General features: G+C 44.4%; 3 protein-coding genes and 2 non-coding genes across 9 annotated transcripts; 3 read left to right on the forward strand and 2 right to left on the reverse strand.

Annotated features, from left to right (window-relative positions):
• Positions 1 to 71,812: 71,812 nt before the first annotated feature.
• AMOTL1 (angiomotin like 1) lies at positions 71,813 to 198,436 on the forward strand. 4 transcript variants are annotated; one of them, XM_064492831.1, is made up of 14 exons: positions 71,813 to 71,831; positions 72,089 to 72,139; positions 124,809 to 124,958; positions 129,767 to 130,694; positions 145,371 to 145,662; positions 152,771 to 152,915; positions 154,120 to 154,209; positions 173,182 to 173,327; positions 176,627 to 176,776; positions 182,763 to 182,953; positions 187,476 to 187,601; positions 188,641 to 188,867; positions 192,401 to 192,655; positions 193,739 to 198,436. In XM_064492831.1, exons 4-14 carry the CDS (start codon positions 129,826 to 129,828, stop codon positions 193,843 to 193,845), a joined length of 2,598 nt encoding a protein of 865 aa, XP_064348901.1. In that variant the 5' UTR covers positions 71,813 to 71,831; positions 72,089 to 72,139; positions 124,809 to 124,958; positions 129,767 to 129,825; the 3' UTR covers positions 193,846 to 198,436. The 4 variants fall into 4 exon arrangements, with proteins under 4 accessions (XP_064348901.1, XP_064348899.1, XP_064348900.1 ...); XM_064492829.1 differs by lacking the exon at positions 71,813 to 71,831 and having other exon boundaries at positions 71,849 to 72,139; XM_064492830.1 differs by lacking the exons at positions 71,813 to 71,831; positions 72,089 to 72,139 and adding an exon at positions 95,229 to 95,330.
• LOC116155531 (U6 spliceosomal RNA) lies at positions 102,570 to 102,676 on the reverse strand. Its single transcript, XR_004139417.1, has one exon. It is a non-coding gene; the product is annotated as a U6 spliceosomal RNA (small nuclear RNA).
• Positions 198,437 to 250,885: 52,449 nt separating the features above from the next.
• CWC15 (CWC15 spliceosome associated protein homolog) lies at positions 250,886 to 260,560 on the reverse strand. 2 transcript variants are annotated; one of them, XM_010988892.3, is made up of 7 exons: positions 260,408 to 260,560; positions 259,073 to 259,211; positions 258,369 to 258,481; positions 257,682 to 257,770; positions 256,402 to 256,515; positions 252,997 to 253,115; positions 250,886 to 251,058 (listed from the first exon to the last, which is right to left on the reverse strand). In XM_010988892.3, exons 2-7 carry the CDS (start codon positions 259,201 to 259,203, stop codon positions 250,929 to 250,931), a joined length of 696 nt encoding a protein of 231 aa, XP_010987194.2. In that variant the 5' UTR covers positions 259,204 to 259,211; positions 260,408 to 260,560; the 3' UTR covers positions 250,886 to 250,928. The 2 variants fall into 2 exon arrangements, with proteins under 2 accessions (XP_010987194.2, XP_031316461.1); XM_031460601.2 differs by lacking the exon at positions 260,408 to 260,560 and adding an exon at positions 260,205 to 260,387.
• An 8-nt stretch (positions 260,561 to 260,568) lies between these two features.
• Positions 260,569 to 268,175, forward strand: LOC105096552 (uncharacterized). Its single transcript, XR_010383479.1, has 3 exons — positions 260,569 to 261,006; positions 262,639 to 262,732; positions 268,096 to 268,175. It is a non-coding gene; the product is annotated as an uncharacterized LOC105096552 (transcript).
• Positions 268,176 to 284,491: 16,316 nt separating this feature from the next.
• On the forward strand, positions 284,492 to 286,963 carry KDM4D (lysine demethylase 4D). The gene has a single exon (XM_064491889.1). The coding sequence runs from the start codon at positions 284,795 to 284,797 to the stop codon at positions 286,319 to 286,321; it is 1,527 nt and encodes a 508-aa protein (XP_064347959.1). The 5' UTR covers positions 284,492 to 284,794; the 3' UTR covers positions 286,322 to 286,963.
• Positions 286,964 to 288,358: the final 1,395 nt, after the last annotated feature.

Below are 288,358 nucleotides of genomic sequence, written 5' to 3' on the forward strand. Positions count from 1 at the left end.
TTAAAGTTACAATCGTATAGCAAGTCTTTGGAGGCCAGGTGCTATACCACTCCAGAGTGGTGGTGTTCTGGTGTTGAGGTGGTGTTTTCTTCCGTCCAAGTACAAGGATGCTGCAAAGTGCCACCAGCTAACAGTTGGCTTGTGTGAACCTCCATGCAGCATGTTGATAAGGCAATCGAAAGGTCTGTACCGCCCCTCACCCTTTTACCTATTAAGTAATGCCCAAGGTGGCGGCTCTTTACCACTTTAACCCACCAGGGGGCACACGAGGACTGTCATACGAGCAGAGCCCTCTGCCTGTGCAGTCCCTGTGGTGCAGCAGATTCTGGGAGAATAGCCAACCTCAGTCAGCTCCCAGAAGGCATCATGGATTAAGAAACTCTTCGTTTGCACTCTTGTTCCAACTGTTTTAGCTGTGGGATGTGATAACGTCCCCTCTCTCAGACTCAGTCACCCAATCTGCAATATGAGAGCGGGTGGGAGTAGACTGGTGGTGCTCAACCTTGGAAAGATCAGTTGCACAGACTAGAAATTCCAAAGCAGGTCACTGCATGTATGGACACTTGTCATTTAATAGAGCTGGCTTTACAGATCTGAGAGGAAAAGGACGAACTGCTCAATCAAATGGACTGGGTGGCTGGGCCTCCTACAGAAAGAAAAATTAGGTTTCCATCTTACATGAAAAACAAAAAGAAATTTCCTACAGATTAAAAACTTAACCACTAAAAACAAAAATTGTAACAACTAGAAGAAAACATAGGGAAAAATTTTTAAGATACTACAGTACGGAAGTATATTTCATATATTCTTAAGCAACATATAAAAAAGCATAAATTATACAGGAAAAGATTGATGTTGACCATGTCACAGTGTAAGTTTCTGAATGACAAATAGGGGCATTAAAAGACACACAACAGAGCAGAACGATACTTTTGCAATGTATACAACAAGAAAAAATTATTATCCCCAAAATATATTTTTTAAAAAAATCTACCAAGTAAATAAAACAACTAGGACGACAACAGCAAACACCACCCAATAGTAGAGTGAGCAAAAACATAAACAAGCAAGTCACAGTTAAGGGTCCCAAATGGTTGATAAATATATGAGATGATGCTCAAGTTCCCCAGTAACCCAGAAAATTCAAAATGAAATACTAATGAGTTTAATTTCACTTGCCTAAACTTGGAAAAAATGTGAAAGTCTGCAAATACTGATTTTTGTTGAGAACATAAGGAAATAAACTTAAACATTGTCTCTGGAGTGCAAAGTAGTAATGTCATACCGAGGGCCCATACCCTGCTGTCCAGCAATTCTATGTCTAAGCGCATACTTTAGCGAGTCTCTTGCACGCATATAAAGGAAGAGAATGGATAGAATATTCTATAGTCAAACTCTAGATACTATACAGCAGTTCAAAGAAAGGAGCAAGCTAGGTAACTTCTCTGTAGACCTACATGAATGGTTCTCAAAAGTAATGCTTTCTTTTTAGCTTTATTGAGGTGTAACTGACAAAATTGTAAGATGTTTATAGTGTACATCGTGGTGATTTGTCAAGTGTATACGTTGTGAAAGGATTCTCATCATTTAATTAATTAGCACATCCATCACCTCACATTACATATGTGTTTTCAAAAACAATGTCGAGTGAAAAAAATCAAGTTACAGGATGATGCGTATATGATACCATTCATGGAAAAAGTTTATAACACCATAAAATACCACATATTTTCCCGGTCATATAGGTGTGAGTGTCCACACATATAAAAGGGAAAAATAGAAGTGGATGGTTGCACGCTAAATTTAAGACACAGTTTCATCTATGAGGCAGGGGCAGTGGGAGGCTGTGAGGCAGTAAATAGGCAGGCTGAATAAAGGGACTCTAATTTCAATTCTATTCCTTTTTAAAAAATGAGTCAAATGTCACAAAATGGTAACAACTGTCAGTTCTGGGGATCTGTGTGTGTTTCGATCCCAGTCTGATAATGAGAAAAACATCAGATAAATCCCAATTGAAGGACATTCTACAAATTGACCAATAGTCCTCAAAACTTGTCAAGGTCATCAAAAACAAGAAAAGTTTGAGGTGGGGAAGGTATAGCTCAGGGGTAGAGTGCGTGCTTGGCATGCATGAGGTCCTGAGTTCAATCCCCGGTACCTCCATTATAAGTAAATAAATAAACTGAATTATGCCTCCCTCCCCGAACCACCCCCACCAAAACTCCCAAAACAAAAGTCTGAGATACTGTAATAGCCAAGAGGAGCCTTAAGGAAACACGATAACTAAGTGTAATACAGTGTCCTGGATTTGATCCTGGAACAACAGAACATTAGACAGTAAGTGAGGAACTCTGAATAAAGTGTGGAGCTTTGTTAACAACAGCGTGTCAGTATTAGAGCACTGGCCGAGGCAGATGCACTTGCCGGTGTACAGCAGTAACAGGGAAAGCTGGTGTGCGGTCAGTGGGGACTCCTGGTACCATCTTCTCAATTTTACTTTTAATTTAAGATTATTGTAAGTTTTCTTAAAAGCAGAATAGGTACAGTATTATTCCAATTCTGTGTGCCGGTGTGTTTAACAACAAAAATTACAAGCCAAATATTTATCAAAAATATTAGACAACAATTAGATCTGGATGGTGGGCTTATGTATGGGTGCTTTTCATTTTCTCTATCTTTCTTTTATTTTCCTCAGCCTCCCACTTTTCTAAATAGTTTTGATACCATGAAAAATGTATGTTTTTCAAACTCCTGCCATTTAGGACATGGCAGGTGTGATAGACTGATACGTGTCAGATACGAGGAGCATCACGGGGACCTGAGCATTGTTTCTGTCAGCACGTGGGAGTTTTTGGCTCCATCCTCCTAACACCTGCTTCCTACATTTGTCAGGGGCACTTTTGCAAAACTCTAAGCTCTGCATCAGGAGTTTCTGGGGAAGAAGCCTGAGACTGTCTTTTTTAACAAGCCCCTAGGAGATTTTTTGCGTTGTTGTTGGGGTAGGTTCAGCTAACTCTCTCTAACTTTAAGACTCAGCATTGGCTCCACTATCAAGATTTCTCTCTCCGTCTCAGGCACTCAGATCTCCCTTCTCTGTGTCCTCACAGCCCCGCACACAGAACTCCATCACCGCTCTCCTTGTAAGTATTGTAATTAGTTGCGCACACGTTTCTCTCTCTGACCACCCTGCGTATTTTTTGTGATCTCAGAGAGAGCATTGCAGTAGGCTCTCAATATGTGTTACTTGGATAAATGAGCCAAAGTATAGATGGGTTGCTTTTAAATGAATTAAGTGATTCTGAGAATTCCACCAGCATCTATCTTCAAGCCCCGTGAAGACGGGATCCCTGGTTGCTTTAGGATGGGTGGGTCAGCTTCTATCATCTCTGCAAAACATGACAGTGTTCATTTTATACCCTGCTATATCGCTTTAGGCTTGAGTAATGGTCAGAGACACTGCAAGTGTACATATATCTCTGAATCTCTGGGAAACAATTCAAGCCCAAACTCACATTGGGTGAGTGGTGCTTACAGTGGGGCAGGCCATCCAGTGCTTAGAGCTGAGCTATCCAACATGGCAGCTCTAGCCACATGCGGCTTTGGAAATTTTAATTTAAAGTAATGACAATGAAATGAAATTAAAAATTCATTTTGGAGGTCCCACACTTCAAGTGCTCAAAGGTCACACGTGGCAGTGGCTACCGCACTAGACAGGGCAGGTAAAGAACAGCTCAATTATCACAGCCACTTCGGCAGCAGAGTGCTGGCGCTGAGTATTCCTCTTTATCTTTAAAACCCAAATCCGATACTTCTTTAATACAAGGCTTCTCCCCATCCCTGCAAGCAAAGTTCTGTCTGGCTCACAGAGCCAGGAGGGTCCAGGGCACGGGGCTCAGGAAGGAAGGTAATGTCACTGCTGGCCTGCTAGCACTCACAGCAGGGCTCTCAACTGGGGCGATCTGGCTGCCAGGCGTCATTTTTGATTGTCATAACGTGTGTGTGTGTGTGTGTGTGTGTGTGTGTGTGTGTGTGTGTGTGATACTGGCATGGAGTGGGTAGAAGCCAGGGATGCTGCTGGACATTCTGCAGTGCCCCAGACAGCCCCTTCCTCCATCAAACATTAATCTGGCCCCAAATGTCAATAGTACTGAAGTTGAGAAACTCCAGCTTAAGGCTTCGCTGGGGAGACAGCCCCATGAGCAGACAACACCGACATCATGTGGGCAGTGAAGAGACAGCGGGGGTGTGCAGAGATGGGGGAGGAAAGCTCCCTAGCCGAGTCTGGAAGGAACGAGGGGTTAGTCACTCCTTCTACGGTCCCGTAACCCTCTGCACATGTCTCTTTGTGGCACCTACCATAACAGGGTTACACATCCTTCTCCCTGTGACTCTCTGAATTACTCAGCAGTAGGTCCTGTGTCTAATTCATCAACCTGTGCTGAGGGTTTTGTTCAGTGACAGGGCCATGCCGGAGAAACACAAGTCAGCTTGCACAGGTGAACAATGTAATCCCCCTCCTCTCTCCCCAAACGGAAGTGCCTATTGACGCGTCCCCATTTGAGTTCTCTTGCTGTCTATAGAGGCATTTTCTAAAATAAGGCACAGGAGTCTGTTGACTTAAATTTGTCACCAGAGTCTGCAGAAAGAGCCCTGTCCCCGGGCAGGTGTTCCTGACAGATGAATTGGGGGATTTAGTTCACATACCTTAGTGGCTTAAAACGCCTCACGTATCAGCCTCCCTGACAGCATCAATTCATCATGCAGTACATGGTCAAGTCAGAACAGCCAACGCTGGACTCACAGCAACGATTTCCCCTCGGGATGCAACGCATCTGGAGCTGGGGGACAAAGGGACTGCAACTCTGTGGAGAAGAGATATCAAGCCCTAATTGAATGCAATGATTCCCTTTGAATTTTATAGACTTACCTGCTACTCTTCAGGATGTGGGAAAAAATTCCTGAAGCGATGTGAGCAAATACCACCTTGCCTTTTCTTTTCCTTGAGGATGTGTGTTCCTGTTAAGCTTTTCATTCAGATTTGTATAAAACCTCATCCTGAGCTAATTATTTTTAAAGACTGAATAGTATTCTATTGTATGTATACATATTTATTCACTTGTTGATGGACATTTAGATTGTTTCTACGTCTTGGCTATTGTAAATAGGGCTGCAATGAGCACAGGAAGGCTAATAGATCTTTTGAGTCCTGGTCTCAATTATTTTGGATAAATACCCACGAGTGGGATTGCTAGATCATATGGTAGTTCTATTTTTAATTTTTTTGAGGGACCTCTGTAATGTTTCTCACAGCAGTGCACCGTTTTGCATCCCCAGGAACAGTGAGCAAGTGTGACAATTCTTCACATCCTTGACACTTGTTATCTTCTGTTTTCACCATAAGAGCCAGAGAGGTATGAAATGATACCTCATTTTGGTTTCGATTTGCATTTCCCTGATGATTGGTGACTCTGAGCATTTTTTCATGTACCTTTTGGGCATTTGCATGTCTTCTTCGGAGAAATGTGTATTCAAGTCCCTAGGCCAGTTTTAAATTGGGCTATTAGGTTTTTTTTTTTTTCTTTTTTCGCTATGGAGTTGCAGGAGTTCCTTATATATTTTGGAGATCGACCCTTGATAGACTATATATAGCTGCAAACCAGGTATGTGATTTGCAAATCCTCTCTCCCGCTCCATAGGTTGCCCTTCAATCTGTCAGTTATTTCCTTCGCTGTGCAGACACTTTAGTTTGATGTGGACCCACGTGTTATTTTTGGTTTTGTTCCCTGTGTTTTTGGTATCATATCCATGAAGGCATTGCCAATGGCATGAAGATGCTTTCTTTTAGAAGTGTTGCAGTTTACGGTCTTATGCTTAAGGCTTTAATCCATTTTGAGTTGATTTCTGTGTTCAGCGTTAGGTAAGAGCCAGAATCTGACAAGACACAGATTTGCCTCTTGTCTAGGAGGATCACAGAATAAGACTTAGTGAGGTCTTCCAGGCGCAAGTGAAGACTAGGCTGAGACTTACCAGGAGAGTCTCAGTAACTAGCCCAAGAAAGGGTTGTTGAACACAGCGTATGTGACCCTGACGCGGATTCTCTGAGTTCGCTGGCGGAGCCCCCTCCTTCAAGGGCGGTGCTGGCCAGGAGAGCTTTCTGTGCTGATGGGCAAGTTCTATTTGCTACCACTTGCCCCGGGAGATTTTTAAGCACGGGAAATGTGGCAGTTTTTAACTGAATTTAAAATTTTTATTTAATTTGGATTAATTTCAGTTTACATTTAAAAAGCTATGTGTGGCTAAGTGGTGACCCTGCTGGGTAGCGCAATCCTAGAGGGTCACAATCTACCGGGACCAACAGCGGCTTATAGTCACAGTGATTACAGGAGGCCAAAACCATAAATAATCTCTTTCTTTTTCGTTTCTTGAGGATGTAATATGTGCTGGCATCACAATACAGAGATGATTTGACCTTGGCCCCTGTCACCAAGAGGCCCACAACTTAGTGGGACTTTAACACCAACCAGACCAAATCCGCCCTTTTGAGACTGTTTCTGTAACATGCAGAACACCCAGATAGACATAAGCCTCCCTGAAACTAAGGGCTTTAGAGGCACGGGGCTGGGGATGTATTTCCTTAGTTTGGCCCCCTCTGAGCCTCAGAATCTTGCCTGCGATCAACTGTAGTGACCATCAAATGCAAGTGTACACATTTACACAAATATGACAACATGGGGAACGATCCTTTAATTTGGGGCTATAGGAAGACTTGATGGTAATGCGCCCCGGGGTAAGAACCACACCCAGCTTACCCACCACCACGCACATTTACATAAACCGACTACAAGACACACGAGGTGTTCTGACACCAACCCCTCATGACCAAGAGCTGATCAGAGCTCTTATGCAGCATGGCTGGGTTTAAACTCCTGGCCCCGTCTGGGCTAACCTGTCTGTGTCTCACTTTGTTCTTACCAGAACTTGAGCCGTACAATCTGCACTGGAACAGTCCCTTCCTCCTTTAGAGCTTTTGTTACTGAGAACTTTTTTTGCTTTCTGCACTTAAAGGATGTACATTCTGAGCCATTTCTAGGGAGGGTTTTGTAAGATGTGTTTGTCTCTGACTTGGGCCCTCTGCGCCTGTATCTGCACCCTCTTCTGTCAGTGGATGGCCCTTCTTCTAAGTGCTGTGGTTATGGGAGCGTCGTGTGAAACTCATTAACCGTTCAACACAGCCCGTTCTGCTCCCTCCACTGGTATATCACGTCCGAGATGATGTGGACTAGCACGTACCGGCCACTGTCGACATCCCTTCCACCTTCCACGGGGCAGTGGACATCTTTTGAGAAACTTCAGCCCCTTTCTCTGAGAATTAATGCCCATCCTTCCTCCTCTACCTGGTCACCATGGCAGCTATGATCATAGTATGCATCCCCATTGTGACCGGAGATGACGGCACTAAAGGTGAGCCCCTAGTCCAAGACTCCTACTCTGAGAATTCAGAACTAGAGAGGAGCAGAGGGAGAGAGAGGGAGAGAGAGGGGGGTGCTTTTTCTACCTGAGACCGCGTGGGGTAGGGACCGCAGAGTGTAAGTGGAGATCAGATAAAGCTGGTCCACAGAGAGCGACAGTGATGAAGACAATGCACCCAGAGACACAGCTCTCCCTGCAGGATTCCACAGCCCCACTCCTGTTCTTCTCCCGGCCAAGCCGCATTGTTGCCCTTGGTCCACAAGACATCCTTATTTCCTTAAAACTAATTTCCCTGAGTTAGTTGAAGTGAGTTGGGGCAAGCCGATTTCTGCTCTCTCTCTCTCTCACACACACACACGCATACACATACATCATGGAAGCTCAGCAAATGAAGGGTGTGGTTGGTAGGATTTTAAAATGGTCTCCGTTGATTCTTACCCCTGGTGTCCACGCTGCTGTGTAATCCCCTCACCTTGAGTTGTAGGAAGAAACTCTAACCTGCTTCGAACCCACAGACTATAGTAAAACACAGGAGTTTCGCAGTCCTTAGTCAGTTGATTTTAAGTTAATCAAATAAGAGAGCCTGCTGGGTGGGTCTGACCTAATCAGGTGAGCCCTTGAAAGAGGATCTAGAAGCCAGAAACATATTCTTTCCTGCTGGCCTTAAAGAAACAAACGGATGCATTCTACAGCTACAAAGAGCTGGATTCTACTGTAGGGGAACAACATTTACCACTCCATGATGTCTCGTTGGCATGTGGATTATTTCAAGCTGAAAAAAAAATCAAGACCTAAAAGATGCAGGAAGAAACTCTGACCTGCCCCCTCAGCTGCCTAAAGAATTTAGACAGAGGGCCTGTCCCCGGAACAGAGCAATCACCAGAGCTGTCTGCAAAGGGCATGGGCTACTCGTGCTGGGGAACCTCTAGGCAGGGCCCAGAGATCAGAGTCTACTCTATGCTGCATTGTCTCTGCAAGGCCCAGCAAACATTTATTTACCAAACATTTGCTTTTCTATCTTCATGTGCTTTACCCTCCTCCCCTCTGAAGTCCCAAACCACTACTGCCAGCATCCTCTTGTCTGTAGCTGAAAATGATATTCAAGGCGAGGGTTTCAGCCATTTTGCTGAGTTACTCAGTTTTTGGGGGGGCTCTCCAATGTACACAGGGTATTAAACTTTAGTTTGATATTGTCCTGTTAATTCTCATGTCAGTTTAATTCTTAGACCGCCCAGAAAAGCCTAGAAGGTAGAGGAAAATTTCATCCTCTCTGAGACATGAGCTTACAGGAGGACCCTGAGCCTCAGATGAGAGGCCAAGCCTGGCTGGTACATTGGTTACCCCACACCTGGGCTTCTGCTCAGTGGAAACTGTTTTAGCTGTTAGGTTTGCGGTGATTTGTCACACAGCAATAGAAAGCGAACACAGCAGACGAATAGATGGCTGGGTTTTTTCTTGTTCAAGTCTCCGTCTTCCCACCTTCCTCCTTTAAGCAACAACCAGCACTGTCTCTCAGACCCAATCTGTAACTGTCTAGAGGGCCCTTATGATGTCAGCTTAGCTCTATTCCTAGTTCTTGCTTTTTCATCCTTCAGCCTTTTACTTCAACAAAATCTTATGAAAATCATTGCTCGGCTCAGGCTGTCACAGAATTGGTGGCTTGTCATAAGGAGCAGCTCTGTTGCTGGCAGCAGTGAGGAGAGAGGTGTGAGGGGGGACTTCTAGGAGTGCCTCGTCCCCAGGACGGAATCCTGACACCAAACAGGAGCACGAGACTTTCCAGTGGGGCTTTCCTCATCTCCTCACAGACACTGGGTTCTCTGGGGAAATTAGGCAAAGATTCTGCTTTGGCAGGAAGCACCCCGACTCGCTGCCACACCTCTTTTTCCAGCTCGCTCCCCCACTGGCCAGAGTCCACAAGTTACGGGCACTGGTGGGTCCCTGGCCACTCAGAACTTTTCTGGAAACCACAAAGCCTAGGAGTCTTGAGAGCTGGGTGCCAGGCTGTTGAATCCCCTAGTAACCAACCCAATTGTAAAGCAGCAGTGATACATGACCCCTCCTGATGTTTCACAGCTCCTGAATCCCTTCAAGCTCCACTTATCATTTGGTTCTGTCAATAGCTCTCGAAGCAAATCAGTCGTCATCACCCCAGTTTTACAGATAAGGACATCGAGGCCCAGAGAAGGTAAATGGTCCTCTGAAGATCACACAGCTCAGTGAGTGGCAGAAGTAGGGCTGGAAGCCAAGTCCTTCCTCACGGGGCTCACTTATTTCTTCCACAAAGAGATGTGAAGGGTCTTCTGGATGCCAGGAACTGTGCTGTGCCCTGAGGGATTTAGCCAAGAACAGGGCAAGCGTGGTCCTGAGGCATCAAATGAAATACCACAGAAATTGTTAATATGTCATCGTGAGGGAGATATATGAGATTCTATGAGAGTTTATTGGAGAGCTCCCTAGCTTAGTTTGGGGAGTTGGGAAAGTTTCTTCAGAGGTAATAACATTTTTTCTTTTTCTTTTTATTGACATATAATTGATTTACAACGTTGTGTGGAGATAATAACATTTAAGCTAGGTTATCTGGGAGATTGGCATTGGGGACAGATCTCCAGACAGAGGGAATAGTCTGGCATCTTCATGGAAGAGTCAATTCTGTTACTATGGCTGCAGGGCAGAAAAAGGGATGGGTGGGGCCAGATGAGGCTGGGAGGCCCTCAGGGTACCAGACCACGATGTGCCTTAAAGTTCTGGTTAAAGATTGCGGCTATGATTCAGAAAGCAATGGGGAGCTGTGACCATGCCTAACCAGAGGAGCCACACATTCGGATTTGTATTTTAAAAATATCATTCTGCTGCATAGGAAACAGGCTGGCGGTAGACGAAGCAGGAGCGGAGATGGGGAGACAATGTGGAGCTCCCGTCGTGGTCCGTGCAAAGGGTGTGGAGAGAATGATGGCGACGGGGACGCGGACGCAGGGAAGCAGGTGGGCTCCGTGACCGGAGGCGGCGGTGGTGGCAGAGAGTTCCCCCTTCCCACGGTGTTCATTATCTCCCAGGCAAGGCTTTTGATGTTTACTTTTCTTCTTTCAGAACAAAGACAAAACACAGCAGCTGGACCACAAAGGCAGCCCAGCCAGGTTTCCACTTAGTCTCAGAAAAGCTCTCCAAACATCCCATTGTTTAGAGATCCCACAGCATCAGGAAAGGAGGCAAAATGTTTCCACTTGATGCTCACCTGTTTGATCCAACCCTTTGAAGAAGGCATTGAACTTCTCTCCAGGCAAGAAAAATAAGTAACTTGTTAGATAACACGAATGGGTAAATGCCATGTTATATCAAATGTTCAAAATACAGTATCAATGTTAACCCCTTGGTCTTAGCACAGTATCTGAAGCCCAAGACTGCTGGTTTGGGCAGTTCTGTGTTGGGGCAGGGGGGCAACTTGTACATAAAAAAGAGGCATGGGACCATCGGGAGTGACAGACTGGAAAGAAAGAAACTGGGTGGGTGGCGTTCAGTTCATGTCTATTAAAGGGTGGTGTAGTAGAAATGCATAGGCTTTGGAATCTGAGCTTCGTTCACAGTCTGCTTCTTCCGTGTCTCAGCTGTAAGGTGTTGAATATATGAGTTACCCTTTCTGCATCATAAACAGTGATAAAAACGGATAAAAACCTCTATGTTGCAAATTATTAATGAAAAGTAATACAATGTATTCCAAAAATACATTAAGTATAAAATAAACGACAAGGATCTATTGTACCACATGGGGAACACAGCCAGTATTTTACAATAACTATAAATAGAGTATAACCTTTAAAATTGTGAATCACTATATTGCCACCTGTAACTTACATAATATTGTACAGCAACTGTAATTCAATTAAAAAAAATAGTGCTTGGCCCAGAGTAAGTAGTCAATAAATGTTAGCGGCAATGTTGTCAACATGCTTGTTCTTAAAGGAAAAAAAGTTTTTGACACTTGGTGCTGAATGGAAAATTCTTCACTCTCACTAGCAATGATGGAAAAAATTGGAAACTGAGGGCTCATAAAACAAGTAGTTTGATTTTCAGAAAATCAACAAATATTTATTGAGTATCTACTATGTGCTGATCATTTTGCAAGGCGATGAAAGATGACCAAAGAGGCGTAAGAGGAACATATGGTAAGTCGATTTTTTAGGGTTTTGAGGAATCTCCATACTGTTTTCCATAATGACTGCACCAAACTGCATTCCCACCAACAGTGCAGGAGGGAGGAGCGCTTACCCTTAACAGTAAAGGGCTTTGGGGGTGCAGGGAGCTCCTGGGCTGTGAGGAGCGCTGGGTCTCCTATTTCCAGGGGAGCCTGTTCGCTCTCTTGGTTAAATGGGTTAACAGTGTCTAAGTCACAGTCTAAATTGTTGAGATTATCTGAGATAGTCAGTATGTATGAAAGTGATTTGTAAACTATAAAGCGATGTCTAAGCATTGGTCTATATGACTAAGTAGTGAAACATTTTCATAAATCAAAATGCTCCTCCCATAATCCTCCCATGATTTATCTACCTTGTCAGTTTGGATTTTTACATATCAACCTGGGTCAGATTTTTGTTGTCATTTTTGCATTTTTATTTTTTTAATCACCATGTCTGTTGTGAAAACTGAAGTCATCCGGTCAGTTCATCATTTTGCTCAGTAGTTTATTCAAAGAACCAGGTGATTCAGGTCAGCATCTGCTTAGACTGATGCTTTTTTGAAATTGCCCAATGCTTTCACCAAATTGCTCACATTCGTCAGTTTTAAGGGTTGAGTTATGCCTCCCCTCTGCCCCCTGCCCCTCCCAAGAAGATGTGTCCAAGCTCTAACACTTGGTACCTGTACGTGTGACTTTATTTGGAAATAGAGCCTTTGTAATTGGAATCAAGTTAAGATGCGGTTGTTAGGTGAGCCCTAATCCAACAGCTGATGTCCTCGTAGGAGCAGGAGAGACAGACACACAGAGGGAAAACAACATGACAACACATGGGCAGGTCTCCAGGTGATGACGAAGATGGGGGTGATGTGCCCAAAAGCCTGGGAGCACCGAGGGCTGCCAGCAACAACAGAAGCTAAGAGACAGGCCTGGAATGGATTATCTGATAGATCCTTCCCTTTGGAGAGCGTGTGGTCGGCTGATAACTTTGATATGGGACGTCCAACCTCCAGAACCGTAAGAGTGTACACTTCTGTTGTTTTAAGCCACACCGTTTGTGGTGTTTGCAGACTAACCCAGCCAGTTCTCCTCCAGGCCTGTTTGAGGTGGGCCTGGTCACTGTGATGGGCACCATGCTTATTGCTGTTGGTTTGATAAATGACTTGCCAAGTCTGCCGGACTCGTAAGAAACCAATGTAACCCTGACACGAGCGGTCTGGAGTGACGGTCCCGTCCATTTATATTCCCGAATGAGCAGGCTTACGTCTTCTGTCATCTGAAAATTGACTGTAGTGATGAACTACTCGTAGGAAAACAACACTGTTATTGTGGGATTTTTTTCTCCCACCGCTCTTTCCACTTTAATTGTGAATGGTTAAAAAAAAAGCCATTTGATGGTTTTTGATTTGTTTCATAAGGTTAAATTTTTACTAGTGAAAAATAAAAATGAAAGGGAAGGCTGTATGAGGCTTATCTCAACTGGAAAGATGTATTGTCAGAGAAAAACTCAGACAGCAACCTAGCAAGCTTCTGGTCCAGGGACCCGCAGTACTGGCTGTAATTACTTGGGGTTCCTTAAAAATACTGTCGCTTGAGTTGATTCTGAGTTGATTGATTCAAAATGAGGCTTGGGTTTTGGTACTGTTTTACATGCTCTAGGTGATTCTCGCCTGTAGCCGGGACGGAGCACCAGCGAACTGGTCTGACCTTCTCATTTCACAGAAATGTTGAGATCAAGAGAGGTTAGTGACATGCCCAGGATCAAAAAGCCAACTGCCCTGCCCCTGCATTCCCAGAGCATCCTACTCCTTCTGCATCTGGGTCATTCCTGGTCACTCATCAAGGCTGCATTTGTGCTAAGCAGGCACTCCACCACTGAGCTATATCCTGCCCCTTGGAATTTTTTAAATTAAGGAAACTAATCCACACTCATGGTTGGAAATTTGAAAAGCGTTAACAATTACATAAAGTGAAATTTCCATGAATCACCAACTGAAGGCCTGCTGTTAGTGTAATTCCTCAATTAATCAAAGATTTAAGGAGTGCCTTTCACATGCCGCTTGGTGTCAACACTGGGTTCACACTGACCCTCCACCTCTGTGTCCTTTCTTTATTTATAAAATGTGCTTTATTTGTAAAACATTTATTCTCACAACAATTCCATAAAGTATTGTTGTTTCTGCATGAGCAAACTGAAGCTTAAAGAGATTAGCTGTGTTCCTTAGCTTGTAAGCACCTGTTCTGGAAATAGCACCCAGGTCAGGCCCATGCCTTATCCTCCCCTGGAACCACTCAGTTGCCAGACTCTGAAGGTCAGATCAGTTCAAAAGAGTAGTGAGATTCTGAACTCTGCTAGTTACCCTAAAGCACACGGTTAAGAATGAGTTAGCAGGGCCGTCACGGACAGTTGCACAGGTTGTACACTGTCAACCCCAGGGGGTGTCATTCACATTACAGACCACATGAACAGCTATCCCAGACACTGTGCGGTGACATTGACTTGGGGGCTGGAGTCTGCGCTGAACCCAAGACTGTGGCCCTGAGCTGAGCCAGAACATCTGCAGATTGTGCAGTGACACTGAGGCCTAAACTGCCTCCAGGGGGTGGTCAAGCCCTGTGCCGCACTGACCCACTGGACTGAAAATGTTTTCTGAAATGCTGCCAAGAAAAGGGAACAAGAGGAGGAGGGCTGGATGGTGACCTCTGTGAGCAAGTCAAAGGCCACGTTTTCTCATCTCAGGGAAAAGCGCTTTCTCTGAGCACAAAACAGGAGGACTTGTTGAGGCTGGCTGCGGGAGGAGGAAGGCTCTGAGGGGCATGGAGATGGCGCAGGGGACCACCCCTCAGGCCAGGCAGCTTGTGTCAGATGCCTCCAAGGCTGCTTGAGAAACATCCAAGCTGGTTCCTGGGTATCTTAGGGACAAAGCTGACAGGACTGTCTTCTCAGCAGGGTGAAGTGGCCGTGTCCCCATAGAACCTCAGAGCAAGGAACAAAGGGCTCTCCCCAAAACTCAGAAAACATCAGGAGGAAGGGTTGTGAGGGTGGTGGGAGGGAAAAAACAACAAAAGAAACCTGTAGGAGAGGCAGGATGCTGGGTTTCAATACTCAGCACTGTCACCCTAACAAACCCTGCTGTTTCTGTGGCATTTGCAAAGCATTTTCATATGCTTTTCCCACTTGGTCGTCGTGACTACTCTGTGGGGTGGTTGTCGCCGCCATTTTACTAATGTGGACAATGAGGTTTCCTGGGATCTGGCCCGTACATAACAGGTGCCACAGGCAGCACCTGACCTCCATGTGCTGCCGGAGCTCCTGACGACAGTCTGAGGTCCCATTGCAGGGAAAGCTTCAAAACTCACGGTGGGAAGGTGGCCATGGGGACCGCTGGGAAGCATAGTTCAGAAGAAAAGCACAGGTTTACTCCCAGTAGGCGGGTCCATCTTTGATCTTGCAGGGGAAGGCCCCCTGATCTCCCAGATCTAGCCCCTGCCCCCTCTCCAGAGTCTTTATCTCCTATAATCATTTATCTCTGAAACTTCTGACTCCCTCCAGCTTAGCCATTTTGAACTGCTTCTCTCCTCTCTTTGTGGGGAAGATAATTCTTCCAGCTCTTCCCCTGACTAGCTTCTAATCAGCAGCTGCCTCTTCCAGGAAGCATGCCTGCGTCCTCAGAGTGGACGCTCCTGCTTTGAGTTTCCATAGCTTCCTTTGGCATACTTCTCTCAAGGCAATGATCAATTGGTTCTTAGCTGTCTTGGTAGTTCTCAGTAGTACTCTGATCTCCAACAGAGATCCCCAATGAGGTCCTTCCACTGCTACCAGCAGAGCTCTAGGCCAAGCTGTCATCTTCTCTCACCTGGTGACAGCCTCATTTCTGCCTTGGTTCCCTATAGTCCACCCTCCACGTGGCAGTCAGAAGCAGCCTTCTGGGTCTAAATGAGAGCAGATCACTCTGCTGCTTAAAACCTTCTGTTGCAGGAGCTGGCAAGTTCCAGTTGGCTAGCTGAATGGCTCTTCACATGTTTTTGTAAATACAGTTTTATTGAAACGCAGCCATGCTCATTTGTCTGCGTATCGACTATGACTGCTTTTGTACTGCAACAGCAGAGACCCTTTGATCTGCTAGGCCCCAGTTATTTACCATCTAGCCTTTTGCAGAAAGCTGTGCTGAAAAACTCCCGCTCCACTGGCTTCCCTTCTGTTTGGGTTATCTATCACTACATAACAAACTGCTCCAAAACTTAGTGCATTGGACAACAGCAATCATTAACTTTGCTCTGGAAGCTGCAACTGGGGCGTGGCTTGTAGAAACCACACCTCTCTGCTCCATGCGGGGTCAGCTGGGCCGCCTGATGGCAGTGAAGCATCCACTTTTTTTTTTTTTAATTGAAGTATAGTCAGTTTACAATGTTGTGTCAGTTTGTGGTGTACAGCGTAACAGTTCAGTCATACAGACACATACGTGTATTCCTTTTCATATTCTTTTTCATTGTAAGTTACTACAAGATATTGAATATAGTTCCCTGTGCTATACAGTAGAAACGTGTTTATCTATTTTATACACAGTAGTAGTATCTGCAGATCTTGAACTCCCAATTTGTCCCTTTCCACCCCCTTCCCCCTCCCCCATAACCATAGTTTGTTTACTATGTCTGTGAGTCTGTTTTGGTTTTGTAAACAAGTTCATTTGTGTCTCTCTCTTTTTTTTTTTTTTTTAGATTCCACATATGAGTGATTCCATACTGTATTTTTTGTTCTCTTTCTGGCTTACTTCACTTAGACGATCTCCAGGTCCATTCACGTTGCTGCCAATGGTATTATTTCATTCTTTTCTATGGCTGAGTAGTACTCCATTGTATAAATATACTACAGCTTCTTTATCCAGTCATCTGCCGATGGACATTTAGGTTGCTTCCATGTCTTGGCTATTGTACATAGTGCTGCTGTGAACATTGGTGTGTGTGTGTCTTTTCATATTAGAGTTCCCTCCGGATATGTGCCCAGGAGTGGGATTGCTCAATCTATTTTTAGTCTTTTGAGGAATCTCCATGCTGTTCTTCATAATGGCTGCGCCAAACTGCGTTCCCACCAACAGTGTAGGAGGGTTCCCTTTTCTCCACAAGAGGCCCACTGCTTGACTGGCGCACTCCCATGGCTCGTGTGTTGATCCTGCCCGTTGTCTGGGAGCTCAGGTCGAGCTCCTGTTCTAGAACCTCTGTTCCTCTCTCTGAGGGCCTCTCCAAGGAGCTGTTTGGATTTCCTCGTTAGCATGGGTCTCAAGAGTAAGTTTCTAAGAGACAAGAAATGGAACGTCCCCCTCGACTACACTGTGAGCCCCTCAAGGGCAAGGGCCGCTGAGTCTGGTATGGTCCCTGACACACCACGAGTGCTGGTTAAGTGACCATTGACTGAATCCAGTTTGAGTATCCTTAAACCAGAAATGGGAAGTCCCGAGGGAGGTATCAATTCCCAACCCCGACTCTGTCGCCCACCCCCTTACAGAGAAAGCTGCAGGAACGGGCCTGAAATAGTCTCCCTGCCCTTGGTTGGACACCGCAGCTCACAGCACACACTGTCTCCATCTCATGTCTCTCCCTTTACCCTCCCTACGTCTGTCTCTCTATCTCAAACGTCACTGAGGCTGCCCTGAGGATGTGGGTCTACCTTAGAGCCTGCCTACAGTGCGGGGCGGTCCACGGGGTGTTCCACGGCTCCAGGTACCTCTGTTGGTCCTGAGACCGTCCTGAGTTTTGGATGTACTTCCAAGGGTGGTCCCAAGATGAACTTGGGGGTACCTAGACTTCTAACTATGGCCAGAAAGGGGACCCTTAAGGATATAAGGTTCTAGTGCTTAGCAATGTGTAGCTTTGCCCAATCAAACTTTGTTGAGTGAATAAATAAATGCAGGGGCAGCCCTGGCCCCCTATCTGGTCAGAGATTCTCTGTCCCAAGGTTAAAGGGGGAGGCACAGGCCCTGCCCCTGGTATGACTCCCTGGCCAATGGCTTCTCCACTCCCATCTCCACCCCCAACCCCGCCCCTGCAGGGAAGGCCTGGCCTCTCCTGCAACTCCTCCTTCCCACCCTGAGCCACAGGCACCCCCTTGTCCTGTCCCCCTTGGGCTGGGAACAGTGAATTCTGCTGCTGGGAACCTTGGAAAGGAAGACCTAGCCCCACACAAGAATCTTCTGGAAAAAGAGAAGAAAATGGGTCAGAAGATCACTCTGGGCTCTTGCTCCAAGAGAACATTTTCTCTCTCTTTCGAAAAATCTCCTCACGAAGGCATAAAGCAGATGGAGCCTGGCAATTCCATTTTAAATAAAATCCTTCCCCTAAATTATATTTCAAATTGGAATCGCATCCTCCCCCTCCCCCTCGGCCCCTGCCCCATTGCTCTTTATTCTGTGCGAAGACGCAGTGGAGAAATGTGAATTCCACTGATTAAAAGCAGCCTGTGATGGGCCTGCCACCAGCTCGTTCTGAAGAGACACATCCAATTAAAACAGACAACATTTTCAAAGACCCCAGCCAGGCGTTTCATCTCCTCAGCACTTTCTGCGACATGTCAGTGTTACCTGCGGCAGTTCTTTCTCTCTCTCTTTTTTTTTTCTCCCCCAAGATGAAATTTAGGTCAGTAACTGCATAATCCACAAAAACAACCCTGGCTGCCGCCTCTCCCTCCTCCCACCCCTGGAGTTGTCTGTTTGGAAGTACATCACTGATCCCCAATGCAGCCCCCGGCGGACTCCAGTGTTTGGGAGAGAACCCGGCCCTGGGGATGCTGGCTGGCCGGTGGGCTCCGCTGTACGTAGGACCCGGGATGAGAAAAGGGCCTCAAAGTTGGTTGTGTGATTTAATGGTGAAGTCAAGTCATGCTCCCAGCCCAGGGGGCCGGCCGAGCTGTCTCACTGTGACATTAAAGTCTCTGCCTTACCCTGCAAATCCTGTGGCCTCAAGAGAGTCACTGTCCTCTCTGGACCCAGGTTTTCATACATAAAGGGAGGCGCACTGGCCGATCTCTACACCATCGCTTGTTGCTCTTGTGCCAACGCTTCTTTGCTTCAACAGATCCTTTTGGGGGCAGGTGTCCTCTCAGGGGGTACAGATCCCTCTTACTAATCAGCCAAGGGTGAGTCTCTGGATGCCTTGGTGACAATGTCCAGACCCCAGGGTGCTGGAGAGATGGGTGTCTGGAAAGAGGAGCTGCCCTCAGCCAAAGGAGGCAAGGCAGTTGGCTTCCTTCCCCTACTTGAGCCAGGATGAGCCCTGGGCCTGTCGTAGAGACAATGCCATTTTCTCAAATAGGAAAGTCAGCTCCGTACTGGGATGCAGGCTGGCTGGACCCGGTCCCAGGGGAAGAGGACCTAGAAAATGTTTCCCCACGCCACTCCTGTCTCTGGCCGGCTTGTCCTGCACAAGAAGACTTCTGGCATTTGTCTGGTGAGCTTGGGAAAACCTTTTCACTCAGTGTTTTTCCATGGAAGAAAGCAGGGGAGACTGAAGTCGGAACAGCCACCTGGTTTGGTCTGACAGACCATCCGGCCCAGTCCTGCCTCCCTGAGGGCACACGGGGACACAACGGGGTGAGCTGTGGTCATTCATCCTCTGTGCGGACGCACTCAGCCACAGGGACGTGTCTCTAGAAGAGACTTCAGGCGCTGTCAAGTCTAATCTCTCCAACCTGCAGATGGGGACCCAGGCCCAGATGGGGAGGTGACCTGCCGTGTTCACACAGAGAGTCACTGGCAGAGTAGGGGGACCAGGGCTTCCTGACTGCCAGGCTCAGATGAGCTCTGTTACCTTATGGCCTCCATGCTATCCTGGTTCCCTTCCTCCCTGCTTGAGAGTTAATTCAACTCAATTCAAGGAATATTGTTAATGGAGTAACTGCCTCATTCCAGGCACTGTGTTGGGCACTAGGGGGTGAGAAGTGAATGGATGAGTCTCAGACTCTGATCACAAGAAGTTCACTGAATACTACGAGAGAAATGTCTGTAGAGAAACAAGTACAGGTCAGCATGATAAACCCTTGCCTGAGCCGGGAGCACCTGCCACTTCCCCAGTACTTGCACTGGCTACCCTGAGTTATAAGTCATGTCCACTCGCTCCTGAGATCTTGGACTACAAGGACTTGGCTTATTAATTTTGTATCCTCAATGCCCAAGACTGTCTAATACATGGTGCGTGCTTCATAAATATATTTTTTAAAATAAATGAGTACGCGTTTCACTTAAGCATAGTAATCTGGCAGGTTACTTAACATTCCTGTGCCTCAGTTTCCTCACGTAATGCATGAGGAAGGTATTTCATTTTCCGACTCTGGTGGACTAGCTTGTATCAGAATAACCCTCTTGCTAAGAAAAATGATAAAAGCAGAACTATATATATTTAAGATACAATAAATATATCCATTTAAGAGCACATTGCATGTATACATATATCCTTACATAAATATATATTTTAAAGATTATATAAGAAATATTATTTTTAAAAGGTATTGGCAGGAACAGGGAAGTTAGGACTCAAATGGTCAAAATCCAAAGAGAAGGCAAAAGAGAAGGTAGTCCAGCACTTGGAACCAGTTTTCCCCTAATCATTATTCCCTGGTTTCTAGCAGCAGCCAAGAGGCCAGGAGCAGTAAATGGCAGCTAAGGAGCTGAGAGGTTGAGCAGGGCTTCAGCAGTCATCCAGGTTTGGGAAGTTAAAAATTGGAATTAGCTGTCCCCAGGGTGGAGAGACCCTAATAAACATATTGAAAGCTAACACCCAAGGAACAAAGATGAACTGGAAACCCCAGTCATCACAGATTGAGGCACAGCTTAGAGTCAGCTTAATCTCAGCATCTCTTAACCGGATCTGCTTCTATCCTAACTGCCTTCAGAAGAAGTAGTAAACCCTCTCTTGGAGAAAGATAACCCCATTGAACGACCTCTACCATTTTCCATGCACAATTACTAGCATTCAGTCCCAAATCATTAGACAAACCAGGAATCAAGAACAAACTGACAAGAGAAATAGACCAATGAGAGATCCAGCTATTGGAGCCGTCAAACATAGACTTTAGTACCTAAAATGTATGTAACAATACCTACTAAATGAGTTAATACATGTTTAATGCTCAGAATAATGCCTGGTATACAGTGAGCTTAAGGTAACTGCATGTTAAATATAAAAGAAATACTTTGGAGTCATGGGGGTTCTGTGGGGGAAAATATCATTCACTCAGCAGACACTTACTGGGTCAGGGAGGTCCTGTGATCACAAACAAGGTGAGAACCCTGACTTCAAGATGGTCACAGCTGAATGAAGATAGAAGCTTCTCAGTAAGGGAAGGTCATATAAGGTTGTTCTAAATGAAAGAGGGAAAGGATGAATCATTATATATATGGATCTAAGCAAACAGAATAGAGAGGTAAATAACATGGCAGGTGTGGTGGCCAGGGGGGTGGATGGCCAGCTGGAGTCAAATGCCTCCCCACAGCCTTTGGCATTGATTGAGATTGTCTCCCAGTCCCGAGGCAGCTGTGACTGTTAATTGCATTCCCAATTTATACAGCAGAAAGCAGACGCTCGGACAGGTTAAGGGATTTTCCCTGGTTGGTCAAAGCAGAGTTGGTGTTCAGATCAGGACAGCTTCCTAACTGCCATCCAGTATTCTTTTTCTTTCTCTTTTATATTATTTCAGAATATGGGACTCCAGGCAAAGTCCCATATTCTGAAATAGAAGGGACTTCACTCCAGGTGAAGATGTATGGCATACAGCAAGGCTCTCCCTAATAATTTACTTCTTTGTCCTCCTGACATCCCAGACTCAGCTTCTAGGACTCTGGAGACCCAGACTGCTCCCTAGCTGAGGGTAGGCAGATAGGAGATGCCCTGCCTGAGCCCATTTTCCAGTCAGGAGCCCCTCCAGGACAGGACACACGGCTGTGTTCCAGGAGGCTGGGTGTTAGAGCCATTGACCCTCTGCAGCTCACTTCAGAGTTAGAATGTTCCCACAGTTGGATGGCTGTGGACACCACAGACCTGGACCCCTGGAGCTTTCCCCACTAGCTTGCTGCTTGGAGGAATGGCCAGATCATAAAAGTAGATTTATTGTTCCAGAGGGCTAGAGGGTCCCTTCTCTCCTGGCCCGGATGATTTTTCCTGTAGCTGTCTCCACTTGCTCTTGGCTTTTTCACCTGGGAAAATGAAGGCTCTGCCCAGGGAGCTGTGTTCTAAGGGAATAGACAAGATAGCTCACCATAGTACCATGGCCCACCTGGCCAGGGCAAGAACAACATGTCCACAATGGCCTCTGTGGAAAGTTAAGCCTATTTTCAGAAGATGCCTGCTGTATCTATGAGATAATCTCTCCCATGGGCCAACGTGGAGCCCTTTTAGGTAGTTAAATTGAGGTGAGAAGCCCCATGAAAAAGACGGCAAGACCCCCAGGCAGGGCTGCTTTTTAACTCTGAAACGGCTTACTTCTAGGAAAGTGAAACTTACCCCTAAGATTCTATTGGTTCCCTAAGCTCACTCTTGATTGATCCATGTCTATCACTCCTGATTGGTCCATTTCTATCACTCCTGATTGGTCCATTTGTTATACCTTATTTGCATATGATGTTGCAAAATGTTGCAAAGTCTAGACTGGTAACCTATAAAAGCCTGTGTAAACCTACAGACAGGGTCCAGAGCTTGGAATGTTAACTCCTCTGGGCCCGCTGGAGTAATAAACCTGAGCTGTAACACACTTTGCTGCAACAAAATGTCAAGCAGTCAAGCAGAGGGCTGAGCTGGAGGAAGCCCTCCCGGGGATGGCAGGTGGCGGTGGCTCCAGGGTGGGTGGATGGAAAGGAAGAATCATTCTGCCTCTATTTATGATACGACAGTAAGATGAGACAGGGGAACATGAGAGATGCCATATGAGGTCACACACATGATCCATCTAAACCAGATTCGCTTTCTGACACTTGTTTCTAGGGACGTGCTGGCCATGAAGCCATCCCACGAGTCAGGGTGCTTTCCTACGTGACCTAGAAGAGGGGAGGGCTGGGAGTGGACTCCCGGCTTTGCATCTGGTTCTCACTGCTGACCTGCTGTGAGACTTGAAAGTTAATCTCTCTGAGTTTAAACTTCTATCCTGTAAAATGGATATGTGGATACCGGCCCTGCCAACCTCATAGGGTTTTTTTTCTGAGGGGGCAAAAACCCCTTGCGTTTGTGTGAATGCCCCTGGTAAACTGTAGAGCATGCTGTGGTCTGTAGACCAGCTGCCTGCCTACAAACCATATGTTACTGATTCCATAGAGGAGCTTGTGCCAGGATGTAATCAATGGTCAGTAAACACACAAGTTTAGTTTCAGAAGACAGTTTGTTTATCCGTAGACTTCCTTGTGGAAGGAAGCAGGGCTGGGGCGAATTCCTTATCTCATCATGGATCTGCCCTTTGCATAACACCGCCGTAAACTTTATACCTATGGGTATCTCTCATCTTAAATGCCCCGTCCCAGCTACTGTGTTCTCTCCCGACTCCACCAGCTTGTTCACTTGTCGAACGCCTCCTCATTTCTCAAGATGCAGCTCAAGCATCTTCCACCCAGATCCCCACGGCAGAGCCAATCTCCTCCTCCTTGGGCCTCCACTGTATGGCAGTTATGAAGGCAGTATCTGTCCCCCGACTAGGCTGTGACATTCTTTTTTTTTTTTAAGCTCTTTAATAAAAATAACTTATTTTGTTGTGGGGAGAGGTAATTAGGTTTGTTTGTATGCTTGTTTGTTTGTTTAAATGGAGGTACTGGGGATTGAACCTAAGACCTCATGCATGCTAAGCATGCATTCTACCACTGAGCTGTACCCTCCCCCTGAAATAAGTTGGGTTTTTTTTCAACATTTTTTATTGATTTATAATCATTTTACAGTGTTGTGTCAAATTCCAGTGTAGAGCACAATTTTTCAGTTATACATGGACATATATATATATTCATTGTCACATTTTTTTCTCTGTGAGCTACCACAAGATCTTGTATATATTTCCCTGTGCTATACAGTATAATCTTATTTATCTATTCTAAAATTTTGAAATCCCAGTCTATCCCTTCCCACCCCCTGCCCCCTTGACAACCACAAGTTTATATTCTATGTCTGTGAGTCTATTTCTGTTTTGTATTTATGCTTTGTTTGTTTGTTTGTTTTTTAGATTCCACATATGAGCGATCTCATATGGTATTTTTCTTTCTCTTTCTGGCTTACTTCACTTAGAATGACATTCTCCAGGAGCATCCATGTTGCTGCAAATGGCGTTATGTTGTCGTTTTTATGGCTGAGTAGTATCCCATTGTATAAACATACCACTTCTTCTTTATCCAGTCATCTGTTGATGGACATTTAGGCTGTTTCCATGTCCTGGCTATTGTAAATAATGCTGCTATGGACACTGGGGTGCAGATGTCATCCTGAAGTAGATTTCCTTCTGGATACAAGCCCAGGAGTGGGATTCCTAGGTCATATGGTAAGTCTATTCCTAGTCTTTTGAGGAATCTCCATACTGTTTTCCACAGTGGCTGCACCAAACTGCATTCCCACCAGCAGTGAAGGAGGGTTCCCTTTTCTCCACATAGGCTGTGACATTCTTGAGGTCCTATTCATCTCTGTGTCCAGAGACTGGCACAGTGGAGCTGCCCAAAGTGCACTGGTCGAATAAAACAGAGTTAAAAAACCTGAGATGAGCTGCATCTCTGCCTATTTCTTGAGTGGATGCAACTAAATCTTTAAAGATCCTGAATGGTCCAGGTGTGGTGGTTGAGATGCAATTCTCCCTGGAGGCTGGGAAATAAATGAGGCAATGACCCTTTGAAATGGAAAGATTCTATGGAGGTTTTTTGTTCAACATGCAATTATTAGTCACCTACCATATCCCAGGCATGGTGTGAGGCATTGGGGTCCAACCATGGACTGAACACAGCGCCAGCTCCCCAGAACCTGCACTACTGAGTCTCTTTGGGTCGATATTAGCTTATGGAAGATGGAGTCTCTGATGCCTGGAACCACCACTGGACCATTGGTTCGTCCACCTGGTGATGCTGGGTGTTAATATGGAGTTGATCAAGGTCTTGCTTGCTGAAGAATCCCTCCGGGCCTCGTCTGCAGGTGAGGAAGAGGATTGCTGTTTAGACGGTGGAAGGGAGCAGTAAGGGTCATGGGAGGGTGAAAAAGAGTTGAGGCGGGGGAGGGAAGGCTCAGCTGGATTCTCTCAGTGAAGAGCTTGCTTCCCCATCATCTACCTGACTTCCCTTGTCCCATCTCTAAATGCAGCTCATGTACTTGCCAGCCCCTCCCTTCTTCAGTCTGCCTCCTTCCAGACACATTTTACGTCACCATGCCACTTACCAAGCTCCTTTGCAGTAATCTGTTTATACGTCTGCTTCTCTTCCTGGGCTGTGAGTTCCCTGAGGCACAAGCCAAGTCTCGTTCTTTTCATCTTTTGCCTAGTGTGTTTATTTCTTGAGTAAATGGATAATTATCTCCATTTACACAAATGAAGACCCAGGTTCAGAAACTGTATCCTGCCTAATGTCGCAAGCTGAGCCAGGACTCGAGCCAGGTCTTCTGACTCCAGCTCAGGGCTCCTTTCCTGAGGCCCAGCCACATCCAGCAGGATCACTCTGGGGACCGTAACTAGAAACCACTACTCTGACCAACTTGCTTGCTCTGAGAATTAGAAAGTGAGGCCTCCAAGGGGACAGCGACCTGTGTTGTGAAAGTCTGAAAATTGGCCGAGTGGGGAATCTCAGTCATGTTCTCCAGTCTCCAGGTCAGTAAGTCTGAAAGTCATTCGTGACCTCGACCTCTGCTTCGCCAGCATCTTATATTCAAAGGTATCCTAAAACCAGCGCATTCTGTCCCCTTCACATCTCTCATCTCTCGTTCTCTCTCCACTGTCACTGAATCAGTTCAGGCCCCTGGCAGCCTCTAACTATGCATTGTCCCCCAGGGACCGCTGCTGTATATCTTCCGTCTGTAGCCAGAGCCCTCCTTTGCTGAAAACTTCCCGTGGTTCCCAGGGTCCCAGGGATACACCTAAAGCCTTAACTTGCTGTCCTTTTCTTCTGGCTCCTCACTTGTCTAGCTCTCTCTCACCATCCAACCCTTACACTCAGGGAGCTTAACTCCAGCCTTTCGGACTCTTGTCATTCTGCTCTGGAGTCCCATGTTTCAGTCCTGAGTCCTGGGAACTAGATCTTTCTCAGACCAGTCCCTTTGGGTTGGTGAACTGGTTGCCCATCTACCTGGCTTTTCTTATTATTTCAGACTCACCCTGATGCCTCTGACAACCCCTGTGGGCTGGCCCAACAGCATCTCCACCCGTCCCCTCAGCCCCACCCCACTCTGTGAGCTGCTCCTGGCCTGAGCTGCCAATCTGCCTCTGATCATTCCAGCTCCCATTTGTGTGGAAGGGCTATCCGAATGAATGAATGAACGGGTGAATAAATGAATGAATGAATACGCTCCTGTACTTTCTCTCTCACTTCCTGCTCAGATACCCAGGGCCCTCGTCCTATGCCATGATTCTTAGACAAGTGTTGCCACAGTTCCTTGCATCCTGGGCCTAATCTCCCTGAACTGGCCCTTTCTCCAAAATAATCTTGCCCTTACTTTCTCTCTCCCCAAATCAAAATGTCCCTCCCCATCAGGGTGGCTGATACGGACAAAGGGTGCAGGCATGGGCCTCAGAAGGCATAGAATTTAGTCCCAGCCCTGTCCCTTAACTCCTGTGTAGCTGTCACTTACAGGTTCCTCCACCTGGAACTGCATAAGCTCAATTAGATCATAAACATAGCAGAGAGCGATTTGCATAAAAGTTTAAGGCCCAGAGAAAAGCTGAAATTGTGGGAGATGCAACTTCTGAGTAAGCTTTCCTCTAACCTGACGCCCCAAGCCTGCCTGTCTTCCTGAATTGAAGCCCACCAACCCATGGCTTCTTTTCTGCTTTTTCCAATCCCTATGCCCAAACTGGGCATGGCCCTGATCGGGCCAGTCCTAGCAACGAGGCTGTCCTAGGCTTCACCAAGGTACTCGTATGTGATCTTTGCAACATCTTTCTGAGTCAGGCAGAGCAGGTGCTAACATCCCCCATCTTACAGCTAAGGAATACAAATTAAAAATGTGGAAATACTGGGTGGGGGTGTGTGTGTGTGATAAATTAGGAGCTTAGGATTAGCAGATACAAACTACCTAATACAAAAAGATAAACAACAAGGACCTACTATACAGCACAGGGAACTATATTCGATATCTTGCAATAACTTATAATGGAAAAGAATCTGAAAAAGAACAGATATATATGTATAACTGAATCACTTTCCTATACACCTGAAAAGAACACAACATTGTAAAGCAATTATACTTCAATTAAAAAAAAACTCACCCCCTCCCAAATATGGAATTATTTCCTCACGATCACAGAGCCAAGAGGCAGAACCGGGATTCAACGCCAGGTTTCTTAAACCTAAAACCGTATTGCTGCCCTTGTAGACCAAGGTCATGGAATTGACCCGGGACCCTCGCCTCTTTTCTTTCCTTCCCTCCTGCCTTCCTTCCATGCTGGGAGAGAGACTGGCTCAGGGGCAGGGCCTTAATCCCAGGTGATGAGAGCTGTCTTTGCCAGAGACACAGCCCTCACAAAGAGTGTTGGGGCCCAGGGCCGGGAGCTGGCACGCTGTGGGTCCTGCAGACAGAAACGTGCATCTTTCAAATGGTCGTGTGAGCCTTATCCAAATATCCGTGCTCTGGGAGGGGAGCCGTCATCACCTCTACAGGATAACGTGCTTCAGTTTGCCCATCCTGCATTAGACTCCATTCAAACTCACTGTGAAAAGCTCCCAGGGGTGAGAAAGACGGCAGCTATCACTTCCAGGCCTCTCTCTCGGGGCTGTTTTGAAAAGCAGCCTGTCAGCTTGGCCTTGGGGACGGCTGATATTCCTCTTTGGGGGAGAACCTGGAGGGGCCTAGACAGGTCCCAACAGCCTTGGGTGAAGATTCTCTGCCCTTCATCGGCAGGAGAGACTGGAGTAGCCTTGTGCAGACAGATTTGGGCTGGGCCCTCCTCAAATGAGCCCTGGGCACCGAAGAGGGGGAAGTTCTCTTTCCGAGAAATCACCCACAGCAACAGCCCTTGGAAATCTACCCCATCCTGCACTGCCAGCTGGTCCCCTTGGCGAGGGTGCCCGGCCTGCATTTACACGGGCTCCACCGAGATCTCGCGGAGCAGCACTGGCCCTGAGCAGCCTTGCCCCAGTGTCACAGCTCCGTCCTCAGTGTCCTCCACTGTAAAGCAAAGGCAATGACAGTACCTACCCTGCCTGTCTCGCAGGCCTGCAGTGAAGATGACAGGAGATCATCCAAGTGAAAGCGTTTTGCAACTTCTAAGCCATGATTATGGTGATGATTATTATCAGGATCATTGTAGTGACTGCCTGGTTTGGGCCCGGAGACCCAGCGAACGAACCCAGGTGGAGTCTGAAGACAACTGGAGGAAAGAAGCCACAGAGTGATGGCGACGTGCTAATTAAAATGGGCCTGACTGCCATTTGAAAGAAGAGGAGGGGGCTGATGTCTCCTCAGAGAGGGATGTGATAGAGCATGTCCACGCGCTCTTCCTAGAGGAAGAGAGATGTGGTGGAAGGGCCCCGTAATGCGCTCCCCGCCCACCCCCACGCGGCTGAGCGACGTCCACGTTCGTGTCCCAGGACAGCACCTGCGCGCCCAGCTGACACTAATTGGTTCTCATTGTAAGTTTGGCTGCTCAGCAGAAGCGCTAAATGGCTGGGCAGGGCTCCTGTTTCTCAGCCTCCCAGGATGGGACCCACAGAGGGGAGGAGGCTGAGAAACCAGCCCAAGACCCCTGGATTTCCATTTCCAGGGCTGGGTGCACTTAACCACTAACAGGGTGTGCGTCTACACAACATCTCAGGCTCCTGGTGTAAGAGGACCTAGAAACACCAACTCATTCTATAGCTTGTGGGGCCAGCTGTATGAGCCACACCAAACTGGGTGGATTCAGGAACCAATCAAAGCAGCCTTATGTTCCCATCTAAGTAGAATTGCCTAAAAAAGTCTAATAATAAGAGTTTGGGTTCTAGGGTAAGATACACCAGGACTCCAATTCTAAGTCATCCACTTACAATTTGGGGGATCTAGAGAAGTTTTTCGTTTCTACTTTTTTTGAGAGGGGACAGGTAATTAGGTTTATTTATTTATTTATTTATTTATTTATTTATTTATTTATTTATTTAATGGAGGTACTGGGGATTGATCCCAGGACCTCGTGCATGCTAAGTATGTGCTCTACCACTGAGCTATACCCTCCCCATAGAGCAGTTTTTAAAATCTGCCAAATGGTAAAAGATAATAGTCTTGACCTCCTTGGGCTGTTGTAAGGAGTGAATGGGACACCAGAGGTATCTGACAAGTAGCCAGCATTCAGTACATTCTTGAGGTTTTGGGTTTCTTGATCTAAGATGCTTTTACTCTAGAAGGCAAATAGACAAGGCACAGACAATAATAATTTGTCATAAGAAAATTAGTCCAATTGTCCAAGCTGCGAACGGAGATGTCACTCCTCCCTTGTCCTCACTCACCAAGGCCAGTCAGCCAGGCCCAGTTCCCAAACATCTTTCACATCTGGTCCCTTTACAAGGCCTCCCACCAATTCAAGCCATGATAGTATGCCATCTAAATCACAATATTAGCCTCTATATTAATCAGTTTATTCATCAAAGACACATGTACTTGACAATGAGAGCTCATACTACGAGATAACCAGTGTTTCCAGAAGGAACAGAATGATGTGGTCCTGGGCCGCACTGCCTGAGGTATGTGTACCATTCCAAGCAGATGCAGAAACGGCTGAGTGTGGCCCGAGGCTCTGTCTACCTCCCTAACTCCCCATACAAGAGGCTCTGCCCAACCTGGTTCCTGCCCCTCTCTCTCCAGCTTTCCCTGTTGACTCTCCCCTCGTGGTACTGAGCACGTTCATCAGACAGAATTCTTTGCTGTTTGCTGGACAAGTTACGCTCTCCTTTTCTTTGCAGAAGTTATTCCATCTGCTTTTAATGCCATTCACCTTCCTCATCTGGGAAAATCCTACTGGTCCTTTGGGCTCAGCTGAGGTGTCACCTCCTTTGGGAAGCGCCTCCCTCAACACACACACACACACTTTGAGGGCAGCATTAGGTGCCCTATACCCTAGGCTCCCGGGACATCTTTTTAATTCATCCTGCCATAGCACTTGTCACACTCACGGACTGGTCTCCCACCCCCCCAACCCGCCTTGCACATCACAGTCGGAGTGGTACCTAAACCAGGAATGGGTGCTGTGGAGCTTGGGGAAGAGCAGGGAACATCTGTTCTAGAATTCATGCAAAGGGCTGCCTTCTTGGGCTGCCTTTGAGCCTCTGCTTGTTTTTGTAATCAGAGGTCAGCCGGCAACAGTCAACTACTGTGAATTTACAGCTCAAATTACTTCTTGCTAGGCAGTCCAGTTGGGAATCGAATTGATTTCAAGCCACATTTTAGGCTTTGTTAAGTCTAAGTCTGTTTCATATTTGCCCTTATTTCTTGGGCATAGCCTCGAAATGACAAATGGAAGTCTGAGATATTTCCCAGGGCCCCTCTCCTTAGCATGCGGAGATTGCTGAAGTCTGCCGAAGTTCTCAGCCTCTGCTTGATGCTTTCTGCTTGGCCAATCAGCATGACTCCATGCAACTGATGAACAAACGCTTCAAGGAGGAAAGCATCTCAGGTGGTCACAGTCACTTCTTGGCACTCCTTCTCTCTTGATCCCTCTATTCCTGGCTCCCTGGGTGGTCCTGAACTTCAGTTTGTGCCGAAAGCTCTACTTAACCACCTCTTTGCTTTCTGCTTGGCTTCTCAGTCTCTCATTCCTAAACTGATTATAAGCTGGCAAATCCCTTGAGAGGGCAGAATATCAGGCTCACCACAACGGGTTTCCTCTTCAACTCAGAGACCTTGGCCCCTCAAGTCCTGGAGTCCACGGTAACACTCTAATGTCTTCAGCCACATGTAGAGTCCAGCTTTTCTGTTGTTTGTTTATCAGTGAGAGGTTTGGTCTATTGCAAATCAGTCTGATGTAGCTGTCCCCACTGAAAGTAAAGTCAGTTGTTCCTCCTTTAAAAAAAAATTCCACTTAAAGATGGTTTGCACCTAAAGACTAAAAGTCTGAATTGGTTTTAAGCCGATAAAATTTACCTGAATTATTATATAGCAAAGGTTTATTATGAAACAAACCAAACCCTATGAACTTGGGGTTAGAGAGAGAGAACAACCATTTAAATATTGTGGGTAATTGTGCTTAATAAACCATCCTGCGTACTAAATGTGCTCCAGAAGGGATGTGAGATGGGAGGCATGGATCTTAGGCCCCCTCAGTCAGCTTCAGTGTGAGATACTTTTCCTACTGAATGGGATTCCAGATAAAAAGAGCCAGCACAACTGGCTTTCAGATTGTCTGTCTAAAAGCCAACTACCTCATCTGAAGAAATGGCAGTTTACTTCTGTACGGGATGCAACTATTGTGTTGGGCTTATTGAAAAATAGCATTTCAGTCTCCAAAATGATAGCTTTATGAGCTTTTCTATGCTATTTTGAATTCTATGCAACTTTCACCTTTCCTGCTAACTCTCAAGGTCTAGCTCTGTGTCAAATATAACTCAACCCAAGGGGCACCCATTTTTCTGCTCTAATTACCTCACAGAACCAGTGCTGAGGAAAAGAACCTTTATGAAGGAGGGTCAACATGCCCTTCTAGAAGTTTGGGAGGTGGGAGCCACCCTCAGGAACAAGGGGAGAGGGTAAAAATCCAGAGGCATTTTCTATTCTCAGGTCAACATGGAGTCAGGAGCTGAAAAAAAAAAAAAAAAGCCGTGGAGAGACACCTTAATCTTGGTCAATTCCCCACATCTTTTTTTTTTTTTTTTTTTTTTTTATATCTTCAGCATGTTCTCTTGGGTGATTAAAATGAAGAGGGCCTCTCTGGATGAACAGAGAACCTCCAGGGTAGGGAAGAGGCAGCTCTGAAGAGCACAGGCAGCATGCTGAGTGTCTAGGACCCACTGGGGGGGGGGGGGGGATGGGAGGGAGGGAAGCCTCAGCAGGATGCCTGGGCTTCATCAAGCTTTACTTTCAGATTTGTCAGTGTTTATTATAATTCTATAAAAATTTACTTAAAAAAATTTGATAAGCTATTTTAGATGGAAGCAAGACCTTTATGCATGATATAAGAAAAGAACTTTGGTATTTTTCTGAGAGGGAGATGAGAGCAAAAGAGGGAGAAGGGGCAGGCATGGGAGAAAGTGGGGTGGAGGGGCAGGAAAGGAGCTGGAGAAAAGAGTCAGCAAGAAAGAAAGGGGCTGGGACAAGGTAGGAGGAAGATCCTGTGCTACTTCATGCTAAGGATGCTGAAGGAGGCTTTAGGAATCATGTTTTGTTTCTTAATAAAATATTAGCAAACCGATTCCAGCAACACATAAAAAAGATTTGGATTCATCCTAAGGGCACAAAGATGGATGGCTTCCAAATCACTCAATGTGATACACCACATCAACAAAATAAAGGACAAAAATCACACAATCATCTCAATAGATGCAGAAAGACATTTCATAAAATTCAACATCCATTCATGATAAAAACTCTTACCAAAGTGGTTATAGAGGGAATATATCTCTTCATAACAAATGCTATTTATGACAAATCCACTGCCAACATAATATTCAACAGTGAAAAGTCAAAAACCCTCTTGCTAAAATCTGGAACAAGACAAAGATGCCCACTCTCACTACTTCTATTGAACACAGTATTGGTAGTCCTAGCCATAACAATCAGACAAGAAAAAGAAATTAAAAAGGGATCCAAATTGAAAGAGAAGAGGTAAAATTGTCACTATATGCAGATGACATGATATAGAAAACCCTAAACACTCCACACAAAATCTACTAGAGCTGATAAATGAATTCAGCAAGGGAGCAGGACACAAGATTAACAAACAGAAATCTGTTGCATTTCTTTGCACTAACAATGAAATGGTTATTCTCTTTCCTTTCTTCACAGCACTCAGCACCATCTGTCTTTGTCTTGTCCTTTTCTCTCCTCTGCCTTCCCTACCAGATTGTTAGAGGCAGATGGGCAAGAAATGCATCTGCTTGCCACAATATCCAACTGTCTGGCTCATGTAGTAGACAAATTATTGGTGAAGGATCAGTAAATATCTATTGGTAAATGTTTAATAAACATACAGAGTAACTGTGACTCAGAGTAGTTGAGTAATTTGCATAAGATCACACAGCCTTAAGTGACGGAATGGAGAAACTGGTCTGACTCACTCCAAAGGCCCTACCCTTTTCACTGTTCTTCTCTGTCTTATCTCTTAACCTGGGGGTCCTCGGCACTTCCTTTGTTGTTAGTCTATGGGCCTGAACCTATAAGAGCTGATTTCTCTCTCATTGTCTCGTGACCTAGAGGCCACAAATCTCTGATGCTGTGGTTCCCCTGGTCAGTCCTTTGATATCCATTTGCTTTGAATTGGTCGTCCTTCCTTCCAAAGCACAAGATATTCACGGGGCATCCCCAAAGCATCTCATCTTCTCCAACTTAGAAGCCTTTCATTCTACACACAAAAGGTCATTAAAAGCCTACCCTGGGCCAGGCCTCTTCTAGGAGCTGCCAAGCCATGACTGCCTCTCCCAATCAGGGCTTTCTGTCTCCGTATTGCTTCGTCCTATTTCCTTCTCAGTTTCTCTAAACCACGAATAAATCAATAACTTCTATCTTTTCTCTTCATCAACCTCTTGTCTGCAGACTCTCAGATCCAGGGCACTGTTTACACCTGCCCGGTCCTGTCCCTGGGGAGGCAGAAGACAGTTCACCCCAGCTCAGAACATGGATTAGCATATCAAAAGCTCCAGTGTACATTGTGGTTACTCCCACTCAGCACAGCCTCTGATGTTCAAGTCCAAATCGATTTTGGGGCAAATGGTATAATGTATTATATTTCCATATAAGGTGCCCGGTCTGATGCAGACATGCAAACCCTGTGACAACATCTCCCCAGCCCTTCCCTGTAAACTCCAACCCGGGTACAAAGGGGGCAGGGTGGACTTGCCTAGCCTTGCTTTTTCTCAGATGTTAGTCCAGGACAAGTCTAAAATTAGCCCCACCCCTCCTAGTGCTACAACTTAGCTGAAGCAACATGGGACCAGCTACTTTTAGAAACCATCCCTTTGGGGCTTAGAGCTGAGCCACAGAAACAGGTGATGGAAACTGGGCCTGGAACCTGCAAGGCAGGAAAGAAGAGCCGGATCAAGTTCGGGAGCTGGTATTGGAGTGCCAGATCCAGGGACCAGGGCTGCAAATCCAGACGGACGCAGTGGTCATGGTCAAATCAAGGAGACATAGCACAAAACCAAGCCAGAGCTGCCCAAAGCTCACTGCAGTGCTAAGGTAGGGTAGGGGTAGGAGGTACAGGGAGGGAAGAGGGTGCATGCTTCTTAGGTACCCTGAGAGCCAGATGCTTTTTTATGGTGTCTTGTTGAATCTCATTGGTAGGAACTATTAGTTTGCCTCTTTTATCATTAACTAGATGGACTGTCAGAGCTGTTCAGTAAGTTAACCAATACCGCTCAGCCAACGCAGGGCACAGCAGGGATTCAAACCCAGGCCTGTTGAGCATAAGGCCTGGCACATTCCTCTATGCTGCCTCTAGAAGTAGCAGGAAGGGAGATTTCAAATCTACCCATCACCCATGAGAATGGACCATGAAGTTGCCCCACCAGTATTTCTCACCCTGGGTCACACCCTAATTTCCTGGGGGCCCTTGAGAAAAATACCAATGCCTGGTTCTGTGCAATTGTTCTGGGGCGGGGTGTAAGGATAGGTATTTTAGAATCTCCTGGGAGAGTCTCTTGTGCCAGTTGGGTCTAGAACTAGGCTTTCTGCCTGGTTGCTGATCAGTTTCTGCAGCAAGCTGGAGAAATAGGGTAGTGAGAGATGTTTGTGCCCACTTCATCTGGCTTCCACTCTGGACAGGCAGGCTACTTGGTCAGCAATGGCGTTTTCCATGGATGATCCTCTGAGGGTGGTCTTCTCAAATGCTGAAGTCAGGGAAAGAACTTAAACGGCATTCCCACAAAGGGAGGGTGGAGGCCAGGAACCTGGGGAGTTAAGATTCTATAAGGTAGAAATTTTCAAAGAAAGAAGGAGTAGAATCCACATCATCTGTCAATCTAACAAAGCTCCGCCCCTTTTGCCAAACGTTTAGAAAGGGAAGAGACTCCCTCAATGTAAATGGCAGGGCTCCCTGCCAAGAAGCAAAATGTACAAGTAAACCCGCCTCTGACTGCACTCAGATACGTCTGTCTTGGCTCACTTAACTCACAACTAGATTTAGCACTAGATTATGTATCTTTGATGTCCCTTTGATTTCTAATTGTTTCATATTTAATTATTTCAAGTCTTGCCTTCTTTGAAGTCTCCTGGAAGGCAGGAACTATTTCATGTAGGAGACAGAAAATAATGTCAGATAGTCTCGGCTGGGACATCTTTGGGTCCTCTTGATTGCATATTGTCTTCATCTTGGAAATTAAAAACAATGTTAATGCCTGGGTCCCAATCCCTGAGAATGTGATTTAATTGGCTTGGGATGTGGCATAAACATCATGACTTTTCAAAGCAGCCCAGATAATTAGAATATTGCACCCAAGACTGAGAAGCAAAATTGAAGGATAATAAAAAGCTACATGGAAAAAAATTGTAACAGTGGTTATGTCTGTGAGGGGAAAAATGGGGTTATGTGATTTATTTTATTTTTGCTAATCTGTTTTCTCTATTTGTTTCCCCACATTGGTTATATAATTTTAAAAATTAAGGCTGAAACAGAAATGAAACTGGATTAAGTATTCTTAAATTGCCTCTTTTTTTCAGGGAAAGATCACTGATGATAATTTGTACCATTTGGAATGGGTCCCAATCAGACAGTATTCTCATTCACTCACCAAATACTTAGTGAGAGCCTGCTGCATTCCACATGCTAGACACTGGACACATAAAAGTGAATTTTACAAGCACTATCCCTGTGCAGGTGAAATTTACATCTAAGGGAGGAGATTAACCAACAAACAAGCAAATACAGACTTCAAGGAGATGTTCTAGTACGTACAAACAGCTGAGTATTATACTGTCTTATAAAAATCCATAACAGAAATTGCAAATATCTGCCTTATGCTTCCCCCTCTGTGTCCAAGGCAGATCTTGCTTATTGACTATGTCACCGTTTTTTGCTGAAGCTCAGTATCCATTTCAACAAAGCCAGTCAATCTGAAGTGGTGCTTGGAATAAAACATAATTAGTATCCCAGGAAAGAGCTGTGAATTATCTTGTTGAAGGTAAAGTAGGTGACTCAAAAGATAATTGAAATCTTCTGATATTGCCAAGTAGTTCCTCTCGGATCATAGTTCGTGTAGATAACTGAAATTCCAGCTGCTATAGGGCAGATAGGGTTTTGTAGTTTGACTTCCGTTACTTTAAAGGCCTGAATAAAGAAAAGTCAATACTCATCAGAAGAGCATAATAGGATTCAGAGTTTCTACAACATATCATTCATATTGACCAAGGTACACTCCAAGTTATTCAACATATGACAAAACAGGAAAACATGTCTTATTTTAAAGAGTAAAGGCAGTCAACAGAGACCGACTCTAAGATGACTTAGATGACAGATTAACAGAAAAGAATTTTAAAGGAGTTGTTGTAACTGTGCTTAAGTATGAAAGGAAAGTATGCCCATGATGAATGAAAATACAGACAATCTTAGCAGATAAATAGAAATTATTTGAAAAGGGCCAAATGAAAATATGAGAACTAAAAAATAAATATCTCAAATAAAAATTCAATAAGGGTGCTTAAAAGCACAAGGGCGATGAAAGAAGAAAAAACTAGAAGATAGATCAGCAGAAATGATTCAGACTGAGGAACAATGATTTAAGAAGTGTGTGGAGACTCACAGATCTTTGCAACAATATCAAAACATCTTATGCACATATAGTTGGAGTCCCAGATGGAGAGGAGAGAAAGAAGAGTACAGAAAAATATTTAAATAAGTCATAGGTGAAAAGTTTATAATTTTGATAAAAGACAAATATTTACAGATTCTAAAACCTCAATAAATGCAAAGAAAGATTAATATCAAAAACAAACAAAACAAAAATAAAAACATTTGAGCATATCATAGTCAAACTGCTGAAAATCAATGACACAGGAAAAAAAATCACAGAACAATGCTGAGAGAAATTGAAGATGTAAACAAATGGAGATACATCAAGTTAATGGATTGAAAGACTCAATGTGTTTAAGAGGGCAATTATCAAGTTGATCTATGGCTTCATTACAATCCTAATCATAATCCTACTATGCTTTTTAGTCAAAATTGATAAGCTGATTCTAAAACTTCTATAGAAATGTAAAGATTTTCGACTATTCAAAGAAGTCTTGAGAAAAGAAGTCAGAGTTGAGGACTTAATACTACTTGACTTCAAGACTTACCCTAAAGCTATACTAAACAAGACAGTGCAGCCCTGACACAAGGATCAACAATTTTTGCATTGTATTGTATATGATTTTCATCTGAAAAGAAAGAAAGGAATTGTAAACAAATTTGGAACTCTGGTTAATAACACAAGTATTTGGGGGAATGTATTAATGTCTACAACTTACCTGGGACTATAATAACAAAAATAATTAAATGAGTTGCTGGATGGGTAGAGGAATGGGTAGAGAATTAATATATGATAAAGCAAATACAGTAACATGTCAGTTGAAGGAACTATATGATATCTGTACGGGAGTTCACTTTAAAATTCTTTCAGTATATCTCCAAGTCTGAACCTTCTACGATAAAAATGTTGAGAACAAAAGATAATTAAAGACATTTGGCAGATTACTTAAGAGACGGAGTCCTGGCCCTGGGAAAAGACACGAGGGTCTAGCTGATGCACAGGGAAACAAGGGAGGCAAAGGGGGCTTCTGGTTCCAGAAATTGGCTTTCTTTGCTCTGTTCTAACTTTGGCAGTAAACCTAGGGGCTGAGGCAAAAAAAAAAAAAAAAATGGGACCAAGTTTCTCTTGCCTTGCAGAAGACCCACTAGCTTGTGCTCTCTGCAACTGCCTTGCTTACCAGATGGTGACTTGAAGAGTTCTCAATGTAAATATCAAATCACTGTCGTGTAAACTATGGTGAACACATATAGAAGTGCTAAGATACTGTATATCAGTTATACTTCAGTTATACAAGAGTTCTCAACAGATCTGTTTGAGAAATCTAGAAGAGAAGGGGCTGTTGGACACCATTTACTATCTGCCCTGTGCCTACCATGTGCTACTCTGTGTGCAAGGCTCTGAGGATACTATAATAAACTGAATAAAAATGGCTCCTGCCCTTTTTTGATCTTACCATTGATGAAACTCTGCACCTTTCCTATCATTACACCCTGACTAGACTTGCAAGTTCCTTCTCTAAGCCATGTTGACATTTATTAAATTTCTGAATTCAAAATGCCCTTTCTAACATTGGAACTGAATATCTCTATCTTAACAGAGATTTTTTTTTCTTGTTTTACCCTCTCTGGAGTCAAACTTGACACAAGATGATCCCCAAAACCTCAAAATAGTTCAGCAGGAAACTGGACACCTGCCTAGTGACCCAAACTGGACACCTGCCTAGTTCACCTTACAGTCTCCTGAAGTAGAGGTGTGGGGGGAAGGGCAGTCGGCTGCTAAGCTCGACCCTCTGCTCTACGTCCAACAGAGGTCACACATATTACCATTCCTTGTCCTGACACCACAGCCAGAAGTCCTGCCCAAACTTTAGCCCAAGGACGTGGCATCCAGGAGAGGTTCTCGCCTTACTGGGTAGCTTGACGTGACCTTGAATCCCATGTTACAAATCCGATTGCTCCAGCCTCACCTTTAACATACAAAAGAGAAAATTCCTGACTTAAATAAATGTCTCTTTCCCTAATATTCTTAGTGGAATGTGGGCCTGTTTTGAACTAATAGATTAATGTTACAAATGGCCCCAAATGGATTGGTACCATAGTCAATGAAAAGAAAATAAGATGGTGAAAATTAGAAAGTTGATCACATTTCCTTCCATGCAGTGACTCATTCTCTTTGCTGAACTGAATACTTTCCTCTCTGCAAAGTCCAGACCATCACCTATTTGTCACCTTTGTCTGCTTCCAAATCCACCAGCTCTGAAAACCTCTGAGCAAGGGTATCCTTTCCAGATTTTCACAGCACCTCCTCCTGACTGAAAGATCTTTGCTTTTTCTCTCTCCCCACCTCCCCCAAGAATTTCTACCTCTCAGAAGTTTAAATACCTGTTTCCCTTCCCTAGAATGTTGGATTCTTGGGAGATAATGTATGATTTGGGGAAGTAAGTGTAAGGTTTCCCTGCCCCTGGTGCTGGTGAAGGCGATCAGTGCTTCCGGACTTTCTGAAGCTCTTTGAAAACAACAGGGCAAGTCAGATTCCGGCGATCCACCTTCCGAAGGCTGAGCGTGTCCGGGCAGTGGCCGCATAATTTGGATGGAATCATCACTGGCGAGGCTGAATTGGCTCAGGCAGGGAGTACGCGTTGCTCTTCTAAACTCCACGGCACCAGAGATGAAGTCACGTTTCTTCTTTTAAAAGCAATAGATCGGCCCTGTGCGTCCCTGTCACGTCTGCTGGAACTTGGTGTTTTTTCCACTGCTGGTCACCGGGACCTCCTTGCAGGTAAGGAAGCTCTTCTTTAGTGGGTTTCCATGCAGGAAAGTTGGATGTAAGGTGAGACTTTTTAGGGCATCTCTGGGTAAAGCTGGAGTCTGGTCAAGGGACCCTGGGCTGGGTGAGGAGGATGTTTGGCTCCCCCCTGGGCTGGGTGAGCAGAACCCTGCTCAGCTCCAGCTGCAGTGGCGGTTTCTGGAAATCTAACCCGGGCTTGGTTTCGGGTGCCTGTTCTAATAGTGGTAGAGCGAGCACATCGGTGAAGGAACTACAAGTGATCTCTGTTGGCTGGGGCTGTCCTACCCACTTTGCCCTCCTGACACCTGGCTTTGTCTTCCGGCTGGAACCCTTAGAGGGTCTCATACTAAAAGCTGGCACGCAGGAAAGCTGCGGCTCACTGGCTTGAATGTTTCCCTTCTTCCTCGGAGTGTAGCAGGGACAAAGGGCCCGGGCTCCCTGCCCTGACATGCAGGGACCTTAGGTAAACTGTGGCTGTGTGCTCATGTGGGGCAGAAGCGTGCAAACACGTCTTGGAGCCTGTCTGTGCAAGTTCTAAATTTCGGGCTGTGTGTGTGTGTGTATGTGTGTGCATGCAGGCAGACCTGGGGTCCTAGGGGCCACTGAAATCTCCCTGCCACACTATCTGTGAGTTATATAGATGAGTCACTGCCACTGATTAAATCGTACAGTTCTTAATTAGCTTTGGAAGTCTTCATAAAGACATCTTGGTGCTGATGGAGGCGCCTCCAGGGTAATAAATGGCTTTTGGAGAGAAAGTTGAACAACTGGGAAGCGAAAGCATCCATTGCAGGGCCCTGTTATTACCTGACGCAGAACCCTGCCGCACACGGGCTCAGTGCTTTCATCTCTACCCCCTGAAGGGAACAAATAATCTCACTGAGATAAGAGATGTTTGCTTTGTTTCAAATGCAATTGCATGCTGGCTGCCAGCGCCTGCTTACACATTCACCTGAAACTTGGCACGTCCAGAATTCTTACTCCCCTGAAATCTGCTCCCCCATCCCCCAGCCCCGTGTCCACTCACTCCATGAAAGGCACCTGGTTGTCCATGACTGATTTCTAGATTTCACCCTTGACCCCTTCCTCATCCTCATATTCCCACATCTAATTTGGCAACAGATTCTGTTGATACTGCCTCTGTGTTTTCTCTCAAATCCATCCACTCTCTTACTTTCATGGCTACTTTCCTAGTTTAAGCCCTTATCTTCTCCAGGAATATGGAAACCGCCCATCCAGCCTTCCTCTCTCCAAGCCTCATCTTCCCAGTACAGCCAGAGTGATGACTCTACAGTGACTGACCGGCACCTGGATGATCCAATCCATCACTAGTCTGTCGATCTGTCTTAATATTCCTCATTTTCCCACCTCCTCATCCCACCAGCACAACCTTGGTCCATCCCACCAACACTCTCGGCCAGAGTTACTACAATCACCGCTTAGCTGACCTCCCTGCTACCAGCCTTACTCCCTTCCTAGTATAAGGCACTTCAAGCTTCTTGTCTTCCCAAGCTTTTAAAGGACATTTCTTACAAGAGCAGAACTTGAAACGCTTATTACTCTATCTGGGGTTTAGAAGCATTAGCATTTTTATGACTTGTGGATGCTTCAAGAGAGAGGCAGAGAGAATGGGGGAGAGGGAGGGATGTGTCCTGCAGCGGGAACCAGGCAGATCTACAGCTGAATCCTGGCTCATCACCTCCTAGTCTGGCCTCAACCAAATTGGCAGATTTTCTTGAGACTCATTTGCCTCAAATGGAAAATAATAATGCCTACTTCACTAGGTGAATGCAAGAGTTAAAGGAGAACCTTTACAAAATACAGCAATTAAGAATATTTAGTTCCTTTCCTTCTTTGCTTCAAAGGCTTAGAATCTTTATCTATCATACGTCTTGTAAGTATTTGTGTGTATGTGTACGTCTGATTACCTAGTTTTGGCAAGGGAGGGAAGAGGCTGGGCAAAGAAATACATGAGAACTCTCTCAAGGAATTTGCAATTTACTTAGGGAGGTAAAGCAAACTTTGATAGTATGAAAACATCTATAATACAAGCATTCTGCTGTTGTCGTGTGTACAGTACCAGTTGAGCACACAAGCAGGAAGGGCTTGAGTCAATAGGTCTGTGAATACCAGCAGACAGAGTGTCAACAGATCTATATCAAGCAATTGTAGATTGAGGCTCTTTGGGGACTTAAAAATCACTGGCTCTGACGTTGAAGTCAAATTTTCCAGAAGGCTTTACACTTTTAGAGTGATTTCAGGTCATACGTATTAGTGTGTAAGTGACTACTCATTCATTCACTCATTCATCAAACATTTATTGAGAGCCTTCTCTGTGCTGGGTCCTCTACTGTACAGTTTCTTCACTCTCCTTCCATGGGGCATGGATGATAATTCTCTTCCTCTTGGACTGGGGATCACCTTAGGGACCTGATGGCCAATAGAATAAGAAGGGAGTGATGTCTGGGGACATTCATGGCTAGGTTCTCAGATGCTTTGCAGCTTCCTTCCAGTTTTCTTGGCTCACTCACTCCGGGGGATGCCAACCGCCTTATAAAATCATGTGCTGGTAACCTGGCTCTCTGGGGTTGGGGGAGCCCTCTGATTTATAGTGTTCACCAGTTTTCACGATATAAATACTTCCCCCACTGTGGCTGATTTCAAGCTACCCAAGTGACAGCTCTGAATACAGGTTAGAAAGAAATTCATTCAAGTTCCTACAAGCCAGCCCCAGTGCATGACTGCTGGTTCTCCCGTGACCATCACGCTGTGAGGACACCCAAGCTAACTAGATGCTCTCCATGCAGAAAAGCCCAACCAGACCCAGATTTTCCAGCCATTCATATTTAGGCTACAGGAGAGAAGCCTTCACATGACTCCAAACTCAGCTACTCTCTGACTGCAGCTGTGTGGGTGAGGGAGACCTAGTCAGCTCAGCCTAGTCACCCCACAGCATCCTGAGATAGTGACAGTCCATATTGTCTAGGTTTAGAAGTAGTTTGTTATGCAGCAAAAATAACGGGAACAAGGTGGTATTCCTGTTTATGCAGAAGCCAGCCTAGATTAAGCCAGCAAGGGTGTGGAGGGGTCGGGGAATCTTTTCCATGCATATTCTCAGGCCTCAGACCACTAAGGAAGAAAGCGTTTTGGTTAAAAAGACCTGAAAGGACATAGAAAACAAATTGTGGTTACCAGAGGGGAGGGATAGACTAGGAGTTTGAGATTAGTAGATACACATTGCTATGTATAAAACAGATAAACAAGGACCTACTGAATAGCACAGGGAGCTATATTCAATTTCTTATAATGAGCTATAATGGAAAAGGATCTGAAAAAATATATATGTTATGTATGTATGTGTATAACTGAATCACTTTGCTGTGCACTTGAAACTAACACTGTAAATCGACTACACTTTAATAAAAAATAAGAATTTTTTTTAAAAAGGCCTGATAAAGAGACTCAATTGCCTTACTTACTAGTTTTACCCTAATAACTAAATCAGTGAAGGAAATTTCTCTCCCTCTCTCTCTCCCTCATCTCACATCTGCCCCATCACTTCCTCATCTAACTCTGCTCACACCAATCTCTGCTGGAACATCTCCCTTACCTGCTCTCTGGGCTCTGCTCCATCCTCCACATGGAATTTGCTGGGGGAAGCAGGCAGAGAAAAACCATGAAGTCAGGGAAATACCCAGAGCCCTGGAGGAGAGCAGCCCAGAGCCCTAACAAGGAGCAGGGAAGAGGAGGATTTAAAATAGGTTCTAGTGGAGACACATGGATGAGTGGTTGAAGAATGGGTTTTGAAATCAGAGGACCTGGGTTCCAGTCTGGATTCTGACATTTTCTACTTGGCTGACCTTGGGAAGTATCTAGACATCTCTCTTCTCAGTTTCTCCACCTTTAAGTCTGGATAATGATGCCTCTCACAGAGTTCTCATGAAGATGAGCCCAGATGGTAAGTGTAGAGTGCTTAGCACTGTGCCTAACACATTGTGCTGAGTAAATAGCCGTTACCCTCAGTGGTAGTGATGGGGTTGGGGTTATAGTGGTTTACAGTTGTCACAAGTTCCCAAGCCACAGGCTCCCTGCAAGCCCAAAGAATCAGTCAGTCACACGACAAGTGCCCAAGATAAGCGTTCAGTAAATACTAAATCAGACCAAATATCTATATTCTTTTAATTTTTGTATGCTGCCATTTCTTTCTTTCTCTTTTTATTGAGTACAGTTGGTTTACAATGTTGTGTTAGTTTCTGGTGTACAGCGTAGTGATTCACTTATACGTATATATTCCTTTTCATATTCATTTTCATTATAGACTATTATAAGATAATGAATATTGTTCCCTGTGCTATACAGTAGGAACTTGTTGTTGAATATCTATATTCTGAATGTTTATTCTACTGGCAAATTTTTTCTCTTATTGCCCCCTGACTATATTTCCAAAGGCTTTGAAAGGAGAACCACAAAAGCTTTCTCCTGTATCTTAAGCAACATGAACTAAAACCATATTTTCTGATTTCTGGTGAATCCTCCTCTTACCTTCTATTGTGTAGCAGGTAGTTGAATCATTCGGGGATCAAGACATTTTAACTAATATTATTTGAAAAATCCTATTTAAGGAGAAATTGAAGTTGGGTGGCCTTTGTAGGCATCCTGAGCCCAGGGTGCTCCAGAAATGTCAAGTTTACCAGTTTACAGATGCCTTCACTTTGGTGGGACAGTCAGGGTGAAGGAAAACATAACTCTTGAGAGCAAACTGTGAGTGTTAAGTTCTCCTGCTTTATTTAGACTTTGTGAATGAGTTACCAAAACTTTAATCTATGAGCTGACATGAGGCAGACTTGTCTCATTAAATGTGTGATGGGTCTAGTCACGTGGATTTTTTAAATAAAGAATAATGTGAACATTCTGACTGGTAAAGAAAAGCTGATTTGTGGACTCTAAAAAAAAGTTTTTAAAATTAATTTTTAAAAATTGAAGTATAGTCAGTTTGCAACATTGCATAAAAAAAACTTTTTAAATGAAATATTTATTGATTCACCCAGTCTCCCCAGTGTTAACATTTCGCATAACTGAAGTACAGTATCAAAACCAGGTAATTACCCTTAGTACAACCCACAGAACTTACTCAGATTTTATCAGTTATACAGTTATACATGGACTCATTTGTGCATGTGTGTAAATTATATGCAATTTTAATCATTTTAATTTCATGTAACTATGACCACGATCAAGGTACAAAACTATATATCATCACCACAAGGCTCTCTTGCAGTATCCCTTTGTATCCACCCACCTCATCCCTAACCCTTTGAAACCATTAATCTGTTGTCCATCCATGTATATAATTTTATTCCAGGAGTGTTATATAAATGGGATCTTGCAGTATTTACATGCATGAGATTGACTTTTTCCACGCAGCATGGTTTTCTTCAGATCTCTCCAAGCTGTTGCGTGCATCAATAGTATCCCACAGTATAGTGTGGCACAGCTTGCTCACTCATCCCCCTGTTTACCCACTGGAGGACATTTGGGTGGCTTCCAGTTTGGGGCTATTACAAATAAAGCTGCTATAAGCATTTCCATGCAAGTTTCTGCCTGAACATAAATTGTCATTTCTCTGGGGTAAATGCCTGAGAATGCAATATCTGGGTCTTATGCTAAGTCCATTTCTAGTTTTAGAAAGTTGCCAAACGATTTTCCAGAGCAGCCATAACCTTTTACGTCACCACTAGCAATGTATAGGTCATGGAGTTCCTCTGCATCCTTGTCAGCGTTTGATATTATCACTATTTTTTTTTATTTTAGCCATTCTGGTCGGTGGGTAGTGATATCTCATTGTGATTTTAATTTGCATTTCCTGAATGGCTAATAGTGTTGAACATTCTTTCATGTTCTTATTTGTCATCTATATATCTCTCAGTGAAATGTCAAATTAATGACTTTTGCCCATTTTCTAATTTGATCATTTTTTTTTACTGTTGAATATCATGATTTCCTTATATATTCCAAATAAACATCCTTTTTCAGATCTGTGCTTTACAAATATTTTCTCCCAGTCTGTAAATTTGTATTTCACTCTCTAAATAAGATCTTTCACAGAGAAAAAATTTTTAATATTGATGAAGTCTAATTTGTCAAAATTTCCTTTTGTAGATTATTCTTTCAGTGCAAAGTATAGAAACATTTACCCAGTCCTAGTTCTCAAATATTTTCTCCTATTATTTTCCTAAAAGCTTTTAGTTTTACATTTAACTCCGAAATCCATTTTGAGATAGTTTTTGTGTAAGTTGTCAGGTTTAGGTCGAAGCTTGTTTTTTGGCCTATGTATGTCCAGTTGCTCTAGCATCATTTGTTTAAAAGGCTCTCTCTCCTGCATTCAGTTGGTTTTGAACCTCTGTCAAAAATCAAATGGGTGTATTTGCATGATTCCATCTCTGGATTTTCCACTGTATTCCACCGATCCATGTGCCTATCCTCTGACAATATCACACCATCTAGATGACTATCTCCAAAGCTCTATTGTAAACCATACACCAGGCAGAGCGATGCCTCCCATATTAGTGTTCTTTCAAAACTGCCTTGGTTATCCTCAGGTCTTTTACTTGCTATATAAGTTTTACAAAATACTTGTCTATGTCTACAAGAGCCATGCTGGGATTTTGATAGGCATTCTGTTAAACATGTATTTAAATGTGGCGAGAAGACATTTTTACTATACGGAGCCTTCCAGTTCTCAAACATGGAAAATTTCTGTGTTATTTAGGTCTCCTTTGGCTTCTTTCATCGGTATTTTGTCATTTTCAGCATGCGGATTCTGTACAGATTTTGTTAGATTTATAACTAACTATCTCATTTTCTTTGGAACAATTGAAAATGGTATTGCATTGTTAAATTTCAGTTTTCATGTATACATCTGATGCATAGAAATGCAATGAATATTTTTCTTTTTTCCTCCAGATTTATTGAGGTATGATTGACAATAAGAATTATATATATATATATATATATATATACTATGTGCTATTTTGATATACATATACATTGTGAAACAATTACCATAATCAAGCTAATTAACATATCCATCGGCTCACGGTTACCATTTGTGTGTGTGTGTTGAGAACATTTGAGAGAGCTTACTCAAGATCTTACTCTCTTAGCAAATTTCAAGTATGTAATACAGTGTTAAACTATTGTCACCATGCTGTATATTATGTCTTCAGAATATATTTATCTCATAACTTCATGTTTGCATCCTTTGATCAATATCTTCCCAAAATACAATTAACTTTTTTGCATTAATATTGTTTTTTTCCCCCTTTGGATGCTTTTTTATAAACTTTTTTTTGGAGGTGGGGAGGTAATGAGGTTTACTCATTTATTTTTAATGGAAGTACTGGGGATTGAACCCAAGACCCTAAGCATGCTAGACACGCACTCTACCACAAAGCTATACCCTCCCCTGTGTGTGTTAATATTGAATCCTGCAATCATGCTGAACTCTCTTATTAGTCTTGGGTTTGGTTTTTGTTTTGTCGATTCTTTGGGATTTACTACATAGACCATCATATTATCTGCAGATAGAGATGGTTTTAATTTCCCCTCTTCAATCTGTATGACTTTTCTTTTTCTTGCCTTATTGTGCTGGCTAGAGCTTTCAGCACGATGTTGAGTAAGAGTAGTAAGACAGATATCCTTACCTTGTTCCCAGTCTTAGAGGAAAAGCATTCAGTCTTTCTTTCACCATTAAGAATGATGTTAACTGTAGATATTTGTAGCTGCTCTTGGCCAAGTTAAGAAAGTTTCCCTCTATTCTTTGTTGAAAATGTTTATCATTAGTAAATGTTGATTTTTTAAAAATATTTTTTCATATGATCATATATTTTTTTCATCTTTAGCCTGTTGATAGAGTGCATTACATTTAAGTAATTTTTAAAATATTGTGTAAGCTTTAAATATCTGGAATAAATCCCATTTGGTCATGTATATTATTATTTTTTATAAAGATCTGCTAGATTCAACTTACTGATAATTTTGTTGAGAATTTTTGCATCTCAGTTCATGAGAGTTATTGATCTGTAGTTTTCCCTTTTTTGTACTATCTTTGTCTGGTTTTGGTATCAAGGTAATACTGGCCTCGTGAAATGAGTCACAAAATGATTCCTTCTCTTCTATTTTTTTGGACATGATTATATAAAATTGATGTTAATTCTTTTTTAAATGCTTGGTAAAATTCTCCAGTGAAATAATTTGGACCTAGAGATTTCTTTTTCAGCTTTTTAATTATAAAATCAATTTTTAAAGTAATTGTAGAACTATTCAGATTACTTATTTCATCTTGACTGAGTTTTTGTTGTTCATGGTTTTCAAAGCATTCTTCCATTTCTTTGAAGTTGTTGAATTTAAAAGTGTAATGTTGTCCATATATTTCCTTATTATCCTTTTAATGGCTATAAGATCTGTAGCAATATCTCCTGTTTCATTTCTGATGTTGGTAATTGGTGGATTTTTTTTTCTTTTTATATTTATCAGTCTAGCTAGAGGTTTACTGATCTTATTGATTTTTTCTCATAACAATCAGCTATTTGTTTCACTGATTTTCTCAAGTGTTCCTGTTTTCAGTTTAATTTATTTCTGATATTATCTTTATTATTTCTTTCCTATCTGTTGACATTTTAAAATTTCTGTTATTATGTATTTAAACTTAATATTTTGCATTTGATTCTTTTCTGTAACTTTTATTTCTGAGATTTTACATCTTTTATTTGTTTCATGAGAATTTGTTTGAAGCATTTTTTATAACTGCTGCTTTTCCCTGTTCATTTTTTTTTTTTTTTTGAGGGGGAGGTAATTAGGTTTATTTACTTATTTACTTAGTAGAGGTACTGGGGATTGAACTCAGGATCTCATGCATGCTAGGTATGCACTCTACCACTGAGCTCTACCCTCCCCTTTAACAGTTGCTTTTAAATCCTTGTCAGATAATTCCAACATCTGATTCACCTCAGTGTTGCACTGATGGATTGTCGTTTCTTAGTCAAACCGTGTTTTCACCGGTGCTTGGTATGATGAGTGATTTCCGATTATACTTTGGACAATTTGGATAACATGCTGGGGGACTCTTGCTCCTATTCAACTACTTTATTTCAGTGGGCAGTCACCCTATTTAGACACAGAGTGCAGGTCCTGGCCAACTTTTGTGAGCTATAGTTGCAATGACAATTTGTTTTCAGGGCTCTTGCAATGCTAACATGTGCTACCTTGTTCTTCTGGTACTTTTGGGCTCCTGCTTTATTACTGCAGGTGCCTCCTGGGCGGCTTCATGGCTGTGGAGCAGGTGATGGGTCCCCAGCCAGGCCATTTCTGGGGAGAAAAGTGATGTCAGGAAGGAAGTCTAGTCATACTAGACATTAAAGCATGTCACAACATACAATAATTAAAATACTGATGCAACACTAGAGAGATCATGGAAACACTGTGTCCAGAAGCAGGTCCAACCAACATGGCAATGCAGCATTTCAATCTAGTAGTACTGGGGCAATTGACTGCCATTTGGAAAGAATCCACTTTTTAAAAAGTAGCCAACCACCCCTATACAGTTTTTCTGAGTAGTCTCTCTTTTCCCCACTGACCTGAAATGCCGATTGCTTTTATATACTGAATCAATTCCATTGATTATTTTTTAAGCTTTTTGTTCTATTCAAACAAGTAATTTATGCCAGCAATATGATTACACTGTTTTATTAGTTTAGCTTTATAATTTGTTGTATTATCTGGGAAAGTAAATACCCTTTCAAACTCTGCTGTTTTTTTTTTTTTTAATCAAAGATTTCTAACTTGTGGTTGCCAAGGGGGCTGGGGGTTGGAAGGGACAGACTGGGATTTCAAAATGTAGAATAGATAAACAAGATTATACTGCATAGCACAGGGAAATATATACAAGATCTTATGGTAGCTCACAGCGAAAAAAAATGTGACAATGAATATATACATGTTCATGTAGAACTAAAAAATTGTGCTCTACATTGGAATTTGACACAACATTGTAAAATGACTATAATTCAATAAAAATGTTAAAAAAATAAAAAAATCTGTCAACAATTAAAAAAATATTTCTAGATTAATAAGCAAAATATATTAGAAAGAAAAAACACCAGCCACAGGGAAAAAATGTATGTGTGTATGTGTTTGTATATGTATTCATGTGTGTCTCTCTTTCTATACACACATATATTTGTATATATAAATACATGTGCATATATACGTACATGTACACACATACATATATTTGCATAGGCATAGACAATTTTTGGAAGGGCACACAAGAGGGCAAAATGGTTACTTCCAGGAAATGGGACTGTTGGGGATTCCATTGATGAGTGAGGCTCACTTTTCCACTTTGGATCATTCTCTATTTTTAATGTAGTCTTTAAGAAACAAATATGCATTTTAATCATTTAAATCAATGCGTGGTTTTCTCTGCCAGAAACCCAAGGCTGTATAAGGGCGTATCCTGTATATCAGTGTCCCTCAGTAGTGACTGCACATTAGAATTACTTGAAGAGCTTTTAAGAAATACAGATGCCCAGGGACCTGCCCCAAGAGATTCTGATTTCACAGGTCTGGGCATGGGTCTGGGTGTGGGTCTGGGCATCACCGTATTTTAAATGTACCCCAGGTAGCTGTGACGTGCAGGCACGGTTGAGAACCATTGCAGTAGATGATGTGAGGCTTTAAAGGGTCCTCAGAAGGCCACTGTGATGAGCTCTTAGAGAATATAATTACTTAGGAATGCAACCCAAAGTAATCCATCCCTTCTCTGCCAGGCTACACATAGGCATGAGACTGAGTGCACACAAGTCCAGGGGGCAGTGGTGGAAAAGAGTTTGCTTGAATGTGTGTGAAAGTATCTATCTCTGTGGTGGGCCTTTTTGTTGAAAGATATAGACTCATTCAGGCTTTCCTTAATACATGAGGGATTCTTGTAAACTAATCATGACCATAAAAGATATGGGAATCTCATGGAAAATCAGAAAGAGCAAAACAGATATGCCTCTGGGGCCCAGAATGTGGTTAATACTGGAAGGTTTCAACAGAGCTCCAAGAACCAGGGTTACTTGGAGACCCTCCCACAGGAGGCTTTCAAAATTTTTTCATCTGGAGAATTGCTTTGTTAAAGTGAAATGTGCTTTGGAAGCCTGATCTGGAAAACAGATTAAAGAGGAACCTAAAGAAGCCTAAGGATTGGCAGCAAATCCAGTATTATTGTAGCTCTCTCTGCTTCTTGCCTGTGTGTCTTCTTCCGATGTGCCTCCGTGTCAGCTGACGGATTCTGCCTCTGCCTTCCTGACGGAGGAGCTGATTGGCTTCACCTGGCCACGGTGGTCTGTCCCTGGTTGGACGAAATTTTCCACACTAGCTGACAACAGAGATGGATCCGATGGTAAATGGAGTCATGTGGCCATCCCTAGTCACCTGAGCCAGAGAGGGCATGGAGAGAAGAAGTTGGGTGCCAAGAACTGCCTTGGGACTGCAGGGAGAAGGCGTGGGTAAGGCAGCTTCCCTTAGAACAGGGAAGTGGTCAGAACATCCACCATGACCAGCCTGCCGGGGCAAGCGCTAAGTTGGTCATCAGTGAGTGCTGAACTGGAGCAGGTGTTCAGCGGGGTGTGGAACTGCTTAATTCAAGCAAAGATGTGAAGGAAAAACTGTCAGCAATGACACTGTATGTCCCCAAAGATCTTTTCTTGCCCTACGAACCCAGGCTTTTAAAAGGTCTTAATGGCGGCCTAGGAGGTCAAGAGAATGGAATTCCTTTTCCCTTGGGATTAACTCAGGGCCCTATGTGGCTACTGAGCACCTGGGGTGTGGCTGGTACAAATGTGCTATAAGTGGAAAAACACACCGGATTTGGAAGCCTTAGTATGAAAAAAAGAAATCTGACATTCTCATTAGTAATTTTTTTAGTATTGAATCCATGTTGAAATACTATTTTGGATAGAGCGGATTACATAAAATATGTTATTAAAATTAATTTCCCCTGTATTCCTTTTTTTTTTTAAAAAAAATGTGGCTATTAGAAAATGTCAAATTACACGTGGGACTCACATTATCTTTCTCATGGATGGCTGGGTTAGATGGTGACTGCTATCTGCCCCAGCACAGGTCTGGCTGTCAAGATCTGTGTCTGAACGACAGCTTTTTGCTGTGGGGCCCACGTCAGTATCTTATTCTTGGTTCATGATCAGAGCCGTGGCGGCTTATCCTACGCTGGCACTCGCTCTCTCTGCCGCGTAGACTGCAACCCAATTCCTTTTCTCAAATAGAACCACTTAATCCCCTCCTGTGGTTTCCCAGCATCCCAGACCCTGGCAGTGTTGTTTATGACTCTCCCTCAGCAAGTCCTTACAGAACTTGTCTCTGCCTCTTTGCCTCTGTTATTCTTTGCTGCCTCGTTTCCTCCTTTCCCTTCCAGGATCGGCACAGAGCAAATGTTTCCCATTCGTACTCTCGTCCTCTTCTTGCAAATGTCATCTTCTGGGAAAGTGTGTTAGACGCAGCAGCCTTCTTCTGGGGACAGAGGACTTTTTTCCTAATGCCTCGTCACAGTTCATCCTGGTTCCCCAAGGAATGAAGCTGTGGATGGGGCTAAGTCACTTCTAAAAGTGTATCTACTCCAAGAGTTCATAAGGATTTCAGTAAAAACAACTGCCATTGCCATTTATTGAGTTTTATTACTGGCCAGGATCTATACTAGGTATAGTACAGGTATTTCTCATTTAACCCTGATGACAACCCCACAAAGCATAGGTTCCGATCCCCTATTACAGGTGGGAAAAATTAATTTCAATGACATTATACACCTTGCTTACAGATCTTGCTAGGAAATGGTGGACCTGGGATTTAAACCTAGATCTGTCCCCTAAGTCCTTGCTCTTACTCACTACATTGATACTCCCTCCCACATGCTATGTCACCTCCCAAGTTAGGCAACTCCAAGTTGGAATTCAGTGCTGTGTCGCGAGTGATTATCTATAAGCAAATTTATTGAATGATAACCTTGCTATGCATTTGTATAGTCTTTTGGTGACTCTCCAGCTGACACACAATTTTCACAGGACTCTGATAAAGATGGAAAAATGGACTTTTGTAAGGCGTGTTTCACACACTGGAAAAACTGGGCTCCAATAAGATGAAGTGATTCATCTGGGGTTACTAAGTTGAGGAACAATCCCAAGCCAAGTGAGAACCCAGTTTTCTTAAAATGTTTATGTTCCTTTTTCATTCCTTATCACTGTGTACTTGGCATTGTGCTGCCCAGATGGCAGAATATGGGGCTAATTCTTGCGTCATGACTACCGATTTAATGTGAGCTATGTGAAGAGCTTGCAGGCACAGACTCATCTGAGTTTCTCAGCTGTGGGTGTGTCCATCTCATTCATTCTACAAGCATTGCCTGACCCCACATCTAGCCATTGTGTGAACACTGGGCACGGAAGGGTGGATAAATATGACTTTGTCCTAAGGAGCCTTCCTTCTAATGGGGATGACAATCATCTTGCAAAGAGAGTGTTATCATCCAGTGAAAAAGTGTGGTCTTAATGGAATATAAAAAGTTCTGAGAAGCCCAAAGGGAGAAGGAAATAACTCTGCCTGGGCAAGTTTCATGGTAGAGGAAACTTCTGAGCTTGGTCTCAATGGACTGACTCTAGAGATGAAAAGCCTGGGTCCCTGAGAGTTCTGCAGAGGACCTCATCATTTTATAACTTCATTAGGTTTTCGAAAAATACATTTGTTGCCACAGCTCCTTAGAGACTAGTAGCATATACTAGCCTAAATTACTTATTGGAGAACTTGAAATAGTAACATCAATAAATTCCACAGTAACTTCAAAATACTTTGCCCAGTTGGGCTTCTCCATTTTGACTTACTCAAACTTTCCAATTCTACAAAGCTGGTAAGAATACATGCAAACAAATACAAAGCCCAGAAGAATCATGCCAACTCTTTAAATACCAGTCATTTCAGACAGAGGAAGACTCCATGCCTCTTGTATTTCATATCCTTTTGACCATGTAAAGAGGTGATCTCTTTCACAGTGGATATTTACAGTGTTCTACTCTCTCTTCTCTTCCAACCATGTTTAAAACTCTTGATTGTAAGTACCGATGAATTTTATCTTTGGAATATTAAGAGCCCAGATGTATACTCTGATGTGTTTGGTTTATTTGGAGCTGGAAGAAAATTATCCTTCTGAGTTTAGAAGCTGAAACTCATCAGAGCCAAACCTGTGGGGGAGCCTAAGAGGAGACTGTCCCCTGTTCTACTGTGGTCCACAAGGTTGTCGATAATTGGGTTTTTCTGATGGCTGATCCCAGGCTAGACCGAGTACAATGGACTGTAAGTTTCTGTCCCCTCAAAATCCATATGTTGAAGTCTTAACCCCCAATGTGCTGGTCTTAGGAAGTGGGGCCTTTGGCAAGTAATTAAGTCATAAGGATGGAGCTCTCGCGAATGGGATTAGTGCCCTTATAAGCGAGTTCTCCACCTTCCAGAGAGCTCTCTAGCTCTCCTTCTGCTGTGTGAGGAAGCAATGAAAAGTCAGCAGTCTGCAATGGAAGAAAGTCCCCCCAGAACTGGACCACGTTGGCCCCCTAGTCTCGCTTCCAGCCTCAAGAACTGTGGGAAATAAATATTGGTTGTTTATAAGGCACCCAGTCTACAGTGCTTTGTTATAGCATCCTGTATTGACTAAGATACCAAGATCCTATACAATGGAGATCTTAGCTAGAAATTCCTAGTTGAGAAAGAAGACTCCATCCTGTGACCTCTTCCTTCTTATGCTTCAGTTTCATTGTCTGGTTCGTTTCCTGGGCATGGCAAGATAGATTTGTACCCTCTATGCGTAACCAAGATGGAATGTTCCTTCCGATTCCTGGCTCACTGAAGAATAAGGTCCAGATCTGCAAAGCTTGGAAAGCATTAGAATTGGGGCAAAATCTTGATATTCCTGGCAGAGTATCTCACCTTCAAGCAGCCTTTGAAGAACAGAACAAAGAGCAAGAGGTCTTCGAATGCCTCAGCAGCACTGAGGATTGTTGGTGAATATCAATATTGTGTTGAAAACTTTAAAGTGAATTGCTTGGTAGAAGAGGTCACAAATGCAAGGGGCTGCCTGCGGAGAAAGTGAGCTCCTTCCGGCTGGGCGTTACAGCACAGGCTGGGTAGGCATTTACTGGAGAGCCACGCATAAGACAAGGGTTAGACCGGAGGTCTTAAGATCCCTTCTAACTTCCAGACTCTATCATTTGCAGATCCGTGGTTTACCTTGTGCATTGCTCTATGCTTGCACTTAGTACATTCTTCTGTCACAATATGTCCAGGTATTTGTCCCCCCCTCAAGACTGAAAAATCCTTGAAGGAAGGGCAATACTTATACTTTTCCATCCCAAGCACTTAGCACAAGTGCTAGTGTATAGGAGACACCAAGCAAATATTTATCAAATGAATGAATGAATTCATTTAATATATTTATATCTCGAGACACACTTTTATGTATATCTTGATTTATAGTATAAGTTATCAGCAAGCGGACTTGTTTGCTATGAGGGTGTTCACATTCCTTAGAACCCATGGCCACTTAAATGCCTGGATGGTAGACTATGCCATCTGATTCCCCAAACACGGCAGTCCTGGTTAATTCATCTCTTCTCTACAGATAGAGCTATGTTAAGTCAGTCAAGGCAGAATCATAGTATGGACAGAGGTTTTCTGAATTTGTGTTTCTAGATTAAGTCACCCTCAAACCAGAAATGACCCTGGAGGTACTGGTTAGAGGTCTAGGTGTGACCTGGCTGCACTGGGGAGGCAGGTGTCTCCGTGGATAATCAGAAGTGTAGTTTCATCTGGTCCTGGGGAGGGAGGCAGGTGTGTGATGGGCAGGGGCTCCAGCGGCATGCTGGCAGAGGAGTAAGGATCACACTGAAGTGGGAGCATCAGTGGGAGAATCTCAGCCAGTTAGACCAGATGAGAAGGTCAGATTAAGGCCAGGAAGCAGAGGCAGATAGGGTGCGGTTTTTTGGTGCAGAAATTTCCAAAGAAGCAGAGGATGTGGGTGAGGTCGCAAAGAGAGTACTTTCCAAAGCGACACGTCTGTGCTTGTGCCAAACATCACCATTCAGTCATTAGACAAATACCTACTGGGTGTTACCTTGCGGAGCCGCTGTACCAATGCAAGGGATACGGATAAACAGGATCTCTGCTTTCAAGTAAGTAAACTATGAACTAAACTCTACAGACATACCAACAGTTACAGTGCAGTGTGATAGATGCTGTCAGGAGGTAAGCCTAGGGGAGTCTGGGGGACACGTAGCCAAACCTAAGACGAGAGGTGAAAGATAAGCTGCAGTTTGCAAGGTGAGAGGAAGAACCACCTTGCCCCAGCTCTAGCAAGGGCTGAATATCCCAGAGACCAAGTGGGGAGCTTATTCAGGGGTTGCAAATACTTTGCTATAGTTAGGTTTTACACGCCATGTGGAGTGGCCCAGACTTTCTCGTGGGAATAATGAATCATTGGAGTGTTTTGATGGAGGAGTGACATGATCATTTTGTGCTTTAAAAATATTACAACAAAGTGTGGGGAAAGGGTTGGAGGAAAGAGAGACCAAGAACCCATGGAAGTCATTGCAGTATCTCAGTGAGAGGTGATGGTGGCTGAACTAAGACAGAGGCTATGAAAGCAGAGGGAAGGAGTTGCATTCTTGAGAGATTTGAAAGCTAGAATGGACCAAGGTTGGTGATTGATCAGATGTGAGAAGTAATCAATTAATCAAGGATGGCCGGTTTCTGGCTCAGGTGGCTGGGTAGATTTCTTGCTCTAGAGGCAGCTTTAAAAAGAGAAGAGCATTTGCCAGTTTAAGGAGAGTTCTGGTGGCTGAGGAGCTTGAGGTCCAAACTCCTTAAGTCCAAAAGTCCATTTGGCCTCACATTACACTCTCAGGGTAGGCAGGTCACCTTTGGGAGCTTAATGGTGTCTAATATCTGGCCAGAGTCCATACCCACACTGGCCGTTATCATTTATTCATTCATCCCATCAACCAGTATTTATTAAATATCAATTATGTATTCATAGCATCCCAATATTTTATAGATCCCAGTGTCCAACTCTGCTTAGTTCTTCTCTTTCTCTCTCTCCTTTTTATTGCTGTTTATTTTATTTTTTCAGCTTTATTGAGATACAACTGACAAATAATATTGTAACATATCTAAAGTCTACATCATGATGATTTGATATACATGTTCACTGTGAAATGATTCTCTCATCTAGTTAACACATTCATCATCTCAAATATTTCTTTTTTTTCTTTTTGTGAGAACATTTAAATTCTACACACATAACAAATTTCAACCAGGCAAAGCAGTGTTATCAACTATAGTCACAGTGTCACACATTAGATCCTCAAAACTTGTTCATCTTAAAGCTGAAAGTTTCTGTACTTAGACCAACCTCTCCCTGTTTCCCCCACCACTCTGCCCCTGGCAACCACTTCCCTACTCTCCATTTCTATAAGTTCTACTTTTTTTTTTTTCAGTGTTTCACATGTACATGATATCATGCAGTATTTGTCTTTCTCTGTCTGGCTTATTTCACTTAGCCTAATGCCTTCTAGATCCATCCATGTTATTGCAAATGGCAGGATTTCCTTCTTCTTCATGGCTGAATAATATTCCATGTATACACACACACACACACACACACACACACACGTATCACACCTTTATCTATTCATCTATTGACAAGACTCTTGGCTATTGTGAATAATGGGTCTATGAACATGACAAATGTATCTTTGAAAAAGTGCTTCTCAAAGACAGAATTACAACTATGAGTTTTCAACAGTCTTTCCCACTCTCGCCACCCCACCTTATCACACATTTTATTGTTTGAGCTGCCATGTGGTTGCATTTCTTATTCCTGGGGTTGCATTAATTTTTTTCTCTTTTAGTTTCTTTTTCTTGGACTTAGTCTTTGATAAAATTTTGACTTGGATAGAGGTTAAACATTTTATAGAAAACTCTGAATATGTTGTTTTATGTGGCCAGAAGCCTGGAAAATATTTTCTAGCTGCTAGAGTTTAATGAGCATCTCTGGGGTTTCCTGTGACGGATGTGTCGGTGTTAGAGTTTCAGTAACAGATGTGATGGATCAGTCTTCCTCGAAATACTTGTGTTTGATGCAATTTCATTTCTCATTTTATGCTTGGTTTTCCCAAGCTGAGGTGTGAGATTCAAGCATCAAAGAAACCAGCAGGGCTTTCGAGTTGAAGTTAATGAAACACTCAACGCGAATTTTTGAAGTTTGGATTAATAAATAAAATGTATGGATGTGAACGCCTAACTTCACTCATCCAGAAGACACCATCTTGCAAATCTGCTTCCTGGGGGCCAGTGGGTGTCTAAACCATTGGGCCAAGAGGGATGGGGCATCAACTTTGAAAACCCCTCTCCAAGGGTTCAGTAAAGTTCTAGTTTTGTCAAACAAAGCTATTAGAATCTCCAACTCACTTCTCAAGGGTACCGCAAGGATTGCTATAATGGTTTTGAATGACCAATCTGTTGTAAATTAATGTTGCTTTTTGTGATAAATACCATGAATTACAAATAGAATAAACACAAAATTGTAAAAGAAGACATCTAAATCATTAAGAGTGGGAGAGGGAAGCAAGGAAAGCCACCAAGGAAAAGCAAGGAAAACAGTGTGGAGATTTCTCAAAAGACTAGGAATAGACTTACCATATGACCCAGGAATCCCGCTCCTGGGCATATATCCAGAAGGAACCCTACTTCAAAAGAACATCTGCACCCCAATGTTCATAGCAGCACTATTTACAAGAGCCAAGACATGGAAACAGCCTAAATGTCCATCAACAGATGACTGGATAAAGAAGAGGTGGTATATTTATACAATGGAATACTACTCAGCCATAAAAACTGACAACATAATGCCATTTGCAGCAACATGGATGCTCCTGGAGAATGTCATTCTAAGTGAAGTAAGCCAGAAAGAGAAAGAAAAATACCATATGAGGTCACTCATATGTGGAATCTAAAAAAAGAAAAAACATAAATACAAAACAGAAATAGACTCACAGACATAGAATACAAACTTGTGGTTGCCAAGGGGGCTGGGAGTGGGAAGGGACAGAGTGGGATTTTAAAACATAGAGAAGATAAACAAGATTATACTGTATAGCACAGGGAAATATATACAAGATCTTGTGGTAGCTCACAGAGAAAAAAAATGTGACAGTGAATATATGTATGTTCATGTATAACTGAAAAATTGTGCTCTACACTGGAATTTGACACAACACTGTAAAATGACTATTACTCAATAAAAAAATGTTTAAAAAATGTTGCTTTTCAAGGATGTGGTATGACTGTTAATGTTATTTCATAATTGGTGAAGATATAAGATGTAGAATATTGAGTTCATTTGATTAAATGATGATGCCAGTGTGGCCATGGCCCAGGATTGGACTTCTATTCCAGACATGTTTTTAGTTTTGCACAGAGAACACGCCTCGTCCCAGTGGCTGACTACCTCTGGCCTCCCTCAGCCCTGTCTCACGTGCCCAGGCTGATGTCTCACTAATGGGCAAGTAACACAGCTTTCTCAGCCCACTAATGTGCGTGCATAGGTCATCTTTGCATGTAAGAGCATATTATTATAGATTGTAGGTCTTGGAAGACTGCGCACAACTTTGACAGCATCTAATCCTAACTCCTTCATCTGAAGTTAAGGAAACTGAGCCCCAAGAACATAAGTGAGTTTGCCCAAGGTCACCCAGTTAGTGCCAGCGTCAGGGCTAAGATCTGGATTTATGGATAAGTCTAATGTTTTCCCTATGGCATTGTGTTACATCCACTCTGGTCTAGAATTCCTCTCTAGAATTTTGGGGTGCTTGGAATGAGCACAAATCCCTAATAAGCCAGTACCCAATAAAATGCAGTACCATCTTCGGTACCTCCTGGTATTTTACTAGAGATTTTTGGTTGTTTGTTGCAACTCCTAAGAGGACCACCCTTCTCTAGACAGACAGCCGAAAAGCATCACGTCAGTCTGCCGTGTCTGCTGTCAGACGGGCGGTACAGGAACCTGCAGGGCAACTGTGAACAGCATTCTCGAGACCAAATCAAGCCAGCTGCTCTGATTCCAACAAATGATAACTGGTGCCCATCTTAATTGGGCTGACAAGATTTCCGCTGGGGTGGATGTCCCATTTGCTGTATTCACAAATTAGGTCAATCAGTCACGTTCAATTACTCAGCCTTGTCCACAGGAGGACCTGCCACACACAGAGTGTTCTCTTCATTCTCTTTGTGATGTAGGCAGAAGTTTGGCCATGAGTTGTAATCTTCCCAGATACAGTTTATAGGGAGAGATTCTCCAGGCTGGACTTCTCGGAGGCGGCCAGTAGGGTGTCCTTTGCGTGAAAGCAAGAGCTCTCATGACATGGGCGTATCAGGGTTTTCAAGAGGAAATGGAAAATTGGTCTCCACAGCCCTTCTAGGCCCTGGGATTTTCCTCTGAAAGGATGTTTATGGTTTACTTTTTTTCAGGCTGTAAAAATAATGCATGTTTATTATGGAAAATGCAGGCAATTACAAAGAAAATAAAAAGCACTCGTTTTGGCCAATATGGTGGAGTTACTTTCAACTTTTTTGTTCCATTTTCCAGTCATTTTTAAAGACATGTATATACCTCATATACCTATTTATTTTTATGAAATTGATATCCTACCCTGAAATTCTAGGATTCTACAAAGCATGCAGAACTAAACACGGGAACGTCCTTGCCCAAAGCCTGGTGCGTGATAGTTGTTTCATAAACATTTGTTAACTGAATGGAGAGGGAAGCGTGGATGGTAGACTTGAAGTCTCATTGTAAGCGCTCCCACTCAGGGCATGCCCAAATCTTAACAGCAATCTTTGCATGCTAAAGAAACAGAATGAACTAGAAACTGACTCCTTTTCTTCAAGAAAGTGTCCCCCGCCCAGGAGAGCATCAATAGTCATTTATCTCCATTTTTTTTGTGTGTGCTCATGATTTATTTCAGGAGATTCCATTTGATCTGAGAGCTGCACAGACAAGAGACTTGCTGGGAGCATGGACCTCAGTGAACAGTGGCCTCTGGAGGAAGGAGCCTGGTTGTCTCATGCTGGAATTCATCATTTTGCCAACACCAGTGGGGGTATGGCCGCTTTTGCTGTCCCTGATACGCGTGGTACACGTCAAGTCCTGCCCTCATTGTGTCAACCCAGCTAGACGCAGCATGTGGCCGGTGCTGGCTGTCTTCTCGAAAGCACCCAGGTGGAGAGGAGAGGGCGTGGACTTGGGAGTCAGACGGATCTGGATTCAGATCCTGAATTTCCTTCTTATAAGCTTATATGGCCTTAAGAAAATCTGTTTCTTCAGCTCTAACATGAGAGTAAGATGCTTACTTGTAAGGCTGTGATAAGCATCGTGAGAGATGTAAGCTGTCATTGACCGAGCCCTCACCCTAGGCAAGTGGGAAGTTAGCCACGTATCTCTGAGCACCTAACATGTGTCAGGCACTGGGTTCCTGCCTGTCTCCTCCTCTCCCTTCCCCTCCTCTCTTCTCTCCCCTCTCCTCTCCTCCCCACAGCCCTGCAAAGATTAAGGTTGAGGATAATGCAACTGGTATAAACAGACTAGGTCAGTTTGCCTTCCTCCTTTTCCTCTGTCCAATCATCTGATTAATGCAACTCAGCGTTAATTGATGGGGATGTTGTTACTGCCCTCGAGTGGAGCCCACATGTGTAGGAACCATAACACTGACATAGAGCTGTGGGGAGGAGCTCATGTTTTTAGAAAAGATATGCCTCCCATTTGTTGTTGTTTATTCCTTCACCCAATAAATATTGAACATCTCATCTGTGCCCAGTACTGGGAATACAGGAAAAAGCAAGATAGACTTGGAGATGACCAGACTCCACTCTCTACTGTGCCCCATCTCTAAAACGGGCAACTTACTCAGCAGTAAGCATTTACTGAGCTTCTGCCCTGCACCAGGGTACATCTCCCAACCAACACTGCTGTCTGCAATGGGAGGTTCCCAAAGGGAAACTTGAGACTCTGAGAAAGGAGACCTGGATGCAGTCCAGCTAAAAACCAACAGCCATTCACTCTTGTGTCCTGTCACACTGCCACCCTGGCCACTTTTTAGAGGTTCTTAAGCTACTGTCTCCTCGTAGCTCAGGGACTAAAGTTGAACTTCCTCAGCTCAACACACAGCCTTCCTTCCCTGACCTGACCTCTGCCTGCCTCTCCAGACTCATCTCTCACCACTCATCACTTAAAACAAACCCCTTTCTCATCACTGACTCAGTCTCCCTCTGGAACCTTGAATATATCATGCACTCACACACCTGGGAGCCTTTGCAAAGGCTGTCATGACTGTACGACTTCTGCGTGGCCAGCTCCTGTGCATCTTTGAAGCTCCAGCTTAAGCAATTTACACTGAGAGCTCTTCCTGTGGCTGCCATCTACCCATCCCCATCCTGGTCTGAAAGAGAGGTCCGTCCTCAGGGCTGCCAGAGAATTTGCAGATTGCTGGGTCACAGAGTTTGTTATGCTGTATTGCAACTGTCTATAGCCTAGACAGCTTGTGAGCTTCTTGGGGCAGATGTCTTGTTTCACTCACCTTTGCGTCCCTTTCCCCAGGAGCCTGGCAAATGCCTGATGTGTATTTGGTGGCCGGCTGGCTGGGTGGCTTGATGAATGGATGGATGCATGAACAGATGATGGCTAGGACCACATCCCCTGCAGATTTCTCCTTTCATGAAGAACCTTTTTAACTATGGCAACCCAACTCTTTGCACGACTGCTTCTGGCATCACTGATCACTTTGCCTTACTTTCAGCACGGATAGTATTTCATTCAGGACCCCAGGCTTGTTCACCAAAGCTAGATGGCAGAGGAGAGAGCTGAGTAGGTGTGGTTTGTCTGCTGGGGCTTTTGTAACCGAGGCGATAGAATCTTCCATCTTAGAATCTTAGAACTGAAAGAAGTCTTGGGGATCACTGTGACAAAGGGGTGGCTAGAAACTGCTTATTGAGGCCAGCTCCAAGCACTGCCACACACCTCCTGGAGTTCACCTTGTCATGTATCTGCGGTCTCTGGGGTGTGGCTGGCTAGTAGGAAGGGGAACCAGACCTGTGTCTATATCTGCCTAATGGGGAGGCACTGCTCGTGGGTAAGTGAAGAGCTTCCGGGACTGATGGAAAAGCTTAGCTCTGGTGGATACCGTGGTACCTGGCCCCCGTTGAGACTATCAGTCTGTGATGATGGAGGCATCCAAGACCGAGTATGGTAGTGTCGCCGTATGTGGATGAAGCACTGTCCCAGGGAATCAGTGTGGCTGAGATGTGAAAGTCCTTGTGAGCAGAGGTATGCGGGTGGTCCTCAGAGGCTTAGGCTGGGGTTCAGGGAAAGGGCTCGGGTCCTAAGAAGACTAGGCAGGGTGGCAAAATGGGAATGTGGCGAAATCTTGAAGAGAGAGGAAGAATCTTGTACTCAGAAAGAAAGTGGGAGCCCCACTGTGCCAGATCTAAGTCAGAATTTGATGAATTACAAAAAAAAATTTATAATCATTTATTAGGTAGATATATTACACCAGACATTATGCTAAGCCTTTGTGTGTGTGTGTGTGTGTCTGTGTGTGTTTTGCACCACTTTATTTTAACTTCTTTTAACAGTAATGCATTTACATAGTTAAAAAAATAAAAACAAAATTAAAAGGTAAGTACTGGAAAGTCTCACCACCCTAAGCTTTTTCTGTATCGATGTAGACTGTCACCGTTCATTCTCATGACAACATTATTTTCCTCTTATAAATGAAACGACTGAGCCTGAAGAGGCTGAGAAACTGCTCAAGGTCATTGGCAGAGTGGGGATTTGAACCGAGGTCTGCCCAACACCACGCCACACCAAGCTCCCGCCCCACCGTTCACCCCCCACACTCCCCACTCTGCCTTCCGCCTTCTCAGGTTAAGCCTCTCGTGGCCTAGTTACGGGTTTTGAATTTTTTGTTTGGTTGGTTTTTTGTTTGTTTGTTTTGCTGCTGATTTCATTGTCACAGTAGGAAAGAGCACGAGCCCTGAGCACCGCCGGAAAACAAACGGTGCTGTGGTCCTGTGTGGATGGCCGTCCAAGGCCCTCCCATGGCCGCCTCAGCTAATGCATTGCCAAGGCTCTGACCCACCTGCTTCAGAACATCTCTCCTCTACCCTCAACCCCACGTCCTTCCTCTCCCAACACTAGCCAAAACCAGCTGCTCCATCTCTGCGGCCCATTTTGGGCTAATGGGGTTTACGTTTCTAGCGAGGCAGCCGGGAAAGTCCTGGAAGCATCCAGGCCTTGAGGTTTTCTTCTTGGCTTCGTGGAGTCCTCCGAGAACCACATTATCTGCCAGGGAGGCTCAGTCATCCCGGTGAGTCACAGGCCTCAAGGCAGGGCCAGATCCACGCAACATCTGCCTCTGTGTTATCCTCGGAACATCTCAGGCTGCCAGGAGGGTGTGTCAGCCTCCCGGAAGCTGGGGGGGGGGGGAACCCAGGATGTCTGGGGGCGATATGGCATCTCTGCAGGAAAGTCCCTCTGCCACTCCCACTTCCTGCACTCCTACAGCACCCTCCAGGACCTGGGCCAGTGTTCTTGCGAGCTTCTTTGACAGGCCTGGAACACATTTTCCAAATGAAATCACATGCAGTGCCTGACACACAAAACGGAAGGGGCCAGAGCCCTGTTTCTGATTGGCGCCGGGTAAGCTCATCTGACATCCTTTGCTTTGCCAGCTGCCACCTCAGACGCGTGGGGATCTGGTGCAGAAGGGGAGGCCTTCACAGCCCTTCTCAGTGAATCTAGGAAACACTTCTTCTTCCTGTTATGGATGTGCTCACTCAGCTGTTTGAGAATCCTACCACTATTCACTCTTCCCAGGGGACCCAACCTGCGTAAGCTCCTCATTAGGGGGAGAGGCAGGAAGTGTGGGAAACATAACCTGGCAGCAGGGGCCAGGTGCATCTAGAAATTCAGTGATGCTGTTCTCATTATGGTTATAAAAACAGGAAGGAGTGGATTTCCCTCCTGGTGCCTCTCAAGGTCAGCGAGAGTTTTAACAGGTCAGGAAGGAAGGAATTTTTCTGAGTGTAGTCTGGGTGCCAAGAGCTGCTCTGGATATGATTTCATTTGATTCAAACACTCATTGAAATCTCTTCCAGTAGTTTTTATTATCCCCGTTGTGCAGATGAAGACACGGAGGCTTGGGAAGGCATGATAACCAAGCCAAGCTCGTAGAGTAAAGGCCAGCAGAGCTCCCATTCACACTCAGGCCTTGCTCCTCCAGGTCTCTGCTCCGTCCATTTCACTTCTCTGTCAGTTTCAAACGGCGTCTCCACCTTTCTCTGAAGCCTGATCTTTTGTGTCTATTTCTCTCACATGCAGTGCAGTAAAAAGAATACCATGAATACCATGAAATCTGTTATCCATGGTCCCCTGTTGGCATTTGTTTTAATAAATTGCACAAAGGTCTTCTCATTTCACACAGGAGATCACAGCCAGGCAGGTTTGGAGACTTACCAAAGATAAGCGGCAAAATGAGGGCTAGAACTCAGGCGTCTCCTTCCAGCACCTGCGCTATGCTGACTGCTAAGGCCATAGCTTCTTGGAAGAACCATTTTAATGTGAAAGAAGAGAGACTCTTGGGCAGTCCAGGCAGACTCGATTTGCCATGTCTAAAAGAAGCGATCCCCCCTCAGGCCTCCATCCCGGAGGCTGGGGTGGAAAATGGGAGATCGGGATGGTCTCTGTATCTCAGCAGAAACTCACATCCCTTCAGTGGATTTCTCTTTTAGTGGTTGAGTCACAGATTTCAATGGCAGCAAATGTTCTTGTCCTTAATCTTAACAGAGGGTATTTTGTCTGATTTCACTCAATAGATCCAACCGAGTGTGAGCTGGAAGTGTATGATTTTCCTCTGCAGGGACCTTTTTCTTCGTGTATTTTCGGAATGGCTCTTTATTCTGATTCATGCCCACATACACCTTCTAGTCGCTTCTTGGCTCAGCCAGAGTTTATTTCCTTTGATATGATATTGAGTGAGGAGTCTTTTAAACCTTCATCTCTATTCCATAGTTGGTAACAGGAATCCTGGGGGCAGGGAGAGGCTGGATGGATCCAATCTGTTTATACATTTCATAAAATACCTTGCTTTTGTTAATAGCATCGACTGCACTGGTATTTGAATTTTTCAGAGGCCATATGTAGCGTTTTTATAAAAAGGAATCCTTGGTTTCCTGTCAGACTTAATATCATATCATCTCTTTGCTTGTATTGTTTCTGCTCAGGATAATGATTTTTTTTTTCAGGTGAGATATAGTGAATTATTCTTCCTAAAGAGCCCATCTCTTCTGCAGGTTATCAAACACTTAAAGCAGTTATCTGAGACTTGCTTTTCCTTGAAGGGAAACAAACCAACTATGTTTTCTTTCTCCCTTTCAGCAAGGATTATAAAAAAAAAAAACAAGTGAGGTTGTGCTACAAGAAAAGAATATTAAACCCCCAGAGAAGGAGAGATGTCCTTTGGGCCAATTTGGCCCTGGAGCTAATGCTGCGACCAATTAAGCACAAAATTCTCTTTGATGAAACCGGCTGGGTGGGAGCATATTCTCCCTGCTGTCCTCTGTTGCCTCGTCCTAAGAGGATGCAGCTAAGAGACAGGATGATAGGAGAAAGTCATGCCGTGCTCAGGCAGCCCCAGCCCCACTCTTTCCTCCTGATCAGTCCTGCTCACGCTCCCCAGGGTGAGGAGGGGAGGAGGGAGTGAGCATTGCTTCTTCACTCTGTTCTGCTATTAACTAGCACAGGGCCGCCAGGAGACAGAAGGCTACCTGCGGAGAAGATGAGCCGAGGGCGACACCAGGGAGGAGAGGCAGGCAGGCAGGCGGAGGGCTCAGCCTGCTTTGTTCTGTCTTTCCTGCTTGAAACTGGTGACCTCCCAGGGGTTGGGGCCAGGAAGGCTGTGCACAGATCCTAGTGGCCTCTGGCTACCATCCTAACTTGTTCTTAGGACAACTGTGCAGCTTTTTCTTGCAAAGGGAATTGATAACATACCTTGGCTGAAAAAACTTCTCCCCATGTGGCATTTAGCCCTCCCCCATCTCTTGAGGGAAGATGCTGTCTGTATGAGATCGCATCGCCTCCTTTTCTCCACTGACCAAGGGGCTGTGCAGTCCCTGGGGAGCCCCAGAGTCAAGGCAGCCCATAGTTAGGGGCTGACGGCATTCCCAGACTCCTGTGCAGAGTGGTCTGTGTCCACGGCTGCAATGCCATAGCACTAAGCAGAATATTAGTGATGGATGTTAAGCTAGGAACACCTCTTCTAGTCACCCCAAAAAGCATTTGGAGGGTGCTTTTAGCTCTAGAAATGGATCTAAGAATTCCTTTGATCCTAGAGCTATATTCAACATTGCTATATGACCGTACTTCAATGAGAATTGAGGGTTCTGATTAAGTGAGTTTTCCAGATAACTGAAGTGTAACCCTTTAAATGCCTCAGTTTTGTTCAAGATTTTCTAATAGTTGATAAAACTTCTTTCCTATGACTTTTTATACACTATCTTGATCTACTAAATAGAAAATAATCACACCTCAGTTTATGACATGGGATGGGATCAAAATTTTATTTAGAAATATATCGTCTTTAATTTGGAAGCCATACTATGAAACCCAGCTTGTTTAAACAATTCACATACGTGTTTGAATATGCTTAAAAAATAATCTCTACCAGGGCACACAGGAGGCTGTGGGTGGTGTTTCAGTCTGGGAATGGAGACTGGGAGAGGGCGGGAAAGAGGACCGCCATTTCTCAGTTTACACCCCACAGTACTAAATGTTTTTTTCCTCACTCTGAATATATATTATTTTCTTATATAATAAAAATTAATTTAAAACATTTATAACTATATATATTATATAACATCATTAATATTAATTAATAATATATTATTAAATTTATATATATGAAGAAATACTAAAGCTAAGAGTTGGATTCCCAGGCTAGCTCCCCAAAGCCTGTTCAGCTCATAATGTGGTAGGTAATAGTAGGAGTGGATATTAGACAGCAGCCCCCTGTGTATTCTGTTTCTATGGAAAACCTGCATCCCAGAAAGAGTTCACCCTGAGCCCCAGAAACATTTCCTCCTTGCTGCTTTCTCCCCACATGTCCCACTTTCTAATAAATGTTGCCCTAGAAATAGGACCAGAGACTCCTCCCTGTGCTCAGGGGCCATGGCAGCAGGAAGCCCAGTCTCCTCCTAGCACAGTCAAGAGAGGAGACTCCAGCAGGCTCCAGCCCTCTGTGTGGGAGGGAAAGGAGCATTTCTCCCTAAGCACCCACTGTGTGCCAGGCACGGTGCTTGGTTTCTCTCATACTTTACCTGTTCTGCTTTTCCTGACAACACAGTCAGATAAGTATTATTGTTACGAAACTGAGGCTCTGGGAGATTTAGTATCATTCCTGTGATTTCTCCCCTAATAATCTGACAAAGCTGAGATTCCAACCTATAAGATTGTGCACCATCCTTTATAACTCAGTGACCCTCCTGCAGAATCATTTCTTTGTAAAAGACCTATAAAAGTTAAGCGTGGGTAGGCTCTTTGGACACTGCCTGAGGTTAGTAGGGCCCTCTGAACCAATTAGAAAGTGAGCAACATGAGGGCAGGAACCTGCTCTGATCATCTTTGTATCTGCATTGCCTAGCATCATCCTGGAAGTGTGATAAATTCCCCATAAATGTTGTTTGAGTAGCAGGAAACATTATTCTTTGCTCTGCTTCCTAAGAGGGAAAATTAGAATCATCCATTTTAGAAAAATTGTCAACAGCAAATATTGAAACAAGAAAAATATTTTCTCATTAACCTTCAGTTGACTGGGAAATTCAAAGAACTGAAGTGTTGTAAGGAAAGCTCTGGGCTTATGAGTCATCCATTCATGGGAACAAATTGAAGAGACACCCATTGTGAGTTAGGACAACTTAGCAGGTGCCAGAAACTAATCACCTGGTAGAACATTTGCAGTTCCCCATCCCTATGGGGAATGCTTGGTCCCAACTCCACGTAACCAGCTTTCAATCTGACTCTTAGAAAACAAACTAAAAGATGGGATAATAGACATTGCCCTTAATTTGAAGCATAATCTGTGGTCAGTGATTCCCTTCAGTAAAGGAGAGAAAAGAACCCACTTTTCTCAGCTGTAAAGAAGCATGCCATCTCAGAATAACCAACATTGACTTGATTTTCACAATGTGACAGTCTCTCTCCTACAGGCTCAAGGGCTTTAGTTTATTGCATTCTTGCCACAACTGTATGAGTTAGCTATGATGATCATCTCCATTTTTATAGAAAACTAAGATTGGCAGAAATTAAACTACTAGTTAATAGTGGAGCTGGTATTGGAAGCAAGGTCTGGCAGACCCCAAAGCCCTCTGTAGACTGTCTCTCTTGGAACACAAAGGCTAGCTGCCTCCTGATATGATGGGGAAGATGGAGGAGCCTGAGCCTGGAGACAATTGCTCTAAGCTCACTCACTCCTAGAATCAGTGGGGAAGCTCCTATTAGGGCCAAGACCACTGGAATTTGGCAGTGTCAAGGCCAGGCTTGTCACTGACAAAAGTTACTTTGGAAGAGTGATGACCAAGAAGCCCGTTTGCCTTTAAGAGCAATAGGAAGATGTGGAAACATGAATGTAAACAATTCTTTGGTGAATTTTGTTGTAGACTGCGGCTGAAATTGAGAGTGGTAATTGGAGAGAGAGGTGGAGTCAAGGAAGGTTTTTTTTTTTTTTTTCTAAGACAGAAACATAGTAGCATGTTGATATACTGATGGGAATGATCCAGAACAGAGGAAAACATTAATTTAGGCAAGATGGGGCAAACGGCCATGTGAGAGGGTGTAGGATCTGATTCACAATGGAGGAGTTGGTCTTAGATGGAGAACAGGTGGTTCATCCACAGTAACCAGGAGAGCAGGACAGTACGGAAACCTGACAAACGCTGAGTAGTTGCTGGGCTAATGTCCACATGAGGTTAGTGGTCACAAATTGAAAACAAGACCAGTCAGCATGATGGCCAATCATGTTTAACTGGGTGCTGGCAGAGAGAAGGTGAAGAATTAGATTTACCAGGGTTATCACTTAATATGGAGGGAGAGAGGGAGGTGTGGATTTGAAGGAACACATAAAAGAGAAATGATCATAATAAACCTAGAAACTAAAGTGGTTAAAGGAGGAAGGTAGGTCAAGAGGAGAGTAAGGAACAGAGAAAAGATCATGGGATAAGTAAATTACAGGAGTCAAGGAGATACTGGGTTAGGATAACAGAAAGAATAAGGTGGAAATGTAGGAGGTGGTGACTGCAGAGTGGAATGCTTGGCATTGAGATTATGGATGGTGTCACTATGAGAAAAGGGAGCTGGGATAGTTGGAGGTCCAGGAATGGAGCGGATGCTGAAGAGCTGAGAGACCAGAGTATGAGAAGAATCTATTAGGTAGATTTGGAAATAAGAATGATCATGGGAATGATATTGGGGAAAGTGACAATGACCCAGACACCAATATCTTCAAGGAACACAAGGGTCTGCAGGTGGCTGCAGTAAGTAGGAGTGATGGGCAAAGCGGTCTGTTATTTTCAAGGAGAGCCAGGTTTCCGTCAGAGTAAGAAATTGAAAGAAACATTTGGACAAGAGGCTGAGGATATTGGGGATTGTGATGAACCATGAATTCCCTAGGGCAAACAGAGGATTCTAGGAGGTGGGAGGAGATGGATTGATTCGTGCAAACAAACATTCACCCAAGCACATACACTTCTTGGATTTGAGAGCTCAGGTTTCAGGAGTGGGGAAAAAAAGAAGAGGATAGAGAGATGGGCGAGGCAGCTTAAGAAGGGCTACTTTGTTGGGGCAGGACAGCCTCCCCCTGGTTCGCAGGCATTCCTCCCTGAGTATTCTGCCTAAAGTGGCTTCTTTCTGTCCTCCATCATAATTTGTAAACCAAAAGCTGACAGTGGAAAATCCAGAGATGGCTGAGTGTTTACAGAATGAGAAAACCTTGGCACAGATCTGGGGGCCCTTAGGCTGCTGCAGCTGGTGAGCTGATCAGTCTGAGACTATAGAAGGGCCCCAGGATGTTGCCCCAATTAATGGTTGACTCTCTAACTCTCAGTCTCCAAGGATAAAAACAGAGAAGAGACAACCATTTTCCTTCCATGTTTCCTTCTTCCTTCCTCTTGCCTCCTCCCAGCATCCTGCTGGGCTCCCTCTCTGGAGCACAGTCCCAAAGGCCAGGGCCCTCCCAGGGGAGCAGGCAGTCAGCCCTGGGGGAAAACACACAATGCATCTGCCCAAGTTATTCAGGCCGCTGATCTAGAGAAAGAGATTCCTTCAATCTGACATGAATTTCCTTAGAATCTACAACTTGGGCTTTTAGACCTCAACTTCTGTTTCTACATACTGTATTTGAAACCGCTCAACTCTTTTTTTTTTATAATATAGAAGGAGCATCTCTCTTTTCTCCCCCGACACTCCATCACAGTGCTCAGTCATCCATAAGTTACTCAACTTCTGAGCCTCCGTTCCCCTACCTGAGAAATGGAGACTTACTACCTTCCCTGCTTGAACCAGTCTCTTAAAAGGAGGAAATAATATTTGGAGTGGAGTTAGAATTCGGGTTCAAAAAGGAGAGGTTTGAGAGCATTGGAAGCTCCTTCTCCGTTGCCTCAAGAAATAGTTAAGCTCTAAAATTCCTGCATCTCCCCATGAGAAGCACAGAAAAAACGATTTCCCAAATATCGGAGGAGGACAGGTATAATGCAAAAAAGCAAGAATCGTTTTAGAACTGGTTATGCTCCAATTTGTAAAAAAAAATGGTCAAAGAGGGTGGGGGTGGGGAAGACACCCTCCAACAGGGAGTTGGGAGGCAGCGCGCGCGCGCGCGCGCGGCTGCCGAGCGTGACGGCCGCGGTCGCCTAGCAACGAGCGGCGGGGATGCGCGCGGGGCGCTCCGCCGGGTGGGCGCGGGGAGCTCGCCGCCGCAGGTGCCGCGCGCCCTCCGGCCTCCTGGACCCGCTGGGAAACTTTGGGGCTCCTAGGCGTGGGGACGTCGCTGCTAGGCCCAGTGGGAGCCGCGATGCGCCCCTCGGGCTGAGGGCAAGAAGATGAGGTCTCAGCCAGGCGCACCCGGCGGGGGGATCCGCGGGGTCGCACACACGGGAAGTTGGTGCGCACCTGCCCGAGCCCTGAAGACTCTTGATCCCTGGGCGGAATTGCCCCCCTGCCAAGTTTCTTTGACAATTTCGTACCCCTCTGTGGATCAGGCTTCCGGAACCCCGCGTGGCCCCGGGTTCAGGGATTCTGGTCACTGGGAGAGAGAAACCCGCGCTTTTCTAAGGGACCTGCGCGGTAACTGATCCTTAATCGATTTGCCCTGAATGGTTGCGATTCCATTTTTGTTTTCTGCTTTTTTTCTTCCTTCAGACAGTGAGTTTGTGGAAGCCTCCCCTGCGCCCTACAGCCCAGAGGAGTTAGGTAAGTCTGCCCCTTTTGCCTTTTCTTCTCAGAATCCCGCCTGAGGGGCAGAGGGAAAGGGCCAGGGGACACTTCCCCGGCTACGTGTTCCCTTCGCGGTGAAAACTGGCCCTTTCCTGGCGCGTGGGCTTTGGGGGAGGCGGGGGAATTGTCAGCTGTGCTGTGTGTGTGTGTGTGTGTGTGTGTGTGTGTGTGTGTTGTGTGTGTGTGTGTGTGTGTGTGTGTGTGTGTGTGTGTGTGTGTGTGTGTGTATCCCCGTCCATCCGTCCTTCCCCAGGTCCATGGTGCCGCTCCGAGGAGCGCGGCGCAGCAAACTTCCTGATCTGGGGCCTCTGCGAGCAGCCAGGCCGGACTCATCCTCTCTGGAAAGACGCGTCGCGGGGCTGGCTCTGCCTAGCCAGTACCTGGCAGCGCTTAACCTGAATTTAATGAAGTCCAGGGCTAAAAATGGTCTGGTAATTAAATTTCAGGACCTGGGAGCTGCATTCCTCCCTGGTTTCTGTTCCTCATTCAGCCTGTAGGTGTCTGCGAATAGGGCATTTCATCCTTCTGTACCTGTCGTTGTAAGTGTAGATGAGTGGTGGGTGAACTAGGACAGTCTTGTCAGAGACAGACTTCCTCGTGTGAAGAGAAGGGAATTTGCATTGTCAGGATCGCTCTAGGTATTCCTGCCACCCAGTCTCACTTGGTGGCTTAGCGGTTGGTGGCTTTTTTACCCCCTCACTCTTTAGCTTAGTTAAGCTGCTCACAGTCTGGGCTGTCAAGTCTGTCCTGGCTGTTCTTTTATCACCAGCTTGAACATCTTGCCTGCCTTCCATGAAATGACAGCTGTTTGAAAATGTTTATCCACTGTAGTGCGTTCAGCCTTGGGCAACTTGTTTCTGGTCAGCCTTTCCTCCTGGGCTGTGTGTCTTCAGCAAGTTCCCCGGCACCTAAAGTAAAATTCCACTGCAGCATTGACTTTCATCCATTTCTAGGAGCCAGGCACCCAAAATAGGTCTGGATCTAGGATGGCGTTCTGAGGCAGGGAAGAGTACCTTGTTTTATTCAGAAGATGTGTTTCTGACAAGTTGTGAGGCAATGGCATCTCTGGAAATGGAATCATTAATTAAGTGCATGAGTAAAACTTGCTCTTAAAGGTTCACTGTGTGGGGTGGATGGGTATAGCTCAGTGGTAGAGCACCTGCTTAGCATGCACGAGGTCCTGGATTCAATCTCCAGTACCTCCATTAAAAAAAAAAAAAAAAGGAACACTGTGGTGAGTCCTTTTGGGAAAATGACATCTAAACCAGAGCTCTGTATGAAGTGATTTATTAAGAGGGCGGATTCTTGGTGATCTGATCCACATGTGTTTAATGGTGTATTAATGACACCAGCATTGGCGCTCCACAGTGTGACTGAAGCTGTTTGATCCTTAAATTATAGATACGCATAAACCATGGCAGAATGAGCATCCCTTACTCTGAGAAACCGCCTGTATAACTATCTAGCTGTTGGCATTCACAGGATGATTTATGTACCAGAAGGGCCCAGCTGATTCACCCTCTTTCATGTCAGTATCTGCCTCTGGGACTCACAGGCTGGACTGCCCCGCTGGGGCATTGATCAGTAGAGGGAGCCCTTCAGATGCGCAGCGGAAAACAAGAAAACAACCTTTTTTTTTCTCAAAAGCTCCTCTGTGGGAAAAGCCCAGTTTCTCAGTAGGAGTTGAGAATGTTTAAGGAATCATGTATTCCCTCCCTGGCTCTGGAAAGGCAGGATGATTGAGAATATAAAGCGGAAGTCTGAGAATTGGAGAGCAGGGTTCTCCCTGCTTCAACTTCTTTGGTAGATATGCTAATGAGTCTGTTTTCTCATCTTTGAAAAGTGGTGGCAAGTGACCTCTAAGGTGTCATCAGTTCCAGCCTCCTTAGACCTGAAACCAAATGTGCCGTGCTGTTCAGGTGCATGGTGTCTCCAAAGGGTGATTCTCTTCCTGACAGAGCAGCTTATTGGATGAGACTACATTGTTCCCATACTATTCAGGTTAAAGAGGGAGCTGGCATTTCTCTGTTGGGAAGAGTCATGATAGTTTTTGGTGCTTTTATTAGACACACAGCGGGGTGGGGGGAGAGGGGAGGGGAGGAGGGAAGGGGGAGGGAAAGGGGAGGGAAGGGGGAGGCCTCTTACAGCAATTGATGAGCTTCTCAAACAGTCACTCTTTCTGGAGCACAGAAGAGCACAGATTCACCCCATGGCCAGGATCTGGAGAAGAGATGGAGGGAGGTCATAAAAACTTAGTTTGAATTCTATCACTTCACTTACTTGTGACCTTGGGCAGGTGACTAAGCTACTGCTCTGAGCCTCAGTGATCTCTCAGCCTAACTGGAGACCTGGCATAACTGTTGTAAGTGATGTAAAGCCCTAGCCCCCCGTGTTGTACGTGCGGGTCTTCAGAAAGCGTTTATTGCTGTTTCTTTATTATCATTGTTCATTTGAAAGACACTTATTTCCTGTGCACAAAGGTTGGAATAGCTCTCATCAATTGTCCCAACTTCTAAACCAGAACTATTTTTACTTTAGAAATTTCTCTGCAGCTTACCTAATCACCAAACACAGATGTTCTGGAATGGTGATCAGGTCAGTTCCATTATTTAGTGATTTGTTCTTGGAGCAGCATGTGGAATGGTGTTCCATCTGGGGTCTTCAGTGACAATCCTGCTACTTTCTTGTGGCATGACAGGTAGTCTGCTTTACCTCCAAATTTTCATGGAAGCCTCCACATGAACCACAACCAGCTCTTTGGGGGATTTAGTCTCAGTGTTGCCGCAAGGTCATGTAACAGAATTAAGTAACCCAAAAGAGGTTTTTGAGAAGACAGTGGAAAAAGAAGTCTGTCTGTAGATGAATGCTCTATTGAAGGAGTCCTCTGACGCAGAGTCCAGAATATGCCCTCTCTCCTGTGATAGTACCATTTTCCAAAGAGCCAAAGCCATCCCTCTTCATCATCTTTCTATAGTCCCACCCACAGGCAGAAGTGATGGCCATCTGAGGGGGTAAGAAAGGATGCATGGAGAGCTGGGATGAACCCAGATGTGACCATGTCTGTCCCTGTCTAATAACTTTTATCAACTTCCCACTCCCTAGAGGATAGACATTGGTTGGTTACCCATAGGAGGATCCTCATGATTTGCATCGCCCACCCACTAAAACCTCCTGGTTACATTGAACTATGGGACAGTCCTCTAAATTCAGCTCTGTTCCCTTTGCCTGCCTTTCCTCCCCCATCTTCCTTCCTCCCCTGGCTGGTTCCTACCCCTCCTTCAAAACGAAGCCCACGTGTCTTGTGCTCCTAGTGGTTCTTAACCCTGCACATTAGAATCAGGGAAGCTATGAAAAGTCCTGAGACCAAGTCCTAACCCTGACCAATTACTCTGGAGTCCCTGGAGTGTGGACCCAAGCATCAGTGTTTTATTAGTGTGGCTTTTAAAAATCGTATCGCAAGTGATTTCTTGGTGACAGCCAAGCTTGTGAGCTACTGTACTTGGTTGTGGCCACCCCATTCTTCTTTGTAAATCTAGCAGCCAGCCCAGTGCCTGGCACACAGAGGTCTTCAGTAAATGCTTATTGAATGAATGAGTAGGGTCCCAGCGGGAATGCTTTATCTTTTCAGAGTTATCTTTAAGATTGGCTTCTCTGTCATATCAGTGCCTCAGGGCACCCGAATCCTTTAACCTTTGACCTATATCTCTCGCTTATTGTTCATTCCTTAGGCTTATCCTGTTTATTTTCTTTCTTAAAGATTGAAGTTTGAAAACCACTTTTTAACTGGGGAAAGGGGGAGGGAAAGGATAAATTTGGGAGTTTGGGATTTACAAATGTTAGCCAGTATATATAAAAATAGATTAAAGAAAAAAGTTTCTTCTGTATAGCACAGGGAACTGTGTTCAATATCCTGTAATCACCTTTAATGAAAAAAACATGAAAGCGAATATACATATGCATATGTGTGACTGGGACATTGTGCTGTGCACCAGAAATTGACACATTGTAACTGACTGTACTTTAATTTAAAAAATGAAAAAAACAAAACAAAACAATACTTTTTAGTATAAACATAACACCTGCTTACTTTAGAAAATTTGGACATTAGAGAGAATGAGGGGAAAGTCCACCCTCTCACCATCCAAATGCACGTGGGTCCTTGTTTCCTTCCCTTTTCCTAATTTGCTGCCCTTCGGGGTTGCCTGACCCTCTGGTACACCTCAGTGAGCTCCAGCTGCTGCCCTCTTCACTCAGACCCTGTGAGCTTTCCTGAGTCCCGAAAGGAGCCCTCCCGAGAACGGCGTTCTTGGGAGCGACCAGGGCTAACTCCCCCGGGGCCAGTGTACCATGAGAAAGTGCTATTCTTGCCTTCTTCATTCCAGCAGGAGGTCTGGGTCTTCTTAGAATAAATGATAACATTTGTGTGGTTTCTTTAAAATAATAACTTAAGTGTTTGCCAGTCTACCCCCGACCCTCCTAAAATATGAGATGAGACTGCATTGCCAGATAATGACACTTCTGTCTGTCAGAGTGCAGCAGCTGGTAAATGTAAAATTAGTCAGGATAGGCTAACCGCTGTAACAAATAACCCAAGCGTCAGTGAGCTTACCACGATGAGGGCGGTGTCTCTTGCTTGTGTGATAGTCTAGTGTGAGCGGTCGGAGGGCTCTGCTCCATGTGGTCTTGGAGGACCCCAGCCATTTTCCCTGCCCTGGCTCCACCATACCCTAGCGCATCAGGCTCTTTTACTGGCTCCTTTGCATCCATTTGGCAATAAGCATAAAAGGTGAGCAAGACAAAGATATGCTCAGTGATGGTTGTCTCAGCTGGGAGGTAATATACACACCCACCCTTGTATTCCAAAAGTGGGAGGTAGTCCCAGAGCCTCATCCAGATAGAAGGATCCTGGGAAATGTAGCCTAGAATGTGCCAGGAAGAAGAGAAGATCACTGAAGTGGTGGTCACTAGCTCTCTACCAGTCCTATGTCTCTTACTGCTCTAACCACAATGACTAAGCTACATCTGGGCCATGTAACTACTACTTGGTCTTTGTATTGTTTAGGATACTGGTTTGGCAGCTACAACAAAGGCCAAAATGACAGTGATTTAGAGAAGAAACAAGTTAAATTCTCCTTCACTTACAGCATAAGCGGCCCAGTGCTGATATGGTGGCTTTGTTGTCCTCTGATAATCCTCAATTGTAGCTTCCATGTGGTGGTCCAAAGTGGCTGCTTAGATCCCACCATCACATCCACCTTCCAATCCATAGGAGAGAGAAAAAGGAGAGTGGAGGACCTAACAGAAGGCTGTGCACATTATTTCGTTTAGATTCTTTTGGCCTGAACTTTAATCAGAGGGCCATACCTAGCTCCAAGAAAGCTGGGAAATTTGGGTGGGAGTAAGGTGGGGTCTATGACTGGAAGAATGAGTAAGATGCAGGAGGAAAGAGGTGCCAATAACTAGTAACTTTTTTTGTTTGTTTGTTTCTAATAGATTTTATTTTTAGAGCAGTTTTCTGTTCACAGCAATACTGAGCAGAAAGTATAGAGATTTCCTATACTCTCCCTGCCCCACCTATGCATAGCCACTACCCCCCATTAACGTCCTCCTCCAGAGTGGGATGTTTGTTACAATTGATGAACCTACATTGACATTTCATTATCACCCGAAGTCCATAGCTTACCTGGGGGTTCACTTTTGGCAGTATACATTCTTTGGATTTGGACCAATGTATAATGACGTGTCTCCATCATTATAGTAACATACAGAGTATTTTCATTGCTGTAAAAATCGTCTCTCCCCCACCTATTCATCTCTCCCTCCACCACAATCCTTAGCAACTACTGATAATATTTACTGTCCCCGTAGCTTTGCCTTCTAGAATGTCATGGAGTTAGAATCATTTAGTATGTAGCCTGTTCAGTTTGACTTTTTCCTCTTAGTAACATGCAGTTAAGTTTCCTCCAGATCTTTTAAACAAGTTACAGGAAGCACATCTTAGTGGTTGAGAGCATGGATTTGGAGTCATACTGTGTGGGTTTGAATTTTGCTCTACCTCTTACTTGCTTTATGACCTTGGGCAAGTTACTTAATCTCCATCACTGTTTCCTCACCTGTAAAATCGTGTGTCGGCTCTTCTCTGATGCACATCGAGACCCACTCGCCGTCTTTCACCACCCTGCTCTGTGCCCTGGGAAACTTACCTTTTGGAATGTATCCTCTGGCTTCTGGTTGGATTCGGCCAGCGAGTGGTACTGGCAGGATACTGCAGGGTGGAAACCAAGAGGTGGCAGGGTACTTAGTCCCTTCCCGTCAGGCTGTGAGATAGTAAGGCTGGATTATTCCAGACCACTCCTCCCTCTCCTGTAGCATCAGATCTTGCTGGATTCGGGAACCTCCCCTTCCGACTGAGGGGCGGTAGCAGCTCCCCATGTGGCTAGCCCCAGCGTACTCCTCCATCGTCTGTTTGCCCTTAACCCTGCCCATCACACTTTTGTCTGCAGTCCCTTTGTCAGACTCTCTGCAGTCACTTTTTTGGAGCATACCATCCTTTTCTGGTTAGGGCCCCGACTGATACAATGGGGATGATGATAGTACCGGCCTCAGACCATGGTGCTCAGGGGCAAATACATTTTAGAGTGAACACTTGAGTGTAGTAACCATCACTGAATGTTTACTGTGTTTCATGTCCCTAGGCGAGTGCTCTGATCCCTTTAGGTGTGGTCAAAACCTTCCGAAAGACTTGATTTTTAACATATAAATTAAATAAGATGGCCACTCATCTCCTCTTCTCCACCTGTGTTAAGAGGATGAAGCAAGACTCAAGATTGTGAACAAATCTGTCCCTGCATCCAAAGTTTCTTCCCTCCCCTCATCTGGGGATGAATAAGGAGAAAGGTCCCAGGCTTTTTATTCACCTACTCTGTGCCGGGCGCTTTACATGAGTGAACAGTCTATCCGGCCTCCCAGCTTGGAGTTTACATCATGTCACCCACCTTGATAGCCCAAATGCAATGATTTCCAAGGATTTCCTGATCATATTCCCAACAAATCAAGTATTTTTCTTAAGCTCCCCCCCCCATTTGAGGTCCAGAAATTCTCAGGGGTGCTTGTTCGTAGCCACAGAGTCAGTTCTGGCTTTTCTAGCCTTTTGCCAAGGGAGCTGGAATTCAGATTCACCTTATTGAGGCCAGTGGACCCCTTGATGACTGCTCCATGTCCTCTTTCTTCAGAAACCGGTGGTCACAGGATACTGCCACCGCTGCTGCTACCCCTGGTCAGATCAGAGCCCAGAAGCTTCGCATTTGCCTGCTGGGGGTCTGACTGGCTTCCCAGGGTTCTACTCTGTGCTGGCCACAGGGACAAGGATGCCACTCTCCTGTGTGTTCTTTTAGCCAGAGAATGTGCCCAGGTCCTTCTAATTACTGCACAAGCCCCAGACTCACCGAGGGTCTGGGATCAGGATGGCTGCCTGCCCAGCTCTGATCTGGTCTCCAAACAGCCAGGGCCATTCACCCAACCCCTGGGTCCACCCCCGACGTCTCCACCCCTGGAAACCTCTCAGTCCTGCCCTCCTCCTCCCGCAGCCCACAGCCCTGAGTGTAGCTTCTGAGAGGGAAGGGAGTTCGCAGCCAGTTTAACTTTTTCTCAGGGTGATTGACAGTGGAAAATTCAGTTCCCTTCACAGGAAACCTCACCCTGCGGCAGGGGTGTGGTCTGGCCTCCTGGCTCCAACAAAACAATGACAGAATGGTGCAGCATTGTTGTATTTCCCTAAATCTGGGCACACAGCCTCTTCTACCATTGATCTTGTTGAGTTTATCAGCTCATTTCGTCCTCAGAACAACGCAGTGAAGCAGAAGGAATTATTTTCACATCATGGAGGAGGAAACAGAGGCTCAGAGGGGTTAAATTAGCTGCCCGATGTCACACAGCTAGTTATAGGCAAAACTTCTATTCAAAATATAATTTCTGACTCCAGAGCCAATCAATCTCTGTTTCAGGGGGATTTGGTTGTGGGTTGAATATAATAAATTATGGGAAAGTAACCAGCACAGGGGCTGGCAGCACAGTGTATGGCTGTTGAATAAATGAATGACCAGTAGGTGCTCAAAGCCATATACATTTTTTTTTCTTTAGATCACCAAATAATGATTAATATGCCCCAAAGGGATTTTCCATAACGGGACCAGAAGCAACAACCAGAAAAAGTCTTCCTAGCTTCCTCCAGTCAGTTCCTGCTCCTCCTGACTGTGTTACAGCGCAGAGTCCCTGGGACAGGAAACCTCTATGGTTTCCTGACAGTGCCAATGCCGTTCCTAAAGGAAACTGGACCTTTGCAGCCGCGTAATTTGGGGCATGACAGTGGAAGCCTGGAGAGGGATCTGAAAGCAGAACTGAGAGCAGGTGGACTTGGGTCCGGGTGTAAAACTCATCTCCACTCCCTTAATGTTTTGTTCGCAAAGTGATACTACTCATTGCCCAGGAGGTGAGGTTTTACTGCAGGGTGTTCTAGTTGGGAGAGAGAAGGGACTAGGAGTTGGGGGAAATGGCAATCAGTTCTTGGGGCTGAATGGTTATCTACCTTGGTTAAAATTGCAAGGAAGGAGGTATGGAATAGCGGGATAAAACCACACACAGACACAGAGGAAAATGGAAAGGGCATCTGGTGGAACCAGGTGTTTTACTCGAAAAGGATAGGGCTGTTTTAAACACAAGCATGACTACCTGGAAATGACAGTATTTCATCAATTGTTAAGGACTTCTGGAGTCTAAAGAGTATTCAGTAAACAGGTTGATCTGTTCACGAATGCTATGATTATGGTGTCTGGGTCGCATTCTCGCTGGATGATCATTCTGGAATATGCCCTGTTGCTTTGGTTTCTCTCAAATCGGTTGTGCTTAGGATGGGCACATTAAAGTAGCTTGCTGTCACTCGTTTGCTGTGTGTGTGTGTGTGTTACTCCTGCCCCCTTCCTCCCTTCTCCTCCTTTCTCCCTCTCTGTCTCTCCCCCTCCCCCATCTCTGCCTCAGTCTGTCTCCTCCCCGGCCCCATCCTCCTTGCTGCCTGCTGCCTTTTCTCATCTTAAGTTGGAATATGGACAGAAAAGGCAGTGCTTGCCTTTCTAGGGCCCTCTGCCAGCAAAATGGAACAGGTCAAATTATAAAAAAGGATGAAAAAAGAATGCTCTTTGGCAAAATGGGGGAAACAGATGTTCAAGGGTGATTTTGCTGTCTTGAGCTGTCTGCTGCCGGCTGAAAGGCACTCCTGACGGGATGGCTAGATACAGACATTCATCATCACGGCACATGTGTGGTTGCTTTAATGTCAAGTATGTATATATATTTACCTCTGCCTGTTCTCCTCTCCTCGCGACCTTTGTACTCCCACATCCAGAGCTGGCGAGGTCACTGGCCACCTGGTAGCCAGATTTATTTTCAGCCTCTTCTCAGAGGGTTTTTTTTTTTTAAACTACGAGGAAGAGTGGACCTGAAGTGCTTTCAGGTCCCTGTTGAACAGTGAATATTTTCTGGAAACTTTAGGTTCTTAAGAAAATAGAGAAGGAACCTGTGGGTGCAGAACCAGGTCTGACGTGAACCCTATGGAAAGGTCGGGGTTGAAGGCAGGCTGAATATTGCAGGATTCCTCCTGGAACTTGGGACCTGCCAGAGGTCCTTGACTTCTGTCTCCCAAAGGCTTGCGACTTACTGGCAAAATAAAAGTCCATTGTGTACCCTGGTAGTTGGCCGGCCAGAGACTCAGACCATCTCCTTTAAAAAATATTTCCCTTTTGGCTCTAAAAGCTATTTCCACCACAGACGCAGGAGGGGGATTCCAGATTCTGAACATTTGCTATAGACTAAGGAGTATGGCAGGCACTTTCTGTGCCTTGTGTGGGTTAACCTTGTGTGACCACCTCCTGCCTCCACCCTCAGTGGTTCCCCCTGTCATGTAAGAGTGTAACTAGGATCAAATGAGTTGTTAGAACAGTGCCCGAAAAGTGACCAGCATTTAATAAATCTTACCTTTATTTCCCTGTTTTCCTTTTTTCCTGCCTGCCTTCACTTCCCTCATCCCTTTCTAGTATGTCTGCCTTCCCTGAGCTCCATTCTGTTTGTTTTCCCCTATTCTCTTCATCTAGTGACACAGAAAGAAGAGAAAAGGGAAAAGAGAATCAATCACAAAAGTCTAAGGCTTGAGGCACCACAAGCCTACATAGTACCTTTGAGCAAGTTGGAAAAAAGCATTTCCTCCAAGTGGATGGAGAGCAGAGACAGTGTTCCCAGTTTAGCGAGTAGCAGGCAAGCTAGGTTTCTGCCCCGTACCCCTGCCTCATTCACTCCCCGAGCCCAGCACTCTTGTGCAGTGAACAACTTATACAACTGGACATGGTAGCCCCCATTCCCCGCTCTAAGCCTTCTCATGGATTCTGCCCCGCCCCCCACTTTTTTGGGAACTCTTTCAGTGTTGTGTAAATACGAGAAAGACAGAATTTTTTTTTTGAAGAATTCTTTTAAAATAAATTTCCCCTAAATGATTTACATTATTTCCCCATGTTCTGATCTCCTGAATAAAAACTGTGTCTAAAACTTGCCATACTTCTGCCATTAGTTAACCAAAATTTATTTACTCCAGTTCAAATGACATTACAAAATGCATTATAATATTTGTGGAGTGCTTTTCATGCACTAGGTATCTTGCTGAGAACTTTGTTTGTCATCCCAAAACAGTCCTGTGAGGCAGGTACTATTGGTTTCCTCATTTGAAAGGTAGGGAGCTGGAGCGTGGACAAGTTAAATAACTGGCCAAGTCACACTTGGGAAGTGGTAGAGCCAGACTCTGAGCCCAGCTCTGCTCTCTCCTGCTAGGATTCCTAACCTCCATTCTGAATTCCAGAGCAAGTTACTAGAACCCAAACCCCTGATTCTCAGTGGCAGCTTCTTGGCAGAACCAGGATTTGCATCCAGGCCTGTTTGACTGTAAAATTATGGGCTGACTCATTTACAATACTGCCTACAACTTGCCATGCACTGCGGGCTTGGCTGGGGGACACAAGGGTGAATGAGACACAATCCTTCCCTCAAAGAATGGATCACCTAACTTGGGGACAAAGACCAATGAACAGAAACCTTGACAATATGGAGCTCTGGCTCCTCCAGGCCAGTGGGCACTTACTGACTGTGTGACCTTGTGCAGGTTATCTAACGTCTCTGGGCCTCAGCCTCCTCATCTGTGACAGGGGAATGCAGATGCCTCCCTTATAGGGTCATTGGGAGGGATTAAATGAGATAATATATGCAAAGTGCTTAGCACAGTGTTGGCCCTCCATGAGTGGTTGCAGTTCTTTTTATTATGGTGAGTGCTATGAAGGAGGTATTCAAGAGGGCAAGGGACCCCAGAGAAGAGGAACTTGACTCAGTCATGGAGGTCAAGGGGAGGCCAGGCAGGCTTCCTGGAGGAGATCCATCCTTCACAGCATGAGCTGCAAGAGGAAAGGTACAGGGCATGAACAGATCACGTCTGCCTTAGGACAGCTGGTGGCAACCACAGTCAGCTTGTCCTCTGGGGTCCCTGTAATTGAGTGCTGAGTACTGGAGTCCAGGTGAGTGAAGCAGAATCTTCTCCTTCGTACAAGCCTAGACTTACCAGGGAAACACTACAAAGCAGGACTGTAACTTCATTAACTCCTTCCTCAGATGCTGTGCACATCCTGGATGCCTCTTGGGGTCTGTTTGCCCCTTAAATTTGGCATGGTAGGGTTCAATGGAACAGAGCTGTTACACCATGTTCTTTTTGTTTTGTTTTGTTTGATGGAGGCACTGGGAATTGAGCCCAGGATCTCATGCATGCTAAGCACGCACTCTACCCCTGAGCTATACCCACCCCCGCGTTCATTTGAATTTCCCTCCTTTCCCCATTATTACCATCATTATTGTTTTTTACGACTGTTAGCTTGACATTCCACACTATTTGCCAAATGAGACACCCAGGGATCCTCTAAAGCAGGTAGAGGGATGTGACCCATGTGACCAAATATTTATCTGAATTGGCAAAATCTAAACTGGGGATCCAAAAATATAGGATGCCTAGTTAAATTTCAGATAAACAGCGAATGATTTTTCTTTTGTATACATAGTCCTTTGCAATATTTGGGGTGTAATATACTAAAAATTCTCTTCCTTATCTGATACTCAGATCCATCTGGTGTCACGTGTTTTACCTGGCAGCCCTGGGTGTAGGAGCGGCATCCGGCGATGCTCTCTCTGCACTGGATTTTAGCTTGCTCTGTTAGGAGGTGTGGTAAAACAGAGCTCAGTGCCTGTCACCAAGTCTTTTGTCCCTACCAGACTCCACTTAGGTGCTTACATCCATGAGACCTGATGGCTGATGGGTATGCTGCTTTATCACCTGAATGAGAAAGGTGGTTGGAAATGAACTCTTCCTACAGCAGAAGTTCTGAACAACTTCAGGGATCTGACGCATGTTCCATTTAGTGTATATGTACACACAGGGCAATGCCTGCTCCAGGTGGGGGCTACATGGCTTCTGGAGTCTGGATATAAGGTCTTGATTGTCTCCATTCTCTCTTGTCACAGAAGCTCAGGTCTGATCTACTCTGTTCTGGAGAGTCAGAGCATCTTAGTGTCTTCATAGGAGGGAGCACCCTGTGCCCTCCTTCCTTAATACCTGGTGCCTCAGCCCAGGCTGGACTGTCACAGAGTGGGTGTTGTATACACGGGGGAGGTGGCTCCTGCCTCCTGACAGAACCTGGTCTGTTGTTATGCAGTGGTTATTATTATAACAGTTTCTTTATAAGGAGCTGAAACTTGGCTTCCTGTTTCTTATACCCAGTTGTCTTATGTTTTGCCTTCTAGAACTTTCAAAAAAATTTTTTTTTACTGTGACCCAGCATAAGGATACATTTTACATTTAGACTCACACAGATTTTAATATAAAATGAAAACAGGTTTCATGGACTAGCAACTACCTTTTAATTAGATTGGCTGCATCTGATCTTTTCCATTTTCTTCTATTTTATTTATTTAAAATGCCGATTAACCTGTTCAGTTGATTTCCACAAATGGGTTGCCAACTACTGGTTGAAAAACAATGCTCTGGAGTATTTATAGCAAATATAAAGTCTGTTCCTTCTTTCTTTCTGAAAGCTCAGGAAATACAAGATGGCTATTGAATTGTATTTTAATCTTCTCTTCTCTTTACCAGTTCTCTTTCTTCATATGCTCTGGTTTCTCTGTCCATTCCCATCCCGCTCAACCTCTGCTGAGTGCTTTCTAAGAGCAAAGTTTCGTTCTTGCAAGTTGGCACTGAGAACTGAGCATGACCTCATACATAACTTGACCAGTACTTGGTGTAGTGCGATTATCAGACTCCTTGACCTCAGCCCCCTACCCAAGTTAATATCACTCCATTAATCAATACTCATTGGGTATGGTTATGTAATTCTTTTAAATTTACCTAAAATACTTAATCTAGCCTATTTTTTCCTGTTTTGTCTACAAGGGTATCTGGATATATTTTTCCTAATTAAGGTGGAGAGGCTCAAATCAAGATGCCCACCATTCATATTTCTTGGATCTACAATTAAAAATTCCCAGACTCAAGAAATGTCAACAGAGGGGAGGGATATTGGCCCGTGGCAGAGTTCATGCTTAGCATGCATGAGGTCCTAGGTTCAATCCCCAGTACCTCCATTAAGAAAAAAAAAAATTAAAAATAAATAAGCTAAAAAAAAAAAGAGAGAGAAATGTCAACAGAAGGAACTGACTGTCGAGCACCATCTAGTATAGCTATAATTAAAGCTCCTCTAAAATGACCATATTTTGAAGGAAAATGGAGAACAGGTTAGTAATCATAGCTAATAATGGTGGAGTATGTGCTATGTGACGGTGCTGAGAGTTTTATGTGCAACTGACTCATGAATTTCTCACAGCCATTTGAGGTGGATACTATTGTAATTACCACTTATCAAAAGAAGAATCACTGAGCTTAGTCAAGTCAAGGAATTTTGCCAGTCGTATAACTAATAAATGGCAGTGGGGTAGCTGAGCCCAGGCCCATTTCGCTTCTCAGCCTGTGTTCTAAAACACTTAACGGCACTCCACCCTTGCTGTTAATCTAAGTAACATGCTTAGAGCAGTGCTTTTGTGGCGGTTAATAGAATTTCCTCCCTCCCCTAAGGAAAAGGGAGGAACTGAGTAGCAAATTCAGGTCCCTAGCAGCCCCCAGCAGTCTGTGAAAACAGTCTGGACCCATCACTGACTGCATGGGTTTAGGCCTCAGAGCGCTTTGCAGTGGGGCCGTGGGTCTGGAGCCGGGGAGCACCTGTCCTGTCCAGGTGAGCCTGGAGGAGGAACTGTGGGTTTGGGAGGCAGAATAAGTGTTCAGTCAAGAGCAAGAGCTCTGCTCCAAAAAACAGGTTTGAATCCTGACCCTGTCACCTTTTTCGTCCCATTTTTTTTTTTTAATTGAAGTATAGTCAGTTAACAATGTTGTGTCAGTTTCTGGCGTACAGCATGTTTCAGTCATACATACACATACATACATTCATGTTCTTTTTCATTGTAGGTTACTACAAGATATTGAATATAGTTCCCTGTGCTATACAGCAGGAGCTTGTTTATCTGTTTTATATATAGTAGTTAGTATCTGCAGATCCCAGACTCCCAGTTTATTCCTTCTCACCCTCTTCCCCCTCTGGTAACTGTAAGTTTGTTCTCTATATCTGTGAGTCAGTTTTGTAAAGAAGTTCATTGTGTCTTTTTTTTTTAGATTCCTCATATGAATAATATCATATGGTATTTTTCTTTTTCTTTCTGGGTTATTCACTTGGAATGATGCTCTCCAGGTCTTTCCATGTTGCTGCAAATGGTACCATTTTATTCTTTTTTTTTGTGGTTGAGTAGTATTCCATTGTATAAATATACCACAACTTCTTTATCCAGTCATCTGTTGATGGACATTTAGGTTGTTTCCATGTCTTGGCTATTGTATGTAGTGCTGCTATGAACACTGGGGTGCATGTGTCTTTTCAAATTAGAGATCCCTCTGGTATATGCCCAGGAGTGGCATTGCTGGATCGTATAATAAGTCTATTTTTAGTTTGTTAAGGAATTTCCATACTGTTTTCCACAATGGCTGCACCAAACTGCATTCTCACCAGCAGTGTAGGAGGGCTCCCTTTTCTCCACACCGTCTCCAGCATTTATTGTTTGTGGACTTTTTAATGAATGGCCCTGTCACTCTTGAGCCATGTGATCTTAGAAGATTCCCCTAACCTGGCCCAGCCTCTTCCCCTCATGTGTAAAACATGGATAATGATGCCTGCCTTGGTAGGTGTTATGTATCCATGGAATGAGATAATGTCTGAAATCACCTGGTACAGAGCAGACACTATTCTGTACACACTCACTCAAGACAGAAGACTGGGTTTTGATCATGCTCCTCCTCCAATATCTCTTGCCTGTTCTCTCATTTAGGTTGGGATTCTGAGTGCATGGAACTGTAGGTCCCCAAATGTCCTAAACCAGTGGTTCTCAAAGTGTGATTTGTGGACCAGCAGCAGCAGCATCAAATGGGAACTTGTTAGAAATGCAGCTCTTGGGCCCCACCCTGACCTACTGAACCAGAAGCTCTGGGGTGGGGCCCAGCAGTCTGTTTTAACAAGCTCTTCTGGTGCCTTGGATACAGCTGACGTTTAAGAACCACTGCCCTTCTGGCGCTGAGAATTCTGGGTCTTCCCCTGTTTTCAACAGGACTCAGTCCAAGGCTCTAGAGAGACGGCACCTTTCGTGTAGATGTTGTGACCAACGTGGAATTCACCTTCAGGTTGTTTCCGTTGAATCCTTTTGTTATTTATCCCCAATTGGTCATTTTCTGATGTTCCTTTTCTCTCTTCCACTTAATCCGAAACTCATATTGTATATACCTTACATCCTGCAGGTTGACTAGGAAGGGACCATTCCCAGATGCTGGGTAAAGGAGACTGGTAACTTTCCTAAGGATCTCATCCCTGGGTCCTCAGGACTGGACCCCTGTGAGCTTTCCTCCCTTTGCCTTTTTTTTTTTTTTTTTTTTTTGAGAGGGATGTAGTGATTACCTTTATTTATTTATTTATTAAACTTTTTTTTTTTAATTGAGTTATAGTCATTTTACTATGTTGGGTCAAATTCCAGTGTAGAGCACAATTTTTCAGTTATACGTGAACATACATATATTCATTGTCACATTTTTTTCTCTGTGAGCTACCACAAGATCTTGTGTATATTTCCCTGTGCTATACAGTATAATCTTGTTTACCTATTCTGGATATGCCTGTCAGTATCTATAAATTTTGAAATCCAAGTCTGTCCCTTCCCACCTCCCGCCCTCTTTGCCTTCTTTAAGTTCCCCCTACTCTTTGAGCTCTTTGTTGCTTCAGGATCTCCGCCCAGGCTGTTTGCTCAACTGGAACGCTCTTCCCCATCTTTTCTTCACCTTGGAGAAGCCTTCCCTTTCCAACCCCTTTGAGTAGCCACCCTCTCCCTTGTTAGTCTCTGTTACTGCATCCTGCTCCTTTTGTTCATCACACATAGGCCAGTTTGTAACTATGGATTTATTTATATACATTTCCGTAGGCAGAGCCCTTAGCAGGGTATTCAGGTACCTAGTGGAGTGTGTGGCTTATTCAATGTAATCGATAATATTTTTTGAATGAATGAATGAACCATTGCAGCTCTCACATAGCTCTGCCATCGTTCAAACTCTATTGTGTGTTAATCCTTTCAGTTTTCCTTCCATTTAGGACTCAGTTTTTTCTAGTTATTTCTAATTATTCCCCTCCTGACTGTGGACTTTTCTGAAGACTGTTCTGCTTAGCACGACACTGGCTCTGTCACTGACACACAAGAATTCCTGATTTCTGGATGGGTCACTTGTATAAGACGTGAATTTTAACTTACCCTCCCCCAGAAGTTGATGCTGCAAAACAAATTCTTCTCCTGAATTGAACCGTTCAGAGAGGCTGGAGCCCTTGGGAATTGTGAGAGCTTCCTCACTGCTCTGTCTTTGGCCTTTAAAAGTACAAGACATGCTGGAAGATGTGCTGGTCTTTAGTGCATATTCTAGAAAGAGAAAAAAACTCCTATGTAGTCCGTGGAAGGAACATTCTTCTCACTGTTCTTTCTAGCTGTGAACAGAGATGACATGCTTTCAGAATAAAACACACCAGCATCCTTTGAAAAATGGAGACTACAAGGGACCTTAATTAAATATGAACATTCTGATCGGAGTTATCTCCAGTTATTGGGACAATCCTTGTTTTTAATAGTGATTTTATGGTGCTATGGTTTTAGAAACTCAATAGGATTCCAGTTTTAGGAAAATAAAAAACCACGGATCTATACCATCATTGGAAATAGAGTGAAACCTAATTTGTTTTTTCTTCCTAAAGAGAGAAGTAGGAAGAAATTGCCATAGCATGATATGCTGTAGGAATAAGAAAACTGAGGCTGCCTCCTGTTAGTATGTAGGATTCACCCAGCAACTCAGTGATAAATATGGTTAGAAGCTTGGGAGCCTGGAAACTGGGCAACATTAACTACTCAGCTAACTCAGTTGAGTGGTTCTCAACCGGGGGCAGTTTTGCCCATAGGAGACGTCCGGCAATGCCTGGAGACATTATTATTTGCCACAACTTGGAGTGGGGGGTGGAGGACTGCCACTGGTAGTGAGGGGTAGAAGCCAAGGATGCCACTAAGCATCTAACCATGCAGCAGGCAGTCCTCACAGCGAAGAATTATCAGCCCCAAGTGTCAACAGGGCCAAGGCTGAGAAGCCCTGAAATAACCAATCAACCAAGCAGTCTGGGCTTTCAGTATTCCCAAGGTTTCTGTAATAAGAGAGCAGGTAACAATGAGAAGGGTTCTCATCCATTAAACACCGGCGACATGCCGGGCTCTTTATATTCAGAGCTCCTGAGGGTCTCAGTCAGGCTCTGACCCCAGGTGTGTTTGGGGTCAATGTCTCTACTCTTCCTCCTTAGCTGTTTTGATGTAGGTGCATTTTCCCTGGATGTGACAGTATCCATCCTCTGCTTTTTTGTCTTTTATATAGATTAAATTATGTGTTTAATGCATATTAGGTTATACACTCCGAGGAGAAAGCCATGAGGCAGGAAGAGACCAGTGTGTCACTATGGGTGTGAAGCTGAAAACATCCAGACAAACAGGTCTCAGGTCCATAACTCACTACCTGAGCCAGACGCCTATGTAGGAAGATAGCAGAGAGCCTGGCCCTTAGTAGGTACGCAATACATATTTGTTGGGCAATTTTTTTCATAATCAACAGAGTCCTTGCGTAAGCTTCAAATGGAGCAGGGTTTCCAAATGACCTCTTCTGTTATATAACATTGAACTCCTCCTGGGAGCAGTTTCCTCACCTCTAAAGCACCCGATATTTCTGGAACGGCAGAGTGGTCTCACCTGTGCATCTTCCATTTGCCTTGCACGTCTTCCTGGTCTTTGTTTTTCACTCTCCATTCTTTGTCTGACCTGGCAAAGGCTCATCCCCTGCCCCTCCTTCCTCATAGCTGTTCCTCCTGGCATCCTCTGCTTTGGGCACTCCCAGCACTCCCTGCCTTTTGCTCCCGTCAACAGTTTGCAAGACAGGGGCAGGGCCTGTGTCAGAGTCTCCAGAGGGCCATGTGCCATGTGAAAAAGCTTATTTGATATTTGGGGACAGGCAGGAAAAAAAATACAACTATTGTCTTGTGTAAAATGGAGAACTGAAAGAGAAGCTTGGAAGAAATCGTCTTGCCTGGCAATAAAACAGGGATTTATCAAAGCTGGGGTTGGTGTGACCATTTTATGTTTGGAAGAGAAGAGGTTCAAAGAAAAAGTGTCTGGAGCACGGCAGGGTGTGCTCTCCTTTCCATGTCCCTGCCTTTGCTAGTCATGACCTCCTTCTCTCAGCACTTGGGTTTCTTGGAACCTGCCCTTTTTCCCCTGTATGAAACCTGTCACTCCTCTGGGCTCTTATAATGCTTTGTTTTCATTTTTTATGGAAGTGTAGTTAATTTACAACGTTATTTTCAGGTGTACAGCAAAGTGATTCAGTTACACATACTGTGTGTGTGTGTGTGTATTTATATATATATATATATTCAGATTCTTTTCCATTACAACTCATTACAAGAAATTGAATATAGTTCCCTGTGCTATACAGTAGGTCCTTGTTGTTTATCTGTTTTATATATAGTAGTTTGTTTCTGCTAATCCCAAACTCCAAATTTATCCCTACCCCCTTCCCCTCGGTAACCACAGTTTGTTATACAATGCTTTGTTTTTAACCTCTAATATGTCACCCATCATCCCTCACCTTGGCTCTGATACAGTACATGCTGTTGAAAGAGAAGGGGAAGATTGTCTTGACCCCAGTAAGCCAGTGAGAGACCTTAGTCCGTGGCCCTCAAAATTCAGGGCACTAGGAGTCACCTGCAGTGAATTCTACGGTGACTCCACCCTTAGAGATTCTGAGTCTCTAGAATTTGGAGGTGGGACAAGAGGAATTTAAATCTTTAAATGCTTTGGTTTATAAGTCACACTTTATTTTTATTGAAGCATCGTTGCTTTATAATATTGTGTTAAATTTCTGGTGTGCAGCGTATTGATTCAGTTATATATATATTCCTTTTCCTATTCCTATATCTTTTATTGATTGATTGATATAAATTACACTTTGGAAAGCACTTTATTGCTTGAGCTTATGTGTTTTCTAAACAACACAAGAATCTTAAGATAGGCTGACTGCATTTAGTCATTGGTTTGTCAACTTGACAGGTATTAATGGAGAACCACTAATTTTATTATGACTGTCCTAGGTGAGGTTGGGCAGTGGCTGTCCCTTTCGTGGAGGTGCCTGTTCTCTCTCCTTTTATTGTTTTCTGTTTCCTTCCTGGCAAGCTCAGGCCCATTCTCAAGGCCCATCCTAGTCAAAGCAGAAGCGAGCACAAGAAGGGTGTGTTTCCTGGATGCCAAGAAGAAGAGGGAAGGGGAAAGGGGATTTGCATTTTAGTAGAGAATTTAAATACCTTGGTATTTCAAATCACCAGAGAAGGGAAGGGTCTCTTTTACTGAATTCCAACTATGTGCCCAGCACTTGAAGTATATTATCTGATTTAATCCTTGCAATAAGCCAAGGAGATAAATGTAGTTATCCCCATTTTACGGAGGAGAAAACTGAGGCTTGTGTTATGTTACTCTTCATATCTAGAAATCGGTGGAACCAGGATTAGAACTCAAGACTTGCTCTAAAGGCCATGCTCATCTTCCTCTACCTGGATGCCTCTGTTATCTCACTCTTCTTCCAGCCTCTGTGCTTGTCTGGAACATCTTGGTACCTTCCCCACTTGGAGTTTAAGACTGTTCTCTGAGCTGTCCCTAAGAGTGCCAAAATTGTTCTGTCACCTTCTTAACTTTCCTTGGGTGAGGGAAAGACTTTAGAAAGGACGCTGACCTGTAGATTAAGTATATAGATCTAAAACCACAAATCCTGCCTGGTTCACTACTTTACTGCTAGTAAAGCTGCATTCAATTTTTATTGTAAACATATCTTGTTTCTATTTGGCCCCAACAGTAGTTGGAATCTGCAATCAAATATACTGTAAAATGTTACTGATGACCTCTGGCTGGCCAAATCCAAAGTCTTCTTCTCAGGCTTTAGTTCCTGAACAACAGTCAGATATTTGATGTAGAAAATTATTCATTTGATGTAGTGATTATTAATAATTGAGCAAATTAAGGTGCATGGAGGGAGAAAATTGGCCTACCAAATTATCACTTGGTATCAATTTGAAAAGTCTAGGCTAGGTCCACTTGACTGAATCAACAGATTCTTTAAAAATTTTTAAAAGTTTTTTTAGGGGGGAGGGAGGTAATTAGGGTTATTTATTTATATATTTTTTAAATGGCAGTTTCGGGGTTTGAACCCAGGAGTTCATGCATGCTAAGCATGCATGAACCCAGGAGTTCATGCATGCTAAGCATGCGCTCTACCACTTGAGCTATACCCTCCCCCTTGAATTAGCAGATTCTTGAACTCACAAGCTGTGTCTGTATCTTCCTCAGAAGTCTAGGAAACTGTGGTATTGGATAGATCTTCAAACTTCCTCTGTTCCCAGATCTTCTAAGTAGAAGAGGCTAGGGAAGTCCCCAGCCTCTGCATCTTTTGCCTCCTCCTTTCCTGAGTTTTCCATTGTGGGCATTAGCCAAGTAAACTGATCTTCACAGATACATCTCTTTTTCCTCTAGACTTCCGTTCTTGACTTCTCCCCCAGGCTCTTGCCCAGAGGACAGGAAACCTGTCAACATCTTTCTCAAACCAGCTCTCCCTCTCAACTCTGCTTCCTCCGTCTTTGATCCATCCATTGGACCAATTGGTTTCTAAATCTTACAACAGTAATTCATTTTTCTTATGACTCAGGCTTAAAGTCTGGGTTAATTTGATTACTTTGTTCTTTCTCCCAGGATAGCTATGAAAATGGTCAATGAAAAGAGTAAAATCTTGCTTCAGAGATTTGGTATCTTCCCTGTATTTGGTACCTTCAAAGACTTGATATCTATGTGGTATCTCTCTCTTCTTTTCTATCTCCTTTGCCCCCGCCTCCCATGTCATTGCTCCCTGCAGCTGTTTCCCTGATTGGCTCCCTATCTCCAGGGCTAACGGTGGGTTGCTTGAAATAATAGCAGGTGTGTGTTGAACACTTACATGCATTGTGCTAAGTATTTTATATTTGTTACTTTATTCAATCCCCATAACTACCCTATGAGGGTTGATGCTATTTCCCTCATCTTGCAAATGAGGAAACTGAGCTTTAGGGAAGTTAAATGACTTACCCAAATGCACACAGATAGTGTGGTTGATCTGTGACTCAATGACACATTTATTTTGTTCCAGTGGATGCTTCTAACTGTTAAATTCTGCTGCCTCCTAGGATATAGAATGGTATCTACTAGAAGTCAATTAATCAGTGTTGGTTTCCTTCCTACCTTCCCTCGTTTTTCTATCCGTTACTTCTCCCCCAGCCTATGCTAAGTTCATACAATGCTAGTGCCATCTGAACTCCACTCCCCTTCAAGACTCGCCTTTCTTCTTCATGGAGTCAGTCCTCTATACCTTTACCAAGCATCTCCAGCGCTTTCCTGCTCTCTGGTTGCATATTTTGTTATCTTAAATAAATAAATCCTTGAAGGGCTGGTTAGCTGCTGTTTCCTTTGTTTCTTTTATGTGTTATCAAGTACCAGGGGATCAGACTTTAAATGGGGCAGGGATTTGGTAAATAATTGTTAAAGTATTGCGTTTGGGCTTTATCTTGAGAGTAGAGGTTACTGAACCATCAGGGATGAATCGGAAAAATAGACTGGAATCAGAAGGACCCACAACCCATCAGGATGGAAGGGAGGGGTTAAACTGCTGGCAGACTAGTTAGCTAATTGCCACAATCCAGGCAGGAATCCCTGAAAGAATCGTGGTCTAGTGAGAAGGCAGAGAGAGGAGAGGAGAAGAGCACACGTTGAGAGGTGTGGTGTGCACTGACCCTCCCACTAGCCTCTTCAGGAGCAACTGCACTGTTACTGCCTGGCCTCTTCTCCTCGGAGTGGCAGAGCCGGCTCCTAAAAGCTCCGGAGAAATGTTACCGTGTGGGCGGGTTCGGGGTCCCCAGATCAAGGCTCCAGAGGTCTGCCGAGTGTAACTGAGTATAATGGGGTGGGTGAGTAATGTTACTCCGTACATCCTGGTTTAAGAGGTGGGACAGAATCGGCAACATTTTTCCAGAGTCACTTTCTTTGCCTCCACTCGGGCAGATTAACAGCCTAGAGGTCTGTGGCCACTGGTTGTAATAGCTAAGGCTGTAGAAGCTGTCTGGGCCTTTCTGCTTGTCAACGGAGCCCGGAGTAGTCGCTCGTCGCCCGGTCCCGGCGTGTGATAGAAGCTCTGTGGCCTGGGGAACGCAAAAGGAAAAGTCTAGCTACTTTGCACCTGGAAATTCCGCCTAAAAAGAAAAAAATCGTACACAGAACTTCATCTGGACTTTTAGGGCAGGTCGGGAAACCGATTTCTGCCAGAGTTGGCCTGGTTGGGGGGAAGGGAAAGTCGAAGGAAGGAGAACCGGTGAGTCTGACATGAATTAAACCGGGGCAGGGGACAAAACGAGGGAGGCTGTCGCCCTCCTAACTCTCGGGGAGACACGTCAGCTTGAGCCCGGGGCAGTTTCAGCCGGCGATCTCCCAGGCCCGGGGAGGGGCGGCGGACGGCTGGAGACGGGCTCTAGGGCCCAGCTGCCGGGCCGGGGTGGAGTGTAGGGTTACAGTGACGAGCCCCGTCGACCCTCCCCGGACGGCGCGCGGGGCGCGGGGAGCGCGGGCGGCGGCGGGGGCGCGCGGGACGCTCTAGGACCCAGCAGCGGCGGTCGGGTTTGGGGCTGAGGGGAAGCCCCGGCGTTTCTTCGCTTTCTGTGTGAATGGGGCTGACGGTCGCGCGCCGCTTCCCCGCGCTGCCCCACGCCATGCCCAGCGCGCTGCCGGGTGGCCGCCTTCCTCAGCCGCGGCACTGAACTAGCCATGATCGCCTCATGTGGAGGGCAAAGTTGCGCCGGGGAACTTGTGAGTCTGCGGTGAAAGGTAACCAGCCCCCGCTCTGGGTGCAGGGAGGGGCCTCCGAGGCTCCCGCGCGGAGGACCTAGCCGGCCGATGCTCGCTGCCCCCTGCTGCTCTGGGCAGGGGGCTCCTCTTCGGGGTCCCGGGGCTGCCATCCGTCCAGCTCCGGAGCGACTTGGGCGGCCTTTTCGGCACCGGGGTCCCGGGAGTGCTAGCCACCAGATCTCCCTAACCTAGATTGTTTAAAAAAAAAAAAAAAATCAGAACTCCGTCCCGCGCCAATCCGCAGGCCCCAGAGCAGGCGGGCAGCCAGCGCCGCGCCCCCCGCGGCCCCCGCGGCCCCTGGAAGACGGAGTCGTTTAGCCCTCGCCGCCCGGGGCCCCGTGCTGGCGCGCCCCCGATGCGGGGGGCTGGCCTCTCCGGAGGGGCGCTGCCATATGGCCGCGCGCGGGTCCCTGGCAGCTCAGGGAGGCGGCGGAAGGGGTAGCCGGTGGCCGCTTCCCAGCGCGCGAGACAAAGGCGCGCACGCTGGCCCGCCGGGCAGGCCGGACCCTTCCTGCCGCCCTAAGCCTCGGCCCCGGCTAGTGGGGGCCGCGGAGGGGTCGCGCCGTGGACCCCGAAGCTCGGATCGCGTTCGCTGCTTCTCCTTCTTTGTTCTCCCCAGACAAGTTTCTTTGACAGAAACTGGGGAGTTAGATCCAGCTCTCCCTTGCTGTTAGTGTTGCCTTTAAAAGAATCTGGTTTCGGGGAGGAAAAAAAATTAAACTTTCCGAGTGGAACTGGTTTTGCTTGGATGGGACATTCGTGGCAGGAGGGAGATTGGCATTTCGGCCGATGACAGCCGGGCAGAGCGGGGCCCTGCGCTGGGGCAGCGGCCGGACGTGCCCCGTGGGCAGCAGGGTGGCGGAACCGACGAGCGCCGGCGGGCACCCACCTCCAGGGCCTCCCCCTCAGCGACCTTTCCAAGTTTTCCCCCTTAGGAGCCCAGGCTGAGAATTCGGCTCCCTGCCCGCAGCTCCTGAGCCTCACCACGCCCTACTCTTTACTCTCTTGATTGGTGACTGGAAAGACTTTACAATTTTGTTAGGTTTTTGCCTTTTGGGCTTCGGCGTTGGTTTACTGTCTCCAAGTGGCACAAGCTTTGGAAAATGCCTGGCTGGTGTGTGCATCACCAGAACTGGCGTTTCAGTAGTCGGGGCCCTGATCTTGGGCCTTGGAGCCTTTGCGGAGCGGGACCCAACATTTTTTGCGCCCTCGGACCCTCACCTTCTTTGCCTGTCCTGATAACAGTGCCGACATGGTTGCCCATTTTCTTTTAAGGAGGCACGCTGTGAGAATCGAGTTTTTGTACTGCTTATCAAGTCCTTGGTGGTAATGGAGGTAGGCGATCAGGAGGGCCATTTTATGATCCTCAAAGATGCTTTGAACTACCCCCCAAAATAACGTTACTTGCCATAAGCAAGTAGAACCAGAATAGAGGGATTATTAATAGCTACTATTCCAAAAAATTTCCTTCCTTTTCGGGAAGTGAAAAGTCAGAGCATGAAATGTTGAACAGTCATTTCTCTCTCTGCTTCCAAAAACCAGCCTGTGTGTTCCTGCCAAGCTGACGAAGATTTTCCCTGGCTGCCCACCACTCCTGGACCTGGCAGCTCTCCGTGGACGTCAGGCCCAGGTTAAGGACTGGGATCTCTCTAGATTGCAAGTTCTTGAAGCATCTAGACCAGTGTGAGGTTCATTTCCCGGGAGGGTGCTCTGATGTTACAGTGCATCTATATGGATGCTCTTTATGGGAGCAATATGGGCACAATACTTAATACACTTGGAACTGTTTTGCAGAGGAGCAAAGGGTTGGAAACCACTGATTTGACCAGAATGAAAAGGAGTAAGGCATAGCATAGAAGGCTTTAGAGCTGCCTACCTCCACGCTCTCTGGTGGGGCGTGGGGGGAAGTTTAGTTTCTGGATGGATATACTTTGCTTTTGAGAGATACATTTTTCAAGATCAATAAACCCTTGTGAACTCTGCAAGTGGACAGGAGGAGAGAAGGTGTACGCACAGCTCCACCCCTCTTCCCCTTCTTTTTAAAATGCACAGAAGTCTTAGTCTTTTAGGTTCCACGCAGATGGTGGAGGGTGAAGAATACTAATGTACTGAAGGGCATGTAGGAGATCAAAGCAGTTAAAAATACTCTTTTCATAGAAGCTAATGGAGGACTTTCAGTTTAAATGAGATTTTAAAGTGCTGTCGTTAAGAAAAGCACAGGAATGCAGAAATGTGAGTAATTTTATGAGAAGGCACTCTGCTGATTAGACTTGAGAGTGTCTGCCCTTGGCCAGTCAGTCTGGAGGCTTCTGTGGATAGAGCACTTGCTTTTTTTTTTTTTTTTTTTTTTTTAAATGTTACCCTGGTGGAGAAGTGTGGACCCAGGACCTGGAGGAAAGATGGCCAAACTAATTAAAATCAAATGGCAATCTGGCTGGTGAGAGTTCTGTTGAAAAGTACAGCCCCTGAGTACCAGTCTTGTGTTTCTTCATAGTAATTTGTGAAAATACTTTGAAAATGATAAATGTACTGTATAACATATGGCTTTTTAAAGAAAAAAAATGATGAATAACTTAGGAAACAGGGAATTGCTAGGGAAAATTGTGATTTTTCTGGGCCAATAAATTAGAAAGGAAGTAACTTTGTAAGACCTGCCTGTTCGTAGTTCTATACGCAAAATTCTTCCAAAGTAGCACCCTTCGTCCACCGTCCCCCACTACGTCCCGGTAGCTCTCTGCATTTTAAATGCATATGGAAGCTTAGTTCAGGACATTCTCTAGTGTTTTAAATAATTTCGCTCCTCCTATTTTTTCATTCATTTTGGTAGGTTCTTCTGTTCCAGAATTCACTAGATAATAGAGGACTTGAAAAGCAAGGGGTAACTTGGAGGTTAAGTACGAGGACGTATATGATTATAAGGTTTGTTGGAAATAGGCTGAGGTTGTTCAGGTTTTTATTTGTTTGCTTAGCAATTTTTTTTTTTTAAAATGGATTTCGTTGGTTTGTTTTGTCTTGGAGGGAAGGCAAAATTTAAATCTTGGCCATTGTGGGTAGGTCTGTGCACTACATTTTCTGGAAGGGAGCCACGCCTGGGCTTGTGTGTTGGCACTGCTCTGAGTTCTCCTCTAACTTGCGAGGCCCTTGGCCTCCATCCTTGTGAAACCTTAGGATACATTCATTCCAGACACTTAGGAGCAGACTCCTGGACTCTCCAAGCGGCTCCGGCTCACACATTAGGCATTCTGCCCCCTGCCCCCCCGCCTTTATTAGGGGAATGGGGAAGTAGATCGAACCAGTTAGGAAATGTGTCCCTGTTAAGCCTCTGGAGAATTGGGTTTGACTTTGAATAAAAGTCACATGGTCCTACTGTGCGTGTTTAAATCTGTACTTGGGACTTCACTGGCCAGTAGCGCAGCTATACACACTTCTTTTTTGCTTGTTTTGTTTTTCAGTAGGATGCTTGTATTTCACTTTGTGTGTATAGTTTGTTTGTTTAACTTTTAATTTTGAAATGGTTAGAGCTTTGTGAGAAGTTGCAAAAATAGTAGAGAGGTCCCACGTTCCCTTCCAGTTTCCCCCATGGGTAACATCTCATGTAACCAGAGTACAGCAGCAGAACCAGGAAAGGGACGTTGATACAATCCAGACCAGTCCATCAGATTTCAACAGTTTTACATGCACACGCTTGGGTTTGTGTGTGTACACTTCTGTGCAATTTTTTCACATGTGTAGATTCCTGTAGCTACCACCACAATCAAGGTACAGAACTGTTCTATCCTCCAGGGATGTCCTTTGTGCCACCTCTTTATAGTCAACCCCCCCATCCCCCTGCCTAGTCTCTAAACCCTGGTAGCCACTCATCTGTTCGCCATCTATAATTTTGAGAATGTTACATAAATAAAATTATGCCGTAAGTCATCTTTCTTTTCTGCATAACTGAGTTTTATTTTGACTCAGTTTTTCTTTGTCTCCATAATACTTTTGACTCATATTCTCTTTTTATTTATTTTTTAAATTAAATTAAATATTAAAAAATTGAAGTATAGTTGATTTACAATGCTGTGTTAGTTTCTGATGTACAGCAGAGTGATTCAGTTACACATAAATATATTCTTTTTCATACTCATTTCCATTATGCTTTATCACAAGACATTGAATATACTTCCCTGTGCTATACTGTAGGACCTTGTTATTTATATTTTATATATAGTAGTTTGTATCTGATAATCCCAAATTCCTAATTTATCCCTCCCTGATCCCCTTTGGAAATCATAAATTTGTCTTCTATGTTTGTGAGTCTGTTTCTGCTTCATAAATAAGTTCATTTGTGTCATATTTTAGATTCTACACATAAGTGACGTCATATGGTTCTCTGACTTACTTTACTTGGTATGATAATCTCTAGGTCCATCTATGTTACTGTAAATGGCATTATTTTATTCTTTTTTATGACTGAGTAGTATTCCATTGTGTATATATAGCACAACTTCTTTATCCAATCATCTGTCGACGGACATTTAGGTTGCTCCCAAGTCTTGGCTATTGTGAATATTGCTGCTATGAACATTGGGGTGCATGTATCTTTTCAAATTGGAGTTTTCTCCAAATATATGCCCAGGTGTGGGAATGCTAGATCATATGGTAACTCTATTTCTAATTTTTAAAGGAATCTCCATACTGATTTCCATAGTGGCTGCACCAGTTTACATTCCCACTAACAGTGTAGGAGTGTTCTCTTTTTTCTGTATCTTCTCCAGCATTTGTTATTTGTCGACTTTTTAATGATGGCCATTTTTCAGTGTTTTGAAAGAGTATGAGAAGGATTGGTGTGAGCTCTTCTTTGTATGCTTAGTGGAATTCCTCAGTGAAGCGATCTGATCCTGGGCTTTTGTTTGCAGGGATTTTTTTTTGCTTTTTGTTTTTTTTTAAATTACAGATTCTATTTTACTTCTAGTGATTGGTCTGTTCAAATTATTTATTTCTTCTTGATTCAGTTTTGGTGGGCTGTATGTTTCTAAAAACTTGTCCATTTCTTCTAAGTTGTCCAGTTTGTTGGCATGTAATTGTTCAAAATATTCTCTCTCCTTTTTTTTTTTTTTTTTTTTTGTATTTCTGCAGTACTGGTTGTTATTTCTCCTCTTTCATTTCTTACTTTATTTGGGTTCTTTCTCTTTTCTTCTTGATGAGTCTGGCCAGAGGTTTGTTGATTTTGTTTACTCTTTCAAAGAACCAGCTCTTGGTTTGATTTTTTTCTATTGATTTTTTACATCTTTAGTTTGTTTATTTCCCCTCTGCTCTGTATTATTTCCTTCCTAATGCTGACTTTAGGTTTTGTTTGTTCTTTTTCTAATTCTTTTAGGTGGTAGGTTAGGTTGTTTATTTGACATTTTTCTTGTTTTTTTGAGAAAGGCCTATATTACTATGAACTTCCCACTAAGAACTGCTTTTGCTGCATCTCATAGATTTTGTGTGGTTGTGTTTTCATTGTCATTTGTCCTAAGGCATTTAAAAAAAAAAAAAAAATCCCTCCTTGATTTCATCATTGAGCCACTGGTTCTTTTAGTAGCATGCTGTTAAGTCTCCATGTAGTCTTTTTTTTCTCATTTGTCTGTGATTGATTTCTAGTTTCATGTCATTGTGATCTGAAAAGATGCTTGAAATGACTTTTATCCTCTTAAATTTGTTGAGGCTTGGTTTTTGTCTTAATATCTGGTCAATCCCAGAGAATGTTCCATGTACGCTTGGAGAGAATGTATATTCTGGTTTTTTTGGATGTAATGTCCTGAAAAGATCAATTAAGGCTAACTGTTCTATTGTATCATTTAGGATCTCTGTTGACTTATTGATTTTGTCTGGAAGATCTGTCCATGGATGTGCATGGGGTGTTAAAATCTCCTACTGTTACTGTATTCCTGTCAACTTCTCCTTTTATGCCTGTTAGTATTTGCTTTATGTATTTAGATGCTCCTATATTGGGTGCATATTGTTAGTGAGTGTAATATCCTCTTCTTGTATTGATCCTTTTTTCATTATATAGTGTCTTTCTTTATCTTTCTTTATGGCCTTCGTTTTAAAGTCTATTTTGTGTGATATCAGTATAGCTACCCTTGCTTTTTTGTCATTTCCATTTGCATGAAATCTCTTTTTCCATCCTCTTACTTTCAATCTATGTGTGTCCTTCACTCTAAAATGGGTCTTTTGTAGGCCGCATATTGTAGGTTCTGTCTTTTTGTCCAATCTGCCACTCTCTGTCTTTTGATTGGAGCATTTAGTCCATTCACATTTAAGGTAATTATTGCTATTTTTAAATCTTGTTTTCTGGTTGGTTTTTTATTTCTTCTTTGTTCCTTTCTTTTCCTTTTAGTTTTTTCTTTTGTGGTTTGTTGATTTTCTTTGTATTATGCTTGTGTTTCTCTTCTGTTTGGTTTTTGTGAATCTACGGTATGTTTTTGATTTATGGTTACTGTGTTTTTTAAGTATGTTAGCCCATTACTGTGTCTGCTTGCTATAGATTGGTATTCATATAGGCTCAAATATATTCTTAAAAAAACCCCTACATTTTCTTAGTCCCCTCCCTGACATTTTATGATTTTGATGTCTTTTACATCTTCACATTTATCCTTTGCTGTTAATTGTAGTTATCATCGCTTTCACAAAGTTTCTTTAATTTTTTTTTAACTGTGTACTGACTTATTTAAGTGATTCACTTAAAAATATGGAACACTTCACGAATTTACGTGTCATCCTTGCACGGGGGCCATGCGAATCTTCTCTGTATCATTCTAATTCAAGTCTGTGTGCTACTGGAGCGAGCACAGTATGTGATCTTTTGAAATTAGCTTTTTACCCTTGAGCCAGCATACCCAGTGTAATATCCTCAAGATCCACCCAGATTGTTGCATTATCACTAGTTTGTTCCTTTCTATTGCTGAGTAATATTCATGTTATGGATATACCACAGTTTTGTTTAAGCATTTACCCATTGAAAGACATCTGGGTTGTTTTCAGTTTTTGGCTCTTAAGAGTTAAAGTCACTATGAATGTTCATCTACAGTTTTTGGTGAGGACAAAGTTCATTTCTTTGGGACGAATGCCTAGGATTGTGATTGCTGGGTTTTGTATGGTAAGTGTACATTTAGTTTTTTAAGAAATTGCCAACTTACTTTCCAGAGTGGCTTTACCATTTTACATTCCTACCAACAACGTGTGAGAGATTGAGTTTCTCTGCATCCTCACCAACATTTGTTAATTATTCTAGTTGTCCCAATGAGTGTTCTAGTTTCATCATGTTTTTAATTTGCATTCCCTAATGGCTAATGATGTGCTCATTTGCCATCTGTATATCCTCTGTGGTGAAATGTCTGCTCCTTTTTTGCCAACTGGAATTTTTTTTTTTTTTTTTGCCATTGAGCTTTGAGAATTCTTTACATCTTCCAGAGATAAGTCCTTTGTCAGATATGTGGCTTGCATATATATATTTTTTCCAGTATGTTTTCTGTCTTTTCAAACTTTTAATGGGATCTTTTGCAGGAAAAGTTTTAATTTTGATAAAGTCCAATTTACTGATTTTTTTCCCTATGGATTGTGCTTTTAGTGGCACATCTAGGAACATTTTGCCTGTTTCCTCCTATGTTTTCTTCTAAAAGTTTCATAGTTTTACATTTTACATTCAAATTGTAGTTTACTTTTAGCCTCTTAAGAACATGTATGTCTTGCTACTGATATTGGAGACCATCTCTTAAGTGTTTATTATGTATTTAAAGCTCTGGACACACAGAGATGAATCAGGAATGGTTCCTACTCCTCAGAGCTCACCAATTAGTGAGGTCGCGTGTGCACGTTCCTCAGTGTTTATACCATAATAGAGGAGAGCGGGAGGTACTGTGGGACCACAGAGAAGAGGGGCGGCAGGGAGGTCTCGCTTTGGCCAGGTGGTAAGGGAGGGCTTCCCTGGGCGTGTCATCCAAGCTTGGTGGGAATAAAGTGGGTTCTTGCCTTTGATGCAGTTTTTGGATATCTTTATTGGCATGAATTCCTCAGTGTGCGTTACCTTGTTCTTGAGCACATGCTGAAGGACTCTGAGTACACTGAGTAGCTGGTGACTGTTTTGAACAGCACGTGGCAGAATAGCTTTTTTTTTAAAGGAAGTGTGGTACTTAAAACTGAATAATGTAAAGAGTAAGAATAAGGTTGAACAGATTTAAAATTAGAAAATGTGTCAAAGTGAGAAAGGCAGTAGTATTTTGGGTTGTTTAGGGTCAGGTAGACCTGGTTTGCTTCCTGGGCCTGCTGCCTCCTTGCTGTGTGGTCTCAGGAGTGTCACCTGGAAAGCCTCATGGATACAGTGGAGATAGTAATAGTTCTTACCTCATGGAGTTGCATGTGGGTGACATGAAATGATGCGTGTATAGCACTTAGCACAGTGTTGGGCACATTCAAAGCATTCAGTTATTATTATATATTATATATTATTTATATTATATATAGTATATATTATATACATTATATTATAGCAGAGAGACAAGTGGTTTTATGAAATTATGTGTATTCTCATAGATCTTTTTCTCTGAGTAGCTGGAATCCCAGTTCTTCCTTGTAGAAGCTTACCTTTTCACAGTTGTGAACACTGTGTTGTATACCAAATATTATTCATTGATTGAGGTTAGAAGCTGGTTTACTTTATTTACAACCTGGTACTCCCTATAGAATATACCTTTTTCCTACCTATAAGTCAAGATTTTTCTGAGTAAAAAACAATTTCCTCTCTGCCCTGATCACAGGAAGTGGCAGGGGGTATGTGCTGTCATGAGCTACTTCAGAGTTTCTGGTCCTTGGTACCCGAGGTCCAGTAAGCCGGGGCTGATGTCGCCAGGGCTGATGTCACCAGGTCTGATGTCACTGGGTCATTCATGTCCTAAACTTCACAACCGGCAGCTCCCTTTCCTTTCCCTTGATGACCAAGTTGTTTATTTCCCAGAAGAAACGGATTGGGCCTTAGATGTACAATTGCAGATCGGTGGTTCTCAAATGTGGGTGAACATCAGAACCATCAGGAGGGCTTATTTAAACACAGACTGCTCCCCTGTTCTCGAGTTTCTTTTTCAGCAGCTCTTGGATGGGGCCTGAGATTTGTATTTCTAACAAGTTTCCAGGTGATACTGTTGCTGCTGGTCCAGGGACCACACTTTGAGAAGCACTGTTTTAGAACATAGTCCCCCATAAGTTAGACCTCGACGGAGATACTTTACTTTTTGGAACGGAGGCTGTTCATGTTTTAATGATTGAGACTGAAATAGATCCAGTTTCTGGGGTTACTAATTGACATCCATAACTATATCCTCTCCTCTGATCCCTCTTCCTGCCTTCCCCCTTCCGAACCTGACTTCTTCTCTCGGTTGTCTTTTGATCTCTCACTCCTTGGAAGACATGCCAGGTTAGAGTTCATGGTTACCATATACCAGCCAGATTGCCTTGGCTGATTCACCTCAACCTCTGGAAAGTAAATGTGTCTGCTAATGCTTATATCCCAAGGTCATGGTGAGGCTTACACGAGATAATGGACGTGCAAAGGCTGTATAAGAGGTAAGGTGCAGAATTAGTTTTTTATTATTTTGAGCATGCTTGATTTCTCTTTGGAAGCGTATCCTCGGATTTGGGGGTGGACTGCCTCTCCTGATGCTGAGTTCCGCTGCTGCTGAGGGGACTTGGTAAAGATCGCACAGAAATCTGCAGGGATGTCATGGAGAAGGTTCCTGCAGTGGATAGGCTGTCGGGCTAGGCTCCCTGAGGGACACAAACTGTGATGTTTTGGAGGCCCATTGATATGTAGCTGTGATGATCAAAAAAGGGCTTGGTGCTGGTAAATAGCTTGGTCAGATGCTATGAGCTGTTTAGAGAGTCCATTCCCTTGCAGTGGAGAAATAGAATTTTATGTTTTGTTTTGTTTTATTTTTTTTTCTGGCAGGTTAGGAAGATGTGATCTGGCCTCCACCTATTTTTTTTTTTTTAAGTTCTAGATCTACACTGATTATGGTAACCAGTAGCCACATGTGGCCGTCTAAATGAATGAAAATTAAATAAACTAAACATTTAGGTCCTCAGTCACAATGGCTACAATTCCAGTGCCCAGTAGCCATTGCTGTCCTCACAGCAAGTTCCAATGGCCAGTGCTCTTCCAGAGAGATGCTCGTCCTGTTTGTCTGATGGCAACATCGTTGGGCTTCATTCATATCATGGGACTGGGACACGTTCTTGAGTGAAATGTACCACTTCTCCCTTGGAAGACTGGTGTGGACTGATGGGGAGAAAATACCATGGGGATTCTGCTCTGTCAGGTTGAACTTTACTTTGCCCTGGCAGTTTCAGAGGCTCCTTTCATTTGGAAGGTGGGTTAGCAAGGCATCTGGGTTCTGTTGGGTGTGGAGCTTACCAAGTTAGCAGGCTGTTATCCAGGTGTGTCTACTGTTTCCATAGGGATATTTGAGGTTTGGGTTCTGTGTGTGGGATTCTTCCATGAGTCCTGTCCTTGAGAGAAACAAACAGAAATGTTCAGGTGGATTTAGCCTGAGACGCCCTTCTCCTGGAGAAGATGGCAGAGCAGGCCTGGATTCCTCCACCTTGGGTCTGCTTCGCGATCGAACCAGCCTCTGTCAGTGGGAGGTGGGGGCTCGCTCATCTGGTTCATCACGCCAGTTTGGGCTTGCTCGGATGCCATTCCACACTGCGTCATCCTGGCTCTTGCCTCCTTTGAGAGTGTTCCGTAAACTGTCAAGTTCCTTTCTTTACTCACCCCACATCCAGAGTCACCAGGTCCTCGCAGTTGGGTGCTTCTTGTCTAAGTTCCCTTTCAACCTAACTAACCTCCATAACTCAGCTGGTTGGACTACTCATCACCTGCCTCCTGGACCATCGTGGTAGCCACATGACAGGTCTCCCCTCTCTGCCCTCTCACACCTCTTCTAATGAACTGTCCTTCCTTCTTTCCTTGCTTCCTTCCTCCCTTCCTGCTCCCTTCTCAGAACAGGCAGAGCAAGACAAGGATGACAGAGGTCATCTTGCAGGCTCACTTTGCTCCCTCGGGGTGAGGTGGGGCCCCGCACATTTCCCAAGGCCCTGTGCCCGGGAGGAAGGAGGCATCTCTCCTTCAGCTGCTGCTTCTCAGCCGTGAGGGCTGCTCTGGATGGTGTGACCCAGGAATTTGGCCCCCTCAAAGCAGGTGTGAGGCCGGCCTTTCCCTTTTGGCTCTGAGAACCAAGTTCCTTGTGAGTGAGCCCTTGGGGAAAGTTTGGGGAAAGGAGAGAGTGTAAAATTCTCTGGGAAGGCCCTGTTTCCTGAGGGACTGCTCCCTGGCATCACTGCAACTAGGTGGCTCCTGCTGGTGATGTGGGAAAAGCTTGAAAGGTGTAAGGGCAGACAAGGTGGACTGCCTGGGATCTTTTTTTGAGGAATGGGGCGAAAAAATAGAAACAGAGACTAGGAAATGTGTTTTTTCAGAATTATGGAAGCTAGTGGATGCCGTTCACATCCATTAGCGGACAGCATCACATCCACTGCAGAACACCCATAATGCCACTCTAGTTTCTGAAAAGAGAAATGGTCTAGTGTTCCTTTATCTAGAAGAGGAAATGAAAATATGCTCTGAAATCACAGTGAGCCTAAATGAAGACAGCAGGGAGAGTCATGTAAACAACAGCACAAATCTATTTACAGAAACTTTGGGGATAATGGGCATGTGAGGTAAGAAGCAGGTTTGGTAAAGGACAGAATTAACTTTCCTCGTGGTAGTGACTGGCCTGGTAGGTCAAAAATGAGTAGTAGAAGCATGTGAAGTGGTGAATAAATGCACTTTAGGTAACTTTTAGATTTGCTCCTGTAAAATATTCATTGAAAAATGTAGGGGTAGGGCGTAGCTCAAGTGATAGAGCGTGTGCTTAGCATGCACAAGGACCTGGGTTCAATCCCCAGTACCTCCTCCAAAAATAAATAAACCTAATTACTCCCCTCCCCAGAAAAAGCAATTGAAGAAAAAAAAGAAAAATGTGAAGAATATGTCTGAAAAGTTCTACTCCATTTGCAGAAACTAACTACTATATATAAAATAGATAAACAAGTTTCTTCTGTATAGCCCAGGGAACTATATTCAATATCTTGTAACCTACAATGAAAAAGAACATGAAAATGAATATATGTATGTATATGTGTGGCTGAAACATTATGCTGTATGCCAGAAATTGACACAACATTGTAAACTGACTATACCTCCATAAAAAAGAATGCAAATTTTTAAAAAAGGGTCTGTTCAGAGATATGGATTATATTATTAGTCCTGAGTATAGAGATAAAATTTTCCAAAATTCTGACGTTACTTACCTTCATCTCACTCCAAAATAAATTCCAGGAATATGGAGAAAATAATGGAATGAAATACAAATATTTGTATTTTAATGGCATCTATTAAGTGACCAAGATCACATGTTATGATCTGGAAGGACTAAGCTTTCCCACATTTGGTAACAAAGGGTCAGTTTTTCCTCCATTGTCAGTGAAAGGGATAGATTCACGGCAGGAGATGCAGAGAAGAGATTTGGAATTCAAACCTTGACCTCCATCCTGCCATACTACAGGTGGATTGAGTGAAAAGTTAGGGAACAAAGGTGCCAAAGAGAGGAGAAGTTTTTTTTTTTTTTTTGGTCATTCTCAGTACAAAGGACAAATCTGCCTCTCCCCCTATTCCCAGTAACCACCCTACTGTCCTTCTGGCTGAAGGTGTAGCCCGGGCAGCTGAGGGTGTTCAGCTTGGAGCGTGGTTCCTGATACCTTCTCCAGGTCCACCTAGTCTTCTGTGTTCCAGGGTGGCCAGAAAAGTGAGGAATTTTGGAGAACCTTTGGATAACACCATGTTTTCTTTTATTTTGGGTTTTGGTAGTAGGACCACAATGTTAGGCTTATTTTCAGAGGCATTGTGTATTGTAAGGTCTCCCTTATTCCAAACTCTTGGAAAATTAAGAATGTTATTTTAGCCTTGTTTGTCAGTCAGCTAAATAGTCTCACCCCAAACACTCCGAAAGCTTTTATCTCTGATTTGTTTGAAAATCTTGCTGCTGTTTTTAAAAAGCTCGCTGATTGGATCCTCTCTTGAAAGTGGAGTTTACAACAGAGTCTTATTTCATTTCCCCATTCTCATATAAAGAAGCAAAAACGTATTGAGCACTTATTATGTGCTGGAACACTGCTCATAGCCCTTGCCATGGTCTCAGTTAAGCTTTGTAACAGCCCTATGTAGCAGGTCCTGCTAACCCCATTTACTGTAAGGTTAACGAGCAGCAAGAAATGAACTCATTTGCTCCAGTTTACATAGCTAATAAATGGAAGAGCCTGGATTCTTACATGGTTTAGGAAGCAGATTTGCCAAAACAAAATGCATGGCATATGCTTTCTTTCCATTTAGCGGATGTTTTCTCCTCTAGTGTTTTTATTCTTTAAATCTTTCTAATACTCTGGTCTTTTGTGTCTTGACATCTTCCTTTTTGTCCAAGGATTGCCTGACTTCCTGCCAGGCAAGTTATTACAGTTTCTTTTCTCCTCACCTCCTGAAGGTAATCTCATGGAGCCTTTTTGCTCCAGTGAAATATCATTGTTGATTTGTATTTCCTTTTATAAGAATTCCTCAGGGGCAAGAAGATGCATTCCTTGCAGGTGTTTTCTAGAGGGGCTGCTTTCTTTCTTCAGATGCATTTTCTTTAATCAGCGGGGTCTATTCATCTGACAAATAGAGTTCAAGCCACGCTTTACATCAGAGAGCCTCGGTATGTCTTCTCTGTTTGTTTCCCCTGCTTCTGGGGGCTGTAGGCATCTTCCTTTGCTTGGGCAGGGAGGTAACTTCATTTTCAGTGATGACTGGTTTGCAGCCATTTCCGTCTTAAAGTTCTCCCTAGGTTTCACGTCTTTTGGTGGAAGAGACTATAGAACATAGAGCAGCATTTCTCTAAGTTTGGTCTGTGGAACCCTGGGGGTTTCTGAGACCTAAAAACTATCTTCATAATAATACTGACACATGTGCCTTTTCCACTGTACTGACATTTGTACTGGTGGTACAAAAGCAGTGCTGGGTAAAACTGCAGGTGCGTCCACATGAGTCAAGGCAGTGGTACCCGACTGCACTGGAAGTCAGTTCACTTCTCACCGGCACACGATGTGAAGAGCCCATTTCACTTAAGAGTGTTCTTGTTGAAGTGGTACATGATTGAATCTATTAAATCTGAAACCTCAAGTACATCTTTTTTAGTGTCTCGTGTGACAAGGTGGAAAGCACACATAATGTACTTCTGCTGTGAACTGAGGAAGAGCACTTGTATGACAAGTTAAGCACTTGAGTTCTGAGCTTAACGAGCAGCTTTTCTCATCTTTAGTTGAAAGAACAGTTGACAAAGTATGGTTATTCTGAGCTGGGTATTTGGTAGACATTGTCTCAAAATGAATAAAGGGAGACTGCCACATCAAGAAGATTCATAAACAAGATTATACTGCACAGCACAGGGAAATATACACAAGACCTTGTGGTAGCTCACAGCGAAAAAAATGTGACAGTGAATACACGTATGTTCGTGTATAACTGAAAAATTGTGCTCTACACTAGAATTTGACACAGCATTGTAAAATGACTATAACTCAATAAAAAAAGTAAAAAAAAAAAAAAAAAAAGAAAATCCATGGACAGTATTTCCTGCCATTGATAAAACTCGAACTTTCAAGTGAAAATTAGAATTTTGGAAAACTTGCATTTGCCACTGTGAGCTTGACAGCTTCCCAATACATAAACGACTTTCCTGATGATTGCAATCCATGGTCTATTGGCAAATGTGATTTTGTTGATATTACTTACTTGAAATATTTCCACGTATTCCAGATTTTGCATATAATTCAGTGAACTGAAAATGACGTGGGTCATTTTCCTGAAGACCAAATGTATGATGTTAGGAAATCCTGCACTGGTAAAGAAAGCTCCCTTCAAAGTGAAAGATGGACCAATAGATCTTAATGTAATAGAATACAGAGGACTATTCAAGATGTGGTTTTATATTTTACATTGCAACTACCTTTAAGGAATTACCACTTGTTGAGTTTTGGTGTAGTTTCAAAGAATAGTCACACATATAAGACAAGGCTATTCCAGTACTCCTCCTTTTTCCAACTACGAATTTGAATGAGGCCAGATGTTCTTTGTCCACTTCAACTAAAAATCATGTAGCAATAGACTGACAGCAGTAAGAGCTGTGAGAATCCAGCTGTCTCCTATTAAGCCACACGTTAAAGAAATTTGCAAAATTATAAAACAATACCACTCTTCTCACTGCTTTTGTTTTATTTTATTTTATTTTTTGCATTTTAGAAATGAGTTTTCCTAAAACTATTTTATGTAACTTATAATGGGTTTATTCTTTTCAAATGAGTAACATGTATTTTAATATTGCTCAGTTTTAATTTCAAGTACAGTAAATACAGACAGGTATGGCCCACTTAAACAAAAGCTTTTTGGGTCCTCAGTAATTTTTAAGAGGGTAAAAGGGACCCTAAAACCAAAAAGTTTGAGCACTTTTTCTTTTTCTTTTTTGGAGTGGCAAAGATGATAGATGAGACCAGCTGGACTTGAGTCCTGGTTTTGCCATTTACTGGTTGCGTTACTTTTGGCAAGTTATTCTCAGTGCCTTAGTTTCCTCATCTGAGAAGTGAGGATCATCCTCTTAGAGCTGTTGTGAGGATGAAATGAGTTAACGTGAATTATTCAGAACATGTCCTTCACATAGAAAATTCTGAGTTGCGTTTGGTTACTTCCACTTCCCTCTTTCCAAGGCACATAGTTGATTTGCCTCCAGAAAATTGTGTTTTGCAGCGTTTAAAAGCCTTACCCATTTGTGTGAGGTCCAAAGAAACTGTAAATCGGGCGTTCGTACAGTGAACTCCATGAATTTAGTGTGTGTGCATTTCTCTCGAGCTGGCTCTGTAGGTCTTGACAGATTCTTTTGAAGAGGCTTCCGTGATACCAGACAAGCAGGCGAACGAGAGGAAAGAGGTTAAGTGTGGCTGCTCCGCACGGTTCTAGATCCAGTGTGTCTGCTCTGCAATGCACGTGGACACTGTGTCCTGGCTCCCCGCTCCATGCTACCATCCACCTGCCTGTGTTACTGCATTTGTGCACCGCTGGGCAGTCCTCTGCTTTATGCATCTGTCTCCCTCACAAATCTCAGATTTGGTCCTCATTCCGGGTACCGTCTTGCCCCATAGAGGCCCAGTGTCATAGGTCTTTGTGGAGTGAATAAATGAGTAGATGGAGTTAGTGAGTGATTTTGCATTCTGCTGCTAATCAAATTCACAGACCCCCTGACCCTCTGTAACTTGTAGGAGTTGTGAGGAGTCCAGATCCTATCACAAATATCTAGGTGGTTTTAAATATCATTTAAATACCATGGAGTGCTTTACAATGGAGTCAAAACTGAGTTTGCATCTCAGCATTAAGGCTCTGCACTGTGTGACCCAGAGCATGGCATTCCTGGTTTTGCGTAGGTAATAAAGGAGACTGTAGGACCTAATTCTCAGAGATGTGAGAATTACCTGAGATAATATTTGCATCATGTCATGTTCAGTAATGTTACTTTTTGTGCCTTCTTCCCTATAATTAGATGGTTACTTCTCTCATATGATTTGATGGCCTGGTTGGCTATGTGATGTCTGAGTTACAGATTTAGAAGTATTTGTCATGTGATATGGTAGGCAGTTTCCCCTGTTTTCCCTCATCATGTTGAATTAGATTTTTTTTTTTTTGAGGGGTAGGTAATTAGGTCTTTCTCTCTCTTTCTTTCTCTCTTTCTTTCTTCTTTCTAGTGGAGGTATGGGGGATTGAACCCAGGACCTTGTGCATGCTAAGCACACACTCCACCACTGAGCCATACCCTCTGCCCCTACTGTATCTTTATAACAATATTTTAGATGTAACTTAAATAGCTATATTTCCTTACCAGTCATTCAGGTTAGTAATTATGAAATATAGGGCATTACCACTATAGACTTCAAATCTGAATTTATTAAAAGTTAACATATTTAGGGCGATGGGTACAGCTCAGTGGTAGAGTGCATGCTTAGCATGCATGAGGTCCTGGATTCAATCCCCAATACCTCCAAAAAAAAAAAAAAAAGTAACAAATTTACACAAAGGATTCTGCACTTTAAAGAAGTCACTGCAGGTTGGCTGGCTGGTTGGTTTTAGAAAAAGTTGTCTCCTTTAACTTTTCATCATTATTTGGATTAATCAAATCTGACATGTTTTGGCTTAAAATGTGATCTGTTTACAAAATTTCAGTTTGTCATACCTTTTCAGTGCATGAGTTGTATGAGATCTTACATGGCAGAGAGGAATTGCAAGCTTCCCAAACCCGGCTCTGCATTCAAATCAACCATGAAGTGTGGCCAAAAAAATTCATGTCTGGTCCACACTTGTGGCGATCCTCATGTTACAGGTCTGGTGTCGGGGCTTGGAGGTGACATTTCTAACATGTTCCATGGATGACTCTGACACGCTGCAGGCTTTGGGATTCATTGTTAAAGTAGAGAGACACCATCATGAAAGTACTATGTGGTCACATGGAAGAGTGGGAAGGGTGGCTTCATCTGTTGCCTTGGTATTGGTGATTGGCAGGCAGTGTGCTCTTATTTTTTCTTTTTAAACTCAATAAAATAATTTTTATTGAAATATAGCTGGTAGAGTGTGCTCTTATTCCTTGAAGCTTTTGTAAGAAATAACTCAAGCAAAATAGTTCTGGATCCTTCTGTGCCTCGTATATGCAGGCACATAGGGAAGGAAGGAAACGTTCCCAGAGCCTTTCCCCATTATCCACAAGCAAGAGCATTTCATTAAAACTCCTCTAATATTAATGCAAGGAATTTGGTGGGAAAAGAGGGTTTAGAATTAAGTGTGCATTATTGAGGGATCTGGGGAAGGGAGATGAGTAAAAGGGCTTTGCTTTCGGAGAGGCTGAGGGGCTCTGCTGCTGCCTAGCGTTGTGGCTCCGGGCATGACGTGCCCGCCATGAGCCTTTATCTCTGTCTATAAAATGGGAATAGGGTGATGATAATTAAATACAATAATTTTTGTATCATCCCTGTACTTAATAGGCCCTCAGTATATGGTAGCTCCTGCTATTATTAATTATAGTCTTATTACTAAAGGGATGTTTAATTTCTTGGGTGATATTGGTTGATTTAGATTGTGTAGTTTGGCTTAAATGACTTCATGAGCCGATACTGACTTATGAGGTGGGTGAGTGTGCTAAGAAGAAATTGCAGAGACTAACTACTATATATAAAATAGATAAACAACAGGTTTCTTCTGTAGAGCACAGGGAACTATATTCAGTACCTTGCAGTAACCTATAATGAAAAAGAATATGAAAAGGAATATATGTGCATATATGTATGACTGAACTATTATGCTGTACACCAGAAATTGACACAACATTGTAAACTGACTAGACTTCAGTTGAAAAAAAAAAAAGAAGGAGAAGAAGAAGAAATGTACTTGCTTCCCGAGAGTCCCAGCCCCTGTGAGATGCTGCTGCCTGGCCGACCTCGCGGTGTCACTCAGCTGCAACAACCCGGGCTCAGAGGCCAGAGGCGTCTGATGAGCGGCTCCCCTCTCTCTGCAGTGTGGGTGAGCGAGGGAGCTTTGAGGAGCACAGCTGCATTCATGTTGGCGTTCTAGGTCTTGGGGTTTATTTTAAGGTTTTTCATCCTGTTTGTTTTCCTTTGTTCAAAAAACATTAAGTGCTTACTGTCTGCATTCCATGATGGAGACACGTTTAAGCAGTGGCGCTCACATGCTGGTAATATTTTTTCTCCCCCAGTGGGAATGTAATGTGACCAGGGCACCCGAAAGAATACCTCTGTGGTCCTGAGATAGGTATGAACAAGCAGACTATGTTTAAAGGTTATTTACATTTCAGTTATTTAATGAATATGGGGCTTATTTATTAAATTTATCAGAGTACGTAAGTTCTAGAGATCTATTACACAGCATAGTGCCTAGAGCTAACAGTGCTGTATTGTATACTTAAAATTTGCTAAGGAGATAGATCTTAAGATTTAAAAAAAATTTTTTTAAATTATAGTTGATTTACAGTTTTGCGTTACTTTCTGGTGTACAGCATAGTGATTCAGTTATATGTGTGTATATATATATTCTTTGTCATTATAGGTTATTTCAAGATATTGAATATAGTTCCCTGTGCTATATATAGTAGGACTTGCTGTTTATCTATTTTATATATAGTGGTGTGTATCTGTTAATCCCAAACTCCTAATTTATCCCTCCCTCATCCCCTTTCACCTCTGGTAACCATTAGTTTGTTTTCTATGTCTATGAGCCTGTTTCTGTTTTGTAAATAAGTTCATTAGTATCATTTTTTTTTTAAGATTTCACATATAAGTGATACCATATGATACTTATCTTTGTCTGACTTACTTAGTATGATAATCTCTAGGTCCATCTATGTTGCTGCAAATGGTGTTATTTTATTCTTTTCACGGCTCAGTACTATTGTTAAGATCTTAACACATGCGCACAATTGCAGGCACACACAATTAAGGGGGTGGGAGGAAGCTTTGGGAGGTGATGGATATGTCTGTGGCCTTGATGGTGGTGATGGTTTCATGGTATATACTTATCCTCAAACTCATTCAGTTGTATACACTAAATTTGTGCAGCTTTTTACGTACTGCAATAAAGTGGTGTAGAAGAAAAGCATACCTGGGGAAAGGAATCTCCGGAGTCCAGGTACTTCTAGTTGTAGATAAGTTAGACACCAGATATATCGCTGTGAAGGATGAATTATGATGTTATGTGCAATTGGAGTCAAGATATTTGCATAGCCTTTCGATTTGATGTTAAAATCCAAATTTAAAAGGTGACTTCTTCTTTGTGATAAGGTCCCTTTGTTCTGGCTACTGTCATGGTGTACTGCCTGTGACTCTGGACTGAGATGATTCCTTTTGTTTTTTTCTGATATGTACGTGGACACCTGCAGAAGTCTGATGACTCTGCTCCTGTTCCCAGACCTGTAAGGACATACAAACCCAGGGCTGCCTTTAGGGCACAGACCCCGGGCTCTGGGCCTGTGGGGGTGGGGGTTGAGTGGGACCAAAGAGCACCTGCCTCTAAATATGAGTTTATGAGTTTGTGTTCAAGCTACAGACTTCCCGTGATGTTGTTACCTCTAGTGTGTACAAAGCTCCTGCAGGATTTGGATCACAGCATACTTGTAATTAACCTGTTTTAGCACTAGATGGCTTTCTCCCCCCCCCCCCCCCCGAGTAGCTTTTACCAAGCCTCCATCTCCTGAGTAGTTTGAAAGAAACAAACTCACCTTTGAGTTAAGTGCTGTAGAATTAAGAATATGTTTATAACTAGTTATTTAAAAATGTATCTTAATTCCATTAACGTAGATTTATTGAGTGCCCATTATGTGCTGGAAACTGCTCAGGACTGAGTCATTGATTCAAAAAATATGCACTGAGCATCTCCTTTGATCTTATTTCTGCTAGACACTGGAGATGCAGAGGTAAATAAGACACGGTCCCTGCTGTTAATCAGCTTATGAGTTAATGAGGGGGAGGAAGCAAAAACCAAATTCACAGGCAGTTTAGTATGTCGTGGCATAAATGTGCCTGCATGCGATGGGAGCACAGGTGAGTGGCATAAAAAATTGGGGGCGGAGGGGCAGATGATTTCCTGGAGGAAGTGGTGTGAGCGTAGAGCTTCCAGACGTTCGGATAGTCAGTGTATATATTTTAGCATTTAGTGGATGCCAAAGTAAGAATTTCCTTTACTGATACGGGGAGGAAGGCCTTCCAAATAGAGGAAACTTTGAGGGGACTGCAAGAATTTCTCTAGGGTTTGTGCAAAAGATATTTGGGACAACAGATACCAGTTACTGTAACTCAAAGCAGAGCATGCTAAGTCACATAGTACTTAAGATACGAACAATGTTGTTTTCTTAGAATAGGGGTCAGAACAATTAATTTTTTTCTATAAAGTAAGTCTCTATCTATTAGAAGTTCTCAGTGGTAAGCAGAACCAAGTAACTCTGGCTAACTTAAGCAAAAGAGGAATTTATTGGACGTATGTCGGGCAGCTCACATATTAACGGGAAGGCACAGAAAATGGGCAGGAATCTAGGTGAAGATCTACCGGGAACCCAGCTACAGGTAGGCTTCTTGTCTAGTGAGGATGGGGGCCACCATGGACACCAGTGCTGCTCCTGGACTCCTGGGGATATTGTTACCACAGATAATTTATCAACACCCTTTGTTTTTGTGTCATTTCCTCAAGATTCAGAACGTTCGGTTGGAACATGAGTTGTCTGAGTCAAGGTCCTCCTAACTGCTAGAACAGGGAGGGGAGGGGACCTTTTGGCTTCTGTAACAGCGGGTAGACCCAGCCCCCCAGGCTTACACAGTGACTTCCGGGTTCTCCAACACTCTCAGTATTTAATTAGAGGTGATTTCCTGACTGTCAGGAAAATGGTAGGTAGTAGTTGAAAGTTGAACCACCTAAGTTCTTTTCCTTTTCTGCAGTGTTAGGAAAATAATGTGCTAGCACATTTATCTATTTATTTTTATTAAAGTGTAGTTGATTTACAATGTTGTGTTAGTTTCTGATGTACAGCAAAGTGACTCAGTAATGTTCTTTTTCATATTCTTTTCCAGTATGGTTTATTGTAGGCTATTGACTATAGTTCCCTGTGCTATCTAGTAGGACCTTGTTGTTGATCTATTTTGTATATAGTATCTGCTAATCCCAAAGTCTTAATTTTTTCCCTCCCCCACTTTCCCCTTTGGTAACCATAAGTTTGTTTTCTATGTTTATGAGTCTGTTTCTGTTTTGTAAATAAGTTCTTTTGTATCATTTTAGATTCCATGTATAAATGATGTCATGTGGTATTTGTCTTTCTCTGTCTGACTTACTTCATTTAGTATGATAATCTCTAGGTCCATCCATGTTACGCAAATGGCACTATTTCATTCTTTTTTATGGCTGAGTAGTATTCCATTGTATATATGTACCACAACTTCTTTATCCAGTCATCTATCGATGGACATTTAGGTTACTTCCATGTCTTGGCTATTGTAAATGGTGCTGCTATGAACATTGGGGTTCATGAATCTTCTCAAATTAGAGTTTTCTCTAGTTATATGCTCAGGAGTGGGACGACTGGATCATGTGATAACTCTATAGTGCTTTTAAAAACTCTCTTAAATACTGGATTCTGGGTCTGTAGATACAGCTTCATCCTCCTCCTTACCCATATCCATGCTCCAATGAATTCTCCATCCCTTAAAGAGATCAAATGCGTTTGTGACTCAGTCCTTGTGCTTCTCCTTTGCCTTGTTAGACTGTCTTCCTCACTAGCACCCTCTCCTCACCCTAGAGCAGATTAACGTCCTCCTCCTTTTCCCCGGTACTGCTCACGAGTCTCTTTCGCCTTTTCATTTTAGCTCTGAATCACCTCCATCAATCAACAAGTAGTAATAAATGACTCCTGAGCTCCCAGAGCTTTGTGTCCCTTTAACAGTGCACTTACGCTGTTCGGTGAAATTTGGGTGGTTGTGTTCCCATTGCCTCCAGAACCAAATCCTCATATCCTGCGGCCAAGGACGGTCTTCCTCATTACTCTGTTATTTACAGCTCCCAGTATAGCGCCCTGCTGAACCTAGTTGCTACTTTAAAGTTTAAGCGTATGTGCGCACTGATAATCTCTCAGAGATGTTTCTAAACAAGCATTACAGAATTAAACTTCACACAACTTTAGGTAAAGTTACTCATCACAAATTTCACTTTGAGAGAGTCCGCATGAAATAGGGACTGGTGTATAGATTTTACTTGTTTTCTAAATAGGTGAATTGATCCGAGGATTTGAATTCAGGTTCGGTGCCCAGGAGGACCACGTCATGTAGAGGCTGGGAATTTTAAAAACCTTACCTGCTCCCACCCCCTCCCCCATCTTGGGTTTCAAATGATGGCTCCTTGGGGGACAGTGAGTGAGAAGGCGTATTCAGCGGTGCGCCTACAGTTTGCTGTTAGAGATTCCTGTTTCCTTTTTAAATGTGTGTGCTGCGTGCAGGTGTTCACAGAGGAGGGTCCCGAGACCTGTCTGCTTCCTTCAGGCCTCGGGGTCCTGAGTGAGGGAGCTGGGGGAACAGACCAGCCCTTACTTTTCGGGTAGTGGTGGTGAGATCTCCGGGCTCCTTCTAAGCGCTGTTTCTAGGGCATCTGTCTCCCTGAGCAGAGTATTCTGTTCCCCGGAGACACCTCCAGTTCTGCCAGAATCAGCAGGCTTGGGTTACTTACATTTAACTTGGAGCCCTCTTGTACTCTCAGCAAATTCCTTAGCTCTCTGAAAGGAAAGGTGAAGCCACAGAATTATTTGTTGCTGTGGTTAAAATCTCTGTTATCAAGTTATAGGAGGTTATTCCGATCTCTACAGTGGACTTGTCTTTAAAGGCATCGGGAGGCTTTGGCTCCTGTGGAACTGGCAGGAAGTTTTGCACTTTGGCGCAGTGACAGCTGGGAATTTCGCAGTTGAGCGGGGGCTTTGAGCCTGCAGACCCTGGAGCACCGCTGTCAGCTGCAGCAGGGACAGCGAGTGCTCCCTCATCTTAGGGAACTGAGGGGTCCAGGGAATCCCCGGGAACTCTCCGAGACTCGCTTTTTGGGGACCTTTTCTTTTAACTTGGTGGTGAGACCATCCCAGTAGAAATGCTGAGTTCTCCATCAGTCAGCAGGTAGCATCCAGCAGAGAGCACATATGTACAGAAAGTAGCAAGTACATGGATGGTGCCTGTCTTCAGGCTCCGCGGGGAAGTAGCACCCGCCTGTATTAAGTGACGACTGCATACTACTAGGCAGTCAATGTTAAGTGCTAAGTGTGCTTTTCAGATCATCATTGCTGTGGCCCTTGAGAGAAGGAAGGCCAGTGCGGGGTGGGGGAGGGTGTTCTAGGGGAGGTGAACCTGAGGAGGTAAATCTGCTGGGGTGAATTTTAAAGGACCCGGGGAGGGGAGTGTGAAGCTAGCGGACGGCATTCCCAGCGGGGGCTTGGAGAATGAGGGCGGCATGTTCACGGGATGCTGGGATGCTGAGGGGACCAGCGAGACTGTTGACAGGTAAAGGAGGGGTCTGATTGTACACAGCCCTAAAGCCAAACAAAATTTGAACTTGAAGCTATAGCCAAAATGGTGATGTGCAAGGGACTGGCGTCATTGGAAGTGGAGTTCAACACCTGGTGGCTCCCAGTTGTGTGAGTGTTGGGTGATAGCGGCCTGACAGTTTGAATGTCCTCTGGTGTTTACACCTGAAGGAGACTTCCGAGCCTGCGATGGTGGTCTGTTTATGGATTCAGGATCTGATCTCAGGGAATGAACTCGTTGTGAAGCGATGAGCAGGTGACCTGCCGTGCCTCGTGCCTCCCCCAGGAAGCCCACTTCATTTTACCTCAATTCATTTCTCCTTCAGCCATGAGGCCGTCGTTACTGCTCCTATGGAGTGAGGAGAAAAGTCTCATTCAGGATCACTTTCCCTAAAGGCGTCTGGACAGTGACAAAGAAAGTAAGAGCGTAAAACCATCATGAGAAGGAAGTTTTTGGTGCTTTGGGAGCCAGGCAGAAGCAGTCACACTCGTAAAGAGAGAAGCAAAGGATTCTTCGTGTGGACAAATGACATGCAGTTTTTGTAAAGAAAAAGGGACTATTCTTGGCGAAATGGGCCATCGTCAATATAAGACAGAAGCATCGAACCCTCAGTCTAGAATTTTAGAATTTCACCCTCTGCTGAGTTCAGCACAAACAGATGTCTCCCTTTCCTTCAGGCGGGAGTCCTAAGGGGCTGCGCGCCCCCTGCCCAGAGGGAGACCCTGGGCTGGTTTTCTGTTGCTTCTCCCACTCTCCCCACGCCGACTAAATCTGTGTCAGCCACGGGCCTCAGATGAAGGTCTGGTTTGAAAGTAGGTGACTGCAAGTTACTAAGTCAAGAGCGCCTTCCGCGGAAATTATCTTTGCAAAGCTGTGAGAGGCGACTCCATGTACAGATTACACAGTGTTGAGCCGGCAGAATCCTTGGTTGGCCGTGGACTCCCCTAAAAACCGGCATTGTCACTTAGGTCCTGGGCCCGAGCCAGGCCTTGCGGTGCTGACCGAGTAGGGGTGGTATCCTGGGGTCCCCTGTGGTTTCTCACAGCTTGTGCCTCCGGGGATGGAGAAGTGCTAACGAGGAACAGCATTTCTGCTCATGTCAGATGCTGATGCCCAGTTTTTTAATTTCAGATACCCTAGACCCTGTTGGTGAGATTAGGTACCCTGCATTTTGCATAAGAAAATAGACTCGGTGCTACCGGAGTGCCTGATGAAGACCCTGAGCTCAAATAAGAAAGGGAGAGATTAGGTGCAGGTGGGACTGGGGATGGAGCCACGCGTCCGTCTTTGCTGCAGAGCCCAGGACTCTCATGTGGATGCTGAGATGCCTGTTACTGTCATTTTACCTTGGCTTCCAGGTGAGGGAGCTGGAAGTGAAAGGTTCCCTTAGGGTGTGGCAGGGCTGGGGTGGCGCACATGGTTGTCTCTTGCCTTAGTGAAGTGTTGATACCTGGGCCTGTCTGTCTGCAATTCTTTTTTTTTTTTTTTTTAACACAAGCATTTATTTCTTGCTGATATTAAGTCCTCTTGGAGGGAGCAGGTGCAGGGGTATATGTGGGTCCTCTGATCGTTCAGGGATATAGCCTGATGGATACTCTGTCATCTTCAATACAGGGCTCCCATGCTTGCTTTAAGCATCAGCATGTGGCCACCCAAGAGGGGAGGAGAGTACGATTCATCTGTGAGAGGGTTTTATGAGCCAGTCCTAGAAGTAGCACATATCTTTTCTGATAACCTTCAGAACTCAGTTATACAATCAAATTTTTCTACGCATGAGGCTGGGAAAAGTAGATTCTGTGTGTCCCCAGGAAGACTAGAGAAAGGGGTTTGGTGAACACATAGCAAATCTCTGTCACAGTCCCAGTGTCTAAGAACAAATACAGTGTCATCTTTTTCCCTTGCATAGAAGCACCTCCTCCCCTCTCCAAAGATCTCTTCCATCTCTAAATTGCAACGTCTGTTCTGACCGTCTGCACAGCCAGCCTTGGCCCCTCACCTCGGAGGAGAGGGGGCAGCAGTGGGAAAAGATCTCGTGGTCGGTGTGCAGGCCGCCAGGTCTTAAATGACTATTGATGTGGAGCTGGGTGTCCTGTCCTTCAGTCTGCACAGGCGTGTGTGTGAAGCGTGTTAGCTCTTTCTTAACACTGAGGTCTATAGAAGAAAGGGTGAAAGGCGGGCGCATCTTTGGTGCCCTCTGTGCTCAGCCCCTGCCCGCCTTCAAGCCCTGTCCTCTGCGGCTGGAGCCCTTGAGCGGACTCTCACTTGGCAGGCTGTTGGTGCCCTGGTGCCCTGGTGACTCGGAGCGGCTTAGTGCCGGGCTCTTAGCTGGGCTCTGCGTTGAAAGCATGTATCTATACACACACACGTGCCCTGCACATTCCTTTATAAACCCATACATATGTAGTCACATACATTGTTTTTTGGGGCAAGATTTCTTTTTTAATTACTGTTTTAGTTCGAAATGATTATAGACTTACCGTAAGTTGAAGAAGAAGAACAAAGAGGCTCCGTGTACTCTTCACCCTGTACCACCCCCGCCCCCAATGGTAGCATCTTCGTGACTATGACAAAACCAGGAAATCGACATTGGTACGATCCACAAATCTTACTCAGATTTTGCCAGTTTCATATGTGCTTATGTGTTATACACGTATGTTCTTAGGCCTCAAGGTTATTGGCAGTTTATTCTCTGTTATCACTTGAAAATTTTAGTCACATGACTAGACGGTGTGACCTGAAGCAGTCATATGCTGGCACGTGCCATTTGTGACCCACATCTACAGTCAGAGAACACCACACTTTCTCCACTGAAGTGTGTGGGTTCTCAGCTCCTGCCTGACTCTGATTTGGTGGGGGAGCGGCTGAGGATGCAGGAGGTGTGTTTGTGGGTTTTTTGTTTGTTTCTTTTCTTGTGTGTACTGTTCTCCCACTAGCTTGGGGCTTCTCAGCGCTGACTGCATGTTGGAATCATACAAGTTGCTTTATAAAATCAGGATGCCTGGGCCCTGTCCCAGGGATTCTGACTGACCAGGTCTGGGTGAGGCAGGGGTACTGGAGTTGTCAAAGCTCCTAGGTGATGCTACCGGGTGGCCAAGGTTGCACTGTGCGTCTCTCCAACTTTCCACTGAAATTTTCCACCTGCCCAAAGCAGACGCCAGGCCAGGATCTGCCTTTGGATCCAGGTCGTCAATGACTCCTCAGTTTAGCCTGAGACTTTTAGGTTTATAAATGTAGACAGTGAGGGCCAGAAAAGGCTGCATTTCTTTCCTGGGTAGTCCTTGCAGGTTGGCCAAAAAGAGAACACGGACAGATACTGTCACAGGCGCTGGAACTGTGATTTAGTATGCCATTCATACTTGTTTATATTCATCCTTAAGATCTAAGTCACAACTACATGATTTATTTTAATGTTCTAAGGTAAATATCCTAGTTGTTAAAAATTTTTTTCTTTTTCTCTCTAGCCCAGACGTGCCTATGAGACATGTGAGCACACATACAAATAATATTTCAGGGGTAGAGGTAAAGAAACTGAGAAAGAAGATGAATAAATCCCCATCACAGCCTCACAGAGCAATTAGTTGCTTCCTACTAGCTTTGGCCTTATGGGGGCTGGGCAGATAACAATCCTGGCAGGAAATTTCAGATGATCTGTTTGAAGTGATGGCTGAAAAACATTATTTGTCTTCTAATGGGATTGTCATTTTTGCTTTGTTTTCTTTATGTTTTTGTGTTTTGTTTTGTTTTGATGGACGCCCTGGGAATTGAACCCGGTACCTCGCTCGTGCTAATCATGGTGTCTCCCACTGAGCTATACCCACCTTCCCCAAATGGGATTATCTTTGGGGCCGGGATTTTAATAATAATACTAAAAAAAAAATAGCACGACTCTTTCCTCAGAGTCAGTGAAGTTACTTTTGCCAAAAAGAGGCTTCCACGTGGAGCCCAGGCAGACCTCAGTGCAGAGAGGACAGGCAGCCCAGATCCATCACGCGGGGTGTTCCCGCGACGCTGTATGGGCCGCATCAGTGCACTGCCGTGGTATCCTGTGTTCAGTGGCTGTACGGTTGTCACGTTGAATTGGAACAGGAGGCACACGACGGTGTGTGTGTGACGCAGGTACCCTGGAGCTGAAAGGCTGGTGCTTGGCAGAGGGAACCCATGACCCAGGCTCGCATTGCCACTCGAGGGTCAGAGACCATAGAGCGGGGCTGCGTGCCCTGGGCCCGGCTGGGACGGGCTCCCGCTAACACGTGGTCTGGCCAAATGACCAGCCTTCTCTGTATCTTCCCTATATTCCAAGAGACAGCTGCTCTTCCCATTTTAGTTTTCCTTTTCTGGCCTCCCTGTCCCCCCCACCCCCCTCACACTTTCCGTGCCCCTACCTTGACCTTCCAGAACCTGGTGACTCGTCCGCGTCCACAGGCGACTTGATTTCTGTCTCTGCCGCCGCCCTTGGCAGTGGGTTGTGTGAATGCGTCCCTGCTTTCGCTCAGTGTGTCTTGAAAATTGTTATTGTGACCTCCCGGGTCATTCTGGTGGGTGGCTAGACTTGTGATGATGCTGAATAGTAACTTTGGAATTTTATGAATCAAAAAGACAGAGCTTCCCCTGCCAGTGGAAATTTGTGTGGGAGAAAGCCTGGTGTGAGTCAGGCAGGGAGGAGGGCCAGGACGATGTTATTGACACTAATATGCACTTTGCTTTTTGCCCCCAGGTCCCCCTTCTGCCTGTTACAGCCCCAGTAGCCCCGTCCAGATTCTGGAAGACCCCAACTACTTTTTCGCAGACTTTCAGCCCTATTCCGGGAGGCATGAAGCATCTCCTTTGACGGTGGAGGCAAACAGTAACATCAGGGAAAAAGCTGGTAAGTTATTCTACTGGCACTTGCGTTGGAAAAGCAGAACAATCTTATGTTTCTCGTTTTTAGCTCTTTTGCTTAATTTTTTCTCTGTCCTCGTTTTAAAAAATCGCATGTTGGATTATTGGTTGTCTCTTCATTGGTAGGTGCCTTATTTTTTTGTGCCAAAGTGTTGATAGACTATTTTATTCTAATATGTGACTCAGTGGAGAGAGTTCCTAAGTATCTAGGAACTTCAGAATTATACCATTTATTTCCTAATTTTTCTCTAGTTCCTAAATATTCTGCTGTACCTTCCCAGAATCTTGCATTTCTTTTTTTTCTTTTCTGCTTTCACTTTTACCTCCTTTTGCAAATCATTCAGAAATTCAGAGAAATTCAAAACTACAGTAGGGAAAGAACTGCCTCCTTTGTAAAAACTTCCTGCCTGTTTTTGAGGCCTTTTGAGTTTGGTGAGACCGTGAAGGAATAAACCACTTTAAGAAAAGATCTCAAGGTTCTTGCCCAATGTGCTTACGAAAAGGGAATTGAATAGTGTTCATGCTTGGTGAGACCCCATTCCTTTTTTATTATTCATCCCCTCAAATCATTTTCCTTTGGAAATATATTTTTATTTGAATTTGTATTTGTTTATTTTAAAGTGTGGATTTTTATTTGCATTTGCTTTGTTTCCTTAAGCCCTGAGGGTAAGGACTGTCCTCGTCACTCTCTTAACCCCCGCTCCTCTCAGAATGCCTGAATGTAACAGGTTGGCACTTGGTATTTGCGGACTGAGTGATGGCCCAACTCAACCCACACTGATAACTTATTCCTTGCGTTCTTCCCTGCTTATTATAGTTTTTGGCAGTTTCATCTTGTGTGGCTTTTCAGTGATCTGTTTTTGTTGTTTAAAAATTTGTATTGTTGAACTTTGGTTTTATATTTCAGTTACCATAAACATTCTCTGAAGGTGAGGGCAAAGTTTGAATTTCCTCCATGTGGCGTCTTGTGATGCAGATCTGAAGCCCGACTGTTATATAGAGGAGAGAGGTTCAGAGAAGCCAAGTAATTTGCCTGAGGTCACAGAGGTGTGATTTGGCAGTAGATCAGAGTTGAGCTTCAGGAACCAGTCTATAAAGTTCTTTACTCAACAGTTCTGTCCTGAATGCCTTCTGTGTAACGGGGTGGTGTTCTAGGCACTGGGATTTAACAGGTAAAACTCTGTTCTCTGGTGCTTGAATTCTAGAAGAGGAAGACAGATGATAAATACAGTGTTGATTGAAAGGAGAAGAAGCCAGAAGTAAAAGCTATTAGGCTGTTCAGGACATTTAAGCAACTGGCTAGGAGAGCTGGAACCCAGGGAGTGGGTGAAGGCATGGACGTTGGGGCTGCAGTCTTTGCTGTTACAGAGACACTAAAAATGTCATCTACCAGCACCTTTTCTCATATTTTAATACCAAAAAAGAGTAAGAGGGAGGTAATCCTGGAGAGCAGCCCTTGCCAAAAAAAGGACAGTAACCCCAATAACACATGTCTGTGTGTCTACACATACACATGTGTGAGTGTATGTGTATCTATGTATCTAGCGAGCATATCACACCACCTTTATTTTTTTCTCGTTTTACTGAAAAACTAGCTTGGCACTTGATTAAATGTGGGGAGCGAAGGAGACAAAAGGGTCAAAATTGAATGTGAAATTTCTACCTGGATGTCTCTTAGGATAAGGATGCCATTTTTGGGAAAAAATAAAGGCAGCCTTGGGGAAGAAGGATGGTTTGGGGGGAAATGATGTGTTCTGTGTATGAATGAAAACACAAAACTGTCATTGCATGGAATTGTAGAGTTGAAGTCTCTTAGAGATGGGCTAGCTCAATTCTCTCAATTTACAGGTGAGGGTATTGAGCTCAAAGAGAACAGGTGATTCGCTCAAGGGCTTGCCAGTAGTAAGTGGTAGAATTTTTATTATCCTAATGCTATAAATATTCTCAACATAATACTTCCTCGTACTATTGTGAAACGGGGTCAGTTTTACGGTTCATAGCACTCAGATCTTCTTTTACTGGTTAAATGTTTGACCCTCCGTACATGCAGGCACTGGGTCGTGTGCTAGGGAGACCCCGATGAGGAGGCATGATCTTTGCCTTTAAGGAATTTAGAGTCTTGTATACATAAATAATTGCCTTCTACTGTGATCATCACTCTAGCGGAGACAGAACAGCGGAGCGTGGACAATGGAGAAGGAGGGCTCAAGCCTGCTGGGCTGCAGCAGGAAGGGTTTCACTGAGAAGGTTGCCTTGGAGCCATCGTTCAGAGCAGGTCTAGGAATTTCCCAAGAAGATGTGGTGAGAGGCATCTTTCTAGGCAGAGGGACGGATGGGAGCGAAGTCCTGGAATCAAGAGAGAGCCGGCATGTCTGGAAACTGTATGTCCTTAGGTATTGCTGGAACTTGAACTTGAACTCCGAGGGGTTGCCAGTGAGGGGCCAGAGATGTCATGAGGTTGCTGGATAGGTAAGCAGTCCCTAAGATGGACTGTCAGCCTCATCCTGTAATTAATTGTTGAGGAATTTTGTGCAGGGGAGTGATATGATTAAGTTTTTCATTTTGAACAATCTTTCAGGGTAGTGTGGAAGACAGGCTGGAGTCTGAGGGGTGGGTTTGGAAGTGGGAAGGAGGCTAGTGTCAGAGAAATCGAGGAAGCTGTTGGAATGGTTTGGGTATGAGGCTTCAAGGGCTTGTAATGTGATTTCGTTGTGGAATGAGTTGGATCCTGGATCTGTCTTTTCGTGCCTCTGTGACCTCGCTGATTTACCTTCTCCAAACCTCTGCTTTATCTGTAAGGTGAGGGAATTAATGCCTGCTTCATGCGATGATATATGGAATAAACTAAACAAATGAGAGAATTTAATACAGTACCTGGGATATTATATGCACTTTAAAGATGGTTCTTGTGGTTGTGTTGTGGTTATTAATAACGAACTCTGAGACTGGCATGGGAAGAAAGAGGAGAGTTGGAGTGATGTTTCATTTTCGGGGTGGAATTGACAGGCAGACAGTGTCTGGATGTTGGGGGTAATGGAGAGGAAGGAATTTGGGAAAACTCCCAGGCTTGGCAAAGAGTAGACAAGGTAGGGATACAGGGGTTGGGTGGGTGGGTGAGTCTCTTGAGGGGAGGAAGACATGTTGAGTCTGGAGGACCCACAGACCATCGGCTGGTGGTTATAGATGTGTGGGCCACGAGTCAGTACTTGCAGATGGACAGTGGATGTGATGAGGTTCTGTCGAGTGAGGGTGGAAGAGAACTCGGGGCCAAGCTGTGGGAAACACTAGCATTTAAGAGGCAGGTGGAGAAATGGGAGCCAGAAATGGAGTGTACAGAGAAGAAGCAGGATCCAGAACCAGGAGAGGGGGCAGCCTGGATGCCAAGTGAGGAGAGCATTTCAAGAAATAGGTGATTAGTCCCACTTCTGGGCACATATCCTGAGGAACCTCTAATTTGAAAAGATACACGCGCCCCAGTGTTCATAGCAGCACTATTTACAGTAGCCAAGACATGGAAACAACCCAAATGTCCATGGACAGATGACTAGATAAAGAAGTTGTGGTATATATTTATATTTATACAATGGAATTCTACTCAGTCATAAAAAAGAATGCAACAATGCCATTTGCAGCAACATGGATGGACCTAGAGATTATCATACTGAGTGAAATGTCAGACAGAGAAAGACAAATATCATATGATACCACTTATATGTGGAATCTAAAAAAAAAAAGATACAAATGAACTTACTTACAAAACAGAGACTCAGACATAGAAAAGAAACTTAGAGTTACCAAAGGGGAAAGGAGGAAGGAGGGATAAATTAGGAGTTTGGGATGAGCAGGTACAAACTATTATATATAAACTGGATAAACAAGGGCCTACTGGATAGCACAAGGTACTACATTTAATGTCTTGTAATAACCTATAATGAAAAAGAATATATATACACATATACGTATAACTGAATCATGATGCTGTATACCAGAAACTACCATGACACTGTAAATCAACTATACTTCAGTTAAAAAAAAAAAAAAAAGAGTAGTGATCAGCATGCGAAATGCTTCAGAAAAGTTAAGCTGGCAGGTTCTCCCTGGGCTTGATTACTAATCAGAGCAGTGGGGAGGGCGGTGGATGGAGCATTTGGAAAGGGGAGATGGCAAGTGTAGATTGCTTTCTGAGAATAATCAGAAGAGGGGGGGAAACAGGGGGAGGGTATAGCTCAAGTGGTAGAGTGGGTGCTTAGCATGCACAAGGTCCTGGGTTCAATCCCCAGTACCTTCAATTTAAAAAAATAATCAAATAAATAAACCTAATTGCCTCCCCCACCCCAGCCCCCAAAAACACTAAAAAAAAAAAAAAATGAATAAATAAGAAGAGGAGGAGGGAAGGAGAGAGACGGGGTGGCAGTTAGAGGTTTACATGGGGCTGTGAAAAGGTGGTTTCTTTTTGTTTGGTTTTGGTTTTTGCTTGTAATTTTTTTAAGATGGGAAAGACTTGGCTTGTTTATATGCTGAAGAGAAGGGGCCAGTTGGGAGCTTGAAGGGAAAGGAGGCCCAAAGGCCTGAGCAAGGTCAAGGAGGCAGCAGGAGGCGAGGGAAGGGAGCACAGGGGAGTCTCTTTGAATTGGAGAAAAGCTTCCCTGAGAAACCACAGGGTAAATGAGGGTGATGGTGTGTTTGAAATCTTTAAATGCCACTATCATTAGAAAGTTCCTTGTTCACCTCGTTCATCCAAACCTATGTTCCCGTGGAACAGCCTGATCTCTTTTTCCCATGTTTATCTTCTAGTTGAGGATCCTCTTTGTAACTTCCACTCCCCGAACTTCCCGAGGATCTCAGAGGTGGAAATGAGAGGTTCCGAGGATGCGGCAGCTGGAACAGTGTTACAGCGGCTGATCCAGGAGCAACTGCGGTATGGCACCCCGACCGAGAACATGAACTTGCTGGCCATTCAGCACCAGGCCACAGGGAGTGCAGGACCAGCCCACCCCGCCAACAGCTTTTCTTCCACGGAAAACCTCACTCAAGAAGACCCACAAATGGTCTACCAGTCAGCACGCCAGGAGCCGCAGGGTCAGGAACACCAGGTGGACAATACGGTGATGGAGAAACAGGTCCGGTCCACGCAGCCCCAGCAGAACAACGAGGAGCTGCCCACGTACGAGGAGGCCAAAGCCCAGTCCCAGTTCTTCCGGGGGCAGCAGCCGCAGCCGCAGCCACAGCAGCAGGGGGTGGTGGGTCACGGTTACTACATGGCCGGGGGCCCCAGTCAGAAGGCCCGGACGGAGGGCAGGCCCACGGTGAACCGTGCCAACAGCGGACAGGCGCACAAAGACGAGGCGCTGAAGGAACTGAAGCAGGGCCACGTCCGCTCTCTCAGCGAGAGGATCATGCAGCTGTCGTTGGAGAGGAACGGTGCCAAGCAACACCTCCCTGGCTCAGGGAACGGAAAGGGGTTCAAGGCAGGAGGGGGGCCCTCCCCAGCCCAGCCTGCAGCTAAAGTGCTGGACCCCCGAGGTCCTCCACCCGAGTACCCCTTCAAGACCAAGCAGATGGTGTCCCCGGTCAGCAAGACCCAGGAGCATGGACTTTTCTACAGTGACCAGCACCCTGGGATGCTGCATGAGATGGCCAAGCCTTACCCTGCCCCGCAGCCTGCGAGGACAGAAGTGGCCGTCCTGAGGTACCAGCCACCCCCAGAGTACGGGGTAACGAGGTGATTATCAAGCCTAGAGAGTTTTTTAAAGCAATTTAAAATTTTTTTTATTGAAGTATAGTTGATGTATATTATGATATGTTACAGGTGTACAATATAGTGATTCATAATTTTTAAAGGTTATAGTCCATTTATAGTTATTATAAAATACTGATTATATTCCCCATGTTGTACAATATATCCTTATATCTTATTTTATACCTAATAGTTTGTATCTTTTAATCCACCACCATCTTGCCCTTACCCACTTCCCTTTCCCAACTGTAACCACTAATTTGTCCTGCCTCTAAGTCTGCTTCTTTTTTGTTATATTCACCAGTTTATTGTATTTTATAGATTCCACATATAAGTGTTATCATACATTATCTGTCTTTATCTGTCTGATTGATCTCACTTAGCATAATGCCCTCCAAGTCCACCCATGTTGCTGCAGATGGCAAAATTTCATTCTTTTTAGTGGCTGAGTAATATTCTATTATTTATAGACCACATCTTCTTTATCCATTTATCTGTTGGTGGACACTTAGGTTACTTCCATATCTTGGCAATTGTAAATAACACTGCTGTGAACATTGGGGTGTGTATCTTTTTGAATTAGTGTGCTTGTTTTTTTCAGATATATACCTAGGATTGGAATTGCTGGGTCATATGGTAGTTCTATTTTTAGTTTTTTTGAGGAACTTCTCTTCTGTTTTCCACAGTAAGCCTAGTGATTTAACGCATGCTTTTAGCACTCATTATTTTCAAGGCATGTTAGGTTTTTGTCATTGGTTTTTTTCTTGAGTGTAATATTTAATAAGCCACCTTTTGGCCAAAATACATAGAGTGAAACAGAACAAAGGGAAATTGGGGATTTTCTCCAAAGGTAACAGAAGGCAATTGGGGATTTGTGAGTTTAGGGGAGGGGCCCCTGTTGTTGGCCGTCCTTGGGAGCTCGGCCTAATGGCCTGGCAAAGCAGTGATTTTCCTGGCTGGCGTCGTGGAGAGTGTCCAAACTCCTGGAACATGTTATTACCATGGAGTTTTATAGTCGTTTTTCATTGTAGATTTCAAAGAAAAAGTAGTCTGAACCCTAAAACAGAGGACTTAAAGGGACCATAGAAATCATATAGTCCCACCACCGTATGCAGCAGATGAGAAACTGAAGCCCAGAGAGGTTAATAAGCCCCCACAATGTGCGACTCTGGGGCAGCTGGAGCTAGGCTCCAGTATCCTGACTGTCCAGATCTTTTTTTCTGCATTGCTGTAACTCCTCTTAAGACTGGCTGATGGATTCAACAACACTTACTGAGTGTGTGCTCTGTGCAGCCCTGTACGCGGTTCGGAGATAAAGATATGGCTCCTACCCTCAAGGTCCTTCCAGCCTTGTCTCAGGAGGAACCAGCATCTGAACAGATCCTTGCAGTGTGGCGTGCTCTTTTAGGATCGAAGTTTGCAGAGAATGTCAAGGGACCAGAGAGGGTGGTATGGCTCTCACTGGAGGGACTGGGGAGAGCTGCCCAGAGGAGGTGACATTTGAGTTGGGTCTTGAAGAACAAATGAGAGTTGCGGGGTAGAGGTGAAGTAGTAGGTACGACACAGTGGAATGCCATTCCTTTTCTTTTTGCGGGTGCCAGGATTTTATTTCCTTAGACAGAAAGTTTAGGAGGTTTTGTCCAGTATGAGCTATGGTAACGCAGAGCCCTGGTGGGGCAGGGTGGTTTGGAAGTGGCAAAAGGTGTGTTTGGACAGGAAAGTTGGTGAAGATCTTTGAGAATCATACTGAAGAGTTTAGAATTTATCTGTTATTAATTGGGAAAATCAGTGTTTTTAAGTGGAGACTATGTGGATGTTTAATAGGCTGACTTCAGTGGAGTGAAGGATGAATTAGAGGAAAGGGAGACTGGAGGCCATGAGGACCTCTAGGGACAGTTTCAACTGTCTGGATAAGAATTGGTGATGGTAGCTGAGGTTTAAGGCCATCGATATAGGGGAGCATTATGGGCTAAGAGAAATAGAATGGGCAGGATTTAATGACTGATCGGATAGGGAAGTTGAGGAATAATGGGGTAATTGGAAATAAGACAATTGGAAAACAAGGTCTCAGGAGAGAAATTGGGTCTGGAGATACAAATTTGGGAATTGTCAGCATTTAGAAGTGCTGAGCTTGCTCGAGGAGAGGTTGGAGCGCGAGCAGACAAGTGGCCGCTGCCTGTTAATGGATATGTCTTCGTTCTCACCCAGGGCTTTATTTATCTGTTTCAAATCGGAGCGGTTCCCCCACCCCCGGAACAACCCCCACGGCTGCCTGCAGAGCGTACCTTGGCTGAACGTCTTCCGCAAAGGGAGACCGGGCCTTGGCAGGGAGGGCGAGCTGGCCGACCTGCCCGTCACTTCCCAGCTGCTGACACGTTTCCCCACATTAGGTGGAGAATGTCAGCTGGGAGGTGCCGTCCCCACCTCCAGGCCTGAGACGGGCGGCAGCTTGTACTGTTTTTAAATTGAAATCTAGTCAGTTTACAGTGTTGTGTCAGTTTCTGGTGTACAGCATAATGTTTCAGCCATACACACACACACACGTTTCTTTTCATATTCTTTTTCATTGTAGATTACTACAAGATATTGAATATAGTTCCCTGTGCTATACAGTATGAACTTGTTGTTTATCTATTTGATATATAGTAGTTAGTATCTGCAAATCTTGAACTCCCAATTTATCCCTTCCCACCCCTTGCCCCCCAGGTAGGTAACCGTAAGTTTGTTTTCTTTGTCTGTGTGTGTTTCTGTTTTGTGAATAAAGAACTCGTATTTCTAAAGCAAGCACAGTCTGACCCCACTGGGAATTGAAGATGGGGTCTGGTGAGGGGGGTGCCTCTTGATTTTACTCTTTTATGACACCTTGAGCCCAGGAAAATTTAAACTTACAGGCTATCAGGTCTGAGGAGGAAGAAAATGAATCTTCAAATCTCTGGTATTAGCACCGCCTTGATTTACCCGAGTTGTTTAAAATCATCCATGGTGCTTATCCCAGAACCCTATCAGAGTTGGGTTTGTGGCGGTTCACGTTTTATCCTAATCATTTAATTCAGCCCCTTGAGTGTGATGGAAAGTGAAAGTCTCCCCAGACGACGCCTCCTTCCTTCTCCTCGGCTTCGCTCTTTGTTAAACGACAGTGTGTGAAGTGGGAGGTGCGACGTGAGAGGGAGACCCGGTCGGGGGGAGAGGGCAGCTCTTCCTGGAGGCTCCCCAGCTGTTTGCAGACGGGGTCACGTGTCTCAAAGTTGTGACGTCAGAAAGAAGAAAAGTGTGAGGGATCTGAGCCAATAGGCAGGCTTGGCAGCTGGGTTGACACGACACATCAGAATGTCCCAGAGGACGTAACAGACAGGCCATTGAGGCTGGGCCCAGCGCCATGGCTCGCCAGCGTGGCTCCAGCAGCCCAGCCTTTGGCTGCAGGGTAAGCATGGTCACATCCACGCCAGTCCTGCTTCAGACACATTCAGTGTGGCCTGAACCCCCAGGGTTGGGGCTGAAGCTCAGCAGTACGTGATGTTCAAGTTCTCTTCGACCCAAGAGGAGAGCAAGGCTCCTTTTAATGTCACTGACACATTCCCTGGTGCTTGCTGGGTTATCAGTTTGTCACTAACAGTGGTGGTTTGGGAAGCTGCAGGCTGTGGGCTGACACCTCACAGACTGCGAGACGCGGAGAGGCCTCTGACTGAGATCACGGGGTCCACGTCCTGGCCTCGTGCTGCAGAAACGGGCTGAGGGTGCTGTGAATGGTCAGTGCTCTGACCCAACCCACCACGATGTTGAGACTTCACTGCTTTTTGCCTGGAGGTGGAAAGGTCCAAACTGCATAGAGCTGAAGAGAGAGGAGTAAGAACTTGGAGTTCTCGCCTTCATTACTGACTCCCCATGGCTTACAGATTCTCTCACCTGCTCTGATCTGCCGCAGATGGGGGTGTGGGCTGGGTCATGGGCTCCTTTCATGGGAAACTCCATGGAGAGCCACCCGTCAAGGTCACCTTGACCTGCCCACCTTGGCCCTTTTCATGAGTGAGCTCGCGGGGCTGGGGAGGTGGGGGGACCAGGGCGACCACACCCCACTGAGGTAGCCAGTGGGGACCTCCAGGACACACGAGCCCGCCCTGGATAAAGGCTCTGGGCTTGTTCCTGTGCCATTTCCTTTTCCTGCATCCTGAAAGTGGAAATGGATACACATGAGGACAAGGTGAGAACTGGACAGGTCGTTCTGTGGAGAATTAGGCTTAAAAAGAATAAAAGGAAGCATCTGGATATTAACTCTGCCACACTGTGGAAACAGACCAGGTCCAGAAGTAGTGACTTGGCACAGGCTGACTGTACTGTTAATGGAAGTGAATGCAGGAAGGAATACCAGTGGATGGTCTGATTTTTATCAAAGCAGTTTGGAGTATATTAGTCAAAGGCATGCTTGTTTTCCAGAGAAATCTGTCCATATTTCTAAAAGTGGAAACTGAAGATGCTAAAAAAATTACTTAAAATATTCTACCTTCTTAATACAGCCACTATTCACTTTTTTCCTGTACAAATTAATTTTTTCATGTTATAATCATAGATTATATTCAGTTTGGTATCTGCTTTTTTAAGATAATATCATATTACGAGCTTTTTTTCTGCAGTGTCTAATTGTTTTCATAACCATCGTTTTTATTGCTGCTGTAACATTTCATAAAGTGTATAATTTACATCGTTTTCTCTATAAATAGTGAAGTGACTATCATCATGCATATCACTTTTTTCATATTTCGGTTTATTTCTTTGGGAATCATTATTTAGAAAGGAAATCATTGGGTAAATTGTAGCAAACAGTTAATGACTTGATATCAGACAAATTTGTAAAGACATTCTAGTGCCTGTCTCACTGCCCTTGGACCAACACTAGTCATAAGTTATAAAACTTGGCTAATATAATAGGCAGATTGTGTTAAGTTTTTATTTTAATTTGCACTTATTAGCTCAGTTAATGGGGGGGCACATATATTTTACTAGTTAGATTGAGTTGGTTTTGAAAATTGGCCCTTGGTGTTTTTTGTTCATATGATCTATATATTTTAATGGCTTCAGAGAAAACTAAAACCTGTTTTCCTCAACACTTGCCCTGATTTTCCTGTTTCTAGAACTCTGTCTCCTCCCTCAGCAGGTAACGGAGCAGAGGCACGGGTGGCAGCAGCAGGATTAAGCCTTCAAGTGCCCACCGTGCGCCAGGCACGGGTGGCTCACCTGCCTTCATATTCACAACAGTTCTAGGGGTGGGGACTGTTAATAGCCCCACTGATGATGTGGGATCTATGCTGTGATAAAAACAGGCTCAGAGAGAGAGGTGAAAATCCCGGGCACCAGCTCGGACATGTGGCCTCTCCCCTGAGTGCAAGCACTCGACCACTGTCAGAGGTTTCAGGTGTTCTTCAGTGTCACTTAGCAGAGACTTTCTAATCAGATTTTTACATCACCCTGATGTCCAGCCCACGCTCTGCCCACCTGGTTTTTTCGGGAGGACCAGGATACGCTTTCTCTCCAGCGATCTCTGAAGACTTGGGAGCAGACTGGAGCTTGCTGACGGCTGTAGGCTGCAAGCTGTGGTCTGCCTGTGGTTTGCCGTCATTTGGAGGTCGGGGACCGGGGCGGAGCTGTCTGTTTGCTTTAGCCTGTTTTTAGCAGAAGGTGGCAGGGATGGAAGATGATAAGTGCTATTTGAATGATTTGGATGGTTTTTTTATGTTTCAGGCAGGATCAGCTTGGGAAAAAGACTAAAAACGACTCCTGTTAGTGAAAGGAGCACTCTCTTTCTGCCTTTGCTTCTTTTGCCCTTTTTCTTGGCTGAATCTTGCCTGTTCAGCACAGGGGGTTTGATTTACTAGCTTCCCAGAAGCAGAGAAGAGTGGTAACTGTGTATTAATACTTATTCATCTATGAATGTATTAGTTTTATTCTTGGCATAGAGATAGATACTTCATGAAAGTGCAGAATGGTGGGGTTTGACCCAGCCCTTCCGTCCTGGGCTGAAACGAGCATCTTCCGATAAGATGACGTCAGAGCCAGCGGTGCTGTGGGTCCCCTTCCACAGAGCAAGCTTGCGCCTCTTCTTCCCAGGCCAGCCATCACCACCATCCTTCCCATCAAAGCAGGGGCTGCTCGCAGTTTCCTGCATTAACGGAGGGAACCTGTGATGTGACCAGTCTCCCAAATCCCTCATGTTATCCTTAAAAAAAAAAATGCACTGTGTGTTTTGCCCTAGAAAAACCTTCTGCTTTGGTTTTATTTAGCATAGAGTCAAAGTTACTGACATTCTCTGGGAACAGACCAGAAGACAGTGCAGGGAGGAGGCGGGGAGCAAAGCGGACACAGGTCAGGAGCACATGTGGCAAATTAGAGAGAGACCTCCTCTCCCCAGGAACCCACGTCGGGGCAGCAGTGCAGCCCGAGTGCAGTTTACATCATGAATGAACCTAAAGGGACCTGCTGAGGAGCAGGTCTTTTTCTGGGTGGGTGTGAGGTTTAGAATGTACTGTAGCACAAGAAAGGATGTTTGGTGATCCCCCGTCTTACTTTGAGCTGGAAATGGCTGAAGGAGGAACGAGAATTTTCGGAGTGTGTTTCCAAAGTGGTGATTTGCAGTGTAGACAGTTAGGAAAATGAATTGCTAGGTGGGGCCAAAAGGTGAGCCAGACCCAAGGCTATTGGATTAACAACTATGTGTTGCCCTTAACAAAAATGAGGCCAGGGAGCCCTATTTAATTTCCACCAGCTAAACATATGTTTTGAATGTCAGCATTAGAACTCATGGGTTTCTACAGTTTTTAAGCTGAATTATAGCTGGATGAGCCAAGTAAAGTGCCCTGTTTATGGTGAGAAGCAGCTCTGCGGTATGGGAATTTCAAAGGCTCGGCTCAAGTTCAGGCTACTTTCTCAGGGAATCTAGCACAATTCCAGCTGTAACGCATTAGATGAGTGGCTTCCCCAAGCAGGAGGATTATCCATCTCCATCTGCACAGCAGTGATTCTGATCTTAATTTACCCAAGAGTCTAGTCTCAATGTGAACATTGATGAGTCTTGTGTTTCTGCAAACCAGAGGGGTCCAGGGGGGAAGGCTGTGGGTTTGGGGAAAGATTTGAGGGGTTTTGAGTCCTGGTTCTTCTACTTTGTAGCCAATTGCGTAAGTTCTCAGAGCCTCGTTTTTTCTTATTTGCAACTTGTTACAGCTGATTTTTCTGAAAACCAGCTGATTTTCTTCCTTACATGGATGAAAACATGTTCATTGTAGAAAATCTAGAAATAACTCCCACATCTGCCACCCACCAAGAAAAGAAAAGGAAAACAGAAATTACCTGTAGTCCCATTATCCAGAGACAACCACCGTTAAATGCCCTGTTCACTGTGTTGCTTTGAAGTCAGGAGATTATAAGTTTGAGATTTGCAAATGTTAGTCACTGTACATAAAAATAGATTAGAAAAACAGATTTCTTCTATATAGCACAGAGAGCTATATTCAATGCCTTGTAATAACCTTTAATGAAAAAGAATATGAAAACAAATATATGTATGTATACGTATGACTGGGACATTGTGCTGTACACCAGAAATTGACACATTGTAACCGAATATACTTCAGTTAAAAAAATACTGTAAGTTGGAAACCTGTATGTAAATATGAGGTATTTTTACTGAGTGAGAAGTCTTAAAATTTGAACTTCACAGCCAAGAAACCTTTTATTATTTCATTTCATCTGAAAATTCTTTTATTTCATTGTTTACTTTCTCTGATTATTACATGAACAGTGGCTTCTTTTTGCTTACCTTGATTTTCTCATGTTTCTATCATGTACATATATTGCTTAGATAATGGAATTTTTATAGTAGCCATACATGTTTATGTTAAATTTACATAAAAACAGAAAAATATGAAGAGTGGAAAAGAATCCATAACTTCATCACCGGAGAGAGTCATCCTGACATTTTGTCATAGTTCCTTCCAGTCATTTTTTCTACATGTTTTTTACTCCAGTGAAATCCTAGTATGTCTCAGAAGTTGAGAATTTAAAAGAATCGTTGCTTAGAGGCTCAGTAAACTCTTGTTTTACTGAACTGTCAATGTTGATAAATTGAAAAAAGTTGTTTTGATTTATTTCTCTACTAATAAGTTTGCTTTGGAAAATGCAAGCTGTTTGCATTTTCTCTTTTGAATTACTTGAGCACATCCTTTATCTGTTTATCCATTGATGTTTCTTTTCCTGTCGTGTTTTGGAAAATTTTTGCCAGTTACACAAACCGTATTTTTAAAATGTTAGAATGCTGGCCTAATTGTAGATAAACAGATTGTTTGATATATTGAATATAGCTTGCTGGTCACCACTGATGCTTGGGGGTCTGGGGGCAATAGAGTGAGCACTGCTGGTCTGTTCGCATGAATTGCCCTGATGCTTGCTGAATTCTGCAATTGTCTCGAAAATGAGGCCTTTTGGTGTCCGTGCAGTATGGACTAGAGCAGAGCTGTCCAACAGAAATATAACAGAAATATAAAAATTTTCTAAGAGCCACAATTTTAAAAAGTTGAAAGAAACAGGTGACATTAATTTAAAAACATGTTTTATTTAACCCATTTCAAACATGTTTTTAAAATCTTTATTTTTTTATTGAAGTGTAGTCGATTTACAGTGTTAGTTTCAGGTGTACAGCAAAGTGATTCTTTATACTATATATACAGATTCTTTCCCATTTCAGCTCATTGCAAGAAATTGAATATATTCTCAATACTATACAGTAGATCCTTGTTGTTTACGTATTTTATATATAGTAATGTGAATCTCTTAATCCCAAACTTCTAATCTTTCCGCCACCTAAAAACATAGTTTTAAAATACATGTTTTAGTCAACCCGTTATATCCAAAATATTGTCATCACAACAGGTAATCAACGTAAGAAACCATTAATGAGATATTTTACAATTTTTGTACTAAGTCTGCAGATTTTGCTCTGCATCGCATACTCACTGCACATCTCAGTTCAGACAAGCCGCATCTCAGGTGTCCAGTAGCCACACGTGGTCGTGGCTGCTGCTCTAGACAGCACAGGTCCAGAAGGAAGTGAGGATCTGTGTTCAAGAGACAGTTCCCTGACATATACGAGCATCACCTTGACACTAGGGTCTTGTGCATCACATTGCAGCAAAACGTTTCAGAAGTAGAGGATCCTATGGTGTTGGCATTTGCTTTGATTCCTCACTGAGGCTTTAGTATTAGGGACAGTGATTCTTACACATAGTGTTGGAGGAGGAAGGGACAGCCATGGGCGCGTTTCTCCCTTGCTTTCTTCTAACCCTGTTAGTGGTGTGTGATGATAACAGAGGCCATCAGTTATTAAGTACTTTCCTAACAGTAGGCAGTAGGTTCAATGCTTTCTATGCATTATCTCAGTTAATTCAGTTAATTCTCATAACAACTTTGTGACATGGGTACTATTCTTATCACCATTTAAAGGTGAAGAAGTTAAAAACTTGCCCATGGTCACATGGCTAGAGGGAAGCAGAAGCAGAGAAAAGAGACCCGCTATGAAGGAACAGTGCTCTCTGTCCCCACACGGCGCCGTAGCCCTGGTGTGGCAGGAGCACGCGGGGTCAGACTGCCAGCTCCTGGCCTATCATTTTGCTTTGTAAAGACTCAGATCTCTGGTTCCTGAATCCTCTGAGCCTTAGTTTGCATACTTTAAAAATAGGATAATAGTATGTGGTTATGAGAGCAGTGAATGCCCAAGCTTGTGAGAACGAAATGACAGTGGCTGTAAAGTGCTATTCGTGGCCCATTTAGGACGGTGTAAACACATAGGTCTCACTAAGCTTGTTTGTGAAGGCTTGTTGTTCGCAGAGAGAGGCGAATGGACGGTTGGTTGGCTGTCACCAATGACCTCGTTTCCCCAATCCAAATAGCATTGTCACTCTAGCGTTGAGCTGCGTTTTGTGACCTCCCAATACGTGAGAAAGGCAGTGGCTATGCGATTATATTGGCAGTGTCATGGTTTGAGTTTCTGCCTGTATTACCCAGCACAAATCTAAATACCAGCGGTCTCTTCGTTAGTAATACAATGTTGAAGACTGAGCCACTGTTGGAAAGCGTGTCAAGAGTATATGGTGTAAGTTAGGACTTGCTCTTGGGCTCAGGGGCCAAATCAATTGACAAACATTTATTGGGGGCCAACTTAGTACAAGGCATAATTTCCTACCCTCAAAAAACATGCGTGCTAATCATTAGAGTAGGAAACACATGTGTGAACAATTAAATAATATATTTAAATAAAATATAATATTAAAAATAGGTGTGTATATATATATATATATTTTTTTTTTTAGGAAAAAAAGGGTTCATTCGTTTATCCTTCCAAACTGAACAACAGTACACATTACTGAAAAACACAAATGCATTTTATATTGCTCACTATTTTTTAAATAAATATAATTCAGATATTAAGGGAAAGAACTGCTCATCACATGAATGCATTGCAGAAATCAAAAATAACTTACCACACAAAATAAATTAAAACATTAAATATTAACCTTTTCAGTGCAACACACACAGATGTCAGAGTAATAAGCTCTAAAAAAAAAAGCATCAGGTTTGTTATAATAAAGATAACGGAAAATTGAACACCAGTAAATTATTACACTAGAAAGAGGGGTTGTTTTCTGTGTTAGGGGCTGTGGGATGCAGATGACAATAGTTATAGTCATGGTGACAATAGCTAATACTTGTCTAGAGCTTAATTTGTGCCCGGCTTTATACATGTTAACTCCGTAAATCCTTGCACAGTGAGCTGAGTGGCCTGCAGTCCCAGGAAACCGAGACACCTGATGTCGAATAACCGAGCTGTGCCGTCACATTCTAACAGCGGAAAGAGGCTCACTAGTGCACAACTGTAGCTTAGAATTCTCTTCACAGCTAGTTTCTCAATAAATGTTGGTTCCCATCCCCTCGTTTTCCCTTTTCTGTGTGTCCCCATTACTAGGATGGGTTTACCCTGCTGATACCTGATCAGTAGCGTTATCTTTGTGGCACTGGTACGATCGTGCGTGAAATTTTCCTGTCCCCTTCCTTTACGCTCAGCCAGATCCGCCTTGTACAGACCTCCGAGCCCACAGCCCCAGTGGGCTGAGCAGCGGAGCCCAGGGACAGAGGTTTGCTCTTCTGCCTGCTCTTCGTCCGTTGTAATCTGATGCTGCTTGAATGTGTGACTGAGTTATTTTGTGAGACCAATGTTCTCTGTTGATTAAAAGATTTCCCATTTTGAAAAACCCTTTCTTTCTGTCCCTGAGCTTGGCAAACACCCTTTTCCTGCCTGGCCACTCAGGTGACTAGTCACTGTCATGGATGACTTAGGCTGGCATTAAGAAAACACTTCCTTTTTGTTCTGTAACAGAAAAAGATGACCCGGAAGATAAGCCCATCATTGACCATTAAGTCGGTTCCAAATCCCAGAGCCCAAGAAATGTTAAATGGTAGAAGCCCTAGTCTGAAGCTGCCTGGGTCAGAGGCAAGCCTGATGCTTCATCTGTGCCCAACCCTTGGGAGCCATTCGCGATGCCCAACTTTCACCCCAGATTACAGGAACTCCCATCAGGCAGGCATGGACCCAAAAAACCACACATCTGTTACTGAGTTAAGTGCATTCCTACCACCTGGCTAAATCCTATGGTGCATTTTTCATGGAAAGAGGTTACCTTGGCAAGATACAAAAAACCACAAATTACACCACCTCGATTCAAAGGCTGACACCCATTCCCACCTTGGTCCTCTCTCCCCACTTCACCCAACACAAAGAACAAGCATGGTGTCTCTCTTGGGCATCATGAATGGCACCCAAGGGTTGGACCTCGTACACCCAGACCTCCTCATACGCACGGGATGACATAGTCACATGCACTTCAGTGTGGAAGGCGCTCAGATTTCTCAGAATGCAGAAACATTTTCTTTCTAGTGAGATGGCCAGAGAGTTGTGTAAGAGGCGTGGAGAGGGAGGGAGAGGGGAGGGTTTATGTCTCCCCACTGACCGCATTCCTTTCTGAAATCCGAGGCACTGTCCTTTGAAGCTCACTTAAGGAATAAAGAGCCACATTGAGCTCCAGGGTTCTGTACCTTGACTCGGGGGCCTTAGGGCCCAGCTACTTTGACATGAACTGGACGGAGCACCCAGATGGAAGGCGTAAGGAGATGGAGTTGGGAACGCTCTCCTGAGCCCCAGTGGAGTGCTCTGATGCTGGTGACCAAGGCAGGGCCTCTGGTGGGATCTGCTGGGTCTATTCTGAGGTCCTCTTTATGAATATCTGCATCTCCATGTAGGGAGGGCTGAGGGGACCTTTGTCAAATTTCCTTCTCCGGTTTGCTATTGAGCTGCCAGGAGTTATCGTTCAGAGAAATCCTGGCTGTAAGAAATGCTTAAAAATGAGAGCTATGGAGGCCAACAGGGTCCAGAAACATTCCAGCAAGTGTACTTACAAGGAAACGTAAGGCCAGATGACCTCCCAGGATAAGAGGGGTAGTTCTGAGCTTCGGCTGTGGCTGGCCGCAAGTAACGGGAGGGGACGGAGGAGACTGTTAATGGAGTGGAAATCGCTGGGTCTCCAGAGGACTCAGCCCGTGGATGCCAGATGTTGATTTGGTGGGTCGCTGGTAACTCTTAGCACCCCAGTTCCCAGACTGAGATGTAAAGGTTGTGAAGGGATCAACAAGAAAACTAATTTCCGGCAAGGAGGGTATAGCTCAGTGGTAGAGCACGTGCTTAGCATGCACGGGGTCGTAGGTTCAATCCCCAGTACCTCTGTTCAAAAATAAATAAATAAATAAACTTAATTAAAAAATAAATAAATAAACCTAATTAAAAAAGAAAGAAAAGAAAACTAGTTTCCACGAGTCTCTGCAGAAGAGCAGCGCTGTGGTTGGAGAGCCGGATGTCTTTGCTGTTCACGCCTGTAGAAGCTGTTAGGAGCCCTTGGCTTAGGCTGAAAGAAAACAGAGTGATTCTTGTGAAACAGGTTAGCAGACTGGTGAGGAGAGGATCGTTCGGGAGGGGAGGCAGGAGATGGAGACGCATGCTTTCGAATCTAGCAGCTAGTGCCCAGAATTTGAACCATCAAGGGACACCTCTCTATGTTCTTTTTAACGTGGCTACAATCAGACTCACCATCCTCAGACCTTCAGCAAACCAAAACACAAAACATCTGTTCCTTTCCCAAGACTTTCCCAGTTCATGAAATGCTACCCCTGCCCACTTGTGTAGAGCGTGAAATCTAGGAGTGATTTAAAATTTTTGCTCACTTTTTCTCTCCCCACCTACGATGTACATTAAATACCCCTGATCCATCTCCTGTTTCTCTTCTGCTACAACCCTGTGAGCCTCCGTCAGTTCTCACCTAGACCACACCTAGTCCTCCTCGCTGGACACTGTTGGTTCGTTCTTTCTTCCTTCCTTTGTTTTTCCTCTCTTTAACTGAAGTATAGTTGATTTACAATGTTGTTTTAGTTTCTGGTGTACAGTATAGTGATTCAGTTATACATGTTCTGTATGTATTCTTTTTCACTACAGGTTATTAAAAGATATTGACTATAGTTCCCCACGCTATACAGTAGGACATTGTTGTTTATCTATTTTATATACAGTAGTGTGTATCTGCTAATCCCAGAGTCCTAATTTATCCCTCGCCTCTCCTTTCCCCCTTGGTAACCATACTTTTTTTTTTTTTATGTCCATGAGTCTGTTTCTATTTTGTAAATAAGTTCATTTGTGTTGTTTTTTAGATTCCACACATAAGTGATACCATGTGATATTTGTCTTTTTCTGCCTGACTTGCTTCACTTAGTATGATAACCTCTAGGTCCATCCATGTTGCTGCAAATGACGTTATTTCATTTTTTTTTTCTTTTTTTGTGGCTGAATGGTACCTTTGGTCCATCCTTGCCTCTGTACATCACATCTGCACACCACCCAGAGTGGAGGCAGCTTCTCCACTGGCTTCCCTTTGCACCCTCAGGGAAAGCCTGGCCTTGGCTTACGTCCTGTGCCCGTCCCGCTGGCCCTACCCTGTGCTCCTCTGGCTGCCTGTGCTTGACTTGCTTTCTTCCACTCGGTCTGCCCCTGCTGAGTCCTGCCTTAGGTCTCGCTCACAGCCTTCTACCTGGAATACGCCTTTTCCCACTTTTCTCCCCGCTGCCCCCAACCACTTTTCCCTCCTCATCTGTCGTTCAGACTTGAGCTCAAGCGTCTGCTTCTCAGAGAGCCTTTCCCTGCCCTTTCAGTGGGAACCAGCCTCCGCGTCCTTCCCTGTCATTGTCCCATCACTCTTCCTTATTCTCCAGGGAGGGCTCCTTACTTTTCAGTACCTGGCTTTGCTTGTTTATCATTGGGTGGCACACCGGTCTCTCTCCCCGAGAACGTCGGCTTCACGAGAGCAGGGACCTTGTCTGTCTAGGCCCAAGCAGCGCTGATTCAGAGGGAGAGCACGTTAAGTATCTGTGGAGTGGAGGACTGAAGCTGCATCACTCAGACAGCTTGGAATATGCGTGGTGATGACCCCTGGCAGTGGAAGCCATCCACGGTGCCCGCATTGTTGGGCTTCCGTCCTCTTCCCCGTCACCCTGGGCTCTGACGGCCGGTCTTCCGTTCCCTTGCAGCCGCCCGTGCCAGCTTCCTTTCCCGTCTACGGTGCAGCAGCACAGCCCGATGTCCTCCCAGAACTCCTCCGTCAGCGGACCGCTGCACTCGGTGTCCCTGCCACTTCCGCCCGCGATGACCCTGGCCGCCCCGCAGCCCCCGCCCGCCGCCTCCCCCAGCCAGCAGCTTGGTCCGGATGCGTTTGCGATTGTGGAGCGAGCCCAGCAGATGGTGGAGATCCTGACGGAGGAGAACCGGGTGCTGCACCAGGAGCTTCAGGGTTACTATGACAATGCCGACAAGCTCCACAAGGTACGAGACTTCCTGAGGGGAGGGGAAGGAGAGGATACTCTGGAAAGGACACAGTTCCTCACCTGCTCATGAGGGGTGGACTCACTGACTCCCTTGCCAACGTTTAACTAGATCCCGTTTTATGCCAGGCACTGTGCAAGGCTTCAGGGAGACAAAAATAAACATGCCACAGCGCCTGCTTCAGAGGAACTTACAGTCAAATGGGGGAGAGTGGCCTAAGCTAAACCTGCAGTGGAGCGTCTAGGGGGTGCCGGGGGTGCAGCAGAGGTGGCCTCGGACCTGAGACTCAGAGGCTAAGTAGCATTTCCCCAGATGGACAGCGTGGAAGAGGGAACACTGAGAGTAACCCAGAGTTGAGAGAGACAGGTTTTGCCTTTAAATCTGGAATCTCAGACAGGAACCTTGTGACTGCCATGTTTGTTTCATCAGCTGGTCTCTGCAGAAAGCAGCGATGTCTCAGCACGGAGGGCCGAGGACGAGTTACTGCGTGCTCTCCTCCTGCTTGTGACTTACCAGGTGGGGAGATGCTGCGTAATTCCAGCCTGGGTCATGATCGTGGGAATGTTAGCATTTTCGGCAGCCCTTCATTCTCAGGGCTTTATGCTGAAAGCCAAAATCAACAGGAAAACATTCAGCGAGGGTGAACTGTTCTGGGCAGTGATTTCATGATGAGCCACATGTCAGCACCTGAAATGCTGCAGGTAGAAATGATGAGATGAGGGGGGCAAAAATCTTAGGATGTTTGGGGGCAGCAGAGCCGCAGGGCACTTGAGTTTCCTTTCTGGAGGTGAGGAGGCATGTGAGGTAGGAGTCATCTCATAGGAGTCTAGGTGCCTGCTCTGTCTTGGGCAGTCAAGGGCTTTGGTAAAGAGGAAGGGTAGGAGTGGAAACTCAGCTGACTACGGAAGCATTGCCATTTGGCTCCGTCCGACAGGATGTGCTTCTGGCTGGCCCACCTGTTCACTATTCAGTGTTGATCTCTCAGGTGAAGCCTGGCCTTTCTGCTGTCTGGAATGTCAGAGCAGTTGGCTCCTCTGATTTCCTGAGGGCTGGCAGCAAATGGCTGGTAGTGATGGGTTGGAAGCCGCAGTCTTTCACGGACAGGATCCGCCTCAACTGAGGGGGTCTGGAGCTCCCTGATGGCAAGACCAGGCTTGACCCCAAGAGATCTGGCTGCCTTTCTTAGAGGAGAACAAATGAGAGCCAGGAACCAATAGGTTGCCTGAGGATGGTGGCGGCCTCGCTCCTGGCCCCAGTCGCACCCTTAAAAGTTGGGAAACACGTGCTGTCTCCTGGTCTTGTCTGTAAGTCACTGTTCAGGCCCCAGCTTGCCTCTGACATCTCCTGGGGCAGCAGCTTTTCTGGTACAGCCTGAAAGTTGGGAAGGGCCAACTCAGCACTTCCTGGAAAATCAGTGATTTCTTCTTCTCCTTGAAAAACAGTGGCAGACGCATCCAGGAGCTGTGCAGACCTGCCTGAGGGCAGAGTTGGTTCTCGGTCTTCCCTGTGGATGTTTTTCAACAGTTACAAAGAGGCTGCAGAAATTGGAAGGTCTTATTCTTCACTGACTGTCTTTATTAAAATACACTTTTTACTGGCCTGTAATATACATCTCCCTTCTTGGTGTTGTGTTGATGTCCATTTCTACTTTGAAAAACAGAATCAGCCTCCCAGTGATAAGTTCCCTCCACGGGGGGTGATTTTTCAACTTGGTGGCTGCAAGGATTTTGGTGACTTCTGAAAAAGGAGAAAAATCAAGAGCTGTGTCCTTCCTGGGATCCAGAACTCCTTCAGGCCCTTGAATATTTTGAATGGTTCTCTAAATATTACATTTCATTTGTCTGTCGTATGTCAAACTGGAATTGTCAATTTGAAAACTCAAGATCCTTTTTTTTTTTATTGAAGTATAGTTGTTTTACAATGTTGTGTTAATTTCTGGTGTACAGCATAGTGATTCAGTTATACATGTTTTTATATACATATATTCCTTTTCATATTCTTTTTCATTATAGGTTATTACAAGCTGCTGAATATGATTCCCTGTGCTCCACAGCAGGACCTTGTTTATCTATTTTAAATGTAGTAGTTTGTATCTGCTAATCCCAGACTTTTAATTTATTCCCTCCTTTCCCCTTTGGTGACCATAAGTTTGTGTTCTATGTCCGAGAGTCTGTGAAAACTCAGAATTTGATGGCTACGTGCCATATTCGTCACTAGTTCCATAGCTCTTCTGAACAATCAGGACCCAGAGACAGAAGAGCGGCATGAAATCTGTGACTTAGCACTTCCAGGCTTGTGTTCCGAGGCATCGTGGTCCCGGGCCTTCCCTCGGCGCCCACCTCACTGCCCCGTTGTGTCTCAGCGGCTGTTTATTTAAGCCTTGGGTCTGGGGAGGGGATTGTCGGAGGAGGTGACTTGACTCATCGGTGACAATGACCCCCGCTTTGGGGGAGCCACACACGGGGCTGGCTTGTGCCGGCAGGAACATCCCATCTGGAATCTCTCCTCATAGCCCTGGGAGCATCACGGAGCTTCATGGTCAGGGCAGAACCAAAAATAGATGGATTTTTAATTGCGGGCCTTAGCCTGTGCACGCTGTGCCAGGGACACAGCAGGAAATGGCAACTGAACTCAGCTGCCAGAGCACTGCCTAGAAATGAAGTCCCTGTTTCCAGAGCGGCCCAAGGTGGTGATTATCCCTGTTAGTGCTGGAATGATGGCCAGGGACCCCCAGAAAGAGCAGTGGTTTTTCATCATTTCCTTTTGGCCATTTTGCTGCTTTTTCCTCCCAGTTTCCCTGAAACATAATTAATGGACAGGAGTTCTAGCAGGACCAGACTGTGGGCTGTTGAGTGCATTGGCCTCAGAAGCCATCAGGGCTTAGACTGGCCGTTGGAGGGGAGAGGGCCACACATTTATGGTTCCCCAGGCTTGGCTTTAGCGAAGACCCTCTTTTGTTGCGAACAGCGGTGGCTGTGATTGGGCATTCTGTGGCTCGGATGGCAGGCCTGTCTCCGATCCTGTGGGTCCCTGACCTGTGATGCGAAGGGAACACTCTGGTGTCCCAGATCTGGGAGAGGCTGAGGTTTCCTCTGCCCATTTGCTTCACGGCGGCAGCGCTGTGTATGGCTCTCCACTCTGCTCAGAGCTGTTTCTGGGCCAGAGCACGCTTCCCTGAGAGATTTCAGGGGCTCTTGTGGCCTGGCTTAAGAGCTCCTGACACGTAGGCTGGAAGGGAGGATGGGAGCCTTGAAGGCAAACCCGGGTCCTCTTCCTACGACCATAACTCAGTCTCTGAACTGGCCCAGATGGTTTTTATATCAAAGCCAGCCTATCCCATCTCCCTTCACCTCTGACCCACATCAGGGGGACTTAGGGTGTCCTGGACCCGGGGATATGGAGAAAAGGGTGTGGTCCGAAACCATTCAGCTGTGGACTTCAAATTCTTAAACTGATTCTAGCCCAGGCTTCCACCCCTTAGGAGCCCTCGCCTAGTGTGTCTGAAAGGAGGTTGTTTCTTTTTTGCTTGAATGCTGCCAGGGAAGAGAAGCTCACTGCTGGGCAGACTTCTGGAAAAGGTAGTCAGGAAGTAAATGTCAAGTAAATTTCAAGACTGACTCGTCGGGCGGTGCTTTTGTCCTGAGGAGGGCACAGGTCTAAGGCTTTCGGGGCTATTTCTGCCCTCAAGGAGTTGACAGTCAAATCAGAGACACAAAGTGCATCCGAATTCCGGTCAGATGAACACAGCAGATGAAGTACTATGAAATCAGGTGGAGGAAAGTTCCTTCAAGTGGCCCGGCTGAGGAAGGCTTCCTGGATGTCCTGGGCTTGAAGCATGAGCACCGTCTCCCGGTGGGCACCTCAGGGTGCTCTCGGCTTCCTTGGTGATGCCTTGAAGCCTTCGGTCTTGATGGGTGCTGTCCCTGCCACGTGCCCATCTGTCCGAAAACAAAGGCCACCTTTTGACAGATGAAATGTGCAGAGAAATGGTGATATGTTTTGGAGGCATCTCTTTTGAAAACAAAATTAAAAGGCAAGAACATAATTTGCGGTAGGACTGTCAATGGGATTCAGGACATGCTGTTCTTTCTGCTGCCACATGACCAAAATAATTCATGATATCTTTGGAAGAGATCGAAAGGCCTTGCTGAAATGAGGGAACCATGGAAGAAGCAACTTTGGCATCAGGAGGCCTTTGGGAAAATCCCATGGTACCAAAAGGAGCCTTGGTAATGGTTGGAGGCCACTGAGCAGAAGTGGCCTCTTCATCCACCCCTTTTCAGATGTGTCTTGGCTCCATTGTGACCTCTGGGATGTTCACCACATTCTCTCTTCCTCTTTAAGTTTTTGGCTTCCCGGCTCCCGTGGCAGCCCCGGCTTCAGTCTCCTTCCCCACTTCTCCTGCCCCTCTTGCTCCTGCAGTATTGGTGCCCCCGTCCTTGGCCCTCTCATCTTCCATTGATTCCCTCTAAGTGGTCTCCACTTTGTGACCTCACTTGTCACTTGTACACAGTGAGACAACTGCTCTCCTGACTTTCAGACCTGTGTCTTACCTGCTAGCTGGCAATCCTCGCCCCCTTGTTCTCCAGGCACTGCAGATGTGGTACCTCCAAGACCAGACTGGTTTTCTTTCTTTGGTAAACCTGTTTCTCTTATAATCATTGATATTTTATTTTATTTTATTTTATTTTATTTTATTTTATTTTATTTTATTTTATATTTTATTGAAGTATAGTTGATTTACAACATTGTGTTAGTTTCTGGTGTACGGCATAGTTATAACATATCAGTTATACATGCACATACATACTCTTTTCCATTATAGGTTATTACAAGGTATTGAATATAGTTCAATACTGTAGGACCTTGTTATTTATCTATTTTTCATATAGTAGTTTGTATCTGCTAATCCCAAACTCCTAATTTATCCCTCCTTCCCCCTTTCCCCTTTGGTAACCATAAATTTCTATGTGAGTCTCTCTATGTTTCGTAAATAAGTTCATTTGTCTCCTTTTTTCAAGATTCCACATACAAGTGACAGCATGTGATTATTTTTCTCTGTCTGACTTACTTCACTCAGTGTGATAATCTCTGGGTCCATCCATGTTGCTGCAAATGGTATATATCATTCTTATCCTGGTTAAGTACTATTACTCTGTCTTCTAAGCTGTGAATGTCTGTGTTGTCTTTGATTTCTTCCTCCCTTACCATCCAGACCAGTCACTGAGCCCTATGGCTTCTACTCCTCAGCGTCTTTGGGATTTGTCCTTCTGTTTGTTGTAGTTCACGCCCTTGGCATTGAACTATTCTCATTAGCTTCTCGCCTGGACTACTTTCTCTTGCCTCCTCTCCCTACGCCCACCCTGCAGCCACGTCCTTCAGTTTGATCTCTGTAAAACCTCAGGTAAGATTACGCTGCCCTCCCCCCACCGCCATTCCCCCAAGCCCTCCCATCCTCATAATTCTCTTTGCCCATAAAGCCCTTTTTTGGGCTCTCACCTCTGCCACCTGCCCCCTGCCCCCTGCTCTCATCCCTGGACCACGTGTTGGGTCAGAGACACACACTTTCCTTTGTGCCTCTGTCTTGGCTCCCACCCTGTCTTCTGCCTAGAATTCCAAAGCCCTTTGGCCTTTTCTTTTATGCTTGGCAAATTCCTGTTCATCCCTCAAGATTCATTTTAAATGGCATTTTCTCTGAAGTCCTTTTGAAAGAAATCTTTTCTTATCCCTGTAAAATTAATGGCTTTGTTTCTAGGCTGCCACCGCATTAAACCACCACACCCCTTGTCACATGGCACTAGTGTGTGTATCTGCTCACAGGCCAGCTCTGTATCTGCCTTATTTCTGTATTCTCGGCACCCAGACACATAGTAAGTGTACAAGAGGTATCTGTTAGGAGATGGAAACGTCTCAGGAGGGACCTTCTGATCTTGGCAATTGGGGCGCAGACTGTTGGGATGCCTGGCTTCTGGTGACATAGCTCTCCTGCAGAGGAACTGGAAACACGGTGCAGGTCTCTTGGTGCCCGGAGGGGGGCGCTCGCGTTCTCAGCCCTGCCGCTTTGCCGCGCCTGGTTTGCAGGCGCTCTTTACTCTTTCTCCTACACTTCTGTTACACAGCAGTAGGCATTTGTTGATACCTACTTCAAAATGTGCGTTATGTTAGACTCCTGTTATGAGAGTTGCAGCTGCGTGTTACAGGATTGTGTATGCTGTAGATTAAAGGCTCTTGCAGTTACAGCTCTCAATTTAGTGAAATACAAAAAAAAAAGCAGTTTTATTATTTTATTCTTTTTTATGGCTGAGTTGTAGTCCAGTGTGTGTGTGTGTGTGTGTGTGTGTGCGCGCGCGCGTGTGTGTGTGTGTGTATGTGTGTACAACAACTTCTTTATCCAGTCATTTGTTGATGGACATTTAGGTTGTTTCCATGTCTTGGCTATTGTTAATAGTGTTGCCGTGAACAGTGGGGTGAATGTGTCTTTTCAAATTATAAAAAGCAGCTTTAGTCCGATGTCTTTCTGTCTTTCAACCCTCTTATATAGAGAGGTTTTCTATAGTACATTGGTTTACAATTAGATACAAATCCATTAGTCCTTTATAGAGATAATTTCATAGACAAAGGGGTAACGACGCTAAGTGATGAAGCCTGTCTTCATGTGGATTTTCTGTTCCTTTGGGGATGAGTGGGAGGGTCTCAGGAAGAACACTGTACCTGAGTCAGGAAATTTGGGTTCTAGTTGTAGTCTGTTAGTTTTCCAGTACTTTCATATTTTCCTTATGTTAACTAGGAATAACAATAATGGTTATAAATTGCCATACAGAACATAAGTGGTTTAAGTTATGTCTAAATTCACCCCTTCCTGATGTTTGTACAGAGGGACTATTACAAGGAAACATCAGATGGTCCAGGCGAGCCTCTTATTTACAGGACCCTAATATGGCCCTTGGGAGTGAAGTCAATTACGTGATTTGGTAGACAAGAAACTTAGGATGCAGGAAGGCTGCCTTGAAGATACAGCCTTCACATTTGAAATGTCCAAGGCTCAGTATAGCTAAGGCGTGGATGAGAATGTCAGAAGTCCCAATTCCATGCTGCTTCTTTGTTTCAGTTTGAAAAAGAACTTCAGAGAATCTCGGAAGCCTATGAGAGCCTGGTCAAGTCAACCACCAAGCGAGAGTCACTGGACAAGGCGATGAGAAACAAACTCGAAGGCGAGATTCGAAGACTCCATGATTTCAACAGAGACCTCCGAGGCATGTCAAGTTCATTCACATTTTCTCTACCCTAAACCCCACCCTGTGTAACTGACAGCCTGACTTCAGGTCCAAGTTGTGTTAGATAACCTTATAAATTCCAAACCCCTGGGGAAGGGGCACCAAAGAGCAGGAAGTGTTCTTTTCGCCTTGTAGGTTATAAGGTTGCAGATTGAGCCTGAGAAGCAACAGCCTCTATGCATGAGTCCTTGAAAGGGGAGTGGGGGAGGTGTGCAGCTCCTTCTTGCTTTAAAAGTACTTAACAGTGACTCGTGTCGCGAATGAGAATGTCTGAAAAGACCAATGTTGGATACACAGCACTTGCCACATCAAGCTGAGGCATTTGGTAGCATTCTTTCTTTGAAAGCCAACACTTAACATGTGCTCAGTGTAGTCTAGTAGACAGAGCTAGACATATGTCCCTCTTGGAGGGAAAAAAAGCCCACAGTTGTAAAAAGAGTAGATATATATCAACTCCCTGAAAGCTCAGGGCCCCCCTGTTGCAGAATCTTGGCAACCTCCAACACGCTGAATGAGTTGACCCATGAAATCGTGCTTCACTTTCAGTCAGCCAAGCCATTTTTTTATTTACCTCCTGTCAAAAGACTCAGTGTGCTGGGAATCTGTAGCTGGAACCTACCTTTTCTGTTACTGCAAACCCTTTTGTCTTGGGCACCATGTACACTCAGTAAAGACTCGTTAGGCTGAGTGATTTCATTGAATATATGAAAACTGACCAAATGGTATGAGCAGACCTAGAACTCACCGAGGAGAATCTTCATCCATTAGGTCTTTTTGACCTGTTTTTTGGTATGTACTTAATCGTTTTCTTTAATTTTAGAAGCTGCTGGCTAAAGCATAGGGCTGATGGTTCACGTTGGACAAGGGCTGGGTTTGAAGCCGAGGAGATTCAACCCTTTTTGAGGACTTCAAGTCAGAGCTTGGCTGGCCTTGCAGGAGCCTGTTCTTGGCTGCCTGCACCTGGCGCACCCTTGGCATGAGATTGCACACAGGCACCGCGGAGCATCTGAAGATTTTTCTTTTGATGTTTTGCAACAGATTGTTCCTCCCCAAGAGGTGTTCAATTTGGGGCTCCTGCCCAGGCATTTCTTCCTACCCAGCTCTCAGCACCCAGGTCATTCCTCGATTGGAGGATGAATTCGATGCACATGCATTTCTCTGTAACCATTTCCTCTCTGCACAGATCGCCTGGAGACAGCCAACAGGCAGCTGTCCAGCAGGGAGTACGAAGGGCATGAAGACAGAGCGGCCGAGGGGCTCTACGCTTCCCAGAGTGAGTCTCCACAGCTATCTTCCCCAACTTGGTATTTTTAAAAATCGAGGGCCTGACAAAAGAACCCTGTTAGTTTTAAGTAAGTTCTGTGCTGCTTGTTTTTCACTTGTTAATTTAGCATCTAAGCTGTTGAGTCACAGATGAGACCCTCCTATATCTACCGAAAACAAAGCCAAGGTTGATGCGTATTTCAGTCATGTTTATTCTGACCTTCTGACCTCCAGTTTCTGTTTCACTATAATACCCTCCAAGGAATAGCGACGTTGCAGTGTTTCCTGGCACTCACTGCTGGAAGGAAGGCACAATTCCTTTTCTCTGTGGAGAGGGAAGGAGGCCTGCGGTGGAATTTGCTCCTTTGTCATGTTTTGTGCTCACCTAGGTTGGGCAATTTGGGGCTGGCTGCCCCGGCAGCGTGAAGCCACCTAAATGACCACATCACATGTCTCAATATGTGATGCTCTCTTGCAAAACCACTGAACCCATTTCAGCCAGAAGTAAGTTGGCTTTCTGTGCTTCTAGATGTATCATGAGAATATTCTACTTCACCAGAGACAAATGATAGGAGCAAATAAGTTTGGAGAAACTGTGGATTAAGGTTCAGATTTCTGCAAATTCATTGTACAAGTCAGAAATGTAAGAATCTCACTGTCTCTTTTTTGGAAACTGTTTAGAAAATTGAATTCATTTCTTTATCATAATTCTCAACAACATTGTGAGTTAAGTGCCCACAAACTAAAGACAGTTTGAACAACAAAAAGTCGTATGTTTGGACACTGGCCATTCGTTGTAGAATGGTGCTATTCTGACCTTTAGGACCCTCAGTACAGCTCTACATTTTCAAGGCTGGGAAATAATCAGTTAAATTTTCCAATTTCCAATACTGTTCATTGAGGGTAAGCTCTTTTGTTTTTCTCAAATTTACTCATGATCGTGCTCCAGTATGAGTCTCAGCTTTATGTTTTAAATTCTGTTCTGGCAAATAGGTACTAATACAGTCTAGGGCTTTTGTATCAGATTTCTTTGCAGTCTTGCGGTAGGGGAATTGGCCTGTGCCCCAGACTCACATACAAAGCTATGTAAGCATTTTGAGTTATTCAGTTTCCTAACAAAATTTATTTCTTCTTCTGAGTGGAGTAGATTTACCATTTATGTGAGCTTTCATTGGGAAAATGAGTCATCTGGACTTAGGATTTTGACACCTTACTTCTGGGTGACCGTATGCCTTGGTAGAGTGAGTATTTTTGTGGGAGTTATGTCAGTGATTTATGCTCCTGATACTCTGCCTTCTTTTTAGGGGATATTATTTTGTCATTTAGTTCAGGTCAGAATGGAAAAGTTAGTGAGTTTCATCTGATGGGCACTTGCTCTAGCCTCCCAGCCCAGGGATGGAATAATAGGCTTTGGTGTTGTGTGAGCTCAGAAATGTTCCCGAAGACTTTAACCTTCTGGCTCAAAGCTAAAACATCAATAATGCAGACAAAGAGGCCCTTCCAGCTTTGCAGGGAATGATTTGTTCTGTGCAAACACCCTCCGCTGTGTTCCAAAGGCATAAACAAGAGTGTCCCGGGGCATTTTTCAGCTGCCGAAAGGTGCCTCAGTGTTGACGTGTGATGTAATTGCGTCTCGGCAGGGCATTTGATGTGGGTTTGCTAACAGTGATATCTAACCAATTTTTCAATACTTAGTCTTTGCAGGACGCATTGTGCCTTTCTCACAGCTTTATAATTGTTTGCATTAGCTTTTCCCCTCCTGGTGTAGCCAAGAGATGGACTTGAGATATTATTTCAAATTTTCAGATAGATTTTTTTCTTAGTGAGTTGGAAGAACTCTTTGTATATGAAGGAAATTAGCATATGCCCTGCCATATATAGTGCAGATATTTTTTCCAGTTGGTTTTTTTTATCTTTACATATAGTGTCCTTTATCTTACAGAAGATTTTTTTTTGATGTGATTCTATTTATGTCTTTAAGTTGTATGTCATATTTAGAAATGCTTTTTCCATTCCAAGATTATAAACATATTCACCTATAAATTTCTTCAATATGTTTGTGATTTCATTGTTTGCAGGGCTTATATTTTAGAAGCTAGCTGGGGAGGCACAGTAGAAGAGAACTTCATGAGGGATTAACCTAGAGGCCAGGAGGCTAGTTGACAGATATTTTAGTATCCGGGCAAGAGAAGTCGAGGTCCTGAACTAAGACGGAAGTAGTAATGGAGGGTAGGGGACAGATAAGCAAGTGACAGATTAGTAGGGCTTGGTGACCAATGGAATGAATAATGACAGTGAGACACAGAGAAGAGTGTGACTAGATGTAGGGGCCCCCTTTACCAATACAAAGCAGGAGGAGACGGAGGAGTTGCCATTAGATAACGTGTTAAGGCTTGAGTGTGCTGAGTCATCTCACTCTGCTGCCCGGAGCTGAGTGAGCACGTTTAACAAAGGTGCAGACGTACCCAGACAGGGCTTTCGTCTTAGCACATGGGCGCAGAATAGGAGGCGTGAATTACTCTCTCGACAGTTACTGATGTGTTCCATCATCTGTATAGTCCTCTGTAAACTATTCTCAGAAGACTTTGCAAATGCCTAGTGATCATCATTATGAACACTGCACACTCCAGAGGAAGCCATGCTTTTCAGATGAATCTTTTGAGATGTCCACCACCCGGCCAAGAGACAGGCAAGCCTGACTGCGTAGCAAATAGTAGTGACTTCTCTGGATCATGCGTGCCAGGGGCTCGGGCTAAGCTGGGAAGCCCCCGACAACCACCTTGGCCAATGGAAAAGTTAGAGGGAAAGAGAAAATGGAGAATCCCCGCTATCTCCATTAAAATGAATGAATAAATAAATAAGCCTAATTATCTCCCATAAATAAAGAAATAAAGTAAGTAAGTAAGTAAAAAGTAACTGCCACTTTAAAAAATTGAAATTAAAAAACCTTTAAAATCTCACTGGATGAAGTGCTTAGGTGTTTGAGGACCCTGAGGAACGCTTTTCCCTATCACCTCATGGTGTTGTATTGTTCTCTTTGGAGGAATTCAAAATTTTGTGTGTTTGCTTTCTGATTTTATGAATTTGTTTTCCCAAATATTTTTGCAGCCAAGTTGCTCCTTAAAAACGGGGGATCTAGCCAATTTGTTTTTTGATCTGGCTCTGTGAACCTGGGGGCTGCTTTGTCCTTTAGCTTCTGTAACTTAGTGAGATGGCTGGTTTCTCACTAACTTGTCACACACACGCACACACACACGCACACGCGTGCACACAGCAGACGTAGGCCACTGTCCACTAAAGGCAGTGCTCCAGGAATGTCTATCCATTCTTAGCTCTTGTCTTCTCAGTAAGTGAAACTTTGTAATAGTTTTTTTTCTGAAAACTGGTAACTCTGCAGAATTTCCATCATTAATAGGTCAGAAAGCCAAAAATAAAATGTGAGATGTAGGGAAACTAGACTGGTAGAGTTGCTCGTATTACGTTCTTGGGTGGAGGGGGAGCTGGTTAGCTCTGGCATGCTTGTGTTTTTCCAGGATAAACCCAGTCACGTCGCAGGATGGCTGAGAACTTATCTCCTCCTTCCTGTGTGATTCTTTAGGCCCTATGGGGTCAGCATATTTGGTGAACTTTAAGTCTGTGTAAGTTAGATTCTGTTATTAAATATCCCTCTCTGAGAAAAAAAGATTCTCTGGACTTTCATTTATTTGTTTAAATTAATAAGTAATGAATGTAAACAAGTCTGGACTAATCTGTAGAATTTGATTTCCCTTATAATTCCCATGGGTTTAAAAATTAACAACAACAAAAAAAGGTGTGGGACCACTCTGTTTTAAAAATAATAGTAATTTGCCATTTTCACTGTGTCTTATAATCACCATCTTACTCTTGAATCTTATCTTAGATACTTGGATTTTCTGTCTCTTCTAGAATGTGAAAGAGACGAAAATAACTTCCTAAAAGAAAATCTCTCTGGTTTTGGTATTTCCTCTAAGGGCTTGTGTGAAACACAACGCAGAAATTACAGTGACATAAACATTGATGCTGTTGACCCACATAGAGCATAAGGAGATTATTCTGAATCCTCGTTGGGTTTCATTACATCAGGCTGTGGGTTCCCATCAGGCTTCTCTGGGGAGGAGAGGCTGGATGTTGTCATGTGGACACTTACCTCCTCCCCGACGGCCCCGCCGGTGCTCGCAGCTCCTGACTCAGAGCAAAGCCCCTGCTGCGGTACTTACGCCACCTGCGTTCTCCGTGGCACCACTTCTCTGCGTAGATCCCCTCCACTCGATGGGAGAACCACAGGCATTCTTCACCAACAGCCATCCCCAAATCTCATTAAAACCCTTGGGCTCTTTATGTCCCTGGCACTCAATAAATGTCTACTGAGGGAATGAGTGAAAGCGGGACATCTCTGTAACAATAGGCTTGGAGCATCAGTACCCAAATATTCTTTTTAGCTTGGTATCTCCCAGGCATGTTGAGAGCTACCCAAGGTTATCTTCAGTTATTTCAAGACATTAGGCAAAATTATTAATGAACTCCAGAATAGAAGCAACTTAAAAATGCTTGATTTTAATTTTTCTTTGCCTTCTACCTTCCCGCCTTTCTTTTTATTCAAGTAGGAAGATGTCCAGGTAAGGGGAATCTTCCACTATGAGCAACGATAGTATTTTTCATGAAAATTACTACCATATACTAAAATATAGCTGATTTCTTGTTCTCTTGACACCTTCTCTTTTACTCTGCTGTGGTTACGTTGGAGAGGAGAGCTGGCTAGGGCGTACAACAGTTTTTGTAGCAACGGGTCATATGCTCACACTGACCAATCCACAGACCATGCCGTACACCACCGCTCAGCTCCTGGGCAAAGGGGAAGGAGTTGTCCTTCAAGCTTGCCAAGGTGCATCTTTTAATCTTAAACCAGGAAAGTTTTCTTGCCCTAAATAAGCAAATTCTCCTTTTAAGGAGATGACCTTTTATGATCTCTACATTTAGCAGACTGCAGTTCTAAAAAGCAGAAGTTTTATAGGCACGGGCTCAAGCAGCTAATCTTGGATCGGTTACGGCATCTCCTAGGTCCCGGCCTCTCACTGACTTGCTCGGTGACCTAGAGTGAGATGCTTAATCTCCCTGTGCCTACATTTCCTCTAAAGAAATAGAGGAATAAATCTCCCAGTTCAGCCCACAGAGCTCCTGCCGGATCATCGGTGATAGGACATGCAAAGAAGACTTTAAAACATGCATTTCTTCTGCAACACTCCTTCCTGCTTTTCTGCCTCCTTTCTCCGCCTCTTTGAACACTCGCTTTCTCTGGAAGGACCTGCCAGTTTTCTGGGTGAGGGAATGGGCCCTGTTCCCGGAGAATGCCTGCGTGGCCCTCCGAGCCCGGCTGGATTTGGAAAGCAGTGCATGTGTGTGCTTAAGCCACTTGCTCGACCTTGACAGGCAGCACTGAGAAACTTCAAACGTCCATGACAGCAAGAAGCACACCCAGGCTGCAGGGCATCTGTTTGTGTTCAATCAAACCTTCTCCCCAAGTGTAAAAATGAATGTTCCTCAGCTGAGGCCGATTTTCTGTGCTTAGAGAACCAGAGCGGATTGCAGCCCTGTCCCTTGGTCACGTGCTGATGTCCAGTCTCTAACAAGTGAACATGGCTTGTGATTTTCACATGGTTGGTTTTTAAATTATTTCTTTGCTTAGCATTCCCGTTTGGGGATTGAAAAATCAAGTGTCTTAAACTTCATTACAGTCTGTGTTTCTTGCACTCACGGCTAGATGGATGGATGGAAGAAGCACAGCCTGAAAAACAGACTGAAACCCATTTGCATTTCATGTGGCATCAGGGATCCCTCCCTTTCCCTGACAGTTCAGAACCAAGACATCCACGTTCAGGTCTTAGCTGAAATTAAACAGCAGTTACTCAGACAAGGCTTCCTGAAATGGGATCAGGTCTCCTTCCTTCGATACACTCCACCAATACACTAGACTTTCCCTTTGTAAACACTCATCACAACTGTAAATAAGTAACTATTTGGATGATCGTTTTCTGTCTTCCCTTCCTAAACTGTCCTAATCATGAGGGCCCTGACTGTCATCCCTGCCATTGTGGTCCCAGGTCATTGTGTTTCCAGAAGCTGGCACGGTACCTGGTGCTTAGAGACACTGGATAAATCTTTGTTGGATGTTGAGTGAAATAATGATCATTATTATTTATTCAAAAAGTTATAGGCTACCTACTATGAACAAACCATATCCTAGGCCAGGGTTAAGCAAACTGTTAAAAGCCAGAATGTAAATAATTCCAGGCTTGGGGGCCACAGCTGCTCAACTCTGTTCCTGTAGCCTGAAAAGCCACAAGAGGTGAGCCGTGAACAAGTGGCGGGGCTGTGGGCTGGATCTGGCCTGCAGGCCATGGCGTGTGGACTTCTGTTCTGGGTGCTAGTTTTGGAAGAAGGAGGGAAAGAAGGAACCCCAGCAAAAGCAGAATGGAAAGTAGAGAGCTTCACAAATCCTTCTTAAGTCTTTTCTAAATATTTCCTAATTTTGTAAGTTGCCCTAACTTATAAACCAGGATGTAACTGTTATTTTCTTTTCTAGGAGAGTCTCATAGTCTTTTCCTTAATTCCTAACTAGGTGAATGTGATTATTTCACTGTAGATAAGCTGGGGCACATACAAATGCAGTCACAAACCTTCATTACCCCCGTGGGGATCCAGAATGAGCTAATGGTGGAGACAGGGCTGGCAGGGCCGGCCCTGTGGTCAGCCAGGGGTGGTGACTGCCTGGGTAGGGAGGTCTCAGGGGTACCTCTCCCAACAGGGCCGTATATCTTCCCCTAAGCATCCTACTGTGAGACGAGGTCAGCAGATCTTGTGCATCAGGGTTGGAGAGGACCTTAAAGGTCCCAAGTCTGGTTACCAGCAATGCCTGTGTCCTTTGAACCAGAGCCCTTTAAGAGGCCACCTGATTGCTATTATGAGTGACAGCGTTCTGGAGGCTGTAGATCGGATGGTTCAAAGTTTATATTCAGGTGGAGTTGTAAGTGTGCTCCCAGCCTGCAGGTCCTGGGGCAGGTCGTGTAACCGCAGTAACAGCTGCCAGCACGCCCTGGGCACTTACCATGAGCCACGCACCCTGCTAACCTCTGTAGGTACATTGTCTCGTTAATCCTCCAAGCAACCCTGTGAGGTTGGTATCACAGGTATTTAACAAATGAGGGAACTGGGGCACAGGAAGGTTAGGTCACTAGTCCATGGGCAGGAAAGTGAAACCGACAGGTTTTGAACCCAGGGCATCCTGACTCTGGAGCATCACTTCCTGTGTGCGGGGGAGGTGGAGAGAGGTGGTAAGGCGTGAGGTGCAGCGTAGGACTCCCAGAGCTCAGTTAGAGTGGCTTCCATGTTTCATTAAAGAAGAAACTGGGACCAAGAATGATCAAATGCTTTCCCCTAGGCCCCCTAGGTGCTTAATGGCAAAACTCTGACAATAACCAGCACCTCCTTTTTCTTGTTTTTTCCTTTCTTTTCTCCAAAGGTCATCTCTGTTGGCCCTGGGGGGTGATGAAAGATCTCCCATTTTTACCCAGAGAAGAATCCAGCCTAGTAAGCGGACATAATTCTTGTACTAGAAGTCTTATTGCAAATTATTTAGCCCAGTACTTAATAATAATAATGTATTCAAGTCATCTCAAGTGAGTTCTAACTACTGGAATTAACATTCTGTGTTTCTGATTTCTACATCTGTCTTTGAACCACCACCAAGTCTAATAAAAGGCCTTGCTGGATAATCCAGCATATCTCATCAGATACAAAAGCCAAAGATATTTGAGACCAGAACAGAGCTTAGAGTCTTTAAAAAAAAAGTTTTTTCAAAATGTCTATGGCATTCAACTTTTTGTTCTCTGGAAGATAAGAATGAAAAAATAAGCAGAATACAATGAACAACCCTGTGGTGTAGTTTCTTACAGTTAGTTTTTGAAATTATTTTTGGTTCACGAATTGGAGTGAGAGTGTAAAGCTGTTTCTTAGTGGAATCCGAGAACTTTGAGGGATCAAAGTGTTTGTCTTAAGTCCAGAAAATTTGGTCTTAGACCATTAAAAATAAGCTTACACGTGCTACTAATTTTCTTTTTGCCTACAAAGACTGTGGTTTGGTAGAAAGAAGAGAAAAAAGGAGCTGCTCAAAGCAAGTGAGAAAACTGACAGTGGGAGGGGTTGCAGAAGTTAGGAGAAGGGAGAACATATAATTGCGAGTGATGCCTTTCTGTCTCCCTGTCAGTCCTAGATTGAACCACTCTGTCCCCAGATATAACAGTTTCCCCAGCATAAACTTCTATCTCTCAGCCAGTATTTGTTGTTAAGCCCTAGCTGCTATTAAAAGGGCCCATTTAAAACACAGTTTTATTATACATATTATAATAACGCCTCAATCAAACCAAATAGAGGTATATAATGCATACACTGGAGTGTATACATTTTGAGTGTACAGTGTGATGAGATGTGACCAGGGTCACCGAGTGGACCCAGCATGGGAAGACTTGTGCAGCCCTGTCCTCTGCAGTAAGTGGCCGTCCCCACGCCATCTGTCTGCCTGCCTCACTTCCCACTACCTTGAGGTCATTGCTGTCTGCATAATGTCTAGTTTTTAGTGTTGTTTTCTGCTTGGGGAGCCAGATTGGCTGGCAGGGTCTTTCTTAATTTGTCATCCCTGGAAATAGACGTGTCTGTTCTTTATCTTTTTGTATTAAGAAAAGAGAAGGCAGAAAAGGACTTTTGTTCTGTGGAGGGCAGAGAATTTATATGTCATCAGGTTTAGTTTATAATTGACTCCGCATATGTGTCTAGTCAAAGTTCAATGCCCTGTGCATCCTGTGTGTTTGTGTGTTATTAATTCATTGTTTAATTTGTTATTAGGCTGTCAGCAGTGATCTAGAAGTAGCAGTACATTTTTCTTTCTTTCTTTTTTTAATTGAAGTACCATCCGTTACAATGTGTCAGTTTCTGGTGTACAGGATAATGTCCCAGTCATGCATATATTTACATATATTCATTTCATTTTCTTTTTGATTAAAAGTTGTTACAGATGTTGAATATAGTTCCCTGTGCTATTGTTTTTTATCTATGCAGTACATTTTTATTTCAAGTTAAAATAATGAAGTGGAAGGTGCAACAGTACATGTGGGAAGCTGAGCTGGCTGAATGAATGGGTGTATAATCAGTCAAGCATGTTTGCAGGTATATATGTATGAATATAGGTAGGTTAAAAAAAAACAACCTATGAGTTATACCTACATGTGTAAGTACAGTTTCTAAAATAAAAATGCAATACAAAACATGACTAGATTAGAAAAAGTTCCTATTAAGAGAACTTTTCCTGGCTTTCAAATAAATATTTTACCAAGTTATACCTGAGCTATTTTACTTTTGGTGTTACACAAAGTGGCACTTTGGGATATTCGACTCACTTTCTGGTTATGAAAGAGCAATAGATAAATTAAGTATATTAAAATCAAAATGTGTTGTTTTCCTCCATTAGGTCAGTAGAAGAATTTGTGGTGAGGCTTTGTTACTTTCCAGTGATAAGTATCATTTTTGAATTTTATTTTAAAGACCGAGTTAGAATTTGATGGTTTATCAGGAGCATCCTCTCATTCAATAAGCTGTTGCCTAAACTTATCGTATTTTTTCACATAGAAGACACTTCTGCTCTCTTAGATTCTTAAAAGTCCTACAAAGATAGGTGGGTTTAGATGTATTATGAAGTAAGCCAAGTAGGAAGGAAGGCTAAGGCAGACGGACATCAGTCACTGTGCCTGGGGTACAAGGCAGAATATGGTAAAGACTCGTGAGAAAACTACTTACCCTGCAAAGTGTATGTGTGCAGGGTCTCCCATCCAGGCGGGATCTGTTTTACTGAAGGAATCAGAAAAGCTTCCGCCAGTGGGTAGCCTTCAGGGTGGATGGACCTCAGAAACTAATCTGTGTGGTAGAGTAATTCTGCTGTCATTGTCATGGGTAAAAGGGAAACTTTCTATTTTCCTCTTAAATTTGGGCAACAAAAATGAATAAATCTCTTAGACGTCAGGCTTTGCTTCACTTTCCCATCATGATTCATTTCTCCGAAAAATTTCTTCCCTGCATTTTAACGGCAGCCATTTCCACAAATCTTTTGTTTCTTTTGTAATGTCTGAACCACTGGCTTCCCAACTCAGAGCTTTGTTTGAAAGAAAGCTGACTTGGAAGCCCTGTATGTAAAACGCACCAAACCCAACAAGATTTCTGGTTGAGACTGGGGTGCATTCATCAGAACCTACCCCCACCCCCCACCCCCAGCTCCTTCCTTCTTGGTCCCCAGCATCCCGTCCTCCCCTCATCCCCGTCCTTCTCTCTCCCAGCGCTCCGCAGAACAGGGTTTGCTTTGAACTCCTGTTCTTAATTTTCCTTATTACAGAATTCATTTTCAAACAGTTCTCTCGCTCAGCCATTTAAAACAAGCGCTCGCCGGAGTGTTCTGTGTTTGTTGACAGACCTAGTTAGCCGCCCGCTCGCAACCCAGGTCTGCAGTCGCCGGGCGGGACCACGGCAACCTGCGCATGCGTACAAGGTGGCAGAGCGCCCCGCACCCTTTGTGGAATCACGAGCTTCCTTACCTGAGAAACTTTATCCGGGAATTTTAAAAAAGACAACAAAAAGCCAAACTGGGGGCTTATGGGGTCAGCTCTGTGTTATATTACTCTTTTATTTCTGAGTTAAGGAGTGTGGCTTTTAAAGGTGGATCATCTCACGTTTTGCATCACATACGCCTCATGTGAATAGATCACTCTTATATAATGTAAACAGTACTCTGTTTGGATATATATTGGGGGGGATCTCTTTCTGGGTTTGTCAGTTTGACTCTCAAACTGGAGTGAGGGGGTGAAGGCAGATGTAAGGACGAGGTCCTGAGGTGGAATGTCTTTGGGGCAGCATGAACCCGAATAGTTTTGTGGATAGTGAAGTAAATGGAATACCTTCCTATATCTCTCCACTCCCACGACCTCAGAAGAAATTACTTGCGGTGTCCACAAGGACTTCCAAGTGGATCTGCCTCTCCAATTACCCCATGAATTGTAGCTGACCCTTGGAATAGACTCCTCCCAACATCTGCTCAGTATTACAATATATGGTGTCAGGGAACTCACAGCCAAAGGATCTGGAGGAAGAAGAAACAAAGGAGACATTTTAGGAAGGGATAATATGGCAAATAATTTTCAAATCTCTTTGCAGAAAAGGGTGTCTTTTTTTTTTTAATTGAAGTGTAGTTGATTTACAGTGTTTCAGATGTACAGCCAAATGATTCAGTTATACGTATAAATCAATTCTTTTCAGATTCTTTTCAGGTTATTACACAATATTGAATATAGTTCCCTGTGGTATACAGTAGGTCCTTATTGGTTGTCTATTTTATATATAGTAATGTGTATCTGTTAATCCCAAATTCCCAGTTTATCCCTCCCCTACCTTTCCCCTTTGGTAACCGTAAGTTTGTTTCCTATGTCTGTGAGTCTCTTTCTGTTTTGCAGATAAGTTCATTTGTATCAGTTTTTTATATTCCACTTATAAGTGATATATGATACTTGTCTTTCTCTGACTTACTTCACTTAGTATGATGTTCTCTAGGTCCATCCATGTTGCTGCAAATGGCATTATTTCATTCCTTTTTATGGCTGAGTAGTATTCCATTGTGTAGATATACCACAACTTCTTTATCCAGTGATCTGTTGATGGACATTTAGGTTGCTTCCATGTCTTGGCTATTGTAAATAGCGCTGCTGTGAACACTGGGGTGCATGTACCTTTTTGAATTAGAGTTTTCATCTTTTCTGGAATATACACCCAGGACTGGAAGAGGGAATCCGTTTTATCAGCATTGCGGGGAAGTTTCTAGTTACCAGAATTGGTGCCATTCGTGTTGGTCAGCCTTGTCCTAAGGCATTACTGCCAAGTCCTTTCTTGGTGAAGGTGATGGAGGTGTAAAGAAAGAACAGAGAGTGTCTTGGTGATCTTTTGGTTGCAAAGAGAAAAATCTGATTGAGATAGCCTAAGACCAGATAAGAGGGCTGTTTTTTCAGTATCTTTATGTGGGAAGGGGGCCCTGGGCAGGACATGCAGGCTGGCCTCACAGGGGCCAGGGGCCAGGGGCCAGGCTGGCGTGCCTGTGAGAATCAAGAAGCAGGTTGTATTGGGGGGTCAGTGTTTTCCCCTGTGGCTCTGTTTCCCTCTCTCCTTGTCACCGTGGACTCTCATCCACCTCTCCATCTCCATGACTTGATTCTTTACTCTCTACACTGTGGCTTTCTCTGTTTCTCCAGAGCACATGCCACACGTGGTCGCTAGCCTAAGAGCTAGGCTGTCTGTCCGTGTCAGCGCCCTCCTCTCACCCGGGCTCCCACACACACAGTTCCACGTAAGAGACTCCGCTGGGCCTAGGTTGGATCACGTGGCCCTTCAGGTTTGATCCTGTCAAGTGGAGAGTGGTGGGCCGGGGCAGATGCAAAGGGCTCTGTAAGACAGATGAGGCTGCTCCCCAGGACTGAGCCCTGCGTGTGGAGGACGGTAGTACATGCTTTCGGAAGTGGAGCGTTGTCCAGGCAGCCACTGTGAACGTTGTCTCCTCCATAGCGGGCTCCGGGTTGGGAAGCACTTGCCCCAGTGGGCGTTCTCCCAGGGGCCCTCCAGTGCTGGACATGGGTCTCTGCTGCGGTTCCCAGAGCGCCCCGGGCACTGCCCGCCCCGGCGCCCCACAGCCTCCCTGCCCAGACTCTCCTTGCCCTACGGCCTCCTCTCTGCTCATGTCTCTTAGGCTCTCTTCACTCAGGAAGTGCTAGAGACCGTGCTCCTGAAGCCAGTCTCATTGGTTAAAACGGGACGTCTCGTCCTTGGCATTTCTGAGGTTTGTTGAGTTGTCCTCGCTCCCTCTTCTCTTACCTCTGTCACCACTGCTCCTGCTTCCCTCAGCCAAGGCAACAAGTATCTCCTTGAAGAGTGGCGGGGAAATTGTGGTGCAGAACCAGAGGCCACAAGGAGCTGGTCGCGCCTCCCTGTGGGAGCGTGTAGGATTTGGAGCTTGAACAGAATTAGCATGGTCTGTGTGTATGTCTGTGCACAGACACACATGCACAATTCAGGATAGATTAAACCCCGAAGAACTAGCGGTTAAGGGATCAAACCTTGGCTCTGGCTGGAAGAAGAGAAGAGGGACAGGAAGATCTACCTTTTGCCGTCTAAGTGTTCTAGTGCAATTAGTCACCCCGCAGGTGAGCTGGTGGCAGCTGGACACCTTCATCCCTCCAGCTATATTTGGCTTGGGGAAAAACTCATCAAAAACCCATTATATCCAGAAAGGCCTAGAAATGAATTCCTACAACTTTGCTCTGCTTCTGAGCCCCAGCCGTAAGTTGGAGCACTGCGTTGAAAACCAGCAGCACAGCACATGGTGCCCTGGCACTCCCACTGTCAGACCCCACGCGCACGCTCCACCCTCGCTGTTTCTCACAGACGTCGTTCCTAGGGGCCACCTTCCCATGGTTCAGCCCGTGATTAAGCTTAGGGGGCAAATAGTAATTGCAGAAACAGTTTCAGCGGACTGTCCACTTCGAACCTTGCCCAGAACTGGCCAAAAGAGAGGGTAAGTTGGAAGGGAAGCATCTTTAGAAATGGGGACCAGTTCTAGCTTCCATCTTCCCTGAAGCAGAGAGACTTACCTATGGCTAGAAGCTCAAAAGCAATGACCGTTTGACCTGTTCCAAGTATCATAGCTCATTTTGCTTCTGATTTTTCCGTTGTCAAGTGGAGCTGATGTGAGGAGTCATGAAATGAAGTTTTGTGGTCAAGCTCCAGGCACCGTCCTGGGACGGAGGCAACCCCCGAGGTAACGTATGTATGTTAGCTTTTGTTGTTTATTAGGTATCTGTTCTGGGCCAAGGCCCTCGGTAGGTATTTTACAGGTTGTCATTTGAACCCTCCCAACAGTCCTGCAAAATAGGTCTTGTTAGTTCCACCTGAGGAAGTGGAGCCTCGGGGAGCTGAAATCACATGTCCAGAGTGCCAGAATCACACTAGGCCAGCCTGGCTACAAAGCCTGTGCCATCGCTGTGGTTTCCAGAGTAAACAGGGTGTGAGCAGACATCCTCTGTGTAAATGGGACCGGAGCCATCAGGTCCCTGCTCCACACAGTTTAGGGTAATTCACATCCACTGAGTAAACAGACCGTTCTGGGCAGAGTTCCCTTGTGTCAACTTGCCTGTCCTAGGAATTCTTAGTATATACACTGGAGCTCGACCAAAAGTTCCGTGTGAGGCTGGTCTTTCTCGAGATCCATCCCAAGGGGCTTAGCGAAGAAACAGGCTGAAGGGACCTTCCTATGAAGTGGTTTCAGTCATGGGACTCACCTTGGCATCTCCCAAGAGATGGTTTTTTCGAATGGCTCTGACACACCTGGTCCCCCGTGTCTCTGGGGAGTTCAGGGGCCCAGTTACCCCACCGTGTAGGCTCACTGCCTTGACACCTCCTCTGCCTCGCACCCCAGCCTGAAGTAGGTGTCCTCTCTGTGTTGTCATGGTCCCCGTGCAAGCATCTGTTAGAGCAGCTTGTCGCATGGCCTTTGCCTGTGTCGTCGCCTCTCTTCCCACCCGACTGAGAGCAGAATGGTATGTCCTCACCGTGTAGCTGGAGACTGTATCACCCTTTTTGGACAACAGCAATAACCACAGATTGTCATAGTTGCCATTTACCGGGGAATCACTGTGTGCCCTTTGCAGTAGGTCCTGTTGTGAACCTCACCTTAAAGGCAAGGAAACTGAAGCGCAAAGATGTTCGTTTACTTCGAGTCACAAAACCTTAAGTGGTGGAGCTGGGTGGGAACCTGGGAAGCTTGATTCCAGGTCCATGCTTTTACCCTGCACTCTGTGATGTCTCCATGCATTAGGTGCTTAGTCAGTTAACATTGGCAAAGGGATGCATATGTGGGTGTGGTTGCTGTGCTTTGAGACATATGATAGGACCTGAGACGTACTCAGATCTGGGCCACAATGAGCTGTGTTACCGTGGAGCCCTTCCACACCTTCTGATTCTGTTATTCTGCACGTCTTCATCTACGCATGCTCGCGCAGGGGAGGCAGCACTGCGCCAAGCCTGTGACCACTCGTGAGAGAGATGCCGGTGCCGGTTCTGACCCTCCCCCTGATGGGCATCACTTCTGTGGGCATGTTACTTATCCCCTCTTAGTGTCATTTTCCTCAACTGGAAAATGGGAATAGTAACAGTGCCTACATTACTGAGTAAACTGAAAGGAAATAGTGTAAGTGGAATCATTGAAGGGGCTGATATAAGTCACCATTCCTGGAACACAGTCCCCAGTCAATAAACCTGGGCAGATTTTGTTATTGTTATCACAAGTGTCATGAACATTGTTTGTAAAACTTTGTCATCGAGAGCACTGCTCCCCATCAGTGGACGAGGAGTGCCGAGCCAGTGCGAGTGATACTAATTGATATTGCTGCAGCCTGAAGTCCAAGGTCACCAAACTCAGGACGGAGATGTTTGGACCCATGAATTCCAGAGGCCTGCAAAGCATTCTAGAGCTAACAGAGTCTTCGTCCAGGACTCACGTCTTTGTCCTGTGCACGGTGAGACTCAGGGAGTTTGGATGGAGAAGGGAACCAGAGGAGTTCCTGGTCAGTACCAGCCATCTGATGAGTGGTGGCTTCAGAGGTGGGGTGGGCGGCCGCATAATAGAGGCTGTCAGGAGATCACGAGGGTACCAGATACCTAACAGCTAACAAGTGCTGCCGTTTATTGTTGGCAATGAACTTGGTGCACAGTGGAGAGTCATTCATTCAACAGTATTTATTGAGCCAGGCAATGTCCTAGGCTCGAAGTTCTAGGTATTTAGGTCCTTTTATACCTTACATGCATCATCTCCGTCAACAGAGTCATCGCAACAACACCGTGATGTAGGTGTTCTCTTTCTCATTTGATAGCTGAGGGAGCGGAGACCCAAAGCGGGTTAAATACCACCCTTGGACCTGGAAAGTGGTGAACCTAGGATTGGAGCCCAGTTCTTTCTGATGCTGAAGTGCCTTCTGCATCCTGATGCTGCCTGTCAAGGAAATGGCAAATGCTGGGTGTGGGTGTGTGTGTGTGGGTGTGTGTGTGTGTGTGTGTGTGTGTGTTGGAGGGAAAGGGTATTCATTCATTCAGAAATCCAAATAGTTGTCACTGGGACACAGCGAAAACTGTGGTCATCGATTTGCAAACTGCAAGCTCTGGTTGTGGCTTCCAGTCTTGAGCGCAGTCTATCATTTTATTGCTTCTGGTCAAAATTGATCCGCCCTTGGGTGCCCTCAACAAAGCAAAGAACTATGACGCTATGTTGATAGCCAAGTAGAAGCTTTGAAACCCGGTGGTTCATTCCCAGGCCCGCCTGCTGAGCGGCTCCCTCCTAGGTGCCCTCCAGAGCCTGGACCAGGCCAGTGGGCACCGTGCCTGTTCAGATGTTGTCCAAACCCTGGGAGCTGGTGCTCCAAGGTCAATCATTTTGCACAGAAAGCATAAAATGCTCTGGTCTGCTCAGGGCTGTGGATGGTGGGGCCCAGAGCCCGTGGGCTACTCCTGGCCCATTTATTTAGGCCTCGTGCATGCCTGTCCTCTGTGCACTGAGGAGGAAGTCTCAGAGGCAGCATTTGAAATGCCACTGAAAGGAAAAAGAGGAGCATATTAAGCCCGGAAGTAATGCTGTCTTCTGGCTCAGGATCTTGGTGGCTTCATTTTGCTTCCAGGAGGTGTCATGGTTTCTAGGGAGCTCAGCCACCACTAGCTTTACAAGTCTGCTCATTCGTCCCGTCTGTTCAAAGCTGTCCCATGGACATGAGCTCACAATGCCAGGGCAGTGCAGTCAGGCAGGAAGGGCGTTGCAGTGGGACATCAGGAGACCCAGACTGTGGCCCTGGCTCTGCCCCAGCTGGCGGGGCACCTTGGACAAGTGCCTTCGCTCCTGGGCTTCCCTTTCCTCACCCAGAAAACAGAGGGGGTGGGACTGGATGGTGATGTTCCCTGATTCCTTCCGGCTTTAAAATTGTGAATTGTTCATTGTGTATTTGCAGCCTTGAAGTGTCGCCTTTATACTTAGGTCCTGTAGTCGAAACCATGTTTTCTGCCCCTTAAGGGCGGTGTTCTTTCTGTTGCTTCAGTGCCCATAGGGCTGGTCCTTAATGTTTGATAACTCTTTGCTAAATGAATGAATGACTATGCCAGGAAATCATGAATGAATGAGACCACTGTCTCAGGCTCGTATAGCTTCCAGACGTTGGTTCTCTGTGTTTGAGTGTGGTTTGCTAGGACGATTATCTAGTGTGAGGCATTTGAGTGGCGTAGGCACAGAAATTAATTTCTAACTTTTGAAATCAGTTTCTAACTTTTGTTGCCACTGCTGTTGTAATCATATGCCCTGTTTTCCACCAAAATGGAAGTGTGTGCGTGGGGTTTCATAACCAACTTTTTTCAATAATAAAATTTTTTTTTCATGTCCCTAACATTCTCTTACTTAATTTTAATGGCTGCATCTTATTCATTTATAGGGTTTACAATGGTTTATTTAATCAACTCCTTAATTTTACACATTAAGCCCATTCAAGTTTTTCCAAATTATAACCAATATATCCAAATATTCTAAGTTATTTTTAAAAGAAAATACACAGGCACACCTCATTTTATTGCACTTGGCTTTATTTTGCTTCACAGTTACCACATTTTTTACAAATTGGAGGTTTGTGGCTACCCTACATTGAGCAAGTCTGCTGGCACCATTTTCCCAGCAGCAACTGCTCCTTGTTATGCTTTGGTAATTCTCACAATATTTCAAACTTTTCTATGATTATTATGTCTGTCATGGTGATCTGTAATCAGTGATCTTTGATGTGACTATTGTAATTGTTTTGGCTTTTTTTTTAGCAATCAAGTGTTTTTAATTAAGGATATATGGTGTTTCTTTAGACATAATGCTATTATTGCATGCTTAATAGACTTTATAATATAGTGTAAACGTAACTCTTATATGCACCAGGAAACCAGAAAATTCGGGTGGCTTGCTTTATTGTGGTGGTCTGGACCCGAGCCCACGATATCTTCCCGAGGTCTGCCTGTATTGCTTTTGATATGGAAAAAATGCTTTCAGTAAATAATTCTGATCTCATGACACCGTCGGCCCCACCTGCATGAGTAAAACGGTAGCTGAGTGTGTAGGAGGCCCATGTGGGAGCAGCTGAGTCTGAGGCAGCCTGTGCTCTCCACGTGCAGAGAGACAGTGATCACCATCAGTTACAGCGTCACCAAACAAGAGGAAAGCGGTTTTCCCACAACCAGAGCCCTGTGCCTTCCCTCTCTTGAGCGGAGCTAAGAGAAAATGTGAGGCTAGGTCATCTGGAAAGAGGATCCAGCTGGAGACTGGAGGCCTGGGTTGAAGCTCCTCTCTGCTGCCCGGCCTCACACCGAGCACTTAACCTCCTGGACCTTGGTTTCTTTTCCTGTGAATAAGAATGTTAGTATTATCCTTCGCACTGCCTGCCTTTCCATCACTGGTTTGGGAGGTAAAAAGCAGGAGAGGTTGTGAGCCAAAAACAAAATCGTAGGTACAAGGTTAATTTGCAGCATGAAGTACATGTTGTACAGAAGTGAATCACTGAGAATATGGGGTCACTGCTTCTTTGTGTACCATTCATCCCAGCAACTGTGACCTAGCGTGTGTCTGGAGTTAACAGTGATTTTTGAGAAAAGCCTTACTTCACGCACCACCACTCTTAAGAGGGAGCAAAGACAGTCATTCAACTCTCTACTTTCTGCTTGCTTTTTAAAATTTTCAGTCCTTGCCAGATGTGGACTGGCAGTGATCCCAGAGGGTGAGTGCCTTCTGATAGAGGTTGTTTTGTTCCTGCTTCCCTTCTAGACAAGGAATTCTTGAAGGAAAAGGAGAAGTTGGAAATGGAGTTAGCAGCGGTGCGGACCGCAAGCGAGGACCACCGGAGACACATCGAGATCCTGGACCAGGCTCTGAGCAATGCACAGGCCAGGGTTGTCAAGCTGGAAGAGGAGGTGAGACCCCTGGGGTGGAGCGGGGTGGGAAGGGGTGCGCAGGGCCTCCGTTTCCGTTTCCTAACCCAGCAACTTTCACCAGAGCCAACTCCCAGGAGGAGAGTTGGGGGAGCGATGACCTCACAAATAAAAGTGAATAAAAACAGAGCTTCTCCACCCCAGAGCCAGGCAGAGTATGAGAAGCCTTCAGCAGAGAGCTCACCCAGCCTGCCACCCACTGGCTGGCCAGTGTCCAGGGCTGGAAATAAATGGAAGGACTGGGGACCTTGGTGTCCTTGGAGAAAAGAGACTCAATTAAAAAAAAGAACTACAGTCAGGTGCTGTGTCTTTGGGCTCTTGATTGCATTGAAGGCAAAGTCTTCTGACAGGGAGGAGTATGGATGGCGTTCAGCAAACCTGTCTCCAGTTTCCAGGAGTTGGCTCCGCCAGGCAGTGACCCCCACCGAGTCCAGGCCACGTTGATGCCACTCAGGCATTATGGACTTAGTGGTTTCTGGTGGAACCAACCCTTTTGATCAAGTTTTGGGAGGTAGACTTTTTTCCTTTAAGCCTGACTGTGGAAGCAGAACGGCCACTCCTGAGGTCCCAGCCAGGGGGTTGGGACTGTAGACACGGGCAGGATGGAGCCTGCTGCACACCCTCTGTGGAGTGGGGCTGAGCTGAGCAGAGCCGCCGCGGAGAGGTGAGACTCAAGATCGGGGAGAGGCAGGACCAGGTATTGTCCACAAGTTCTTCATTGGCGCTGGGCACACAGGGTACAGTGTTGTTATTAATCCAACTGTTGTTGTTGAAAATAAAAAACTGCTCCTTCAGAAAACATCTCCTGATGCCAGGTGACTCGGGTATCTCTGCAAACTTCAACTTCAAGGCTGTGGAGTCAACAGGGTCTCGTCTGTAGACCTGTCCTGTTAAACCCCACAAGTCCTGGGTACCATTTTTATCCTAGCATGAGGATCCCAGGCAACAACCCCAGAGTCTGTCCCTTGTTGTCACCTAGTGACTCATTCAATAGGAAAACATTTGTCACAGAAAGTGATCTGAGCCCCTGAAAGACAGGAGGTCTGCTTTGAGGATGGGAGGCTGGGACTCACGATCCTTAAACCGGGAATCACTCATCAAGGCTCCATCTCCGTGTGTAGAGCAAAGGAAAATAATCGTTCTTAAGTCTTATGATTTTGATATTTCTGTTAAAGCATAAGTTGTGAACTCCTTGAAGACAGGTCCTTTATAATCATTGTTACAGATCTTTTCTTGTCATTTTATTTATGTAAGATCTTTGTTTGCTTGCACGCATGTGACTTCCCCAAAATGTCTCATGTGTCTGGCTTCCAGGATCACTCCTTGTTCTTATTAAGTTTATTTTAAAGGGCCTTAACTCAGTTTGTGTTGAGTACTTGCCATGACTTCCCACGATGGCTGAGCACTTGGACAGACTGCTGGGAGTTAGAATCCTGACCCTGGGATGTGTGTGTCAGCTGTGTGACCTTAAGCGAGTCACTCACCTAGTCAGTCCTCAGTGTTCTCATCTGTTAAATGGATATAACAAAAGAGTTTACCTTCTACTGTTACCGGGAGGATTACGAGATACTGCATATAAAGCACAAAGCCTGGCATGATGCTGCTTCAGAAACATTCGGGAATAAAATTACTGTTACTACTGATCATCCTCATCATTACATACTCCTTGCTAGACTTAAGCCTGATACAAGGGTGGACAAGAGAGAGCTATGCCTTCAAAAGTCTTGTCATTGGTTAGAGATAATATTAATTCATTCATCTGACAAATATTTCTTGAGTAACAACCGATGCCAGGGACTGTTCCAGGCATTGGGGACACACCGTGCACTCTGCCCCAAACAGACAAATCTCATGGCACTTATATTCTAGCTGCCACACACTCAGAAAACGGTGTACAGGCTAGGACGTAGTAAATAGTGTATGAATAGTACTCAGAAAATATTTTATCAATGAGGCTTTTCTAGCACAGAAACCTGCAGTTAGTAGGTCCTCAAGCAGTCAAAGGTACAGTGAATGAAAGGGCCAGGTGAAGACTGATCGCCAGAGCAGGTGTAGAAAAGGCTGTGAAGTTGCTGTCTGCACTCCCCTGCAAAAGGTCAGAAGCACCTCTGTTTTTATCTCACTGGCTCCGGTTGGGACACAGGCACAGCTCATGGCGGTGCTGGCTGCTAAGTCAGCAGTCCGTGCTTTGCAGCAAGGGCTTAGTTCCGACTTGCCAGTGCAGTCCTGGGTTGAGCTCAGGGTCTGACTCACCTGCAAGGCATCTGCACGCCCAGGTGCAGAATGACAGGAAATAGCATCTCATGTCTTCTCGCCCAGGACCAGATCAAGTCAGTGCCTCAGCCTGACTTTTGGCACCAGCCAATTCCCAGAGAGCTAGAAATGGGCTTGGGATTTATGAACACAGGGCAGACTCCTAATTGGAAGAGAACAAAATCTTAAGGGTAAGAATTTGAAGTTGTTGATCACAGTTCTCAATCCACACCTACCGTGACATTTATGTAAATCATTTTCCCCTTAATCTGCCTCTCCTCAGTTACTGTGTGGTTTGAGTGTTCATTATGGCCTTCCTGTCTCTGCAGGGCTGTCAACTGCTCATCTACAAAGGGCTCTGAAATCTTTAGGAGAAAGTTAGTCCACAAAGATTAGTACAATGAGAAGTTTTTCTGCTTACCCACACATACACAGATGGGCACACGTGCGTAAGTCCATATAGACACAGTTCTACTAATTGATAGTATAGAAAATTAAAAAAATTAAGAAGTGAGTAAAGAAGATGAGAAATTATTATTCTGCCCTACAGATAAACACAGTTAACACTTTTATGTCTTTTTTCATACATAGATAATAGATAGGGAGACATAGTCGTAATAATGTTCTGTATACGTTTTGATTCTGGATTTTTCAGTTAATATTATAGAATAAACGTTTCCTCATAACATTGAAAAGTTCTTTATTAACCTCATTTCCAGTGCCTGCAGATGGCATAATTGTTAAGTGATAACCAAGGACTGAGCTCAGAGCTGTATAAATGACTGAAAGCAGGTGTCTTGTAAGGGTCTTCAGTTCCTACCATCCCAGCTGTTGGAGGGGTAACTGGTGGCCTTCGTCTAAATCTTTCCTGTCCCAGCACACCTGAGGGGTGCGAGTGGGGAAGGTGCATGCACTTGTAGTTTAAGTAGGATCTCCTGGTATCCTGACCGCCCCCCCCCCCCCGCCAGCCCAGCTTTGAGAATCACTGTCTGAATGCTGTGTTCGTTTTTGCTGTCCTCTCTGCTCAGCTGCGAGAGAAGCAGGCGTACGTGGAGAAAGTGGAGAAGCTGCAGCAGGCGCTGACCCAGCTGCAGTCGGCATGCGAGAAGCGGGAGCAGATGGAGCGGAGGCTTCGCACCTGGCTGGAGAGGGAGCTGGACGCGCTGAGGACCCAGCAGGTGAGGGGCGGGGCTGAGGCCGGCCGGCCGAGTCTGACACGTGCATTCAGCCAGTGGTCCGGAGCAGAGCGCCTGCTGCGGGCCGGGCTCTGCACGCGGCACTGAGGAGTCAAGGGGAAAGGAGAATTTTCTGTGCTTAGTGATCCAGCACAGTGGCCAGTGGAGGAGCCAGGCAGTCCACTCACTGGGGAGACAGATGTCCGGACAGAGGCTACAGTGACCACTGGGGGCTGGGCAGAGGGGAATGCAGCTTTCGATGACTTCAGAGAGGATGTTTGAGTTGGACTTGGAAAGATGAGTTCGTTGGGGCTCCTGGGGGAAGAGCGTTAGAGGGAGAGTAGGAGCATGCGTGGAGGAGAGAGGTGTGAGACGGATGGCGAGTCCAGGACCGCTGGGTGCAGTCACCTGGGGGAGCATGCTGCATGAGGCATCTGGCGAGGAGGCAACGGCCAGCTGGTGGAGGGCATTTGTTAGGTTGAGAGACTGGATTTTTTTTTCCCCTATGGGATCAAGGGAAGAGCCCTCTGATGGTGTCAGAAGAGGAGGCTGGAGGGACAGATGTCAAAGTCAGGGAGGCCACACTGAAGGCTTTTAGCGTCATCTAGGATGTAGTGACAGTGGGAATCCATGGGGGACTAGAAAAGGGGTGAAATTAGTAGGACATGATCATCAGTGAGTGTTCAGAGGTAATGGACAGGAAGGAGTAAAGACTCTCCCTTGAAAGTCCTCACTACCCTAGCACAGGGTCCGCCTGGGCCTCGGTGAGGGGAAAAGTCCTATAGCTGGACCAGGCTCCGTTATGGGCTAGCAGGGGCTCCTGCCGTTGTCATCAGCCAGCGTGGTGGGTAAAGCCCTCTGTGCAGCTGGTGAAGGGTGTGCTCTGAGCTTGAAACCCAGGAACCACAAGACAGGGTGCCATGGGATTATCTAGCAGATAGGGCACAGTCGTTGTGATTGAAATACTTGAAAACACTTGACAGCATCTGCTCAGCCCTTCCTCATGGCAGTGCACTCTGGTCCTTCCGGGGGTGTGTCCGTGGCTGGAGATGGAGGTGTTGGCAAGGTTGCCCAGTAAACTAAGGAGCCCACCGGCCCCCATCCTGGCTTAGTTGCTAGCTCACAGGGGAAAGTGAGTCTGTCCCTGGACTTCTGGTCCTTCCAACCTCGGCCACCTCAGGGCCAGCCTTCAGCTGGTCTCTTGCTCAGTTATTGCAATCTTAAGCTTCCCCTCTGGAGAGCAGGCTCTCTGGTGTCTGGTACTGTGCTGGCACCCAGTGGGTATTTAGGAGTGTTTGGCTGACAGAATGGGCACATCTCAGTACGTAGAGGAAAAAAGGATGTTCTTTTCCAGTTCCCGTGCCACCCACACCCTACAGTTAGATTTCTCATCCTTGGCTCTTCTCTTTTGAGTGCTATGAAACCGGACTTTTCGTTCATTTTAGCTACTGTATGTATTCCAAACTATGCCATCGTCTGTGTAGCCTCCCCCAACTGATTGCTCTTGGGAGTTTTGCCAGTGGTGTTGCTGTTACAGACAACACGCTAATGAGCTGCCTTTTTACATGCCTCCTTGCTAAAGAATGGGATGGTTTCCCAAGAGGATATACCTAAAAATGGGATTGCTGGATAACGAATGCATATCCTAAACATTACTAGAGATTGCCAAGTCACCCTGCAAAGTAAGTGTACCAATTTACTTTCTTACCCAAAACGTACAAGAATTACTTCCTGTACGTTATTGAAAACATTTGGCTTTGCAAGATTAAACGTCTTTTTCTTTGGAAAAAAAAGAAAAAGAGGATGGGGGTGGGGATGTAGCTCAGTGGTAGAGCACATGCTTAGCATTCATGAGGTCCTGGGTTCAATCCCTAGTATCTGTTAAAAAAGAAAAAGGAAAGAAAGAAACCAGACTCAGCTCCATTATCCATGTTGTATATCAAGAAATAAGCCAGAAAGAGAAAGAGAAATACCATACGATATCACTCATATGTAGAATCTAAAACAAAAAGACACAAATAAACTTTTTTTTTTTTTTACAAATAAACTTATTTACAAAACAGAAACAGACTCACAGACATAGAAAACAAACTTATGGTTACCAGGGGTGGGAAGAGGGTGGGAAGGGATAAATGGGGAGTTTGAGATTTGCAGATACTAACTACATATATATAAAATAGATAAACAAGTTTCTTCTGTACAGCACAGGGAACTATATCCAATATTTTGTGGTAACCTATAATGAAAAAGAATATGAAAAGGAATATATGTATGTATATGTATGACTAAAACATTATGCTGTACACCAGAAATTGACACAACATTGTAAACTGACTATTTCAATAATAAAAAAAAGAGGTCATTTAGGGATCAAAAAAAAAAAGAAGAAGAAATGTGAGGTTAGCACTATTTGAAAAATACCTCTATTGCCACAGAGGACCATTCCCATGTGCACACTCAGACCCGTTGTTTCCTCAGGTCAGCAAACACAACGTTCCCTCTGTGCATAAAAGCTGCCGTCAGACTGAGGCTACCTGTGGAGGACAGAAGGTTCAGAAACGGGGCTGTCCTGGGAAATCACGGGGCTTGCATTTGGGACTTGTCTTCTGGAGCTGATAGCAGATCCCCAACTGTGTGTGCCTGACATGAGACCAGAGAGAGGCGAGACAGTCTTTAAACAGGACTTGGCTGCCCAGCATCTCTTTAAATTAATATTACAATTTTTTTAATGAGTATGTTAATCTGTCTCCTATGTTATGAAAGGCACTTGGGAATTTCCCTGCTTTTGCCTACTCATTAAAAAGATGAGTATTATTTTTTAATTTTTTTCTTTAATACTTCATTTTCTCATTTGACCAGTGAACGTACATAACCAGAAATGTTACTACAGAGAAAGCCTCTGAAACACCTGAAGTTTTTTGTAGTTCACATGGCAGATACTGTAGGTTGGTCCAGCTTCTGCCTGGAGCCCAGGACAAGTGTGTTGAGCCCAGCTCTGCCAGCCTCCAGCAGAGATGGCCAGTGTCCCCTCTAGAGTGTGGGTCACCCTAGAAACCTGGCCTCTCTGATCAGCTTCCTCTTTGTTCACTCTGAGTAGCTCACGCATCTGCCTGCCCTGGATGTGGGCAGCCCACTGCACACCCCCGTGTCACCAAAGCACTTACCTGACTCCTAATTTAGAAGGCACACTGAGGTCACTAAATAAATAAAGCCCCTGGTCATCTTCCCCACAACAGAGCAGTAAGCCCGCACTGCCCGCCTCTTCCCATAGAGAATCATTGTGAAGGGACCGTTGAGAGAGCAGCTTCGAGCACTTACAAATCAACACCACACACAGGGCTCTGCCCTTCATCCGACACCAGGACACACCTGAGCCTATCCACCCGGCCCCCTGACACCACAGAACCCCCGGGTGGCCTCCAGTTACTCCCGGTAACTGGAACAAAGTGCCCTGGAACCTTCCAGAAGGGTGGGTAGACTGGAGGTGGGCAGCGTGGCATGGAATCGTGAACTGATTCAGAGCATGGGCTCCAGGGTTGGGATCCTGCCTTCCCCTCCTACTAAAAGAGAGATCTTTCGGGGCCTTCACTTCCTTGTCTCTAAAATGGGGCACATAAATTGTACTTACTTTATACTTTGAACCCAAGTAAGGAAATCTTCACAGAGTGCTTACACAGCACCTGACACTTAGTTAATGAAGGAGGAGCTGTCATTGCTGTTATCATTACCTTCAGAGTCATTTCCAGACAAGAGGCATCTTTGGTACCCAGGTTCCTCCCTTACTCCAGTTTTTCCAATCCCACTGAAAAAAAAGGTGACAGTTCGATTGAGATGGAGGGGAGGGGAAAGGTAAGTCAGGACCCTGGGACTAGCTGGGAAGGGCAGCTCTCAGTGAACAGGCTCTGTTAGTAGAAGCAAGCTCCCTCCACCGTGGGCAGTGAAGTGGTACTTAAGCATCATTAGAAGCTGGGGAGAGGTGAAAGAGAAATAACAGTAGAGGGGCAAGAGAAATGGACATTTTTAAGAAGTCACAGTCTTCTCTTTCCTGAAAAGCTCAAAGTAATTGCCGTATCTTACTTCTGCAATAGTTTTATGACATAGCAGAGAGAAGTAGGGGAATGTTCTTGAAAAGCAAAATGAGGCCCAGGGCAGTTAAGAGACCAGCCCAAGGTCATGTAGCTAATCAGGGCATTTCTCCCAGATGAACACTTTGAGGGCAAAAATTTTATCTACCTTGTTCACTGTGATATCCCCGGCACATGGTACACACTCAGGAAATATTTGCGGACTAGCTGAATGGGCAGCGGAAGCTGACCTGCCTTACCCTTAATCTGGTTTTCTGGCCAACATGCTTCCCCATTAGACTGAGCCATCTTTGTACGCTTGAGTGTTGAAATTCATGCATTTACTTAAAATAGCTCTTAAGGACCTGAGTTAGGTCACCAGCTGAGATGGCAACACAAGGGATTTGGGTAGAAACTGACAGGCATAGATGGCAGCTAAGTGAGGATGTGGGATCTTTTTCTTGGAAAGATTCTAAAAATGGAAGTTTCTCATCTTGATGGACTGGTTTGTTGGTCCTCCTGCCCTGAGGCTGGGTGCCCGGCTAGATGGGGTGGATGACGTCCTGTGCACACTGATGCAGACACATATGTGCCCTCCGCTCTATTCTTGCTTAAATGCCATCACTGGCAAGCTACCACTGGATCCCAGAATAATTTGTATTTGTAGCTTTCAAGAATCAAATAGAAGCATATGGTTTACAAAAAGCCCGTAGGCCTGTTTGTTGTCTTCTGTCTGATGGGGTTGGGTTCCAGCAGTGCAGCCCAGACGCCCAGCTGTTGCTCCTGGTCATTTATGTGGTTCTGGGTGAAAGGTACCTCTCACCTCATGAACAACTCTGCGTGTTAAAGCTTGCCATCACTGGGAAGAATGAGGGGATGTATGTCCCAGGACAGAGAAGAGCTGCAATGAAATCGGTCTCCCCTTGAGTGGCTCAGGCCCGACTGGTCTCCGAATCCTGAGTCCCTGGGATGACCCATCTCCACGGCTGGACGGAAGCCAAGCATCCTCAAAACCCCCTTGTCACTCTAAGCCATCTGCTTAGACGAGATAGGATCCCTGAGTTAGAAGGGAGACGACCTGAAAAGTGAACATCCTCAGCTCAGGAGCAGACCGGAGGAAACGCCCGCTGCCCACTCTTACTCACGTGGACGGAGGGAAAGGGCTGGAGAACGGGCTGCGCTTACGTTGGAGGTTTTCTGATAGCACTTTGCTTTGTTTAGCCCTTTAATGTTCATTAAGTGCTTTCATGTTTATTACCCTGCTTGATTGCCAGCCTTCCACTTGGGGCAGGTGTTGATTTCTGTTTCCCAAAGGAGAGCTGTGTGGCCAGGAAGCATGCCCCGTAAAGCATCTCACTCCCACTTCCTGTGCCTTCACGGTCTGTCTCCCAGCCTCAGGGGCAACGAACTGCTGAGTCACTTCCTTGACCTCTGGGGAAAATGTATCCTGGACCAGGAGGCCGAGACTAAGACTTCGTTCCTGTTCTTGCTCTTGGTATAAATCAACTGCAAGACGTAGGGCAAGCCACTTCCTGTCATGCAGAGCTGGATGGAGGCAGACAGACCCGGGTTTGAATCCTGACTCTGCTCCTGATCAGCGTAGAGACATAGAACAGTCCATTCAGCCTCTTAGCCGCTCAGTTTTCTCTTCTGTAAAATCAGGGTAATGCTGTCTGTTTTGTAGAGTTCCAGGAGAATTAACTGAGATAGAGGAACTGGGGAGGTGAGGGTAATGGTGTGAGGATCCACTCCACTCAGGTCATCGATGCTGGAGAGAGAGCACGAGTGATGATGTGCGTGTGAATGTGCTGCAGGATCTGGCTGGACCATACATGCTCCATGTGGGTAACTCTGTGGACGTGGTTTACGTGGTCGACTTTACAGCCCCAACTCAGTATCAAGATGTGACATCTTTGCTTCTCCAGAAACACGGAAATGGCCAGCCAGCCAGCCTGCCAGAATACAATGCCCCGGCCCTCATGGAACTTGTGAGGGAGAAGGAAGAGCGGATCCTGGCGCTGGAGGCCGACATGACCAAGTGGGAACAGAAGTACGTGGAGGAGAGCACCATCCGCCACTTCGCCATGAACGCGGCAGCCACTGCGGCGGCTGAGAGGTGAGACCGGGTGGGAATCTGCTGCTCAGAAAAGCACAGCTGGAAAAAAAAGAGGGGTTCAGGGCTGCATCCCAGGGAGTGAGAGCAGTTAAAAATAATTTTAAAGTGGCTGTAGTGCTCACTGGAGAAGAGATGGTGTAGCATTTCTAGGGGAGGATTTTGGCAATCTGTACCTCTCCTTTGGTTCCCAAATTCTAGTTCTCAACATCTATCTTAAGGAAATCACTGTATAAGTGCCTGAAGACTAAAGTCCAAGGATGTTCATGCCAGTGTGGTTGAAAACATCAATACACTTAAAATAGCCTAGAGCCCAACAAGAGGGAGTCATTCAATAATTTAAAGTACAAAGTACATCCACACAGTAGTAAGGACTGCTATGTGGTCTTTAAGAAGGATGCTGGACATTGTAAATCAGCTACACTTCAATAAAGAATAAAATTAAAAGAATGATGCCGGGAACGTATACTTTATGCTCTTTTTAACAGTGGGTTCGTTTCATGGTCCAGACAAGAAGAAGATGTAATCCTCTTACCAGCCCTGAGAGTGGGAATTGTTATTATCCTCATTTTGCAGGTGAAGAAATGAGGCTTAGAGAGACGCAGTGGTTCCTTCCAGATCACACTGGTAGTAAGTGGTGGGACCATGTGTCCAGTTGGAACTGGTCTGACTTAACGCCTGATTTCACTTGTTTTGAGATTGTTATCTGCAGCTGTCAATTATTACTTCTGTTGCTTTATTTCCTTTGTTGTAGGCGCACAGCCTTATTCTTTCTTTAAGAATTGGTTCAAAATGCCCAATAGTCCACAAAATAATTCTGTTAAGTTCTTCCCACGTCTGAATGAGTGGGTAGTTCCCCTCAACAGCTGGACCTCGCCTGCGTGCACTCCTGCTGCACTGACTTTGAGTGGCTGTGCGTTCTGCCGGTCGGGGCTCTCCCCGCCCTGCTTTTTGCCCGTAAGTGATACCAGGTGTTGAATTCTGGGTTGCTCAGAATTTACTGAAATTTTGAGTCAGTATATTTGGAGGAGAGCCTCAAACTTTGAAGGAACATCCATAAAACTGGACTTAATTAGAGCTCTTGTTGTCCCCTTTGGGGTGGTGGGACCAGAACCAGGATGGAGGCGTAAACACTGAGGACGCAGCCCCGTCATTTAGTCAGTCCCCCACTTCTACTGGCTGTGTGATTTCTTCCTTAGGGTGGAAGAGAAGGCCTGTTGGGGTGCAGGGGTGATACTTTATAAGCTCTGTGTGGGCTTTCATGTTTGTTACTTAAATAAAAAAGAATCATTAGCTGAATGCTCAGGTGTCACCCCCAGGAACTCGGAGAGAGACCAGTGCCACCCACACAGGCATGAGTGCCTCCCCTGGGGGCACACGTGCACCTAGAGAGACTTGGAGACTCTAGCGGAAAGTCACCATTTGGGGATCCTTTCCTAGGGCTCTGTGCTGTGAGGGAAGCCGGCCCACAGCGTCCCCTCTGAGCGAGCCTTCGGGGGTGGAGGTGGGCATGGCTGGAGCGGTGGAGGAGGTTGCAGCCTCCAGTTCGGTCCTTGCTTTGGATGGGTGAGAATGGTGAAGCCCTTGGAGGCGTGTCTTGATTTTTCCATGATTGAGATGTTTTTATTTTCAGCTTTTTGGTATCTAAGGCAAAACCTAAATCACCTCTCTCTCCTGAGGAAGAGAATAGACCATCGTAAAGGTACACGGAGGGAGCCGGCCTTCTTTGCCAGCTTAGTCTAAGGCATCGCTGTCAACGATTGCCCTGGGAATTGTCTTTCCGTGTGATTTTTGATGGAGAAAACAGAGGGAGGCAGGGCGTCCACGTTAAAGGCCTCTCCTCCTGTGGCCGACTAGGGGTGTCCGCACAAGCCTTTCCGAGTGTCACTTCCTTTATTCAGAAATGGATTTGATAATTTCTGAAATGGAAATGATAATTCTTGGCTGGTTCTGAGCAAGAAGCCAGACCACATTCCCCTGGCTGAGGACACTAATGCCCCAATCATAGGGTCAATGCATTACCTTGGAAGCATGACCCAGGGCCTTTATATGTCCTGGTTGTCTCAGCTTTTAACTGATTTATCAGATGAGATGCATGTTTGGGATCCTGAGGATGCGTGAGACTGGAATGTAAAATCAAAAGTGGGGGAATGAGCAGGTCTGAGGCATAAGACCCCTAGGTGGACACAGGACAAGGCTGGGGATGGTGGGGAATTGTGGGAGAGATGAGTAGAACCAGACCCAGTCCACACACAGCCAGCCCCACTCACACCATGCTAGGCCCTGCCTTGTCCATCATCCTTTGAGCAAAGAATAGTCCTGTGGGATTTACCTATCCCCTTTGCTCTCCTCTTCAGCCTTGTTGGAAGTCTTGGATGGATGGATGCATGGGGACCCTTTCCACCATCTCTCCCTGCCCCCCTTCTTTGCTTCCATATATATTTATTGAGCACCTAACAGTTCCAGGGAAACTCCCCTCCCCCTTATGGACCACTGCTTCCCTCAGTCTCAGGAAAAATCAGCTCAGAGGAGGTCAGGTTTTTAGCTCTGACTTCATGTTCTTTCCAAGAAAACCACTGTAATGTCAGCGTTGCTCTTCTGTTGATAAAAAGGGAGAAAAGGAGAATGAAGAATTTTGGAGAGAGGTCAAAATTCAGAGCTCTTATTGTCTTGATGCCAAATGGGCTACGTAAGAATTGGTAAAAACGAGTATTTCCAGCCATTAGTTTGGGGGCTTTTCAGCTACTGCTGCAGGCTTCATGTTAACGGGTGGTGTGATTTTTGTCTACCAGCTGATTTTGCCATCTTGGTGCCACCATGGATCAGAAGTGTGCGAGGTTGGGCCTGTTCCGTATGGGTGAAGGTTTGGAAACCTTTTACGTATTTCACAGCAAGGTAGTATTTTTTTGGAGAGTTGTGTGTATTTACCTTCTAGGTTGTTTTCATCTCGTTGTACCCGCCGTCCTGGGCAGTACAAACGTGAATTTTTACATTTGTCTCCAGCTCTGTGTAAATTCTCCAAAAGTAAATCGTCTGAAAATATTTCTGGCCACTGATTCCTGTGTTGATGATTTTTGCTCACCATGGAGTGAGTGTATAATTTTGTCAGTTTTGTTTAAAGCATTTTGCTGGCTTTCGATGTTATTTGGCTTTGAGGTTTGTTTTCAGTCACAGTTTGCCCTTAGCCTCTCATTCTCACGTGTGCCCTCTTTGTTGGTTTATTTTATCTTCACGTACCTTTCCTGAGATCTTCTTCACAAAGACATAGGAGACTTCGGGAGCAGAGAGGGAGGGTTAAGGGAGTGGGCGTCGGAGTCAGAGATATCTGGATTTGAATCCATTTCCACCTCCACTTACCTGGTGTTCTTGCAAAGTCACCCACTGGTTCATCTGTAAAATGAGGATAATAATTCCTACGGCACAAGCTCCTGAGAGAACTGAATGAGATACCAGGGGTAACGCACTTCACCCAGGCCCTGGCATGAAGGAAATGCTCGTTCATGGGCAGCCGTTGTTAAAAAAAAATGAAAAAACAGCCACTCCTTTGCTGTTTATGGGTGTTCTGGTAGAAAAGAGCTGTAAGATTTTCAATATGATTGTAACATTGACATCTGAAGTTAAAGAGATGTGAAATACTTGGCTGGATTGTGTCTTACTAGTTGAAGATTCACTGATCAGAGACATTATTGTACCTTTCAGCCTAAGATATGCTTAGGGCACTTAGATGGTGCCATCATCTTATTTTACCCATCATCGTTAAGGAGGAGTAATTAAGTGGACAAAACTAGTGGCTGGCAGAACAGTTACCTCTGACCAGTTGCCTTCAGACATCCGCTTCTGGATACACTGCTTTGCATCCTCCGTGTCTCTGTCCCTCCTCTCAGTCCACGCCTTCAGCTCGACTTCCCAAGTGCAGAGTGTGTGTGTCTTTGTCACCTCTCTGCCCTGCTACCCAGCATGGTTGTCACACTGAACGGACCTGAATCTTAGGCAGGGGCTCGTAAAGAAGTGAGCTTGAATGCAAGCGTGAAGGGAACCTCAGTCGGAGGAGCCTTGCTGTCCAGGAGGATAGTCTGTTTCAAGGATTTCCTGAGTCCCCATTTACTGTAAAATGCTGAAATAGTTGCTGTCTGGGTGAGAAACAGAAACAACACTTTAACTCTGATTGAGAACGTGAAAAAGGAGAAGTGAATATGAAGGAGTACAGCAAAGAAATACTAACAGACATGCTAGTGTCAGTATCCACATGTCGGTAGATTAAACCTGTAAGAGTTCAGTGTCGGTATTCAGAACGTGCCACATGGTTTGCTATATACAATGTCGTTAGTAAAAGGGGCAGGGAATTTGGATTTGGAGGATTCTGTTTTCCTTAGATACTGTCTGAGTTTTATCAATTTAGGGAGAGAACTGGCCAGGATTTAGGAGAGGGAAAGGGGTGAAGGAGTTTGTGGAGACCGATTTTTGCTGTGGCATCCCCAGACCCCTCCTTCCCCGTGAGGCTTTGCATCATTTTCTGTATCACCAGGGACACCACGATCATCAACCACTCGAGGAACGGCAGCTACGGCGAGAGCTCGCTGGAGGCCCACATCTGGCAGGAGGAGGAGGAGGTGGTGCAGGCCACCAGGAGGTGTCAGGACATGGAGTACACGTAAGGGACAGCTGTGTGCCTGGCCACCAGGCTCCACTCCGGCCGCTCACCTCAAGACCCTAGTGGGGCCGCCAGCCGAATGTTGGCACGCACGCCCCAGCCCCTTCCTTTTCTGGACAGCTTCAAGCTCCCCTCTCCTACCCCTTTCCTGCCCCAGAGAGAAGGGAAGGCACCCACTCAGCAGTGGGGTGGAGCCTGAGGTCTCTGGGGGCTGCTTTCATGTCAGAGGCAGGTTTTAATGTGGAGGCTCATTAATGGCAAGAATTCAGATGCACATGCTTTTTCTGGGTGTCTGTCTGCAGCCTTCTAGACGTTACCAGCTGGACAGGAGAAATGTCATATTCCAGAGTCTCAGGGCTTTTGACCCAGGATTTATATATTCCGGCCAGAAATAAAGAACTCACGTAGCTAATGCTTTCTTCCCATGGACTAAACACGACATCCAGCAGGTTCTGTGATCTGGCAGAGCTAGCCTGCCGCCCACCCCCTCCCTGCCGGGGAGCCCTGGGAACCTGAGCTTCTCACTTGGCAGATAGGAGAATAGGTCAGAAAATGGGCCCAGTGAGTTACTGTTGGAGAACAGAGAAAAGAACTCGAGTGTCGGCCTTCTGGGGAGAGCAGCAGCTTCTCCCAGAAAACCTGTAGTCTTTTTTTCCTCAGAAAATAGGTAGATTGACTCTGGTGGGCAACTCCCCGCTTGTGAGGCTTGAGTTTGTGCTCCCTGCTGCTCCTCCCGCCCCCTCTGCCAGGGTCCTACACACGTGGGTCCAGGAGGCCCTTGCTGGGGGCCCCAGTCATTCAGACTATGTCCTTGGGGTCCCAGGACGTCCCAGAGTCACCTGAGGGGCCGGAGAAGGTGCACCCTTTTAATCTACTACAGAAGATCCATCTCAGACAATATGGAGATGGTAACTGTTTGAAGACGCTTAACTCTCCCTCCCTCAGTTATAACTGAAGTCCCTGGGCAACCTGAGAGAAATGTTCAAGTTATTCTAGCCAAATGGCGTTGGATCGTGACTGTTTTGTTTTTGTTACACAGTATTAAAAATCTGCATGCCAAAATCATAGAGAAGGACGCCATGATTAAGGTCCTCCAGCAGCGATCCCGTAAAGACGCCGGGAAGACGGACTCCTCCAGCCTGCGGCCTGCTCGCTCCGTCCCGTCCATCGCTGCAGCCACCGGGACGCACTCCCGCCAGACCTCGCTCACCAGCAGCCAGCTAGCGGAGGAGAGGAAGGAGGAGAAGACCTGGAAGGGGAGCATAGGTGAGTCCTACCTAAGTCAGGCAAGCCCCGCCCATGCCCAGGTGAGACCCACCCCTCCCCAGGGAAGCCCCGCCCCTCCCTGGGTGAGCTCCACCCCCCCGGCAGGCCCCGCCTCTCAGAAAAGCCTCACCCTCAACAGACAAGCCCCACCCCTTCCCAGGTGAGCCCCACCCCTCCCCAGGCCAGGCTCTGAAAAGCAGGAGCCACACAAACATTGAGAGGCACCTCATTTGGCCAAAGGAGTTTGGACACTCTTGTGGAGGTGGAAGTGTCCTTGACTGTCTCCAAGTCTCGGCTGGCTCACCTGTGGAGTGGGGAAGGATAATCAAACATACTTTGGTGGCAGAAGCAAAGGCCACCCCGCCAGAGTCTCTGTTAACCGTGGGTTGATTCACATCATAATTATTATCATTACTGTTGAAAGTTGAGGTGACTCTTGCAATATAAAATATTCTAACGGGGAAATCCCCGAGACGTTGGGCCTCTGAACTTGGCTATCCCCCAGACCAGTGGTTAGGACTGTTCCATCTCTGCTTCTGTGTCTAGAAAAGCAGGGTGGTGTCTGGAGGTGTCTGCCCTGCTGTACCCCATGGGGTCTTGGCAAGGGCAAAATGAGATAATGGAGAGAAAGCACTTTGGAAGCAGTGCCCTCGAGCATAAGAGGTAGGTGGCGGTGGTTTTGTTGGATTGTTGTTGCACAGACAGAATGTCAAGGAGAGTTCTGCAGACGTGGTCTTGGCCATGAACAGGTTCCTGGGGTGAGGGCGGGCTGGTTGGCGGACTTGCTGAGTCTGGAGAGGAGGCGTAGAGCCGGCCACTGCGCAGGCAGCACTACCAGACGCACGTCCTCCGCTCTTGTCCCTGCTCTTTGCAGCCCCAGGGGCCTGGCCCTTCTTTGATGCATTTCCCTGGGTCAGTGTGTTTTGTTTATCTATGGAGCCAAGAGCCTGTTTTCCTCAGCACAGAACCCCAGAGGAGCCTGCTTGTTTCACACCAAAGAAGATAAGAGCTTCCAGTATGAGCCCAGAGTTGGGAGGGATCAAAGGCGCCCAGCCAGAGTCCCTGTTTGAAGTCCCCCCATGGGTTGCTTCTGCAGCCCCTGGCCTCCAAGGAAATGCACTTCAAAGAGGACGTGTGTGGACAGCAGCTGGGATCATCAAAGACCCTCGCAAGGACACTTAGCTCCCCTCCCCAGTTAGAAAGCCTAGGGGGCGGTGCTTAGACAGGCATGGTAGGGGGATTCTGACCATGTTCAGCTCAGATGGAAACCTCCCTGGCAGACATCGATTTGGAACATCCAGCCAGGCAGGCGTTTCTCTGGGGTCTGTACCCCTAGGATTTGGCTTGTCTCAACCAGGCCTGGGAGCCTGAGGACCCGGCTGCAGGAGAGTTGCTGTGCTGTCTGCACTGCTGTTCCCGTCATTATTGTAACTGGTGTCCACGTGTCACAAAAACAGACCGGGCCCTCTGAGGTCCCAGGCAGAGGCACACATGCAGTCCCCAAAGAGTTGCCGCAGTCTCTTGCCTGATGGGTTCTGGAAGGAGGTAGAGGTGGTGGTGTACACCTTCTTGGTGGTTCAGGGGCTCCCTGATGACGGGCTGGCAACTTAGTTCCACAAAAGCATCCTTGCCAGACTGTGGCATTTTGACAGGCAGAGTGATGAGGCAGAAGGAACACAGAGTGGACTTAAAGGCAGGCACAGCTGGGTTCATTTGAATCCCATTTCTGCTGCTTAGATGTGAGATACTAATTTCTCTGAGCTTCCATTTCCTTTTCCGTTAGACAGAGGATAACAACAGGATGTACCTCATATAAAATGGGACGACGTGTGTAAAGCACCTAGACAAAGACCCATGCTGCTCAAAGTGTGGTCCAGGGACCAGCAGCACCCACATCACCTGGGAGCTTGTTGCAGAAGCAGAATCTCAGGCCCCACCCACTGACTGAATCTTGATTTTAACAATGTATCTAAGCAATCTGCACATTATTATTTTGAGAAGCACTGCTGCAGAAAAACTGAATGGAGTTGCATTGCATTATGAATGGGCACCTGGAACTAACCCTGGCAAGGAGACTTTATGAACTGCCAGCTCGTTAAGATAAGTGAACAGACACTTGATTGTGCTTACCGCATTTTCTGCAGGCTAGTGTTCTGGAGTGCTGGCACTTTTCTGAGTGGGGGCTGTATTGTACAATTGGAACAGTCACTCTCCTGCCCAGCTTTGCAGGAAGACATTGAGGAAAGGGGACACCCCTGCACCTCATGCTTCCCTTTTCCCCAGCCAGCTCTCCCTCTTCTCACCCCAGCCTCTGGGCTGTTGGGAGAGGGAGGGGGAGAGGGAAAAATAGGGCTGAGTGGCCCTTCCCTGGAGCCCAGCGGCTTCCTGCTTCTTGGAGGACGTGGCTCTGTGCTGCAGGGATCTCTCTGGGGGAACAGTGTACACATCTCTATGTTGCCCTGACCAGGAAGCCTGTTTGTTTTGACCCGGGGCCCCAGGAGACCATTTGTTACCAAGAGTGGGGTGGAGTTTGGTGCTATTCAGCAGAGCAGCAGGCCAGTGGGACCTGTTGTGTCCAGGACCAGGGAAGCCTCCAGGTTTTCTTAAGCACATGACCACTCTCAAGGCTAGCCCTTTGAGAATGCAATAATGCCATTGGCAGCAACGTGGATGGACCTAGATATTATCATACAAAGTGAAGTTAAGTCGGAGAAAGACAGATGTCATAGGATATCACTTATATGTGGAATGTAAAAAAAAAAAGATACAAATGAACTTATTTACAAAACAGAAAAAGACTCACAGATACAGAAATCAAGCTTCAGGTTACCAAAAAGGGAAAGAGGAGGGTGGGATAAATTGGGAATTTGGGATAAACAGATACACACTACTATATATAAAATAAACAACAAGGCCCTACTGTACAGCACAGGGAACTATACTCAATATCTTATAATAACCTATAATGGAAAAAAATCTGAAAATGAATATATATATATAAAATATATACACACACATATATATATGACTGAATCACTTTACTGTACACCTTAAACATTGCAAATCAACTATACTTCAATACAAAAAATTTTTAAATAAATAAATAAAATTAAATAAAAAAGACTAGCCTTCCTGAGCCATATTGGGTAAAACAAGCATCATCTCTAGAAGGCCTGGCAGGAATGCCCCCGCCCTGGACACTCTGCCTCTGACGTACCTTTTCTCTGTTCTTCCATAGCACCCTGAGAATAACTACCTATCATTTGTCATGTGACATTACTATAACAAATTTACTTGACAGCTCCTCCCCTGCCCCAAATTAGGTGTTGAATTTTTTTTTAAGAATGGCATTGAAGAGGGGAGGGTATAACTCAAGTGGTAGAGCGTGTGCTTACCACGCATGAGGTCCTCTGTTCAATCCCCAGTACCTCCTCTAAAAATAATTACCTCCCCACCCCGCCAAAATAAAATCAATAATACAATAATAAAGTTTAAAAACCAATGGCATTTAAGAAGCTGTTCTTCGCCTGCAGGGTTGCTGCTGGGGAAGGAGCACCACGAGCACGCGTCCGCCCCGCTGCTGCCCACGCCCGCGGCCCCCGCCACGCCGGCCGGCAGCGCGCACGCCAAGACGGGCAGCAAGGACAGCAGCACGCAGACGGACAAGGGCGCCGAGCTCTTCTGGCCCAGCGTGGCCTCCCTGCCCACCCGGGGCCGGCTGAGCGGGACCCCTTCCAACAGCCCGGTCCTGAAACACCCCGCGGCCAAAGGGGCGGCGGAGAAACTGGGTACGAGGTCCCCGCCTCCTCTCCCACGCCTGGGGTCCCCAGCTCGCTGGCCTGAGATGGGGCGCCTATTGTTGAGCTGGGAAGGGAGAGACAGCACCAATCAACTCTTACTTTATGGGTTTTCCCATGGTTATGGTTACCCCGACCCACTTAGGCTACGCATGCTCTTAATTATTCTGGGAATAAAATGTGTGTAGAGCCTCTCAGCTTATTACCATTGAAAGGAGTGCACGACCTTCACCTGCCCTTGTAGTGTATGCTCTGTAACTAGCCCTTCCCCAGGAGGGATGAAAACCGACCTGCGGGCGGATGTCAGGGAATCTGCTCCCGCCAGCGGTTTGGGAGCTGGTACCAGGCACCAGGTCCATCAGGAGCATCAGGCGTAAAGACGTTGCCTTCAAGGTGTTCATTATCGAGGATTCGGGGTTGGGAGCACCTCCTGATTGAGCGAGTAGATTGAACTGGAAAGCAGGTGAACTGGCCCAACACTCAGGCCAGTACTGGAAAGTTGCTTTCAAATATGTACAAGAAGACAGCTCAGACAGAATTTGGGGATGATTCCAGGAGTGTCTGTGGGGAGAACAGACTTGGCTTTGGACTAGTCCTAGTCATGGGCTGAGGGTAGCCCTCTTCAGGAATTGTTTGGAGGAGGTGGGGGCTGTTGGGGGCATAAATTATTTTCTCCAAGGGAGTTCTTTATTTTCATTTTCCAAAATCGACAAGTAAACAGTGTTGTCAGTTTTGGGAGATTTAATTCGTGGAACGCCGTTTTCCCGGGAAGGCAGGGTTGTGGTGTGAACTTGAGGGTTTAGAGGAGAGGGAGCGGGTGTGAGGACTCCGCACAAAGTCCCAAAGAGTTCACCCACTCAGACCTCTCCCAGCACGCCCTGGTTCTGCTCTTCGTTTCTGAATCCCAGGGCCAGTCTTTTTGCTTTTGTCCGCCGTGGGCTGGGCTCTGGGGCCTTACCTGCGTGCTCTGGGGGTGAGGGGTGGTATGGGAAATGATTCCGTTCTAGAGAGAGCTGGGGAGGCCTGTGTTCCTCCTGGGGAACGGGCTGCTCATGTGTCCCTTCTGTTTGGCAGAGAATTCTCCCAGCCACGGGAAGTCACCCGACCACAAAGGCCGCGTCAGCAGCCTGCTCCACAAGCCCGAGTTCCCTGATGGAGAGATGATGGAAGTTCTCATCTAACACGGCGGCCCTGTTGAATTTCCCAACAGAACACTAACAAGCGAGGAACGTGGCAAAGAGAAAGAAAGAAAGACCAAGAAGGTTGTGAATGGGTAATCACAAATGATTTGAACTGAGGATTTCAGATTAGTAAGAACCCTTTTTATAAATGTTAAAAAAAAAAAACCAACAAAAAACAAAAAAACAAAAACAAGGAGACCTGCATGACTGAAGAGGAAGAGAAGGCCATGGATTTCTACTACATATGGTGAAAGAAAGAAGATGCATGTAGGTTTGGAAACAGAAGAAATAAGAAATGGAATTTTTCATTGTACAGAAAATGTATCTCTTGGGGAGGGTCTGTGTACACCCAGTCTCTGGTTATAAACAGATAAACCTGAGCTTGGATCTGCCTTGGAATACGCCCATTCTCCTTGCCTCATAGCTTGTTTTGCTTAAGAAGAACCCCCTAGAAATCTCGGAGCATCCGTCTTGACGTAATGTAGTATCATCTGTGTCCTCCGCGGGGTGTCCTGTGAATGCGTGTGGACGTGTCCATGAGGAGGGATGTCTGAGGTGACGGGGGATTGAAAAGCCCATCTTCACCTCATTACCTGCTGCTTTGGATTTTCAGGAGATCGCGGGGCCTCTCAGCTTTTCTGGATTGAGCGGTATTTCCTAAGCAGGATGGGAACTTTCTGGTCTTAGTGCTCCTCCTCCCTCCCTCCTCTGAGTTCATCATGGTCTCTGCTTCATTTTCTTTACCTTTACCCTTTTTTTTTTGTTTTCTTTTGGAATAAGCCATGGCAGAATTCTTTAGCTCTGGGGTTAGCGCAGTCGTCTGAACAGTCATCATTCCTGCTGTGTTTCCTAGCAACCCGTGGGACAAAGCCGTGTGCCAGCTTCCTGGCTGTTTCCGCCCGCTTTGAGGAGCTGGGCTGCCCCCGGTCACCTTGTTCTGACTCTGAACTAGGTCAGCTCTGACGAGGTGGAAGACCCGTGACTGCTGTGGCATCGTGCTTTCAGCTCACGGCGCTGACTTTTCTCTCCCATCTGCTCTTGGGTGGAGTTTGGGATCTCCACCTCATTGCTCTGTGGAGGTAGGACATTTAGGACTGCCCTCCAGGAAGAACACTTGATTGGTGGCATCCGGGATCTTCCCTGGCGCCTTGTCCCCCTTTCTGCTGTTTGTGGTTCTCGGGCATGTCCACGCCTCTGCCGGCCGTTTGCACCCCTCCGGGCGCAGTCGGTGAGCACGCAGACCCTGACGCTCAGTGTGTTGTGTCAGCACATCAGTCATCAGCTCTGCCCCGCCGGGAACTCGCTTTGGGTCTACACAATGTGATCGGGTTTTCCAAGGTTTGGTTTGGGACAACTTGTCCAAAGTAAGATGGAAACACCAGGTCAAAGGGCCAGGAGGGAGTGAGGTCATGGGCCTCATCCATGTGCTGTGAGGTTTCCCATCTGACGCCTCAGACGTCGGCTTTCTTTACAAGTCTAGAAGGTGCTGGGCCAGGAGAGAGGAGAAGCTAGTCAGGCCGTCAGATGCTCCTGCGGGGTCCTCATAGTTTTCTCCCCCCAGGGCAGCTGGATCTATGTTTTTCCAGGTCCCTTCGCTCATGCTTACTTAAGGGAAGAAAAAAAGACTGGGGTCTGAGGCTTTATCAAGTCCCACCTAAATGAAGTCCTGGAGACATCACTTAGGACATTTCGCTTGGGGAGCTCATTTTAGGATTGGCCACCCCACACGTGGACCTTGTCCCCTAGAAGTGGGTGAGAGCCAGAGCCCCAGCCCAGGTTCCTGTGCACCTCATTGGCGGCTTGGGTGCGAGGCTCGCTCGCCCCCCTTGGTCCTCCGAGTTGCCAGACGTGTTCACTGTCAGCGCGCAGATGCAGACGTCACCATGTTTCAGTTGTCAATCTTTTTTTCTTCTAAACTGTTGAGACTCCTCTGGAAGGAAAGGGACCTATAGCTTTGAAATGTCTTCTCTGGTGGCAGATTGCCTCGCCAGGGCCCCGACAAGCTTCACCTGCATAGCTTTCCTGAAGTCTTGCTGGCATTTAGGAGACATGCAGATACGGAGCTCCCACGGTGCGTTCTGGATGGTGTACGATATATTATCTCATTGGGTTTTCAGAAAATGATACCAGCTCAGTTTTTTAGTGCCAACTGTATGCAAGCACTGGGGTAAGTACGTTTCAGTGAGTCATCCAACCATGGCGGGGGGAGGGGGCGGTGGTGGCAACTTGATCAGCCTTATTTCCCAGAGGAGGAAAATGGGTCTCAGGGAGGTTAAGTTCCTTCCCCAGGACAGGCTGGGGTCCCAACTGAGAGTCTGGGGAGAGGAGCTGTGCCTTTGTCACTGGCTGGACTGCCTCTGACTTGATGCTAACATGTTTGGGTGCTACATCTTGGCCCACTCTGCCCCCTGTATTTGGTATACACACACACACACACACACACACACACACACACACACACACACACACACACACACACTGCACCCCCTCTCAGGAGCTAAGAAATGACTAAAGCCCAGAACTGCTAGAACTCCCCTTAAACACAAGTATAGATGGAGGTCTTTGTGTTTGGTTAGAAGCAGGGCCACAAAATCTATTTTAAAAGCATTTGCACGTGGCCCAGAGACCAGGCTCAGCCACCTGTGTCCTCGGGATTCTGAGAGCTGATGGTATGAGAAATTCCCCCTATGGCAACCTTCTGAGTCCCAGAGACTGATGCGAACTTGGATGTCAGGTGCGGCTGGATCCGGGAGGCGGTGGAGAATAAATTGATTTGAACGTGTTCCAGGCAGGGAGCTCACACTTAGGCTTCCCAGAGCTGAGCGAAGAGGTGTGTTTTCTAGAACAGAGTCCCACTGCATGTCTTGCACTGGTGCTGGGGTGAAGGTGGGCTTTGGGGTGCCCCCAATGACCTCACTCCTCCTAAGCCAGACGGCTAGACTGTCTACTACAGTCTAGCCGTGGTACACAGGAGCCAAAGAGTGTTCTTACAACACAGATTGTCCAGTGCACAGATGGCTTCTTCTCAACCCCAAGCTTGAGGCAGCCATGGTGTATGCGTTATAAACGTTGGTTTTCTTTTATTTTTTCTTACTCATTAATCAGTGTGTTTAAAATGTCTTCCTCAACGCGAGGATTGTTTAATGGGTTCAACAATCTGATGTGTGGCTCCGTGAGAGATGGGCAGAGTAATTAAGAAGTTACCAGGAGCTGATCATCTGGGAGCATGGAGAGGTCAGCGTTGCAGTAAATGGATTTCTTCTGGAACTAATAAGCAATTGTTCCCCTATTCCTTCTGAGTAGTGCCCCCTTTTCTCGTTTGGTGATTTAACGGTATATAAAGACATGTGTATACGTCCGTGCATACATACGAGGTGTAGCTGAAAGGTTGTGTGTCGTTCCTTCTCTTAATACCCAGAAGAGCCAGCGGTTTCATCTCGCCCCACCTTCCTTAAAAGGTGGCCCTTTGGGAGACTCTGCTGATTATTACTACAGTGCTGCCCGCATAGAAACATTTTGCAAGCGCCTCTATTAGAGTGGATTTGGGCCCTGGCACATTCCTTTGGTTATCCTTTGAGATGAGAAATCATCATCCTTTGAGGATGGATATAAGTTTGGAAATAATCCCCAGTCATTCACTCAGTTGGATAAATAAAGATGGGCGATTAAGGTAAATCACATTCTTTTAGCTTTTTTATTTCTTTTTGAAAAAAAAAATCCTTAAGATATTCCTGGAAATCAGTCTTTGGACTCCTAGCGACCGCTTCAAAGAAGGACAGTCATCATCAGTACATGTAACTTCTGGTGGATTCGTTTCTAAAGATCCGTCCTCTCGCCATGCCTTGTACGTGTTCACATCTCCGCACACGCACAGATGTATAAACCCCAGTAGGTATCCTGTAAAACTGTGTTATACTTAAGTGCATGTTATTGTCATGTTATGCTAAGATTGAGGTGTTTCTTTGTCATGAAACTTTACTTCTTCACCGAATTAAAATCTTGTTTTCAATTTACTCAAGTACCTAGACAGCATTTTCTTGTTATCAGCTGCTGAAGTTCTGGTGCCCAGTGCTGTGTTTCCATGTGGTTTTCCTAGGATGCTGTTCACATAGACACCTGTAAGTATTTATTACAAAACAGAAGGGAAGCAAATTGATCCAGGGTGATTTTTCTTTGAATTAAGATGTTTTCCCCTTTTGCGGAGGGAGAGGGGAGCCTCCTTCTCAGTGCGGCGTGTACAGAACTTGTGAAATTCTGTGAGCAAGGCAGACTGTGTGCCCACCTCGGCCACAAACTCTGATGGCCTGAGCGTCACCGCACTTGCCGCCTGCCTGTGCTTGGTGGCCGTGCGCTGTGTTCCCTCCAGTGGCCTCTGGTGTAACCTTTCGGAATCTTCACGTGCTGGTCTGTATCGCAATCGGGGGTCAGAGCTGCACAGCTGGATGGGTCTGTGTACAGAGCGGGGCAGTCCAAGAACACGGCATGTCGCCCCCAGCAAATATTGATCCTGTCGGTCAGCCAAAGATTTTCCTGATTCTTTGCTGCTTAAACTTGTGCCTTACTATTGTATATAATAAATGGATAAAACGGCTCTTTCCCTCACGCTTGCTCTTTTCTTTCCCCAGGAGCTTATACACCAGGTGCTCAATAAATGCTGGTTGGATTTCATTTCGTTTTACCGCTGAGGGCAGCCTCACTTGCTGTTTTGCTTCCAGAAGCATCTGGCGCCCCCGCACCCCTCCAGCCCCGTGGGCCTCACACCAACACACACTCCTAATTCTGAGGAGGAAGGACGTCATCCAGGCCACTGGAGCTGGCATCCACCCACCCCCTGCCCCTCCAGGCAGATAAGGAAAGAGGACACACTGGGATGTGGGCCCGGGAGACGGTGGTGACTTGATCACATCTAAGTGTCCCCTTTGGGCATTCCTGGGTTCAGGGCCTGCCCATGACCACGGTCACTCAGGAATTAACCCAAGAGTGTGGGCAGGAGTCAGACGCGTCTCTGTGCCCTGCGATGGACGTGGCAGATACCACTGCTTTGTACGTGTCTTGGGTTCCAGGAAAAGGCAGGGGCTTTAGTAGAAAGGAGTCACATGGTAAACTGGTGACATTCAGGTGGGAGCCCCGGTGGCTGAAGCATGTGAACAGAATAAATCCTGTGAGAGCCCCCAAGTGAAGGGCCCTCCCGAGGAGACAGTGGCCTGGGAGCATTGTTGGGGAGCACGAGGTGCCCTCTGTTTATCTGCTGGTCCTGCCGCCTCTCTGAGCGGAAGCCCCTCTCGCCCACTCCGCTCTGCACAGGAAAAGCTTCCTGAATGTGAGTGTGGGAAGAGAGAGGGCTGGCGCGGTTTGCACACACGACCAACCTGTCCTCGCAGCCACCTAGTCATCCCCATTTAAAGACAAGGAAACTGAGGCTCAAACAACCTTGTACAAGTAACATGGGAAACATGACTGAGCAGGATTCGAACTCAGATCGACCTGCCGAGGAGCCTATGCACTGGCGATGAAAGATGGGTAGGAGCTGGGAGCTTGCATTCTTCCCTGTCCTGACTTCTACCCAAAGGAATTCTCCACCGGGACCCTCAGGTCCCTGCATGCATGTGGATGTGACTCGGAAACATAAAGGGACATCTGGGTGGCTCCCCAGTCTGCACCTCTGGGACAGCTCTGGGAAGATAGCTGCAGGACCCAGGTGCCTTAGGGCTCAGATGAGGACCCGTCCCAGCCGGCCTCCTCCCCTGCCATCTCCTCGCCCTGACCCCGCGCCTGCCGCTCTGCGAGCTGCCCCCCAGCTCTGGTCTTACTCGGGCTTCTGTCCTGCATCCTGGGCGGGGGCCTCCTGCCTCTTAGATTGCCTTGCTCGTCGTAGTCAGGAGTCAGCTCCCAAGTGAGAAATAAATCAGGAGCTCGGAAATTCTTTTCTTAAAATATACAAAGTTCACAGTGATGAAATAAAAGGAGCTTTGTGTCTTTTAAGAATTTTGCCATTTCACTGTTTCTCTTTCCCTTTTATCAAGCATGGCCATGTCTCTGACACGCTTCCTTTAGCTGCCCCGCTCCTGGCAGGCGGACCTCCTCTCTTGGTGAGTCTGTCTCCCTCTAAAGTCTCCCTTTATGGAGCCCAGATGGAGACCCTTCCTGTCTGGCATGGATTTCTATCCAAGGGTGTCTCTTCCCAAGTTCCTGCTGTGAATGCAGAGAATACAGGGCTCACAGACTACATCACTGGGTAATCTGGGTAAAATAATGTAACTCTTAGTTCTGTTGTTGGAAACAAAATGCGTATCTTTACATCCTGATTGGTTTCGCCCCTCTGATTGTTGGAGGGAAGGAGGACCTTACATTTATTGAGTTGGCTCTGGAATATTACTTCACCTGGACAACCCCAGACGTAGCATCATCACCCCTGAGCTTCAGATGAGGAAACAGGCTCATGAGAAGTGGGAAGAGGTTGAGGGAAGGGATAAGTTAGGAATTCAGGATTAGCAGATACAAATTACTAACATATAAAATAGATAAGCAACAAGTCCTACTGGACAGCACAGGGAACTACATTCAATATCTTGTAATAACCTATAACGATAAAGAATATATATATGTATAACTGAATCACTATGCTGTGCACCAGAAACTAACACAACATTGGAAATCAACTAAACTTCGATTTAAAAAATTAAAGAAAAAAAAGAAGCGCAGTGAACGCTGGGCTGTCCATCCAGCCCAGGCCTGCTCACTCAAGACCCCGCCCTTCTCTCTTGCACTGTATCGTGGCCTTTCACTTTATTTGGTTTTATTCTTAATGTTTGGTTTGCTGTTTTTTTGTTTTTCATAGTTCTGGAGAGAATTGGAGGCAAATGACTAACTGAAAAACCATTTTTGAGGCTCTTTTTGGGAATATATTTCCAGCAGAAAGCTTGTGTGGGTGGACAGGCTGGATCCAAGCCTCTGGTCCCTTTGTAAGAGGATTTAACCTAGAGGAGCTGATTGTGTGTTGACACAGAACACCTCGGGGACAGCACCGGAAAGGAGGGACCTAAGGCAGATGCGGTCACAGAGCTGGCCTCTGGGCGGGGGCCCCACTCCTTTTCTTCCTGAGGCCCATCCCAAGCCCACAGAACTCGTGGTGCAGAGATGCTGAGGGTAAGCCATTGTTTTTCAGTCGAATGAAGCCCTGGATGGTCCCTGGCGGACATCTCGGTGTGTGTTTCCCAGTCCAGACCTGGTACCTTCCCTTTTGCCTTCACCGCTCCGCCTGCTGCCCCATCCTCTCCATCACCTCTGCTGGGAACCCAGGTCATCTTGGCCTCCTCCCTCCCCTGCCTTGTTCCTGGCTGCTCACTCCACCCCACCCACCATGCTGTTTCCATACCTTCAGCCTCTCCCTCCTACAGCCTGAGCTCAAGACCTCCCCTCCCACTTGGACAACCACAGCAGCCTCCTGCCTCCACACCGTCCTGCTCCACCCTAGACGCGGAAACCAGAGAGACAGCAACAACCGACATTTCTGTATCATCCTTTCGCACCCCATGGCCCTGTGAGCCTCTCCTACCTTAGGACGCTGAATTCTTACGATCGCTCTGAGGCCGGCGCACCACCCCCTGGAGAGGAACAGCAAAGTCCTCCGTTCCCAGTGGCCCTCAGGGTGACTTTCAAACTGCCGATAAGGCGTTCATGCTCACAGTCCCGCCTCTGCCCTCAAGTTGCTCTAGAACCACCTCTGGGCCCCAAATCTGCTCTGTGCGTTTCCATTCCAGCCCTTGGCTCGGAGTTCCCTCCTTTCTGTCTGTCCAAGTCCTACCTGTTCTTTAAGGTGGAGCGCCCATGTCTCTTCCCTCAGGGAGGTGATCCAGACCACTGGGGTCAAAATGCATCGCGTCCTTCCATGATTAGCTGAGCCACCTCCACCAAATGTGTCAACTCTGAAGACTTAACAGAAGAGTTGGAATAGCGTGTCTGCACACCCGACAGCCCTGAGCATTGTGGCATCTCCCTCGTCCCCGGCACCTTCATTTTGCAGAGTTCTATCAGAACTGAACAAACATTTAGCTTTAGGAACAGCCTGTAAACAGAGGCCAAGTTCATGATTCACTTAGCAGGTTACTACTGAAAATGAATTATGTGCCCAGTACATCTCAGATCCTGGAGGGGAAGCCAGAGGGTACAGACAGCTCTGGCAATTCCTGCCTTGAAGGAAGGGGAGTGGAGACTGAGATGGACTGACCTCCTACTGCGGGCCAGGCATTTCACAACCATCACTGCAGTGGGTCCTCAGGGCAGCAAGTATGGAGAGATTCAGAGACCTTAAGTAAATGACGCAATTATTTATCCAAGTAAGTGGTGAGATGGCATTTAAACCTAGGCTTGGGTGCCTAAAAGTCAAAAATTTCCCACTATATCATGCAGTCTCCTAGTTTAAGTCTAATTGAGGTCACAAGTGCAGGAAACAACTTGTTCCTTGCTCATCTTTTTTTAAAAAACACCTTTATTGTGGTATATTTATATACAGTAAATAGTTTTTTTCAGGTATACACTATGATAAAGCTTCACCACAGCTGAGGTGGTCAACCTCTCCATCATTTATTTGCAAAAGCATTCTAGTTTTTAATTTTTAAAAAATTTTTTATAAGTAAAGTATTTTTGTAAAAATTTTTTGGAGGGGGAGGTAATTAGGTTTATTTATTTATTTATTTAGTTAGTTAGTTTTTAATGGAGGTACTGTGGATTGAACCCAGGACCTCATGCATGCTAAGCATGCACTCTACCTCTGAGCTATATCCTCCCCCTAAAGGATTTTTATTCATGTATTTTCACAAATCAGTAGAAACACTTCTTAAGGACTTATGATGAGTAAGATACTGTGAGAATTATTTCCATGTTACATTCAGATCAGGACGCGAAGGCTTAGAAGTTCTCCAAATTCATTATTACAAAATGATGTTTGTACTTGTCACTCATCTTTGTTGGGGTATGTATACCAGGTCCCTGGACAGATCTATGAAGATCCACCATCTCCAGCAGTTGGGAAGCATTTGGCTGATGGTCCCCAGCCCCAAGGTGGCAGTGTGAACTGCCTGCCCAGAGGGAGGGCACACAGAGGGTCCACCAACGTTTACCTGTGACAGTCTCACAGTCAGGATGTGGTAAGAGAGTCCCGACTGAATCTTTTCCCCTTTCTGCCATCTCTAAGAGCTCCACCGCCACCACCAAGGTCCATCAGCCGTCCTGTCCAGTCCCAGCCTTTCCGGAAGAGCCCAAGGAGCTGGTGCTGTGCCCTGCCTTCTCTCTCCGATCTATTTACTTTCTCAATCTCATTTCACCTGGAAAGGAGGCAGTTGGAGGCAATCACCATAAGCAGTATCTTTATTTAGTTATTTAATTTGTAATTCGATGTAAATAGTTTGTATCTTGAAAAATAAACAGTTTCTGTCCCATTTCCCATCACCGCTGCCCTTTTCTGCTGAATTCACAAACTCAGGCTTGGATGCATGTCACAGCCGTCCAGGCTTGTGCAAATAATGTTGTATGTCAGTAATAAGCCAACATCATGAATGGAAAAACTCAAAGCTGGCCACTTCTCACATCTCAGTTAAGACCACCACCGTGTTCTGGAGGGGAGCCCATTGTGTCAGGGCTTCTGATAACAAACAAATGTGCACCACCACCCACATCTGTTTTCTGTATGGTAACACTGGGCATTCAATGAGTGGCTGATAAAGACACTATAAACTTCCTAGAAGAAAACATAAGCAAAACAGTTTCTGACATAAATCTTAGCAATGTTCTCCTAGGGCAGTCTACCCAGGCAATAGAAATACAAGCAAAAATAAACAAATGGGACCTAATTAAACTTATCAGCTTTTGCACAGCAAAGGAAGGAAACCACAAGCAAAACAAAAAGACAAGCTACGGAATGGGAGAAAATATTTGCAAATAATGTGAAATCTCTACTTTGTAACTTCCCCAATCTGTGCAAAATGTGTTTCTTCTAGAGAACTCAAATGTGTCTTTTATTGCTAGTTAGTTATATGCTATTAACACCGCCTAGGGACGGCGATGTGATTTCTGGTTACACAGCTGGGGCACCAGAGAAGTGGGGCACTTTCTCAAGGTCATGGTAAAGTGCCAGCAGAGCCCAACTAGAGCCGGGCCCTCCTGCAGTTCTTTTAGTGCTTTTTGGGCAGAATGAGCCATCTGTGCTGATGCTGTGTGAGCATCAGAGCCCTGCCCCCTTTCCTGCCTGAGAATCAGGAACCAGAGACGTGTTGGGTGTGGTGTGGATCATCAGGTAGCGACTTCACATCTGGCTTGTGTGTCTAAAGACCCAAGAGATTTCACAAAGGCATCATCCCAGACTCGAGGGCTGGGATTTCTCCCGTGTCAGAGCCAGGAGGGTGGGGCCCGGGGTTGTGACGTCACAGCAGACCACGCCTTGGGGGTCTTCCTTTGACAGCCTCAGAACCTACAGCAGGGCTGAGATGAGGATGCCCACGGAGGCAAGATGGGCTGATGGAAACAGACAAGGGGCCTCCCCCCAAGATAACAGAGCTGATGGCAGACGCAGGGCTCTTCAATATGTGAGATTCAGGGTTGGAGAGACACCTCTGTCACAGTCTGGTGGGGACCCCACGTAGCAGCTGGTTCTTCAGGATTCTCAGTATGTGGAGAATGAACAAACATCACAAATAACTCATGATTCATACTGAGAAACATGCTTAAACAGAACACATGCACATCTGTTCAACATGCCTTATTGTGTTAAGATGCAGGATGCAAAGATGAGACGCTGTACCTGCCCTCTGCTCCGACTCTAAGCTCGTAGTCTGGGTGAAAAGACCAGACAGAACCACAAACCCATTAGAACCAATGCCAAACTCACGGGGGGTAGAAGTTGTTCTCTTGGTCTAAAGGAGCAGGGAAACAGAAAGGGAAGTGACAAGTGGGTTGAAGGTGGATGAGTGAGAAAGGGCGACAGGGCTGAGGTCAGAGGGAAGAGGGGACAGCGGGCACAGAGGCAAGACGTGTGTAGGACACCATGGCTCTGGTCTGCAGGGGCAGGCGGAGTCGAGGCTGGGTGGGCTTCTAGGTCCCTGAGCTGCGGTGCCAAAGACTCCCTGTGGCCACAGCATGTTGGGAGCTGGCAAAGATAGATCTAAATAGGAATGGGATCCAGCTGAGGCTGTTTTACAGAAAGATGACGGAGGGCTGCATGAGTCCGCACATGAGGAAGGGACAATAAAGACCCTGTTTCTGTGGCCATGTCACAATTACTCCCCAACATAACCATTTATTTTGCTCAAAACTTTGCAGTCTGGGTTGGGGGGGGGGGCTTGGGATAGGGGTTGGGGTGTAGTTCATCTGTGCTTGGCTCAGTTAGGGAGGCTGAAAAGCACAGGAGCTGTAATAGTGGGGAGTCCTGGGGCATCTCCCTTTGTGGTCTCTCCCAGCCTCAGGGCAGTCGGACCTCTTACATGGTAGCTCAGGGTGTCAAAGGCACAGAGGCAGTGAGAGAGAGACAGTGAGCCAGACAGAAGTCATACTGCCTTTTACGATCAGACCTCAGAAGTCACCCAGCATCACTCTGCCACATCTGTTGGTCAGGCATTTACAAAGACCTGCTGGGGTCTCAGGGAGTGGAGGGTAGACTTCAACTCAAGTGGAAATGGCATGGCTCTAGAAGAGCACGAGAGCCTGGAGACAGTACCATTGCCGTTTTGGAAATCAAAGTCCGTCACACGAGGTGCATGCCAGACCCAGTAACCTAAGTTTTACCTTCATTTCTCACTTCACTCTCCCCTCTACCTATGAGATAGGTGTCATCCTGCCCCTTTTCTGCATCAGGAAATTGAGACTTGGAGATGTTAAGAGGTCTGCCTGAAATCACACATCAAGAAGTGATGGAGCTGGATTCTGTGCACAAGCCTAATGGCCCCAAAGCCCTTTCCCTCTCCCGGTTGCAGCTTCAGCCGCGGGAAGGAAAACACAGAGACAGACTAGTTCAAAGTCACGGTCCTGCTCCGGAATGTGGTCGCCATTGAGAAGGGCAGGTGATTTACGAGCTGAATAGGGAGCTGAATAAACAGATCTGAGGACCAACTGAATGTGTGTTGTGTCTGCATCAGATACGCTACAGGATAAGCATTTCCTGTGTAGTCAGTGCAAATGCCAAGGGGCTCCTGTGCTTTGAGTTAACAAAGGAGATATGGACGAGGAAGCAGGAGGCGCCTGTGATTGTCAGCATCTCACCACCTGCGACCTCCATTCTTAGCCACCCCGTTTTCGCTTTAAGAGGAAAGAAGAGAGCGGAGATGAGGTTGTACATAGGGAGGCTCACTCCTCCCTGGCACTCCGCAGCCCCCTGCACGCTGACCTTCTCAGCTTGAGCCAGGCTGCATTCCTCTAGTGGGAGAGCTGAGGTCTGGCGGACAGGTGCCCAGCATTTTGGAAGCTGGGCTGAGAGACAACATAGCAGAGAAGAATGACTGGGAGCCTCCTGGCTGTGTTCCTACCTGTGGTTCCCGTTGTCCCAGCCCCAGTGCACTCTGTCCTTCTAGAGATTGGATTGGGTGCCCAAACATCTCCCCTTTTGCCCAGGCTGGCAGGTTGGGTCCCTCTGGTCACCCATCACTCAGAGTCCCGAGTAAGGCAAGCACAGGAGGACTCAGTCCCGACAGCTTGCCTCGCCCGCCCACAGCGAGGAGTTAGAGCACCCATAGCGCGGCCTCTTCCCAAACACCTCACAGCCGACGTCACTGTGTCATCCCTGCAGACCCGCATGGTGAGACCCCTGGTGGTCCCAAATGTGGGAAGGCCCTCCCCTCTTCCCGTGGTATTGACTCCGCAGGCTTCCTTTCAGCTGACTCTGCTTTTTCTTCCTTTCCTTCTTGAAAAACAGAAATCAACATGAAAGGCTAGAGATATGCCTTCAACTCCCAGCTTCCCGGCAGCCGTGGGCCTCCCAAGAGTCCTGAGCCAAGCAGTGATCCCTTCCACCAGCTGTGCGTTCCGAGCGGGAGTTTCACAAACCTTCTGTTGACACACAGCTTTCAAAGAGCACGTCAGTTTCATGTTCTGAAAATCTCCCTCCCTCCCTTTCCTCCTCTCCTTTGAACTTGGAAGGCGTCTCCCGCAGGAGATTGGAGTGTGGGCTTTCTGCCTTTCTGACATTTGTTTGCTTGCTGGCTTTTATCTTTCATCTTTCCCACAAGGATTCCAGGTGGCTAACAGCAAAGTACACACACACACACACAGAATGGTTAATGACATCATAACAGGAGGCCCTCGGTGTTTGTGATTTCAAATTCCCAGTTTCAGCTAGTCTTTAATAATGCTGAAGGCCGGTGATGTAAGAGAATGTTGAAATCTCTTGAGATTTGAGCCACTCAGCCTCAGCCCCTTTCTGGGAGGCGGGACAATCTGCACACTCAAGAGTCAATAAAGCATGGCAGGTTCACCCTGTCCGTCCCAGAGGCCAGCGGCACCGACTGGGGCACAATGGGCAGTGGGCCAGGGTGAGTGGCCTCCTGATGCGACTCATCTGCCTGCCTGGCTCATGAAACCCCATCCAAGGCTCTGCCGATGCCTAAGGGGACGTTTGTGGGGAGGGGCAAGTATGTTTCAGCATGTTCTCCTGTCCCTAGTGTGTTTGATAATCAGATACATCTTCAAAAATAAAAGAATTTCTATAAATGTTGGAGAGGGTGTGGAGAAAAGGGAACCCTCCCACACTGTTGGTAGGAATGTAAATTGGTGCAGCCACAATGGAGAACCTCCTTTCCTTCCTTCCTTCCTCCCTCCCTCCCTTCCTCTCTCTCTCTTTTCTTTTCTTTCTCTCTCTCTTTCTCTCTTTCTTTCTTCACCTTCTCTTTCTCCTTCTTCTTCTTTGCAAATTCTTCTTCACTGAAGGGAATCCTCCTCTGACCTCCTGCCTCTATCCCTACCCAAAGGCCTGGCTGGGATTCAGCAGGTCCTCATAGACTTTGAAATTAAGTTGAGCAAAGGTGCATGAAGGGGCCACCTGACCAGAAGCAGCCCTCAAGGCTGATCTTCTGAGCTTCTGGAACTGCCCATCATGGCTCCACTTTCTCATGGAGAGAGGAGTGACTGCAGCTCTGCCAGGGTTGCCGAGAGCTCACATGGCACCTTTAGCAAGTTAGAAAAAGGCACACTCCCTCAAGACATTTGATTACCATGTGCTGGAAAACAGTGATTATAAACCTACATACCTAGGGTGATGCCTAAGTTCATGTCACCTCCTGCAGTTGGCTGGTGCCCAACCTGGACAACCATACTGGTCAGGCCGAGTCACACAAACACAGTTCTATACTGGTTCTGCCACTTATCAGCTGAGTGATCTTGGGCGGGTCACTGGGCTCACTGAAGATCAGTTTCTGATAGAATGGAGGCAGTGTTGTCTCCTGCCCAACTTGTTCACAGGTTTAAATGGGGAAATCGGGAAAAGCTATTGCTAAGGAGCCAGAGTGAGAGTTTTCTTCTTGGAATATGATGGAAATATTAAAAATCAGAGACCAGAGCCTTGTCCCAGAAGGACATGCATCCCTCTCTGCCTCCCTGCCAAGTCGCAGGGGGGATAATGGGATCTTTTTAAGTCCTTCTGTGATTTGATTTTCTTGTCACAGTGGGAGAAGAGGTGGGCGGGTAGTTGAGGTTCGTCCTCAGTTTCCTCTGCTCCTAAATCTTTGGTGACTATTCCTCCTATAAACCCTACCCCTCTCTCACCCTGTGTCTCTTCCCCTTACTCTCCTGTTCTTTCTTCCTCCTGTTCAAGTCTAATTCCAGAAAATGATTGGTAAGTCTTAATGATTATTTGGAAATTTGCCTCTAAATAATTTCAGGGAAAAAAAAAAAAAAAAAACTGGAATCTAACCAGTGCATTTGGACATCAGGGTCCAAGGGAAAGATATCTGGGACCCAATTTCTGTATATGACATGGAAATATCACCAAGATGACCGCTGTTCCACCTTTAAAAATCCTGTAGATGACCACGTGTCAGTTTGCTGCTCAGACTGTGGCCCCCTCTAGTGGCAATCCATGGGAATGGCTACCATTCTCCCTCTAGGATGGGGCCTTGAAGTTCTGCTGCTCTAATGCTGGATCCCCGCCCCTGTCCAACCCTTTAAACAGTCATAGCAATCAGGTAAGACTTTATTTGGGCCTCATGGTCATCTTCCGATATTTAGAGGGCAAGAACCTCACTCTCTCAGATTGTTCAGGAGCCCAGGTCTCCAAGCCAAGCTCAGTCATTAGCTGGGGCACCTCTGAGCACCAGTTTCCTTATCTATAAAATGGGATTACTGATGCCTGGTGTCTGTTCCCACAAGACTGTTGTGAGGATCAAAAGAGACAGTAAGGGGCAAGAGAGTGAAAGCTCTTTGAAAACTGTATCCATAAATAAACGTAGTGATGGTTCTCATATGCTGTCTAATGCAGTAGCCACTAACCACATGTGACTATTTAAATTGAAATCGATTAAAAATAAATAAAAATAAAAATTCAGTGCTTCAGTCACACTGGCCACACTTCAAGTGCTCAATCGTGTGCCTGGTGGCTACCAAATTACAGAGCACAAAACCAGAACATTTCTATCATCACAGAAAGTTCTGTTGGACAGCCCTGCAGCCTAGAGAATTGATTTGAAGAAAAAGCTTCACATTCTCCAATTCTGCTCTGCCCTTAAAGAAGAAAGCTCATATGTAGTAGTTTGTAAGTAGAGGAAGACGCCTAGATCACACTACCCAATGGGTACAACGGATTCATTCATTTTGTGTGTTGGGGGGGCGGGGTTCCCATACAAATACACACACACACACACATACTTATACATAGAGAGAGAACCTGCTATGTGTCTGCCAAGCATTGTGCTACTTTCATGATAAAAACACTCAATAAAATAAGAATAGAAGGGAAACTTCCTCAGTCTAATAAGGGCAATTACCAAAACCCCACAGCTAACATCATACTTAATGATGGAAGACTAAATGCTTTTCCCCCAGGTTCGGGAACAAAACAAGGATGTCTGCCGTCATCACTTCTATTCAATATTGTATTAAAAGTTCTAGCCAGGGCAATCAGACAAGGTAAAGAAGTAAAAGGCATTCAGATTGGTTAGAAAGGAAAAAATAATACTGTTTTTATTCACAGATAACACGATCATGTATATCGAACATCTTAAAGAATCTGCAGCAACAATAAGAACAAAAAAATTAGAATACGTAAGTTTGGCAAGGTGCAGGATGCAGGATAAGTATACAAAAATCAATTGTATTTCTATACACTACCAATGAATAATCTGAACATGAAATGAATAACACAATCTCAATTATAAAAGCATCAAAAATATTTAAATATTTTAGAATAAATATAACAAAATTATTATCAATTTGTACACTGAAAACTATAAAACATGACTAAAAGAAATTACGTAAACCTAAATAAATGGAAAAACATACATGCTCATGGAGCAGGAGATTTAATATTATTAAGATTATTTACAGATTGGATATAATCCTTATCAAAATCCCAGAGGCGTTTTTTTTTTGCAGAAATTGACAGGTCAATCATGAAATTTGTATAGAAATGCAAGAGACCTGACCTGAAATAGTCCAAATGAGCTTAAAAAAGAGCAAAGTTGGAGGACTCACACATTTCAATTTCAAAGCTTACTGCAAACTACAGTTACCAAGACAGTGTGGTACTAACATAAACACAGACAAATGGACCAATGGAATGGAATTGAGAGTCTAGTAATAAACCCTTACATTTATGGTCTCTTGTCCTCAGTTCATGAAATCAGAGCCATAAAAGTGAAATGGGTGTCTTATTCATAACATACCACATTCCACCATAACTGGGTTTACATCAATGAGGTGACTTTTGGAAAGCATCTGAGGATGGTGGTTGATTGTCAGGGGAACCAACCCTGAACAGAGGGTTGGAATTTTCAGTCCCAGGACATGTATGCCTGGGAGGCGACTCCAGGGGACTCGAGGTTAAATCCATCACCAATGGTCAATGATTTAATCAATCATGCCTATGTGATGAAGCCTCCAGAAAAACCCAAAAGGAGGAGGTTTAGAGAGCTTCCAGGTTGGGGAACCAAAACACTTCCCAGTGCCACATCCCAGGCCCCATGAGGACAGAAGTTCTTTGCTCAGGACCTCCCCCGGTGCATCTCTTCTCTGGCTGTTGACTCATAGCCTTTAATATTCTTTGAGATAAGTTGGTCATCTAGTAAGTAAACAGGTTTCCTGAGTTCTGTGAGCTGCTTTAGCAAATTAATCCAACCTAAAGAGGGGGTCGTGGAAACTTCCAATTTATAAAAGTCAGTTGGTCAGAAGCATGGGTAACAATCTGGACTTGTGCCTAGTCTGAAGTCCACTTTAGCAGATTAAACAAACCCTAGGAGGGGGTCATTGGAACCTCGAATCTACAGCTGGTCAGTATGAGCCCGCATCTTAAGTGGGTAGGGGGCAGTCTCATGGGACTGAGCCTTCAGACTGGAATCTGATAGTGTCAGAATTGAGTTAAATTATAGGACACCCAGCTGGTGTTCAGAGCATTGCTTGGTGGTGTGTAGAAACCAACCCTTCCCTCCCCAACACTGGAATTGGTCCTGGAACTTTTAATGCATTTAGCATATTTCAGAAAGTCGTACAAGGCAGGCTCTGGACCTTTATAAACTGGGTCTTTGCTGACATAGCAGAGCATTGCAGTGAGGCAGCTGCCGTCTCACTGGCCCCAGTGTCTTCCTCCTGCCCTGAGAGCTGCCACAGTCTGTCCATGTGACAGGCATCGTCTTTGTAAGGTGATGTCATCTGTGGCTCAGAGGATGGACCATGGGGTCAAAGAGACCTGGATTCAGCAACTGTTCCTACAAACTCTGGGCAACCTGATCTCTGAGTTTCAGCTTCTGCACCTGTTTGGGGATAACACTGGTCTCCCAGGGTTGCTGCTGGCAACCTGCAACCTGTTGACTCAGACAACCCACATCAAATTCCCAGCACAGGCCTGGCACAAATGGAGCACTCAGCAAATGCCAGGAATGACTAGTCCTCATTTTGCTCTATGGAGATTTGGCATATCTGCTGGGAGGGGGAGGGATGGCCTAGGAAAGAAAGAGGAGGGCACAAAAAGGTGGAGGCGGAGCCTGATTATCCTGCAGCTACTCAGGAAGGGGATCCAGGCAGCCTCTTCCTGGCTACAGATTACTTTGGAAAATGGGCCTCAAATGGCCCCAGACAGTCCCGTGGCTGTTAAAGAATGCAGGTGCTGGAAGGCTTACGATATATACACGGCTCCTCAGGCCCTCCGTACCCCAGGGAATGCCAGTACCCACTCACTGTCCAGCTTTTATGAGTATTTTTAAAACTCTCCTTTGAACCTCTCTGTAGGATGGTGTCATCAAATGTCTTGTCCAGATGACAAAGTTATTTATTAACAGACCCAAAAATGACTACATCCAGTGCACACCTCTCCTTAGCATAGTTCTCTTAATGATCCACCCCATTAAAAAAAAGGGGGGGGTGCTTCCTCTCTAAAGTCTCTAAGCGCTCTGAAGTACCATTGCTTTCATTTCGTTAACAGTGGTTTCCTAGGCCAAACCTTGCGGCTAGTCAACTGACTGCCCGCTCTGCCCCTTGGGAGCATCTTATCACTTAATAAATCCTCGCTTTGCTTTCTTGACCTCCACGCCTCATCTCTGAATTCTTTCTGCAAGGAGATGAGAACCTACTCTTTGGTAACAAAAGCTTGAAGGAACCACACAGTTTCAGAGGGACTGAAACAGGCCGAGCTTGGGGGTAGGGTATGGGGGTGCAGTGTGCAGACATGAGATGGGAAAAGTGGGAAAGGGCCTTGCGGGTCTGGATTTCATCCTTAGAGTCATGAAGAAGCATTTACAGGTGAGCTGTAGAGCGTCCACTGTGGCCTATTTGGGATGGTAGGTTAGGAAATAAGGAGGTGGGGCTCAGAGGGTTGGAGGCGGGAGGCCCTTTTGGCTGAGTGTGGGTCTCCAGGGAATGTTCCTAGTGAAGGGTGCCTGCTGAGAGTGATGCCTCCCTCCATGTGGACTGTGGACTGGCAACGGCTTCCTCTGAGGGAGGAGGAAGAGCTGTCCTGAGCCTTAGGAAGGCCTGACAGCTTCCCCTGTGCACTCTTGGGAGAGGTGCAATGACTCCACGTTTCTCAACTCACAGTGCACCTTACTTCATCTATACCTTCATCAGTTTCCCGCTTCTCATATAATTTTGAAGCCAATCCCAGACATTATGTATTTCATTTAAACATCCAGGAATAGATCTCTCTTTTTTTTTATTGTTACATATAGTTAGTTTACAATGTTGTGTTAATTTCTGCTGTACAGCATCGTGACTCAGTGATACATTCCTTTTCATATTCCTTTTCCCTCCAGGCCCTGGACAAGGCCACTGGGCACCGTGTAACATCACCCTGCTAGTAGGTGGCAGAGCTGGGATTCAAACCCAGGTGGTATGAGAGCTCTGGGCACCTGGGGGAGTCTGGTTCAGTTCTAATCTAGGATGCTGCCTTCTCCTCCCAACCCCACCTTCAGAAGGTATAAACGTGTCCAGCTTTGGAGGCCTGCAGGCAGGTATGGAAGGTGGCATTAAAGAAGGTCAGGAGAGAGAGTTGTAGATGGTGTGTGGAGTGCGGTGGGGCAGTAATGGAGATGAGGCTGTAAGTGTGTTGGGTTGGGTGGCCTCGTTTATGTCTTTATATCCAGTTGGCACAGGAAGGAGTTCATCTTTTATCCACGGCAATGGGGAACCACTGGATATTTTAAAGCAAAGAAGAAACTCATTCACTCATTCATTTATTCATTCATTCATTCATTCAATAAGCCCATGGGCACATGAAAAGATGCTCAACATCGCTAACCATCTGGGAAATGCAAATCAACGCCACAAAGAGATATTGCTTCACACCCATTAGAATGGCTGTCATCAAAAGTACACAAATAAATGTCGGCGAGGATGTGGAGAAAAGGAAACCCTCATACACTGTTGGTAGGAATGTAAACTGGTGCAGCCACTGTGGAGAGCAGTATGGAGGTTTCTCAACTAAAAATAGAACTATCATATGACCCAGCAAATTCCCCTCCTGGGTATGTATCTGAAAAAAATGAGAACACTAATTCAAAAAAATACATGTATCCCAATGTTCATAGCAGCATTATTTACAACTGCCAACATGTGGCATTTTCCACACCTGTAAAAAAAGAAAATAAATTACAGACCTTACCCTGTGAACTGGTACAAGGATTAACTGGGTTACTATTTCAGTGTGCTGAGCTCTGCCGAGGCGTGGGCACCATTTGGGTGCCTGCCTGTCTGTTGCTCGGGACACAGAGCAGCACGGTGCTGTGGACCTGCCCTCAGGGGCTGGCAGTCCGGCTGCAGGGCTAACACTGTGTGAACAGTACAACGCAAGGTCAGACAACATGTACCCTGAGACGGGGACAACAGAGCATCGTGGGGAGGATGCCGGTCCTGGTGGGCTGTTTCTTTTTCTAAGACTTTTTTTTTTCTTAAGTGTTCTGTTATTCCCTTGTAGTTTCCATGATGTCATTTTCTGAAGCACAGCATTCCAGATGTTTTGAAAAAGCCATTGATCTCAGTCCAAGCTCCTTATTTTACAGCTAAGGTAACTGAGGCCCCCAGAGAGGGAGAGTGAATTGCCCAGGGTCACAGAGCTTTTTATGGTAGAGCTGAGTCCCAGACCACTGCTTTTAATTTTTTAATTTGTGTGTGTGTGGGGGGGCAGGGAGGTAATTTAGTTTATTTATTTAACTAGTATTATTATTTTTTAAATGGAGGTACTGGGGAATGAACCCAGGACCTCATGCACACTAAGCATGCGCCCTACCACTGAGCTATACCCTCCCCTGCCCCCGACCACTGCTCTTTTCCATTATTCTAAACAGCTTTTTAATGGGTTGAATCTCTAATGTAGAGGAACAAGAGTTCACCTTAACAGAGATTTAACCTGCAGGATGTCTAGAATCTTCATCTGGACTCAGAGATTTACCCAGCACCCCAAGGAAAGCCTTTTTTAAGACTTCCAAGGACAAAAGACCCGGAGGGAAAGGGGCCATGCCTGTGTGCCAGCAGAGAAGATAAGAAGAACAGTGTTTAGTGACTACAGGGGCCTGAGAACCCATAGGTTGTAATAGTTCAATTAGTTATTAGTGCTTGCTATGGCCCAGGTAATCTGCAAGATGTCAGAAATGCCAAAGTAAGCAAGCCAGTCTCAGACCCTGGCTTCATAGAGCAGGGGTTCTCAACATTGGACAACTTTGCCCCCCAGGGCACATTTAGCAAAGTCTGCAGAAATTTTTGATGATCCTGACTTAGGAGGGGGTTGCTCCAGAGATGCCATCCACATCCCACAATGCGTTGGAGAGCCCCCACCACAAATAATTATTCCCCCAAAATGTCAACAGTGCTAAGGTTGAGAAAACCTGCCACTGAACATAAAGTCAATGATAATCAAACAAGTAGTTAAAGTATAATTAGTGTTATGGTACAGGAAACTCAAGATACTGTAAGAAGAACCTGTAATATGAAGACTTAACCTAGAGATCAAGGCAGGTCTCTGAGAATAGGGGATGTTTGAATCCCCAAGGATGAGTGGGAGCTTGCAACTCAAAGGAGTGAGGATGGGAGACCCAGGATATGGCAGAGGAGGGGGTGAGGCTTACAAAGTCCTGGAGGAGGAAGAGACCTCTTTCAAAGAATTGAGAGATATTTAGTATGGTTGGAGCAGCCTGAAAATGGAAATCACAAAAGATGAGTCAAGGAGATTCTCAAAAGACACCCCATTAACATGCAGTAGGTGTCTACCAGGCACCATTCCCTGTCCCCATGCTGGCAAGTCCTACCTGGACCAATTAATAGCACTGCCCTTGAGGAGCTTCTAGTGCTGAGAAGTGAAGGATTTTGGCTTTTACCTTAAGGGCAATGGGAAGCCGTGGGAAGGCTTTATCTAGGCGATGACAGAGTAAGATTAGCATCTTAGAAAGCACGTGGGGGATGGATTTGGGGGCCGCAAGAGTGGAAGCAGGAGGACCAGTTGGAGGTTGTTACCATAATCCAGGTAGCAGATGAAGGTGGCCTGAACTAGGAGAGACACGGGCACATGGAGGAAGGACAGATTCCAGAGACATGAGGTGGATACACATATGTGCATGTGCAGAACAGATGGTTTCAAATTACATTAAAAATCCGAGAATAGAAGTGAATTTACAAAGTAGATGACCAGGTTTGTTGGTGAGTGCTGACAACAGTTACCTCCCTACATGGTTCTATTTGTCTTCTCCAACTGTTTGCATGAGCTGGGAGAGTGGCTTGAGACTCCTGGCCATGGTTGATGTCCTAAAAAACCTGAAGTTCATGTTTCCCTTCCCCATCTCTCCCCCCACCCCCATTCTGTACGAAAGGAGAGGGCTCTGTGCTGCTTGCTTCTCCTGAAGGCCAGGCCATTTCTCTGCCCCCAGGCATCTTCTTTCCCTGGTCCCAGACAACCTTGCACATTCGCAGTGACTTATCCTGTTTGCAGACGTCAACCGCATGCAGGTTTAGAGAATCTGATCATTCACTGATGGGCCTTTGTTTTCTGGTCTTTTTGCTTTGTGATACCGGCTGGTGCCATGACTGGTCAGTTCTTTGTAAGTTTCCCAATGCTGCTGTAACAAATGTAGTGGCTTTAATCATCTTACATGTTTTCTCTTTCAGTTCTGGAAGCTGGAACTCTAAAATCAAGGGGTTGATAGGGCTGCATTCCTTCTGGAGAGTCTAGGAAAGAAGTTTCTTGCCTTTTCCAGCTTCCAGAGGTGGCTTGCATTCCTGAGCTCATGGTCCCTGCTTGTGTGGCCGTATTTCTGTATTTTCCTCTACCTCTATTTTCACACCATCTTCTCTGACTCTAATCCACCTTTCTTTTAAAAGGTGATTATATGATTATACTGGGCTAACAGGATGATCAGTGATCATTTCTCCTATTTTAAGATTCTCAACTCACACCTGTTAAGTGCCTTTTGCCAAGGTAGCATACTCAAATTCCAAGGATTAGGACGTGGACATGTTTAGGGGGGTGATTGTTCAGCCTGCCGCAGGCCCCTCACAGCTGCTGCACCCTTGTACATCACCATGAAGACCACCCACACTCCTTGCTGGTGGGTGAGCCCCACTGGTTCTTCTGGAAAGGCCAATCCAACCCCCCATAGTCACTCCCTGCATGGGCCCTTTCAGTTCGCACCAACATGTTCAACTATTTTCAAAACACGTTATGAGTCAGGGTGACTAAATTAGGGGCGTCCAAGCTCAGATTCACATTTGTCTCTAAGATGCTATGCCTAGGTGTTGAGCTGAGGTGCGGACTCACTCTTGCATTCATTTATTCCAGAGGTTAAAAAGACAAGCAAACAAACAAAAAAACCCAAAACCAAAAGAAACAAAGCACCTGCTGACTTACACTGATCAGCTATGTTTCTTTTAAGATGCCATTGTTGCCATGGTGACCAGAGGCTAAAGAGATTCTCTCACCTCTTTCTCATTTCCCACCCCTCTGTACGTTTCCTCAGCAGATCTCCATTGCGTTCATTTATGGATACGTCAGGGGCACTCTCCTACCTAAAGAAAATCCTCGTTCTGCTTTCTGCAAGTGGGCATCTCTGGGGCAAGTGAATCCAGCCTCCAGGATTCATAGGCCATAAGTTGGCACGTCTTGACCTGCCTCCTCCAGGCAAATGCAGGAGAAACTGGCTGGTGTGCTCCCAGTGAATAATTAATCAGCATCCAACTGCCAAGTCTGTGCATGCTGTCAGTGTCAATGTCTGCAGTGGGGAGAGATGTGGGGAAGGACTGAGGGAGGACAGAGCTGGTCCAGGGCCTAGAGAGAACAGGAGAATGAATCCACTTGTTAGACCCTCTCTTCTGCACTCCTTTCCATGATGACACATCAAGTCCCATGATTACACACCCCATACCCCACCACTGCCATGGTCTAAGAACCAATCAAGGCCCAGGAGGCAGTGAGGTATAAGATCTAAGATGGAAAGATGTGATTTTGTTCCCAGCTGTGGGACCTCAGGCAGGGCAGTCTCCCAAACACACCTTCCCTATCTGTAAACTGCAATCAAGACCTCTGCCTCATAGCCCTCCCAGCTCCCTTTTCCCCTCTATAAGAGCGTTGTCCCCCTGCCATGAGAATTTGCACTTGGCTTGCCATGGTTGCAGATCCTGAATTGCAATTTTCAATTTACTCAAATAAATCTATCTTTGCTGGAGGAAAAACAAAACCCTCTGTTTCACCTGCTCTGTGGAATCCTTATGAGGATCAGATCGGGTCACTGGGACTGAGCACATGATGATGACGGTGATGGTAGTGATGGTGATGTTGGTGGTGGTGGTGGTGGTGATGGTAGAGACAATGTCATAAAATTGGTATCATACAACATGCAGCCTTTTCAGACTGGATTCTGTCACCTAGCACCTGAGGTTCTTCCATGGATTTTCATGTCTTGATAACACATTTCTTTTTAAGGCTGCGTTATATTCCATTGCATGGATATGCCACACTTAGTTTACCTAACCACCTTTCCATGGACATCTTGGTTGCTTCCAAGTTTACAGCTGTTATACATATTCATGTGCAGGTCTTGTGTGGACATAAGTTTTCAGCTCGTTGTGGGAAATATCTAAGAGCATGATGGTTGCTGGATCATATGGTAAGCTTATGTTCAGCTTTGTAAGAAACTGCCAAATCGTCTTCTAAAATAGCTGTACCGGGGGGAGGGTGTAGCTCAAGGACTAGAGGACGTGCTTAGCATGCATAAGGTCCTGGGTTCAATCCCTAGTACCTCCTCCAAAAATAAACAAATAAACCCAATTACCTCCTCCCCCAAATTTTTTTTTTAATTAAAAAAAAAATAGCTGTACTATTTTGCATTCCCACCGGCAATGAATGAGAGTTTCTGTTGGGCTACATTCTTGCAAGCAACTGCTGTTGTCATTGCTTTGGATCTAAGCCATTCTAACAGCAGTGAGCATTCTGTAGCAGTATCTTATTTTAATCTGCAATTTCTAATAACATATGATGTTGACCATGCTTTCATATTTTTATGTGCCATCTGTATGTCTTCGCTGGTGAGGAGTCTGTTTAGGATTTTTGGGCCATTTTAAAATTAAGTTGTTTTCTGATTGTTGAGTTTTAAGAGTTCTTTGTGTATTTTGATGACAGTCTTTTATCAGATATGTGTCTTGCAGAGATTTTTCTCCCACTTTGTTTATCTTATCATTCTCCTTTTTAAAAAAAAAGTAAAACTGGGAATTGAACCCAGGACTTCGTGCATGCTAAGCATGCACTCTACCACAGAGCTATGCCCTCTTCCCTCTTTTCATTCTCTTAATATCATGCAGTTTTAAAAAATTTTTAATGAAGTCCAACTCATCAACTTTTTCTCTCATGGATTGTGCTCTTGCTGTTTTATCTAAAAAGCTATTGCCAAACCCAAGATAACTTCTTTTCTCCTATGATATCTTCTAGCAGTTTTAGAGTTTTGTGTTTTACAATAATGTAAAGTCAGTGATCCATTTTGAGTTAACTTTTGTGAAAGATGTGAAGTCTGTGTCAATAGTCACTGTTTTGAATATGGAAGTCCAGTTGTTCTGGAACCATTTGTTCAAAAGACTATCCTTTTCCCATTGTTTTTGCTCTTTTGTCAAAGATCGGTTGACTGCATTTGTATGGGTCTCTGTCTGGGCTCTCTGTTCTGTTCCATTGATCTTTTGGTCTATTCTCTCACCAATGTCACTCCGTCTTGAGTACCATGGCTCTATAGTAAATCTTAAAGTCAGGTATTGTCAGTCTTCCAAGTTTCTTCTTCTTCAGTACTGTCTGTGTTGGTTATTCTGTCTTTTCTCTTCCGATATTAAGTTTAGGATTAGTTTGTTGATATCTACAAATAACTCTCTGGTATTTTAATTTTAATGGCAATAAACCACAGATCAAGTTGGAGAGAACAGACATTTTAACACTTTAGAGTCTTTCTATTCATCAACATGGAATATCTCTCCATTTATACAGTCCTTTGATTTCTATCATCAGCATTTCATAGTTATCCTCATACAGACCTTATAGAAATTTTTTTTAGATTTATCACTAAGTATTTCTATTTTGGGGGGTGCTAATGTAAATGGTATTGTGTCTTTTTATTTTAAATTCCAGTTGTTCATTGGCTGGTATATAGGAAAATGATTAACTTTGTATCCAGCAAGATTGTTATCATCATTTATAATCAGTCAGTTTCAGGAGTTTCTTTGTTGATTCTTTGAGATTTTCTATACAATCATGTAATCTGCAAACAAAGATGGTTTTATTTCTTTTTTTTTCCCAATTTGTATACTTATAATTTCCTTTTTGGGGGCTTTATTGCTTTAGCTAGGACTTCTAGTTGAAATGTTGAAAGGAGTGGTGAGAGGGGACCCCTTTGCCTCATTCCTGATTATAGGGAGGAAGCATCCAGTTTCCCACCACTAAGTATGATGTTAGCTGTTAAGTTTTTGGTACATATTTTTTATTGAATTTTTAAAATCAAAGTGTATTTGATTTACAATATGGCAGATATTCTTTTTCAAGTTGAGGAGGCTCCCCTCTAGACCTAGTTTTCTGAGACTTTTTATCATGAATGGGTGGATTTTGTCAAATGCTTTTTCTGCATCTATTGATAGGATCATATGATTTTTCTTCATTAGCTTGTTGATGTGATGAGTCATATTAGTTGATTTTAGAATGTTTAACCAGCTTTTTATACATTGTTTGACTTAATCTACTAATTTTTTGTTGAATATTTTTGCATCTATGTTCATTTTTTTTTAAGTCCCCCAGGTGAGCCCAATACAGTTTGGCTAAGAGCCACTGACATAGAGAAATAACCATGTATTCTGAGAGGTGTGTCTGGGGATATTCACTGCAGTATTATTGATAAGAGTTTAATATTGGAAAACATACAAGTGTCCATTAATAGAGAACTAGCTAAAGCAGCCATGGTACATTCATACCGTGGAATACTGGCAGTTAACATAGAATGGGTAGATTTATACATACTCACTTGTTAAGATACCTGAAAGGTATTTTTAAATGAAAAGAAGCATGTTGTAAAATAATTGCTAGTGTAATCCTATTTTTATTTACCTCCTCAAAATTATATATTTCTCCATGTGTGTAAGTATGTAAGGCCATAGAGGAAGGCCTGAAAGGATGCGTTAATAAATTGATTACGCTGGGAAGGGTAGGAGATTGAATTAGAGTCAAGGAGACTTTCCCATTATCTTTTCTGCTTAGAATTTTTACAGTGAAAATGTATTACCACACTATTTGTCCACTAAAATATATTTGTAAATTATAATGGCACTTATGAAGTTCCAGGCACTGTGAAAAGTTGTGAAAACTCCAAAATAAACAATACATGGTCCCTGTTCTAAAGGGTTTATAATCTGCTGGGAAAGATAGACCTGTAAAAGCAAGAATAAAGTATTATTCATACTATGGTGGAAATGTATACAGGTCACAGGGAAGCTTAAAGGGGGAAGAATCAGTGAATTTTACCTCTGAGTGGTTGGTTGAGATATGGAAAGGTAACAGGGATGTAGCAACCCTTGAGCTGCATCTTAAAAGATGAGTTGTGTTAATTAACCCAGGAGGCCATTAGACAGAGATGACTCTGATGTTGTGGCCACCTACACAAGAAAACCAAAATCTGAGCTTGAAAAGGCCTCAGGGTTATGAAACTGGGCTTCAAACTGCAGCCAATCAATAATGTGCTTGCTCTGTTTCTGCCTTTTCTCTAAAAAAGTCTCTCCCCACTTCCTGTCTTTTGGAGCACTCATAACCACTTCTGGTTTGGTGCTGCCCAATTCAAGTCAATAAATGTTCAAATAAACTCAAAAAAGTTTGGATGCTTCAGTTTATCTTTTAACCGTAGAGAGTTTCTGGTCACTGGGACGTGGGTATGGGGTGGAATGCACAACACTGGGAGGGAGGCTGGATGGGACGTCCAGGCAGAGGGAGCCTTACACACAAAGGCCAGGAGGCATGTTTACTGTGTTTGGGGATTATGTGGCTGTGCTGAATGTTCCCAACAGGTAAGAAAGGAGAGACGACTGAAGAGGTAAGCCCACCTTCACGTTCAGAGTATTACCAGGAGAGGAGGGGTCACACACCACGCATGTGCAGTGCTGGGTTTGCCCATCCTTCGGATGAACACGCAGAGGGAGCCTCAGGAGAAAGCAGTAGCTGTGACTGTGGCACCAACTAGACTTGTGTCCTCAATCCAGCTCCCCCACTTCAGAGCAGTGGAATTGTTTTCAAATTACACCCAGCCTCTGTCTCCACATTCCTGGAATGGAAATAAGCATATCTCCCTGGTAGTGTTACCTGAAAGTAGGTTCTTGTCCTGCTGCTGAAAGAATTCAGAGACGAGATACAGAGGTCAACATAGTGAAGTAAGAATGTAGCGGTGATAGAAAACTCTCAAAAGGAGAGCGGGCCGACTCAGGTGAGTAGCTGTGCTGAGTTTCTTTGTCAGGCTGGTTTTATGGGGTGTAAAAATGAATGGGTGGAATATTCATGGGGGAGGGAGAAGCTTGGGGTCGTATTTCCTGATTTTCACCCCAGCTCCACCTTCCCCAGGGGATGAGGGATTTTTGTTCTTATTTAATTTCAATCAGAAGTATCACGGTGTCAGTGCATGATGGGTATTTCTAATCTGCAAGGCTAATTTTATTGTAATAAGGGCATAATGAGCAAGAGATTACTTGCTGATGCAGAAGATGCCTACCTTTCTCCAGGTTTCTTTGTCATCCTCCAGAACACCTGTAGACCCAAAATGGGTGGTTTCTTATCAGTCCAGAGGTTCTTGCTTTTCTCTGTCTGCCCAAGGACCCCCATTTTTCACAAGATGCATGGTTTCCTGCTATATAGTCTGCTCCCCTCTTTCTCTGCTCATATCTAGCTCTCTGCCTGCTCTAACTGTAGGACCCTCATGTATAACACATTATATAAAATATGTAGGAAGCCCCCAAACTGATACAGCAGAAGATCATCAGCAAAGGATTGTCCCCTCTCTTCCCTCTCCCACACCTCCTCCCATCTTCCATGTAGGCAAAACACTCGTCACACAGACCCTCCATCTTCCTCCCCATGCCTAGTTCAAGATCGAGGGACCAGAGAAAAGCCCTGCCCCCGCCGGAGGAAGTGGCAAGTCATTGTGGGAAAGGGCCCTGGGAGTGGCAAGGGTTTCCTGGATCCGGGGCTTCGAAGCCGGTGTCAGGCAGAGGAGATCTGGGCCAGCTTCCTGACCCCCAACCCCACACCCCACGGGAGCTCTGATTTCTCCTCTCTGGCTCTTTCTGGGAACCGTGCCTGCAAATTTTTCTGGATTCATGTGCTTTCAAAACCTCCGAATGAAAATGTTCTAAACTACTGTGAACTAAGAACACAGCTGGCTCCTTGTTTAAAGGTCACCTTAAAATCTTTATAAGCAAAGGAATTCGATTTTTATTGGAACACTGTGTCCCTAATAATAACACTCCTGGGCCCTTGTGTCCATGTTGTGCTTTTCAAAATGCCTTCCCTGACCTCATCTCATCTGATTCTCAGAAAACTCTACAGAGTAGCCGGGCAAGGGCAGGTCTTACCAACCTCGGTTTACAGATGAAGAAACAGAAGCTCAGAGAGTTTCTGTCTTACCGAGCTTGTCCATAGCAGCCATGAGATCATCTCAGGCTCTTTCCTCCATGTGGGACAGGATCTGGGCCCACGCAGCCACATGGCTTTGGGGGACAAACACCCTCTGGTCAGCTGCGGTGCAAAGACAGCCCGAACTTAGGAGGCAGGCAGTGCAGGGAGGTCCAAATCCAACTCCATGATCTGTGCGCGCCCAGACAAGATGCTGCCTAGGGCTCAGTTTCTTCTTTACAAAACAAGAACGAGATCCTGTGCTTAGATCGTGACATTTTATAAAACCCCAACAAGAAGATGCCAATGAGAGTGCTTTCAAAACCTGGCACGCCAGCTGCATTAGGGGACGAGAATGGTTTGGGTTTTGTCGATGCCACTGCTATTAGGAGCAGTGGCTTTGCTGGGTAGTCGGAGGACTGAATATATGCAGGGAGCCTGGTTCGATGCCAGGCATGTTGTAGGTACTCAGTAAGCCGCAGTTATTTTCGTTATGTGCTGTGGCTCAGTAACTTCCCACTTGGCTCCAGGTTTTTGTCCCCCAGGACAATCAGGGACCCCATCATCAGCTTGCAGACAACATGGTCTGGACCTCATAGCAGATCTGCAAAAAAAAATAAGCAGTTTAACAGGTCAGTGGAACGGCGATCCTCACCCCCGACGCTACAGAGACCAGCCGACCTGAGACCAGGGCAGCTCGGCTCAAAGGGAGTTCTAGTCACACCGTGATGTCACGATGCCATTCCGTTTCCTGGGGAACCGCTTCATCTTCCTCCCCGTCTGCGGGTCTTAGCCTGGCTCCCTGGCCTCTGTGACTTGGTGAATGGGGACAGGGGAAGTGTCTGGATCACAAATCCCTACTTCTGGCATGAATGGCTGTGACTATTTTCGGAGGCTTTGAAATTCTGGGCTTAAATGAGGCTTGGGATCTCTCTGGAATTTTCCCTATTCATGCCCCAATTAGCAGGGACAAGAAAGAGTTGTTTCTGTTTGCTCCTCCTCATATCCAAGCTGGAGGCCCCCATAAACAAGCACCGGAGGAGCGATTTTGCTGGTGGTGATGGTCCTGTTCTCCTGACAATGGTATGCAAGGTCTGGAGAACGTTTGTTCAACACAGATTTTGGGGGCCTTACTTTGAGCTTGAAACTAAGCTGCGTTCTGGAAATATATCAACAAAAAAAGGGTCACTGACATTAAAGAATTCATAGTTTATTAGGGAATGCCAATAACTAGCCAGGCAAGTACAATCCAGTGGGATAGGGGCTCTAGAAACATGGGAAAGAGGTGTTTTACACAACTTGAGCGTGTGGATCAGGACAGGCTCAAGTGAAGAGTGAGAAAGGAAAAGCCAGAGATAGGATCCAATGGAATATTTAAGGGACAAGCAGAGCTAAGAGGAGCCACAGTGGAAACTGGGCAGTCGCAGAAAAACCAGGGGAAAACAAGACATATAAACAAGGAAGGAGAAAAAAACCAAAGGGCAGAGTGGTCAGTAGGAAGCTGCAAACTGAAAAGTGTTGGCTAGATCTGGCCATGAGGTCAATGTGAATATTTTAAGTAATTCCACCAGGGATGCTGAGGGAGAAACCCAGATATCAGGGTTTCTGATAGATGGAGTGGGATGTTAGCGTCAATAAGTCTTCCAAGAAACCTGGCTGGAAATATGGCAAAATCTTGAACCTGGGGGAGTACAGCACATAGGTGAACATTGTACTATTCCATTCTTGTCTGAAAAGATTTACACTGCTAATTTCACTGTATTGGCTGAAGGAAAGAAGAACGCTAGGGCAGTGGCTAGGTTGAATATAAGACTAGGAAGCAGTTTCCTTGTTTTAATGAATGAGGCTTGAATATATTTAAATCCTGGTGAAAAGATGGGGCTAGAAAGAGAAAGGAATAAAAGGATGATTAAAGGAGAAGGAAGGAGGGGATGGAATCCAACGCAAGGTGATGCTTTTGTCTTGATGAGCAGGAGAAACACTTCTTTGGAGAAGGACGAGGACCAGCAAAATTATAGAGCTCCCCCTTTGATTGTCTCTACTTTCTCTATGAGGGCAAAGTTGGCCAATGGAAATCATGGCCAGAGGAAAGTTCTAGAGCAGCTATTGCAGGGAACAAGAGCAAGTGCAGGTGTGTAGTTTTTTCCGATCATAGTAGTATTTTTAAACAATTTTTTAAATTGAAGTATAGTTGATTTACAATGTTGTGTTAGTTTCGGGTGTACAGCAAAGTGATTCAGTTAGATGTATATATATGTGTACATATTCTTTTCAGATTCTTTCTCATTATTGGTTATTATAAGAAATTGAAGGTAGTTCCCTGCGTTATACAGTAGGCCCTTGTTGTTCATCTATTTTATATATAGTAGTTTGTATCTGCTAATCCCAAACTAATAATTGATCCCCCCCTTTCCCTTTTGGTAACCATTGTTTGCAGGTGTGTAGTTTTGATTTTTGCAAAGACATTCTTCCAAAGCGCTCCCAGCCGTAAGTTCTGCGTAGCCTAGAAGCAGGGATGACCTTGTCATTTGCATCAGCGTCTTGCGTGTAAGAGAGCTGTGGCTTGGGGCTGAGCTGCTGACTAGGGCCCTGCAAATGGCTGGCCAGATTGCCTTGAGGTCTGAATTTGGAGACCTTGGTTTCATTTGCGATGACTCCAATCTGCACATGAGTATGACAGGTTCTTGCCATGTTCTGAAGTCTGAGAACATGATGGGAGAAATCAGATGGGCTGAAATTATCCAGAGCTGAGGTTTTGCCAGGTGAGTGCAAAAATCGTGTCAGTGAGATAAAGGAATTGGAAGTTGTACAAGAAATTTTGTGATGGTTCCTGGGATCAACCCTGCAGAGGGGAGGATGTGAAGACAGGCTGATAGGTGGGAGGTGAGGAGACTGAAGGAGTAGACTGGACAGGGAGATTTTGATAAGGTCCAAGAGTAGGTAAGGTGCATGTAGGAAAGTGAAAGTTTAGGAAGGATGGAGGTCAGGATGAGAGGTCAATCGCATGGCATTTAACAGCTAGGAGGTGTCATGTGTCTTCTGTGGACGAGTTCCAAGTAAGACAAGGTGTAGGTGGGGACATAGGGAAGGGCTAAGGTGGGGTGGAGGTGAATGGTGATGAGACAGAGATGGGAACCAGGGGTTGGACGGCCTGCCCCCGTGACACCGGGCTTCTCTGGTGGTGGCAGGACAGGAGTGACAAGGGAGACCCTAGATCAAATGTCAAGTCCTCCATGAATATGTATGTGTGTGTAAGTGTGTGTGTGTGTGTTTATGAAGATTGTGTAAAAAGATGAAAGGTGTTTCTTGTCCTCTTTATGGCAAAATTATGTTACTTGATGTCAGCTGGTACTTCAGAAAACTGCAAAAGAGGAAAAGCTAGTCTCTGGAGTACTCTGCCATTTTTAATGCAGACTTGGTTTTGACTCTAGTCTGTGACCTTTATGCAGGGGTTAGAACTCTTTGGGGGAACCAACATTTAGCTCACAATAGGAGGCTAAGAAAGAAGTTCAAGCATTTGTAGGTTGGGGAGAGAGTGGATATGAACAGCCTGAGGGCAGCCAGCATGGCTACAAGACGGGAAAGGGCCTCTGAAACATGCCTCAGCTGGGCTAGTGGAACTGTCCTCTCCCCCAGTTCTGCACACCTCACCTCAGGGATCACTGATGTCCTCTGTGCAGACTCTACTGAAACTGCAGAGAAGATTTAGTGGAAGGGCCCATGAAGTCCCTTCCAATTCTGAGATTCTGTAAGAGATCCTTCCAGATGCTGGCGATTCGAAGGTTGATGACTGTTTTGAACAGATCATGAAATCAGCTGAGTAAGGAATGGCGAGAAAGCTGGCAAACAACTTTCTAGAAAGATGAGAGCCCCTGTGTTGGCCGTGTCTAGCTTAGGTGAGGCTCCTGAAGGGGGAAAGTCCCTTCTGGGAAGGGGGTTGAGGACGGGTGGGGCCCGGCAGCCCCCAGTGCACACGTGGGCGGGCTTTCCCGTTGCCGCCCCTCCCTGGCCACCAGGCCTCCGGGCTGTGGGAGAAGCAGCCCGCACAGTGCGCGGTTCTCCACCGCTGCTCCCAGGACCAGCGGCAGCACCCGGGGTCTGGTTAGAAATTCAGATTCTCAGGCTCTCCCTCTGGGTCTGGGGCCCAGAAGTCCGTGTGTCAACCCGTCTTGCAGCTGAATCTGATGCCCACTGCACGGTGGGAAGGCCGGCGGGGTGGTGAAGAGCTCAGTCTTATACACAGATCCCCTTGATTTGAATTCTAGCTCTCTCACCTGTGTGACTCTGGACAAGTTCCCTAACCTATCTGAGCTCTGGTTTTCTCCTAGGTAAAATGACAGTATCTGTAAGGGTTTTGGAGAATTAAAAGAGTCGATATTTGTAAAGAACTTTGTACAGCAAATACAGAAAATAACAGCAATTATGATTGCACCTGCTGTGGCCAGTGGTCTCTGCAACACTGCGTACTTAGATTGACCACCTTTATTTTTTTCTTTCTAATTCAAAGAAGTTTTATTTTTGTGGGGGAAGTCATTAGGTCTATTTGTTTATTACTAGTTTTTTTTTTTAATGGAGTACTGGGGATTGAACCCAGGACTACATGCACGCTAAGCATGTGTTCTATATTTTACCATTTGAGCTATATTCTCCCTGCCTAGGAAGACACCTTTAAATTTGTGACTTCAGCTACCAGGTTTCTGGCTTTTCTATGCCCCCAGGCTGTCAGACGTGGTTTCCTGGCTGACACTCCCCTGTCAATTCAATTCTGCCCCAAATCCAGCCTGACAGGTTCTGTCTACAGAATGGAGAGCTGTTGGCCTGACCTGGCCTGATAAATTTGTTCCCGAGAAGAGACTGACGTACATGCCCAAGGTTGTGACTCCGGAATCGGGGACCAGCACGAGCAGAATGGGGAGGACAGACTGCATTTGGGATGATGTCACTGCTGCCTTTTTGGGGAGCGTCCTTTACTTCCTGCTACCAGGTTTACTACTTGTCTGCTTTTCACAACGTCACATCTTCGAGTGACCTGGACGGCTTGAAGTCTGTTTTCTTCATAACACACGTCAGCAAAGAACACCTGCACACAGTTTTTCCTCTTGTGTGATCACATCCTGAGCGCTGTGTGAAACGGGCAGAACAGGGCATGTTTCTCCATGTCCTCGGTGGGGAAACTGAGTCCTTGGAGGGGAAGTGCCATGTCTAATCAAAGGTCACAGAGCTGGTGAACATAATACTACAGCCCACTTTCCTGAGTCCTGATCTGATGCTCCTTCAAATATACCACAGGCTTTCCTAAAATGAGCACGAAAGCTCCTCCAAAGCGGGTGACCTGAGCTCTAGAAGGTCCAACTTTTTGTCTGAAATTCCCTTTCCTCTCCTGGAGGTCATCTTTCTTGCTGCTATTTGACCTAATTTCCTCTGGCTCAGTTCTCAGTGGGGAAGAGGAAGCCCTTGGGAGGAGAAAACAAGAAAGTCCTTCCCTGCACCTCAAGTCTGGCTCACCGTCTGCTCCCCTGACCCCAACAACCTAGACCCCTGAAGAGCTTAGGATGGGTCAGGCCAGCAACAGGGGCACTTTCCTTGTTTTGCATCTGAAACAAGGGGCTTGCTGACAGTTTTTGCATGAACTCAATGTCTATGGTGGATAAGAACCTTTTTTTTTTTTAACTGGGCTTATATAATCTTTTTCTCTTTAAAGTAAATATGGCAACAATCTTTCTGACCTGCCCTCATCCTTGTCTTGGTGTAGGGATCTGGCCGGGTGGAGGGCTGAGGGGCAGGGCTTGGCTTGGTGGTGACAGAGAGGGACACTGTCTTTTCCTGGGAACAGATGTTGGTCTCCAGCAACATTTCAAATCCATGTTCAAGGTTATCAGCCTCCCTACAACCCCCAGTCAGTTTGACTGTGGGGAGGAGAGGCAGGAATTGAAAGTTAAAACCTCTTCAATCTTCTATTTCCCCCAAACACACACATTATTGGCTCCTTGGCTTGAAAGCCCAGGAGAGCCCAGCTCTGGGTTGTTCTGCAGTGAGAGTCTGGAATGGGTGGGGAGGGGGGCTGTGGGGACACCTGAGATTGGGTGCAGGCCTGAATGGCGTGGTCTGCCTGGCATGTGACAGTCGTGGTCAGCAGGCGGTCCGCAGCAGGGGCTGGACCGTCTGCGCCCAGGCATCACCTGGGCTGCTGCACCGTTGCCATGGCTACCAGTCCCCACAGCTGCTAGGAGAACCTGGTTCTACACAGGCCCTGGGGGAAGGCAGCTTCAGAGCTGGGCCCTAGCTCCAACCCTCTTTTTCTCTCCCATCTTTGTGCTTTTCTCAGTTAGCTCGGGCTGCCGTGGCAAGTTACTGGAGCCCGGGTGGCTTAAACAGAAACGTATCTCCTCACAGTTCTGGACACTGGGAAGACCGAGATCAAGGTGCTGGCCAATTTAGCACCTTGTGAGAACCCTCCTCCTGCCTTCTCACGTGGCCTTTCCTTGGTGTGTGCACTTAGGGAGAGAGAGAAATGCAACACACGAATTCAGGGGGATACAAGCGGTCGGTCCGTAACGGTCCTTGGCTGCCTGAGTCCTGCCTGGCTAAGGAGTGCCCTGTGCATGAGGACACATGTCTTCTGTCATCCAAACTTTACAATTACTTGGATTCTGTTGAAAACATTGTAGTTAATGTTAAAAATACCAACTTCAAAAATAAACCCCAGTGGTAGACATTCAGTTGTTTTTAAATGCATGGCAATGCTCCCTTCATATATGTCTGGATAAAAGAGAAAGTGTTTCGTCTTAGGTCAGGCATCCGATGGAGGGAACTCTCTCACACAGGCTGTGAAGGACAAAAGGGAAAGAGCCCATCTGGTTAGATTAATTGAAGGCATCTGATTTGCTCCTTGACTCCCTTCTAAGAGCCCTGGAGATGACAGGGACCTTCAGTTAGCCACATGAAAAAGCAACTGGGCAGATAACTGCAGAGTCAGCGCCAGATCTGTAGCCGAAGAGATGAGCTGTTCTGAGCCTGGGGGCCGGTGAGAATGACTTCAGTCCCTTTTCCCCCTGTGCTGCTAACAGTGAGGTTCACCACCCACTGAGGCTGCGCCTTCCTGGGCTCTGGGCTCTGTGCCTTCCCTGACTTACCAGCTGCTCTCTTAGAGCAGGAGGGAGGGAAAGCAGGGGCTCGCCGTGGATGTGAAGGCTGCCCCCAGCCCCCCCAGATGTGAGTCCAACTGCCCTGCCACCTTAAGCCCAGGCAACTGCACTGACCTCCACTGTCGCCTGGGCTCGCCCAGGTGGGCTGCTCCACCCCCAGGATGATTGAGTCCATCGTCGCATAGGGATTTGTTGCTGTTGTTGTTGTTAATTTGCATTAATTTTTTTTTTACTGAATTATAGTTGATTTATAATGTGTTAGTTTCAGGTGTACAGCAAAGTGATTCAGGCATACACATACACACACACACACACACACACACACACACATATATATATTCTTTTCCAGATTCTTTTCCATTATAGGTTATTAAAAGATATTGAATATAGTTCCCTGTGCTGTACAGTAGGGCCTTGTTGTTTATCTGTTTCATATATAGTAGTGTGTATACGTTAATCCCAGACTCCTAATTTATCTCTCCCCGCCTTTCCCCTTTGGTAACCATAGTTGTTTTCTATGTCTGTGAGTCTATTTCTGGTTTGTCAGTAAATTCATTTGTATCATTATTTTTAAGATTCCACATAGAAGTGATGTCATATGATACCTGTCTCTGACTTTCCTCAATTTCTTGAGCATCTGTCATGCAGGAGCACGCGGCTGGCGTTTGCTGAATGCGCAGAGCCTGTCCTCGGGGTCTGTGGTCTAGGCTATAAGCCTGCCAGGAATTTGCCGCCGTGCAGAAATACATGCAGCAGGAACACAGGGCAGGAAGCAGCCACCAGCCTGAGAGAAGACTTCTAGGAGGAGGCGACACCTGCTAGGAATCTTCAGGGGGGAAAAGCTTTCCAGAAAGAGCAGAAATGGACGGGTAAATAGTCTCACCCCGTGCAACTGCGGCGCATCTGATAAATGCAGCAAAACGCCTTGTGGAGAGTGACCGAACTCTCTGAAGAGCAAGACTCATGGCAAGTTTTCTACACGGTGTGTGTGTGTCTGCACACAACCACGCACTAGAAAGAAATTGTCAGAGCTGCCCCAGCGCCCACGGTCACCCCGGAGTCTTGTCTCCTTGTCAGCTGCCGCCTCCTGGGGTGACTGACCCCCTGTGTCCTGTGTGAGGGTGCCCCCTGCAGGCACCCACGCCGGGCCGGTGCAGCCCGCCCGTTCCCGTCAGTCTCCCATGTGTTACCCACCAGCTTTAGTGGCTTCCCCTGGCTCGGGGTGAAGGCGGGACCAACGGCTCGGTTCACAGCTGTATAGGAGCCCAGCTACAGGGAAGCAGGGCACATGGTTTCTCCAGGGAGCTCAGGGGCTACCACAGGGATGGAGCCAGAGGCCCCGGGCACCCAGCGCCTCAGCCAGAACTGCTGTCTTCCCTTGTGTAAGCCTCTGCGTGACGTCTCATCTGAAAATCACAGTTCTGCTGGGGAGTCAGGACTTCACCAGCCTCCCTGACTCCAGCCCTGAGAACAACCACGTCTGAGCTGAAGGCTGCCTGGAATCTTTCCTCTCCTCTCTCCCTGTCCTTCTACACATTTCCTTTCCTCCCTGCTACCCACGCTGCCCGCACCCCTGCTGATTCCTCATTACCCAGAAGTGCTGTCTTTTAGGAATACCCAGTGGCCTCCTGGCCTCGTGCAATGGCTAAGGTTGAGAAATTTCATTTGCTGTTTCTCCCTTTCCGTGTAACTCTTTAACACCTCCTTATGCGTGGTCTGCAGCAGAACCATCTGGAGGGCATGTTCAAATACAAGTTGCTGGGCCCCACTCCTAGAGCTTCTGACTCACTAGGTCTGAGGTGGGGGCTCAAGAATTTTCACTTCCACCAGGTTCCCAGACGATTCTGATGCTGCAGGTCCAGGAACCACCACGGGGTTCTATGCATACAATTGAACATTAGCACAAATCCTTCTTGAGGTATCAAGGGTACGGATGAGTTTAGGACCACAAGGAAAGGGTGATGCTGAGCAGTGGGTGGTAACTGTGCTCAGCTGGGGGTGGGTGGAGGAGAGTGAGATGGTGAAGGAGAAGAGGGGTTAAGAGAGAGGGGTTCCTGGGGTAGGAGGTGGGACTAAAGATGACATGTGATCTCAGATAGAAAGGGTCTGCTCAGCACCTCCCACCGATTGTGTTAGGTCCCGCATCCTGGGGATAGAACCATCTAGAGCTAAAGGTGATTTTAAAATATCACCATGTGTGTTCCGTCATGGACTTGGTCCCCCAAATATTTGTGTCTACTGCTTTCAGAGCATGATGAGGGGGCACTGTGGATACAAAGACACAAAGTTACCATCCTTGCCTTTGAGTTGTGCTTCCTCCAGTCATTGAACTGAACGAATGAACAAGCGCCACGTGATGTGGCAGTGGTGGGAGAGGTGGGGGTGGGGGTGGCGGTGGTCACGGTGGTGATGTTGTTCACGGTGGCGGGCCTGGTACTGGTGGAGGTGATGGTGGTGACGGTGGTGCCAGTGATAACTTTCTGAATCAGGTTCCACCTGGGTGCCAGGCTTAGGGGGAAGCCCTCTCCTTACCTCATCTTATTTACTCCCTCAACAACACAAAGAGACAGACATTATTATCCCTGTTTCATAGATGTCGGAACCCAACCAGTCCACAGTCATACAGCTCAGAATTAAACGGCAAATCAAGAACAGCCAGTTCTTCCTGGCGGCAGGGGCCCAGCCCTTCCATATCCTGACCCTGCCACACCAGCCTGCGTGGCGCCAGATGTTTGCTGTGGGCAGGAGGCCTCGAATTTTATCTGGGGGGAAAGAGGCGGTTAGGTCAAGTCCCTAAAGGATGTGCTGCTGGAGCCGCGACCCTGAGGGACAAAGTGGAGGAAGGTGCTCCAATAAAAGAGCAGTGTTTAGACTTGGATTTTTCAGCCCACTGAATAAAGACTGCTACTTTTAGAGAGTTAAAAGGTTAAAGAAGGCAAACGTAGCTTGGCCACCCAGGGCAGACGTATTTCCAGACATAGCTGGGAGTCCGCTTCAGCACATAAAAGTGAGGGTACTGGGGAAGCGGAGAGGAGCTGAAGCTGGCCGGAGACCCACTGTGCTCACGTGGGGATCAGCCAGATCGCCCAGCAAAATGGATGCTGCGGTCTCAGCAAAGTTCAGAATTCAGTCGTAGGTGTGTCCGTGGGGGCATCAGCCAAAGAAAATCCTCATTTATAAAGGCTCCGGAGATCAGACGTTTCTAAAAGGTGTATTCCACAGATTTGTGCAAGCACTTCCTTACTTGTATTTTAAAATTTTATTTTATTAAAAATATTTTTCTTTATTGAAGTATAGTCAGGTTACAATGTTGTGTTAGTCTCTGGTGTACAGCGTAGCGGTTCAGGCATACATATATCTATATTCCTTTTCATATTCTTTTTCATTATAGGCTATTACAAGGCATACTTGTAAGTGGAAACTTGGTTACTATGGCTACCTAAAAAGTCACTCTACTTAGTGACATAAAGCAACTCTTTGTTATGCTCACAGAGTCCGTGGGTCAGGGATTTGGACCCGGCACAGCAGGGGAAGCTCCCTGATGGCCTCGGCTGGATGGCTCAGGGCTTAAATCATTTGAAGTTTCGTTCTTGTGCATATTGGGTGGTTTATGCTGGCTGGGACCCCATTTCCCTCTTCTGGAAATGAATCTCTCCAGGTGACTTCTGCTGGGCTGGTTTGGGCTTTCTCACAGCCTGGGGGCTGGGTTCCCAAGGTGAGCATCCTGAGAAAGAGAGAGAACCAGGTGGACACCACATGGCTTCGTATGATTAGGTCTTGGAAGTCAGGCAGCATCATGGCTGCTGTTGAGCCAGCGACAAAGGCCAGCCCACGTTCCAGGTTCACGTAATACAAATGGGAAGATGCTAGAAAATATGTGGGACTGGAAATCTCTGCAGCCACCCCCAGGGGTGCCCCCTGGGAGACCCAGGAGGGGAAAGAAGAGGATACTGGCCCTAGAGAGCTAAGGTGCACATCAAAGGAATGATTTCAATGAGCCCAGACTTTTGCATCTTCCCATACACAGAAAAGCGCTAAATTCCTTAACTGGAGGCATCTGGCATTCTTGAATTAACAGTAATCTTTTGATGTTCCAATTATCTAGTCTTTGTTGCAAAAACTCCTATATAGCCTGGATCCTCCCCTTCAGAGCCGTCTCTTAGAGCTATCTGAGAGGCTGCACCCCAGGCTTGACGTCCTCAAAAATGTCCCCCAAATGAAACTAACTCTCAATCTTTAGGTTTTGCATGTTTTTCTGTGAACACTTTTTTTTTTTCTAGAAAGGTTTTGTGGTGCTTACAAAAATGCATGTAACCCCAAAAAGGGAAAAAATAGAGCAAAGGGACTCCAGGCAAAGGAAAAATAGTGTTGTTGAGTGACCAGCAAAGGAAACTGGAAACAGGATAGATGCAAGGGGTCTGCACGGATCTGCCTCAGAACCTCCTGGTGACCAGCAAAGAGAGGCTCGTGGTCTTGACAACACTCACCAAGTCTGTCAGGAAGAACCAGTCTAGTTCTTCCAGAAGATGCACTGCTTCTTCAGTTGCCAAGCCCTGTGCCTGGGGAACGCCTTCCAGAGTTCCTCACAGGGAGACCCATGGTGATGAGGGATGGGAGATGGTGGAAACCACGCCTTATAGATCCTGCAATCAAGTATTTGCCTGGGGCAGCTTCTCCTGAGGCTCTGCAGTGGGAACAATGGGCCCCCTCTGAGCAACTGTTCAGTGAATGTGGTTCTGTGGGGGGTCAAATGCATTAGTCCCAGAGCACAGCTAGTGCGTGAACTCGCTGACCCAGTGATGGAACTAGATACTCTTGTTACGGAAATGACAGGCCAGCCAAGAAACAAGCACTACTCGGAGGGTTGGAGTACTCAGATTTATTACGCCGGCGGGCTCAGAGGGGCTTCTGCTCTGAAGCTCTGAGCCCCTCCAAGACGTGCACATGAGGTTCTATAGGGTTAATTACAAGTATGGGGCTATTAGCCAATAAGGTTCAAACAACAAAAAGCAAGGAATCAGTACACTGGAGCTTATCAATTTGGAAAAGATCACGTTACTGACACTCGTTGAGCTTGGATTTACGAGTTAGCTTGTTAGCCCAGTAAACTGACACTAAACTTCAGATTTACGAGTTAGCCCAGCAGAATTTATATCAGTAAACTGACACTTATCACACTTAGATTTGTGACTTAGCTTGTTAGCCCAGCTGGGCTTTTCCTTCACACTCTTCCTTCATCCCTCTCTAAACATGACTGCTCGTATACCAGGCTCTTCTAATGATGGAATGCAAAAGAGTTCATGGTTGGAGCCTTTGGAAGGACCCGGAGAGGTTGGGGTTAAATTTCTCCTTGGAAGATTAAGGGGCTGAATCAAGGCAATTGCCTGGAGGTGCTAGAGGGGAGGTCATCTCTGAATGAGCACTACAATTGCACCTCCAGGGACCGTGAAGGAGAGAGAGAAGGAAAGGAGAAAAGCTGAGCCAGCGCCCGTTCCCCACCAGTCCGGAGTAGACCACCAGGCTCTCACTAATACCCCAGTGCTCCAGATCCTGACACAGCGTGCTCCAGTGCATCACCTGGGGGTCACGCTGCCCGGAAGGGGCAGAGACAGTATCCAAGCCATCCATTTGAATAAGAGCAGGCACTTACCACTCTACCAAAAGATATGCTTGTGCTGTGCACTCCAATTTCAGGCCCAGCTTAAGTCATCCTAAAAATGTGGCTTCACTTGAGAAAAGCAAATTGAGATTAATGGCGAACTCAGGTGAGGAAAGCAATGGGGTTCTGAGGCGATGGAGTTATTTCTGTATCTCTCCGAGTGTGTGACTCATAATCATATCAGTCTGACTGCCTCTCAGGCCCCAGTTCTTGGAGCTGAGAGAATTAGAACGGAGGGACGCTTTTTCCTGAAACATTATCTCCACATGAACTATTACTGTTATTAATCTCCCTTCATCCTTTCGCAATGGGAAACCAACAGCCCCTGCTTTTCTATCAGGACTAAAGTAGACGAAAGAGGGGGTTGAAAAGATACCCCAGCTTTGCAGGACACAGGCTTTTCTCTCTTTTTTCAGGGCAAGAAGCCCCAGGAGAGGAAATGTGCTGTGTAGAAATAGCCAGCACAGGGGGCAGGGTGGGCTGGCAACCTCCATGCTCCTTTCTGAGTTCCCGTTTGGGTGTCAGGGGCAGCGGGCTGGGTGGACTCCTGCCCTCCTGGGAGCACATACTTGGCATTACGTGCTTGACAAGGGAGATACCATTGCACCTAATACTAATGAGGCTGGCAACTGAGACTTGCAAAGTACTCGGCGTTTTATTGGATTCCCACATCATCCTGAAGGCAAGTTGTCATCCAGCCCATGTTCCAGTCGAGGAAACCTGGGCGCAAGGCCCCAGGGTCTATTACCTTGTGGAAGGTCACCCTGTGAGTGTGCGCTTGGGCCAGAACTTGAACCCAAATACACAAAGTCATGCTCCTCACGACCGGAGACTTGTTGGGGTTCTAGTGAACAAATAAAAGCAACATTTGGGGACCTAAGACTGTGAAGTAAGCATTGTCCCACAGTCCATCTAATGCAGTAAATAATTGCGTAGTGTGGACAAAGAACGTCGCCTACCAGTTCAGTAACAGAGGGATGCGGTCATCAAGCCATCAGCCACTGCAGCCACCCCTGTCGGTACATCCTGAGGGGCGTCAGGAAGGAGAAAAACAGGATACAGGCCCTAGGTGGTTAATTAACGTGCATATCAAAGGTATGATTTCAATAAGCCGAGATTCCTCAGCTGCCCAGTAACTTAAGATGTCTGTTGTGTGTGTGTGTGTGCGCGCGCGCGCGCGTGTGATTAACATCAATCTTTTCATGTTTGACTGGTTTTTTTTTTTCCAGAAACTCCTATGTATTTTGGCTCCTCCCTTACCTCTTTGGAACAGTCCCTCAGAAGTATCTGAGAGGCTGCTATCCTGAGCTATAGTCTCAGTAAGGCTACTGAATAAAACATAATCCTCAAATTTTAGATTGTGCATTTGTTTTCAGTCGACAATAACTCCTTTTCATGGACCCAGAATATAAAGAGGCCTTTGCAGACAAACAGAAACTCATGCAGGTTGGATTTTTGGTTTTGCTTTGTTGTTTTCTTTTGGTTTTGTCTGTGCAGGGGAGAAGGTCATGTGTGGTTCTTTGCCCTATTCAAGCAATTAAAAATCAAAACTGAGCAACCATTATTTTTTTGAGGCAGGGAGGAAGTGAGACTAAATAACGCTAAGCTTCTGTGAGAGGCCGGAAGCTCCCAGACTAGTGTGGGAGGGCGTTATCCCCATCAGGGCTATACTACTCCTAAAAAGAAAACACGGCGGACGGATGGAGGGGGACCTCCTGGTTGCACCTGTGGGGATCTGGGAAGGCTCCTGACAGGTTTAAGCTAGACTAGGAGGAACAGGCAGAAATTGGAAAGACAGTTTGGGAAGAAGGAGGTGGCAATCGCAGGAGGAGGAACAGTGTGAGTGAGGGCAAGAAGCAGGGAGGATGCAGGAACTTTCGAGAAGCTACCAGAGACCAGCATCGGGGCTGAGTTAAATGGTGGTTATTACTACCTTGAATAGCAAAGTCTGCACCCTGATTTAGGAAGTGAAATTCCATGTACGGTTTGGAATGACCACAAGTGACAGCCATTGACCTCCTTAGACAACTGTTTCTAAGAACAGAATTCTCAGAATCAGAGCCTTCAGGGTTGAAAGGGGTGAAGGGTGTCTCTCCCCGTTCCCAGCCTGCAGCCCTTGAGCCCCCCTCCCCATAACTCCACCTGCCACCGTTCAGCCTCCAGCTTGCCCCTCGCCCCTGCCCCAGGGCACCTCTCTGCACCTTGCTGGCTCTGTGGCCAGAAGATGCTTCTCCCACCGTGCTGATATCTGTGTCTAGGTCCAGACTCATCAAGGCTCCTTCCCCCTCCACCCAACAGCCTTCTTTGTGGATGAATATAGGCCTCCCACCCTCCTAACGAACCCTGAATCTCCTCTTCTCTGGACTTAATGCGGAGTTCTTTGGGCAGCTCCGGTTCACCGTGTTTTCTCTTGTTCTACTTGGAAAGTGTTCACTTATTTCTCCTGACATACAGCTTTACACTTTGACATCCTGCTGCCCCTGCCCTCCCTGAGTGCCTGTGTGCGCTCCTCTGGGCACTGGGAACACAGGAGATAGACAACCTGCTGATGGGAGAGGCGGGGGCGGGGGCAGGAGGCAACTCGGGTTTATGGATTATTTACCAAGCTGACCAGGCCGTATGCAAAGAGCTTTACCCACATTTATCCTTGGGATCATTATCCCCATTTTGCTGATCAGCAAACTGAAGCTCAGGGAGATGAAATGACCCCACAAAAATCAAGTAAGTGGTGGGGCTGTGATTCCAACTGTTACCAGAGAGTAAGTTCTTGTCTTTCAGCAGGAAGAATTCAGACAGGAGACATGGAGGTCAAGAAAGTATAGCAAGGATTTATTAAGCAATAGGTAGTACACTCTCAAGGCAAGAGCGGGCAGACTCAGGTGAGTAGCTGTGCTGAGTTTCTCTGGCAAGCTGGTTGCATAGAGCATAAAAATAAATGGGCAGAATATTCATTGGAGAGGGAGAGGTTTGGGGTCACGTTCCCTGATTTTCATCCCAGCTCCACCTTCCTGAAGGTAGGAGAGATTTTTGTCCTGATTTAGTCTGGATGGAAAGTCTCACAGCATTGGTTCATGATGGGTACTTCTAATCTGCAAGGCTCATTTTATTGAAATGAGGGCATAATGAGCAAAAGGTTACATTCTGACACTGGAAATTCCTGCCCTTCCCCACCTTTCTTTGTCTGCCTCCAGGACATATGTCACCCCAAAATGTGTGATTTCTTATCAGTCTGAGGGTTCTTGCTTTTCTCTGTCTACACAAGGACCCCCACTGTTCACCAGATGTATAGTTTCCTGCCATTTGGCCTGAGCCCCCCTTTCTCTGGTCATATCTAGCTCCCTGCTGGCTTTGCTAGAACCACCCCTGTCTAACCCTAGACAAGCAGACAGCAGAGTCAGAAGACTAGCACTATGTCTTCAACATCTTTGATTCTCTATTTTTAGGGCAGTGTCTTGCACACAGTAGGTGCTCAGTTTGAAAGCAGTTTTTTAGATGCACTCTCTGAAGGTACTGACTCACTAGTATAAGCAAAACATATTCTTGCTGTATTTTCTCCATTTCCTTTTGTCTTTTTCTTTTCTTTTCTTCTTTCTGCTTCAAAATCACAAACTTCTCCTCATAAGCCATCTTTCACGTTTCCTGGCATGCTGCTGGGCCTTGGTGCTCTCGACCCTCTGACGGCTTATTTAATAATTATGTTCTGTCCTCACATGTTTTATGAGCTTTTTCCAATGACCCCACTGAGGAGATAATGGGAGGATGGATGTAACAGTCGTGTTTGTTCATCAGGGGCTGATAGCGGGGCCTGCAGGCTTCAGTGATTTTCAAATGAAAGAAAAACGGAAACTCAAGAGAAACATTTTTTTCCCCTGTGATTTAGGTGGCCCCAGTCAAACAACTCCTTTTCCGCAGCCTGGCCAGGGTCCTGAGGTGCATAACCAGCTCCTGTGGGCTCTGGACTGAAGCCCCTTTGGCGCTGGTGACAGCACAGCCAGGACGAGCCCAGCCTGCTCCTTCCTCACACCCACCCCATCCTGCCGCTTAGTCGCGTCTTGGTCAATAGAAAAGCGGTGAAACGTATCAACTCTGAATGTCACTTTCCTCTGGAGAATCTCAGACTTGGCTTCTCTGTCTAAAGGGCATTTTCTACCTTTAAGTGCAAGCACATTCTCTTTGGCAACTTTATGAACTTGCCGTGGCTCCTAAATTGAGAATTCTCTTCCTCCAGAAAAGAGAGAAGAAAGGAAGGAAGTGAAAGGGGAAGAGGGAGATGAAGTACATTTGCTGAACATCTAGGTTTTTTACACACAAGCCTTTTAGATCCTGCAGAAATGGACATTCTCGGTGTACGCACAAATGAAGAAATGGCAGCTCTGCCCAAAGCCGTGATGTTGGTAAGAGGCAGAGGTGGGGAGGGGAGGGTTTCTAGGTTGGAAATGTTTGTTGAGTGTGAGGTGCTGGTGGACTGTGAGGGAATTGGCTCAGCAGACAGTTGGGGACAAAGGGAAAGAGCTTGCAAAATAGACCTGGGCCAGAGATGGAGTTGGGGGTTAGTGACACAAAGCTGTACTGGGGCTTTCTGGAAGCACATGACCCAGTGGAAGGACTCCTGCTAATCTCTACCCACCTCCACACCACCCACGATCCACAAGCTGCAGAACTTTCAAAACCCCGGGGGGCTGTGCCTTTGTTATTGTACGCGGGTCTTCCCCAGAATGTTTAGGGTGGAGGAGGCAGCTAAGGGCAACAGGCAGGAAGGGATTCAATGGAGGAGACCATGAAGTGGAAGGGATGATGAGAGGTCATCGCCGTGGACACCCCACAGGAAAGGTCCGAGGAGGGCATTCTCATAAATGGAGGCAGCCAGGGAGCGATGAGGCAGCTGCAGGTGGGGTCTGATTCCTTCCCTGTTATCCTGCCCTGTCTGGACTCAGAATGACTTCAGGGCAAGTGTCCGAAACTCTTCAGCAGAGCACAGCTCAAATCCTCTGAGTTTCTGATAGCATTGTTCACAGAGGGGGAGAAAACAGCAGAGAAATAGAAAAGACAAATAAAATGAACAGCCATTCAAAAGGTGACTGTGTCTGTAAAACTATTGTAAACTTTTCCCAGTGGTGTGCTAGCTCTCTGAAAAGACAAAAGACTGAAATTTGTAGTTTTTGCCAATCTCCATGGTGTAAATTCTCCCACCAGGGACTGTGTCAAGCTACTTAGCATTTATAACTAGCTTGCAAAATTCTTGACTATTTAATAACTAACTCTTGCAAGAGGTAAGTACTCAATACTTGATGACTCCAGAACACCACTGAGTCTTGCATAGCCATTAAGAAGAATGAATTAAAATTAGACTTGGAAATATTTCTTGGAAATATTTCTACACAATTTCGTTGAATAAGAATAACAAAGGTGGGGGCAGGGAGGGTATAGCTCAGTGGTAGAGCACATGCTCAGCATGCACGAGGTCCTGGGTTCAATCCCCAGGACCTCCATTAAATAAATAAATAAACCTAATTATCATTCCCCACCCAAAAAAGAATAACAAAGGCAAGGAATTATGTCATACAATCCCACATATGTAAAACAAATGTGTGCGTGAGATTCTATAAGCATGGAGAAAAATGTAGACAATACACGTTAGGCTGCTAACAGGTTCCTTGGTTGGTGCAAATGTGAGAGGAGTAGAAGGAAGAAAAGTGAAAGCAAGAAACAAAGTAGAAGAAAAATACTGGGTCTTTTTATCTTAATTTAAAAAACGCACATACTATACGAAATGTAATTATATTTATTTTACATGAAATTACAGATAGGTATCAAAATTTTTTTTCCAAAACAGAAGCAAAGTGAGGCAAAAGCAATATAAATATGGTGGCTGGTGAACAGTATGTATCGACTGACCTAGGGTGAGACTTTAACACAATCATTATTAAAGAGGAAGAATAGATAAGGCATCAACAAAATAATACAGTAAATTTAAAAATTCTCGTTAGAGACAAATGTGTATTCTGTTCGGGAGATGAGGGGAAGGTAAGCAGGGAAGTACGGAGCAGGCAAGCGGTCATCTGATGGATGCTGATCTTGTGATCACAGTGGACCACCAGGCAGCAGGGGGATCCACACACAGATGGTTGCTCTCTTGGAGTAACAGTAAGACAATCTCTGGTTTTCCCTGCCCCCGAAGTGGCCAAGGAGTCACCCTTGGGATGGAGAGGAGGAATCCCACCACCCAGACTGGACAAACTTTCCAGGAAATAACTTTACAACACTTCCAAATGAACTATAACATTGTTTAAAAATACACCTGTGGCATGCTTCGCATGCACGAGGTCTTGGGTTCAATCCGTGGTACCTCCATAAAAAATAAACAAAAAATACATCTGTGGATATGAAAAATCAATCCACATGTCACAGAATCAGTAAATTCAAGAGCTGCACTTTATGAAACAAATCACTTAGATCCCTTCATTATGGTCCAAGCGAGACAATGCCGCAGTAATAAAATTTTACCCGCAACATTAGAGCACTCTCCCAAGGTCAGAAACATCCATCTGTGAGACTGGGGCTTCTCTTTGAACCTAGAATCCCTGCACAAGCTGTAGTTAGTCTAGCTCTGGCCAAGCTGCCCTGGGGTTTAACCCATAAATCAGCTTGAAGAATGTGTCAGTGTGGGTTAAAAATACATTCAGACCCTATAGGGTTTCCTAACATGATAGGGCACGTTATCCTCACTGTTCTGAAAATATGGTGTAAGTACCAGAGCCGCTTCAGTCACAGGAGGAAGAAGCAGAGAGCTGAGTTTGGTTTCCAGCCTCGCCGAGGACAACCGCATCATCTCCCCTGGGGTCTGGGGCGTCCCTCCTCCCTGCCCTTTCCTAGGGAGCAGTTAGTGAAGCCATGACAGCGTGCCACCTCCCAGATCACAGAGAGGCAGTTGGGATGGCAAAAGCTTCATTCACTGAGGCAATCTGGAATAGGTTGAAGAAAAAAGATTGTGTGTGTGTATGTGTGTGTGTGTGAGAGAGAAAGAGTGTCTGTGTGTCCCTATGAGTGTGTGTATTTGACTTTCAATGCTTTGTATTATAACTGCTTTGAGCACAGACAAGCCTATGAACACCTGCGCTGATACCTACACCAAACACACAGTATTCAGTGTAGAAAAAAATGACTGTATGTGTAACCTATGATACGGGGAACTTTGAATGCATAATGTAAAGCTTCTCCTTTCTAGAGGGAAATACACAGTCTACTGGGGAACCAAAGGCACAAATGAACATTTATAAAAGACAGGCTATATGTGTTAATCTATGTGTAGTATGTGAACCGATGACATCTGTTTCTCAGCATAAAGAAAGCTGAGGAGAAAAACAAAATGTTGATGACCCCACTTCATTTTGACATCCAATAATTTATTCAAGAGATGCCCTGGTTTAAAAATAATGACCAAGCACATTTCTTTCCTCTCCTGTACAAGTAACCCAAGGGAGATTTGAAAAATATTGCATGTCTAAATCCAGAACTAGGAGAAAATTGAGTCGACTCAGATTGAGTTTCTTCAACCTGAGAACAGGAGCCGGAAATAGAAACTAAATTGAATTGTGGTAAAAAAAAAAATTATATATATATATGTTTTTGCATGCCTGAGACTGTGACTTGAGAATTTTACCCGTTATATATAGGGCAGGAATTATGTTTAAGCAGATATTATAGATAGATAATTAATGGTACAATATTTAATGTTAATATGATATTGATGAAAAAGATACTGTAAGTCTAAGACTGAAACAGAATAATGCAGTGGTTCTCAAATTAGGATAAAGATTGGTAACAACTGGAGAGCTTTAAAAAATATGGATGCCTGGATCCTATCCCCTAAAATTTTGATGTAAATGGATGGGACATGGACATGGACACATCAGGGTTGTTCAAAGGTCCCAGGAAGTTCTAATGTGCAGCCAAAGTTAAGAACCACTTGGATAAGAGGAGGGAGGTCCAGAGATTAAAAGAGATTTTGAAAATTTAAAATATGTTTTCTAAAATTAAGCAAAAAAAAAAATCACTGAAATAATTGCAATGGAAGCAGTTAGAAAATGCCCTAGAAAGTAGAACAAAAAGACAGAAACCAAAATATGAGGAGAAAAAGTAAATGAGAGTGGTTTAGCCTACCAAGCAGCTGGAGTTCTGAGCAGGGAGAACAGAGGAAATGGAGGAGAGACATTTTCAGACGGATGAGAAATTTTACTAGCACCAGAGGCCATGAATCACCAGAGGACTCGCTGAGAATCAAACGTAACGAATGGTAATGGACTCAGAGCTGGCTACATCACTGTGAAATTTTGGCACAGCAAAGAGAAAGAGAACGTCCCAAGAGATGGTGGAGAGTAAAAAAAAAACCAAACCAGGATATATATATATATATATATATATATATATATATATATATATATATATATATATATATATATATAAAGGAATATGAAAATGATTGGCATCAGAGTTCTTAAGAGCAATACTGAAATTTGGAAGAAAATGAAAGTATTTTAATTTTAAGAGAAGTTTGTTTTAAACCATACTCAGGAAAACTATGAATTAAATATGTGTGTGTGTGTGTGTGTGGTGGGGGAGGGTGAATAAAGCCAGATGTAGACATAAAGGACTCAGATACGTTACCCCTCATTCATCCCTTCCTAGAAAGTTATTTCCTGAATAAAGAACAAATCAAGAAGGAGGAAGACATGGGACACTGAAAATTAGGGATGCTACATGGGAGAGTATTAAAAGCCGTCCTGGAATTACACTCATGCTGGGACCCCTATTGCATCTGGAGTGTTCCAGGAAAGAGCTCGGGTGCTGATCTCATATAATGGAATAATTTTTTTAAAATGAAGATAAATGAAGACACTAGAGAGGAAAAGAAAGACAGTCAGAAATTCTAAGGAAACAGAAGAGCTGACTAAGAAAGGAAATTTATCATAATACTGACATTTAGAATTCTTTGATCTACAAAGTCTTTTTATGTAACCAATTGATGTTTTTTAAAAAATGTTTTCTGCTGATACCATGCTTAGAAAGGCCATCCCAACTCAATATTAAACACGTACTTACCTGTCTTTTTCTCTAGTGCACTTATTATTTTTCTTTAAATCTTTAAACCACATGAAATATATTCTGGAGGACTCGTGGGGGAACAGCTCTGTGCTGGCACCCGGGAGGGACCTTGCACGCATCTCCTTTGGCCACCTAGGCAGGACTTGAATGCAGCTGATCTGAATCCTGGCAGAAAGCCTTGGGAGCCTCCTGGAATGTGGGAACATGGGAGGCTTGCGAGGAGCTGCTACAAGGCTATTTCTCACTCACTTGCTTCTCTGTCCCCTAAGGGGGATGCAGAGATGGCTTCCCATGGCCAGGTTCTGATGAGGTCTGAGGCTTTCTGTCTCACCTCCCTTAGGGCACAGCTGGAAGCTCTGAAGCGTAGCTGCAGCTGACACTGGCTTCTCTGCACCAGGGTGTCCTGTCATCGGCGCTGCTGTCATCTGGTCCTTTTTGTTTTGCAGTTGCCCTGCTCAAGGGCCATAGGAAGCTAGCACCCTTGGTTACTTCCTTCCACGGACTATGAAAGTACTCAAATATCTAAATCTAAAAAAGAGCTTCTTTCTTTACTGGCTGGCTCTTTCAGTCTTCCTCTGGCCTCGTGCAGGAAAGTTTATTGACTTTATGAAAGTCACAAATTTACTGAATAGTTCGTTCTTTCCCTATTGATTTTCCTATTGTTTCTTTTTAAACATTTTCTTATCTATGAAATTATTTCACATATTTGCATTTGTGTCTGGACTATGATTATTTTACCCCAGTCTGTGGTATTTTGGGGGCTTTTTGTTTTGTTTTTTAATGGAAGTACTGGGGATTGAATCCAGGACCTCGTGCATGCTGAGCACATACTCTACCACTGAACTACTACCCTCCCCCTTGGATTCTTTATTGTGTTCCATCCCTCCCCATTCTGTTGCCAGCACCATGCTCATTTTTGTATATTTCTAATGCATTTTTAATTGGTGGGTAAAACCCCTCTCATTATTCCTTGCCAGATTTTTTTCTGGATATTCTTACAGATTTATTTTAACAGAAAATTCTACAGTGATTTGGTCAAAACGTCAATTAAAAAAAAAACAACCCAACCTCCTGAAATGTCATAATAATTTCTTTGGGGTAGGGAACTGGTATCTTTACATTATTGCATCCTCGCAACCAGGAATAGGTATTTCTCTCCATTTATTGTCTTTTTCAATACCCCACAATGAACTATCAGAATTTTCTTCAAGGAGATTCTGCATATTTCTTATTAAGTTTATGACTATGTATTTTACATTTTCTGTAACTATCTTGAGTGGGATCACTTTCCATCGTATTTCTTAAATGGGGCTTGCTTGTTGAAGGCTTTAAACAGAGAAATGGCAAGTTAGCAGTTCTTCCAGGGATGGTGGGAGGGCGTGGCCTGGCGGGAAGGCGTGGCCTGCGGGAGGGCGTGGCCTGCGGGAGGCAGGGAACCCGGTTAGGAACCAAAGGTCTGTTGGACCCGCTGCCCCCGGGGAACGTGCTTTGATGCTCTGTGAGCTTTACCACCCTGTCATCCTAGTTTCTTCTCATCCGCAGCTTTTTCTTCCCTTGTGGCTTCTCTGAGGTAGACACTTCCAGAGAGTGACTGCCCAGTGCTCATTTAACCCACACTCTGGAAATAGGCCTCTGAGATCAAGAATTAGACTTTCAAGGAGGTATGAGTATTGAGGAAATTTCAGGATGAAATCAGAACACTTCCCTCTGAAAAAGTCACAAGGTTATTCAAGTCCCCAGACTTTTCCCCTCCGTCCTCAGACTTTAGTACAGAGACGGCATCTCCCGGGAAGCTGCTTCCAATGAGCCTGGGGCCGTTAGGAGACATTACTCTGCCTGTTTTTCCAAAGGAAGGCCGTTTGAAAATGTGGTGAGATGAAGAGATGACCCTGGAGAGGGAGCCTGGAAGAGGCCTCTCCTACGAGTGTGAGCACGACTGCTTTCTTCCTCCTCCTGTCCCCTCTCGTACAGCGCCTCTGAGAACGAGGCCAGGTGAGAACAGGACATGTTAAAAAATGAAAAACACTGAAAGGAGCTTCTGTATAAAAATTCCAAGGGCTAGGATATGTGTAGGGGGCCCCGGGGCGTGTGATTTAGAGAAAGGTGTGAGTGCTGCGTCCCAGTGACACCAGCACAGACGAAATGGCGCCCTGCCTTTATTGAAAGACAGCTCCCAGGCTCGTCCTGTTTCTTCGGTGCTCCTTGGACCTTGGCCCAGAGAAGAGGGGTTTGGGGCCAGTATCCCAGCCCTCAGAGGCTCCAGCTGAGCTCCTCTGCCTTTCACTTGCTCCACACTCTCCCCCCAGGAGTGGTTCAAGCCAATTAGTCCTAAGAAGGTGTCTCAGAAATAGGACAAGCCCCCCACTGCTCCCTGCTGCTGGTGCTTCCAAGTACCCAGCAGGAAACTGACCCAGCAGGGCCTGCCCCTGGCAGGACTCCTGGGCCTCTGCTTTCTAGGTCCCAGCTCTTCCGCGCATGCCTGGTGGGTGCCTATGCCCAGGCCTGCACTGGGGCAGGGGGAGCAGAGGGCAGCCCTTGTTAGATGTCCAGCATGGTGCCAGATCCTAAGGGGAGACGCAGGTATTACCCCTGAGACTGGAGTTACAGCTGTCAAGTCTCAGTTTCTAGATTTTGTCTACCATGTGAGTAGCTGAGTATCTCAATCCGTGTTGGTACTGGAGGTTGTACTGTCAATGCCTCCCTGCTCTTGTCCACATTTGTACTAGGTAACCTGGTCCCTGCCCACTGCACCAACTTTGTCTCAGGACACAGAGGCTCTATTAGTCAGTGGACCTATAAGATCATGAAGACTCCTTTCCAGGGAAGCCGGGAGCAGAAATGAACGAACGACCTCTAATCTTGCAGGAATCTAGTCTTGCAGAGGAAGTGGGCACATGCAGAGAGAAGCAGAGTAAGAGCTGAACAAGAAGTACCTTTTAACTATTCTTAAGATAAACTTCCATTGCACTTTGAGTTTCTGTTACGGGTTTCTAATCCTAGCAACCCATAAAACAATCCCTGTCATAGGCCACACCTATCCCCCAACCCAAACTCTGAGGCACTAGGGAACTTCTTAATACAGAACCAGACCTTTATGATCGAACAAAACAACAGGCTTTCAAACTTTTAGGCAGCCCTTGCTATATGCTAGTAGAGGCAGGTAGAAAGGGAACATGAATGAAATCCCTACTATGTGCCCACCAAGTACTTAACCCTTATATGAATTCCCACCTAACCCCTTCCTCATTACTTTCATGACTGTTGTTTCAAAGGTAAGAAATGTCAGAAAGGCTGTTTAAAACAAAGTCAAGAATAGGCTTCTAATAAAAGACACTTGAAAGTCTGAATCCTGGCCCTATCCCCTTAAAGATTTATGACTGCTGGTTTTGAAATCTCTCTTACAAACTGCTATTTTCTTGTTTATGAAAAGGGGGAAATAATGCCTGCCTTACAGGGAGTGGTGTTGGTTAAACGGATGCAGCACAAGCACACCTGGGAACGTTCACTTCGCCTCAGTTAAAGCCCAGGTGACAGCTGGGCGTCACACCCAGGTCCATCTGGCTGCCATGCCCGGCTCTGGGCACTCAGCACGGGCCCTTGAAGGGACTGGTTCCCTCACTGACCTGCGCAAGATGTTTTGCAAGGAGGGCGTCAGGCGTTTTCACTAGGAAGGCTGTTACTGGCTTTATAAATCTAGGAGCTGAAACTGGCATTTATGTGTGTGTCCTGGATCTAAGACCAGGAAAAGGGATAAAGAAATCACTGAAATTAGCTTTCCTCTGATTCTTCCTGAAACTATTGGGCTCAAACAGGGAAGGTGAAGGAAGTGGGTTTTGGAGTTAACAGTGCACCCGAATCAGGCACCTGGGCATGATACATGCCTTTCAGAAGCTAAGTTTATATTACTAAGTGCTCTTACTTCTTTCCCTCAAGGCTTTAGCCATAATCCCAAGAGCTAGTTTTGCAAATTTAAATGCTTACTTCCATAAGCACATTTTCATGTAGTTTCAAGGCACTCACGTGAGCCCCATGACGTAGTCACATTGACCTACTCAGCCTGAATTTCATTTCCTTAACTTTGAATAGCCCAGTATTTCCTTCCTAAGTGTTGCTATGAACAAAATAGAAAATGAATGTAAAGGCACTTTATAAATTGAGAAGTTGGAAATAAAAATGTTTCAATATTATTTTTTTCAGCATTATTAAAAAAAAAACACTTGTCAAGGTATTTGAAATTTTGTATAAATAAATAGCTCAGTTGGAAAAAAAAAAAGCAGGGTGTGAACCTGGTCAAGACCTGGGCTACGTTTGCAGCTCTCCTCCTGACTCAGGTTACATACAACCTGTGTCCAAGCTTCCACTGGAGGTCCTAGAGACAGGGGTTTAAATAGCCAGGGAAAAATAATGTTACTTTTGCTTTAAAAGCTTTATCTTTAACCTTACCCAGCTCAACATCATTCACAGCTGAGGAATCCTGTGACTGGGTCCCTACCTGTAGAAGGCCCGATTTCAAATTTTCTATCAAAAATGACATCCTTAAAATCACAGGCCAGGTGTAGGAAAACTTTATTTCCCAGCTGTATAGACACCCCCACTTCCCATATACATGTCCTCCAAGATAAAAAACAAACAGAATCCTATTTCCAGAAGTTTTATTTCATGTATTATTTGACGCTAAACTTTCCTAGGCTTTGCACCTAATGTGTGTCAATGTGCAAACTCTACCTCACACAGAGGAACACGGCAGCCGAGTACCTAGAACATGGGAGAGTGCCACATGCCTCCTAGGTGTGCTTACAGAGCTCTTGTCCTGGGCCAAGAGAAAAGGAAGGAAGCCCGCAGAAGTGAGGGGTACCCCATGGTCCCTCAGACACACACTTGGGGAGCTTCTTGCTTGATGACACTCTTCCATCCCAACGTGGTGACTCAAGATGGAATCCCTTTCATCATTTGTCACACTCTTAAAAGACACAGAGAAGATACTACGAATTAACTGACCTTAAATCAATGTTAGATGAAAGAGGAGAAATTAGTACACAAAGAAACACAATACACAGAAGAAAATATGCAATGTTTCATAAGCTGCATACATTTCAACAAAAATGTTGGGGACACAGTTTGGTTATTTAGATTATTAAAAATATTTATTACAAGCGGATTTCCTTTCCCATATTCAAAAGAAAACACATGACTGGAAATATTCAGAGATGGAAACTGGTTTAAACCACTTCCCAAGTCCTCATCAAATATAAGGTATCAATAAAGAAAAAGATATTTTGGAACTTAGAATTAGGGAAGCCTGCACACAATTTAGATGGGGGGAAAGAGAAAAAACAAACTAAGCAAAATAAAGACAGATCGTTTACAATTTACAGCCTTTAATTAAGCACATAAAACTGTACTATTTAATATATTTCTCCATGAACTTTTTGTGAAATTCAGATCGCAGTGTATCATTTACAAATCTTTTGTCTTTCTTCTGATCATCTACACCTTTTGCACAGTTCTTGAAAACAACATCATCATCCCATCTGAAGGAGAAAAAGAAAATAGAAGAATCTTAAAATGCTTATATCAAGGCAAGAACACTGTGTGAACTGCAAAGCTCAGTCATTACACAGAAAGATGCACAACATGTACATCATTTGATGCCACAATTACACCCAAAAGAATAAAGTGTTTCTTAATAGGTTGTTAGCTTGCTTTTTTATAACAGGAAGGGTAATCCCTATCTAGAACCTACACAACAGTCTTATTTCTCCAGGATAAGAAACTTTGGGTTAGAAAGCAGAAACACACCAAGTTTAATTGCATCAGTATTTAATGTCTGCGGGTCTAAGATGAAGAGGCAGCACCTAGTACTACCCCGACTCGTATGAACAGCTCTAGACGGTAAAGGGCTGACTGACTGCAGTTCAGCTTACGTGGTTTAAGTATTTCATACATACTCTTTCATCAGTTAACATCTAGCAGTCATTCACTGCAGTATTTACATTTAGGACAACAAACGAAGAAACCATTGTGTATAATAATTAAGGCTTATATATTGGCCCACATCTATTAACCATGAAGAAAGAGCAGCCGAAGAGCTTAGGGCAGGACTCTGGTTGGAGTCTACTGGTTGGGTTTCATAATGTATAAGCTTAAGAAAAGAAAACCACCCATGGGTGAGCAATAAAATACACGTTTTATAGAAATTACAGAGTATTTCAAAATAGCATCTAGCATATAAAAAGAAACCCATGTATGTCATATATATACCCTCACAAACGTAAGTAAAGTGAAAGCATACATAACGTGTGTCTGTGTGTGGGTGTATGAATGCCAGTAGAAACTACGTGTGGAAAACAAGCCAAGAACGTGGGCATCTTCAAAAACAGTGTTGTTAAGCCATCACTGGTGCAGTGCAGACATGTGAAAAGCTGAGCAGAGCGAGGTCAAACGTGACCTGCATATTAAGAGATGTTTCAATCCCCAATTTTATCTGCATCCAAGCGAGGCAGAACAATTGTCTAGTCAATACGAACAGAAATGTACTTTTTTTTTTTTTCCCCTCTATGCACCCTCTCAACTCACTCCCAAGAGTTTTACCTCTCCTCTTCAACACCAAACGGCTCTTCCCCGGTGCTAACCCCAACGGTCACCTTGAAGAATTCACGTCACTTGCTGTCATCAATATCTGGCCCAGATAATCACTCCCCTCCTCTTGACCCGCTTTGTTTGTGTGGCTCCAAGACACTCACCGGCCTTTTTTGGTTCAACCCTTCCTCACTGGCTCTTTCTCAGCCTAGTTTTTTTCATTCAAAATTCATTTAATCAGTATTTGCTGAGCACCTAGCATGTACCGATTATTGCTGCCTACGAATAATATGGTTTTCCTTCCAGGAGTCTCGATTTTGCTATGTGCTTGGCAGAGGTTGCCTCTATGATTAGCCAATAAAAACCTTGGGCACCGAGTCTCTCATGGTTTTTCTGGGCAGAAACACTGCGCACATGGAAAAGAATGTGCTCTGTGTGACCCCTCGGGGGGTGGGGGGGTCAGAGCACAAGGAGGCGCGCACGTGAAGGCCCTCAGTGCCAGTTCCCTGCATGCTCGGGCTGTGGGTCTTCACTGGGCTACTCAGGAGAACAACTGTGTGCTGAGTCCTGAGTCCTTCCAGTGAGTCTCCCAGTGTGGAGGGTGGTCTTGGGGACCTTTGACACACACACACCTACAGTGTAAGCTTTGTAGGGTCAGAGGCCTGGTGCATTGTTCTGTCTCTAGTATTTAGAGCAGTATCTGGTACATAGCTGGTTATTTTAAGTATATCCTGAAAATAAGTTTCTTTCATTCTCTTTCCATTATTCCAAAATTTCATAGAGAAGAGTATCAGTGGAAAGTGGGAATTAGAAGCTTTACATAGTACAGTTTGCATAAAACTCATACTCTATTATGTGTGTATGTGTATATACCCAACTCATTACTGTACCTTCTCTTAACTTTGAAGTTGGCCTGAGGCTGGGATGGGCCAGTGAGGTTAAGGAGAGGGTTTCCACTCAGAATGTTTTCCATTCGAATCCTTTCTTCTTCAGCTTTTTGTTCTTGTTCCTGTCAACGACAGGGGAAGGTTCATATTTACTTACATTAACTCTGGGGTCAGTCTTATTATATAGCTCGTATTTCAAATGACTTAGGATTTTATGAGGGAGATGGGATAAGCATCAAAGTAGCATTGTTTTTTATTTGTTTTTTAAGACATGACAGAAAAGTTCTCACTAATCCAAATAAAATAATTGGGCACTTTCATTATAAACATTTCATGCTTGCCATCATACATTCATAGCCCATTTCCGACTTTGAAATTCTTAAGCTGCGTATTTAAATCTATTCTCTTTTCTTGAAATACAAAGTTCCGTACTTGTTTATTTCAAGAGTACACCAATAAACATATTCTAATTATTTAAGAATGTGTTAAACATGAAAAAGACACATTTACCAGTGATTATCTCAATTTTTAAGAAAGGGTTATACATAACTGTGATTAAAAGTAATTTTACTTTGGATTATTAACAATGTAAACTTGCATCTCTAGGACTGGTGACAAGTTACTGTTAACTAAGAATCACCTTCTAAAATAAGACAAACCATTATGTAAAAAATTGTATTCAGTTAACATGCATTTCTACTAATTTACCTGAGGTTTATCCATTTTACTCTTATGATTTATTGTTACTGACCTTCTATTTTTATGCCTCTCACCTGTCATTAGTCACATGCTTGTCTTCACTTTTATTTCAGCATTAATCTCTTTAAACTCAAATTACCCTCAGTTTGATTCTTAGAAATATAAAATGTCTAAAATCATTAGCTGTAGCTTCTAGATCTACCTGATTCCATGCTATCTTAAACCAAAGATAAATCCCACTTTGCTGTGTTTTGGGGATGACAGAAAATTGCTGACTTAATAGATCAAGGAAAAAAAGACTTTCTGAGAGTCCATTTAAAACGAACCTGTGTTAGACCACTTGGAAAAATAACCTGATTTTCTACACAGGTTAAAGATACTTCATTTTAATAATCAAATGTGAACATCAGATTTCATTTTTACAGGGCCAAATAATTGGGAGGTGAAAAGATGCAATTTTCAGGGAAATAAACAGGAAAATTCCTTTAGGTCATTTTCATACCTTAAGCAAACAAAAGTCAGGAGCATCCACCATAGACTAAGAACAGACAGTTTCCTAAAAGCTATTTTCAACAAATTATACTGATGCTGAAAGTAAAAAGACTTATCTCTGAGATGCTAGAAAAATTGGGTATCAAGTATACAACGTATCCAAACTTATGACAACATGTGTGATGAAATACAGTCCGGGCCGTTTGACGTTTGGAATGCTGTCTCCTTCAGGGTTACTGGCTGGCTGCCACCCACAGCACTGGGAGAAAAGGAGCCAACTCTTCCCATATTCAAGCACCAGGTACACTGTTTCATGAACATGGGTATAAGGGCTAGACAGCCTGCGGATTGGTCAAATCCGAACCATCCTGCCCTGTAAATAAAATTTTATTATTATCCAATCACATGCATTTATTTCAGTATTGCCTACGGCTGCTTGTACTACAACTAGCAGAACTGAATAGATAAGACAGAGGCCATATGGCCTGCAGCCTGAAATATTTATTATCTGACCCTTTACAGAAAGTTTCCCAGCCCCTGACACAGGCTGACTGGTTTGAAAGCATTTTGGAACGCCTCAAAGATGGGCCATTAAAAGCCAGAAAGTGAAACAGGGATGAAAGAAATAAAGCTGTCATTCAACTCCAAAAACCACCAATATATTCTTGTACAAAGAAATCAGATGAACCCTGCAAAATTGCTAAGATCTTCTGTCTAAAATGTTTACGTTCCCTAAAGGTCAACCAAATGCATTTAAATGTCTCTTTGTGTATCCAGGGCTGTTGGCGAGGCCAAGAAGAACCTTGAATAGAACACCTGCCCTCTTGTGGTGTGCAAGCAGTATCAGGAATGGTCTTACAATTCTTTAGGACTTACGCTCTCCTATGCTAAATTCTGATGAAAAATGGTTTTTTAAAACATATTCTTCTTCTTCCAATCTGAATTCTGGCAGTCTTCAAAGCCTATCACAAGTTCTACTTCTTTTCTGAATTCTTCCCTGATCCTTCTGACCCACATGAACTCTACCTCCCTAGGTTCCAAGCATTAACCTACGTCGGGCTTTGCATTCTTTTAAATAACAGAACAATTTCTGGCTCAAATAAAATCTTATACAGAAGCCCCTAAAAAGAGCTGCTCTGTTCTGGTTGAAAGTAGAGGCAGATATACGTACTTGAATGTCTCACAGTGCATCAAATTCAGTATGTTCCAAACAGAAATCATCTCTTTTCTCTCCACCGAAACATGCCACGCTTCCACATTCCCTGAATTAGTGTCTGGCACCATCACCCGGAAACTGCCACATCTGATCACTCACTTTCTCTGGACAATTCTACCTCCTTGGTAGGTCTAGCAGCATCTGTTTACTTACTGCCTAAAAGGAGTTGGATTTGAGAAAGCTCCTCTATTCCTAAACTCATTACCGCACATGAGAATTACTGGAACAGCCTCCTAGTCAGTTTTTTTTTCTCCACCCACCCTCCACTCCTCGGCCAGAGCAGTCTTTCTAAAATGCATATCCAACCTTACCACCTCCTGCTGAATCCACCAGCTCCAAGTGTCCTTCAGAACAGAGTCCAAACTCCTTCAGCTTTGGTCTACAAACCTCTACTGCTCAGACCTGGTCTTGCCTCCCAAGTTTTCTCTTTTATTGTTACTACTATGCGTAATTCACTAGGAGTTTAAAAGTACCTACTATGGACCCTGTTTACTCCTTCTAACTATCTTTGAGTTAGACTTTCTTTTCTTTCATTGTGTAAGTGCAGAGACTGTGGACTCAGAGAAGCTAGGGAAATTGCCCTCGGTGATACCAAATCTATTGACAGACAGCCTCAGCAAGTGCCTGGAAACAAGGCTGGGGCAGAAGACAAGGAGAGGGAGAAAGATGGCCTCATTATACCTGGGGGTTCTTTGTAGGTGATGACTACATCTTAATCATCTCTGGTTCTTCTGAAACTTAACGGACCCTGACTAAATGTCTGCTGAACAAATAAGTGAATGAAGAGCAACTTAACAAGTACTATCAAGTGTGTCTGAATTAGCTGGAAGAATTTCCAACAAAACCAAAAGACTTAGGGTGTCACAGAAATTACAGGTACTGCAACATCGAGACACGGCAAGGACGATTTCTAACACAAGGTGATGTTACTTGAATTAAAAAAGCTTTTTTCTGCTTTTGTTCACATGAGAAAAGGTAAATATTTAACACATTGATTCTACCTTCCTGGCCTGCTCCTCAGCGCGTTCTTTTTTAATTTTTTCCAGCTCTGCGAGAAGGGCTGCAGTGTCGTCATCGTCACTCTCCTCTTCGAAGTCTTCATCTTCATCTTCCTCCTAAGACAGAATGGTGATGGCCCAGGAGATTGGAGACACAACATACGTTATTCATTTTTTTTCCCCATAAAAACTGCACTTATCAAATCTCTGGAGCAGAATTAATTTTCCTGGTCGGAAGGTAAATGTATCTAAATATGATTAAAATCAGTAACCAACCAAAATGCAAAACAAAACCCCACAAAAAAGCTTACAACTCCTTATTAAAATGTCAACCTCTGACGTGGTTTAGACATTGTAACAGCAAGTGGTATAATAAAGTACCTTTCAAACGTACAGGGTCAAAAGGGAATTTACATACGAAAATATTCCTAAAGCCAGAAAACGAACACTTCACACTAATACACAGTACATACTTTGACGCTGGGAGTCAAAACAATTTTATACAGCTCCAAACAACCAGAAAGTTAAGGATAATCAAAAGTACAAAAAAAAGGGGGCTAAATTCTCAGAAGAAAATAATTTCAATTGAATAATCATTAAACCTCACTTAAAATTGGGTTCCCTATCTTTAATTACTGAGTTAATTTTTAATTCAGTCTGTTAACTCTAGAATGGCTAATATATATGCTTAATTAGATATTACCCTTGAAAAGTCACTCAGATTTTTCCTCTGTATATAGAAATCTGCAAATTAATTATAGACTGTGTGGCCCCACTAAACTTGAATGTTGAAGTGCCAACCATTAAAAACCTTTCACTTAGATCACTTCTTTCTTTGAGAAAAACACCATTAAGTGCACTGAACACCTGGAAGGGGCATCATCAGTAGCTAAGATGGAAGGGAAGGCCCCTGTGATCGCTGTGGGGGTTGCTATGGATAAGGAGCCCGGTCTGAAGCGTGCCCTCTGGAGGAGGATAACTAGTCAATCTCCATGGCTGAATATAGGGAATTATTTTTTAAGGAAGCATATCTTTTAGTAGATCTCTTCTTTTTTTGGTTCTGCAGAGAGCAAACTTGTTCTTGAAGTTTGATTAACCACAAGATAATGCTTTTTGTTTTAAAATAAACTATAAAGTTTAGTACTGAAGTCAGGGCTACAACTGAATAGCAGTAAGTAAAAATAAATACAGAGCTCTTCTTAAAGCCAAAAGAATAAAAAAGTATTTCAGAAAAATGCTAAGTAAATTACTACATGGAGATGAGAGGAGGAAGTAAAACATACATCTGTCAGAGGATCATCTGCATCGAGGTTGGCAGCAGGAATCTGGTCTAAGCGAGGCTTCTTTGACACTGAAGAGGAGGTTGTATGTTCTGGGGAGAAACAAACATTGTTTAGCTTACTGAAACAAATTCTGCATTTCTTCTAACATTTTAGGGACCTACGGGCACAAAGAACTTATGTTTAAAGCATGACAGTAGGGATTATAACCACAGTGCTTGGTAAACAAGTTCTTGGCAAATATTTGTTGAATGAGTTAATGAAAGGATTGATTTTAAAATGGGAACTGTAGCCTCAGGAAAGTTAGGCAATAGTTTACAAATGCTAGAAATAAAAATGGGAGACTTTCACAGACAGAAATGATGGGACCTCAAAAAGTCTGGCTGCTGTAAATAGTCAAAAACTCCTTGATCTGAACTGAAACAGTAACTGCTAAATATCCTCAGATGACCCAGTTCTTTCTAACACAGAAGCATAAGATGGAACTGGAATCAATTTCATCATCATCTCTAATCTAATCCAATCTAATCTAACTAATCCAATCTAATCTAATCATTTAAGAGTGTTGTATCTCACACCAATATTTAAAGGCAAACAAACAAAAATACTAATCTGTTCCAACTACCACATGAAAGACAAACTATTGTCAACATAATTCTAGCCGAGAAATGTCTGGGGTAGTGTTGGTACCTCGGGCTGGGCGGTCTCTATTTTTCTCTCTTGCAGCAGCTCTTTCTCTCTCTTCCAACTCTCTCCTGAAGTCACGGTTCCGAACCTCTTCAGGGGCATCCTGAGTGGTCTGTCTAAAGTAGAAACAAACCCGGGCAACAGTGCTTCTAAAAACACATGGCTGTAGTAACGGAAGACAATTCACAAAAAGCAACTTTGTCCTTAGTCCCTGAAGCATCAAGGCCCATTATGGGAACTGGACAAGATCATTACCCTAATCTGAAGGTTACTAACAAGTATCCTGTGATGTTTCCAATATTTCAAGAACCTCAAACTGAATCACAAACTTTCCCATAATAAGGCTGCAAATTGATTAAAATATCTTTACTTTTTGCTGTATGTCAACTCAGGGCTTGTTACAGTAACACTTTTAATCTCATATTATTAGTACTGACAGTGCTGGTCCCTCAGAGGTAATGTAATAGTTCTTGTTCCATCTATATACAGAAATTCCTGGTTAACTGGAATTTCTGCTTAAGGAATATCCAGCAGCATTTTACAATCATATAGTATAATTTTAACATTAGATAGACTATTGCATTCTACTATGAAAACAGATTAACTTAAGTGATAATAACCCAAACATGCTACTATCTCAAGAACATGCCATTTAACAGATTTTGGTCTTGCTTTGTGAAACAAGAAAAACTTTAAATGTTCATTACCTATATTTTATCTTTGTATGAGAGGGTAGGTCTCTACTTGAATACTGCTTTGAGAGTTGGCTCAAATCACCTTCTCCTTTTCCTCTCCCACCTCTTGCAGGTTCAAAAGTTGGCCTAGCCGCTGTTGTCATCTTTTATGCTTTGAAGGAAAACAGTGTCAAGTTATTTCCAATACCACAAACTCTCATCTTATAAACTATTAATCAATATCCATTGATTCCATCGTGAAATAATTTCCATAGCTCAGTCCCAAAGACTTAGTTAAAATAATCTCAAAAGTTCTCAAGAAAACAAATAATGAGGCTCAGGGTGTTCAAGGAATAAAGCAGAAGTTTAGTACAAACAATTCTGTCACGAAGATCTGAGTCTGTGTTCCTGTTCTCCTGGCTCTGTGACCTTGGGCAAGCCACCAAGCTCTGCCATCTGTGGAATGGGGATATTCCTCACATAATATTATGAAATTATGGGACCTGACACGTCAAAGCCCTTGTAAAATACAGTACTGCCATGTCGGAGTTAAAAAAAAAATCTCAGCTCAACCTTACACCACCAGAATCCTTAAGGTTCCCATTTTATCTAAACTTCACACAGCAGAAAAATAGGCTAGCAACTACAAAAAGAAAAACAAAACAAAACAAAATCTAAAAAATTAACTGACAAAGTTACTTTGTGTGCTGAAAAGTGTGCTCTAACCTTCGATGACAGTTACATGGGCAAAGTTCTCCAACAACATTTTGTTGATTCAAATTTCTCCTGTAGCAGCCAACACAATATAAATCAGATCTTTTGCAAGTTACAATCTAAGGAATGCTCAAAACACAGGAGCCCACCCACAGAGGAATCGGATAAACAAAAACCAGGGACCCGATCCTTCTGTTACTTTCGGTTTTGAGCAGCTAAAGGATACTGCATAGCAGATGTGGCCACAAAAAAAAAAAAACCCTTTCAAGCGTCGGAAAAGCAAGTGTCTGGGGAAATTGGGGGGGACTGGTATACTTGTCTAGATTTTTTTTTTCAAAAAAGGGAAAGGGATGTATCCAAACAGGGAGAAACAGGGAGGGACGCCGCCGCCTCCCACACCCCTGGATTATTATCATTTTCGCCTCTGGGGAGATCGCCTTCGGGTAGTCACCCAGAATCCGCTGACTCTTCACCCAGGGTCCACTCGGCGAGGGACGGGGGCGCCCGGACCCTACTTAACGCCGTCTGCAGAGCCGCCTTCACGCTGCACCCTCCGTGGCCGGGCTCCGCCACCCGCCCGCCTCTCCGGGGCCTCCTCCGCCAGCGCTCGGTTCTCCGCCTCCGCCCGCAACCGCCCTTTTCCGCTCCACTCACAGTCTGCTGTCCTGCCGCTCACGGTGGCGGAGGTCCGATACAGCAGCCTCCGGAGATGAAACAGACCCCAGTACGCTTCTTGCTTCCCAGAAACCTCTGCTTCCAGGGCCAAAACCCAAGACCCGGAAGCAAACCCTAAGTTCTCAGGCCGCCCTTCAGAGGCGGTGGCAGGAACCAATCGGCGGAGGCCAAGGCGGAAGTCGGCGTGACGACAGCAATAGGCGGGGCTGAAACGGCCCAGGGGGCGGGCGTTTGAAATCAGTGCTTTGGAGTAGACTCCAAACATCGTTTTATACCTTCAAGAACCAATTACTTAATATCTCTTCCGTCTTTTCCTTCCCCGACCCCCTCCCAGACTCCTTCATTCCGGTACTGCGCGGACGGAAAGCCCCGGGTAGCCGACAGCACGGCCCCGGCTAGCGAGAGAGCGTAGAAAAGGATTACACCAAACTGTTTAAATCCAACGGCTCCTGCTTCCTTTCTTCTGAGCTAGACCCAACAAGCCTAGAGAGTTGGGCTACGGAAAGACTAGTATTTTCATTTAATTGGATATGAAGAAAGAACAAATATGTACGGGGGCAACCACGATCTTTATAAAGGTACCATTCCTGCAAAAATGTTAGTCTTCAAAGCAAAGGTTGTAATCGTATTGTTTGTTAAAAGTTTTATTTTTTGAAAAGCGTAAGTTCTAGTGGGAGGGGAGGTGTCACTATTAGAGGTTCATTCATTTATTAACCGATTTTGAACGTTTAGAACAGTGGGCCCAACTGCCAGGAGCACTAGATGCAATTATTATAAGATGGCTACTTATGCATTAGGTGAAATTTTAATAAGAACGAACAGGAGAAAAAAAAATGACCAATTGTCCTTACTCCGCCCCCCCTCCCCCCGAAAAAAAAAAGTACTCTGGGAGCAGGGATTTTGTTTGCTTAGTTCATCTTGGTATCTATCTAATCATATAGTCCTTGGCCACAGTAGATGCTCGATAAATATTTGTTAAGTAAATGAAAATTCAACTCCCCCAACTTAGTTTCAAATGTAAAGGGCTCATAAAATTGAACACAAGAAAGCTTTTCCCCCCAGAACTCTTTCTTTGAACTTCAAATGAAACGAAACAGTAGAAAAGGTCCCTTACCACCATAAAGTTCAAGATACAAATCTTGATATTTCTCACAGAAGGTGTTACTCCCCTAGTCTTACACAACTCTGTAAAGGACACTACTGTCATACTGGTTACTCAAACCAAAATCCCAAGGTTCCTAATTTTCCTTCACTCTTCACATCCAGTTTATTTGTAAGTCTTGGCAATTCTACTCTCAAAATATACCTTAAATATCATTCCACAGCAACAACCCTAGTTCAAGTCACCATCATTTTCTGCCTGGATTGTATTTGCTCCCAATGAATCTTCCTGCTTCCACTTTTGTCCTACAGTCAATTTTGCATGTAAGCAGTGAGAGTGCCCTTTTGAAATTGTGAATCAGGTAGTATTACTGTTCTGGCATAAAAATCCACTGCATTTAGATTAAAAATTGGATTTCTTAATGTGACTTGAGGCTTCTTAGGGTCTGGTTTTTTGTTTTGTTTTGTTTTGTTTTGTTTTGTTTTTACCTATTCCTGGCTTTGCTTCTAATCAGTCACTGTCCTGCACACTAAACTCTAGCCACAGCCAACCCAGCATTTCTGTTTCACAAACAAGATTCCTTTACACTAACTTTTCTGTCTGTGCCCCAAGATAGCTGTATTACCATTCTTCAAGTTTCAGCTCAAATATCACCTCCTCAGGTTTCCCCTGACATCTACATTTGTATTCCCATCCCCCCAACACACAAATATCATCATGTCACCTTGTTTTATTTTTTCATAGTACTGGACACTACTGAGTTTATTCTGTTTGTTGTTTATTGCCTTATTTCTTGGCTGAGAGGCAGCATAGCAAAGTCATTAAGAGAAAGGGGTCTATAACCTGACTATTTTGGTTTTAAAGTCTAGATCTGCCCTTTCCTAGCTGTGAAACCTCAGGCAAGTTATTTTCCCTTTCTGTGCCCTCAATTTCCTCATGTATCAAATGAGGATAATTCTAGTCTCTATTGCATAATGTTATTATAAGGATTAAGTGAATTAATACTTGTGCTTAAAACTGTCTCAGCAAACAATACTTGTTAAACAAATGTTAGCTACTATTATTATTAATATTATTTTTATTATTATTGTCTATCTTCCTGTATTAGAACATAAGTTCCAGGAAAGCAGGAACCTTGTCTCTCTTGTTCACTGGTGTATCCTCTGCATATAGAGCAGTGCCTGGCACATAATAGGTGCTGAGTAAGTATTTTTTGAATGAATGAATGATTGATGCACTGTGAAGTGGAGGATTGGTGTAACAATGGCAAAGTGGTGATGCAATTATAGATAACATCCCAGGGTTTTATGTTCCAGCTGCTCTCATCAGCCCTGAGTCAATCACCTTGATTCGTTTATCTCCTGTTCTATCACCTAATCTTTTGCTCACCAACCATGATTAATTTCACTAACACTAATAAACAATATAATCAGTCTACAAAATTCAAAGCTTTGACTTAAATGGTCTGAAAGTATTAATAAGAAAAAGAAACTAAAAAGTTTACTTAAATGATTTTAAAGTACTAATAAAAAACCCAAAACTATGAACTTTTTGACTTAAATGGCTTGAAAGTATTAGAAAAAGAAAATAAGAGTAAGTCAAATACTTACATTTGCCCTCTCAGCCATCTTTGCTGGCAGAAAATCTGTGTAACCTACCAAGAATTCTCATTTTAAACCCATTACCACAAAAATCTGGTTGGGCCCTTATTCTGCCTGCTAATCCTCTTACACTGTCCTTGTTTATTTTCCCCCTCTGCAATAATACAATTTCACACATTCTCCTCTTTCCTTAGAACTATACACTCTTCCACCTTCCTTTCCCTCCTCACTCTCTCCCCTAGGGATGGATGATCTTCTGACTTCTCTGAGATAACAGCTCTTAAACAGGACTCCTCATCTCCCCTCCAGCAGATCTACCAGGCTGGCTTTGACTATGACCTTACCATCAGCTCTCCATGTGCTAGGAGAGATGAGGTGACCCTGACCCTCCCCCTTGTGTTCTGTATCTGAATCCCTCCAGCCTTCTTAGTAGCCGGCATCATGCTGTATTGTAGTCTATCTCTCGGAATCTATGAATCTATTTCTTTCAGATCATTCTTATCAGCTTTGGATATGCTGTAGAAAAATGCTTCTTCATTTTAATATGACAAAGGTAGTATTTTTAATTCAATGTGAAAAGGGTGTTGTATATAATAACTGTGATCACAAAACTGACTATTCTTATGGCAGTATATAACATAGGAATTCCAGCTTCCAAGTTTACACAAGCACTGCGACCAGTTGAATTAAACACCCAAAAGGGAAAAAAAAGAAATCACAAAAACCTAGAAAGAAATTTAAGAGACTTTGTACTGTTTGGGGTCTGTAATGACCTTTTGATCAAGACAGAGCATCAAAGCTATAAAAGAAATAATTTTAAAGATTCATCTATATAAAAAGTTAATTTAATGGCAGAAGATGCCCATAAGGAAGTCAGAAGATGAATGCTAGATTGACAGGTAAATGCTGTAGTGCCTATAACATATAAAATGTTACTCCTGCTGCTGCTACTACTACTACTAATATGCATAATATAAAAAATGCAACAACCCAATTAAAAAATGGGCAAAGAATGTAAACAGGCCATTCAGAAAAAGCAATTCCAAGCAGATAAGCAACACGAATGACACTCAACTTCTCTATTAGGAAAACGAAAGTAAACTAGCAGTAAGTCCTCATACTACACCATCAGATTGGCAGCAGTTTTTTTTTTAAATTAATAATACAGTTGGATGGGATTGGGAAAACGGGGATCCAGGCAGACAGTGAGGAGGTGTTGGTTCCCATTTCCCTCACAGTAAAGCTTAAAGGTGCTCGTAGTGACCTATAAGGCTCTCCCCTACCTTCCTGTCTTGCTCATGTCCCTCCAGGCTGCATGCCTTCCTGGTGTTGTCTGAACATAGCTCTTGCCTTAGGCCCTTTGCACTAGCTGTTTACTTGTTCAAGAACACTCTTACCTGTCTTCAATTATTTGTCAAGTGAGGTAAACTAACCATGACAATCCTAATTACAGTTGCAACCATTCTCTCACTTTGTCCCCCCAAATCTCGCACTCCTTGTCTCCCTCTCCCTTATCCTGCTCTTTCTACGTAGCACTTAATGACCATCTATGATTCTGTGTAATTTAGTTATATTTATTATTTCTTTCTGTATCTATCCCATGCAGAATATAAATTCTATAAGGGCAGGAATATGTTTTGCCTGGGGAGGTAGACTGAGCATATAAAACAGTGCCTGGATTGGTGCCTGTAAAATGTTTTCAAAATGAGTGAATGAATGAATGAGTAAGTTTTAACAGGAAAAGCAATCACATTTTGTTATAAAAAGTTACTGCCTTAACCACTTATATTTTAAAAGAAAAAAAGTAATTTTCATTCTGCTAGTCTGAAATCCAGATTTGAAATGAAGATATGTCAAGACCCAGAAAGATAATTTCTTTTCAGAGAAGAATCTCTAAATGAAAAAGCATGTGATTATCAGGCTGTATATGTTCCATCAGAATTCTGATTCAGTTAGCCCACTCCTCATCCAAGCACAACTCTAATTTAACCCAGCCTCCCTCCTCTTCTGATTGAATCACATCCTCAATTCTAGTACACCCTCTCTCTTATCTACAAAGTTACTAGCCCACAAAATGTGAAACTTTTGCTTGAAAGTGGAAGAAAAAACCCAATAGTCATGAGTCAGAATCACATTTTAAAGTAATATAAATAATGGCATCTGTTTTAAAATTTTAACCTGAAAATGACCAACTTTCTAATTTAAAAAGTTGATGCTTTCGTCTGTTTTGACAAGTAAAGAGATAAGAAACAGTAGCTTGCCTTCTACCAACAAAATCCTGATTTTAAATGAAGATGCTTTGGAGCCTAGAGAGATGATTTCCTGGTGATAACCTCAGTATGAAATTTGCTGATTGTCCAGGCTAGATTACTGGACAGTGTTATAATTTAACTACCTCTTAATCTGAGCACATGGCTACCTCACTAGCTGGCCAGTCCATTAACACTAAGAAAATTAAAAATAAACATAAAAAATAGTTAAAACTAGACAACAAAAATATAGGAAATAAAGTGACAGAAAAAGACATATCAAATAAATTCTAAACAATAACAAAGAACTTTAGCAAATTTAATTATCCAAAGTATTCTTTAAATAAAGTAGCATTTAATAAGGACGTTAATGTGGGCATCTTATTGCATCACAAAGAAAAATCCACTAGGAAATTATTACACTCATGAACATACATGCAACTAACTACAGTCTGGAAAAAATAAGCAGTAAAAATAAAGAATTAATAGGAAAAACTGCAAATCCACAATCGTGGTGGGAATTTGTTTAACATAAACTTCTCTTAGATTGATAGAGCAAGTAGGCAAATTAACAATATTGAAGCATAGAAGCAACATTGTGCATGGATATATGTGTTTATTGCACTTATATATGCACCATATGTATTTATACTCATTACATTTATATATATTACATTTATATATGTATATAAAATCCTTCAACCAAAACAAGAGAGTACATCCAATCTAATTAAACACCAGAGAGTTCACAGGGGAAAACAAAAACAAAAACAAGAGAATACACAGTCTTTTCAATAAACATTGAATATGTACAAAATTTAATCAAAGTCCCCAAATAAATTTTAATAAATGCCTATGGTTTCATTTCTAAATGATATTTAGTATTGCCAAGTTTTGAACTTTGTATAAATGAATCATATGTGTTCTTTTTTGTTTTGCTTTTTTACTTAATGTGTATTATGTGTAGCTGTTGTATAATCTGTAGAATTTCATTGCATAAAAAATACATAGTATAATTTACTTACTGTAATAATTATGTTTTTAGTATGTGGGTGTTACAAATAATGCCATCATGAGCATTCCTGTAAAAGTGCAGAGGTGCATGTGCATACATTTCATATATAGATCCCATCGTTAGGATAAGAGTTCTCCTTGTACTGTAATCACACCACACTTGATATTGTTCAGCTTTTCAGTTTTAGCTTATCTGCTGAGTGTATAGTGATATCTTATTGAGGTCTTAATTTTCATCTCCTTGATTACTAATCACCTTTTATAAGTTTATTGTCCATCTGGATTTCTTTTGTGAGGCATCTGTTCAGTCTTTCTATTGAATTGCCTTTTTCCTATTGATTTCTATGAGTTCTTAATACTTTAGGCATCAGTTCTCTTTCACTTACTTGTGCTACACATACATTTTCCATATCTTGGCTTCTCTTTTTGGTTTATTTTGATATATAAAAATTAATATTTGGGTAGTTCAATTTATTAATCCTTTCCTTTTTGCTTAGTGCATAGTATTCCTTGCTTTAGAAATTCTTCCCTACTTTTAGATTATATTAATATTCTCAGATATTATTTTCTGAAGGTTTTATAGTTAAGCTTTTCACAGTTCCATCTGGAATTCATTTTTGTGTGTGGTTTGATAGAGAGGTCTTGAAATCTGGTAAAGCAACTCTTCTTACCTTGTCCCTCTTTTTTGAGTACTATTCTCTGCCCTTTGCACTTCAGTATAAAATTTAAAATGTCATGTTCTGTGAAAATACTTCTGGGACTTTGATTGGGGTAACATTGAAACTATAGATCAAATTTAAGAATTGGCATTTCTACAATATTGAGTCTTCAAATCTAGTAATAGGTTATGTCTTTTCTAATTACTTAGGTCTTCTTTAATTGCCCCTAAGTAAATTTATGTTGTCTTCATAGAGATCTTGCAAATTTTTGTGAGCTTTAGTCTTAGATACCACTTAATTTTTAATACTATTGTAAATGATATCTTTCTTAAATTTTAGTTGTCTAATTGTTTACTGCTGGTATGTATAGATATAATTGTTTTTTAATATTTGCTACTATAAATTCAGACTGTTCTAAACCCTCTTACTAATTAAAATAGTTTATTCATAGATCTTTTGGAGTTTTTACATATACAGTTGTACCTATGAATAATGACAGCTTTGTTTCTTCATTTCTGATCCCCTCCCCTTTTTCTTCCATTCCCTTCTTACATTGCATAGGACATCTAGCACAATGTTGAATAAAAGAGGCGATCACAGGCTTCCTTTCCTTTTTCCTGATCTGAAAGGCAAAGCTTTTAACTTTTAATTATTAAGTATGATATTTACTGAAGGTTTGGGGTAGATGCACTTTATTCAATTAGAAATTTCCCTACAATTTTTGGATTTGCCAAATGGATGACAGATATAATCAAAAACTTTTAAGCATCTGAGATTGTCTTTTAACCTTAGAGTGTGGTTGTTATATTCATTTATTTAACTAACAACTAACCTTTCATTCCTGGAATAAACCCATCTTGATCATGATGAATGTATTACAAGAATCATTTACTCAGATTCTATTTAGCACTTTTGCATCTATGTTCATAAGTGAGATTGGCCTATTATTTTCCTTTCTCACAATGTCCTTATTGTAGACTTGTATATGCAGTTTGTATTGTAAGATATGTTGGGAAATACTCTTTCTTTTTCTGTTTTCTAGGAAACTTTGTCTAAGATTGGAATTACTTCTTCCTTGAATATTTGGTCAAATTTACTGGAGTAGCCATTTGGGATCTAGAGTTTACTTTATGAAGAGTTTTGATGACTGCTTTAGTTTATTTGATGATTATATAGACACTCAGCATTCTATTTCTTCTTGTGTCAATTTTGCTATTTATATTGTTCTAAGAATTTATTTATTTCATCTGAATTTTAAAATATGTTGGCTTAAGGTTGTTTACACTGTCTTTATTTTCTTTTTTATGTCTGCAGCATCTATAGTGATGGCCTGTTTGTCTTTCCTAATATTCACGCCTTCTATTTTTAGTCTTTACATTTTCACCAGGGGTTTATTGATTTTTTAGACTTTTCAAAAAACCCAACTTTTGATTTTGTTCATCTTCTTTACTGTTTCATCAATTTTTGATCTCATTTTTATTATTTTCTTTCTTCTCCTTTCTTTACTGTACTTTTTTTCTGATTTTCTGCAATGGATACTTAGCTCATTTAGTTTTCCGGCCTTCCTTCTTTCTTTTCTTAGGTATTTATTTAAACCTATAAATCTCTCTTTTAATACTGTTTACCAGCATCCCACTAGATTTGAAATGTAGGATATTCACTCTCATTTAGTTAAAAATATTATTAAATTTTACTTCTATTTCTTTCTTAATAAAAGATTTATTTAGAAATATATTTTTAATTTTATAAAATCGGGGACTTTCTAGTTATCTTTTTAATATTAATTTCTAACTTTATTATTTTGTGGTCAGAGGACATGTTCTGCCTGCTTTCAGTCCTTTGACATCTGTTGAAACTTGTTTTATGGCCACAATTTTATGGTCAATTTTGTAAAATTTTCGTAGTACTTGAAAAAAATTATATTCTGCCGTTTGGGAGTACAAAGTTCAATATATGCCCTTTAGGTCAGTTTTTAAATTGCCTCACTCAAATACTCTATATTGCTTTTCAACTACTTGATCATTTAATTGGGTCCTGTTTTATGCCTTTCTTCCCTGGGTCTCTGTCCTTCTGAAAAGCATCTCAGGTTAGGTGATAAATGATAGCATGTAACATGTTAAAAGTTTAGAACTGCTCATTAATATCTGAAATGTGTGTAGAATTTCTATGAACTGAGTCAACATTCAGCATTTTATTGGAGATCATATCTATATAAGACTTTCATTCCTAACTGGTTCAAAAAAAAAAAAGTAAAAAAGCTATGACTACTGGAAGAGATATAATTTTTGTATATATTTTCAGAAAATATTATCTACATGAAAAACTTTAGAATCAATGGTCAAGCTAATAAAATTAGTAGGAAATAAGAAGTATAATGTTGAAAAGAGATATAAGATCAATAAATAATAGAAGTTAATAGAAAAAAGTGTCCACTCACCATGCACTAAAAAATTACAAAGTTCCTACGAATAAAGCAGAGGAAACAGATATATATCTTTATGGATAAAATTCAGAAACTTTATTGAAATGCTCACAAGATCTGAATAAATGGAGGACTATACCGGTTAATGTGTGGGAATGCTATGTCTACCTCAAACTTTAATTTTATGGAATTTCAATTTAAATCAACAAGGTTTTCATAGAACTTGATGAATTTATTCTAAAATGAATACTTAGATTTAACTTTACTAATCTAGTTAAATTCTTAAAAAGCTGAGGAAGGACATGGGGACTAACTTTACCAATTACCAATAATAATATAAAGCTGTAATAATTTAGATAAAATAATTTGGCACAGAAATGGACAAAAAAATCAACGGTCTTGAATGGAAAGCTTAGAAAGAGAACCATACTTATTTTGGAACTTGGCATATGAGAGTGGAGGATTCCAACTTAGAAGGAAAATGGCAGACGATTGGACTTCTACCAAAAAACCCCAACAACAGTATAGATCCCTACATCCCAACAACAACATCCTAAATGAGTGAAACAAATAAAGATAAAAACCAAATAGATTAAAAGGAAATGAAATCTTCAGGACTTCAAGGAAGAGTAGATTATTTAAACAGGACATAAGGGGACAAAGCATAGTGGAAAAGATTAATAAATTTGGTTACATTTTATTTTTCAAAATAGCTAAAAAAAGACACCATAAACAAATTTAAATGGAGGTTGTGGGCTAGGATAAGACATTTGAAATGATACAATAGATATAGAATTAGTATTCCAGACATTTAAAGAACTTTAACAGATCAGTAGAGAAACAAAAACAATCTAACTAAAAAAATGAACAAAGGATATTACTGGCAATTATCAAAACCTACAAAAGGCCAATAAATCAATGAAAAAGCATGTCACCAGGAAACAGATTGCATAACATTAATATTAATATAAAGAAGATAGTTTATTTTACCAATCAAGTCATCAGCAACTAAACAGTGGACGTTTTCAAGTGCACCTAGGGGCATGGAAAAAGAAACTCTCCTGTTCTGCTAGTGAGTGTGTTAATTAGGAAAATCACTAGATAAAGGATAAAGCAACTTGACTTTGCCTAATAAAATACAGAATGCAGTTTCTGTATCATTAAAAAATAACATCAAAATATCTACCCTAAATAAATTCTCACACATAATTACTAAGACATATGTATAAGGTTTTTAATGAAGCATTGTTTACAATACAAAACACTGAAATGTAAACACTCACCAATAAAGAAATGCATTAAAAAAATATATTCTTGAGGGGGAGGGTATAGCTCAAGTAGTAGAGCACATGCTTAGCATGCAAGAGGTCCTGGGTTCAATCCTCAGCACCTTCTCTAAAAATAAATAAATAAACCTAATTACTGCCCCCCCACCCTACCAAAAAAAAAAAAAAAAACTAAAAAGGTAAAACAAAAATCAGATTTAAACAAATGTATATATTCTTATAGCAGGTTATATATGTGTATATATGAATATATCTTGAAACTGTTAATATTGAATTTTAAAGTTATAAATATATTAACGTATTTGGCATAAAATTATTTATATAAAATAAAAGTAGCGGAAACACAAAACAATACTACATTTGTGGATACACAACAAGCACACACACACACACACATAAATGAAAAGACTTCCACAGATAGAAAGTGCACCAAACTCACGCAGGTTATTTCTTCTGGGGTTGGTCAGGAGAAGGAAATTAGGATTTGGGCTTTAGATCTAAAAAGGGACTTCTATTTCATCTGAAATATTTATTTCTTCTATTTAAAAGTACCTGAAGCAGAAAGAAGACCCTTCAGGATGTCTGTACAACATTACAATGGAGATTCTAGTGAGGGCAGTTAGGCAAGAGAAAGAAATGAAAAGTATCCAAATTGAAAAGGAAGAAATAAAACTATCTTTATTAAAAGATGGAATGATTTTATATAGAGAAAATCTTAAGGAACCACTAAAAATCTACCAGAACAAGTAAGTTCAAGAAGACTGCAGGATATACAATGTCAGTATACCAAATTCAGTTGCTATCTATACACCAGCAATGAGCAATCTGAAAATGAAATTAAGCAATCTGATGCCACAATAGCATCAAAAATAATAAAGTGCTTAAGAATAAGTTTAACAAAAGAACTGTAAGATTTCTACACTGGGAACTACAAAACATTGTTAAAGAAGAGCTAAATAAATGGAAAGACATTTCATATTCATGGGTCAGAAGACAATATTGTGAAGATGGAATTACTTCCCCAGTTGATCTCTGGATTCAGTGCAATCTCTATTATAATTCCTGCTGGGTATTTTCCCCCAGAAATTAGAAGTTGATCCTAGAATTGATATATAAACACTAAGGACCCAGAATGTTCAAAACGTCTTGAAAAAGAACAAAAAATTTGGATGACTCACATGTCCCCATTTTAAACCTCACTGCAAAGCTTCGATAATCAAGACATTGGTATAAGGATAGCTCTATAGTTTAATGGATAGTTATATCCTTAAATGAAATAGAATCAACAAAAGTTTCAAGACATTTCAACAGTGAAAGAATAGTTTTTTCAATGACTGTTGCTGGAACAATGGCTATCCACAAACAAAAGAATAAATCTGGATCCTTACACCATAAACAAAAACCAAGTGAAAATTGATCATAGACCTAAATGTAAACTAAAATTATAAAGCTCTTAGAAGAAAACACAAGGATATTTCTCCAGGACCTTGAACTAGGCAATAGTTTCTAAGATAAAACACCAAAATCACAAGCAATAAAGAAACCGATAAATTGGATTCATCAAAATCCAAAACTTGTATATTTCAAAAGTCGTAAGAAAGTGAAAAGATAACCACAGACTGGGAGAAAATATTTGCTAATTATATTCAAAAAGGGACTTGTAATCTGGACGTATAAAGACCTCTTGCAACTCAGTAATAAGACAAATATCCCCAAAATAAGCAAAAGAGTTGTATAGAAATTTCTTCAAAAAAGATACATGAATGGCCAATAAGCATAGTAAAAAATGTTCAATATCATTAGTCATTAAGGAACTGCAAATCAAAGCAATAAGACATGACTTCACACTGACTAGAAGTGCTACATAAAAAAAAAGGCCAATAACAAGTGTTGGTGAGGATATGGAGAAATTGGAACCCTCATATATGACTGATGGAAATTCAGAATGTTGCAGGCACTTTGGAAAACCAGTGTAGCAGTTTCTCAAAATGTTAAACAGTCACCATGTGACCCAGCAATTCCACTTTTAGGTATCTATACAAGAAAAATAAAAACATGTCCACTCATAGACTTGTACATGAGTGTTCATAACAGCATTATTCATAAGAGCCAAAAGATTAAAACAACCCAAATGTCATCAACTGATGAATGGATAATAAAATGTGGTATATTCATAACAGTGGAATATTATTTAACCATAAAAAGAAACAAAATTCTGATATATGCTACAACATAAATGAACCTCAAAAACATGCTGAATGAAACAAGCCACATATAAAAGACCACATATTATGTGATTCCATTTATTTGAAAGTTCCAGAATAGGCACATCTATAAAGACAAAAAGTAGATTAGTGGTTGCCTGGAGCTAAGGGTGGAAATGGGCTGTGACTGCAAATGGACATGAGATTTCTTTTTGGAGTGATGGGAATGTTTTAAAATTGGATTGTGATGATGGTTTCACAGCTCTGTAAATATACCAAAAATCATTGAATTGTACACTTAAAATGGGTGAAAAAAATTTTAATGTAAATTATATGTCAATAAAACTGTTAAAAAAAACACTTGAAGCAAATAGTACAAAATATTAAGATAATTAAGATACCAGTCCTGGATGGTTGGAATGCAGATTTTTGTTATATATTCTATTTTATCTATTTTTTTCATTTTTGGCAGGTAATTAGGTTTATTTATTTATTTACTATGGAGGTACTGGGGATTGAAGGCAGGACCTCGTGCATGCTAAGCATGCACTCTACCACTGAGCTATACACCCCCTTTCTATTTTCTCCATTTTTAATGTTTCTCAAAAATAAAAAAAGGCACCATAAATTCCTGGGCCCCAGTTTCAAATGGGATAAATGCATAATTTTTCAGTCTTTTCATTATACTCTTACCCTCAGATACTGTCAGTTAACACCATTCCCAAAGGAAATGGCTTAGAACATTCTCAGTGAAGCCTATCAGTCATACACAGCAAACCCAACTCTTCGGTGTCTGACTCTTCAACGTAAGCCAAGAATAACTAGATGTATGAGGAAGGCATTTAACATGGAAAACAGACGCTAGAACATCCTGGAATGGTGAATTCAGAGGAAACAGACACATGTAAAAGCAAATGAAACTTTTAGAAATCCCTATTCTGTTAGTACATCTAGAGAGAGAAGAGAAAAATATGCAGCCATGGGAAAGTATCAGAAATGTATAATAAGAGGAATATTCAGAGAATAAAAGGAATTTCTGAAAATTAAAAATAATTGCTACAAGGTTTGGAAAATGTAACAAAAGAATAAAGATGGAAAATAAGAGAACAAAGATAAGAAAATTAGAGGATCAGTCCAAGGGGTTTACTATCCAACTAATTGTATTTCCAGAGAGAAAGAACAGAGAATATAGTGGGGAGAAATGTATTTTAAAAATGGAATAAGAAAATTTCATAGCAATGAAGAACATGAATCTACATCTACCACAGTAGTTGACAAAAAGGACACACCAATCATATCTTAATGAAATCTCAGAAAATAAAGAGCAAAGGAATAACCCTAAAAGTTTCTGGTGAGTGAAAACAGGTTGCACAAAAAGCATCAGAAGACTGATAGGTTTTGGATTTCTAGAAGCTAGAATTTTATGGAACAATGTCTTCAGAATTCTGGGGAAAAAAGCAGACAAGTAGAACAAAGACATTTTCAGACATGCATTCAGTTATGTCTGTGGCCAAAAACTTTGAATTCTCTTTTTACATTTGAGGAAATTCCCACATTAAGATCCCTGCCTTGCCAAGGTTGAAGCCATAACTCAATCACCCAGCATCTGCTGCATCCATATGACCTTGGCTCTTCCAGTCAGACGTTTCTATGGAAGAGCTCAATTTGAAGAAATGTGTGGAAGTTGATTTTGTACACACTGTGTCCCTAAAGAAGGGTGGTGAGAGACTGAGCTTTCAGAGGCAGTGGTGGCATGCTCTAGTTGGTAATGTCCCTTGCTCAGGGTCTTTGATGCCTGTGACCAGAGGAGGTATAGGAATACCTTAGTATAGATGGTTGGATAATTTGGGTATTGCTTTTGGAGGCACAGTCACCAAACCTTATTCAGTGGTCCTCCTGGAGATTCTGCGAGCTACTTCATAATCCCTAATGAAAATTCCAAGGATGCTCCTGGTGGATATGCTCCACCAACACAAGGGAATAAACCCAAAAAGAAGACTGAGATGCGGGCAGGGGTGGGACTAGGGGATCTGGATCTAACATAATAGAGAGGGGAAAAGAATCCCCATGTTTACAGTGACTGGAAACCCCAGGATGCAGGCTGTGTCACAGCCTAAAGACTAACTGGTCAGATTCGAATAAGCATATGGAGGGCTCCAGGAAGAATATTTCTGAAAAGAGAAATCTGATTTAGTACCTGATGTGCTTTATATATTTAGAAGAGACTGATACTACTAGAAATGAATTGGGGAATAAATATGTATAAAATCAAGCAAATGAAATAAGACAATTATTAACTATAGGATAAATTAAAATAAAATTTTGTACATGAAAGTCAGTGCAGTTATGGTACACTACATGGCTCAGTTGTATCTAATTTTATGTGATAAAAATTCAGACTTGATTTACCCCCCCAAATTGATAACAGCTATATGAGAGGAGAGGTTAGGGGAAGTCTGTGTGTGCTGAGATGGCGAAAAGAACTAGATCCACGTCTTTTATAGTATGTGTCCACAATATCTAAAACTGAAAAGTCTAGAAATACCAGAAAAACAAAACACAGGAAACAGCTAAAATATGTAAGAGTGATTGCCTTTGAGGACTGGGAATGAGGGAGAGGAAGTATATTTGTCAGGGTTCTTTATTTGCATCCTATAGAATTAGCTTTATTTAGCTTAAGGTGAAGGAGTTTGTTCTGCATTTATTTGTTTTTAAGTATTAAGCAGTTTATGGAATCTCTGGGAGAATTCGAAGAACCAGGATTACATACTATTCAAGAAATGTATTTAAAGTGTATTGGCAATCCAAAGAAGCATATGTTAGAAGTTGCCTTAAAATCTGAGTGACTCTTTTGGAGATATGGGTTCAAGAAGACTTTTGGCCTCTACCTCTCTCTGCTGCTACTTATCACTCTGACTGCCACAGTATCCATGTAAGAGGAAAGAAAATAGAGTAGACACTGAAGTTTATATTCCCATGCTTAATTTATTATAGGTTAAAATGAAACCATAATGTGACATTTAAGTTGCTGAATTAAAGGTCAAGTCCTAGTCTTTGTCATGATTTAATCTATGCCATTCAATGTCAGGGTTTAACCTGGGCTGTTCATGCCTGGTACTTCCAGCCATGTGTCTTTCTCCTCTATATCCATACTCCTGGATGTTCCTAAATAAGGATCCACACCAAATATTGGCATCTGAGATAAAGAGTCCAGGACAAGCACCTTTTAATCTTCTTTTCTATGCATCTTATTGAGAAGGGATGTTGAAAGCTTGTGGAGCAGAAATATGCAGGTATCTTAGAGAAAGAAGTTGTGGTATATGTATCTATAGATATACATATACATGTATACAATGGAATACTACTCAGCCATAAAAAAGAATAAAATAATGGCATTTGCAGCAACATGGATGAACCTGGGGATTGTCATTCTAAGTGAAGTAAGCCAGACACAGAAAGAAAAATACCATATGTTATCACTTATATGTGGAATCTAAAGAAAAAGACAAGTGGACTTATTTACAAAACAGAAGCAGACTCACAGACATAGAAAACAAACTTATTGTTACCAGGGGAGAAGGGGGTGGGAAGGGATAAATGGGGAGTTTGAGATTTCCAGATACTAACTACTATATATAAAATAGATAAACAACAAGTTTCTACTGTACAGCACAGGGAACTATATTCAATATCTTGTAGTAACTTGTGGTGAAGAAGAATATGAAAACGAATATATGTATGTTCATGTATGACTTAAGCATTATGCTGTACACCAGAAACTGACACAAAATTGTAAACTGACTATATATATATATATACACACACCTCGGAAAGTTGAATCCTAAATTGGCAGCGAGGAAAACCAAGAAGCAACACAACTGTCTCTTAGAACTCAGAAGACTTAAGATTCCATGGCAGCAGGGACCTATGGATGTGGCAGTTAAAATGAGGCTAAGGAGGATTTACTGAAAGTCTGTCTAAGAAGCAGTCAGAACCTCAGGTCCCCTCCCTTCTGCTGGGCAGCAGGGTAAACTGCTCCTCCCTCACCTTGACAGAAGACTAAGCTTCACTTTCTAGAGTAGGTAAAAAGGATGGTTTCTGGACTGGGCATTTCCCAGACCCATTGAGAGCGTGATTGTCGTAGGGAAAACCAGTTGATTTAGTGAACTTCACAAGTGGGATATTGGAAAATTTGGGACCCTTTTCCCATGTGGGGGGGAAGCCAGGCCCATCTGCTCAGGAGGAAGATTGGAATATCCGTCACCGTTGAATACGACCAGCCCTAGAGATACCTGTATCAGAGGTTTACCCAGGAAACAGCCCAGCCAGATCACCATGCAGGAAAGCAGTCACCAAACTCAAGCATGCATCCTGAGCTTCTAATCAGTTCTTTGTACTGTATTCTTATACTTGAACCGACTGCTAAAGATCACCAGAGCCTTACACCTGAAAGATAGAAACCAAATCAAAACAAAAAGGAATAAAAAGAAATTTTAAAGAAACAGACTGTGCAGGGGGAAAAACAGCTACAAAAGCCATTGACAGTTTAGTGTTTTTTCAGAGATGGAATAAATGCACCCATGAAACAAGAACAGGAAAATGGGAGGAGGGGTAAGGAAGCTATATACATAGAGCCAAAGGAAGAGAAATGAGCTGTTGGAAACTAAAAATTTGATAGGAAAAATGAAAAAAAGACAATAGAAGTAGGTTTGGAAGATAAAGATGAAATTTTTTTCAGGAGATAGAACGTAGTGATAAAGGGATAGAAAAATGGGAAAAGAAAAGATACAAGAATTAGAGGTCTGATCCATGTATCCAGATGCAGGAGTTAACGTACAAAGGAAAAGAGAAGAGGAAGTTGTCAAGGAAGTAGCTAAAATTTTTTCCAGAAACTAAAGAACCTGAGTTTTGAATTAAAAAAAAATTTAAGAACACTGGAACAAAGAAAATCTCCTATAAACTAAGAGGTAGGGAGAGAAAACACACAACAAACTAAGACTAGGAATCAGATTTACATCTCCCTTATTTGCCACGCTATACTCACAGAACAATTTTTAAAAAGTTAGTAAAATAAGCAAAAAACCTAGTGAGAATTACAGATATAATTAAAATCAGAATTAAAGGTATAATTAACATATAAAAAATGGTAAGGTAATATTTATCTGCCTCTGGATGGGGAAGCAACTTTCTAAACAAAAGCACGTAAATACACACACACACACACACGAAGAAAACTTGGAGGAATTATTTTTTAAAGACATAGAGGAAAGACTTCCTTATTTCCAGAAATCAATCAAGCTTAAGAAATTCATCAAATTTAGTCATTCTGATAAAAAGAAAATACTTCAATTGTTAGAATTGCCAAGTTTCCTTAGATAAAGATTTTCTGTGTTACTGGGGATACTAAGGATAAAATGGAAGAGTATCTGAAATGAAAGGGTGTTAATTCTCGGCTAGCACCTGTGGCTTTGTGAAAGCAGCACAGAGGCAGCCTCACAGTAAAAGCAGCCGTCTCAGACCCGCAGAGACGTGACACATTTGTCTGGAGAGCTGAAGGATCGCGGTCATTGTCCCTGGCAAATTCTGAGCAGTTTTGATTTGAGCACAGAGTTACACTTACAAAATCAGAGAATCTCCTTTGGATGCTCAATATCTGAAGATTAATATATATGTATTAATTATTTATTACAGACAGATGGTAGCCTGGCCTCATTCTTCCTAGGATCCTTAGAAATGTAGATCGGAAATAGTTTGTAAAACAGATATAAAGTGCTCAACTCAAAGCTTATTTTAATTGTCTATTAATAATTCAATAAGAAATGAGGACTTGTGTGGTATTCATAATCAGCATTTTATTGTTTCTTAGGGGAAAGGCCCTTGGCGTGATATTTAAATTTTTGATATTAATTCTTCTAAACTGTTCCACTTTCCTCTTTTCATTTCTTTAGAGCAGGTTTTCAGATAGAAGAATGAAATATTTGATTACATATTTAAAAAAAAGAATTTTAAATAAAATCATTGTGGAAAAAATTTTAAGATTAAAAAATGAGGGTGAGATGGGGAGACTATCAGACGGTACAGGTAATCTTGGCCCTTGTAGATCCTCCAGGTCTAGCTTGAGTGTGATAGCTGTAAGTAGAAGAGGTAGGCAAGCTGGATCCTTGGGTTCTTGACTAAGGAAGGTGAAGGGATCACAGAAAGCCTCCCTGGGGTGTATAGCTGTCCTTGGGGTCTCACAGTAGACTATCATGGGGTCTCCTGACAGTAGTCACTGACCACCTGTCTGGGGACAAGGAGATGTACTAACCAACAGTGACTAGGATAACTGTATTGCCATCTGTAGAAACAAGGACATCCAAAGGAGGAAGTCAGTTTCAGAAGGAAGATGAGCAATCTGTACTAAACAAGTCGATTTTCAGGGGCTCTGTGGGCCATCCAAGGTGGAGAAGCAAGGCAGAAGCTTAGGAGAAAGTCAGTGCTATTTAGACAAAGCTATGGCAGTAAGTAATATCTTTAAAGAGAGAGAGTGTGAAACAAGAGAAAGCCAGGAACATAAATAGGAAGTTTAAAAAGAGAAAAAGAGTTAAAAGAGAGATGAGAATTGAGCTGTGAAATAAGCCTGCGCTTCTGTAGTAGAAGCAATGGAACCAGGAGAGAGAAAAGGACTAGAGAGTCAAGTAGTATCAGTGCCCTGGAGTCAGAGACATTTTAGGAGGAAGGAGGAGGTGTTCCAGGCATCACTGACGTGGCAAGAGAAAGGGTGACCTCTGGAGCAGCATGTGGGAGACAGTTTGATGATTTACAGAGATCAATTTCAGCGGAGAAGCGGGGTCAGAGTCAGAAGATGAGAGATGAGGAAATGTGTTTGTGAAGGTAGATTGTTGTTGTTTACATTTTGACACATTTAGTATCAACAGGAAGGTGAGAGAAGGGACAGTAGCTCAAATCAGGAAAGAGACTGATGACTGATGATTTAAGTAAAAGATGATAGGGGTTATCTAATTGGTGATAGTCCTGGAGTAAGTGGAAAGTATCTAATAAAGGAGTTTAAATGGAGAGATTAACTCTGGAGAAGAGGAGTATCTTCTTTTCCCCTGAGATAGGAGAGCAGGGAGAAAGATAGGGTGTAACCAAGAGGAGAGAGGGTGCAATGTGTGCCAAATGGTTCTACTGAATTGTTTTTCTACTTCTCAATTTCTTCCTCCATGAAATGGGGACAATGACAGTACCAACGTCATAGACTAGTTGTGAGGTTTGAATGAGATACTATATATAAAGTGCTTGATGAAGAGCAAGGCAAAATGAAGTTCAAATAAAGGTGATGCTTGCTGTTGTAGAAATGAGAAGCGCCAGAAGAGAACCATAGGAAATGAAAAGAGTTGGTGCTTTCTTGGGGCAGTAAAGGAAGATAAGGGGTCAAGTTCATTCACTTGGGAAGTGGTGGAATTTAAGGATTGAGCAGGAAGGAAATTTTGGAAGAGAGAATGTGGGAAAAGGGAGACACTTTGACATTTAATAGCATAAAATAAAATGATTTCAAGACATCAATAAAATGGACACAGTTTAAAAGGCCCCAAGTTTAAAAAATAGGTTTCAAGCATCCCATTCTCTTTCTAGCTTACATTTCTTAGTGTTCTACCAGAATTATTTGACCTAATGGAGACATTCAGCCCATGAATCGAATACTGTTTCATGCTCCATCACTGCCCTCATGTTCTCACTTCCTTTTTCACCCTGGATAGATTTACTGGCTCATCATTATAATCACTCTCTTGTCCCTCCATCCAACCCATCAAGATCTTTGTTTCTCCCTCCTTGAGATACACATGCCTGGAAAACACTAACCCTAATGAAACTTTATGATTTACTTTCTTCCCATATTTTGAGTCCCCTTATCTGTGAAGAATAATTCCACAAAGTCATACAGTATGAGTTAGGGAAACACATCAAGATCAAGGCACACACAGGCTCCCTGTTTCTTCAGCATCTTCACAGAGAGGCATCCCACGTCGAGGAGGGTTTTGTTCTAGTGGAGGCCCCCTCCCCCTTTTCTCTTCCTTCATATAGGGCTTTGACGGCAACAACCTTCTTAAGAAAGGGACATTCAGACTGCTTGGGGAATTGAGCTGCCTAGATGTCATGCCAGCCATTTACCACTGTCTGGGAAAGCAGCGGCCCTGTGCTTTAGAGGGTACCTGGGGACCTTGGATCCTTGTGGATGGCATAGCCCTCCAGTCATGGGAAGGAGTCTAGGCTAGCCTGTTGTTCAGGTGTTTTGGGATCAACATCTAGGGTCATTTTTGGACAATGCTGCTCCTTCATAACAGTCTATCCCCAGGACTCGGAGTGCTCATCAGCTATATGTGGAATAGGAAGAGAGGTTATCTGACTTCCACCCAATCTTTAGAGTCTAAGTTAATTGCATTTGTCATACTTCCTTAAGGATGAGCCAGATTGTTGGTTACTTCCCCTCCCCACCAGTTATTAGCAGTACATTCTCTAGAGAACTTGAGGTTGTTTCTTTCACCCTTTGACACTGAAGTTGGAAAAAGAGAGGAGTGTAATGATCCTCTGTAACCCTCCTTCTGCGTGTTCCTTGGGGCATGAGGCTCCAGCTAGAGCAGAGGTGCCGAGAGCTACCACTGCTCACTCATAGGGCCCCTGCGGGGCTGCAGCAAACATTTGTTTGATGCACTCTTACGAAAGCTACCAACAGGGGTCACAGAGAGGAAGCCCTGCCTGGCTATTTTTGCCCCAGATCCCAGACCCCAAAGAAAGGAAAAAGGCTTTATGTTTAGTCTATGAAGCCAACTTGTGGTGACCTCCCTGAGGATAGGGGTGGTGGAGGATTGGTCCCCGGCCCTAGCGCCCTCTTGCAGATAAGCTCTAGGGACCTCTGGTATGTCTTGCAGACCACAGGAGATGTGGGGGGGTTTCTATGACTGAACAGTGGCAGGCAAGGTGATCTTTTATAGTCTTACTGGGGGGACTGCAAGGTGAGAAGATTAAGGGCCTGATCTCTAAAGGCATTTGACCTCCTCCTCGCCCCATTTCTTTGGCACAGGTTTCTTCTCCTCCCTGATTCATGTGCAGACCCGGATGGTGTTTCTTGCCCTGATAACTGCTGACTCTGCTCTACTTCTTTTCCTCCCATTCTGGCAGCTTTCCCAGGGGAATCTTTCAGTTCCCAAAAGGACTCTGAAACCTGTATAACTTTCAGAGCCCACAAAACCTGGATCTGCTCTTGGTTTCTGGCAAACTTCCAGGGAATTTGTCCAGAACCAGTAACTCACAAATGTCCAACAATTTTATAAGGTGACTCCAAGTAGATTCAGAATCTCTAGGAAGTCTCCTCCAATTTCATGCACCAACTGAAGATAAGAGCAGGCACGTCTGTCCCTCCGGACAGGTGAGCCTGGGTAATTTCCCTTGTAGGAGGGAGCCAGGCACTAACCCTCCGCGGGCTTGCCAGCCTTTCCCGTCCACTCAGTGACACGCTGTCTTCTTGGCAAGTCCTCCAATCACAGTAGCTCTGGCTATAGAGGAAACTGAGTTTACAAAATTGCTTTTGTTTTTGAGATATGATTTCAGACTTGTGCAGGGTCAGCAGGTCTTTCTCTCCTGTGTTTTCTTGTAAGAAATCTCCAAGGAAAGATTTCAGGCAAAATACCTGTGTTTTGTGGACTGATAGCTTTTAAAAAAGAGGCCTTTTACTAGACAGTTGGAGGAGATGATTGGATAGCTGGTTGGATTCAATCAGGATAGGATCAGGAAGGATGGAATTAGGGTGGGGCTGATTTGAGTAGAATCTTGAAGAGATACTGGGTCCTGATTGTTGGTTCTTGTTTTCTTTGGAAATATTTTCTTGAGGGAGTACATGTTTTCTTGAGAGGAAAATCATCTCGAATTTTATCCAAAGCAAGACTATCAGAGGAGACTTCACTGAGAAGGTGATGTTTGTGCTGAGACTTGAGAGTTGCCTGGGTGCCAAGACCACCAGACAGGAGACACAGCCAGGAGTGTGGCTGGAACTGAGAGAGCAGTGGGTACAAGGAGAAAGGGGTGAGGTAAGAGGTGATCATGTAGGGGCCAGATCATGCAGGGACTTTTAGGACATTTGGACGATTCTAGGTGGGATGGAGTAGATGTACTTGAAGTTTGAAGAGGGGGGAAGGTGTACTAGAACATTTAGAGGCTGGAAATTAGGAGAGTATAAAAGGATTAGGAAACAGTCTTAAGGGGCACTTGGAATGTGTTAATGAAATAGTTTGCTAATGTGCCTTTTTTCCCCTGCCATTAATGGGACTGTTACTTTTGTTTCACTGTTAAGGCTGCTACTTGCTATTTTTACATTGAAATTCTTTTTTTTTTTTTTAACATTTTTTATTGATTTATAATCATTTTACAATATTGTGTCAAATTCCAGTGTAGAGCACAATTTTTCAGCTATACATGAACAAATATATATTCATTGTCACATTTTTTTCTCTGTGAGCTGCCTACACTGAAATTCTTTATCTTACAAAAAGAACTTTCTCTTGATGTTTTCAAGTAAGAACTTAAAAACGCCCGTGAATAGACGTTGAATTTCACTAAATCCTTTTTTGGTATCTACAAGATGGTATTTTTCATTTCTTCCTTAATATTCTGAATTACATCATTAGATTTTCCTATATCGAATCATCCTTGCAATCCTGGAATTCTGGGATACATTCTATTAGGTTAGAATGTATTATTCTTTTACTATATTGCTGTTGTTGGATAACACTCTACTTTATGCTTTCATCTATGTTTATAAATAAAAATGGCTTGTAGCTTTATTTTCTGTTGTCCTTTTTTTTTTTTTTTTTTTTTGGTTTTGCCATCAGAGATCAGAGTAGCCTCATCTGAGTAGCTTTCCAACTTTTTCTATACTCTGAGACAACTTGCATAATAAGAGTAAACTGTTCCAAACAGAAACAGACTCATAGAAAACAAACTTTTGGTTATGGGGAAGTGGAGAAGGAGGTGGGGAGGGAGGTGGACAGAGGGAGCTTGAGGCTTGCAGATACTAACTGCTACATATAAAATAGATAAAAACCACATGAAATCATTGCCATGTTGTATTCCATTGTATAAATATACTGCAATGTATTTTTCCATTCTACCATTGATAGGCGTTTGGCTTGTTTGCAGTGTTTAGCTACTAGAAATAATGTTCAAACTATTCTTTGCTGTGACTTTAGTGCACAGCCACACACATTTCCTAGGATGGCTGAATCATAGCACATGGGTAAGCTCGATTTTAGAGATACTGTCCAGATAGTTTTTCAAAGTGAAGGTAATGATTTCTATTCTCCTTGGGGTATGAGAATTTACCTTGTTCCACATCAACACCATCTCTTGTAATGTCGGTCTTATAGAATTTTAGCCTTAATTTCAGCGGGCAGTTATATTCCATGGTGATTTTATTTGTAGTTCTCTTATAACTTTTTCCAAACATTGGCTTTCAACCTTTCTGTATTTTTTTTTTCCTTCTAGGTTTTGTTTTCGACACTGTCCTGAAGACACTACATTTAGAATACCCACCCAGGACTGGGTGATTCACTAGACCTCAAAGGACACAGCCAGGTGTCAACTGAGGAACATCATCTAGTTGCAGGCTCAGGCATCATCAGTCCTGGGCTCCCCACAGTGGACTCCCCTGAAGAATATCTCATTTGCATAAAAGTCCACCGGGGGTTCCCGCAGACTCAAAGATATTCAAACCCACTTTTGAAAAAGTAGCATTTTTTAGTATCCTCTCCTATACAGAACAAACCTAAAAATTTGGGAGTTTGTTGTTTATTAATGGAAAGTATGAAGTCTAAGGCCAAATGTACCCAGAACCCAACTTGTAGAATAATGATATTTCATCCAACCAAAGAAGAGTTTAACGATTTTGATAAATACATTGCTTACATAGAATCCCAAGGTGCACACCGAGCGGGCGTGGCTAAAATAATTCCACCAAAAGGATGGAAAGCCAGGCAGACCTATGATGATATCAATGACATCTTAATAGCCACTCCCCTCCAACAGGTGGCCTCTGGCAAGGCAGGTGTGTTTACTCAATACCACAGAAAGAAGAAGGCCATGACCGTGAGCGAGTATCGCCACTTGGCAAACAGTGACAAATACCGGACTCCACCACACTTGAATTTCGAGGAACTGGAGCGCAAATATTGGAAAACTCGCGGCTATGATTCCCCGATCTACGGCGCGGACATCAGTGGCTCCTTATTTGATGAAAACACCAAAGAGTGGAACCTGGGTCACCTGGGAACCATTCAGGACCTGCTGGAGCAGGAGTGCGGAGTGGTCATCGAAGGCGTCAACAGCCCCTACCTGTACTTCGGCATGTGGAAGACCGCCTTCGCCTGGCACACGGAGGACATGGACCTGTACAGCATCAACTTCCTGCACTTCGGGGAGCCCAAGACCTGGTACGCGGTGCCCCCGGAGCACGGCCGGCGCCTGGAACGCCTGGCCAAGGAGCTGTTCCCGGGCAGCTCGCGGGGCTGCGGGGCCTTCCTGCGGCACAAGGTGGCTCTGATCTCGCCCACGGTCCTCAAGGACAACGGCATCCCGTTCGGCCGGGTCACTCAGGAGGCTGGCGAGTTCATGGTGACTTTCCCCTATGGCTACCACTCTGGCTTCAACCACGGCTTCAACTGTGCGGAAGCCATCAATTTCGCCACCCCGCGCTGGATCGACTATGGCAAAGTGGCCTCGCAGTGCAGCTGCGGGGAGGCGCGGGTGTCCTTCTCCATGGACGCGTTCGTGCGCATCCTGCAGCCCGAGCGCTATGAGCTGTGGAAACGCGGGCAGGACCGGGCGGTGGTGGACCACACGGGGCCCACGGCGCCTGGCGGCCAGGGCCTGAGCGCCTGGAGGGACGTCCGGGTGCCCGCCGAGGCCACGATGGGTCCGAGGCACCGCCCACCCCGCCTGGCCTTGCAGAAGCTGGTGGCCGCGGGCAGTAGGACCCGCCGCCAACACTCTGTGAGTCCGGCGTTCCGGCGCCCCTCATTGGCCCGGGGTTCTACCTCTGCTGCTCAGTTCAGTGCTGCCACTGCCCGCAAACTCCCGGAGCTTGGCCCAACCCCGCCGCTGACCCCAGGTCCATCCACCCCGGATCTCCATCCAACTGGCAGATATGGTCGCGGTCGTCGTCCTCGGGAACAGGGGACTCAGGAGCTGACTGTCCAGGCCCGGGTTAAGAGGCGCCTCTCGGGAGACGCTACTCAACACCCGGAGGCTCAGCCCTTGCCTTTGGAAGGACCCTCCATGGACAGCCGTGCACCGCTGAGCCCTGGACTCCAGCATCCTGCTTAAATCTTCCGAGGACTGCTGTTTCCCCATCCCCTAACCCCAGGGGATGCCTTTGTACCCACTGCTCTTGTATGTGGAGGATCCTTGAGACTGGCCACGTGTCCATTTCAGAGCTTGGGTCTTTGCAGGTCACTGGTCTTGCATGAGAATCCCTCCCGTGTTGCTGCTGGACCAGCTGGGTCCATGCTATTTACCAAATTCTCCAAAGTTTGTTCTTCCTCCCAGACCTGGGGATCTCTGGAAACTGCTCCCTCCTGTGTCACCAGCTGAGCTTCCTCCCCTGGACACCACAGTGTGTCTGGGAACTTGGTTCTGCTGAGTTTGCCGGTGTCCGAGCTACCTCAGCCTCCCACCCCGGGGGCCAGCTCTGGGTGCTGCAGAGCTTTTGAAGTTCCTGGGCGTTGTTTACCCTCCACTCTCCCTCTTTTCCCTTTCCTCCAACTCCTTCCCCTCATCCCCCCTCCTTTTTTTTGACCAAACTAGCTCCCTTTGACCAGTTAGGTCAGTGGAGGATCAGATAATCATTTATAATCTTTCTGAGGTGTTGGTTTATTGAAAAGTGTTCTCTGCCAGTATTTGTTCACAAATATGTGAAAGATAATCAGAATGTGAAAATCTGACTTTATTTCTAGTGTAGTTTATTCAATCGAGATGTGGTTACTCTTTTCTGTTCTTTTCTTAATAAATATAATAAACGATTTCAAGAAAAGCGTATTTTTATAAGCTGGTTACATTATGCGGTGTTTGTGAACGAGTTTGGGGGGTGGTTGTTGGGTTCTGGCTGGCTGGCAGGGCTGGGGGATTTGGTTTGCAGCCATATCTTGAGGGTGACTTGGTGGAAATCAGCCGGTACTTGGCTGACCCAAGCTGCTGGGAGAAATGAGAAAACATAAGACAGAGAGTGCCGTCATCTGAAAATCTCCCCTCCAAGTCTCCACTGTCTTCGATACTCTGTATCTTCCACATGACTGAGTCATTGATTCGTCCCCATAAACACGCCCACAAGGAAGTGAATAAGATCATTTCAGTCAGTGATGTGTGCTGTGAAGGAATGAAAGGGGAGGGGATGGATGCCAGAGCAGAGTGGGCAGGAGCCAGGCTGGTTCAGGTGGTCAGGGAAAGCGTCACAGAGCAGGAGACCTTTCCGAGTCCCAGCTGACAGGAAGGAAGGTCCAGAGCAGATTTCCATTTAGAGGAAAGCGCAGATGTAACAGGCCTGCCATGGACCTGGGTGGTTTTTTCCTTCCAGGGCTAGAAGGGAAGGTCATTTGTGCCTGGGGCACAGAGAGGAAGAAGGAGAGAGGTGGGGTCTAGGGTATGTAGGACCTTGTCGCTTATGGTAAGTATTTGTGTTTTTTCAACTTTAAATAAGAAGGCACTGGAAGTTTGAAACAGTATGACCTGCATATTTAAGTTTACTTCCGTAAGTAGTATGAGTTAGAGCTCTATGCCTCCCCCTCCCCGCCCCACCAAAAAGAAAGAGTTAATGCCAATACCGCTACCACATGTTGAATAGTCCATTCTTCCCCATTGGTTTGATGCACCACCTCCATCTTAGTCAGATTCCCACATATACATGTGTCTGTGTTTGACCTCTCCATTTTGTACGTACATGTATTTGTCCATTGCAGCTCAAGTATTACAGTTTGATAGGGGAGAAGTCCCCACTCTTTTCTTAAAAAATCCTTCTGATCAGAGACATTTTCCAAATCTGTTTTTATTTTATTTTCCTGCTTTTTTGGGAGGGGAGAATTTAATTAATTAATTTTTATTTTTTTCAGTAGAGGTACTGGGGATTGAACCCAGGACCTTGTGCATGCTAGGCATTACACTGTAGCACTGAGCTGTACTGTCCCCTAGAAGTTGCCCCTCCTTTGTTTCTCTTTGAAGGAATCATCTCAGAGATTTTTGCTCAAATGCTTTACTACTTACTAGATCTCTCATCTTGAGCAAGATTCTCACTATCTCCTTGATGCAGTTTCCTCTTATGAGAAATAGGGTTGACAGGATTTACCTTATAGGGTCATTATGAAGATTAAA

This window comes from Camelus dromedarius, chromosome 12 (assembly GCF_036321535.1).
Source record: "Camelus dromedarius isolate mCamDro1 chromosome 12, mCamDro1.pat, whole genome shotgun sequence".
Taxonomy (NCBI): domain Eukaryota; kingdom Metazoa; phylum Chordata; class Mammalia; order Artiodactyla; family Camelidae; genus Camelus; species Camelus dromedarius.

Coding starts and splice junctions, on each gene's coding strand:
- AMOTL1 (XM_064492829.1), top strand. CDS start 72,043: ATGGTTGCGATTCCATTTTTGTTTTCTGCTTTTTTTCTTCCTTCAGAC. Junction 152,916..154,119: donor TTTCAACAGAGACCTCCGAG/GCATGTCAAGTT, acceptor CTCTCTGCACAG/ATCGCCTGGAGACAGCCAAC. Junction 182,954..187,475: donor GCCACTGCGGCGGCTGAGAG/GTGAGACCGGGT, acceptor CTGTATCACCAG/GGACACCACGATCATCAACC.
- CWC15 (XM_010988892.3), bottom strand. CDS start 259,203: ATGACAACAGCGGCTAGGCCAACTTTTGAACCTGCAAGAGGTGGGAGA. Junction 257,771..258,368: donor TAGAGACCGCCCAGCCCGAG/GTACCAACACTA, acceptor GTTTCTCCCCAG/AACATACAACCTCCTCTTCA. Junction 253,116..256,401: donor CTGAGGAGCAGGCCAGGAAG/GTAGAATCAATG, acceptor TGTCGTTGACAG/GAACAAGAACAAAAAGCTGA.
- KDM4D (XM_064491889.1), top strand. CDS start 284,795: ATGGAAAGTATGAAGTCTAAGGCCAAATGTACCCAGAACCCAACTTGT.